Source organism: Pseudochaenichthys georgianus, chromosome 7, assembly GCF_902827115.2.
Source record: "Pseudochaenichthys georgianus chromosome 7, fPseGeo1.2, whole genome shotgun sequence".
In the NCBI taxonomy this organism is placed as follows: domain Eukaryota; kingdom Metazoa; phylum Chordata; class Actinopteri; order Perciformes; family Channichthyidae; genus Pseudochaenichthys; species Pseudochaenichthys georgianus.
In genome coordinates this window covers 19,786,143-20,062,423 of record NC_047509.1, presented here as the reverse complement: position 1 = coordinate 20,062,423, position 276,281 = coordinate 19,786,143, and the positions used below count along the sequence as shown (strand labels likewise).

The window sequence follows — 276,281 nt, the reverse complement described above, 5'->3', positions numbered from 1 at the left end:
GTACATGATCTTTAGTTTGCTAGTTATTACGAAGATTACTGTCTGACCATTCCTGTGTTTTCTTTGAGAGCTCTATTTCTGTTCACACAAGTGTTCAAAAAGAGGTAACCACAAAGCGATATTTAACTGAAAATACTAGGGAAATATTTACTCAGAATTTTTCTTCCACACTTGCCCCTGCTAACACCTCAGTAAATGAGCTAGTAGATCATTTTAATTCAAAAATTAAAAATGTTATAGATGCCATTGCTCCAATTAAGGTAAAGGAAGTGACTGGGAAGAAAATATCTCCATGGAGAAAGGCCATGACCGTGAGAGCAGAAAAAAGCGAATGTCGAAAAGCTGAACGCAGGTGGCGAAAAACAAATCTCCAGGTTCACTTTGACATTTATAAAGAGAGACTTGGCCTTTATAATTTGGAATTGAAAAACGCACGACAATCATTCTTCTCTGACATCATTACCAAAAACAAAAACAACGCACGTGCCTTGTTTGCTACCGTCGACAGACTAACTAACCCCCCAGTGTCAGTAGCCTCTGAATTTCTAACCACCAGGGCGTGCAATGATTTTGCCTCCTTTTTCACTGACAAAATTCAGAAAATCAGACAAGCAGTCAGTGTCTCTGCATCAGGAACAGCAAATGTGTTGTCTCTGTGTCCACTTAACATCAATTCAGACATCATGACACAATTCCATCAGATTAATGATAAAAACCTAGAGGACATTATACAACTTCTGAAATCCTCCTCCTGCTGCCTTGATATTATTCCAACAGGATTTTTCAAAGATGTTTTGCCCTGCATGGCCTCAGAACTACTTCATATAGTAAACAAATCTCTTCACTCAGGTATTTTTCTACAGGCCCTGAAAACTGCAGTCATTAAACCGCTCTTAAAAAATAATAATCTAGATGCTTCAGTAATGAACAATTACAGGCCCATATCAAACCTTCCATTTCTAGGTAAAATCATTGAAAAAGTTGTTTTTCAACAGTTGAGTAATTTCTTGCATTTAAATAGTTGTTTCGATGTGTTCCAGTCAGGCTTTCGTCCAAACCACAGCACTGAGACTGCTCTTGTAAAGGTCTTTAACGACATCCACTTAAACACAGACAGTGGCAGAACTTCAGTGTTAGTATTATTAGATCTCAGTGCTGCGTTTGACACTGTTGACCACAGCATATTACTAGACCGACTGGAAAACTGGGTGGGACTTTCGGAAACAGTTCTAAATTGGTTTAAATCCTACTTAAAGGATAGAAACAACTTTGTTTCTATAGGTAAATACACATCTGAGTTGACAAATATGACATGTGGGGTTCCTCAAGGCTCCATCTTGGGGCCTCTTCTCTTTAACATCTACATGCTACCACTGGCTCAGATAATGAAAAACAACAAAATAAGTTACCATAGCTATGCAGATGACACACACATTTACGTAACAATTTCACCAGGAGACAGTGCTCCAATTCAAACACTGAGTAAGTGCATTGAACAAATCCATGACTGGATGTGTCAGAACTTTCTCCAATTAAAAAAAGATAAAACTGAGGTAATGGTTTTTGGAGCCAAGGCAGAACGTTTAAAAGTTAGCGCTGAGCTTCAGTCTGCAATATTCAAACCAACAGATAAAGCCAGAAATCTAGGTGTAGTCATGGACTCTGACCTGAGTTTCAACAGTCACATTAAAACAGTTACTAAATCAGCCTACTATCACCTAAAGAATATATCTAGGATTAAAAGACTAATGTCACAGCAGGATTTGGAAAAACTTGTCCATGCTTTTATCTTCAGTAGACTCGACTACTGCAATGGTTTCTTCACAGGTCTCACTAAAAAATCTATTAGAAAGCTGCAGCTGATTCAGAACGCCGCTGCTCGAGTCCTCACTAACACTAAGAAAGTGGATCACATCACTCCTGTTCTGAAGTCTTTACACTGGCTTCCTGTGTGTCAAAGAATAGATTTCAAAAATATTGCTGCTGGTTTATAAAGCACTGAATGGTTTAGGCCCAAAATACATTACTGACCTCCTGCTAAACTATGAACCATCCAGATCTCTCAGGTCTTCAGGGACTGGTCAGCTTTCTGTCCCTAGAGTCAGAACTAAACATGGTAAAGCAGCGTTCAGTTATTATGCTCCAAATATCTGGAACAAACTCCCAGAAACCTGCAGGTCCGCTGCAACTCTTACTACTTTTAAATCCAGGCTGAAGACTTTTCTTTTTGTCGCTGCTTTTAATTGAACTATTCATATCTTAAACTGCACTGTAACTTTTATCCATTTACTTTTTCTTGTAATGTTTAATTGAACTATTCATATTTTAGACTGCACTGTAACTTTTATCCATGTATTTTTCCTTAATGTTTATTTTATTAGCTTTTCTTTTTTAATGCTTAATGTCTTTCATTTTTTTTTGTAAAGCACTTTGAATTGCCTTGCGTTGAAAAGTGCTATATAAATAAACTTGCCTTGCCTTGCCTTGCCTTCAGGAAATTGCGTCCATAGAACGTTTTAATTGTTACCAAGGTGCTAGGGACGCTGTTATCAATATTATTTATGTTATGTTGTGTAACTGTTTAATGGTGTTATCTTTATTGCTACCCCCTTCCCCGTCAATGTATAGTGTTGGTCCACAACGCAAACTTATTAGTTTAACAAAATCCGCATCTAAAATTGTGCCATAGATAGCCTACGTTATTTTCCCCTGTGCAATTCTCCATTTACTCAACAATAACACATTATTATCCTTGTGTTTATTTATTTGTTTGATTACTAAACACAAGTTGGAGTCCGTCAGGACCGAGGGTCGGAGCAGCTCATTTGCTTTAGAGAATATTACACCGGGAAGTAAGTATTCTCTCCGCTTCGCTTGACAAACCCCGTGATAGTCCTCAAGCTCTGGGATTGGAGAGTGTGCTCCGAGGGTTACGCCGAGCGTCGAACAGCACTTGAAATGGGATGGAACCACGGCAGACTGTCCAAACTGGATTTGAACGGGTCCACCGCGTCCCCCCCTCCCCCACCCCGTCCCCAGAACTACACATGCTGGCTATTCTGTTTCGCAACATGTTCTCTATCTATGGCTATACTGGGAGTTGTAGTTTTAAAAGACGTTTTCGTATTTCCCATAATAAGAAGTTTCCAGTATTAAACTGTGTACATCCCTGGAGGTTTAGGGGATAGGAAACACTCAAATTTAAAACATATAATTAATACATGGGTGAAAATTGCTTGTGCCCATAATGGGCAGCATTCATATATACCCACATGCCAGCTAAGGTCAGAAGAGCTTTATTTAACAGCTGGTCTTATGTTTGTTACCCCTCCTGTTGTTAATTGATAACATTACATTAATTGATAAGCCTGAAACATGCACTTGTCAAGGTTCAGAGGCACATTTTGCAAATATGGCAGTAGCCATCGATCCCAAGTTGGAAACATTTGCGTTACATCAGCATGTGTAACAGTTGTAAATATGCAGTGGTGTTTATTTACATCATTTAGTATAATCACACAAATTCTGTGTTTTATATTTAACAATTCTGTGTTCTTTATTTATTGATTGTTCAATACCTGACAAGGTCGGAGATTAAATATCTACATACATCTTATAAGAGTATAATACATATGTATAATATCAGTTAAAATAAGTGCTTCAACATAGTTAACATTGCTGGAGGTATGCACAAATATTGATAGATGTCTTGTAATGCACTATTGAGGAACCTGCGACCCAAGTTTTTCATTCAATGCATAACTACACCGTTTGTGAATATGATATGTCAATAAACCTTAAAAAATCTTGAAATCTTGAAAGGGATGTGCAAAATAGTAATTATATACAGTCTTTAATTAACTATTAGTAGAGAATAACGAGTAATGAATATACTTTATAGGGATCCTATTAATATCTAATGATAAAAATAATGAAATTCAATAACATGCTTTAACCACTAGGTGTCCCTTTATATCAGCTGTGCACCGTTATGGTGTAAATACAGCCTATCTACCAATTGGATCAAATATAAAAGTCAGCCGAATTAGTGTTGATACTCCAAGGAGACGTATTGTGTGAAAAGAAATATAAGATGTTGTTTAACCAACCTGATCTCACCAGAATGCGTGACTCCACCACGACTCCTTAACACCACAATGCGTGGTGGAGTCACGAACTTTGTTATATTTGCGTGTCGGCACCACGCAAACAACCCCAATGTAAAGTGAATGAGGCTCCTTTGTCGTGGTGCACACACGCATTTCTACAACGTGCATTGTGTGTAATGCAACTGTTATTTTTATTAAATTAGTTAGTTTTTAAGGAAGGCCAGAGCTTCAGCTGTGTCAAATAGATTGTTCCCTTCAGTTAACGTTATTTAAAAGATAATGATCATGTCCCCTGTATTGTATTACGAGCGTCCATTCCCATTGGATAACGGAGAATTTTACACCCGGAAGTAAGTAGCCTATTCTCCTTACTGTCGATTGATTTTACAGTGATATCTGCACTACTCATCGACTAAAAAACACCAAATTGTCCTTGTTAATTACACAACATTGATTGGTTTGAATTGTGTGAAATGCTTTTGTATTTTCCCCCTTCGATTCGGAGAAACAAATATATTTTCGGAGTTTTTGGACGGCAGAAGACACTACACTACCCAGAATCCTCAGCTATCGTTTGGGACTACACCATGTGCTTAGCTTGACAAACCCTGTGATCAGTCCTCAACCTCTGTGATTGGATGCGCGACGTTTACACAGAGCGTCCAAAAGGACTTTGAAATGGAATGAAACCCATCTACGGCACACTATTCAAAACAGGAATCGAACGTGTCCTACCCCCCTCCCCCCCTTAGGTCACAGGCTCCTCCAACAGTGCTACGCAATAAAACAGATGCACAGAAAAAATAGTGAAATAGTGCAATAAGAGTCTATATACAAGTGATTGGAATATGATATATTAGATAAATAATTTCTAAGTAGCAGCCAGATGAATGTTATTTCTAAGTTCAGGTGTTTAATAGTCTTCTGGCCTGTGGGATGAAGCTGTCTCTGTGTCTGGTGGTTTTAGTCCGAATGCTGTGGTACCGCCTGCCAGACTGCAGCAGACAGAACCGTTTGTGGCTGGGGTGATGGTGGTCTTTTATAATCCTGAGGGCTTTCTTTAAGGTTAACCTGGTATTTTTAATCCACTACATTTATTTTAGTTACTTTACAGATTTGGATTAATGATGTGAAATATAAACAACCCTTAAATCAGACTTTAGTTACACCTGAATGAAATTCAGTGAAGGTGATTGTCAAGTGCCAACAATCAGGCAAGATATTTGATAGTTGGTTGCTTGAGAAGACTAAATATTTATCTGCAGATCCGTTTAAAGCATATTCATTACTCGTTATTCTCTAATAGTTCATTAAAGACTGTATATAAATGCTATTTTGCACATCCCTTTCAAGATTTCAAGAATTTCTAAGGCTTATTGACATATCATATACACAACAGTGTAGTTATGCAATGAATGAACAACTTGGGTCACAGGTTCATCAACAGTGCATTACAAGACATCTATCAATGTGTGTATACTTCCACCATTACACTGTCGTATTCTGCACATTTCTTTAATTAAAGCCTTATTAGTTAGCACATCCTCCTATCAGGCACTAAACTGTTTTACTCTAGATATCATTTGAGTATCTTCTTGATATTTTCTATTCTATATTTATATAATTGACCTTCTACTTTCCCACTATTTTGTATGTACTCTTAATATTTGAATGTTTTCATAAAATATAACACATTCAAAAGTGCGTTACAAAAATGAAAGACATTAAGAAAAAGGCATTTTAAACAGTCATTAAAAAGCAACACAATCTTCCTGCATTGCAATTACTCTAAACGTGTAATAACGTGCTTTAACCAGTAGGTGGTTTGGGTTAAAAGCATAGGTTAAAAGGCTGTCAAGTTTACAGTGTTAACAAAATAAAATATACTGCTGTTTCCGGTTTAGTTTACGACGAATATTATTTTGTTATTGTTTTGATATTTGTAACACAAAAGCGATGGAAAAAACCCATAGCAACCAAAAAAAGATGGTCTTAACATGACCCAGTCGTCTAGTAGTTAATAAAAAACAATAATATCAAAACAAAATATTACTACTAACTTTATTGTGAAATTAAAACAGAACGGTAAAAGAATAGTTTCCGGTGTATTCTGATGCCCGATCTCTGTAGATAAATAAAGAACTAAGACAGATGTGTAATATTTAATGCAGCCAAACCATTTATTACAATGCATTCATGTGATGACTATCAAAGAGTAAAGCAAGCACTGCTGAATAAAGTATGATTTTCTCTTTTACGAAACGTTTTCATATGGAATGCAGTTGGAGGTCAACCAATCAAAGAACTTGAGGACTGATCACGGGGTTCATGGTGTAGTCCCAAACGATAGCTGAGGATTCTGGGTAGTGTAGTGTCTTCTGCCGTCCAAAAACTCCGAAAAAATATTTGTTTCTCCGAATCGAAGGGGGAAAATACAAAAGCATTGCACACAATTCAAACCAATCAATGTTGTGTAATTAACAAGGACAATTTGGTGTTTTTTAGTCGATGAGTAGTGCAGATATCACTGTAAAATCAATCGACAGTAAGGAGAATAGGCTACTTACTTCCGGGTGTAAAATTCTCCGTTATCCAATGGGAATGGACGCTCGTAATACAAGACATGATCATTATCTTTTAAATAACGTTAACTAAAGGGAACAATCTATTTGACACAGCTGAAGCTCTGGCCTTCCTTAAAAACAAACTAATTTAATAAAATTAACAGTTGCATTACACACAATGCACGTTGTAGAAATGCGTGTGTGCACCACGACAAAGGAGCCTCATTCACTTTACATTGGGGTTGTTTGCGTGGTGCCGACACGCAAATGTAACAAAGTTCGTGACTCCACCACGCATTGTGGTGTTAAGGAGTCGTGGTGGAGTCACGCATTCTGGTGAGATCAGGTTGTGTTTAACTGCTTATATATTTATGATCCACTCACGTTTTCAGTTCCTCATGTTTGTCTAGAAGTCTTCTCATCAGGGCTCTATAAATAGAGAACTACGGCAAATATGTAATATTTAATGCAGCCGAACCGTGTATTACAATGCCGTTATGTGATGACTTTCAAAGAGAAAAGCAAGCACACTCGGAATAAAGTATTATTTTATTGTTTTTAAATGTTTTCGGTCTGTTTCCGGTATTTGTTAATGACGATGTGCTGTGAGATGTGAGACTGGAATTGCACAGGGGAAAATAACGTATCTTTAGATGCGGATTTTGTTAAACTAATACGTTTGCGCTGTGGACCAAAGCAAGGCAAGGCAAGGCAAGTTTATTTATATAGCACCTTTCAGCACCAGGCAATTCAAGGTGCTTTACAAAAATGAAAGACATTCAGATAAAGGCATTTAAAAACAGTAAAAGATAATAAAAGAAACATTAAAAGAAAGACAAAAAATGAAAGACATTAAGAAAAAATACATGGATAAAAGTTACAGTGCAGTCTAAGATATGAATAGTTCAATTAAAAGCAGCGACAAAAAGAAAAGTCTTCAGCCTGGATTTAAAAGTAGTCAGAGTTACAGCGGACCTGCAGGTTTCTGGGAGTTTGTTCCAGATATTTGGAGCATAATAACTGAACGCTGCTTTACCATGTTTAGTTCTGACTCTGGGGACAGAAAGCTGACCAGTCCCTGAAGACCTGAGAGATCTGGATGGTTCATAATTTAGCAGGAGGTCAGAAAGGTAATTTGGGCCTAAACCATTCAGTGCTTTATAAACCAGCAGCAGTATTTTGAAATATATTCTTTGACACACAGGAAGCCAGTGTAAAGACTTCAGAACAGGAGTGATGTGATCCACTTTCTTAGTGTTGGACTCGAGCAGCGGCGTTCTGAATCAGCTGCAGCTTCCTAATAGATTTTTTAGTGAGACCTGTGAAGACACCATTGCAGTAGTCGAGTCTACTGAAGATAAAAGCATGGACAAGTTTTTCCAAATCCTGCTGTGACATTAGTCTTTTAATCCTAGATATATTCTTTAGGTGATAGTAGGCTGATTTAGTAACTGTTTTAATGTGACTGTTGAAACTCAGTTCAGAGTCCATGACTACACCTAGATTTCTGGCTTTATATGTTGGTTTGAACATTGCAGACAGAAGCTCAGCGCTCACTTTTATAAGTTCTGACTTTGCTCCAAAAACCATTACCTCAGTTTTATCTTTGTTTAATTGGAGAAAGTTCTGACACATCCAGTCATTGATTTGTTCAATGCACTTACACAGTGTTTGAATTGGAGCATAGTCTCCTGGTGAAATTGTTACGTAGATTTGTGTGTCATCTGCATAACTATGGTAAATTATTTTGTTGTTCTTCATTATCTGAGCCAGTGGTAGCATGTAGATGTTAAAGAGAAGAGGCCCCAAGATGGAGCCTTGAGGAACCCCACATGTCATATGTGTCAACTCAGATGTGTATGTACCTATAGAATTAAAGTTGTTTCTGTCCTTTAGGTAGGATTCAAACCAATTTAGAACTGTTTCCGAAAGTCCCACCCATTTTTCCAGTCGGTCTAGTAATATGCTGTGGTCAACAGTGTCAAATGCAGCACTGAGATCTAATAATACTAACACTGAAGTTCTGCCACTGTCTGTGTTTAAATGGATGTCATTAAAGACCTTTACAAGAGCAGTCTCAGTGCTGTGGTTTGAAAAACCGTTGAAACTGTTGAAAAACCACTTTTTCAATGATCTTACCTAGAAATGGGAGGTTTGATATGGGCCTGTAATTGTTCATTACTGAAGCATCTAGATTATTAGTATAAACCAACACTATACATTGACGGGGAAGGGGGTAGCAATACAAATAACACCATTAAACAGTTACACAACATAACAGAAATAATATCGATAGCAGCGTCCCTAGCAACCATCTTGGTAACAATGAAAACGTTCTATGGACGCAATTTCATGAAATAATCTTCGTAATAACTAGCAAACTAAAGATCATGTACATCCACTGCACACATAATCTGAAATAACATTTTAATAACGCATTTTAATGGCCAAACTAACTTTAAAATAGGCATTTTCCACCGAGAATAAAACGAAGTTCGGCCATGTTTGTTTTTCTGCAGGGAGAAATTTGAAGATCACGTGACATAGACTCCAGCCATTGGAATGAATGGTGAAAAAAACTATAGGTTACTTACGTAACCCCAGGCTCAGAGTAACATGAAGTGAGATGTCTCACTATGGGATATTGAAACTCCCGTATTGCTAGACATGCTTATCTCGAAAATCACCAAAAACAACCAGAACTTAACAGGCAGAACTCTGTCTCAACACGGGACCCAGCACTGCGCGGGCCACACTTGGAGCAGAGACATTGTCAGCTTCTTCCAGGGGTTCAAATGGAGGTCGAGTGAGCCCATCTAAAACCACTGCCAAGTCCCATAAGGGCACCAGTGACCTGGAAACCGGGAGGAGCCTGCGAGCCCCTTTCATAAAACGGCAGACCAAAGGATGTTGGCTAGCCGTCTTTCCCTCAAAGCCCACATGGCATGCAGCAATAGCAGCCAGGTACACTTTAATCGTAGAGAAAGCTCTGTGTTTATCAATTAAGTCCTATAGAAATGATAAAGTCACCCCGACAGGACATTGAAAAGAGATGTGTGTCAGGGTTTAGTGCTAGTATCCTGTTAGCTGTTGTGTTTTAGTGTTTTGTCTATCGGTCTTTTGATGGTAATTACTCTACTCTCTCTCTCTCTCCAGGTGTCGGCACTTCCTGTCCGTGTGGCACCTGCTACACTGATTGTTGTTCCCGCCCCTGATTGTGTCCACCTGTGCCCCATTACTAATGTGTATATTTAGTCCTTCTCTCCGTTTGTCTGGTGTTGGTTCGTCTTGTCTTGTCGTTATCTCCATGCCTGTGTACCAGAGAACCATGTTACAAGACCTAGTAGAACCTAGTGATTCGATGTAGAATCTTAGTAGATCCTAGTAGTCATTATTGGATAGCTTGGTTTATTTACAATAAAGAATATTACCAAGCAAACGGAATCGAGCATCTGAGTTCTTACGAGGTCATCGTAGCAATGTGTCCTTTTTGAAGGCACCACTCCTCAAACACCCTCCACTTACTGTCATAGAGAGACCTGGTGGAGGAAGCTCTTGCACTCTGAATAGTGTTTATCACCTTCTGAGGGAGACCCACTGTATTGGGTGAAAGATCGTCCCCCCCGCCTGAGACAGTATGTCCCTGCGTAGTGGGAGCTGCCACGGCTGCCCGCACAGTAGCTGATATATCTCCGCCAGCCAGTACATTGCAGGCCAGTGCGGAGCTATCAGGATAAGTGTGTGGCGTTGTTCTCTCACTCTGGCCAGAGTTGGGGGTATCAGAGCCAGGGGTGGGAACGCGTACAGAAGGACCGGAGGCCAAACGTGCGCGACCGCGTCCACGCCTAACGGTGCGTTTAAATCGTGCATTGAAAAGAACAGCTGACATTGAGCATTTTCTTTTGATGCGAACAGATCTACCGTGGCTCGGCCGTAACGCACCCACAGCTGACTCACAATCATTGGATGTAGAGTCCAGTCTGCATAGAGTGGTGCACCTCTGGACAGCAGATCCGCCCCGAGGTTCATCACTCCTTGTACGTGCGTCGCTCTCAGAGAGAGGAGACGTCCGCAGCTCCATAAGATCAGTTTGTGTGCCAGCATGTGTAACTGGAGAGAACGCAAACCCCCTTGGCGGTTTATATACGATATTGTGGTCGTGTTGTCTGTCCTCACGAGGACATGATGTCCTCTGAGAAAAGGCAGAAAGCGTTTCAGGGTGAGGAACACCGCTAAAAGCTCCAGATAATTTATGTGTGACCGTTGGAGGTCTCTGCTCCGGACGACCCCTCACAGGTCGATCTTCGTATATACCCCCCCAGCCCGTCAGACATGCGTCTGTGGTGACCACCTTCCGCGATAGGACAGCACCCATAGGTACGCCCCGTACTAGAAAAGTCGGGTGTAGCCAGTGGCGCAGAGCCATTACGTATTTCATAGTGACCATCACTCTCCAATCTGAGGGCAGCTACCCAGCGCTGAAACTCCCTCATGTGTAAGCGTCCCAGTCGTACCACCAGAATGGCTGACGCCATGAGCCCCAGCAACCGCAGACATGACCTGAAGAGAACATATTTGCGTGGCTGGAAATGAGTGAGGCAAGCCCTGAAGGCTTTCACTCTCTCTGCTGACAAGCGGGCTGTAAAGGGCACCAAATTCAGGCGTAGGCCCAGGAAGAGTACAGTCTGGGCTGGAGACAACATGCTCTTTTCTGTGTTTATTACAAAACCCAGGTCGAGCAGGTGTTTTACGTCTGCGTAATAGCCTCTTGCTCCGACTATGCGAGAAGGAGCCAATCGTCCAGATAAGTTGCCAAGCGAATACCCTGTTGTCTCAACAGGGCTATCGCGGCTTCCGTACACCGTACAAACACTCGCGGGCTGAGAGACCGACCGAAGGGAAGTTCTCTGTACTCGTAACAGACACCCTGAAAGGCGAACCTCAGATATTTCCTGTGTGGGTAATATACTGGGATGTGGAAATACGCATCTTTCAGGTCGACTGATGTGAACCAGTCGCCTTGGCGCACGAGACGCAACAGAGATGTGTGAGTGAGCATTCTGAATTTGTATCTTTTGAGATATTTGTTCAGAGCTCTCAAATCTAGTATAGGCCGAATTCTGTTCCCTCCCCGTTTGGGAACGAGGAAATACTTGGAATAAAAGCCGCTCTGACTCTGTTCGGCTGGTATTATCGATATAGCCTTCTTTTCTAGCAGCGAGAAAATCTCTTGCTCTAGAATATGGGCCGACTCTCCCCGTGCCTGTGAATACAGAATGCCCGAGAAGTGAGGGGGGGTGACAGCGAATTGGAGCCTGTAGCCCTGTGTTACTGTCTTGAAAAGCCAAGCAGAATTTGTGAGCATCCTCCACTTGTCGCTTCTCAAAGCGAGCGGAGATGTCACAGCTCTGTCGTCTGCCCTCAGTGTCTCTATTTGTTGTGTTATGGGGCCCTCTAGTGTCTGAACACGGTGGTACTCCAGGTTGACAACCCCTGCCGACACTGCGCATGCGCGTGGCGGTGGTGCCTTCACAATCCCTTCTATTGTCCACCTTTTGAGAGAGGCCGTAGCCGCTCTCAAAAGAGGGGGAGACGACAGACTGTTTATTGTTTTTATTGTTTTTCTTTTCATTTTTATTGACTGCGCCCTTGGCTTCAAGCCTGGAAACGACAGGGGAAAAGGATTTATTTTGAAACAACAATGATGACATGTGTTTGTGTGACTTAAACAGGCAGCGGAACTTGCTGTCTTTGATGTTAAGTCCATTTCCCTGATGGCGCGAACTTGAGGATGACGTTTTGGCATCACTCGAGGCGGCGGGAAGATGGGGGCATGGCGGCACCCCGAAAACACATGAGCATCCAACACTGGAACGTGCTCTGGAGCTGGGGAACAGAGAACTTCCAGCTCCTTCATCGAGGAGAGGAGAGGAGGCTGTCAGGCCGCCCGCTTCTTCTTCCTCGCCTAGTGGCTGAAAACCTGGGTCGGATGCGCCTGAGCGGCAGCTGCCGGGACCGGAGATTTTCTTGGCCAGCTCCCTCTTACCTCGTGCCTGGGCTGGGGACCCGGGACGGGCTGCGGTCTCTGCTGCTTCGGTATTTTGAACCGGGCAGGACGTGAGACTTGGGTGAAGGCCTGCCGCGGGACCATTGGAGGTGGCGGCTGGACCCTTCGGGGGAGACAGAGCTGGAGAGCCTCGTCTCCCTTCCTTTTTGACTCGCAGCTCTGCTGCATTGAAGCTAGAGCGGAGCCAAATATGCCCTCGGGAACAATAGGCATTTCCAGAACATCCTCTTTTTCCCGGTCTGGAAGGTTGTTCAGGTTGAGCCACCTGGCTCTCTCCTGTACCACCATCATTCCCAGTGCTTTGCCCGTGGCTTGGACTGCACAGCGCTGCACACGGAGGCAAATGTCCGTGATCGCTGCGATCTCGTCCCACGCGGCAGGCTCAGGTCTGCTCGACATGTCCTCGCAAAGCTCCGCCTGGTAGGCGGTCAGCAGCGAGGAGACGTTGAGAGCCCTGGCGGACAAAGCTGCGGCTTTATAGGCCCGTTCGGTCATCGCTGACTGGAACCGGTCTGCCTTTGTCGGTAGCATGGGGTTCCTGCTTGGTGTCGAAGCCAGCCTCGGTTGGAGGTGGGCTGCCACCAGCGGTTCCATGGGCGGCATGCGGAGCAGGCCGAGCCTCTCCATACCGTGACAGTCCAGGGAGGAGGCACCCTGGATTGGGGCCTTGTTGCTGAAGGGACGGTCTCTCCACAAGGCCGACACCTTGTCCAGCATCTCCGGAAAGACTGGAAGGAGCTGCCTCTTCGTCCTCGCTGCTTGGGGCAAGTTCTTCCCCTCGTAGCGAGATCTGGAGGTCTCCTTGGCCGCTTCAGGCCATGGGATGTCCAGCATGGACGCAGCGTGGTGACACACGGCCTCCATGCTTAGGACGGGCGAAGCTGGTGTGCTCTCGCCCGGGGGAGCGGACATCACTCCCGGCTTAGCAGCCTGAGCCGATGAAACGAAGATGTCATCCCCATCTGAGTCAGACAGGAGGAACTCAGAGGTATCCTCTTCGTCCTCCATGTAGTCCAACTCCAGGACATCCTCCGCGGGTGGAACCATGGTGAGGTCCAATTGGGAGCCCCAGCTTGACACAACGCGGGGCTCCGCTCTCGCGGCTCTTGCCGCCACCGGGTCCCAGCCTGAAACGGCATGGGGCTCCGGTTCAGCGGCTGTCGCTGTTGTTGAGCCCCAGTCTGACACGGCGTGGGGCTCCGGTTCAGCAGCGGACGCCACCATGTCTTGATTGCCGGACGGCGAATCAGCGGACGTGAGGGGGTCCTGTCCCGACAAGCTAGCTTGGCGTGCTAACCGTCGGCGGAGGCTCTTCATGGTGAAGCGGGTACAATGCCCGCACGAGCCGGGGTTAGCGATAGCCTCCCGGGCGTGTTCCAGCCCGAGGCAGGACGAGCAGACCTGGTGTGAGTCTGTGCCTGACATTTTAAACCCGCAGCCGCATAGCCGAGCCTCCGAGTCCCTGACTCCTCTGGTGTGAGGGAGAGAATGGTCCATCTTCGATCGCCGGGGTGTCGGCGTGGAGTGGACACGCTAGTAACAGGTACGTTACTGAGAGATAATACAACCTTGCCGTTAGTCCGAAAGGAAAAAAGGCGACGGTGTAGATTTGATTCTTTAAAGAATATTAACTGGTGTGTTAATACCTTTTTTATCTCCGTCTCCTCTTGTGTGAGAGAGAAAAGAGAACGTCCTCTTTACCGTGGTGTCGGTGTGGAGGGAAGAACAAACTAGCAACAGGTATGTTACTAGCTTGAAGAAAAAAATCAACCCTTACCGTTATTTCGACAGAAAGAACGGCGAGGCAGATTCCAATATTAACTGGTGTGTTAATATTGTTCAGTCTTCTTGCAAAGCAAAAAAGTAACCGGCAAGCGCCCGTCGACCGAATGTTAGCTTGGGTTCAGTCTGTGGACCGTTAAGCTAGCCCGGTTACTGATAAAACGAGATGTGCTCTGAAGCGAGAAGAGGTGTTTGAATGACGCTGCGTCGTAGCGCAAGCTACTTAAAGGGTGGGTGGATTCCCTGACGTTGACGTCAAGATCACCAGCCAATCAGGATTGGCGTAATGAGATTGATGCTTCTGTTTGCATACGCGTTGAGGCGCATCCCATAGTGAGACATCAAACAGAGTGTTATGAATGAGAATGGGGTTTGTCAAACAGAGCACATGGTGTAGTCCTAAATGATAGCTGGGGATTCTGGGTAGTGTAGTGTCTTCTGCCATCCTTTACTCCAAAAAAACATTTGTTTCTCCTAATCGAAGAGGAAAAATACAAAAGCATTGCACACAATTTAAACCAATCAATGTTGTGTAATTAACAAGGATAATCTGGTGTTTTTTAGTCGATGAGTAGTGCAGATATCACTGTACAATCAATCGACAGTAAGGGGAATTCTTACTTCCGGGTGTACAATTATCCGTTATCCAATGGGAATGGACGCTCACATTGCCTTTAAGGGCAGCCGACACAAACGAATGCCGTGCTTCCATGAGCGTCAAATCCCACCGCAGATGGGAATACATTGCAATCAGTTGAAAGCTATTTGCGTCCCTTTATGAAGCTGAAGGAGCCTAGGAGCGTCACAACTGCACGCCACGGACACTGACCAAACGTCGCTCCTGGGCGATTATGGAGTGAGAGTGTGTTAGTTATTGATGTTTCTGAAGGGCAGCTCTTTCCTGGAAGACAAGCTTTATGAGTTGTTGTGAGGCGTGGAGTTATGTCTGGCAGCATACCTCACGATGGCTTGTTGCGTTAGCATTAATCACATTATATAAATATCTCATCCTCCCTGTCTCCTTCATGCTGAGTGTGTGTGTCCTGATCTAACGGGGCCTCTCTATTATTTTTGCCAGGGATTGGCTCCATTTATTTTGTGATCTATGGTTCCTGCTATTGTTCTTTATTTGCTTTATGGGATGCTTGTCCCGACCCCCCATGGCAGGCTACTTTGGAAGTGACCTTTTCTATGAGGCTGACTGCTGGCAGCCAAACTTCTCCTTGTGTCCCTGTCTCCTTACCTCTCCCATCCCTTTCCGTTTGCTGTTCCTCTCCATCTACTAGTGCCTCTTCAAGGCAGGCTTCTACATTGTTAGACTTCATGAATCATGTCTCTCTGAAGAATTATTCATGTCGCCTCATGTTTCTGTGGTAGTTTGTCACTCACGACATGTCGTTTCTGCGGGGGTTAAGAGCTGAGCTCAAGAGAATGTGTCTAACGGCCCTTAGATGTACATTGAAAAGTGTATGTCTCATACTGAAGCTTGACTGGCTCCGTTATGCAATAAAATATCAGAAAAATATTACATTGTTAAACCGATCACACATTTTTCTCTGCTATGACTTCTGTTCTTGACCGTGCTTGTAACTAAGCATGTCTTAATTTCCCAGGGCAACACACTAAAGTCTTATCACTTATTTTTAAAGATCTATAGAGATATTTTCCCCCATGTTCACATGCATCATTTGTATACATCTTCCCTTTAACGTTTTTTCGAATCTTACCAACTATAACACGTTTATTTATAGTTTTTTTTACTTTGCGTGAGTCCAAGTCGCTGATTTCCTGTTCACTCTTGATGAACGTCGCCTGACCTGCGCCACACCTACACTATTCACGTCCATTCATCAAGCATCTGGGTCATGCATCTCCTGGGCGGGTTAGGCAGCACCCGCCTACAACGACAGGCCCCCCAGGGGACTGTGTCTGAGTGTGCGCTCACAAAGCATCCTCTACAAATGTTATGTTCTCATTAAGGTTACAACAAAGATGATGACTTAAAGACGTCATGTCTGGGTCATCACAACATATCGTCCGTTTCCATCTGATAAAGCGCAGGGTGGATCATGAACAGTAACTGTTTGGTGTGCTGCTGGTGGAGGAAGTGCACATTAATAGAGCACAATCTTCCATGTTGGATACCAAAACAGACAATTAAAGGGGTCAACATCTTGCCGAAGCAGCCTGTCTGTCATCTGAAGAGAACAAAAGGTGAAACCTGGATATCTGACCTCCCTTCATTGTCCCATCAGGATATGGTGCCACACTAAAAACAGTCATTCGTATTTAGTCTGATCAGTGGTATTTCTGTCCCACTTGCTGACTCACAACCTTTACTCTCCTTCAAGTTACCTTTACTCTCCTTTATGCAGTGCAGCAGTTTTGCGATACAGTTTTTAATCACTTCCATAATAACAATTAGATTCACTGAACTATGTAGGGGAGCTGTTTTGATCCACAGAGGGCCTTGGTTATGGGATGTGTCCCTTCTTCGCCCATACCAAAGCATTGTGCAGCTCAAGTACACAACTGCGACACAGCCTTGAACCACATGGTAAGAGCCGCTGCTGCATTGTCTGCTCCACCTTAACACTTCTGTCAACACCAGATTCACTTTCAGTTGTAGAGCACTTATTGCGTTCAACACAACGAAGAAACAACATTTCCCTGTGTTGCCGTTCTAAGCCCTCGGGTAACATTGTGTAAATTCTTCATGGCGTATGTACACACACTAGCGAGGAATAATTAGTCCCAGATGTAAGACATTGAAAATGGTGGGCTAGAATATAGAAGAAATATCTGCATTTGTTGATAGGTAAATGTACTGCATACTATTAAAACATGCATGTTGTCTGAAAAGATGAACACATAACCAAATAATCAAACTGTGAAATCAGCCACAGTGATGGGGTTTGAGTGAATGGGATTTTGCATTGATTCACTGTAGTGACTCCAGCATTTCGTCTTGTGGGTCAGACTCTGAAGGAGTGGGTCCTTGAGAATCACTGATGCAGACAGGTACGCCTCACACAGGGTTCAGGGCAGGTGGGTTGTGCTCTTTGCCCAACAATGTTGACTCAACAACTTTAGAAGTTTGAATTAACTAGTTTACTACGAACAGCAGCAACACTGACATGGAGTTAATACAAATACTAAGGAAAATATCTCCAAGAGAAAAAAGGGACTAGAATGACTAATGTCAGGGACACAAACGGTATGGAAAGCAGATACAGTAAACTAATCTAACAGGTAATGCCTCATTGGATAACTGGATAATCCAAACGTTGGAGTTGCCATTCTCAACGTCCCACCATGGATCCACTATCCAATAGATTTCAAAATCCTGGTAAACAAGTTATAATGTATAATTATAATAATTATGTAATGAGAGTTTACACCATATTGGAGAGGCAGCTAATGCAGCTGTATGCTGCTAGGAATGCACAGAGAATCTTGTTCAAGCCAAAGAGTATAACCCTGGTTAACTACATTACAGTGTTTTGTTGAAATACTGGTTATGTTATGTCTTAGAATAAAACAAACATAATAAAACACACATCACAAACTTGGGACTCATTTTATAATCAGATTTTTATTTTAGTTATTGATCTAGCAAGGTCACTTAAACATCATTTTTTTTATTAGCAAACCATGTCTAACTTAGTATGTTAAAATGCTCTTCCACATATTTATAGTTGTTTAGACTATTGTGATTCTCTTTTAACTGGATTATCTAAAAAGCCAAAAAGAAAACTATATATTTCAGTTATCTCTGTTTTTTAAAGGAACAGCAAATGGAGGGAAAGGAAATAAAGTAATGTTATTGCCTCCTTTTATCTTGAATCATTGCCTTCAACATTATCTGCATCCCTGGTGGTTATTTGTATTCAAAATGTATTTTCAGTCATACAAACTGATCTATTGTCGTGTATTTTTTATGTTGTGTCTGTGTTGTTTTCAACTTTATATGTGAAATGCTACATAAGTCGAGGTTACTGCTGAATGAAAGAATCTCACTCACGTGCCTATACACACGTGCACAAGAGTAAAATGAGGGTATGGGAAACTCCTGCACATGGTCTTCCTTCAAGCAAAACACTTGACCCCCCTTTTAGTTAATTTACCTGATGAAGATCTAAGGACCAAAATGTAAGAAGGTCTCATAAGAACCAAAGATTATTTCTGACACTTTACTGCCAGTTCATAAGAACAGTAATACATGGTCTTAGAGCAGAACAGTGAAGAAAAGTGATGTTATCACATGCCATTTACAGTTTCTTGTCTACCCCTATCGTCACAAATCCCATTCAAAAGTATTCTGCCTCAGGATTGTGCGGACGTCATCCTCAGAGCTCTTTAGAGTAGTTCACAGGAGTTCTGCTTCACCGACAGCCTCTGCAGCACGTACCAGGCTGAGAGCAGCAGGGTGGAGGCAGGGGGACGTGGGCCCAGAGCTGGACCGGCCCTCACTGCCAGACCACCTTCCTGCCACACCGGGACACAAGTAAAACGAGAAAGAGTGGTTTTGTATTCTGTTACATTGTGCTAGAATAAAGAACCAGCACAACATTTGTTGAAAACAATGGGACTGTGGATGCATCGTTAGGCAGTAGTTTTTTATTTAAAATTCTGAGACGTGCATTATAGCCAGTGTCCCATGCATAAGATTAAACTCTTAAATCAAAGCAGCACAAATAGTCAGCTGCACTTTTTGGCAGAGTCTATAAGTCTATAAGAGTCTATAAGCTGATCTCAACATATAAGTATAAGTGTCACATGCCAAATACAACGAAGATAAATCCTCATCATTGATTAGAGTGTAGAATAATATCTTTGACAAGGGTTCTGCTCTGATGAACAGTGGCACCAAGGAGATCAGCCTCTCCTTGTCTTTTCTCCTCTCCAAACATCTCCTTTTCTCTTCTCCTTTAGTCTCTCTTCTCACCTTCCCATCACCTTTTCATTGGTCCCACATGTAAATATTCAGCATCAAAGGGCACCGTGGCACCGGCTGGGTGGCCACTAGCTTCTCATTTCCTCTCCTGCTCTGCAGCCATTCAGCGGTGGCGTGCTCCGTCAGGGCTGAGCGGACCCCAGGGAGCCCACCAGAAGCCTGTGCTCGGCGCTCACCGTCGCTTCCTGCTCATTTAAGAGAGCCCTCAGAATGGAGCACCATTGTCCTGGCTGTTATCTGATGGCCCCAGACAAAGCCACGAGCCTGGGGGACCGACCCCCCCCCAACCCAACCTGCTTAGGCTCTCCAGATTTGTAATTTATGTTTTCCATAAAACATGTCAATAGTTAAGAAAGGAGCCCCGCTAACACTGATAGATGCATTAAAGTACTACACATTTAAAGCAAATCCATAGTACAGACAGACCACACAGACATGATCAGAATATTTATTAAATATTGATTAGTGCTGTGGCAGAACCTGATCCAAACTAGTTGAGCCAAATGTAGGTAGATTTGACTGACAAGGCCTGTAGACTGATGAACTAACTGAATGTGACTTATTGAGCAGGAACACATAGGTAACATATCAGTGAGTGTTTTGAGTTTTACTTTTAAGAATGGAAGCACAAATCATTCTGCTTTGATGACATGTCAAGTCAAGTCATGCATCATGAGAGACAACAGGCTTGATGACAATGACAAGGCAAACATGGATCACATAAAAAGAAGAAAGAGATGAAACAGCTGGAAGTCAAATACATACTGTTTAAGTGTGAAGATCCTGTATGACCTGGACAGATTCAGCCTTAATTGCAGGACAAACAAAGGAGACGTATGTTTCGCTGCAGGCGGTTGGCAAGAAAGTCCAACATACTCGACAGTATCACCAGTTTGAGGTAGGGGTTTCAGCTCTATCACATGAAACAAAACCTTCATCTGCTCGTCTTGATGCGGTCTGTCCCGAGAGGTTAATTATGACAGGATCGTCTCGTTCACACATTTACTTTGACAGATGTTTTGTGTAAATAATTGATGAGTGGGACCACCAAACACACTGTCAGTGTTACCCAGTGATAAGTAATGCTTAAAGGGCACCTTTCTCCATTCTTTAAGTCTTAAATGCATTCATTTAATTAAATGTCACTATTATAATCTGCAGTTTCCTTTCAAGCAAAGATATTTTGTAAAATGTATTAAAGCAGATTTCTTTAAACATATATCTTACTCAACATGTTTTCATGTTTTCATGTTTTCATACTCTGCAAGCAAACTGCAGGGAGTCCAATGTGAACACTGGAAATGCAGGAGCTGCTGGTTTTATGATTTTCTCCAGCACCTGCTTGACTAAAGGACTTATTGCCGTAGGCCCTACAATTTGAATAGGAGCAATAATGTTTTAGGGTAGCTTTATAATTCAAGACATTTCTTTAGAAACACACAGGAAATGCTGCTGAGACGTTTTGTATCAGTCTGAAGTACTCACATTTTAATTAAGACCTGTGTCATTTCTTTGTTTTATCCATCTGTATAGCACAACATTACTAATTCAACTTAATCACATGACAACCTTCAATAGCAATACCATGCTCTCTTAAACCATTGAATTGCATAGGAAAATCGACCCCTCAAAAATAAGGCAGAAACATCAATTACTTTATCAAGATCACACTGTAAAATATTACCATGATTTCACAAGATTTAGCTGTAATATTTTACAATAAATTACTGTTTTACCACTTTACAGTCTTTACCTGTAATGTTCATAACACTGTAATTTAGAATTTCACAGTGAAATAAATACAGGCACAGTTAATTACTGTGAATGTACAGGATAAATGATTACCAGGATTTCACAACATGTTACTGTATATTTCATAGTAAAATACTGTATTCAGACCATCCTCTGTGATAACACAACAAATTAAGTGATTTTCTTGCTTTTATCGCTCTTGCTTGGCTTTAAATACTAATTTATTTCTTTGGTGCAGGTTTTACTTAAATTGAAAGGGGCACCGCTGCATGTGCCTTAAAATAAATGAGGCAACATAGACATGTAAAATTGAAATTGTTGTCTTGGCTTAGTGTTTTCACTTTCAGGTGCATTTTGCATTAATCCTGAGACGGACTCGAAAGCCAAAAAGAGGCATGGCAATTTAAACCCCCATGTCAGCACATTCTTCAGATTTTTTTTTACTTTGAGTGGATGTCTGTGTAGACATGTGTTAAGTGCTCCCCTCCTTGTTTTCTGTCTCCCTGGCTCCGCCTCTGCCCAGGTGCACCTGGTCTGCCCCTGGCTCCGCCTCTGCCCAGGTGTTCCAAATTCCACTCAGCTTCTATATATAAAGAGAAGCTGGAGGAGAAGGATGTCTCACCTATCCTAACGCCGGAGACACTGTCCTTAGAATACCTCTTTGCCATTCTGAGCTGCAGGCCATATTTTTGCAGATGTGTTTATGTTTAGCCTGGAGGACCTGGTAGTCCAGTTTTCGTGGCTTTATTTTGTTTCCCATAGGGTTTATATTTTATTTTCGGTTAGGGGGGGGGGAAGCTCTGGGTCCGTGGTGTGGCTAGTTCGGGTTCCCTCCTTCTGTTTGTTCCTTTTGGCCAGTCCTCCAGACCTCTTTTTGTTTCCCGTTTCGCTTGTGTGAGCAAACGGCTGGTTATCAATAAATGCTCGTTACCAAGTACCGGTTATTGCGTGTATTCTTTCATGTTGCGGGTCTCAGCACAAGCCACTACCGCGGAGTAGAGGTTGGGGCCGTAACAACATTTCCAGCACTGTGAAATGTACTTTGCACTTCAATGGAGTAATAACAAGTTAAAATGGGCATTTTCTTTGTTTTTCTTTGTTGATTGAGCTGATTGAATTGTGTAGTTATGGTACAATCCCAGTCAAATTTACAATATATTATCGTATTATTTAGATGTGTATATTTAGAGTAAATTACTGGCTACTGTGTTGCATTACTTCTACAGTAATAGTGTGAACATACAGGTAATTACTGTAATTTATGTACAGCAAGGTACCATAATACCACAGCTCTGTACTGCTATATCACAGTAATTCCATGGGCATGGCAACTGTAAAGTCACAGTATTTAGTTGTACTTTTATTCTAATTTACTGTAAAATATATACAGTAAATTACTGTGAAATATTTACAGTCAATTACTGTGAAATATTTACAGTCAATTACTGTGAAATCCATGCAACTAGTAGCCAGTAATTTACTGTAATTTTACAGCCAAACATTTTACAGTGCAGTTGGTTGGCTAGATCAGTGATTCTCAAACTTTTTTCAATAATGTACCCCCTTTGAAAACAAAATGCAGCCAAGTACCCCCTGATCAGCGCAAACACAATTTGTTAGGGAAGAAATGCCTATTTAAAGAGGTACAGTACAGCACTGCACCATGTGCGTCTGATTTATTAAAACAACAACATTGTAACTGAGAAACACTTAAATGCTACATTTCAAATGTTTACAATCCATCACTAAATTCATGGCAAACCAGTTTTAACATCATGCAATAACACTAAGATGACATTAGTTGCATTGAACTGATCTTTTTAATAAGTTGTACTTACAATTTAGTGAGAAACATGGGCTTGTGCTTCACTGAGGATCTTTGTCATGCTGACAGGGAAGCAAACTGCAGTTATTACACTTCGTGTTTTGAAATATGTGTAACTCCGTTAATATAAAACCCACACTGCTCAAACTTCGTTACTTTTTTTTTTTTTTTCATTAACATAAAAGAAATCTCACCTACCCCCTGCAGTACTCCAATGTACCTCTAGGGGTCCGCGTACCCCCATTTGAGAACCACTGGGCTAGACGTACCTATTTTGTCAACCAAATGAGGTAGTTCCATGTGACTTTGTATGACAAACCATGTTATAATCCTAATAATCAGCTTTGTCAATCTCCATGGTTTGTTATATTCCTTACAAGAAAACACATTTCCAGACTTTCAGTGTGTTGATTATGATTTATATCATGTAGAGATGTTTAAAGGGCAAACACATGCCTGCTGTTCATGGTACTGTCAACCACTTTTTACACACACTTATAAAGTGTCAGGCAACATGTAGAAATGTTCTATTTAGCAACCACTACATTGCTACATTTTGCAATAATGCACAAGACAGAAACATTTAGAAACAGAACGAATGCTGATATTTGGGGAGAGCAGTAACAATATGGTAGCAGTGTCCTCTTGTGGAGTGAGGTGGTAAAGCAAATACACCATTGTTTTCTCTTCCACATCTTAAACCAGCTTTGTCTCATTTAGCAGGTTTTTTTTTTTGCTCTGCCATTTTATTTTTCTGTTTGCCCCACGCACACACAGAGGCAAGGGGGTTTCCTATAGAGACACCATTGTGTGTGCTGTATCAAAGGGAGATTTGTTAAAGGAGCTTTGGTGCCGTGATATCGCCCACATCAGTCAGGGCTGCCCGTGCAGATGCCTGTGACCGGGGGGTTTGGGGGGGCTGAACTGAACTCTCTACCTGATCAAATTTCATCCTGACCTCACAGGAGAGACTGTAACAGCAGAGGGGAAACAATGAGAGCCAGCAAGGGCCACATTTAAGCTGACTTTGAGGAATAACTAATAGATCAACCCCCTTCTTACAATCTGTAAATTGGGTGTAAATATTTGCTGTCTGAAGAGATATAATCCAGTAACTGTAAATCTTTAGTGTCTGTATCAAATGTTTTGCCTCCTCAAAAGCCCTCTCTAGTGGAGAGGCAATGAACTGTGTGCTACGAGTGTGGTGTAATAGAGTTAGAATTGATAGAAGAATATTACTGAGGAAAAAAGATAAAATCATCCTAATATTTTGATGTTATTGATTCGTTTCAAATCAAAATGACACACGCTAAGTGAATAAATTATTGAGTTACACTGACAGCAAAGAGATGTCAATCCGACATGTCTATCTGTCCCAATGTTACATATTGAATACATATTATCACAGTAATATAATGTGGGAAACTCATGGAAATTATGTCAGAAGTAACAGAACCACAAAATGCTAGTATTTGTCGGGATGGATTTTTGAGCATCATAGACAATCGTTTTTAAAGTGACTGCTTGTTAGGAATGTTGTGGATTTTTATAACAGAATCTAAAAAAGTATTAATGGGAAAATGTTTAAAAGTGCTATGTATTAAGAGTAAATAATATCAATTTGGTTCAAGTGACCATCAATACATAAATACCTGGTCGAAAAATATATGAACCAGCATATTGTAATGCATTTATAGCACTTAGTTGCATTTATTTATTCTTTACAAAAGTAAAGCCAATATTTTATTCTACTTCCTCAGCCTTAATTAATTTGTATTTCAGAGAAATACCAGTGGCATGAGATCTTAAATAAATCTGTCAAATTAATTGAGGGAAAGGAGGTAATCCAAACCATTTTCAAAGCGTGCTTTGGAGTGCAGTCCAAGAACACATAACCCTCTTTTACCTGCGCAATCAGAAAGCACAGGACTCAGACATTAAAGTCCTGATGTACAAGTAAATATATTAGATGAGAAAACGGAAGCTCATAAAACAACTGAAGAACACTAACTCAAACTGATTCCTCCATCTAGATCTCCCCTACTTTTTCCTCTCTTCTTTTTTGAAGATCAAGCAATGGCAAAAAGTTGAATAATTCTGCTTCTTTGATCTACACACAAGTGAGAGTTCATTTACATTTTTGATTTTTTTTTTCCCCTCCTTTCTGAAAGAGTGCCAGCATCAAGATTTACCTTGGTGTGCAAATGTGCTGGAATAGGTTAAAAGGAAATCTCGCTGCTCTCTCAAAGCACAAGTGCAGATGTTATGAAGTTAATTAAAAATTTAGCAATTCGTTTCTCCCGTCCCAATTTAGGCTGCATCAAATAGAAGAAAACAGACGGGAAAATGACTTATGAGAGAAGTCCATGCAGTCTGTCTTCTCACACGCACGTCAACAAGGAGGAACACTTCTGTAATGTAAAATTCAGGATGAAACACCTTTGCAATTTTTCAGACAGGAGGTATCATTAATAACTATATTCAATCCTGTGAATGTGTATTGAACTCACATCAAATGTTAACTCATGATTATAATCTATAATGAAACTCCCTTATTTCTTTATCTCCAAATCTGTAAGAGTATGATGTTACTGAAGACTCAGAGTCCAGTCAGTTATCTTCTAGTTTTCCAAAGACATTTCACTCAGCCTGCCTCATTTAGAAGATAACAGCCATAAACACATGTTAAAGCCTCCCCCCAATCCACCAATCTTCCCTACAAGTAACCGGTTTTATCCATGTTTATGTTTATTTATTTTAATTTTGTAAAATTGCATCAGTATGTTGACATAGGCTTCGTATCTTCTACTAACTCTTCGATCTCCTCCCAAAATAATAGTGCCATCCACAGAAAGGATGTCAAGTCTCAAGGTGCTGCACACCCCTCTCCACTCCCCCTGTGTGGATGCGGCTCCAGGAGGGGAGCAGAGGGAGGTGGGGGGGGTAGCTTCTACGCAGGTGTTGCAGCTGCATTCGTACATAATTCCTTTCTGTGCGAGCAGTGCTCAGCGTTAGCCTCTCTGTGCTGCTTCCCCCCAGTGGGACCCCTCCTCCACTGAGTGATATTACAAGCGGCAGCCGTGCGCCTCTGATCTACATGCGCTGGGCTCCCTCCTGGTCCTGGGTGAATAGCGCTTGACTTGTTCAATTTGTTTAGAAGCCGCGTTCGACGCTTTGAAGCCACACATTTTAGCATAAATCATAACCTGTCTCCTTGCTCACAACTGCTTTGAAATGCAACATCTGCTTTTGAATCCCCTGCTTTACAATTAGTTAGGCAACATCAATAGATTGACTCCCTATCATTTTTCTTGATAATGAACTGCTTTGTACACGTGCAAGGGCATTAGTGGGGGGCACATTTGATTTTTTTCAAGGCCAAGGTCCTGAGACAGATCTGTCCTCATCGCCCTCACCACGCCGCTGCGGTGTGAAGTTCCTCTGCTCAGCTTGTCCTGACTACAACCAGACACACGTGTTCAATTGGGTTACCCTCCATGGTAACCTACTTAGGAAGTGTCATGGTTGTGGGGCATGTTACCGGGCCATGTTGTTTACTCTTTCATCACACTCTTCAGGTTCCCTGTTTGTTGGTTTGTTTTGCAAAGCACAGCCTTCTGTTCAGCTGTGGGAAAAGTGCGGAATCAAAGTCCCGGAGAGCAGCCCAACGTTGACACTGATAAGCTTGGCCTGTCACTATCCGTTTGTCTGAATGACATTGATGTTCAGGTTGGATCTCTGGAGGAAGAAGCACAAGCAGAACCCAGGTGCATATGCTACTGCTGCTGTGTGCCGAAGGAAGAAAAGTCTAGCAAGTTTGCTTATTGAAGTTTGTACAGTTCAAAAGTGAATGTATTGAATGAAAGGGAGTACACACAATGTTAGCGGTAGTAGTAGTTGCTCAATATACTGAACCAAAGTGGAAACTCACAAGAAAACGAATCCATCAGTCAGAGACCTCTCATCAGCTGCATTAAGAATTCTTTTTGCAGGTTCAAGGGGAAAATAACAATCCCAAAGATTTTATTTTCAAAGGCAGGTATTTGATCAGTAGTCATCAATTAAATTTACTGAGGTGCAAATTACACCACAAGGATTAGATGAAAGAGCCTCTGTGTCATTTCCTCCCCTCCTCCTCAAAGCTTGGCTTGGTTTGCGGTACACACAAACAGCAGGCTGATCCCTGGCATGGTGGTGACAGGGTGACACTTCCCCTCACATTACGCAGGCTGAGCTGACTGAGGGGCTTAACAGATAGTGGCATCACAGGCGTACATTTACAAATAAATCTACTGCTCTGGCTGTGCGGCACTCCTCTGCTCATGTAGCCCCTTGTACCTCCGCTCTGCATTTCAGATTTCAGCTGGATCCTTGCCATAAGTCACCAGTTACCATACCGACATCCCTCTTCCCAGATGGCATTTTGGGGGCTTCCTGGGTAATATTTATGAAATGGGGTCCATGACTTTGAAGGTATGTTCTTAACCCAAAAGGCCTTCTGCACAGACATCAATTACACAATAATCTTCTTGTGAGGTTAAAGAAGGTTAACATGTTCATGAAGCAGAGCATTAGTGACTATCCATTCTTTTTGATAACTCCTGTGATTTTTCCCCTGTTTGCTTCTGGAGTCAGTCCCCCCACTGAGTACAGCAGTGGAGATCAGACAGCATTATCAAATGTGACAGGTGCTCACATCTCCCACAACCACAAACAAAGCAATAAGATCAATTGGCAGGGGTCTCTGGATGCTACAATACCCACATTGATTTGGTGGCTGTTGATGATATTGTCAAGTGTTACAGCTAATTATTTACCTCTGTTCATCTTTGTCTAAACGCGTTAGGAAACACTTCATGATTGATAAGCCCATTGTTTCTTTTGTCTCTGCGTTTGCTTTTTTATTATTCATTTTATGTGGCATTGTACAGACAGGCAATTGTAGGGAATTCATCTTTTTAGGGAATCTACACAACAAACCCTATGAATAAACAATTATTTTTTCCTGGTAAATTAGTTATCATTAATTTTAAATGTTGTGTTGGGATATGTATTAACATAAACGTATTGTGCTCAGAAAAGGTGCGACAGTGGATACTTTAGGCACCAACAGGAAATTCACAGAGGATGACAGACGACTGACAGACACACTGCCAGTGTCTTTTATTAAACAGCCATCAGAAGCAAACATGTATATGGTATAAGTAAATATGAACATACAACTAAACAGGACAACAAAGTTAGGCAAGATAAATAGCAACGTGTCATATGTAAACAACAACTATACAAACATACGTATCTATATGTAGATTACATTGTTGTCTACATATGATGCTGGAACCAGCAGCAAAATAGCTTAGTTTAGCTTCGCTTCGTTTAGTTTAGCTTAGTTTAGCTTAGCTTAGCTCTTCTTGGCTTAATATAATGACTGGAAATTGGTGGTAAGCTAGCATGGGTCTGTGGGAAGGTAACAAAGTCCACCTACCATAATGTGTACGGCTCACAAACTTATATAGAAATACAGTCTCACGGCATTTCGTGTTATAGTCACAAAATTAATCTATTAATTCGTGTTCACCAACAACGATTTTAAAAGCAATGTAAATAATAACAAATTAGAAGGAAAAACAGATAAAAAAAAATACAGATTTCAGTATTCTGACACAGAACGATTTTAGAAGCAATGTATTTATATTGGTAGTATGTTTCGTGCCTGCACCAAATAATAACAAATTAGAAGGAAAAAAAGATGACAAAAAAATACAGATTTCAGTATTCGGAGGCTCTGAGCTCCATTTCCTTTCCTCGCGGACGGCAAAAAAACTCCGACATTATACAATTTAAAATAAAAGGGATAGGGTTAGGCTTAGGGTAAGATATTGAGTAAGAAAATGTTTTTATGAACCACACAGCTTCTGGTATTCCAAGACCCGACCGGACAAAAAGACGTGGTGCAGGCACGAAACACACTACCAATAGAAATACATTGCTTTTAAAATCGTTCTGTGTGACACGAAATCAATAGATTAAATTAATTTCGTGACTATAACATGAAATGCCGTGAGACTGGGTTATATAGTGATTGTTCTTGAGGGTCTGGTCATAACAATACTCTTATATTTCTTCATAGTAACTTGCCATAAACTGACGGTTCTTTTCTTTTTGTTTATTTATATTTTTTGTGAAGATGTTTCTATCGTTTTTACAATAGCTTTTTCACGTTATTTCCATTCTTTATGCTAACTGGCTGCTGCCTCCATCTTCATAATGCTCTGTAACAGTGTGCTGTAAACCACACTTGAAGCTTTACCAGTAGCAGTGTCACGTAATATCTCCTGATTGACTACACGTCTTTTCATGCTACAAGTGTCTCTTTCAGATCAAAAGCCATATTTTATAGGCCGAAACCTTCAAAGCATGTCATTTCCTGTAGAGATGATGAAATGATTATGAAGCACTGTGAAAGTGACATTTGGCAGATGGACTGTATTCATCTTTATCACTGCAGAGTTCCTGTACTACTTTCCTTTGATAAAACATGAACCACATCCTCTGCCTAGAATTTGAGACTGTGACAAGTGTTTTAGCACTGATATATAAGTGAAGTGAATGAAACTTGAGTCGATTAGACTGACAAAAGTTACTGTCAGTTTTGTGTTTTCATTTTGTGAGACAAAGCTGCCAGGCAATTCAACATTTTGTAAAATATGTTGCATGTTTAAACGTATTGACTTAACTTGGGCTGCCTTTGTAATGATTTTAGTACACTTCTTTATAAGTGTAAAGGAAATATCAGCTCATGTTATACAACAATGCCACAAAGGTGAAAAAGGAAGGAATTTCTTCAATCCATTTCTTTTATATGTACTTCCCAAAGCCCCTACATCTTCCCTGGATCTCTCCCTCTCTCTTTCTCCCCTTTCGTCTTTCGTCTCTGGGAGTATGGGTGCATGTCAAGTGATTGTTGAATTGAAATATTGATGTGGAGTATCAAAGCGTGGCGTAGCACTCCTGTGTTTCCAGAACTAACCACGAAGCGCTTTGATCAGATACTCCTGTGATCTGACTTCTGAAGTTGTTAAGAGTGCTGGAAAACAAAATGCAAACAAACTTCAAGTGCTCTTGGTATTGATAAAAGTTTTCTTTGACAAGTGGGGATGTGTGCTGTCTGCCCAAGACTGGAGATTTGGGGTTTTTTGTACATGCTAATGGACAAGAGATGAGGGAATTATTGTAGTTTGCTACTTCTCACAAGCCTACAGATGTAAACTGTGATGCAGAGTGGGAATCAAAACTAAATCCTGCTGTGATACCACGGCATGAGAAGTAATGAAAACATATTGCAATTCTGAGATTTGTGATTTAATTTTTGTTATTTTTTTAATTATGCATGTTAGGATTTGTTTGCAGCAGAAAAAAGCTAAAAATAAATATAGAGTGATAACAGCTTAAGATATCCCGTTGAGATATGTTTAAATATATTATTTAATTAATTATTAATTGATGTTTAAAGTATTTTCCTGAGATTGAAATACTCTCCAAATATAGAAATACATATATTCATACTAAATAACTGAATGATTTGAATGAACTGATGTATTCCTTCAGAATGTATGCATTTTTGCATAACCTGCATTTACCTTTGTGGCAGAAGAAGAAGTTGTTATCAGTTTATCCATCTCCTTCTTCAAATTAAATAAACATGTGTATTTAAGATGAGTTTTAGTAAAAAAGTATGGATTGCCAGACATGAAACAGTCCTCAACAATAGTTCACAGATGGAGGAGGACTTGATCTGCTCAGATGACGAAGCACAACAGAAGAAATAACATGATGTGACTGATGTGAAAAGTTTCCACATTGCATCCTGATCGATGTGATTTCTCCAAGGCACTACTTACTGAGGAGGCGCATTAGATTTAGTAAACCTTATCAATGTGCCTAATTGTGAGCATCAATGTCTCTTTAGTATCTCTCTGCCCCCTCCCTTTGAAACACTAACACACACATTTCTAACTCAATAGGAAACAGGAAAGAGACTCCTGAATGAGCTATCAGATTGTTGCATTGTAAAGTCCAGCTGTTGGTGCTGCTGCTCATCCCAATGAAACTGAGTGTCATGGTAATTACGGCCCATCTTGTCCTGTCTTGGATTTGAATGGTTAAAGAGTGAAGCACTTCAGTTAGAAGCAGGCTTTTCATGCTGTCTGTCTCATCCATTAGGCTGCATTTGTCACATGAGGGCAATTGAGTCAGCACGGTGCTGTAAAATTGGCTTTTTGACATGGCCACCAGTACAAAAGCCGCTTTCCTCTGCGGCTGCCCTTTTCGAGTGCAGATGGTCAAGACAGCTGGGACAATTTAGTGATCTGAGGCTTTTAAACTGCCCCCCAGGCATGATAAAAACAGCTTGAGCAGCCACTCGCATATTCTACGTTCTGAGCTTAAGAGTAAGATTATGTTTGCAACAAAAACAGCACCATTTGTTTTTTGTTGTGGGCAAAATGACTTAAAACTCAGGTGATTTCAGATCATTAAACTCCCTGAAAAAACACTGTTGAGCTATATGTGCTCTTTTTTCTTGAGCTACTTTTCTGTTTAGTAATAGGTGCATAAAAGTGTCTGCATCGCCTTGTTGGGATGTAGCCTGTGTTGGTTTTTTAAGTTGAATTTTCTGGTAGCCACCCAGTCAGAGCAGCCTGCAGTGTATGACGGAGGGAGCGGGCCTGATTAGCGGCAATCTCACCAGCTGTTTAATGAACACAGGGACCTCTTTCTCTGGAAATGAGTTTTCCCTTGAAAACTGTGCAAGCCGTATCCAGGTCTATTTAAATGAGGTAACATGGGGAAGGTAAGCACCACCACATGAGCATTGTTTTCACAGTTCAAAGTGAGGAGAGAGTACTTTGCACTTCAAAGCCACTCATCTGGGAGGCAGTACATTGGGGGTGGGGTGGTGTGGGGGAGAGGGGACAGGAAATAAGAATCAGGGTAATTAACAACTTCTGCTCCGTAATAAACCAGAGACACAGCAAACCTCTGCTTCCAAGATACACTCCTATTTTCATGTCCTCCGCTCTTTCTTTACTACGGGTTTCTTTCATCCTAAATGTTCACTTTCATTTGGAATTAGACTATTTTCCGCAATGCTGTTGGAGTTACATCACATGTATTAATATTTGCATAAGGAATTTGTTTCAAACTAAATCATGTTATTGATTTATTATTTTAAATGCATGTGTTTTATATGTTTGTTTTTTTATTCCTACATTTCGAGCCAGAGCTATTAGGAAACACTTTGAAATTATAATTAATTAAGATACATCTTTCCTATTGCTTTTTCTAAATCTAATATAATTGCATATGCTTTAACACTCTGTAAATATTTTTTAGAGTCTTCATTTTCATTTCTTCTTTCCATAACAGTTTTTTAGATTTGCTCAATTTTGTTACTATATGAAGGAAAAAAAAGTGTGTGATTTTAGCACGCTGCAGCTGAAGTCTGCACGTCAATAAGAGCATGGGCTAATATTTTGTTTTAAAATGAGCTGTCTCTCTGTCAAGGACATCATTTAAAATGCATCCTGTCGTATCTGCTTTCACACTAATAACTTTAAAAAGTCCTGAACCAAATACAGTTTACTGACCATCTTCAATACCTTTAATTCTTTGTAACTGTCAAGTAAAAATTACTAACACATTGAATACAAACACCTTTACGTTTGTGCCCAAACTGAGAAAAAAATGTTTTAAGTTAATGTATTTCTAATTCTAACTGGCTCCTCCTTAAGGAATGTTTATTTAAGGATCACAGACTGTGAAACAGGGAGCAGTGTGTAAGTGAGGAACCAGGAATTTACATGAGAAGCAGGTTCCCAGCCTGGATTTAAACTCTTAACATTGTAATGGTGAACAGACTTACAGAATGAGATTAAGCCTCAATCTGCATTTAATGGAGAAGATCTGAAGCGGCCTCTACTTGAACTCTGAAATGTGAGAATGTCACACAGGGCAGCCTATTTGACATGTCACCCACTGGTGAGAACTCAGAGGCTTTGATTGAGTTTTATCAGTTAGCTTTGTGAGGGAAAATACTGTCACTGTGTTCATGGTGTGTGAGCCTTACGCCTGCGAGGCCGGGAACTGCCTGCCGACAAACAAAAAGTGTCTTATGTGACATCTGGAGAAAATACCAAACAATGGAGTAAACTGCTGTCAATGTAAATATTAATTGTTTTCCAAAACAGTTCCTAATCATCTATTAAATTACTGTTAACATCACCTAAGCAAAAAGATGCATTAACTCAAACTCACATTGTAAAATGTTCAATTTTACCATATCTAAAGTGCAAGTGTGAATCTATGGTTACAGGAAATTAAGTAAAAATATGAACACTTGTTTTGCCATTTGTCTATCCTTTGTTGCATGACGTTATGCAAGATGTGAGGATACAAAGGGAAAAGTACTTTTCCCCCTCCTGTAAGTATGAATGTATTGTTCCCATACCTCTGTTTGTTTGCCTAGATATGATGTTGACTGTAGATTGCCAACGTTTTCAAACAAAACTGCATCACTGGTTGTTGCCAAAAATATAAAATCCATGTATCTACTATCTTTACTTGAATTCCCACAGTGGATTTGAAGCTGCATGTAAAAACTCCCATAGTGGGAAATATTTGACTACGTTGGCTATTTTAATCTTAGAGTTTATCACAGTCTCAGCATATTGTGGTTCTAAATGTAGAAAATGAAAGTTGCTGAAACACTAAACAATTTGAAATGTTTTTTCAAAATCATGCATGCACCTTTTCTTTATTTAAAGAAGTGGAAAATACCATGGGATGTCCGGAGAAGTTCAAACTCTCAATTTAGATATCACAGGAAACCTCTTATCATGCTTTCTTTTTTCAGAACAATTGGAGGAGGAGTCAACACTTGAGGTCAGCATTTGGTTGAAATTGAGTGAAATGATGAGTAGCCCACCCCTTCACCTAACAATCCCCCCCTCCTTCCACCCTCACATCTTCCCTCTATTGACTCGCTCTCCTGCATCATACTGGAGACCCCGTTGAGAGGATCTTTTCACTCTATAAAGAGAAGATGCAGCTCAGGCGCTTTTGAGATGATCGCAAGGATTTACTGCGCGCCTCTCTGCCTCTAACTTCAGACCTCTCTGCTCCAACAGCAGATTGTCTGGACTGCTCGCACACTAACAACAATTACCTGGCGGACTGAGGGACATTTCAGTGACGCGGGATATTTCAGTCTACTTTCCCAAGGAGTCATCCGAGAGCATCTTTTCTTCTCTTCTGCACCCGAGCTGTAGTTGAGACTTTTTGCTTCGTGCCTCTCGGCGCAGTTTGTGTTGCAGGTGCGTGGAGGAGCGCGAGGACAGATGGCTGCGCTCGCGATACAAAGGACTGACAACTTTTTGCACACCTTCTTACAGGTTTGTTGTTTAATCATATCTTTGACGCCTTCTATTGTTTGATTTAGTGGTGGTGATAGTCACCGCTCGGCAACTTGTGTGTATTGAAATAATATGCTTCACAAGATGTGTGAAGATGTAAGCTTATCATAGTGGTTGAATTGAAAATTGAAAAATCGGAGTTCCAGAAAAGACAGAAAAACCCAATTAAGAACACAACAAATTAAGCAGCCGGGTTATTTAAAAGTTTAAAATATATCTTTCTTTCAAACTTTTTTGCTCAGATATAGTGCCAATATCCTATGATAGTGTAATAAAATTAGGTCATATTATTTTAAATGAATGAAGATTTAATACTTGGACTTGTCTTCAGTGTGGCTGATGATGTATTTTTGTGTATCACCAAACAGGACAGGACGCCCAGCTCCTCCCCAGAGGGAGCCCCCAACGCCCTGTCCTTCCTGGCCACCACCTGTAGCCAGGCCTGGCAGGTGGGGGGTGCGATGGGCTCAGAAGGTTCCCAGTTCCCCTACGAGAGCACCGTCAGCTCCACAGCGGGGATGTTCCAGCTCTGGAGCAACGAAATGGCGCCCAGCTCAGCCCTCAGCACACACCAGATGACCTTCACGGTGCCCAAGGTGCAGTTTCCTGGACACATGCAGCCTAGTCTGGGTCACCATCATCATCACCCCCATCATCACCACCACCATGAGCTGCCTCTCACCCCTCCGGCTGAACCACCTTCTTCTTACTCCTTTGAACTCTCCCCCGTCAAAGTGCTGTCCTCACAGTCGCAGACCACCGGCTCCTATTACCCTCAGCACAACAGTGTGGCACAAAACTTCCCCAGCTTCCTCCAGAACTCCTCGGCCCGGCATCACCTGCCTGGAGGCCATATGGACGAAGGGCAGCAATGGTGGAGCCTACCTCAAACCAACGCCACCCCCTCCAACCATCACTTCTCTCTGGGCAGACAGCTGGTTTTGGGCCACCAGCCACAGATAGCTGCTCTTCTCCAAGGCACCTCCAAGGGCCTCCTGAGCTCCACACGCCGCTGCCGCCGCTGCAAATGCCCCAACTGCCAGGCAAATGGAGGGGGGTTAGAGTTTGGAAAGAAGAGACTGCACATCTGCCACATCCCAGAGTGTGGCAAAGTGTACAAGAAGACCTCTCACCTCAAGGCACATCTGCGCTGGCACGCCGGGGAGAGGCCCTTCATCTGTAACTGGCTCTTCTGCGGGAAAAGCTTCACCCGTTCAGACGAGCTACAGCGGCACCTCCGCACACACACCGGGGAGAAGCGCTTTGGGTGCCAGCAGTGCGGCAAGAGGTTCATGAGGAGTGACCACCTCTCCAAACATGTGAAGACCCACCAGACCAGGAAGAGCCGGTCTGCGCAGCCTTCACAGAGCACGGACCCGCTGCTCACCAATATCAAGAGAGAGTAATCCATCATTCCACAATAATAATCAACTATGAACAGACTGCGTTACACTTACTGCCATAGGTTTGCACTAGAGGGTGAGCATCAAGCTCCCCGAACATCTTCTGTTGTTGAAGCCCTACTTTTGACTTCAAGTAGTACCGTGAAAATATATTTAGAGACCATCTTTAAAAAGGTTATCATGTTCTTTTTGAGGCAAAGCAGCTTTAAAGATTAATTGAAGTTCTTTTTCAGTGATATTTCAAGAGTTGTGCTGAATTTTGTCTACTTCAAAATGTCACAAAAAACTATTTCTCCTGAAACAAGAAAGGTATTGTGCCTTAAATAAATAATACTTGTTTCAATTTGAACTGATAGGAAAACGGAAAAATCTTAAACATTAATTTTGTAAATATTTTGTGAAGGATGTGCCAGACATAAGCGAGTTCCACAAGGTTTACCTTCATATGTCCATATTATCATGTTCAAAATAAATGTATGCCTTACAGCAGAAGGTTGCTGAATAGAAAACTATAATTTCGGCTCTTGAGGACAGGTTTAAAATGGAAAGAGCTTCTGTTGCTGTTAATTAGATTTGTTTTCTCCAAAACAAACCCTAATTTGTCAGCTTCAAGGTAGGATCTTTTTTGAAATGTAAGTCTTTGATCTACAGATTTCTGTGAAGTACCACGGCTTCAGATAAGCAAACATTTTAAATGTTTCAATTCTTTGTAAATTATGTATAAATATCATGAACAATTTTATTATGGTTATGGCCGCATGTACATTTTAATAAACATTGTCTTTTCTGAAACGTACACTGTTTCCAATTATGTTATTGTCTTACCTTTAAATACAGTATCTGTGACTGACAGTGAACGTTTTTTACCCTCTTAGCTCATTCAGTAAACGTGTGATTTTCCGATGCCCCGGAGCTCCTAAAGATCTAACATTTTATTTAAATGATAATCTGATGGCATTCAGAATACAAATGCTGCCTTTGTTCTGTTGGTGTGAAGGAAGAAGCTCCTAAAGAAGCCCTAACATGGTGGGCTGTTCAAAGATTCTCACACCTCAAAGTAAATACTCGATCCATTGATGGGGCTGTTTGTGTCGCCTGCTGCAATCAAGTTCACAGTCATGTGGCTTTTAATGAGTGTTTTCTTTCTCTCAATGGAGAAGATTGAGTCAACAGATGCAACAGAGGGCACTGGAGAGGAATTCCCTGTGAATGGGACCCCTGTTGCTGAGACCCCCTCAGTGGTGACAGGAACTCCCTTTGATTTTGCACCCTTGTGAAAGTTAATACCCCTTCCCCCCCTCCTCCATATATCACAGCCGTGTTACGATCGGCCTTGCTTTACTGCCCAGAAAGGGGCTTTATTCAGAGGCCAGCCAACCAGATGTCTGCTCATCCAGGGGTTTCTTCTCTTTGTTTTTAATCCTGTTTGAACTTTCTGCAAGGGGGATGCTACAGCAAGCAAAATGCATTGCCTTTGTCTTCGTCAGAGGTTCCCAAAGGCAGAGTCAAAGGACCATGGCCTATATGGCTAATAAAACTACTTTAGTTGCACTTTTAGTTAAATGAATACAAAATAAAAACATATTGAGTATGTGTCATTACCTCAGAATATAAAAATCCACAGCCACACAAAGATATGTCTCTGTGGGAAATAAAAGCAGTTATTTTAGAGAGAAACATAAACACCACACCCATTTTCATAAAGACTTTTTATTTGATATGATACAACAGTCAGTCAAACATGATGGCATTCACAAACCCTCTCCTGGTGTTGGTGTCTTTCTGGTTCTCCGTAATGGTTTTGCTTTGTAATAAAGAAAAACTGCCTGATCAGTCATTCCCATGAAACAGACAGTTTACATTAACTTCAGATGTATTTTGTGAGATGGTTCCACTCATATCTCACCGTTCAGTTCATTCTATGTAGTTTATTACTGGGTTTTGGACGGATCATTGAGCAGCTTTTGCTTGATTGTGAGCACTGAAACATGAGGCCTCTTGATCTTTGGTGCAGCTGTATGATCTAACTTAAGTGGAAGTGAAAGCCTTGTGGGGACCTCTACTGGCCACAGAGAAGAACGTTTATATAGTGACTAAATAGCCTCATTCATTTACTTGCTTCCCTCTGTGTGATTTAGGCGTTACGATCCAGATAGTAACACATACATCTATGATTGATTTGTAAGAGTACAGGCAAACTGAACTATAAGTAAGAGCATGAAATACTTGAGTGGCGAGCTACTGTTTTTTGGCACTGTTGTCTGAGGAAGAGCATGCAGATCCACCAGCATCACTCTGTTTATCCAGCAACATCTTATCCTTCATTTTAACCAGCTGACACGGTAACAGTTCTTGGCATACCAGGGTCTTTCTTCATCTTACAAGTGGAAATGTATGATTTCCTTTATGGTATCTGTATAGTATTTAGTCCATGAGGGCAAAAAGCTGAACAGAGATTATAGAAATGGTGCACAGCCTTGACATGACAACAGTGGACTAATAAAACAATTCATATAAGTTTAAACCAATGCACTTTTAAGGGTGTTTTCCCCCAAAATCACAGGTTCTCTGCCTAGAACGAAAGATCTGTGTAAAGCAGCATTGTGTCAGTCAATCACAACAGAGATGTTTCATGCAGCACTTTGGGTCAGCACAGCAGTCCCTTTGAATGCACCTACTGTATCTCGCAACTCCTCAGGAGTTGCCCAAAGAGAGAAAAAGTATTCTGAAGTGACGTCATTCCCACAGAGAACCTCTAGGGGGCCCACTCACGCCTTTTTTGTCCAGATCAAACGAGGGCCGGTCAAACAGAATAAGAGAGCACCCAGGAGCTCTCAGCTATGTAGCAAGACAGAAACTTCTTCACTTTCAGATGAAATTCCACTGGCGTGTTCAGATCAAGTGTTCTGCCTTTCCTATACAACACAAACAGCAGTTGTCAGCAGGGGAATGACTAAATGTAGTAATGTGGCTGTACTTGTCTATACAATGGGGCATCAGAAAAAAAACATGTTTATGAAGGATATTTACCAAAGATACCATAGGAGCTACTGCCACTCCTTGCACACTTTCATGCTTACAAACACATCCACCCATTGTTGCATTAACAAACATTCAGGCACACATGTAACTCCAGTGACCGCCCCAAATAGGAATGGATATTTCTTCATCAAACAAATTCTCCTTGCCCTTTGAAAGAGAGAAGATATTCAATCTCTCAAAAAGGTAGAAAGCACAAATTGTCATACCAGTATCACTGGGTAGTGGGTACTGTCCATGGACACTCAAAAGTGGCCAAGGCTGCCCATTAAATGGCTCCCTAAAAAAGTAATTTCATAGTTTCAGCCAATAATTCCGTCATATGTTCCCTCAGGTTCCTTCAGTATCCTCCATAAGTTATGACTGAACCAGGTAAGGGTCCAGCCTGGCATTAACAGTGGAGAAGTATTCGTGTCTCCTCAGTTGTGGCGTTAGCTGCTGTCCTCCTGCCCCAGGAGACAGAGAGCCTGAGAGTTCATAGGTCGTCCTCAGCAAGCTGAGCCAGGTTGCTGGGGCGACGTCCGGCCGAGGGGCCCGACAGTGGAGCCTGGCTCCCAGCATCAGCAGGCGACCCCCTCCGGCAGCCCTCTCCTGCTCTCTGCTGGGGATAGAGGGAACATTCATCACAACGTACTTCCATGCACATATTCACTCATAATACTGTAGGTTCACTTTTATACCAAACAAGAAACTTAATTTAACGCAATTTTCCAATTAAACCTGCAGTCTGAAAATGCATTGGCCCAGGTCCGTCCTTTCATCCCAGCACAAGTGAGAAATCATTCTCTGGCTTTGATAGGCATCTCTCTCTGACTTCCTCGTCTGGCTCAGCTAGCTTCCTGTTTATTATGTATTATGAGCCTATCCAGCCTGAGTAAACAGCGAGAAGTATGGAGAACAACAACTAATGGGCTGTCAACACTGAGGACATCAGCCCAGTGATGACAGAGGGAGACGTCACTAATGGTAATGTAAAGCCCAACAACAGGATGCTGCCATTATTGACTGGCCAGATGGTTAAAACTACAGAGTAAAGGCAGACAGGCGTGAAATGGAACCTTGTTGTATTTTGTGTAAAACAGAGATGTGGTAATTTCCCGTCTTTGTATTCAACTAACTGAAACCAGCACAGCTAAAAGTTAATCAGTTTCCTTCAGAACTTTCCAGATATTTATCGATTCCATTTTCATCCAATAGGGGGATAAATAAATGGGGCGAAGCCTGCGAGCTAGTTCAGGCAGTCAACTCGAGCACTTATGCTGCATTCATACATAACGCCCCTTGCTTATTGCTTGCTGCTGCTATTGCTGCAGCTACTTCCACACTTCCATGCTTCCACATCGCTGCTGCTTGCCTGCCCCACCACCACCCCAGCTTCCACCTGTAGGCTCTGGGGTTAGTTATTTAATCATCACTCATCGTGCTATGTATATCTGTGGAGTGATGAGGCCCGAGCCTAGACGCCAAACTCAACTATATGCTGCTTCTAATAAACATGTTAAAGAAACACATGAGTTGTCTGACTTTGAACTCTTCTTATGCTTCAAAAAACCCTTCACTGTATTTGTGTCTTAATAAATGGTTAACATGTATTTTGTCTTTCATCTTTTAATTACCCTAATGAGCACAGTGGAAAGATGGTAAGATGTTGTACAACAGCCCATTATTCCCTATGTGGTTAACTTCCTGTTTTGTCATTAATCATCCCACTGCTGGTGTTGAATAATGACTGCGATACAAGCCAGGAGCACCCAGTTTACCTATGTAAATAATTACAGTTGAAAGGATATCGTATTCACAGCTTAGTCTCTATATGCATGTGTATACACTACCTGTGCACTTTGTGTGGTGGGTGTGTACATCCCATTTGACACAGCTTGACAGTTTGGCTGGTCAGTGAAGCCCAGTTGGACATGTGACAGAGAAACAGTGGTGGAGTCAGCAGGGCACGGCTGGACCAGGGTGGGCTGCAGAGGCAAACAACAGGTAAGTCACTCAGCAACACTGTAGTAGTGCATGCACACAATATCATTTGTTATTTTAATTATCCCATGTGTGACAGTACAGCCGCCAGTCAAAAAAGCTTAAAGGTCTCCAATCATGCAAAATGCACTTTTGTATGTCTTTTATACATAAACATGTGTGCCCGGTGTGTCAAAAAACAAAACCCTCAGTTTTTTCCTCCATACCCATGTATATATATATATATTTATATATATATATATATATATCTCTATATATATATATCTCTCTCTATATATATATTTATTTTAATTTTTTAGAGCTACGGACCCAGAATCAGCACTTAACAGGGCTGAAATAGAGGGGTATGAGGCATGGCTAGAATGGGTGATCTGTTTGGTATTTTGAGAAAAACACTTCATAGACATGTTTTCTATATATTTGTATATATCTGAGACCTATAATATATTTTTAAAATAGTATAATAGGAGACCTTTAAGAGATAACGGGCCTGGCTGTGTCTCAGGTGTCTCATAAATAGAAATACTGTGTTTGAGTGAGCAGACGCAGCAGAACATTGTCACAGTACAGGGCACAGAAGGAGACAGCTAAAGAAACCTACTTCCCGCAGTGCGTAGGTCTCGATGGGTCCTTGGTTCTGGCCTTGGCTGGGCAGGTAGAGTGTGGGCAGGGAGGTGTTGTGAGAGTGAAGGGATGGCAGCTTATGGCGGTCAATGGAGGCGGAGGAATGGGGCCGCAGGGCGCTGGCAGCAGACAGCAGGGGCCTCATGCTGCGGCCCAGGCTATTAGACTTGCTCTCTCGTCGCTGGTACTCAATGGGTGACTGTAAGGCTGAAGGACACACACAGAAACATAGACAGTGCTTATAATAATAATAAATTAGATTTGTATAGTGCTTTTCCCAGTGCTCAAAGACGCTTTACATAAAATCAGAAACAAAAACAGTAACAAAAAACAAACAATGATCTGTACCTGATTCTGAACATTTTACAAAGCATTGTGTCATGTGGATTCAACATTTATTTTGTCAGTTTACTTCATCCCGTTTATTTTGCATTGACATTCATATTTATATTGTGCTGGTAAAGGAAGATAAGGACATTAAGGTTTATTAACGTGCAGTTTTTACATCAATAATTATGACTTCTTTTATGGAGGCATATTTTACTTGTGAATTATAATTAATTAACACTGAATCTGCAAACAACTAGATTGTTATGTGATGTACATCTTTGAAAACCGCTTATAAACATTGAAAATGGAGTATAAATAAAGTACTATTAGACAATTTTGACATTGAATCTCATTATGTTGACTGACCATGACATTTTTGTTTTTATAATTATCTTGGAACGGGGGCAGGAATGAGTTTCCAAAGGCCACAATACATGGGGTCTTGTTCTCGAGTGAGGGAACAATGGAGCGTGAGATGGGCCGGAGAATCGGAGCAGCGGGAGCGGTACTGCAGTCGCTTTACCGCCCCGTTGTGACGAAAAGAGAGCTGAGACAGAAGGCAAAGCTCTCTGTCTACCGGGCCATTTTCGTTCCTACCCTCACCTATGGTCATGAAGGATGGGTCATGACCGAAAGAACGAGATCGCGGATACAAGCGGCCGAGATGGGTTTTCTCCGCAGGGTGGCTGGTGTCTCCCTTAGGGATAAGGTGAGAAGTTCGGTCATCAGGGAGGGACTCGGAGTTGAGCCGCTCCTCCTTCGCGTCGAAAGGAGCCAGTTGAGGTGGTTCGGGCACCTAGTTAGGATGCCACCTGGGCGCCTCCCTAGGGAGGTGTTCCAGGCACGTCCAGCTGGGAAGAGACCAAGGGGTAGACCTAGGACCAGGTGGAGGGATTATATCTCTTCGCTGGCCTGGGAGCGCCTTGGGATCCCCCAGTCAGAGCTGGTTGATGTCGCCAGGGAAAAGAAAGTTTGGGGCTCTCTGCTGGAACTGCTACCCCCGCGACCCGACCTCGGATAAGCGGGAGAAGATGGATGGATGGATGGACAATACATGGTCAAACTAAAAAACTCATCTTACACTGATTCATAAGTGCACTTAAGTCTATATATGGAAGGATGAAATATATGCCAGGATGAATTATGATTTATGGATAAATGGCGTGGGATGTTGTGTAATCTTCAGAGTGCAGCTGGGTCTAACCATTGAGGAAGTTGCGCTGGCTGTCCAAGATCTGAACCACATCGTTGACCCAGGCCCTGCAGATCTCAGGGGAAGAGGCCAGCAGCTGGAAGCGCACCACGCTGCCGTCAGGGTTGCGGGATGTCAGCACGAGGCGGCCGTCATCTCCCTCCACGCTCGGCTCCACCCCGAGGCAGCTCACCTGGAACACATCACATCGGATAAGCATCTGTGAAGAGTGCATCCTGCCGAGTTGCTTGTTAAATGCTTCGCTCACACATGCAACCTCAAAAAAGTGCCTGCTCTGAGATGATGTAACACGTGCTGCATTAGCAGAGGTGGGAAGTAGTGGAGTACAAATACTTCGTTACTGTACTTAAATACATTGTTCTGGTATCAGTACTTTACTCCACTACTTATTTTTCTGACGACTTTTTACTTTGAATTCTTACATTTTTAAAACAGGTTAGTTACTTTTGTTTTAATCTGCGTTTAAAGAAGAGGGACCAATGAAAACGTTGTCATGTTGCCGTTGTTCAGCATCGAAACATTCATTAACTAACAATGACATTATTGTTCTATTAATATAAAGGTAGGTCAGTTACTCTTTAAAACAGATGGTAGTTACGGGTACTTTTTACTTAAGTACATTTCGAAGCCCATACCTCTTTACTTTACTTGAGTAAAGAAGTTTAGTCAGTACTTCTACTTTTACCAGAGTATTTCTAAACACGAGTATCTGTACTTCTACTTGAGTAAAGGATGTGTGTATGTTTGCCATCTCTGTGGATTAGTATGACGTGAATAACCTGGAAGTTAGAAGAACTTTCCTACTTTTCTAAAGCTGCTTTAGCTGATCTGAGGCGCCCACCTTGATGCTGTTCTTAAAGATGTACCCAGGGAGGGAAAACCCTTTCTTCCTGTCGATTGGCTCACTGAAGATGGCCAGCTGCTCAAACAGGAAGATCCGTCTTTCTTTGGCTCGGGACAAGAAGCCACTGTCCTGCTCGGTCACAGTGAAGGTGTCCTGCTGCAGCAGTTTCCCCTGGGCTGTGATCTTACCCTGGAGCCACAGGAAAGACAACAAACAGAGGAAGTGGTTACAGTTACAGGCTAAATAGTTGGCATGAGAAATGTTTTGAAGACTTTGAAGGATGGTCTTAACTCCCTAGTCTTACCTCGAAGCCTTGTAGTCTGCCCACATTCATCATGTCGTTGCAGCGTTTTGGCACGAAGCACATCACTTCCACTGCTTTCTGTTTAAAAGAAAAAAGTGAGTTTATTAGCAGGAATACTTATAAAAGGCATAGCTTTGCACACCTTAAACATTATATTTAGGAATCAGGACACCCACCTCCAACTCCTCCGTGTCCATCCCGGCTTTGGTGTAATACTTCAGGAAGTCCTGCTCAAATAAACACAGCATGGTCACCAGAGCATTCCAGGTTTACTGCTCAGAGTAAGGTGTGGACATCTGGATGGGTATGTATGGGGTTGAACCCACCTTTCATTTGATTGCCAAAGTTCAACTTTTTATATCAAAGAAACGTTTTATAACAGGGATGTCATTTTATGATCCTCTTCAAAGACTCTTTTGACGTATTATTGCTGAAATATTATGGGAAGAATCTCATTATGTAATTTGCCTCTTCCTCTCTGGATGGAAAGTAGCCTGAACGCAGCCGGTGTGTCGTCACTGTTCCTGCACAGTGGTGGGGGTGTGCGTGCTTGTGTGCATGCTTGTGTGCGTGCTTGTATGTTTACAATGCTGTGAAAGACCAGCGGTGTGTCAGACAGCTGCACAGTGAACAGCAGTGTGTGTGTGTGTGTGTGTGTGTGTGTGTGTGTGTGTGTGTGTGTGTGTGTGTGTGTGTGTGTGTGTGTGTGTGTGTGTGTGTGTGTGTGTGTGTGTGTGTGTGTGTGTGTGTGTGTGTGTGTGTGTGTGTGTGTGTGTGTGTGTGTGTGTGTGTGTGTGTGTGTGTGTGTGTGTGTGTGTGTGTGTTCTAGCATTACTATACTTGTGGGGACCTACATCTGTTTACATAGTCACGTGTGGGGACTGGCTTCCCTTATGGGGACAAATTGGAGGAATCATTAATTTTAGGGTGAAGACTTGGTTAGGTTTAGGTTTAGGATTAGGGTAAGGGTAAGGTTAAGGTTAAGGTTAAGGGTAAGGGTAAGGGTTAGGGTTAGGGTTAGGGTTAGGGTTAGGCATGTGTTGGTTATGGTTAAGGTTAGGATAAGTCTCCAGGAAATGCATGTAAGTCAATGTAATGTCCCCTGAAGTGATGTATACATGGTGTGTGTGTGTGTGTGTGTGTGTGTGTGTGTGTGTGTGTGTGTGTGTGTGTGTGTGTGTGTGTGTGTGTGTGTGTGTGTGTGTGTGTGTGTGTGTGTGTGTGTGTGTGTGTGTGTGTGTGTGTGTGTGTGTGTGTGTGTGTGTGTGTGTGTGTGTGTGTGTGTGTGTGTGTGTGTGTGTGTGTGTGTGTGTGTGTGTGTGTGTGTGTGTGTGTGTGTGTGTGTGCCCTGCTTTTCACCTTGAGCAGCAGCTGGTACTTCATGATCCTTTGGACAGGTTTGATGAGCAGGTCGTTGAGCTGCAGCCTGTGGCCCAGCTGCTGTCGCAACTCCTGTCAGAAGAGACGGACACAACAACACGAGTCAACATGACAGCCGCAGCAAACGCAGCAGCTAACGGCCAATATAATCCTTCCAAGAGAATATATCACGGGGATTATACTGTTTATCTAATAGTCATGTGTTTACTGTCAATGAAAAGGAACTGATTACAATCTCAATAATAAATGGCAGCTGGAAAGACAACTAAAGGGTCATGTATAATACAGTATAGCAAATAAACATACAGTACATGCATACTAAAGGGCATAGTAACTACAGGCACATCTACAGTATTTGACCTGAATCAATAAGTCATTCAACCTTCAATGTAGCTTTGAATAAACATTTCATTATTATAAAAGGTATGCAATCCAACATATTTGGTGGCTATAGCTCCTCATATGTAAGACTTTGATGGACATCTAATATTTTTGGGTTTTGGACTGTTGTTCACAAAACAGGAGGGAGGCTGTGGCTCAGTGATATAGTGCGCTGGTATTTGGATCAAGGGGACCCTGGTTCAAATCCCGCTGCAGTCAGCATGTTGCTGTGTCCTTGGGCAAGACACTTCACCCCAAATTGCTCCTGTGGGGATTACCCACAGTATTGAATGTATGTATGTACGCTTTGGGTAAAAGCGTCTAACAAGTGACATGTAATGTAATGTAATGTAAAAAGCAGGCCATTTGAAGATGCAACCTTTGAATCTAGGAGCTTTTTTAACTTTTATTCTGACAGAACCAAAATGACTAATTTGAATAAAATACTCACCTCAAAGTAAGTCTCGATGTACTCTGAGACAATATGTTCGGACTTGGGCTTGTTCTGACAGTATACTACGTACATATGCAGACGCCTCTCCTGCAATACAAGCCAAACAAACATCAGATGACAAAACCATGCTTTTGAATCTTTGATACAAATAAGCGACAAAGGGAAACTTCCTTGTCACATCATTTTGTTTTTATATGCAATACAGATAAATAAACACTGCAAATAAAGTAAATGTTAGCGGAAAACAGGACAACGATCTATGTGCAGTGTAGAGCAGAGCATAATGATTTGTCTCGGAGAGCGGGGGGGCCTTTGAAGCTGACTCAGTTGGGTAAGCGCTTTCTCTCCTGTGCGTAATTGGCATGGAAGTGAGGATGTGGCAGTCCTGAGAGTCCTAATGGAGTTACATGTAGATGAGCATGGGGTTATGTATAATTCACCCAGGTTACCCTAAGTGTAACCAGAGCCTTTTAGAGACTGCCAATATAAGGCTGTACCTAGCAACACGCTGCATGGCTCTGTTACCTAGAGACCAGTGAGCGGCTCCACCTGAATATGGACATCGTGTAACACTGCAAAGGACGGCTGCATGTGAAATATGAGTATTCTGTCTACCAGCATCCCAGTATGCTAGCCTGGGTGAGTGTTTACAGGTGTTTATGTGATGCATGTATCATGTGAGCGAGCACACATGTCACAGCTCTCGTTAAAAGCAGATTGGGCTTTCTGCATTTCATTAGAGCCATGTTCCCTGTCTGCTTGTTTTCACAGTTTGACACCAGGCTTAGATTTAGTTACAAGTTTCTTTATTCCCCCACAGGCTTTTTAAGTTAATTATCCAGTGGGCTCAGGCTTATTGAATTGTTTGAAGAGCGACAGACAGACGGAGTGAATATAGCAAAAGAGAGACACACACATTTGACTTAAGCACCTTCAGACAAGAAAGACAAGTGGGTCAAATGACCCGTCATGTCTGCCCCATCTGCATGTGCCACCACTTAACCAATAAGCACAAATCTAATTTCGCACCCTGTGTAAGCCCTGTGACCCCATACCACCCATTCTATTCTAAGAACAATGTTCTTAACAGTGGATCTTTCTTTGCATGCATCCCTTTGCTTCATTCCTGAGCAAGGATATTTAAAAAGTAGTTTGTGGTCGTTTTGGGTGAAAAAAAGCCTTCATATCAAAGAGACTAAGCTGAGAGTTTGTTTTTCTTTTGTCGTGTTCATGTGGTCTTTTCGGGCTGCTTTTCCCTGGTGTTCCCCGACCAGTCCAGCCCAGACTGGAACTTGGCCAGTGTTTTGCTGTGTGTGTATGTGAGTGTTTGCCGTGTGCACTGTTGTAAAAACAGAGCCTGGGCTGAGACGTATCAGTAACAGGGAAATGGAAGGAGAGACGCTGGCAGTCAGTTGAGAGAGATGGAGAGACGTAGGGTGTAGGATAAACAGGAGCTATGAATGTTTTTCTTAGCTCTATTTACCCTCGCGCCAAACAACACAAGCAAGGAGATCTAGACACCTCCACTGACGTGTGAGTGTGTGTGTGTGTGTGTGTGTGTGTGTGTGTGTGTGTGTGTGTGTGTGTGTGTGTGTGTGTGTGTGTGTGTGTGTGTGTGTGTGTGTGTGTGTGTGTGTGTGTGTGTGTGTGTGTGTGTGTGTGTGTGTGTAGTCCATATTAGAACTCACGTGTTTAATGAAGAGCTGGGCCAGCCTCTCTGGCTCCGCTATACACTTCTCCAACTCTCCCAGGAAGTAGCTAGAGAGAGAAACACACACACACACACACACACACACACACACACACACACACACACACACACACACACACACACACACACACACACACACACACACACACACACACACACACACACACACACACACACACACCCACACACACACACACACACACACACACACACACACACACACACACACACACACACACACACACACACACACACCACACACACACACACACACACACACACACACACACACAAGGAAGAGCATCCCCAAAAGGAAAGGTCAGATTTGTCTCCTGACCTATTGTTCCTTTGTCCTCCATTCAGCCACAAACATAATGCTGTGCAAATCACTGTCTTTTGTTTTGATAGGAACTGGAGCAACCATATCATTTTCCACTTCAAATGTATTAAAAAAACTCAGGGACTTACTCTTTATGCCAGTCAAATATTTGGTGAATGTTCCCAAAAACTATTTTGTCTTTTCCCTTCATGTCCTCCGGAATACCTTTGGATTGCATTGTTCCCATGTAGCCCTGCAAGGAAAAGACAGATCTGTCACACACACAACACCTGGCACAATCTAGTTAGATTGTTATAAACACACTGAAGCAATCTCAGCACAGCTATTATTGAGTTTCTATAAAAGTTTTAGAGTGCAAGAATTATTCTCTGAACCAAAATATCTCCAGCTATTTAAGGCACCCGGGAGATGGATCGTCTTGCAACATAATACTCTTCAAGATAATAATTCAGAAAATCTGCTTCAAACTGGAGTCAGCAGGATGGAGGCAGACGGAAATGTGGAAAGAGAGTCATTAAGGTGATAGGGATTTTGGGTTTTCGCTCTGACAGGCTAGGTGGATGACTCAGTTTCCTCTTCTCTGTCAGGGCAGATTTTGTGTTTCACGCTGGCAGTCAGACTGCAGATTTACCTCCACTATGAGTCCCAGGTCCACCACATAGTGCTTCTCTGTCTCAATAAGCTCTTGCAGTACATACCTGTTGAGATACAAATGATGCAGAATTAGTGGTTAAGTCCACTTCAAAAAGTTTGTTAAAAATGTTTATACGTGTCACACTTTCCTAATAGTTTTGCTAATAAGGACGTGATAGCCAATTCTCATTTTATAGGAAGTTTCCTGGAAATGTAATATGATACTAGTTACAGGAACAATGGAGAAAGTGTCCCACTGGTAAAAATGTAATTAGAGAAATCTAATAAAAGAGTCTTACCAACATGTGTTAAGCAGACCATGCAAACATGCTGAATTGAAGTATGTGTAATCCAGAAAATAATAGTTTCAAGAAATGATCAAAACTTAATGTTCACTAACTAGCTTTTAGCAACAGATTTTGCTCTGTAACATAACATTTAACAAATATTGAAAATAAACAGCTTTCAAAGACACACTAAGCATAGGGCTGCCATGAGGATTATCATGAGGGATATTATATTATAAAAGGATAAATGACATACGTGCTTTTCTCTAAGGCACTCCCCCTCTCCTCTTCAGTGTCAGCCGCAGTTGACCATTGGCTGGAGGTGTCGTCCATCAAGACCGAGCCGCTGTCATCTGGCAACACACTGGTGGACTCAGTGTCCTGAAGACAGACAGACAGAAAGACAGAAAAGTGTTTGTCAAAGGTCCTGTGGCAGTAATGGGTATCATGCCAGGAATAAAGTAAGCAAGGGGAGATAAAGAGCGGCAGAGAACAGATAATGATGCAGGTTGCCAAGGTGACCAGAAAGAGCAGAGAGACACGAGGAACAGAGATTGAATGATAAGAAGATCAGATTCAGATTGTCAATGTTAATGATCTGTGCTGTCCACATCAGGCACAGATAGATGGAGAGAAAGAGATTAAAAGATAAAAGAGTTTGAGGAGCAACCAGCTGCATGGATACAGACAATAATAAATAAAGCTGTGAAGGCTATTGAAGGAGTTTGGGTGTCAGAGGAATATAATAACTGCCCTTTACTGACAATTACAATTCTTATCTATGAGTGAAATAATAAATTCTATTTTCTTGTTTTTCCGCCTGAGGATTCAAACCCATTGGTAAATACATCACACGTTCTTTTTGTTATATTTCTGTAGCTACTACAGTCGATGGAATACACGCAGGGCAAACCCAAGGTAACGTAATCGATTGTGTTCATGCGGTATGTACATGGCCTCCTTTTCATGCTTTTTCCTGGAATTGATATCATTTCCTGTGGGGGTCCTGGAGCAAATATAGAGTCATTGTGCATGCCTGCCGAGACTAAATCACCACTAACTCAACGCACGCAAGACCCTCAAGTTTACGCAACCTATTTCTCCACACTAAATGCACACTTTTTTTGGGTGGCACAATGACTCACAGTCATCAGTCTGAACGATTGCATCTTCCCTCTATTTTAAGCCATGCTTCTAAGCCGGTTCTTTTTTGGCTATTCACTCTCTCCTGACAGTGTAAACTTATAGGAGCAGCCGTCTGTCTTCACCTAAATCCCTGCGTCCTATTGTCCAAGTCAAGCAAAACCTCCCCACCTTAAACACATACACAAACCTGCACACACACCACAGACACACACCTAATCCCTCAGACTTCCCCATGAAGAAATAAACACAGATTGGATAGATAGACATATAAGCAAATGGAAAAAGCTACAAAACGTTCTCCTTTTCCCGTCTGGCCCGGTTCAATTTGTTCACCTGCCATCTCCATTAGGAACTTGTTGGCGTCTACAAGGTGTAAGCTTTTATCTGTCAAAGTGAAGTGTGAGAGAGATAAATCATGAAAGAGACAGACTGTAGCTATGTGGAGAGGCAGGGGAGTAGGGAGAGACAGACAGGCTCCACAAAGACCCTCGCTCCCCCATCTCGTCTTGCCCTGCTCGGAGTGCTGCAGCCCGGCTGACAGGTCTCCCCGGCTCCCTGATCACTTCCAGATGTGTGAGAAAATCCCCCCGTCTCTCTGTTGCAAGTTTTTAGAACATGCTTATGTGGAGATTCAAAAGTGAAAAACAAACACCCTAACAATTCCCACAAGCAGGGTTTGGGAAATAATTTGTTCTAATAATCTGAAAGGTCTATGGGTCATAAAAACTTAAGATTCACGCAATAAAATGTTAAAAAGGTTTTTCTCTTTTCTTTGTTTAAGAGCAGAATGTTTAAGTCATGAACCTACCTTAGTTTATTTAGGTTAAAACATTGTTAATATATTTAAGTATTTTACAAGGCATCAAATCAGCAGTATTAAGTGATATTAAAATATTTAAATGTAATACTTTTATTTTTTGGCATTGGCTATGATGTTATACATGGAGCTGATGTAAAAGCATAACATGCAAGCGTAGATCTAAGGTATGGTACTGTGCCATGAAGGAGCACCATAACAATAACAGCACTATTCACTATTTCATGGAGAAAATGTTCCTACGTAATTTGTTGTTTTAATCCATGACAGACTGTACAAATTGTTTGTCAGGAAAAGCTTTTTAAGAAATATTTGGATCTGACGTCCAATCACAAGTCCTTTCCATTAACCAAATACATATTTCATCAAAAACGATGTTCTTCTGTGATTGTGAGATTAGAGAATCACGATGTTAGGAAAAGAGAAATAAAAATACTGGACACAAGGCCATTGAAGGTGGGGTGCAGAGACAAAAACCACCTCAGATGACTGACCTTGATAATTTGATCTTTCTACCTCTCTCTCTACCTCACAGCCCCCTCACTGTCTCTTCAAAGACCGACAGTAAGAACACCAAAGCATTGACCTCATCCCTCTGATGTAATCGCATGAATGGCTTTTGATGTGTTGTTGAGGCTAAAATGATGATTTATGTGCTCTGGTTTCAATTCACCATCATGATACACACAATCACAATGCTCAGTAGCTCGGATATCATTATTGTTTAACTGTGTATTGAGAGTGCTAAGGCACTGATGATTCATGCATATCCCAGTTTCTGCCATGCTTCCATCTCAAAGCAGAAAGGGACCCTCTGATCATCTAACTCAGGGGTGTCAAACTCAAGGCCGGGGGCCAAATCCGGCCCGTGACTTCACTTTATGTGGCCCCGCAAGAGCTTGCAAAGAATATAATACATTTATTATACGGTTACATGCCGTTTTACAGAAGCACATTGCCAATAAACAACATGTCCCACAATGCATCTCATTTTGTGACATGCGCACTGAAGAGACTTGCAATTATTTGCCCTAGACTTCTGCATTCAGACGTAGTTAATTATGAAGTTATTACCCTATCCGATAATAATCCAATGTAGAGGCAATAATGTAATATAATACATTGTTTTATATATTTATATCGTCTTAAAGTTACAACCAGCCCTTTGAGTGCAACCATTTTGAGTTTGACACCCCTGAGAACTGAAGACGCCTCTTTGCCACCAGCTACTGGCTCAAAGTGTTTGATGGGGAATAAAAGTGCACACACAGCGTTCTTTGTCACAGAAGTGGAGTCATCTTTCATCACATCTGTGGTGTTGTGCTACATCCTATTCATCTCCAGGCATGTCCTTTTGTAACGTGTTGAATGTGAGTCATCCATCACACAGGTCGCTGTCAAGCTCTGCCCTCTGGACCTCTGGAGCATCGATCTTCTCTGAGAAGGAGCTTTGTATTCTTTTAGACTACCACACACTAATGTGTGTAATGTCTATATGCATGGGTCTATATATATATATAGTTATATTCGCATCTGTGGTCATGTGTGTGTGGTTGGTGAAGAAGCGCTTCTGCCTGTTTGTTTTGCTTGGTACTATGGCTGCAGAAGTAGAGTTAGTCATTTCCAGATCTGGTTGTAGGGCCAAGGAGACAAACAGTACTGATGTCACCTCCCCACAAGGATGGGTCCTCCTCACTGATAATATTACTGCTACTGTCAACAGTAAACTGTGAGCTAAAATTATCCTTTAGTAATAACCATAAATGCATTTACAATTGACTTCTCCTTATAGTTCAATTTTCATGATAGCCAATAAATTGATTCCATAAAAAAGTGGTACACTTACAGTAAGTAATCTGGCTTCCTATCAAAAACCACTACGTATTTTAGCTACTTAATGTGAAAAAGATAATATGGGAGATTGTGTCAGACCTGGGTGTTTGGCAGTGACGTGCAGCCAATCATGGAGTCAGTGATGTAGCTGGGGGACTGTAGTGTAGCCGGTGACAGGTCCTCAGGGCTGGCCAGGCCATCTTTCCACTCCTGAAACACACATACAGACAGACCCACATCCACAGTGTCAGAATAACACAATATCAACATGATGCGGAAAATGTCCGCAGCATACTCTTATATTCGAGCACACGCCACGGCAGAAGAAGGCACGCGAATAACAGAACACCATGAGTTCCTGCCGGCTGAGCCAGCAGTGCTGCTGTTATGTAACAACATGGCACCTGCCATGACTCTAAGTCCTCTGTGGATCAACTCTACCGTAACCTGTTTTTCAGGTCTCAGGCTCGAAAATGACATTCCCGGCACAAATGACCATTATCTTCACTTATAAAAAGGGGTAAATTAATAATCTTTGATAAATGATAAACCTGTGAGTTGGATGTAGAAGTGTCAGAATCAATATAGATGTTTTTATTTTAAAGTATATTCAGATTGAACACAGTAAAACATTTTTAATTATAGTGTACGTCCAACAAAGAAAATTACTTATAGTGAAAACCACCCTTGAATGATGGGATGGTAGACTAAAAGCTGAGACTTTTGTGTTTCTGCCCCTGCCATTCCAGCACAAGGTTGCAACATTGTTGATAAAGTAAAGCACCGACACCTGTCTGCTTTCACATTCCCGCATTATGTTTTGCGGGAACCAATCCTTATTTTTTTCACACTCTATCCAAGCTGCAAATTTGGGGCAAGACACAATAAATAAAGCTTTGCGAGTTTGGGTCCTTATCACAACTGATCAAGATGGCCAAAAGATTCTCTGCTCAGAGGGCCTTGCAAATTATTTTGGAAGAGAGAGAACCATTTGATGATGAGGTAGAGGAAGAGGAAGAGGTTTCAGAATGTGAGGATCACATTTCTGAGAATTCTGAGTCTCATCCTCTTCTTCTTGAAGAAGAGGATGAGATTGAGCAGCAGCTAGACGAGCCACAAGACCAGCCGGTCAGCGGGCAAAAAAACAAGTAGCACTTTAATTCATTAATGTGATCTAACAAATGTAAAAGGGCAAGTATTAACCATATATGCTGTTTATATTGCTTGTAATTGAGATGAAGTAAACATCTGTTGAGTATTTTAACATAAAATAGTTTGGTTGTGTTGAATTGAAGCCCAAAAAGGCAGCGGGTCCACCAGACCCACGAACACTGGCTGAGTAACAAAAATATGAACACCACACAAGGGTTAATCCTGTCTCTCTAAATATTGTTCAGCTAACTAGTGTACACAAGCCACTGTCAGGATGTTGGCGTTACCTTGTATTTATACAAGGCTGAAGTTTAGCTTGTTTACTTCAGAGCCAGTTTATCTGAGGCAGTGTGGGATCATTTCAGTTTATGAGTTTACTTATGAGGTGGTTTATCTAATGTGTAAAGAGGAACTTGAAGTTCAAAGCCGGCATGCAAGGCCTTGTTCGATTAGTAAACAAAAAAAGATTGCAGCCTCTTTACAACTTTGTATTCTCACCAGTTCTCTGTGGGTAATGGGAAGGATGGTGAAAGTGTCATCATGCCTCGGGGGGCTGCCCAGATCCAGGCTGTGGCTTTGAGACGGAGGAGGTGGAGGTTTTTCCTCAAGTTTGCGGACCTGGCGCTCCCCTTTGGCCGTGGCCCCAACGCTGAGTTTGCGAACAGGGTTTGTGAGCCACTTCTTCAGCGTGCTGACAGAGCGCCTGGAGCCCGGGGAGCTAGGGGCCGAGCTGCCCGATGCCTGGGGCGGCAGGGACGCCACAGAGGTGGAGATGCTGCCCTCACTGCCTGCTGCCGAGTATGAATCTGAGGAGAAGAGACAGGGAAAGACAGACAGAGCAGAACGCTATTTGTCAAACACTAGGGAGTAATAATGTGGCGGTATGGAACAGATAAATAAGGGCAGAGTATATCCTCCCTCCCTACAATCAGACATCCACAGTCAAATAGGCAATTAATCTACTGACAAAAAAGAGCATTTTGTTTCTGTTCTGCAATAGGACTCTTGATTGGTTATCAGATAAGGGCAGCTGTGCTGTCAGAGAGAGGTGAAGAAGACGTTTGAAAATCAGGAGAGAAGAAGTGAAAACAGTCATAACACAAAGGAGGAAATATAAATAGTTTTCCTCTTCAAACACAGCAGTGCAGCTGTGAGCCTCACCATAAAGGAAGCACTGTTTTGTTTATGTTAATCCGACCTTTGAGCTGCACATGTCCAATCACATGACCAGCGTACACTTTGATTCAATACAGACAGCAGAGGTCGGAACAATGACGTGAAACACACTCCTGATTGGTTGAAGGCCGGCTGCTGCACAGTGATGTCATGGGAAGTGATCCTGGGGGGCGAGCTAGGACCGGACATCCACTTTAAGCCTTTGTAGAGGGAAGATTCTTGCTTGGGACTGTTTGTTTTTTCTGTCTTGTCCCCCATCCCCATCCTGCCTCATACACCCAACCCCACCACCCTTCCTCAGCCCAGAGAGTCCTCTTCCTCTGAGCTGTGTGTCTTGAGTGCTGTTGTGTGCAAACGCAGTTCAGTCATCCCCTACCCATCCATCTTCTTGCCCTCGGCCAGACCTCTGACCCTCGATCCCCACCCTCCTACAGATGGAGAAACACTCTCTCCAGAAAAGATTAACTGCCATGGCCCATTTTAAACCAATGTTCAGCTGAATGGGACAAAGCTAAAATTACCTTTCATTTCCAAAAAATACACTTTTCAAAAAGCTTGTAATGTGAATTTGTTATTCATTTGTTCATAAGTATTTAACACTGGCCTGGTTGTAATGTTCCTGATCCAAAGAGGAAGATCTTATCACAGCAGGCAGCAGTAAGAAACAGAATGCAGGAGCCACACTGACACGACCATTTTGTGAACTGTCTTCAAAGGCAAAGCCACAAGAAATTCCCCATCCCCAGCAGTTTCATACTTAAAGTGATTGAGCTATCCTGCACTTCATTCATCCAATTACTTTTCTTAGAAATGCAAAAGTAACCACTGTATCGATCAATGAAAATTAGCTTTGTAAAAGCTGTCGCCTATTAAGAAATGGCTAACCTCGGAGCAAAATAACTCAAGCTCAGGACATGGCATCACAGCCAGTCCAAATTAAGATAGAATACATTGTTGATGGATCCTAGCTGCTAACCAAACACATCTTACATGTCTGTTTGCGTATTTACACCACACAGACAGCATGTTCTCTGTCATCTATCTCCGGCTTGTCTCACCACACATTTTATAGGCTTTATTCGTCTGAGTCTGAGTGTGTGTGTGTGTGTGTGTGTGTGTGTGTGTGTGTGTGTGTGTGTGTGTGTGTGTGTGTGTGTGTGTGTGTGTGTGTGTGTGTGTGTGTGTGTGTGTGTGTGTGTGTGTGTGTGTGTGTGTGTGTGTGTGTGTGTGTGTGTGTGTGTGTGTGTGTGTGTGTGTGTGTGTGTGTGTGTGTGTGTGTGTGTGTGTGTGTGTGTGTGTGTGTGTGTGTGTGATCCCAGGGTGGCCAATTTCCCCATCCCCTGCTCCCACCCACATTCACATGAAAGGCTGGAGAGTGGAAGGAGATCTGAGCCGGGCAGGCTGGGGGGTTAACAGGGGAACAGACAAGCAGCAGAGAGGGGTACAGAGAAGGTAGATGGCTCTATCCTGTGAGGAACAGTAAGACAACATGTGCAGCAGTATGAGTTCAAACCTCGGCCCTTTGTGGAGTGTCTTAGCTGGGAAAGACAAACATATCTGCATCTGAAAGCTATTGAATTTATTACTGGAGCTGTTAAATGCACACTCAAACTCTGAGGGTCCCCAGCTGGAGGGAAGAGAGAGGAAGTGAATATGACGCTGAGCAAATGTGATAACCCCAACCCCAACCCCAGCTTCTCTGACCTCTAACAAGGGCCAGGCCCGGAGGTTTGTGTTTCCCTGTATTCCCTGCTCAGGTTCAGTCAGGCCAGGGTTTAGGGGTCGCAGTGCAGACACACAGCCGCAGAAACACAGTTTCTAACCAGCTCCAGACATCTGCTGAGATAGCGTATGACAAAAAGAAAGCGGGGAAGAGAGGCTGACACCGTCTCTGAGCCTGGAAGCGATTAAACTTGAGTGGAGACAGCAGTGAGGCTTCATGACTTTGCGTCAGAATGACATAGTGGCCCTGTCAGATGTACACATTCACAACATGTAGAGAGTACATACTTTATTGGTTTTATAATGATTGAGAAATCTGCATATGTCACCATGGCAACTCTGCAGTTCCCCTACTGATTGTTTTGCACACGAGCTGGTTTCCCAGTTGACCCTGGAAAGCTTAATCTCTGTTTTGTTATGAAACCTTATACTAGCCACTACAGGGACATCATTAACAGCTTTATTTCCACAGCAACAGCAAGGAAACTGTAAAACACAAAGGGATATGATGAGCTTCCCCTCGGAGCAACATGCCTCCGCTCTGCCTACGATGAGAGGAGTTGATACCATTATACACCAACGCAGAGGAAAAACCCTTCCCACTCACCCTCTGTCTTGCTTCATATTGATAGTGCCCAGTGATATTCATCTACACAATGGCGGTCCTAAAAACAGATTACCTAGGTTTGTTAATGCAGCTTGACTATTTTGTATGTGCTTGCAATAATTAACAGTTGAAGGCACAGGGCAACATTAAGCTGATCAGTTATTCACCCGTCGGCCACTACTTTTTTAAAGGCTGAGGGGAGGCGGCGTAGAGTGGGTAAAAGGTTTCTTCTGCAAACTAAAATAGCTCCAGTCTTTCTCTGGATGCGGTTCACCCACAAATGCGAAGTTTGACAGTACTCAGAAACCTGAAAACGGCAATTTAAGAGAGTGGAGTTTTTTTTCTTGCACTAAATCTAGCTTTGACTCCATGTCTAGTTTAATTATTTTAGAGCTGCAACAAACAATTATCTTCATATCAATTATTCTGCAGATTTTTTTCTTGATTAAGTAATAAATTGGTCGGTATAAAGCTTCAGAAAAATGCCCACCATTTTCCTAGAGGCCATTGGGAATTCATCAAATGTCTTGTTTTGTCATCGAAATATTTGGCACTTTTGCTTGTTAATTGCCTCAGTTGATTGATATAAAAAATAGCTGCTGAATTGATTTCTGAAGATCAATTCATTACCTGTTCATCACAACCCTAAATCATCTGATGTTTCAATTGTATTTGTTCATGTATCACAGTCTAGTGAACCATGTCTGCTCAACAAAGTTTTAAATAGCAGCTGAATTGAATTAAGACTATCTGTGCCACAGCGTTCCCAGTCATGTGGAGAGGGAAAACATCAGATGCAGAAATACTCGTGAAGGTCACAGAGGTTTGATTTGGATATGATTGGATAAAAGAAACATTTCCTAACAATTTATGTTGGAAACAGGAAACTAAAAGGCAAATCACCCAAGCAAAGCAACCTCTCGTTGATGTGGATGGTTGTGCTTTAAGTGTTGGCCCCCCTAAAGAAGTTTGGTTCAACTTCCCTTTATTGATCAGTTGATAGGTGAGTGCTGCTGAGCCAACATATCAGTCTAAAAGCGTTGGCTGTATTGGAGCAAACTTGTTCACAGCCGCTCCACTCTGGAGCTCTCTGTCAATCCTAAAGCCTCATGAGACCATATAGGCAATTTAGGCATCACTGGACTCAACCCATACACACATACAGACAGACATGCAGGTGCCCATGTAATACACATACATTGCATCCACATGTTCCCCGGGGGTTGCTGTCCAAATGTGTGGCTGTTCACTTCTTTGAGCTTCCAGTGTCATCTATCTCTCATAGTAAACACCACACAGCAGTCTGCTCGTCACCTCAGTGCCAACAATGTCAAACGTCCAGCTGGGTCTAAGAGACTCTTAGAGCTGCCAATCAATGCCAGCCCCTCCACACAGATCACAACCCCGGGGGTCTGAGAGTGTGTCGGTCAACACGCAGGCACCAGGCGTCCTCCGGAGTTATCACAACAGCTTTCAACAACACCATGCTTATCTTTTTTTATTCTCTATCTCTCATTTATTGCTTTCCCCACCTTGTGCACTTCCGCGCAGGCTCTACTTGTATATTATGTTTCACCTACTCAGAGGAAATGGACACTCTTCCCATCAACTAGCAGGACCTGCTGCCCCCAGGCACTCAGATGTGCAGACTGAAAGACCTGTGAGACAGTGAGGCACTTAGTACCTGAAGAATATGACCTGAAATCCTTTAGCTGTCTTCTGATGAACTTTTACAGAAACATATTACAACGTTTAGAATGTCACTGTATACGTGTCAGCAATGATTATCAATGAAGAGATACACCTTTTTGCCTCCTATCTCTTTCACCCTTTTTCTCAATCGATTTCATCTGGTTGGCCTCACAGTTTTTCACGTGTTTTGTTTGTGCTGCTTTTGATTTATAAATCCTGGCACTATGCTGCTCTCTTTATCCTGTCCCCCCCTCTTCCCCTTCCCTTTATCAACATCAATTTGTTTTTATCTCAGCCACCTCTTTTGCACTCTAACCTGCTCTTCCCCTCTGCACTGCAGTGTTTTTAAGACTTTGGCTGGGTCCTGTCCTGGGATCCGGACACACAGCTCCTTCCTCTGAAACAATGCTATGCTCTGCCCCAAAGCTGCTGAGAGCAGCACGAGCTCCACATGCAAAACTGACTGGCAGAGACACAGTAGCAAAGGAAAGACTACTAAGAAAATCTTCTTCTTTAGAGGAGATTTTGCCAGTACGACTTAAGAAACTGAACCTTAAACCTGAGACTTTATTCCTCTTTCTAATGAATATGAATGTGTATTTTAATGAACAGAAGAATAACAAGAGGCTAAGAGATGGGCTGATGGGGAGAGCAGAGATTATTCATGATTTAGGCGAGCAGCAAAAGACGGTTTAGCACACAGGCCAGATAGATGGAAGCAAAACCAAGAGTGAGAGTACTGTAGAATTAAGGGGGGGCAGCTATTAGCCACAACAAATTATGTAAAACACTTAACAGCATTTATAGCAGGGACATATATCCAGAAGCGCTAGCATTTTAATCATTGCGTGTTTCGTATGTGAGTTTATCTGCCTGCTATAATGTTTAAGGGGACAGATTGCAGTCGGACAGACAAGTGAACACAGATTTCCTGTCCTCCTACTGACCTAGTTTACGCGGACACACATGCACACACACTGCTGGGACTCCAGGAGCACAGAAGAAAATATGAGAAAGGCATAGTCAAGGGACACACAAACAAGCTATCAGGGTCGATCTCCTCAGCACTCTCAGAAAGACTATGTGGTGTATGTTTCATCAGGGTAAAGCATCAAAGCAATGTCCGTCACAGAAAAACAGGCCTGAAACGCTGGCATTAATCCTATTGTCTCTGGAACAATGTGAAAGTGTGACACGACTCATGATGAGAGCTTATGAAACTACCACTAGTGCCATTGACGGTCAAAATCAGGACAGTGTGAGAAAAGCGGTGTATTTTAGGGGCGAAGGTTGTGCATTTAAATCACAGCTGCTGCCTCCACCTCAACCAAGGTCTCCATCAATCCTAAAAGTGCAATCATTCTGTGCTATAAATTCAGTGTTATTAAAATGTCTGCTGTTAGTTAACAGAACTGATGAGGTGCAGAAAATAGGTTTTCAGTTGCGTCCCTTTATGGCTCTTATTTCTCTCACACCTTTAAAGCCACAGAGGACATTACACAGCTATTTTCACCAGTAATTCTGTGTCTGACTTTTTATACCAACATCAACCTATAATTGGAATATTATTATTAATACAATAATGTATACAGAACTTAAATGTCACAGCTTGTAAAGGAGGAGATACCTGTACATGGCACCCTGTTTTGGTGTGGTTGTGGGTGTTTGATAATGTGTATGTGTGTGGGATAATTATAGTGATAATCAACACTAACCTTTTAGACATTACAACAGTGCACAAACACTGGCTGCTGTAGTAAAAAATATAGTAAAAAAAGGCACATCTGTTTATGGGTAAACAAGGCTGCCATTAGGTGGCTGAAGACAGAGCATATTAAAAGCAAGTGTGATTCCATAAGGCAGCTGTGGCGGTGCCAGACAGGACCCCTGTGAGGAGGCGGAGCTGGAGACAAAGCTGTGGTGCATGCTGGGTCATGGGGACGTGAAGCTTCATCGGCACAGTCTTCCCAACAGCTCTGCTCCCCTCGCTTCTGGGCTGTTCTGAAATTCATAATAGCTGTATACAAGGTCAATTCTCCAAACTGCCATGAGCAAAAATGTTCTCATAAGACATCGACAAGATGTACACAAAATATATATTTGAGATGTAAAGGGATGAAGAGGGATTGTTAGGGTGAATGTGAAGTAATTGTTGAAGAATATCTGATTGACACAGGGTGATATTTGGGTTGAAGATCAGGGCAAAGGTAAACTATTTAGTATATTGTTTGAGTAATGAAGAATACACAATTTATATATGTGTATATTCTCCCCACTACTCATTAGACATGTTTCTTATTTACATTGTTTATAAATGTTTTTTACGTGGATTCTTTCATATCAAGAGCTACATATTTCAAATAATAAATGTTAACCCAACAGATGTAATTTAAAGGTATGTTTGAATTCTGCAAACTTGGCATCTCACGTGTGTTGAAACAACTGCTCTCATGCCGATCTGGCACAATGTGTTTTCCTGCAGATGTTAAGATGTGCTGGTACAGTGATTCTCAGTCCGACTTCATGGGCTTTCCAGACACATTTTCTCTTTCCTTTCCATGGCTCTACACCTCTCCCCGCTCTAATCGCCATAGCAACAAAGCCCGGAAGGGAAAGAGAGTGGGGGACAGCGGCACAAAAGATTAACCTACACACGTGAATGTAATCGTTACCATAGATTTGCGTCACTTTTTGAACAGTAACACACAACTGTTCGTGGCTTATTTGTAAAACAATGCGGTGTGCACAAAGGCTGCCATTAAAAAGCTCACTCCACAGCACCTGTCTGCTTTTGTCTATTTCAGATCAAGTCCTGCTTTTGGAGCCCAAGCTCTCCATATGGCCATTAATGCCCCTTTCACACCAGCGCTTTTTCAGCTCCGGCTCGGAGCTGGAGCCTGAAAAGCGCCGGTTTTTCCTGTTCACACCGCAGCGGCGCCGGCTCTTAGCTCCGGAATCAGGTTCACTTCCAGCATAATGCGGCTTTCACACCAGCGCTTTTCCCTTTCTAGCTCCGAGCGGGAGCTTTTCTGATTCAGCTCCGGTTTCCCTTTTCAGCTCCCGCTCTGTGCACACCGCCCACTGGCGCTCCAGAGCTGCCCTTGCTGCGTCATGACGTCACCGTTTACATCGCTGATTTGCTCCCCAACGGCAGCCATTACGGCGCTCACAACAACAACAACAACAACGGGGAACTGCGTCGGGTCGATGATCGTGTTGCTTTTAATCACACGAAGCCAGAATAAATTGAATAACGACTTCTCCAACCTTATACTTTGCTCCAGAGTGCCGTGGTTCATTGTTTATTAATGTGTTTCTGCAGCATTTACCGACCGCTGCAGTGCTGCTCTTCCACGGGAGTTTATTCTCCCGTTAGCTCCCGGTTAGCTCACACTGCAGCGGCCGCTCTAAAGTATTCACTGTCCGACTCACACAAGCAGCTGATGCATATCTCCAGTTCCCCTTAGCCTAAGTGAATGTGTGTCAGTCTGAATTGACACTGTTTGGTATCACAACGCTGTTATGAAAGTTTCTCTGGTATAAAACGGGTGATGTTAGCATAGCAACCGAAGCTAAACTGACTACTTGCATCCGATAGCTGCAATAATACAAAACAACACGTCTGCCTCTCTCCACAATGATCGATAACAGTGAACGGATGGTCAAAGTAAGGTACAAATAAACAGAATCACACGAAGCCTGGTTAGTGTTGCCTGACTTTATAAAGTGTGTTTATAAGCACTACTGCTTGTAGGCAGGCATAACAGTCGACCCATGTTCAGGGGAGGTGGGTTTAGTTTCCTGCACGCCTCGACGTAAGAGAGACGTAAGCGACGCCACCTCTTAGCTCCGAAGCTCTTGCCTCTAGACCGACAATTTTTTGGAGCTGGAAGTGAACCCGATTCCGGAGCTAAGAGCCGGCGCCGCTGCGGTGTGAACAGGAAAACCCGGCGCTTTTCAGGCTCTAGCTCCGAGCCGGAGCTGAAAAAGCGCTGGTGTGAAAGGGGCATAAGAGGGTGTCTTATGAATACGCAAACTCCATTCGAGTGTCTCAGGAGAGCTTGGGCTCATATCAACCATTTGTGGTCTACAGTGTTGTCTACTCAATGAAATATAAATTGTGAGCTATCTAATGATGATAGTGAAGCAACACAGAGACAGAAAATATACAACTTGTGCCAAGGGGGGGAAACATTTTCTTTTGTAGATCTTAATTGCTCACTGAACTGCTTTGTTAGCAAACCATAAACCAAGCCCATGTTTCCACCTAAATGTCAGCAGATGTCATTTGAGCGTTTCCACAGAAACCCATTATTCTGATATAGACTGTGTGTGATGTCATTGAATTATTATAGCTACGGTCTTTTAAGTGTTGCTGCTAAAAGGAATAAGGCAGTTGCACTCAGAGATCAAAGTGAAGACACTGACAGGAAACATGAGGATAGAGAGTGAGAGGTTCAACATGTTCAACCTGTGTCGCTGCCGTTGTTCCTTGTTTTCTTTACTTAACCACTTGGCCACCAAGACCGATTATAAACCTTGAGTATTTGCCGCAATAGTCAAGCTGCTGGCTATCTCCTAGCTAATGGCTGTGTGTCTATGGTAACGATCAATGCAGACAACTGACAATCAACGTCATCTGCTGACGAATGAAAGGTAGATGGATCAATTTAGCTTTGCTCACAATGTTGTGGAGGAGGCAGAGACCAGAGACTGCAGGCACTTCCTGGAAATGTTTTCCTTTGCGTTCTTTCTCACTACATTTCCCAGAAAGAAACTTCCTGTACTTTTTACATTTGTACACAAGACACAGGTCAGCTATGTTGAATCTTGATGTATGTATTTTGTAATCAAGTAATAGTCAAGATAATTAAACATCTAATAACTGTAATGAAATTGAAATAGACAAACAGGAGGTTGAATTTAGGTCAGTAGTCAACACAATAGTAATTCTCTATACTGATCTTCTATCTCAAGATTTACAGTATAACCAAATGGTTTAGGAGTGCCTTTACCATACTGGTTGCATACTTAAAGGTCCCCTATTATACTGTTTTATAATCATCATCAATATATAATAGGTCTCAGATATATACAAAACATGTCTCTGAAGTGTTTGCCTCGAAATACCAAACAGATCCTGCATTAGAGCATCCCATAATCCCCTCTGTTTCAGCCCTGTTTCAAGAGTGCTGATTCTCTGTCTGTTACTGTAGATGAAAATAAGGAGCCCCTCCCCACACCCCTCTGCGAGATATTTGGTTAAAAAGAACTAGGGGTGTAACGTTTCACAGAAGTCACGGTTCGGTTCGTACCTCGGTTTGGGGGTCACGGTTCGGTACGGGTTCGGTACAACAAGGAAAAGCAAAAAAAGTCCCAAATGCATAATTTTTTTTTTCTGTTATTTATTTTTTAACAGTAGTGCAAGTTTTGGTATGAAAATAAGGAACTTTAACATTTGGAATCATTAACTGTATTACACAGTTAAAAACAAACCGCAAACAGTACCACACACACTCAGATGGCCATATTATTTATAATGGCTAATGTAAAATTAAAAGGTTAAATAAGCTGTACAACTAAAAAGAATGTCTTGAAAATATTAAAATAAATAATAAGAAAGTGTTTCAATCACAATCAGTAAAAGGCAATACAGAACTGTATAACATCTCCTGATGTCTAAATATAAAATAAATACAATGATAAATAAAAAACAAAATAAAATCTGTACCTTTAGGAGCAATGTAATTAACTTGTGAGTGTGTGAGGCCATTATGCCTAAATAAAGGTAAATGGTAAATGAACTGTACTTATATAGCGCTGTATCCAGTCTTTACGACCCCTCAAAGCGCTTTACATACTACATGTCATTCACCCATTCATACAGAGCAGTACCACTTGCTCTAGGACCTAACATTCACACACATTCACACACCATTGGCCATGCCATCGGGAGCAACTCAGGGTTAAGTATCTTGCCCAAGGATACATCGACATGTTGACTGCGTGGGCTGGGATCGAACCCACAACCTTCTAGTTGAAAGACGACCACACTCCCTCGCAGCCACAGTCGCCCTATAAAAAAAAAGGTACTCAAGCTCTATATTTTTACTCTATTTTCAAGTTGTGCTTCAAAAAGATGAGTTTGTCTACGTTGTCTATGTAGTGAGGGCAGATCTGTTGGCGGTAACTATGTCACCTGCCGTCGAGAAAACCCTCTCGCTGGGGACTGACACTGACTCGGATGTGATTGAGCATGTTTGACGTGTTACCACTAGCATACCGCACCGCTGTCGAACAACGCCGACACACCGTCTTCGTCCGATCCACAACTCGCACCCCATCATTGTTGTAGTCCACAGGGAACCCGAAATGTTCCCACACAGCTGATTTAAAATAAGCAGGTGGGTTCTAGCTCCTGTGTGTTGTGTGAACTCGCCATAGCTACTAGCTGTTCTTCTTCATGTATTGTGTTCGTTTTGTTGTGTTTTGTTCTTGTTCTTCATTTGTTATTTACGGGCGGCTGGCTTTTAGGCGCAATACCGCCCCCTGGATTATATATAGTGTAATGCTGCCCTGAGTGACAGACTTTTTTCCCACTCGTTAAAAAAAAGGCGTATTCACCGTGTGACTGCATGTGCCGAACCGTGACGTCCGAACCGTGACGTCCGAACCGTGACGGTACGGGGCGAATACGGACACCGTTACACCCCTAAAAAGAACACAATGGTGCTCTAGGAGGAGATTCAGGTGATAAAGTGGGCGGGGGTTACCTTGGTTGGTGATTGGCTAATGGTTCGTTATGACATCATAAAGTGGCCATAATCTGATCAGCTCATTTTCAGACAGGTTTTCATATAAATGGATCAGGACAAAAAGAGACCAAATCTTTTTTCCTGAAACTTTCAGACTCTCTTTCCACAGAGGGGACACATGTTTATGTATAAAAGACATGAACAAGTGGATTTTGCATAATAGGTGACCTTTAACAAAGACAGGTGGAAACTGACACCCACTGTTTAATCTGCAGATTTGATAGAGAACAAGATAACCTTTTCTAGACACAACATGTGGTTGCTTTAGCCGACTTCTTTACAACATTGCTTTCCATATTGTCACTTTCCATTGTTTGCAGTGCCTGCAGTGCTCTGTTTTGGAAAGTTTCTAGCGAGGCCGCTATCAAGCGTTCTCCGGGGAGAACAGCAGAGGAGAGCAGACACAAAGTCCCTCCCTCCTCTGACAGCCTGAGGGGTCACTGAAGCAATCCGTGTAGTCAACCTGTTGTTCAGATTTACAGTAAGTACGTTCCAATCTTGCGGGAAGAAAAGTTGTACTGGGTAGAAAGTGAACATGTTTTTTCCCACTGTATTCAATCTCACTACATTACAGAACAGCGTGAATATCAAACAGCAATAGAGTGAGTCGAACAAGACTGATAACTAAGTTTAAATGAAGCGAGAACAAATGTCGTAGACCCCCCTAAAGACTGCAGACATAAAAAGAGCCATATGGTCTGAAAGTGGGGGGAGAATCGCAGGGGGAAGTGGCTCCTCTCCCCCTCTGCGCTGTAGGAGAATTCTTTCTAAACAAGGTATGGAATGCACTCCTGTGTTTCATAATTTGTTCCCTCATTCTTCTCCTCTGCACGTTTACAAACAGAACCCAGAAGAGGAGGAAAATTGAGAGGGAAAGAAAGGAGGAGATAGAGGAGCATGGGAGCCATGGAAATATGTCAGGGCAAGGCCGCTCAGTAGAGCAAAAAGGAAAGGAAATGTAACTGTAAAAAAGGGAGATGAAATGAAAATGGGAGAAGGATATAATTAATAACCGTCCGACTAGCTGTATGCCGACCAGTCTAAAACAGAGAGGGAGAGATGGGAGAGAGGAAGGGAAGAGGACGAGAGAAATGAAAATGCCCCAGGAATGATCTTAGTGCTCCACTTGGTGTTCACATTCCAAGCCGGCAAATCATGAAACATTCAGCCCAAAATGTAAACTGTGTCATTTCTTCTTCCAGCTGGGAGACTGGGAACACTGGTAGGTATTAAACAAGTCTCCCCATCCTCTCTCTCACTTCTTTCCCTTCTCTCTCTCTGTGTCCTTTTCTCTGTTGCATGTGCGAGAGAGAAACAATATGGAGGAGATCAGTTGCACGGCAGAGAGGAGACAGGGGGTTGGGTGGGAGGCCAGGAGGAGATGACGGGGTGGAGGGTGGGCTGGGGTGCAACGTTTAAAAATATCTCAGACTGTCGAACACAAGGCTGGGCCACAGCAGTCCAGCAGCATACCTTCGGTTTCAGCTATTTCTGCTGCTTTTTCCATAATGTCCAAAGTCTGCCTTATAAGCTGATGACAAAGACGCTTCTCCAGCTGAAGCATAAAAAGACACGCTGGTTCAGTCACTGTAATTTTCCCCCATGCGTTTGCCAACAGAGCTGCTTTCTGTCAGAAGGGTACTTGACCTATTATCAAAATGATATGTTGGTCTCAGGGGTCTCAGAGAAACCTGGCAATCGGATTCCTGCGTCTGAGAACAACTACACTGATCTCTCCCACCTCCAGGGGCTCCCACTCTGACTGGTAGCGGAAAGCAGGCGAGGGGACAGTCATTGTCCCAAAGTGATCAAGTATTTCATTTTAAATTGCCAGCAAATGGGCCATGTGTGGAGGAAAGAACATTGCCAAAAAGCTGAAAAGCATTATGGGTGGAAAGAAATAACAGGAACATTTTTCAAAGCAGTGCAATTTAATATTAACTTTAGGAAGAATAATCCGCTAAATATTTTACAGATTAAACTGTTGTTGTAGTCCCGCTCTCTGTCTCTGCTATTCAACCATGTAAATATATGTGTGTGTTGTTGTTTGTGTGTGTCATTGCTGGGGGGGATCCTCGTCCTAGACATTGCATGCATGAGTCAACATCAGCCCCCCACACTCAGAGATAAACACACTCACAGATGCAAAGGGAACCCAGATAGAGTTGTGGAGGGTAAGGCGGATATTTTGGGTCCACATATGGAAAAGTGTTTTAGTTGCTATGCCTGTGCTACAGCTGCAGCAAAGTCATCTTTAAACTCCCAGACTGAGAGAAGCTGCTTACTGTGGAGAACAGAGCCGTTCAGGGACACACAAACAAATAACTCTAGATATCTATATTGTGCACCGATTATTATTCCCAAGGAAACCAAACACATGTCTGACATAAAGTACATTTACAGTCAAATGTGTATATAAAGACACTTGAAAATGTATCAAACATGTTTGACAACTGAGTTTTGTTAGGGTTTTTCAAAGTCTTTCAGAACAACTGTTCATAAACTGTATTTATTTTTTCAAATCATTTGTGTCTTTCAAATGCATTTCAAAACTGTTTGCATTTGAATCATTTCCCTTTAAGCTGCTAAGATAGAAATGCTGTGCTTTTAATTATGCTAAAATGTATTTTCACATTCAAGTGACAATCTGCTTTGTTTGAATGTAATCTTACCTACATCCTATCCCTTTCTTTCTTTTCTTTTCTCTGTCCGTCAGGGTCCTCAGGGTGCATCCCAAATACCATTAGGTGTGTGGGAGGCTTTGCTGCAGTAAAGATGCAGAGGTGATTGTGCTGGCCTCCACTGCAGTGGTATACATCATGATTAACATAACCAATAATGTCCAAGCATAACAAGCTATGTAATGCTCAAAAGAAACACAGATTCCTGCATGCATTATCATTAGTTTTCTTTGGCAGTTCCAAAAACGTAACTTTTTTACAAGATCTCATGATTCTTCCCAAGGCTTTGTTTTGTCCCTCTGGCCTATCTGGCAATTGACTGAGGAAAATATGAAATAATGGCACACCATCTATTTTTAAATGGTCTGTCAACAGTATTTGCTGAGAAGCAGCCCTCAGGCCCACTGGCAGCCAATCTGCTAATGTGCCCTGCAGAGCAGCACTAACATCAGAGCTCAAATGATACATGCTTTTCTCTTTCATTATACCCATCTGTCTACCTGTCCATCTCTCGGGGCTTCTGTACCATGCCGAGCACCACTCGGATCAATAATCCCCCTCCCCTCTGCACTCATGTTTATACATTGTCATATTTGCCTCAGTTTTTCATGCCTTCTGGCACTTGTCAGTCCTGTAAAAGAACTGCAACACATACCTTAAAAAAACATACAGACATTCACACATTGTCTCGCTTGTAAAGACTATGTTCTTCCTGTTTCATTACACCATGATTAAGGAATGAAATATGTGGCAGGATAGTCCATATGCAGTAAGGCCACAGAAAGCCCTGACGCACTGCAGTCCCCTTTCTGCATTACAGTGAATTGAACAGAAGCAGTACTGGTGGTTACTGATGGTCATTTTGGACACATCATTTATTATTATGAGAAACTGCAGCTAAACTTACAAGTCTAGTCACGTATTTGCTGATTGGTTAGAGTAAACGTGTGATGTCAGTGAACGTGTGCATGGAGGTGAAAGACACAAACCCATAGTGTGTGGCATAATGGTATACTGCACAGTGTGCCATCATGCAGCCTCAGTAAGTGTTATTATGCCAGGGAGTTACTCATGCTGTACACTATCATTTCCTCTTTGTCAATGGAGAGGCTTTTTTTGGATCAATGAACGGTGCAGATGCATTATGAACAGCTTAGTTTGATACAATAGACTAACACAGCTTGTCACTGGAACGAAAAGGACTATGAGGAGGAAATGGTGACACTATTCACATTGGAAATCCAGCAGCATTTGGACCCTGATTATCGCAGCTTTCAGAAAGCAGTTAGTAGGGGTTTATTTGAGTTTTTTTAACTCCCCCAAAGTCCAACATGTGACAAGCTTGACCTACAAGTGCATTGTGTTGGGTTTATCAGCAGTGCTGAAGACCTTGGCGAGTGAAGTCAGACCTGCATTGTTCAGTGTTTTTCATGTAAACACCACAACAGTAACAACAGGGTCCTGGATGTCAGTATAGTTCCCGACGCAGGTAGATTCGGTAAATGAGTTTGAAAAGGTCAACTGTATCTGATAACAAGTCAGAGAAGAGTTCTAAGGAGAAAGTGCAATGAAAGTGAAAAGGCCACTACAGTTGTCTCTTGACGTCGTGTTAATTATAGGAACTGTAATGTATGTGAGCTCCTATAGTAGGGCCAATACAGTAGTAGCAATGTACTTTTCATAAGGAGGTTTTAAGGATCGCAGGGATTCACATTAATAGTTAAGTTACTCTAAGAGACTGCTGTAATTGTATTATGTGGTTTCTCCAGAGAGGTAGGAGTGCTCGTGTTTCTTCTGCTCCGATTGTAAATGAGATCAAGAGGTTTTTGTCTTCTAACTCTATATATAAATATGAAACATCTTGTCGTGATGGACCAAAACAGCCTCCTGATACATATCGGATTGTTGGAATAATTATCTTATTGTATGTTTATTGGGATTTCTTTAAATAGCATGACGTGTTTTATACTTCCACTCCCCCACATGTTTATACATTATGATCTAAGCGTGTGTATATTTGCTATGATAACATGTTGGAGGTACAATGGGGATCTGCAGGCTATGGAAAAGGGAGAATACATAAGAGATTAAAGTGAAGGAATCTGAGGTATGTATCCAACAACGCTGGCCAATAATCTGAAAACCTACTTCATGAGCTCCCCCGCCCGCCCATGTGCAGAGCCTCAGCGGGTAGGTACACTGTTTATCCCTTTGATGTTGGCTTTCAAAAGCTAACAAACACGTAGCTTTCCACCGCAACGTAAAGTCATTTAGTGCTATTAGTTTCCGCTGTTGTTGTAACTTTTCTTTCCAGCTAGGGTGACAAAAGTATGTGCAGAAGACAGCAACAGGAACAGAAAGGAAAGATTGAGGGACTTGATTGACTTCTCTCAGGTAATGTCACGGGGAGTCCTGAGTTTTATAAAAGAAAAAAGGCACCCAACCAGCCTGTTTATAACATATCATGCCACCCGCTGCCTTTACTCAACCACACTATTCTAATAGACTGCTGCTATTGCTGCTGCACAACAAACAGGAGGGTTGGAGAGAGAGCAAAAGAGAAAGAGAGATTACTTTGCTCAGGGTAGAGTGATGTTTCATCCATCCACGTGCTGCACATACCTGACCGACACACACTCATCATGAGGACAGACACTGTCCAATTCCCAAACACACACACAGTCCTCTCTATCACTCTCTCGTTCCTCTATTTTGAATGGAGGAATGTGTGATGCATGTCCTCCTTCGTCTTCCTCACTGTGTAGTCATGTGTACGGACTTTTTTCTCGCATACTCTGATGTGTATGAAACACACATCTGTTGCTGGAGCTGGAGGCGAGAGGATTGAAGCTTAAACTATTAGCATACGCTCACAGGAATGGAGGGAGAGATAAGGGAGACGTGGGTGGACAACTGAGAAAATGTGGAGGAGATGAGCGAGAGAATGTATAGATATTAAATGGAAGGAGAGGAGAGGAGTCATCGCTTCAGTTCAGTAGGATCAACAAAAACACACACATACAAGTAACAACTCTCACACACAATCTATAAACAGACTCTCAGATGCATTTTGGAAGTACAGCATCACCCTCAAGGCAAAGAAAGTTAGACTGAAGATGATAAACTTGATAAGAATCATGCTTTTTCTGTCTTGGTGAGTTTTTGTCTGTGAGTGTAACAGCACTGACCTCTGACTCGGGCATAGCAGCAGCCACACTTGGCCAGGACTTTACGGAACAAGTGTTGGCAGCCACAGCCTCGGTAGTGGCGATGGTGACGGTTGCCCCCTTTCATGCTGTTGAACCATGGGCGAAGGTGGGCATGGCCCGGCACTTTCTCTGTCTCCACTTCTTCTCTCAGTCTCTCTTAGTCTCCCTCTCTCACCCTGACCCAAATAGAGGTTTACTCCTCAAAGTGTAAATCCCCAAAAAGGCGTCAGTCTCCTTAGTTAACTGCAGACAGACTTAAAGCCCACATCCAGACGGGAGGAAGAAGAGAAAGAGTCCACAAAAGCAGCAGCCAAGAAGAAATCCACTCTGACAGGGTTTTTCAGCTGGTGAAAAACAACCAAGGAAACATTCCAGCAAGCTTATCGTTATCTTGAATGTGCTTCCCTGCGCTCCGTCTCTTTCTCTGTTTTCCTTTTGGTGCTGAGCTCTTGCCTCTGTGAACTGCCTGGTCAAATGACAGACTTGGAGACTGCTTCAGAGAGAGAGAGAGAGAGAGAGAGAGAGAGAGAGAGAGAGAGAGAGAGAGAGATAGTGAGGGAGAAAGAGAGTAAGGGGAGGGGTGAGAAGGGTGGAGTCTGCAGCTCTAGTTACTGGCTATTCCAGGATAAGGTTCCCACTCCCCTTATTTTTCTCTCTTCCTGTCTTGTGTGTCTCTCCTCTCAGCTGCTCCCTTCTGTGTCCTCGCTTGTCTGTTATCCTTTACTAACCAGCTATAGGAGCAGATGCCACGCAGATGCCACGCTCTCCAGTGCAGATCTATCTCTCCTGGAAATAGCAATGTCTGTAATGATATAATGCTATTTACAGAGAGGCTATGTTGGGGTGAAGGTGTCATGTATTTCCCAGTAAGGCAAAGACAGTGTCATCAACAGCGTCTGTTAAACAGTTCAGGACTGTGTGTTCACATCATGGATCATCGGGGGCTTTCTTCAGTGGGACGGCTCCAACATGGACTTCTGTGTTCAGTTATGATCATGGGGCCGGCATTGCAAGGGCTTTTTTTCATTTGTGCTTCCATAGAGGGAGCATGTGGTCTCCAATTTCACAATGCTGGCATGTTGGCATTCTGAGTGTGTGTGTGTGTGTGTGTGTGTGTGTGTGTGTGTGTGTGTGTGTTGTGTGTGTGTGTGTGTGTGTGTGTGTGTGTGTGTGTGTGTGTGTGTGTGTGTGTGTGTGTGTGTGTGTGTGTGTGTGTGTGTGTGTGTGTGTGTGTGTGTGTGTGTGTGTGTGTGTGTGTGTGTGTGTGTGTGTGTGTGTGTGTGTGTGTGTGTGTGTGTGTGTGTGTGTGTGTGTGTGTGTGTGTGTGTGTGTGTGTGTGTGTGTGTGTGTGTGTGTGTGTGTGTGTGTGTGTGTGTGGGATTTAGAAAGAGAAAAGTGGGTCACTCTAACCAGAGAAACTGGTTTACTGGTTTAGATTACAGTTAAATGTATATTTTGCAGGAGTATAAAATACAGATATAATCTGTAATTATATATTGTGATATCAAAAGGGACATGCAGATCTGAAAAATCAAGGTACTTTATCATATTGTTCATAAAATGGAGTAAACCCTTACTGAAATTGACTCCTACAACAATGTGTTACAATCAATGGTATACCCTTACTTCTCAGGCTGTACTCTCAACAATGACAGCAAACAAGCATACTCTAAGAACTTTCACTCATCTGTTCCAGACGTCCACTTTAAGACTAACCAGTTCTTTTGTACTTTTACTCTATTCAGAAAAAAACATGTTTGTGTGTGTAGCACCTCACATACATCTGGGTGTGTGTGTGCGACTGAATGAGTTCTCAGATTTGTAACAGTGCATACATGGACATAATAGATGAGTGTACATACCTAATGAAGGGTATGCGTCCCAAAGTGAAAACACAGCGCTGTATCCGTACTCTAAAAGTACTATATTTATATGTTTGAATCAATCTTCAACATTCCATTATGACTGATCAGCCTCTTTACAGATGACATCAGTCTGTCCACATGCTACCTCTATCCAAGGAAACAAGTCAAGAAGTAACCCACATGGGCAGGTAAGCCATAAAGATCAGTGATGACGCTCTTATGAAATACTTCGTGTTCTGAGACCAAACCATTCTTTTCTGATCAACACACAGCATTCATTTTGCCCGAAGCCTCTGAGCTAATGACTCAGGATGTGATCTCATCTCACTTTTGCAGCACTCATCACGCCATGCTCCTTTCACACAATCTACCATCCGACTGCACAGATTTCACCAGCCGGTTACAGCATCAAAGACGAGTGCCCACTCAGGTTCCTCTTTGTTGGCATCAACGGAAACAAGAGACGGCTGAGTCCCGGCTGGCCCTCAACAAATGAACCAATATGAACATCACGGAGGTGCGCTGTCAAGGGCTGTATTCTCAGCATCCATTTCATCACAGTGACAAGGTGGTGGCAGATTGGCGTCAGGATGTTTCTGTCAACCGACACAAGTGGAGTACACACACACACACACACACACACACACACACACACACACACACACACACACACAAACAGCTCGGACTGAAGAAAATAAAACATGTAGAAGTAGAAAGTTCTTCTCTTCTTCTTTTCCTCCCCCCTCCTCCTCCCTCCTTCACTTTGCTTTTAATGGATGCTAAGCAACTGTGGGGCAATTCACCAGAGTATTAAACAGAGCGGCCGAATGTCTCCACTCGTCTCCACTGATGCTGCTGATATGGCTGCCAAATACATTCTAGGCATAAAAGCACAACTCAAAAGGAGGAGTAACAATAGCTTTGACAGCACAGATTTAAAAAGAAACAAGACAAAAGGAAGACATGGATCCGAGGGGAAAGCACTACAAAGTGAGGAAACGCTGCCGGAGCTGTCCCAACCAGAAAACACAGTGGAGACATAATAAAGAATACACTGCTCTTGAGAATGCAGAGGAATCTTTGCATGTGCTCTTAAATGAAGGGAGTGTGTTTCTGCAGGGCACCCAGTAGGGGGCATTTGTACTTGTTGCTGAAAGTTGAATGGTTGCTTCACTCACTTGAAATAGTGCGGTTTCCACTTTCATTGACTAATATTCTTCTGCGATGATCGAATTAAATGTTTGGAATACAAAAAATATCAGGCAATAGTGCACTGAAATGCTCGAAACCATAATACCTGCTTCCTCTGACAAAATGACCATCAGTGTCGAAGAGGTCAGAAAAACATTTCAGTGCACCAACACCAAGAAAGCGGCTGGGCCAGATGGGTGCAGCGGTTTCCTGCTGAAAAACGTTGCTACTGAGCTGGCTCCAGTGTGGCAACCCATCGTTCAGGCTTCTATTGACACGCACACCATCCCTCTGTCATGGAAAACTTCACATCAAACCGCTGCCCAAAATTCCATGCCCAAAAGAACATAAGGACTACAGACCAATAGCCCTCACATCAGTGATTATGAAATCACTAGAAAGAATTCTGCTCCATTTTCTTATCAGTACAACACGAGACAAACTTGATCCATTCCAATTTGCCTATAAACAAGACTGCGGTACGGAAGATGCTGTGGCCACTTTGGTTCACATCATCACTAAACATTTAGATAAACGCAACACCTATGCAAGAGCCCTCTTCCTAGACTTCTCATCAGCATTCAAGCAGACATCTTGGTGTCAAAAATGGCCAAAATGGAAGTAAATCCATACCTGATTTACTGGTATGCTGCTTTCCTCACTAGTAGAGAGCAACTTGTGAAGGTTAACAAAACCCTGCCATCACAACTAATGTAGGGGCCCTCCAGGGCTGCGTGAGTTCAGCTGTGCTCTTTACTCTATACACTGATGACTGTCTTACCAACACACCAAATCAAGTCATCATTAAGTACTCTGATGATACTGCAATAATATCTCTGCTCAGTAACACAGACGACCCTGAGCTGCACCAGCAGGCTGTAAATCAGGTGGTCGAGTGGACTGATAGCAATGCTCTTGAGATCAACACCAAGAAAACTGAGGAAATCGTTTTTGGCTCACCATCTGACTCCCATAAAGCCCCCATGGTCATCCATACAGATGAAATCAAGCAGGGAGTTTCATACAAATACTTGGGTGTAATGACTGACCATCTGCTGTCATGGAAGGACCACATTGAATATCTGTGCAAAAGGACAAAACAAAGAATTTATTTTCTCTGCCGTCTTAGGTCTTTTGGGGCGAGCAGAGAAATTCTTCTGTTGTTCTTTACATCTGTGATCATGTCCATTCTACAGTACTGCAATACTACCTGGCAGCTTTCAAATCAAAACTGCTCCACCTGTTAAAAATCTGCTCAAAGATTGTTGGTCAATCATAACAACCTAGTGAGGCTGTCCAACAACATCATCTCTGACACAAACCATGCTCTGAACAGTGAATATGAACTGCTACCATCTAATCGGAGATACAGGGTCCCACGTTTCAATAAAGTCAGACTGAAGCATCCTTTGTGCATCAGTCAGTCCTCACAGTAAACACAGAGCTAAATCCCAGATCAAATGCACGCTGAAGGCTCTTTGAGCAGCTTTTCTCTCACTGATTGTGCTGTTATGTTAAATGTTTGTTGTTTGTGTTTCATGTATTTGTGTCTGGATATTTGTCTGTTGATGTTGGACATAGAGCGGCTGTGACGCAAGTCAAATTTCAGACTTGATCTGACAAATAAAGTAATATCGTATCGTATCGTAATATTTGATTGAAATGCAAATACGACTAAAAATCTTATTTCTGTGTATAAACTATGATTTTCAACACCCTACAGCAGGGGTGTCAAACTCAAGACCCGGGGGCCAAATCCGGCCCGTGACTTAATTTTATGAGGCCCTACAAGAGCTTGCAAAGAATATAATATGTTTATTATAAGGTTACATGCCGATTTACAGAAGCACGTTGCCCATAAACTACATTTGACTTTATTTCTCAGAATTTGACTTTCTTTCTTCAAAATATGCCTTTTTTCTCAGGATTTGACTTTTTTTCTCAGAATTTGACTTTCTTTCTTCAAAATATGCCTTTTTTCTCAGAATTAGACTTTTTTTCTTCAAAATATAATTTTTTTCTCAGAATCTGATTTTTTTCAAAATGTTACTTTTTCCCCAAAATGTTACTTTTTTTTCAAAATGTCACTTATTTTTTTATTTTTGACTTTTTTTCCAGAATGTTGCTTTTCTTTTCAAATTACTTTGTGATATTCTCACTGAAGAGACTTAAGTTATTACCCTATCCGATAATAATCCAATGCAGAGGCAATAATGTAATATATATAATACATTATTTTATATATATATTAAATATTGATATATGTTTTTTTTGTATGTATATAAAACTAATGTGGTCCGAGATGAAATTGAGTTTGACACCCCTGCCCTACAGTATACATGTTCTCATATCGAATGGAACCTTTGAATAGGTGAACACCAAAATAGGCCCTGGAGACATGAGCGAAGCCCTGAATTTTAACAAAAATATGGAACAAATGTTCCTCCCGTGTTTGAAAGGGGGAGCGGTGTATGTGAAGTGAGCTGTGCTTTAACATACATTCATCTTTTTCCTTTGCTCCTTCACTCCTGCGCTTTTTCCCTCCTTCCCCTAAACGAGAGACACTAAAGATGATTCATCTGCACACCTACAGTAAGCTTGTGCAGACGTGGAGAAAGACACCTACAGTGCTGGAGAATGATAAAATCCATACATATATGTTCACGCCGGACTGGATATAAAGACTTGTCTTATCCACAAGCACGCAAGTAGAAGGATGTGTGTGTTTTTGTCTAAGCAAAGCACGCCAAACAAGGAGAATGATCGTCTTTCCACTCTGGGTACAAAATAGTCGGAACATTTAGGAGACATGTTCAGAGAGGAATCTCGAGTATGATTTATAGATTTAAATGAGCTCATGCAAAAGAATGCATTTTTCTAATGTTCTTCTGTATTGACATTTGTGGAATACAGATACGCAAAAACAATACACATTGCTGGATTAAACTCATTTATAATGTACCGTATTGACACATACACACTAGCAGAAGGAACAGACACATACAGAACTCATATGATACCATTATGCATACTAATGGCTACGACTAGTTTGAGTTCAGCAGATATGCAGTGGCTTATACGCAGTGTGTTCCCCCACCCCCCACTGACATTAGCCTCTCCTCACCCCATCAGCCAGCTGAAACCCTGCCAAAATATGTTCACTTAGATTTTCCTTCCTCCCTCTCCCTCGCTTTTCCTCCCTTAGTTCCTTTATTTTTCTTTCTCCCGTCATCTCTCAGCTGAGCGCCAATTAAGGCAGGGGGAGTTTTTTGGGCTTTTGGCTGAGGTCCCATCGTAGAGCAGAAGTCACAGAGTAACCTTTCTGTGCAGCTCGTCTGCAGAGGGATGCTGTTTTTGTCCAATTAGACTAAAATACACTGCTAGCATGCATCAGAGAGACAGGTGGGTTGTGCATGCAATCATTCAATTCTGTGTGCTCTTTACTATTAGTACCACTCAGTACCTCCCACTGTTATACCTGCACATGCAGTGCAGCTCTCGGGCAGCAGAGCTCTGCAGCACACAGAGGGGAGGAACACCACCCAGGGAGACATGTTTCTCAAAACATCCAAGATACTCATGTAACACTCACGACTACAAGCATACATACAGAGACACACTTTGAACATTCACACAAACACAACCTCCTTTTAATCGTACCCCATCCAGCTCATCTTTAATAAACAAAACAATGGCGATAGTACTTAAACTGGAGCTTGTCAGAGTTCTCCTCCTCTACCTGACCCACAGCCTCCCTCCCTCTCCTTATTTCTCTGGAACCGTTCTGTGAACCTTGCTCTAGAAGCAGCAATGCTGAGACTCGGGGACTGCTGCTGACTCAAAGCTTAGGCCGGAGCTAAAACGCCACCCAAAGGAGAACATGTTAATTAAACAAAAGCAAACCTAGGGACCACACATGGAGAAACACTGCTGCTTGATCCTTGATTAATAATTACTATGACCGGGTTTTTTTTAATGTCAAGGGAAAGAGATTTTCTGGCGGAAAAAGGGATTAAGAGGTAGTCTTTGTGCTAATGTGAAATACAGTCTGAATCATGCTGCAAATCTTTAATACAAACGGATTAAACAAATGCAAATGTTGTTCTGATGTACGTGGTAAGTTTGGGAACACATTTATGTCTGTAGATACATGTAAATGTGTGCACACTTGTGTTTGTGTGTCACCATCTGCCTCTTTGCTTCCAGCTGTGCTGCAGAGCAGTGACCTGTGAGGTGACCTGACGGACCAACGCCTGCCAGCTAGCCACATTTTGCTAAAACACAACTTGAATTTAACTCAAAATAGACACAAAATTATTTCCTGTCGTCCTTAATCATTTAAAGCAGCATACATTTTCAAATGGGTTGCTCATAGTGATACATCTGCAGAGAATTATCACATGAGAAAGCCTAATAGAGACTTTATGCATTGTGTCCACATTACTCTCACAGAGACATTTTAGGCCACAACAGCAAACATATTGTAAAAAAACAACAACAACTCTGCTCACCACCAAATAACTAAAGATACAGTTAGACGTAGCAACTCAAAAGCCAGATATTTCGAAGCTGATAGAGAGAATTCTAAACTTAAACCTGCCAGCACAAAATCAACTCCAAATGAATGATAATGTTGCTCTGTACCTGCTGGATGTGTACATTAAAACGGTTCCCTTCAACTTTAAAGGTGGTGAAAGGGTCAGATCTACAGTGTATAGGTCAAAGTAGCAGATAACAGAATCACGACTGTTCTATGTCCAATGTTCTTTACATCATCAATGTTGCAAAACAGAACACAGACATTCCTTAGAAGAACATTTCAAATACGAATTAGAACATGGTCAAGTCCAACAACTTCCTGACACGTCTTCTGAATGATGATAGAAGACGTTAGATATTATAACCATGGAAATAAACACAATTACACCATCCACCAGGCAATGGTTTCTAATTCTTTGGCCCTTACAACACAATATGATGCAGCTTCAGGTTAAACTCTGCCCATGTAAGGTCAAGCAAGCACACAGTTTTATTTCAGGGTCCTCTGGGATCTGCACTCCTCCTGGGATGGCACACTCTGATAGCCTCTCATGGAGCCCGATATGGACAGAGCAATGCATTTTCCACATAGTTATACTCACATCTACTCAGTAATTAAGTGAATGGTAACATTTGTTCTTTACCCAAGTTATGTTCTGAGTGCTCAACTGGCCAGCCTTCCAAACATAAATGTGTTTTTTTATTAGTCTCGATTTTCTTTAGGAGGTAGAAAAAGAGGCGTAATGCTTTTTAGACACTTATACCGAATCCTTGTTTTAAGTACTTCATATCCATTTAATATTTTAGGATTTTATTTGTAAAAAATTGTAATGTAAAAAAAACACTATTCTTGTGCATTGAATGTCATAATAACATGGTCCTATTTATGTTTATCGCTATCTCTGTGTGGCTAAAATAATATTATGTTTTCTTTAAATAAGGACATTCATTGGCATATCTTTACCTACACGAATAATGTGTCAAAGGATTCACAAGACGTATGTCTGTAAACATGACCATTGAGCAGTTGCAGATCAGAGGTTCAGTGCGGTTTCCTGTTGATGTGGCTTCAAGCATTTGACCTTGAAAAACATAACATCGTGGGCACACATGGCCATCCATCACTGATCGTGTTACGAAACAGACACTTCACACATAATGTCTGGGGGGGTGAGAGTGTGATCTATAGGGCAGGAGCTCTGTGTAATTGGAGGGGGAGCCAGGTTTAAATACCAAAGCTGGCTTTGAGGAAAGATAAAAAGAAGATATGTATGTGACTGGAGAACAAAAGGGAGACACGAGGGAAAACAACAGGAGATTATCAGAGAAAAATAGAAAGGCACACTGTAGTGAGATTCATCGCAAAGAGAGAGCAATGTAAGCTCGAATTGAGAAATGGGGGGAAAGGATCTGAATTCGTGGAGTTTGGCACTGTCATGTGATTCCTGGGAAGCCACTAGCAGGCATGATGTGTCTAACATATAACAGATGGCCCTTATGGCCCCATGAACCACGTCTTTATAGAAAGCAGGGGCCCCTGCTCTTTACTCTTTTCCCTTCTCTTCCACTGACACAGCAAGGGATGGAAACAACACTGTGACCTGCATGTAACATCTCTGAGTGTCTACATGTTTGCAGATTGGCTTTTTAATTTAATCAATAATAATATAAACATCTATTTATAGGATTTTTGTATTAAATAAGTTTATATTTATGATGTGTGTTCTTTTTTTTACTAGTGATTTTGTTGCGGTTTGAGAGCCGATAAATGAAAATGCTTCTCCTTCAGGCCTACTCTGTGCTACAAAGACGTCTGTATCTTGTTGTTGTGGTTCACATGTTTTTCCACCTTGTGTTTTTCCATGCAATTTACCATCCGGAGGAAATTGGGCAATGCAAAAACAATTGAGCAAGTGAGCTTGTCTGCGACTGGAATAAACAATCTCTTTTGGTCATTATTCTTCCACATGGCCCTGAATAATGCATATCTTTACTTTTCTTTTCTGAGGACTGAGCTGTGTACTGAAATAATATTTGGAAGCATTAACCTCAACAGCAGACCCCATCCGAGTAAGACCATTACAGATAAGCATCAATGACAGCTTCCTTTGGCCTCACTCACACCCCTTCTGTACTCCATGTACTGCTCTGCACAACAGTTCGTGGTCCAGCCACATGGTACTCACCACCAAACCCCCCGTGTACACACACACACACACACACACACACACACACACACACACACACACACACACACACACACACACACACACACACACACACACACACACACACACACACACACACACACACACACACACACACACACACACACACACACACACACACACACACTCCTTCCAACCCAAACCCGGATCCAGCTACAAAGATCCTTTTGTTCCATTCCACTCAAGGAAAATCGAAATGCACGCAACCCTTTCACAGCTAAATCTGAATAAGTGTAACCAACAATGTTAAGCGAAGGGGAGTTAGCTGAACCGCTTGTCTTGCCCCATCTGGAAAGTTTTGCGTGTGGACACACACAAGAACTCTTTCTCTCAAACATACTTATGTATGGTACATTACAGCAAAGCAATTGACTGCTATCAGTGCTAATAGAGGATACAGAGGGTGGAGTTTAATTAGAGTAAACTACCAACACTCAGGTGACTCCCATCTGGTACTTTCCTGAAGTTATTACCTCTCTAATGACCACTATCTGATATGGCTGATGGTACTCAGGACTCTTTCTATCCAGAGTGCACATATGGCTAACATGCAAGAGTACGCTGAGCTGAATCTGGCTGCAGCCCACGTGGCACATGCACACTTATTGATTCATGATTGTTATTCATGTCATGGGTCTTGAACCTAGAAATCTTCACTGCTTTTAGTATGTCAACAGCTACACGGACTGCGGCTAGGAGATGTTCATGAAAGTGATTGAGTGGCTGAGCAGGCTGTGTCAGACATCACTGCACAGAAATCTGAGACGTTCCACACAAAGAATCAAAGTTGGGGCTGGAAGTTTGTGTTTCGGTGAGTCTCTAAGCTCCGACTGGTTTGGTGAGGGCCAATGTTTGGACTAGCATTGTGGGTTTGGGGTCACACAACGGTCTGTCACGGTCAGTGCAGCCCGTTCAGGTCTTACCTGTTCTTTCTCTCCGCTCTGGGTTTTCTGTTGTAGTGGGCTGCTGCTCCCACTCCAGCCCCTCTGGCTCCCACTGGCCCTGCACTGGCCCCTTCTCCTCCTCGCTTGATGGGAGGTCCACCTCACCCCCCTCTGAGAGCTACACACAGAGATGCCTTTGTCAGCGGTGGAGCCCTTCTCTCAAGGAGGAAGTGATGGTAAGATTATAAACAGTGCCTATGGTCACATAACCACAACACATTATACCAGTGGCTGTGTTTTTCCACTATTCCCTGCATCTTCTTCATCCTTTTCTCCATTACACACTGAGTAAGAATGCTTTAGAACTCGTTGAGGTCTAACTTCTGCCACAGAGCGTGGATAAGAACTTCTTCTCAGACGGCACTTTGAATCTATTTCAAAACCAAGCACCTCAAGCGTTAAGGTTAATAAAGTACTCAGCAGATCATATTTTCCTTTACCACTCTCTGTCTGGGAGGAAATGATTTATCAAGATGAATATGCTAGTACACCCTCACCTCTGTATGTTGATTCTCCAGATGTTATGTTGAAACCTACATGCTGCAGTTTAATCAAATTCAACTTATTTATGCTTTTACGTTCAATTAATTCTGCAATTGAATAGGATGAGAAAAGTATTTCCTGATATTTTTAAGAATAAAATTGTATTTGGCTGTCATAGATTTGTCCGACCAATCAGATAACACATAGCTTCAGGTAACCAGATCAATGCGGACCTTTTCCAGTTGTTAGGCAGATAAACAATAGGAGGAAAGAAAGGAAATGCAATTGGTGGTTTGGAGTGGGCCGTTAAACCTACATTAGTTTGTTTACGGTGAGATGGTCTAATCACTACAAATCTGTTTCCTGTTCTGAAACATTCAAGATTCCTCCTATGCACTGAACAGAGACCAGCAATCCTCCCGTCCCTCGCTTTTTCCTCTCTCTGCTTCTCTAACTAAATCATTTTAAGGTTTATGACCAAGATATAGATGACACAAAATAAACTAGCTATGCAGCAATATGTCAGAATCAGAAACAGGTTTATTACCAAGTAGGTTTACACGTACGAGGAATTTGACTTGGTAAGTAAAAATATATAACAGTATTTACATTGCAATGGAATGGAATAAAAAGGAATACAATATGGAATAAAAAAAAAACAGTGCCACAGATGAGCTAGAGCCCATGCTCCAGAAGCCCTTAAAAATACCTCCAAAATGAATGTGCTTTCTTTCATCTAATTCAGTAATGCTATTATATTAACAGTCAGTATACACAAACAGATCTACAACTCACCCACTGCTGATTGGGCATAGCCACGGAAGTAAGCATGTCAGCCATGGCTCCCAACATCTGGTCAGTGCGTCCCTGGTTCTTCTGTAGAGCCTTCATTTTCCACAGACGGCAAACAAAAACTTGCCTCAAATGTATCTCCTCTGCTGTGGTGACCCTTGGTCGCTCTGGGTCTTGTATCTCTTTTGTCCCCCTGGTTTCTGCTCCTTCAGCTCCTGTCTGACGGAGCACTGTGCCACAGTTTAGAGCTGAGCCTCGGCAGCCCGCCTTGATCCGGCCTGACACACAGGAAATCTCATGACATGAATAATTGATCCAGGAAGAAATGGGTATGTTTCGGTCTTGACAGGAGCCTCAGAGCTCTTCCCTCATTGGCCCGCTCTCTTACGTCCTCTAATTCAGACACAGGTGAGCCGGCTGGAGGTGTCCCTTACTCTGGCTTAGTCCAGTAAAATCATTTCCACTTGTCGCTCTCAATATAAGGTTCCTCTTGACAGTCAAAATATGTACTGGGCCTTCCTGATGTCTCTTTCTGTGTGAAGTTGTAGTTGGAAGTTGAAGTCTCCTCCTGTCTCTCTCACTGAATGCTGAAACGGTGAGCCGTGACTTCAAGACTTACCACATCACCCTCCCTGGAATTCTCCTTTCTTGTTCTTCATTGGCTATAAAGGGTCACCACCCCCCTTTCCAAAACCTCTCCTCCTTCCATCATTCTGGCTCTTCTTTCATTGTGTGGTCCTTGTCTTCACCACCTGGATCTTTTAATCTCAAAATATATCATTCCTTTCAATATCTCTTTCTGCTGGACTTTCTTTGAACAGCCCTGGCACCATACACTCTCTCTTTATCTTACCCAGGTCTCAGGCAGTGACACATGGATTGTGTGAACCTAAGCAGCGGGACAGCCCCAAATAAGGTATGAATACACAGCCCATGAAGCTCAACTATTTAAGAGACTGTCCCCGATTGCACACAGACACACACACACAAATACACACACCTTATTAAACTGCTGAAATACTGATTACCGAGTCAAACCAGTAGTATTTGTTTCTGGTTCATTTAATGAGTATTTGTCATTATAAATTGAAGGCTTGGCTTGCAACATTGTTTACTGACAGACTACAGACCATGAGCCGAGTCTGTATCTTGGAAACACACACACACACACACACACACACACACACACACACACACACACACACACACACACACACACACACACACACACACACACACACACACACACACACACACACACACACACACACACACACACACACACATACCATGTATACATCACTTCAGGGGACATTACATTGACTTACATGCATTTCCTAGAGACTTATCCTAACTTTAACCATAACCAACACATGCCTAACCCTAACCCTAACCCTTACCCTTACCCTTAACCTTAACCTTAACCCTAACCCTAAACCTAACCAAGTCTTCACCCTAAAATTAATGATCCCCCTTATGGGGAACTCCAATTTGTCCCCATAAGGGAGGCGAGTCCCCACACGTGACTATGTAAACAGATGTAGGTCCCCACAAGTATAGTAATGCTAGTCCACACACACACACACACACACACACACACACACACACACACACACACACCTGATCAAACTAATTTCACTGAGAAAATACATTTGTGTTAATATAAAGGTTTAATTATTTATTACTTAGCCTAAACGTAACCAGATGTGTCCCATTGATTTCAAAGATGTCTTAAACAAGGAAGACTTGGTCAAGCAACACAGAGTTTCAACAATTACCATGAAAGATTTGACTAATACTAAAAAATTATCCGATAAAGCATTTGATGATAGATAAGATCAGCCTGTAGATTGTTCCATTGGTTTTCAATGTAGCTCTGGCTTTGGGAACAATAATTGTAAACAACTTGCCATTGACAAAGCTGTTCTTGTACTCGAATATGACATACAGTACATACTGATGATACTCAAAAAGCCTTTGCAAAAGTGGATGCAAAGTATAGTTTGACAGTTTCATCAGCATAGAAATAAAAGGATGGGTATGTTATATTGTGCCTGAGGCAGTTTATGCAAACAGTAAATAACAGAGATCCAAACCTTGCGACACATATTCCTAATTGGTTTATATCTTTAAGTATTTCTTATTCATTGTTTGGATTGTTTTCTAAGATTTTGGTAGCGTTTTGTCAAATATTAAGAAAGATATTTCAAATGCTTCACACTATACCAAACGTGGGTTTTTTCCTGATTGCTTTGGGTGTTATAGAAGATCTGGCTTTCATCTTTATTGAGAACATTTAGTCAGCAGTAAAAACCTCTGGGAAATCCTGTACTGGCAGAGGTGAAGATGTGAGTATGAGGAAACACTAAGCTTGGAATTGGAAGAAGCAATGATTGCTTTCAACAACCACGTTGTCATCATACAAAGTTTCCACATCGCTCAGACTAGCCTTTAGCACAAGGTCAAGGCTGACTGGACACATCAGAATCACTTTCTCTGAACCAGGGCAGCTAGAAGAGAAGCACGTTATACTGGGTTCTAATCCGCCTCACATCATTCCCTGTCCTCTCTCCACTTGCTCTTAAAAGGCATGAAATGACAAAAGTAAAAACAGTATAAAATGTTGACCTGTACTGCATTGCTTTCATTTAAAACTACTCTTACAATTCCATATGGAACAAACTAGGAAGGAATCTTTCAAAAGTAATAGGTTTTGTATTTCTCTGTTGAGCCAGCTGAATCATGTAAAGTTATTTCAGAATATGCAATATTACGTTGTTATCAGTTAACTTTTTTGTCAACCTCCTTTAAATATATTTAAAAGAATATGCACAACCAGAATTTAAGGAGTAGTGGGCTCCATTTGAATACTTTTCTACCTCATGTTTTCTTGCCCTAACCCAACACTAACCCAGCCCATTGCAAGTCTCCTTTTGTGGTTTTGAGTAAAAGAGAATTACTCAAAGGTTTGAGCAAATCATTGTCTTAGTGTGCAGTATGTGTTACCCATGCATTAGTCACCCACCATTGTATCAAAGCAACAACAACAAAAAACATCCACTTCCCATTGCAATATGTTTGCATTACACCTTAAGTAATGTTTCCTCCGGCTCCGTGTTTTCTTCCATACACCTGATCCCTCCAGGAAAAACACTTTTAAACAAGTAGCATGAGTTCTGTGTGTTAACCCTTAGACTGAAATAATATAGCAGATGATCGTAGAGTCTGACCTAAGAGACTTTCCTGTAGAGACTGCCAACTGTCTAATATTAGCTGAGCACATGGCTGTCTTTAACATCAGTCACTAAGCTGGCTAAACTTAGTTTGTTGCTTCCCAAGCTTCTTTCCAAAAAGGATTTTGCTCTACCAGTGACCCCTGCTGGGTACTCTGCTGCCTGGGGAGAAGTTGAGCTGTCTTTTGCAGCGATGATGATGATGAGTGAATAACTCTGTTAGGAATTTGCAGAACAGGAGGCAAATATCTGTGACCCTAAAAGGAAAGTGTGAGCACTGTCAAGAGGTAGGAGTCAGAACAACATGTACTTCACTCACATACTGTACATCAGATTAGTTAATATATTGTAAACATCTTTGGGACTTTACTATGTGATAAACAAGCAATGCTGATGTTGAAGTATGCTGCTGCCCTCGCCTGGTACAGCTGTGAGATCAGTCTTGTATATCTAACAGGATAACACACGCACACACGCACGCACGCACGCACGCGCGCACACACACACACACACACACACACACACACACACACACACACACAGGGGCACCACCGGGGATTTTGGCCCCATGAAAAGATATCACATTGGTTACTTAAACATTTTTTTCTTAATGTTCTAAAATAGTTTGGGCCCCTGTCAGTCACGGGCCCTTAGCATCGTCCTAACTTTTCACCCCCTTATGGTGCCCCTGCACGCACGCGCACACACACACACACACACACACACACACACACACACACACACACACACACACACACACACACACACACACACACACACACACACACACACACACACACACACACACACACACACACACACACACACACACGCACGCCAACACTACCCCACCCTGTTTTGCCAAACAGACTTCCCTTTCCTCTGAAGATCTTCCTATCCCCTTGTTTTGACCTTTCACAAGCTATAAATCTTCCCCCAATCATGAACTTTCTTCTACTTCCTGTGTTTCATATCAGTGAGCGGTCAAAACCCACCTCAGGCTCCTGTGTCTAAACACAGCACCTTTAGATGAATGGGTCAAGTTAGTGTGATGTTATATCTGATCTGATGCTGATCTGAGGCAGCTTCTGATAAGGAATTGGTCATTTGAAGGTTTTAGAGAGATTATGTTCAGGTTTGTGACCACTTCACATGGCTGGTATCAACAACATGTTGCTAACTCTTCAGAGCAGATCAGCAACTATAATTCTCCGGATGAAAATGCTTTTGAGTGAGCATCCAATTTGTCACAGTGGCTTTTCTAAGTCAAGACAGAGCTCTATATTGAACAAGTTTTGCTGGTTAATGTTATGGCATGAAGTATCCAATATAACTCGTTGATGGTATTTTAGGATTAAACTGTAAAATAAAGACATGTAAGTGCAGAGCAAACAAGATGTGCCTCATTACAGGTTTGTTGATACATTTGAAGGGGGTATAGATAATGAGGGTTAGGGTTCATTTGAAGCTATTTTAGACATGAACAGTATGGATATCATGTTGAATTACATAAACAAGATTCATGGATAATCACTGCATGGTCCAGTTTGATCAGAAGGGGGCAGTAGTCATCCCTCTAACAGAGGAGATGTTGCATAAGGCAGGTTTCATTCACATGTTCGAAGTCACAGATTGGCTCTCCTCGAATTCACTATCAGGGTTAATCTACTAACATGTACCTTTAAAACCATGTGATTGAGTCTGTGATGATATGAATAAACCTGTTAGGCGATAGTCCTGTCCACATGTAGGATTTGGCTGTCAAAGCATCACAATGCAAGCAGGGCTTGGGGTGTGGAACCATCGTGAAGTGTCTTGGCCTGGTTTCTTATCAATGAAATATAAAATGACTTCCAATTTGTGATTTTGTTGTTGGCTCGTTAGCCGAAACACCAGGTTGAGACAATTAAATGAACGTTTGATGAACATGTGAATACTAATACAAAATAATATGTGAGCTCTCTTTTGATCTGGGCTTGTTAAAAGCATAATCGTGATAGAGAAAAAACATGTCTTCTTTGATGCCTATTGTGTAAGCGACGCGTGCAGATTTGTTCCACTATTTGAGCATCTGTGTCGTTGTACCATGTGTGTTGACTGTGTTCATGTGTGCATAGCATCTTATATCTGAGCAATTGTGTGCATGCATCACATAATGCCCTTGTGTTTCTTTGCATGTCTGCATGTGTCATCCCTGTCATGGGAATAATTACGAGCAAAGCAGCAGAGTAGCAGCAGGGTTAGTTTGTTGTCTCAGCAAATGGATTTCCATGGGGAAACAGACCCAAGATGCTGCCTCTCATCGCGCAGACACATTGAAATGAATCAGGCAGGGGGTCCTCAGCAGAAAGACATATTTAGGAGCCAGAGCCTCTATGATTCAGTCACCACAGTGATTCGGACGGTTAGAGATCTTTTCCTGACACAACAGATGGGCAGCAGAGAGCTGTGGATGGAGTGACTCGGGGAGAGCTGTGGAAACAAGTGAGCGGGAGAAGAAATAGAGAGCAGACTAACTTAACAGACTGCAAAGGGAGCACGGTTGGCTGTTGTCTGTTTCTTTCTCTTAATCCTTAAATCTTCTCTAATCAGGATGAGAGGGAGAGAGCAAGTTGCCTGACTTAGGACAGCAGAGTCTATGTTGGGACCTGGACAGATTGCCGGTTGAGGAGGCAACCTAACTGGCCAGTAGGGAAGATGAGAGGAGGGGGAAGGCAGTCAGCTGGAGTCAGTTTGGGACACTTACACGTTAACAGTTTCTACCAAGAGCCAAGAGGAGGAAGTAAAGTCCACAATATGAAGATGGTTTCGGTTTGACTGCAGAAGAGAAGAGGAGTAACCAATGGCTGGATTATTTTAGGGTGAGCATTTGCTTTCATCTTCACTCCACACCTCACCATTAGGATTCAGCAAATGACCCTTTGCAAGGGGTTCATCTAGAAGGAAGTGTAGGCCACAATGGCAGAGTAAAAAATAGAGCATCTGTGTTTGAGCAGAAGGAGAAAGAGAGAGAAACGTTTGTGTGATAGTAATCTACCTTCTTCTTGACACAATGCTGAAATAGGAGCATGTGTTGGTGGGATTAAAGGAGTTGAGCTATTCAATTTGTTGAGCTTTGCTAAAAGATGCTATTACTCTAATAAAGTGTCAGCAGGTGCAAAGCTGCTTTTGTGAAATCTGGTTGCCTCATGTGGATATGGTGTAGTGTTGTATGCAGGACCAAATCACACGCTTTCCCCTCTCATCTCCAGCTCCTTCAAAACATTAAGATTGAATACGTGTATCAGTGTCATCACTGGTTTCATACAAACAGAACATTTGTACTTGTATCGGTTTTTTTTATGTATACCAGAAAACACACTGGATACCCCAGTGCACTTGTAATGCAGAGCAGTGTGGCATGGTTAAGACACCATGACAGATGCTGTCACTAGCCTGGCCCCCCATTGCTTCTGGCACCATATGGCCTTTCTCAACCCACTACCCTCCTCCTACTATGCCCACATTCACACGACTTTCACAGGCTGAGCTTCTGCAAATGCCTACAGTTTTTCTTGTAGCGGAATTGACTTGTTGATATATCTATGCATCTCTCATATTTGTACATACAAGTATGCAATATTGCAAATATTACACTCAGTCATAACTACACCCTTTATTCTTCTCTTTTATAATGGGCTGAGCTGGTGAGCAAATATAGGCAAAAAGCATGTTGTTAAAGTCAGCTTATCCTTCTTGTAAATCACAGACTTACAGATCAGCCGCTCCAACAGGTGGTGGGGTCATTCTCTTTAGGCACTGTGCCTTACACAAGGCCCTTACAAGTCATCAGATCTGTTTAACACGTCAACATCAAAAGGCTGCCAGTGTTGTTTTATCAGTCCTCCAGTCATACTTGATCTAGTGTAAGAGGCAGAAGAAAATGTCCACAAACCTGCTCAAGGTGGCACAAAACAAAATTCAGTTGTAAGGATATTTCTTTTGCACACACCTTTTACCCAAGAATCGATTTTTGACAGTATCTGATTGGCACATAAGATGTCCATTTCTACCCGACATAAAGAATAAGAATAAACTAGTAATTTGCAACAAAAAATGCCATTTCAGATATCTAGAAAAACAAGTAGCTGTTTGACTGTAAAATAGAATAGGGTTTGCCTGGCTCTTTGTCTATTACACAGCATTACAAAAAATGCATTACACAGGCATACAAAGTGTAATGGTGTTAAGGGGTGCCCTTCACTGCAGCCCCCTTTGGTCTACTGAGTTCAGAGGTCGTGCACAGTTGTCTCATCAATTGGGGAAAATGGGGGAAACTAGAAAATGTGTTCAATTTGTGTCCATCATAACAACATTTATATTTTCCTATTCAAGATGTGGGTGTTGCGCAACAGACCTGACACCCAGGTGTGATCCCAGGCAGGAGGGGGTCCAATGGCCAGTTCAAAGTATGACCCCCACCTGGGCGATGGCCCCTCCGGGGACTCGGAGATCCTCATGGATGATTCGGACTCAGGGAGTGTGCTTTCTGATGACTCGGTGCTTCCCCAATATGAAATGGAAGGGAAGTATACAGAGCCGGCTAAAACGGTGTACGAGGCCTGTGCTAGGAACGATCCCACATCCCTGCTCAAGATCCTGGAGAGAGGAGTCACTAAATACGAGGCTATGGAACTGGACATCAACGGCAGGGTGAGATGGATTTCATTGTTTCTTTTTAATCACACAACTAAAGTGACTTTGGAATTTGGGATATTTTCTAGAACAGACAACTAATACTTTCATAAAAGTACATTTATTTCTACCTTGATCCCCCTCAGAATGGACTGATGCTGGCTGTGGTCAAGGGGTTTATTGACATAGTCACCATGCTGCACACATGTCCAATGATTGACATCAATCACCAGGACAATGATGGCAACACTGCCCTCATGATTGCTGCACAGGCAGGTCAGTCTAAGACATACACAGCATATAACATCAACATAAGGGCATATGAATATAATGGTTTTTCCCCCCAATGCAGGCTTTGTCACCATTCTAAACTTCATCCTTAACTTCTTCTCTGGTGTGGACACTGAAGTCAGGGATCCCCGCGGCTTCACAGCCCTCATCAAGGCAGGCCTGCAGGGCCAGGCAGAGAGTGTGTCCGCCCTGCTAATGCATGGTAAGTTAATGGTACATGAGACATCCTATACACTTTGCAGCATTTCACAATTTTGAAAAGAGGAACTTCTGATGTGTATGCAGTACTATGCACAATAGATTCATTTAGAGGCAGTCTGCCCATATTTGGAAATTGGTACAGGCCTTCATGCATGGTACATATCTAATGGTTGAGAAGAAACAACATGGATTCAAGTATGAAAACTATTGACATAGTCTTCATCCAAAAATGAGTTGTAGAAAATCCTAAGAACTCTGGCCTGATTTTTATATATTTATCATTTTTTGTAATTCTGTGTAATAGCCTGATTTACTGTGTTAACACTGTTCATCAAGTCAATGAATTGTGCCCCAAATGTGACCACATGGTGGGGTAATTTTACTGAAGGAGCAATTGATTTACCCAGGTCCCTCGGCCTCCAGTGATTATAAAACTTGTGTTCTTGTTTTGACAGTATATTTTCTCCACTTTTCATGTGCAGGTGCGGATATGAATGCCATAGACCTGGTGCAGGGGAGAGGTCTAAATGACTGGGCCATTAAGACAGGGAGGTTTGAGACTGTTAACAGAATACGCCGCCTGTTTGTTCATCCGGTCGCTGTGCAGTTCTGTGAAAGTTACATTCCTGAGTGGCCTGAGCTGAAGCTACTTGTAGCGAAGGCCACCGCCACCAAAACAGCTGGTCAGAAGCTAAGGCATTGCTTAAAAGACAGCTTCTCTTTCAGCTTCCCTCATGACGCCCAAGACAATGGGGTCATGGACCACATGGTGCGGATGACTACAGGCCTCCACAGCCCCCTGGTAGCCACTGCTTGCCGTCCACTCTGTCCTTCAAGCCCCCCAGAGATTGGCAAGCGACGGTTTGCCGTCCCTGAACTGCTTGAAAAGCACAACATCAAGGAGTTGGAGGAGAGCACAGTGTCCCACAGTAATGGCTCCGTCACCACCTCTGTTTCTCAAACCGGTGTGTCAGCCACCTATGTGGGTCTGACCTCCTGCTGCCAGCAGAATGGCATTGGAAGCTTTATTCCCCGAAGCATGGGGCAAAACAGCATCTTCCCCTCGGGCTGTATTCCCAAGATTGAAGTCACAAAATCTGGGGAGCCAACTCCTAAGAAAGAGAAGAAGAAGAAAATGCAGATGGGATACCTGGAGCCTCCTATATGGAAGTACAAGGAGGCAAAGGAGGAGAAAAAGAGAGAAAATAAGCTGCAGCAGGAAAAAGAGAAAAAAGACGAGGAAAAAAAAACAAAGGGGTCCAAACATTCCAGCAAAAAATGATTATTTTCTTTTTCTTTAAATCTTTCACTGTGATAAAGACATGCATCAGGGACGAGCATGTGATTACAGTGTGGTCTATTTTAGTAGAATACAGGTTCGGACGTGAGGAATCGACAATGAAAACACAATGATGAATTTTGAACCCTTGTTTGGGATGAGAAAACTGGAATGACTTGAATTTGCTATATGTGATGCATTTTTCAGAATCTTTGGAATACTGAAGTATTTTCAACCAAATGTTATTTGGTTTGGAAATACACAGTGACATGCATTGAAATGGCTCAGCCCTACCTCATAAATTGACAGATTGTAGGCGATGCAAAGAAATACTGACCAAACACCTGCAATGACATTATTACTTATCAATGTATTGTGGTCTCCATGCAGCATGCTATTATGGTATTTGATGGAACCCAAAGAAAAACAAAGCAATAGCAAATACTTTTTATATGATCAATGGCCAGATACATTTGTATTAAAAGAGGGTAAACATCTTCAACCTATGTGCTTTGCTCCTCTAAGCCACATGCTCAAACAGTAGGGCTGTTGACAAAGTTTCAGAAACAGGAAGTACATTGCAGCTATGTGTCTGATTGAGATCATTATTTAGAATTCTGTCAACCAGTATAATTTTAAAGGCTATCCAATCTCCTCTGTTTACAACATGTAATGTAGCACCTGCCTTTATTATGTCTATCTAACAGGATTTTAACACCCAACTGGCTGCGGCACATGACTGTTCGTTGTTGTACAATATACTGCCGTGCTTTATGTAATATTTGATGGGCTTTCAAAGGACATCGGAAATGGTGCTTGCATTATATGAATAGCAGACCTCACTTTATGCAAAGTAACATTTGAAATAGAAACTATTTTTACACAATGTTCCTCAGGAAATCTTTTCTTAATAATGTGTTTGGTAAGAAATCTCTTATATATTCTATATTCTTGATGATTGATACAATCCTAACTCATAAAGCTATTACTGCAATACCTACATTCCAACAAATAATGTAACTATTACAGAATATAAGATATACACTAATGTATATATATATATATATTGTTCTTACAAAAAATGATAGCATAATTTTGAGAGACACAGAAAACTCAGGACTTCTACATCTTGAAAAAGGTGCAAGACAGACTAAATGTGTGTGTGTGTGTGTGTGTGTGTGTGTGTGTGTGTGTGTGTGTGTGTGTGTGTGTGTGTGTGTGTGTGTGTGTGTGTGTGTGTGTGTGTGTGTGTGTGTGTGTGTGTGTGTGTGTGTGTGTGTGTGTGTGTGTGTGTGTGTGTGTGTGTGTGTGTGTGTGTGTGTGTGTGTGTGTGTGTGTGTGTGTGTGTGTGTGTGTGTGTGTGTGTGAATGCAAGCTTTGAATAAATGTACTGACCTTTTCAAGTGAATGTGTTTGTCTTCACTGCACTTTACATTAGGGATCTGAAAGAACCACATTAATATATGTCAGTGTGGTTATAGGACATATAGTGATCTGTTAATAAACAGTTACTGAACAGAAATGGATTTTAAACTAACTGCTCTTACGCAGCTCCTTAAAACACTTCTCCATTGTATGACGTGAACATTTTGTATTTACACGCTATAAATGGAATATTTCCTTAATAGGCATTCACGTGACAGACGAGCCTCTGGCACATAACCTTGGTTACTCTCTTACAATAAAGTAACGTTGAGCTTCTAGGGAAGCCTATAATGCGCTCTCTGGTGTGGCATGAGGTGGCTTTTAAACCCTAGTCTGTAATCTTTTAATCCAATGTGCAGTGTCATTACATCACAATTAGCTTGTGTAAAACTTGAATTATGCTCAAAAACATTTCATGGAATTTTAAATGAAGAAATCTTTGTTTGATTTATTTTAAATATCTAAAGTTTCATACAACAACATTAAGCTAGAGCACAGGTCTACAAACATTCTCACACTATATTTTCAGCATTGCAGCTCACTTCCTCTTCACAGGGGGGAACTTGGTGACCTGAGGTCATTTCTGAAGATAAATATCTCTAGACTGTAATGAAGGAACACTTTACATTTGTCATGAAAACTACTATGGTCAGGATTACATTTGTATTCTATGGGTTTTGTGACAAGCTGTCCGTGAAAAAAATATTGACTATTAGAAAGTTTACTAGTTGCAAATTAAGTCGTGGCTTTATTAAGAACTTGCTCATAAAAAAACAGTATGAAAATGCGTCTGTTAAAGCAAATTTGCAGTTCTTATACCCAAGTAGATTATACAATAAATAGTGCCCTCTAAAGAAAACCTCAAGGGAATTTGAACATGTGTCTCTTTGAATCACAGATAAGTAGAAGAGAGTTATAAGTGCAGATTAAAAAGAGAGAGTTTATTTCCTTCATGACAGCTGATGTGAGAGCCTCCAGCTGTTTCGCTAGACATAAACCAAAAACTGAGAGATTACGGAGCCTGAGAACAAGGCAGGAATTTATATTACAGACATTAAGTTATCTCTCTCAGGCTCTACTGAATGAAGTGTTTTCACACAGCCGAGTCTGTCTGGCATCCAAGAGACAAACGTATTTTCCATAAAGAGACACTTCGACTGCAGTAACAGAAAGGCTTTTGTGCACGATTGTATTACCATCAATCAGATGTACAACAATACCCAAATCCATTAGACACACAGATTGTCAGGATAAAGAAGAACATTGTATCATAATGTCCTACTTCACTCAAAAACGGGTTACGCTCATTGATTCATTGATGCTTAGGATCAAAACTGTGCAAAATGACACAAGAGCAGGTTCTACTAAACAGTGCAAAAACTGTACGAGACTGAGAATATTGTATTCACATTATCTTTTTGTATCTGTTTTGCTAGTTGCATAGTCATAGATTAGAAAAGGAGAATAAGCTTCCTTCATATAAAGAATCTTAATGCCTTGAAGAAAAAGTGGGGACATTTAAGTTCATTGTTCACTGTAAGATATAGGGTGTATCATAAGTTCTTGTGAAAATAGGATTGTAGTGAAAATGGAAGGTGCCGTATAGGGGGAATAGTATGGTAGTTCTTGTTGTTAACTACGGCAATGTTATTATATGGTGGGGTCTTTGTATGGGATTAGTTTTGTTTCATAAAGATAAAGGAACACTTTCTCAGAATCAAGCAAAACTAAGAGTTTAAGAGAAATTCAAGCAAAATAAATTTAATTTAAAAAATAAAACTATAAGTTGCAAACAAATCATTTGTGTAATCATGTAAACTATAAGTCTTTTTCTTTGTTTTAACATATCTTTTTGTTTGCAGTTCTTGTTTCTTCTTTCTCAATGATCAGACTTTTGCTCTCGCTGCAGCTCTCTCGTTTGCGCTCCCTCATTTTTTGTTTTCGATTCTGACACAAACATCCCAGGTAGGCGGGACTTTCAGGGGTGCATGCCCATTGGCTACTCGGTTTTTGAGTAACAGCCCAGTCCTCCAGCGATTGTACAGTGCAGCTGCGGTGTGGTAGCTCGCTGAGCGTGGATAGAACACTATATATATATAGAACATTATATTATAATAATTGAAATTCTGGTTCTTCTGGACCCCCAGTCCACTACAAGTGAAAATATATGTAAGTATTGATCATTTGTGTTGTTTGTGCTGTACTATACGGTCTGTTTCTTTATTGTGTTAAACGTGGGGTAGGTAATTTTGGAGAAACCAGCTGAGTGCGCTAGAATTTGAAAATACACAGCTGGGAAAAATCTGCCACTTCCTTACAGAGCCCCTCCTCCAACACACACAAACGCCACATGACCAATGAGGGCACGAGATAAGTTTGTGCACAGATGGAAGGCTGACAGGCAGGTAGGCCATCCAGTTATTTTAGCCGGGCCGGCTGAAATGATTGGTCGTGCTTATATAACAGTACACAGTTTATATTGTGTATCACCTTTAGCTTGAAAATACATAGATGTGTTTTTTTTATCTATAAAATAAATAAATAGACAGACAGACACTTTATCGATCCCAAATTGGGAAATTATTTTACAGCAACAGTGTGTTCAGGTATTAAAATATTTAAGTTGGAATAAAGTATAAACTACACAACACAAGTATAATGCACAGCAATCCATAAAATAAGTCCGATATGTTCATGAAAACTCCCCATTAGGTACCAACACTAACGTGGCCGAGTGGATTCCGGGGTTTGCTGCATGAGTTGCACTGTATGATCTGTGGTGTAATGGACTGTCACTCAAAAACTGAGTAGCCAATGGGGACGCACCCCTGAAAGTCCCGCCCACCTGGGACGTTTGTGTCAGAATCATAGGTCAGAATCGAAAATAAAAAATGAGGGAGCGCAAACGAGAACGCTGCAGCCGTGCAGCGAGAGCAAAAGTCTGATCATTGAGAAAGAAGCAAAGAGAACTGCAAACAAAAATATATGTTAGAACAAAGAAAAAAAGACTTATGGTTACATGATTACACAAATGATTTGTTTGCAACTTATAGTTTTATTTTTGAAATTAAATTTATTTTGCTTGACTCAGTTTTTTTTTCTCTTAAACTCTTAGTTTTGCTTGATTCTGAAAAAGTGTTGCTTTATCTTTATGAAACAAAACTAATCCCATATATTTGAAGCACATTCCTGTCAGTGCAGTGCAGACAGCAGTCCAGTGGGAAAAGGAAAATGAGAGGTTTAGCAAGAAACAGGAAAACCGCTATGAGAACACATTCCAGGCAGAGCCGACCCTGTGCAGCGGGACAATAAGGGGTGGGACAAAGCTGTGCTCTATTTAGACATCTGTTATCTATCATTTAGATCAGACTTATTGACAACCACACAAAACCTTCATACTTAGTGGTAGACGACTTACTGAAGGAATTCACTTTGAGGTTCTCAGAGCGGAAGGAGTCTGGTCTGGTCACAAACCAACGACGATGTCGTCGGTTTATCAACTCAGATTTGAACCGAGATGAGATAGCTTTTGGTGGAACTGCCAGCTCTTTTTTTTAATGTTTCACTTTTTCGGCAAGCGGAAAATGCTTAGTTGTTAAACGAGAGGGAAGATTTAGTTTTGGATTCAAGAGGAAACACTGCGGGCAAACTTTTACCAGAGAAGGCGGCTCGTCGTCACCGGAGGAGCAGGAAAGGATGTGAACATCTGCAACTGAGACGAAAACTAACATGGGTTACTCCACTCTCTGGAAATGGAGCCAGCTGTGTTTTAAACATACCTTATTTTGACTTTAAACACGTTGGCCACGGAGGGACACTTGAAGCAAACTTGGATATGGGAGACGTGCGGCGTTTATGTCTGTTAAGATAATAGGCGTAAAGACAACAGGTAGGCTGATGGTGTAAAAAGCATCGTTTTTTTCTCCTGTGTGTGTCTTATGCTTTGCTGTGATCATTAAAACCATAACAAGTATATACTAACTAACACGTGAATGCTTATCACCTTAGACAGCGCCATAAATCACTCCACGTGTTTACAGATGTGAACCAACAGGTGTCTGAAAGTGGCCTACTTGGCCAAAAGTCAAATTAACAACAGTCAATTATGTCCTTAAATGCATCTCCCGTGAATGACAAGCCATAATAGATTAGATACTGAACACTATATTCACTAGCCTAGTCTACAAAGTAGGCCTACAATGGTAAGGTGTCTTTGACTTAACAATTATTCTAACACTTACCCAACTCTTTTTTACAAGACTACATTTTACTTGATTAAGCCGATATTTGGCCGATATTAGTTTATTGAAGATATATCATATGTAAATGCACAATTTACATACTGTGAGGTAGCAGCAGCATCCCGATTACATGTGATATATTTTAAGCATATTTGTTTCAATTATCAAATATTGATGAATCATCCTTTTATCATCCATTAAAAGTATTTAGTTTCGGTCGGGTTATAATAAGAAGCTACTTTTACACTTTAAGATTCAAAATAAAACACAATACCATTTTGTAAATATGAATTATATAGTATTGTATAATTTAAACAACCCAACAGGATTTAAAGAAGATTAAATATGTCCGTCCTCAATCAGTTACATAATTAAACTGATGTTTAAATATTAACGTGACATTGTGTTGCATAATGTGTGCTTTGGATACCATAAGTACATTTTGTCATGATATGTATTTTTTACTTAAATAAGACTTTCACATATACTTCAGCTTAAGTAAAGGATCTGAATTATTCCTGCATCACTGGCCCATCCTTATTTCAAAACATGTTGAGTTGAAAAGCTCATACTTTTGGAAATCTGCAGAATTTGCATATTTACTGGAGAAGTGGTCTTGATTTAAAAAAAGAAATCATAGCTGAATTTCTCCTCCCTGCATATCGTTTACTCCTCCATCTCCTTCAGCCACCCTACACATGCACACCCACATAGACAGAGACATTTGCCCTTTATGTGTATAGGTCATGATGGAAGTCACATTGGATCTTTCCAGGGTGCTGCCGTTGTAGGTGTATGACTTCAGGTGTGTGTCACTCATACTCCTGTCTTCATCCCTTTCTTCCCCAGACATGCATTCATCGAATGCATGTGAGAGCATGCAAACAGTAACTGAGCCATAAAGCCTGCCAAGCCTATACCTTTGTCTGTGAAATGAAGATACAATCAGTATGTCGCTGTAACAAGCAGACAGTCACTCACAAGAGTTTTTTTTACACCTATAAAACACACAGGACAGAAAACGTTTGAAATGTGTGGCTATGTTATTAAAGAATGCAATGTTTTCTTGCCATTTACACCACACGATAGAAGCTTTTACAGCAACACCGCTTACAGTTTCTTCCCACAGACAGAGTAATGGGGCTTTTTGGTGTGTTGAGGCCCAGTGGAGGGCTTGTTGGAGGCTGCTGTGCTACGGCTTTCCCCCTCAATCCTTAGCTATAACCGCACAGTCATCCAGATGGAATGAGAGATCTGCCTCCCTGAGTTAAATCTCTGTAGATGAGAGGAAGAGATGACAATGGATTTGGGTCACGAGGGAGTCGTGTTCAACAGAAAAACAAGAGATTGCCCAGAGAGGAAGTGCACTGGAATCTTAAATCAGACTGACTACGATGGAGGGCAAGATTACTCTTCTATGTCAGGATGATAAAAATGATTGTGAGATATTTCCTGCTCCTCCGCTGGGAATAAGTTAATGCAGCTGGTGGAGTTTTGCGGCTATTCCTCCAATGGACCCACAGAATAACCACCCCTGACATGAAGTCTGCTTAACAAAGGAAGTGCTTTTTTCTGTATGCTAAAATGTGGCTTGTGGTTATAGCAAGTCAGAGCAAAGTGCAGTTGGTTCTCATCTGTTGAGCTAGAGCCTCACAGCTAGTCTAAAGATAGTTTGTCAGACATTTGTTCAGCTTTCTCATGTGAAATGGATATCTTACTAAGCAGAGATGTCACCTGATTTGACACTGTGATACACATTAAAAACTCAGTTCTCATGTTCTCATGACAGCAGCTGAACTATATCTAAAAAGCTGACAAAAGTATCAGTTCAGTAAAGATACAGATATTCTTGCTTAACACCTCCTACTCTAGTTTCTGTTCAGTGACATTTTACACGACTTTACACAATGCCATAGGTAACGGGACAGCTTCCTGTATTCTAAACCAATTGGTTTCTTTTGATCACGGTTTGCCCAACTGGTCTTTAAAGACGTTCAAAGTGCGTCTAGATGTATTTATATTGAGATATTTCGCTTCGATTTAAGGCAAACTCTGACCTGTACAGTTTTGTAGCCACATGTTGTCCTTGTTCTGAAAAGACTCAAAATTGTGAGTTGTTGGTGGAAGACTTTAAGAACCATCTTGTATCAATTTTTGGACCTTACTCTCAGTGGCAACTATCAAGTGTATCTGAATACACAGCCGAATTAGCGGTTTAAATACCTGGTTTATGTGGTTTCTTGTGTTATGTGCTTCCTTAAGACAGAAAGCTAAAGCATGGTAAATAAATCCAAATTCTTCAGTTTTGTATACATCCTCGGTGACAAAGCGCTTGAAAAATATGTATAATGTTGCCTAAACTGTACACAGAGCATAAACTCGAGGCTATTAGGAAACACGGTTCACCCATTTGATGTACTTCATTAGCACAGCGGCAACAGAAAAAACCCAATAGAATTTGCTACAGTAGATGTGTATACATTATTTTCAACTACTTTTGTGACTTTTTTTGTCATTTATTAAGCACACCTTGGTGTCGTGTAACAGACTAGTGTGCTTCAGCAGTGAGAATGGCCGAGCTGTGTATGACGGCCCTCCTGTTTGCGTGACCCTCTGCTGTGCAGCCCTAAACAATGAGCAGACCTGAGTCTCGCCGGCCAGCCGGGTGGGGCCACTCAATGGCAGGAAGCGTAGCCATCAATATTTACTCTGCAAGGAGGGCAGCGGAGGAGTCGACAGGCCTGGAGTCGGGTAGCCAGCGCCACACGCAGTCTCAACACAAATACACAAACACTTTGCAGTGCTGCAGCCTCCTTCCCATAAGCCCCCTTTCCCCACCCAATGCAATTACAACGCAGGCAGACAGGCTGGGCACTCGGCTGTTGTTTCTGACCTCATAGCTTCCTCCTCCAAAGAGTCCGTGCTTTAACCACAGACACTATTATGTTACAGTCTGTACATTTTAATCAAATTGCCGTTATTGGTTCCTCCTTGTGTTCCCAAAATGCCCCAGATTAAGTCTTTGATTTTTCTTATGACAGCTCCTAATCAAGTGACTACATTGTTTTATAATTTCATATTTAGATCTTAATACATGTTATTTATTCTTTTGTTCCTTATTCACAGAGATGGGAAGCTCTGCTCTTCTTACAGTGGTGCTGCTCGGGGCGATTCTGTGGATCTCTGCTATCCATGCAGGTGAGTTTACAATCGGATGTAAAACATGTTTACTCTCATACAGTGCATTAACTTTGACTTTGTTGTATTGAATAAACGCTCCATAAAAGGGACGATTTGATTCTGAAAATAAATCATGTGACTAAAATAAATAAGCTTCACTAGCACGGACTAAGTCAGTGTGTATTTAGCTTTTTGTTCTTTGTGTGAGCTAGAGAATTAAAACAGACTGTGTGGTTCTCACCAATCCTCCTGCATCAAACAATAGGTGGCTGTTTTCATCAAACAGGCTCAGACAGGCCGATTGCACAATACCTTCCCCTTCATAATGCAAAGTCAAAATAAATAAGTGGCTGGTGAAGACATTTCAGTAACTACTCGATGCATGCTAGTAATGCTAGACCAAACAACAGCTAAAATGCTCAGGAATATTTTGCTTACATTTGTCCGGTGGTCAGGCAGCTTTGATAATTTCTGACTTTGAATTTGTACAATGCAGCTTTGAAGGTCACCTATTATGCAAAATCCACTTTTACATGTCTTTTATACATAAACATGTGTCCCCTCTGTGTAAAGAGATTCTGAACGTTTCAGGAAAAAAGATTCGCTCACTTTTTGTCCTGATCCATTTATATATAAAAACCTGTCTGAAAATGAGCTGATCAGACTTTGGCCACTTTATGATGTCATAACAACACCTTATCTCCTGAATCTCCTCCTAGAGCCCCATTGTGTTCTTTTTAACCAAATCTCTCTCAGAGGGGCGTGGGGAGGGGCTCCTTATTTTCATCTAAAGTAAAAGACAGAGAATCAGCACTTTTGAAACAGGGCTGAAACAGAGGGGATTATGGGATGCTGCAATGCATGATCCGTTTGGTATTTCAAGCCAAACACTTCAGATACATGTTTTGTATATATCTGAGACCGATTATATATTGATGAAAAACAGTATAATAGGGGACCTTTAAAGTTTTTTAGAGTTTGTGATGTACAGCCTGCTTTGTGGGTTACATGTCCTTTCCGCTGAGGTCTATGCAAATACTTTATAGAGGGTATGAAAGTATCACTGTGAATATCACACCTTCATTTAGTCATCCAGACATGTTATTCTTCTATTGTATCCCAAAACACCTCCCATGGTTAAACATACAGCCTTTGACATCCATGTGATGTTTTGTGGTTGCCAGGAAATTCCATTTACATATTTCTTTCTATTACCAAAGGGGTTTTCCCTTGAGGAAGCCTAGGTGTCTTCAGCACTATAATGTATCACTTTACCCACTAATCTTTAATGAATGATTTGTGTTAACTTTGTCTGGCCTAGAATTCTCTTTCCTTTTCTTTTACATTTCCCAGATCATTCATCTGTGTTATTTCTCTATGAACCAGTATCCAATGACTCGAAGGCCTTTCTGTTAACACTGTCTGTGTGTTCTTCACAGATGACGATGGGAAGCGTTTGTGTACATGCGAGAACGATAAAGGCACGTGCGTGAATGGAACGTGCAGAGGCGACTACTGCTTCTATACCTGGGTACACAAGAATGAGGAGTGGGGCTGTTTCCCCAAAGAGTATTACAGAGAGCAGTGTTTCACCTCTTTCGAACGCTACTATATCTCCTGCTGCAGAGAGAATTATTGCAACGCCAATTCCACGCCACCTCCAACCATAGGTCAGCACCCAAACCCTTTTCTTTACATTATTTTAACATTATTTTTAACATCATATCCATTAATGTGACCACTGTGGAACTGGGCCCCCTACAGTTCAGTGCACATACTGCATTGCTTTGTCCTGATGGGACTCAAAGCATTACTCTAGATAGCAGCTGGTTCCCCCTTGTGGTCAGTAAGAGCAACATTGATAGAGTGTTGCTTTAATTTGGACAGATGCTGCATTGAATGTCATGATGTGTTGACGCATTTATCTAAACAATTCAAAAGCCCTCAATTTGTTGAAATGTTCTCAACTAGCTCCACAAACTCAAAAATGTCTGTTTGTGCCTGAATGGGTTTGTGTATCCAGATGGAGAGGTGAAAGATACAACTCGTCTGGAGCTGTGGATCGCGTTGTCTTTGCTCCTGTTAATCACGACTGCCAGCGTGTGTGGCCTGGTGCTGTTCCTGCGCTTCCGACGTGCGCACAGTAGACTGAACAATTTGGAAGACCATGATGTCACCATGCTCAAGGTCCCAAATGGAGAGGACCCAACATACGGCGTAATAGACATTTGACATCAGACACAATCACAGGATGTTTAAAGGTTTTGAGTTCTCACACTTGGATTATTTCTCTGTTTCTGTCTCAGGATATCTTTGATGAGTTTTGTACATCAGGGAGCGGGACCGGACTGCCCTATCTGGTCCAAAGGACTATGGCCCGACAGATCTCACTGGTCCAGTGTGTCGGTCAGTCTCCTTTTTTCATCCCTGCTACTCTTCCTTGCCTAGTCTGGTTTATAGCTTTTCAGTTGTGACATTGTGCCACTGTGTTTGCAGGTAAAGGCAGGTATGGCGAGGTGTGGAGGGGAACTTGGATGGGGGAGAGTGTGGCTGTCAAGATCTTTTCCTCTAGGGACGAGCAGTCCTGGTACAGAGAGACAGAGATCTACAACACTGTACAGCTGCGACACGACAACATCCTGGGTAAGGTAGCATATTGCAGTTCCCAAAAAATCGGTTTGGTCATACTATTTTCTGTCAAAGAAAAAGGGGTAGGGTAATTTGAAAAAAGCATCATCCGAGAGACTGACGTTAAATTAACCATGTCCTGTTCTGTCTATAGGTTTCATAGCCTCTGACATGACATCCAAGAATTCCAGCACCCAGCTGTGGCTCGTCACCCACTTTCACGAGCTGGGTTCCCTCTATGACTTCCTCCAGTACAGCAGCTTGGAGCCTGAGAGCTGTCTGAGGATGTGCCTGTCTGTGGCCTGCGGTCTGGTCCACCTGCACACTGAAATTGTCAGCGCACAGGAAAAACCAGCTATCGCCCACAGAGACCTGAAAAGCCGAAACATCCTGGTAAAGAGGAATGGGCAGTGCTGCATCGCTGACCTAGGTGAGTTTCGTGCAGAAAAAGGACAGCAAGATCACAATAAATCCTCTATATTTCTTGTTGTATCCATGTCCAACTTCTGCTGTTGGTTGTGAATAATATGTTGAGACTGAACAGCTGTTATATATATGTGTATATATCGTTGTGCCTGTAGCCATCAGGTTGCACAATCAAGGGCTAAACCCTGTAACCCGTTAATAGTATCCAGGACTGTGCATACATAAAACCTGCACTGTTTTTACAAGACCTTAACCTGCACTCACATCTGCACACTTATGTAAACATATTTGACATGTTCAATTAAATGCTCAACGTTTTACTGTGATATATTTTTTCAACAGTTACTTTATCACTTTAATTTTAAATATTTCTTTTATTATTATATACATTTTATTTCAATTTTATCTTTATTTGTACCTTGTGTGAATCCTGTTTTTGACTCTGACCCTGTTGCTGCTATAAACGCCTTAATTTCCACAAGGGGATAAATAGTAATAGAAAGTTCCATCTTATCTTATATGATGATTTTGAAAAATAATAAAAAGTGTGTTCTCTGTGCCTACTCTCCTCAGGTTTGTCTGTGATACACTCTCAGTCCCAGGACTACCTCGATGTGGGAAACAACCCTCGTGTTGGAACCAAGCGCTACATGGCCCCTGAAGTCCTGGATGAGACTATTCGTATGGACGTCTTCGAGTCCTACAAGCAAACTGATATCTGGGCCCTGGGCCTGGTCTTCTGGGAAATTAGCCGCAGGACCATTGTCAATGGTAAGAGGAGTCAGGCTGTCAGAATGTGGCGCCTTTACAGTCATCTAAAGAGATATAAATAGATTTTGTTACATCTTTAGGAAGAACGAGACACACAGTATTTGTATGTATGCATGTACCTTTAAAAGTTGAGGCTGCTCAGGCACATCATGTATTTTTTTCTGTCATATCTGTCTGGCTCTGCATACATAAGAAGCAGTAAGTCTCATGTCTCTCAGCACTCCAATGTTTTCCTACTCTGTGTCTGTCTCTACTATCCTCTGTCATGATTAGCACTGCAGTAATTATAAACAGTCTTATCTGGTGTCAGCACTCAATTGTACATAGTCCAGATGCTCAGGCACACAATTTGTAGATACAAGCATGCATCCATGTTAAGACGACTGCACACACAGAACTTCATGTGTGTGTATTCGTCTCGATTCTTACGCGCACACACACACACACACACACACACACACACACACACACACACACACACACACACATAAACACACATTGCAGATATCCACCCCAGTGAAGTCGCCAGGGATTTGATATCTTTCCCTGCTCTCTAGTTTAGTCAAACATGCTTTAAAAAACTCCCACTACAGATTATCACAATTCCCAAGTGTGCATGAAAATATATTTATATTGTGAAAATCTATCGGGGGAGGTTGAATGGAGGTTTAAAAGTTGGTTTGTTTTAAAACATTACGCGTCACTTACTGAATCCCACAACAAAGAAAGTTGTTGTGACTATTTGGCATTTGTTCTTCAGCTCATTTGGAAAAGGAACAGCACACTGAGTGTTGTTTTTGTCTCTCTTTTGGGTTGTTTTAGGGATTGTGGAGGAGTACCGCCCTCCCTTCTTTGACCTGGTGCCTGTAGATCCCAGCTTTGAGGAGATGAAGAAAGTGGTGTGTGTGGATCAGCAGAGGCCCAGTCTGCACAACAGGCTCCATTCCCATCCTGTAAGCCATCTGATGAAACGTGCACACATTTCCATGCACACACGGGTACACTTGTTTTTTATGTGGCTGTAAAAATCTCTGCACAAGCTATCACACCTGGTTTTAGTCTATAGTTGGAAGGGTTATAATCAGCATTATTTCCGGAACTAATATATTAACTTATTGCAAACTCAAACAAATCAGTAATGGATCAGATCTCCTTGAAGCCACCAGACTCCATAGACAGAATCAGTTATTTTACATGACATAAAATACACTTCATCTAAAAGTCATCAAAAACATATTTGATAGGCTTTCCAGTGCTCCAACAAGCACCAACTCAGGATTAAAAGTTTGAAAGACAGGCTGAATAAGTAAGAGCATTTTTAAAAAGCATCCACCATAGCTGCTTTCAACTGTTTACTATGCTTCCCCACGTGTTTGTGACATCAATCGCTACACACTGGAAAAAAGAGAGAAGAATACTTGTCTGCTGGCAATGGGAAAGAAAAAAAAAATCCCCTATTTTAAGCAGATGTTCACACATTTTCATAGCTCACAAATTGGTGCAAAGTAAAGCACATACCCTGTAGGACACATAATTACGGTGCCTCACATGTTTTATTCTACTGTGATGGCCAAGAAGTAATTCATATGTTCCTGTTTTTCCAGATGCTGACGGCCATTGTGAAGATCATGAAGGAGTGTTGGTACCAGAGCCCATCAGCCCGCCTCACTGCCCTGCGGGTGAGGAAGACTCTCTCCAAACTGGACACTGACAGTGACTTCAGCATTGAGAAACTCAAGCAGGACATCTAGTCGAGAAAGTCGGGAGTTAAAGGGGACAAACAATTGAGAACGCCCGAAGGGGAAATGCTCTACAATCCGACAGCACAAGGTGCATATGATTAGCATCATTTCGAGATAATAACTCACAGAGTCACTGCATTATATTGAAACCATATGACTTTCAGCAGCAACGTCTAGACTGGCTCCTGAGGCTATTCTCTGTGGCCTAATTTCCATCTGCCATTTCTCTGGTGCCTTAAACCAAAAAGCCCCAACAAGAAAACTATTGGGACATGTTATATTACTTTTATCATATTCAGCTAATTAAATAATAAGAATATTAAAAACCCATAAATTCATAGAGTCTTATCCATAATTGTCTAAATCCCCCCTATGGGCATGACAGAGAGGGAAGTCTGGCATTGCACAAGTACTCATCATTCTATCGAGAAGAGGAGGAGCATGTCATTTTGGACTTTCTCTGAAATACATTCAAATTGAACAAATTGGTTTTTCCATATAATGACCAAAGCCAAAAAGACATGGAGGCCTTGTCTTAAGAAAGACATAAATGTAAGTAATAAAATACCAAAGCACATTACCTGTTGTGGTAGCATATTTAACTTGTATAAAATAAGCATTTATTATCTGCACATGGGCAAATTGAGCTATTTAGTTGTACATATTCAAACTGCATTCAAGCTGTTGCCTTCTATATCCATTGGATTCTTTTATTAAAAAATGAGACACTTTTTATATACTTTCTTACGAAACATTTTATAATTATTATTTTGTTTACATTTCTGTAGGCCAAAAGTGTATCATCACCATTACTATGGTCAGTAAATAAATCCACAAACAGATATGTAATATTGTATTATGTTGAATAAAGGATTGTATTTTTCAACAGTTTGCTTACCAATTAATGTTTGCAATTCTCTCTTTGACCAGTAGGGGTCATCAGAAATCAGAGAACCTAATGTTGCTTACAGAAGAGCAGCTTCAACTGGAAAATTAAAGGTGTCATTTTGGATTGTGATTTCTTAAAAAAAAGTGTTAAATCAAATAAGTAATCACAACAACAAGTATATTTAACATATACTACTATCACGGGAAAGTAGGACTTATTATTTTACACAACTTATACATCATCAAGTTTTAAAGCCCATTTGTCACCTGCTTGAATGTCATTGAGATAAGATGTGAACATGTTTACATTTTCCCTCAGTCACACTTTCCTCACATAATGAGATGCTAAACTAGAAAATATAAATACATTCATGTAAGACAAGCCTGACTGAATTCCTAAAAAAACATGGACAAATTGGTTAATATATTTTTTATTTGCATTATTCCTGCTGGTATATGCTGTACACATTGATGAAACTAACATAACGTTCTATTTTATAATTATTCAAGGGTAATGCAAACATTCAGGCCAAGTTTAAGTTTAAACTGATTTATAGATCCTGTTTAAAAGGGTCGACAAATCTGTAATTTAAAAAACAGAAACGCCTGTTCTAAAAATCATAATTATTGTGAATGACATTTGTGTACTCCTCACATGAGTCCGAAATATGTTTAGTTTCGACAATTTTAAGATGAAGAATGCCACACTGTCAGAAAAAAAAAAATACAATATTTATCAAATGGTACAAAATAGCCAAGAATCTTTGGTGGTTGGTAAAACAATTGTATCAGCTCCTTCATTGTGTGTGTGTGTGTGTGTGTGTGTGTGTGTGTGTGTGTGTGTGTGTGTGTGTGTGTGTGTGTGTGTGTGTGTGTGTGTGTGTGTGTGTGTGTGTGTGTGTGTGTGTGTGTGTGTGTGTGTGTGTGTGTGTGTGTGTGTGTGTGTGTGTGTGTGTGTGTGTGTGTGTGTGTGTGTGTGTGTGTGCATGTGGGGGGGGGGGGGGGGGGGTGCGTGCGTGCATGCATGTTTACTGCCTGCTTGGTTGTTGAACAAACTCCGGAGAGATAATACTCCCTCAAAGCCCCAGTCTGTCTGGTCAGTCCCATGAAGAGCTGGTTATTTTTAACACTGCAGGGGGGGTTGTTCAAGTATCAGAGAGGCCAAACGCCCTGTCTGTGAGGGCGGGAGCCCATCTCACTTCTCCCTCTGTGTATCCTTTTTCACAGTGGGATCATTCCAACTGGCTCTGTAGAGACAGAGGGATTTGTTGAGCAGACACTGTTCACTGAAGAAATGTGGAGATAAATTGGACAGGGCTGATAATGGACAGATGATTCACCACAGAGGACACTATGCAGACACTATTAGGCTTGAGGATGGATCAGTGAAAGTGCTAGCAAGAGTACGGGTCATAAAGCAGGAACAGATAAAGTCCCACATGTATCTGATCCACCTCTTCCCTGGCTACAGCTCGGTGTGTTAGTGGGGTATGGACAGGTCGGGACTCTCAGCTGAGAGAAAACCCAGGTCGGGTCTGGACCAATGGAGCTTTACTGGTCTTTACTGATTGTTTCACAAGCTGTAACTTTCTCCAAATCGGATACAGCAGCTGATGTGATCTGAGATCAACTGAAACTGTAAAGAAAAAATGTGGCAGGTCTTTTTTTATGCAAGCCAAATTGGTCTCAAAGATACAGTTGATAGGACAGCTGATGGAAGTACAGATTAGACAGCTGCAGTGCCCTGAAGCTCTAATCCCATAAGGGATTTGTTTGATAATTGATCAGTCACTGACTATGGATGGATAGACACATGTGTCATAGTTTGACTAGCTTAATACTGGTGCTGCAAGGACAAATGCAGAAAGTCCCTCACTTACATCCATGATAAGAGAAAAGGCTTTGTAGACAGCCACAGTTACAATGGATCAGTTTTTCGTTTGCTTAAGAGGAATATGTGTAGGAATATATCACTAGTTTTCAAAACTATTCTTTTTATGTCCTAATGTATGACATTTGATTATTTGAAATGTAAGTATTCAGCAATAATGTCAGTGGAAGTTAGGAAGCATGACCAAGTTTTCTTCTGAATACATTTTTGTTTTAAAATGTATGTTTTGACTTATCAGGATTGCATAAATCGAGCATAACAATGTTGACCCGAGCAGATTAATGTATTTTGACTACTTCATATTGTTGCAGTTTGTTTCAAGTCTTGAAATACAAAAATACAATTTAGGCAAACATACATTAAATACATTAATCTGCTCGGGTCAACATTGTTATGCTCGATTTATGCAATCCTGATAAGTCAAAACATACATTTTAAAACAAAAATGTATTCAGAAGAAAACTTGGTCATGCTTCCTAACTTCCACTGACATTATTGCTGAATACTTACATTTCAAATAATCAAATGTCATACATTAGGACATAAAAAGAATAGTTTTGAAAACTAGTGAATCCATAATGTTAATTTTGGCATGATCTGAAAAAAAACCATTGTATATCATAAAAACAAAATCATGATGTGGAGAACAAGTCCTCATTTAGTGTTTAAAAAATAAAATGCTGACTGAATACACATTTTTAAGTAAAAATGTCATCGGCTAAGTGTCAGTTTGAACTTCTTTACCATTATCTTTATGATTTAAATCTATTTCTTAATTCCTAAAAATAACATGAATTTACATTTTCATTAATAAAACCAATGAAGACACCCTAAATAAATGTTTTTCTTCAAACAGACCCACCACACCACATAAGTCAAGAAGGCCAAACCAATCCAACCTGACTCCCAATTTACTTATCATTGCATAGATCTGTTTTAATGATTAAACCCATTTCAAATGTCAGAGGCTTTTCATGATTCAACATAACCTTCCACTTGTTTTGTTTTATTTTGGGTTTTTTATGGAATAGTTTCAGGCCTTTCCTAAGGAGTTTCAATCAAAACGAGTTTATATACATCCTTTTAAAAATGTGAGATATACCTGACAGATTTTAAAAACAGAAAAGTTTCTGTTAATTTATGATACACATTTCTAGTAATACCATGGAGTTAGGCTCTCGTATTTTTATAGTTCAAATTGATCTTTCTCCACATCCCACATTACAACCCCAACCAATATTAAAGGTCGAATGTATTCATTCATTCAATCCATAAAGTCTTTGAAAACACATTGCTCCCATCAAAATGAATACTGATTACAGAAGATAAAAAATGCTTGTATCTAGCAATCAAAACTAAATAAAAATGCATATTCAGGAATATGCTATAGAAGGCTGCATCAGCACTGAATTCACAAGTGTTTAATCAGGTTTAAATCGGTAGGCTACACATTACTTTGTTGCAACAATTACTTTCATGATCATTAACATGCTATTTATTATCTAATTTAGCGTAATCTTTTCGTCTATAAAATGTCAGAAAAAAGAAAAATGTCCATCCCATTTCCTTAAAGTCCAAGGTAATATCTTGAATTGTTTTGTTTTGTCAGTCCAAATCCAAAGATACTCAGTTACATTTGACATACAAAAAGAGGCTAGAAACAGCATTTCAGCCATTTTCATGCAATGGACCAGTGTAGAAAATCACATTACATACATTGAGACAGCATAATGTTAAGATGTGTTCATTTTTCACTCAAACTGTGCCTAAACTTTCCTCGTGCACAATCTTTTGATGATGTTAGACTGGAAGTTTGTAATCCATTCAACATTTTGTATTTACAGTTACAACACACAGCCGTGACCCCGGCGGTGGCAGAAGGGGACATGCAGCGGGCAGCCCTCCCCTTTAAACATGCGCGCACACCCCTTTAAACGCGTCACTCCCCGGGCTGGCTGGCTAGTGTTTGGCGGTGTGTCTGTGTGTGCGGTCGGTCTGTGGCTGTGTTTCAGCTCTGCTCGTGTTGATAACGACACTCTTCGGACGCATTTCATCGCGCAGAGATGGGAATGTTGAAGAAATGGCTCTAAGAGAAGTTGCCCTAACGCTGCTGGCCCTGTGCGGGTTAGTGGCCGTCGGTGAAGGTAAGTTTGATCTGAGCACCTCTCCGGCTTTTGTCTCGATTTGTTTTCCAGGACTGGGCATCGCCTGTTGTCGCTCCTCGTCATGGCGCGTTGTGTCGGGGATTTGGCTAACCGTATCAAGCTAGCGTTGACCTCAATACCACGGTTGCTGTTTGCCCGATACAAAAGTCCCGCTGGTTTGTTCGTTTTGTCTGATTTAGATTTGTATCAACTGAGAAAAAATCCGCCGTGTGAATGGTCGTTATTGAACACATAGCAAGTAACCACAACAACAACATGGTGGTGTTTGTTTCAAGGCTAACGCAGGCTAGCTAACTGGATAATGAACAGTTTAAAGTTTAATAATGTTGTTAATTGTTTTTCCTTAGTCAACAAAACATTTGAATACAACAATTGTATGAACGCGGTCTACTGTTGTGTAGTATATTATATCTAGTCTACTGTCGAAGTTATCTGTTGCTGGGCTAACATATTTACAAAACAATTTCCTGTTGGATTGTGACCGCTTATCAGTGTTTTGCAATAGACAACACTCAGTGCTGATAGCGGACTGGTTAAACACATGCAATGTGCTCAGTGGCAGTGTCGTCACATGTTTGCACTGGATGGAGCAGAGTGGAGTCGCTGAATGAAGGCCTAACCTACTTTGTGCATGAAATGTGTTATTGAGAGTAAACACTGGCAGCCCTTCTATTGGGGTCCATTTGTAAGGAGTGAAAAGGCTGCTTAGTGGCCTCCAGCAGAAAGTGAATGCTGGCATAGGGTGACAACAGCCGTGCTTTCAGATACCCAGACAGAAGTCAGAGTTGAAGTCTGGGTTCATTGTGATGGAAATGTGGCAAGTGGGGTCTTTTGATGCGCCAGTTATGGGGCTGCTTCAGTCTGAATACCCTGTCTGCTCCTGCTGCTGAGACACTGCTCAACCACACAGCCTCAAACAGTTGAATCATGTTTCCAAGAATCATACATATCTCTCCCCCGCTTAGTTAAGGGTGCAGTACACAAAGGTGGATTGCTTCATTAAAGGCATGCTGTACATATTTTCACACCTGAGTGGTCAGTTTGTTTGGCTGGGTTACTCCAATATTATCAGTGATGTGTGAGGGGAAAGTGAGGGTGAATGTGTGGCCTTTGCAGACAGGCGATGATGGGTTTGTCCAGCTGGCGAGGTCTGCCGTTTAGGGGGCCCACACGTCTGTCTGGAGCCACAGTTTCACACCATTATAATGGATTACACCACACATGGGCTGAAACCAGACAGACCTGAAAGTAGCAGCGCTAAAGCAGATTCCAGGCCTGTGGTTAGTGTAGTATGTTTCTGTGAGAATACTCTTTACTCACAGGTTTGATGGATGTGTCACCTGTTGTTGACTTCATGTGTATTCAGGAGTCACTAGTGTTATCCGCATTTCATGCCTGTGTGACGCAGTCTTCCTGGGTGCACTGAGCAAAATAGCAATGTGATATGGGCACTGTCGACCACACTGCCGTGAGGTAGGGCGCGTCCCTCTCTTTCTCATTTACCCACGCCCTCTTTATTCTCCATCTCTGTCATATAAATAGGCCTGGTGCTTTATCGGAAGGTAGTCTGTACTTTATCTGCGGTCCCATTTCTGTTTTACCTACTGACCACCATTGAGTCCTGAATCAAGCTTTATCATGGGTTATGGTTACCCCCCAGGTTAAAGGAAGGCTGCTGGTTATCTCTTGAACACTCACTTTTAGTAGCCCTTCTACAAGCTATCTAGAGACTCCTGTACATCTCTGCATTGCCTCTGTGTAAAATCAAAGATAAGGTAACGGGAGACACTGAAATCTCTACCTCTCAACTTGTTTAGGGAAACTGCCTGTGCGGGGCTAAACTCAGCCACAGGTGCTGTTTAATGTCATCATGTGAATGAGTTCAGGTGGAGGAAACATGAGCGTTTCAGCCTGGAACATGTGTACACCTGCCCAATAGATCAGAGCCAAGGGAATGTACGAAGAAAGGTTGACATGAAATGGGTTCAAAGGTGTGTTTCAGTAAAGAGCAGAGAGTTTGGCCAGAGGAGGGGTGGTGGTAATGTTTCCAGACTCAAATTTGAAAATGAGAAAGTTATATTTTTTTAATCTTAAAATATGTTGCGGTTGTTGGGACCTGTTCTAGACGGGCGGATGTTTCGGCCGCAGAACCCCTGCAGCAAATTATGATTGCATAAAGCTTTAAATATATCTAAACGGTAAGGTTATTCCATGGGCTGGAATCCTCCTCTCTTTCCAAAAAAATATAAAACACACCTGTGTTTATCAACAGTTTCTATAATGTGGCATTGATTCAGATGGGGTCAGGTCTGGGGGGGGGGGGGGTATAGTCGTCGTCGTCCCCCCCCCCCCCCCCCCATAATGACCAGTGTTGGTAATGACCTCCGATGGCCCGGACGCGCGGGGCCCTAATTGCTACAGCAGACAGCGTAGCCTCTGACTGACCCAGCGTGGCCATTACTGATGTTGGACCACAAGGGATTATTAGCACTGCAGAGCCAGCTATTCCACCTTCTGCTGACCACTTCACATGCTGCTAATTTACCCAGAACACTTTGTCCTTTTTTGTTGTGTATGTTTCGGGTTAAATTTACATCTGCTTTTTGTGCCAAACTTGAAAGTGTACCTGGAGTGTTGTTATTGTCACAGTACACCCAGACAGACCCGGTAGCTATGTGAGTTCATGTCTAAAGGGCTGAACCCGATACCAGTCCTCCATTACACGTCTCTTTGAAGAAGTGTTAAATAAGTTTTTGTTGGCTTCAGTTGGAATGCAGATTAGACCTACCCTGCCTCGTTGTTTTCCGCTTGAAGGTGTGCGATCCGGAGAATGGTAGTTGGCAAGAAATCTTTTGATGGGGGATATAGTGTTAGTGTGTATTGTCTAACTAGTGCTTGAAGTGAACGCAATGCAAGTAAAACAATTCAATACAAAAGGGCACTTTTACTACATTAACTTAGCATTAGGTCTGGAACATTTGGTGAGGAGAACAAGAGAAGCTGTTTTGGTGTCGGAACATTATCTGATTATTCGTTCTGTGCAAAATAACCTTATAATCATTATTATTTTTCCGTACATCTTATTTATTTTTAGTCTTTGGTAAGAGTTTTTTTGTTTTAAATTCTATTAGTTTTCTTTTGTTCAATGAAAGTATGCATCACCAAAGATAAGTGTCATGAAATAGGATTTTATTATAAGATCCCACACTCTAGCTAGAGCTGAGCTTTTTCAATAAAACGGTTAGTAAGTAAGACAGATAAAGGAGTACTTGTTAAATCTCCGGTCTGCTAATACTCAGAAGGGGTTTAATCTCAAGTCACATGGCAAATGCATTAGCTCACAGTGCTGTAATATACTGTTGCATTATAGAGGCAAAATGGACCAGTTTGGACATTTGAGCTGCAGCATAAAATCCAAAGTAGGCCTGTGCTAATGTTTTTGTGCCTTTGAACTCACCCAGGACAGCAGACAGACAGGATGGGATGTAGCCTAGAGGGTGGTTGGTCGAGATAGTAGAAGCATCATCTGCCCCAGAGACTTCACTTTAGAATCAGATCAGTAATTTGACCCCGAGATGCAGACAAAGGTAATGACTTTCCTCCATCCCCTAGCATTGATTAGGACACAGTTGCGGTGTGTGTGTATGTGCACCCTTGTGTGTGTGTTTGCACTCACACTGACTGGTGGCGTCTGCTTGTCTTGATCAGCTCTCAGTCTGGTATCTGTATGGATCTAATTTCAGCCAGAGCATTTTGGTAATGGTGCTCTTCTACCCATACACACACATACACACACGCGCAAGTACCCGACTGTCTCTGTCTGCGTCGCTCAGCTCCCAGCACCCCGGATGCCCTGCGGCGACCACGTGTATTTTCCACAGACTTTATTATTATCTCACCACACTAGGAAGTTCACCTCCTGTTTTGACTGGGTTGCTCCACATGAGTGGAGTGAACTCCTCCTCATACAAGCAAGCACACAAAAGGCGGTCATCAAGGTTAATGTGTAAAGGTGTTTGGAGTGGGACTATGCTGTGGTTTTTAGTTGGGTCCAAGTTAAGGCGATGCTGGTTATGGCAACAATGTTTTATTAATCCCTTCGTCACTGTCAGTCATTTCCTGTCTCAACATGAACGGAATGATAGGAACTTCACACACTAACGGCTCAAAGGAGTTGCTCTTTGCGAAAGCAGTGTTCTCCCCATTTTCTCCAATGTTCCCTTTTCCTGTTATTCACCCCCTCCCGTAAGTCAAAGTCTAGACTGGGTTTTAATGACGGTCGCAGCTGGTCACTTGGGCAAACCCCAAACGCAGCTGGGGGGCCCTGTAAGCCCGCTCGTTTCCCCCGCTGCCCCCTCCCTCCGTATTGTCCTGACCAACGTGGGGCCCGCCCCCATCCTGTCTGACCCAGAGCAGCCCCCTAACATTGGGGTTGTTGCTGCTAACCCTGGTCTGTCCCCTGTGTGCCACCCATCCCCCCTCGGTGCTCCACGCAGGAGTGCGCTCCCCCACTCCACTCTGCTCTTTGTTCGTGCAGGGCCAGTCCAATCCCTCCTCATGTCGTCTTAATCTCAGCACAAAGGACCAGTGTAAAGACCACCAATTATGTGGATACAAGAGCAGAGTTCACTCAGAAACGGCCTCTACTCAGATCCATGTGTCTTTAGGCTGGACAATATTCATTCAAGTCTAGCTTTGTAACACTTCTGCTCTGAATACAGTGAGATATGCAGAGCGTTGAGCAAACAGCACAGCGTTGTGCTGAAAGCTAGTGGGCCAGGAGGTCTTTCTTAGATATGGGTTGAGTTTGTTTTGTACTAGTACCCTGTTTTGCATGATGTTCATTTTGGATTTGTGTTAACAGTTTGCCATTATTTTAAAAAGACAAACGGCCAGATGATATGGTAATATATATTCTGTGCTGTCACTATAGAGGTTTTCCTTTCCTTTCGTATGTCCGGTTGTATTGGGTCATAATAATAAGAGGCAAATCAATGAGCAGGACTGTCATTGACTTTTTGCTTCTATGTGATGAATGTCCCCAATTATTTATTATGGAACACTAACATTATTTTTTCCCTAAAGAATGTTTTATCTCTATTAATAAAACAGCCGATTCTGTCAGATTTCTTCCATATTGGCCACCTATACTGCTTGTTGGTGTGGAAGCAGGCTACATATGTTATATTCACAAGCTAGCCTTCACGAAAGCCAAAGTCCTGCAACAAACCAAACTCTTGGTAGACCACAAAGCATCCACTGCAGATCGGAGAAGGGAATGTGTGTGTTTTCAGCCATGTTTGGTTTCCTTCCTGAGCTTCAGTCTGTAAGTCTGTGAACCATCTGTCTTACCACAGACTGAGTCTCCATGATGGATGAGCCTGGTCATTTAAAATCATGTGTTCTTATTAGATTGCTGTTGTTAACGTTATTGCATATTTGCACAATGTGTAAGTCATAAAGTAGTTTATAGCCTTCAGTTTGAGTCTAATGAGAAACATGAAGGACATCAAATCCAGCTTGCATTCGTGTGGATGTAATGCGGTGTAGTCTGGAGAACATAATCACAAAGATGCCCTTTGAAGAACCATTTATTTTATTTTTTATGATGACGTCTCCTTTCTGGACTTGCTGAATGATTTATTTCCCTTAAAACCAGCTGATGTCATGCCTAAAAGAGAGAAGCCTAATGGAAAAATGCGAAAGTTGTCTGAATTGAATGATGGATATTCAGCGTCAGTGTGAACCCTTTGGAATTACCTGTATTTCTGCATAAGTTGGTCATAAAATGTGTTCTGATCTTCATCTAAGTCACAACAACAGACAAGCACAGTCTGCTTAAACTAATACCACACAAACAATTATATGTTTTTATTGAACACACCATGTAAACATTCACAGTGCAGGGTGGAACCCCTAGGCTAAAGACTTCTTCAAGAGCTACTTGGAGTCAGGAGTCAGCCAACCTGGAGTCCAATGAGACGAGATTGGAGGTGTTGGTTAAAGCTGCCCTGCCCTATAAAAATACACACCAGTTTTGAATTTGCTATTCTTAAGAAGCATTGCCAGATGTGAACCATGCCTCGCACAGAAGAGCTCTCAGAAGACCTACGATTCAGAATTGTTGACTTGCATAAAGCTGGAAAGGGTTACAAAAGTATCTCTGAAAGCCTTGATGTTCATCAGGCCACGGTAAGACAACTTGTCTATACATGGAGAAAGTTCAGCACTGTTGCTACTCTCCCTAGGAGTGGCCGTCCTGTAAAGATGACTGCAAGAGCACAGCGCAGAATGCTCAATGAGGTGAAGAAGAATCCTAGAGTGTCAGCGAGAGACTTAAAGAAATCTCTGGCACATGCTAACATCTCTGTTGACGAATCTACGATACGTAAAACACTGAACAAGAATGGAGTTCACGGGAGGACACCACGGAGGAAGCCACTGCTGTCCAGAAAAAACATTGCTGCACGTTTTGAAGTTTGCAAAAGAGCACCTGGATGTTCCACAGCACTACTGGCTAAATATTCTGTGGACAGATGAAACCAAAGTTGAGTTGTTTGGAAGGAACACACAAGGCTATGTGTGGAGAATCTAAAGGGTTCACATACTTTTTCTTGCAACTGTATATCCGTTACTCTTGTCATGTGTTTTATTTTGGCTAAACTATTTGATCTATTACTGCTACAGATTAGTCACACAGCTTGTTTATTCTCTCTTTATAAGTTCCAGCCTGCTTTACCTCTGTGTAATCTGCAGGAAATTCCATGTACACGCACACTGTGGTGAATTTGGACATTCTCCGCCAAGACTTCCTGCAATTTCCCCGATAACCTCCTGGAGAGCAACCCAAACAGATGAGGAATATACTTTTTCCACATTTCCAGTTACTGCACAGTGGACACGCATAGCTCACACGCTACATGCAAAGAATGCATTCAAACAACAAGCAACCTCCCAGGGTTCAGATAAATGGAAAGTATTCCTATGACACAGGGGTTTGTGGTTTTGGCCACTGGGATGTTGCATGCAGATGGCGAAATCAGTAAACCATTCATTTGGAATATTTAAAAAAAAAAAAAAAAAAAAAAACTGAACAGAAGAGTAATTGTGTGACGACTCAGTTGAATTCAGAACATTCTTGAACCAACTAACACCTTTTGACAGGGACCCAAGTTGTTGCAAACAGCGGGGATCAGTGAGCTCATCTGGTCAAAGAAACCCTCAGGATAAGACACCGAGGATTAGTGAAAGCTTGCCACTCTTACAATCTGTTCTTTCTTCTGATCCAGACATTGTCCGTGGTCCAACCGCCTCCTTTATGAGAGAGAATACGGATTTAAATTCTTCTCTGCATTGTGTCTCCTCCTGTGTTGTTTTGGGTGCAATCGTCTTGTCCTGCCAAGTATACAGTGTTTAGTTTTGAGTAGAGTGTCGTCTTTGTTTTTCGAACGATGGCTCAGGTCATGGCCTGTCATGCCTCATGCACAGCTCTGTTGTCAGTCAGACAGTTTGTCATCTACCACTGACAGGGGTTCAATCAAGCTTAGCTGCTTCCCTGTCTTCTCCCCACATTGAAACTAGCTCCGCGTTCATCTACGGTAGCCTGAACATGCTTTGCAGTGTGTTTGGTTGCAGAAAAGCCTCTTGTGCTGACCTTACTTTAAATGAGAAGCATGTGTGCTGTGACTCAAAATCACATTAAACTCCAAATCTAATCAGTTGGTCATTTCTTTTTTTCTACATTTCCCAACCAACTCTGGTTCTGTTTCTTGACGTGGCAGCTTTTTTTGTGGACTTTCTAGTACTGACCTTATTTAAATGTGTAGATGGAGCACAGAAGTTTTATTATGGCGGTGGCAGGAGTTCCATTGTGTCTGCTTTAATAGGTCCCCGAGCAGGAGTGTGCTGTGTTCAATAAAACTTCTGTCTCATTAGCTTAAACAGTGGCAGCTCTCTGTGAGAGACAGAGAGGCATACTGGAGCAGAATGCTGCATTGGGGATTTGGCCGGATCTCTCTCCCCTTGTTGGGTTTCACTTTGTCTGTCCCACTGAGCCGGTCCGTCTCCACCCTGCGTGGTTGGGTTCATCTGCAGTGAAGGATCTGATTTCAGGGCCGCCTGGCTGCTTCTCAACTCCGAGCTCTGTATGCATCTCACAAAATGCCTCTACTGAATCCTGTGATGAATGTCTGGGGTTAGCTCGCCCCCTGCTGGATGTAATGTAGGTGCTTTCAAAACCTCTGTGTCAATTGATATTAACTCTCACTTTCCTTTCCCGCAGCGTTACGTTGTAACTGCACAAACTGTGAAAAGACCGCTTTTGAATGCGAAACAGATGGCGCCTGCATGGCCTCCACATACTACATCGAGGAGAAGAAGCAGCATGTACGCATCTGTATCAACCGGGACAATCTGGTCCCCCCAGGACAACCTTTCTACTGTCTGAGCGCTGAAGGCCTGCTCAACACACATTGCTGCTATTCAGATTACTGCAACAGTATTGAAGTCCCTGGTAAGGCGACATCATCAACATCAGATCACTATCAGTTTGACAGTGGCACTGTTTCAATTGAGTGTAACCTCTTTCATTTTGCTCTCCTAGTTCCAACAAAGGAGGGGGACTGGTCCGCCTCAGCCTCCTGGGGGCCGGTGGAGCTGGTGGCAGTCATTGCAGGGCCGGTGTTCCTTCTCTGTGTGCTGCTGATGGTCGGAGTGTTCCTGTTCCAGCATCACCAGAGGGCCTATAGCCACAGGCAGAGGCTAGAGGTAGAGGACCCGTCCTGTGATCATCTGTACATGGCCAAGGACAAGACCCTGCAGGACCTCATCTACGACATGTCCACCTCTGGATCAGGCTCTGGTCAGTACATGCCGTTTATATGTTCACGGTCTGTGTCTTCTCAACAATAACAGTAGCAGACAAGTCTTTCATGTTTGAATCTGTGAATGTAATTGCAACACTTAGGGAAATGATCCTGAACTACAAACTACTGAACCACTCGTCGTAAAACAACATTCTGTCTGACTAATTTGTTCTCTTTTCTTCTGCTTACAGGTTTGCCCCTTTTTGTGCAGAGGACGGTGGCTAGGACCATCGTACTGCAGGAGATCATAGGAAAGGGCCGGTTTGGTGAGGTGTGGAGGGGGAAGTGGAGGGGAGGAGATGTGGCGGTGAAGATCTTCTCCTCCAGAGAGGAGCGCTCGTGGTTCAGAGAGGCTGAGATCTACCAGACAATCATGCTGCGCCACGAGAACATCCTGGGATTCATTGCAGCAGACAATAAAGGTGAGAAACTTTGTGGGCTGTGTAAAACTTGGAGCAATTCCTAGACCACCCACGAGAAAGTAACAGAAGGAACAAGTAAAAAACTAAAGGAAGTACAGACAGTTAAAGGGCACCAAATGTCATCTTTTGAAGTTTTGAAGCTCTATTTTAGAGGAAAACATTATATTATAACCAAGCGTGTCAAAGAGAGTGTTGGCGCCCCATTCGCAAAGACAATGGGATCACTTTCCGTTTTCCTCCCAAGACCAGCAACTACCAACAACAAGACCAGCAACTACCAACAACAACAACGGACATGATGCATTTTGTTTTTCAATGTTACTTCTACTCCTGTGGAAAGTACCTGAAAATAACTTCCTTTTAATACTCTTTCTTACTGAGCATGGCTTCTGTTAGCTACTGGGGCAAACAAGGACACTATCGGCCTCCTGTCTTGCTTGGTTAAAGAAAAACACCTGGCTATTGGCAACATTCATTATTCAATTGAATTGTAGTGTATGCAAGTGTACTCCCTGTTATTTGTTCTCTAATTGTGATTTGCTCTCTTTCAGACAATGGTACATGGACACAGCTGTGGCTAGTGTCAGACTATCATGAGCATGGCTCTCTCTTCGACTACCTGAACCGCTACTCTGTCACCATCGAGGGGATGATCAAACTGGCCCTGTCGGCAGCCAGCGGACTGGCTCATCTACACATGGAAATCCTCGGCACCCAGGGTGAGATGAACTGTCATGTTACGGCGCGGAATGCAATTACCGTACTTTTCGGACTATAAAGCGCACCTGCATATAAGCCGCAGCAGCTAAATTGTCCGTCTGTCTTGCTCTCGTTCTGTCTCTCGGTTCCACTTTTACTTTGGCGCGCTACCTGTCTCACTCTTTTCCGGCCTCCAGCTTTTCCTGCTGGAGCCCGCCGCTTAAAGGTGGCGGGCGCGGACCGGTCCTAGAGCCCATAGCGTTAAAGGTGGTTAATTTTACCTGTAGAATCCATAGATTTAGGAGGTTCCCTAGTGGCCGTTAGCTGTACAAAAAAAATGGGGGGGGAAAGTCGCGGCTTATAGTCCGAAAAGTACGGTAATAAACCAAATGAACACTGCAGGTGCATGAATTCATATGCACAATACAGTGGTTATTTACAGTCAGCAAGCATGTTGCTATTTCTGCTTTTGATGCAAATGTAATGTGTTCTCTCCTGCAGGTAAGCCTGGCATTGCTCACCGTGACCTCAAGTCTAAAAATATCCTGGTTAAGAAGAATGGCATGTGTGCCATAGCTGACCTCGGCCTGGCAGTCCGCCACGAGTCCATCACAGACACAATCGATATAGCTCCGAACCAGCGCGTGGGCACAAAGAGGTAAATGTTTCCATACTCATTCACTTAAAAGCAAACGGAGGAGGCATGCATAAGGGATTTGTTAAGGCCAAGTTTGGCTACAGGAAGTTTTCTTAAATCTTTTACAAATTCAACAAAAGGATTAAAAGCAGCAGTAAAGTATATGGCTTGTTGCTCTGTGCCCCTGACTTTCACTGTGTCCAAAAACTATTCAAGTATAAATCCCACATTCAACACTGTAATGTTGCTGTTAATTCTTAGTAGAATCTACTAATGTTGAGCTGACAATAGCCCCCCGTTTATGTAAATGGAATTCTTTACAAAATAAAACGATTTATTTTTGAGCACATTTTTCCGTCTTTTGGAGGACCCAATGGCCTTGAGTCCGAGTGCAACAAACAGGGTAGAATAGTCACAAAGTGTCGACTGACACATTGTTACTGTCTCTCATGTTGAATTGAACAATAAAGAATGTGTCCAACATTATCCTTTTGTAAATCCATAGAAGTTTTTGAAAATATAATTATTCTTAAATGAGAAAATGGCTTTAAAAAGTTAAGATTTCATGTCACTGAATAAGATAGTTGAAAATGTTTAACGTGTTGTATGAAAATGCTAATTATTGCTCTTACTCATTGCTGCCTCTAGGTATATGGCTCCAGAAGTCCTGGACGAAACCATCAACATGAAACACTTTGACTCCTTCAAGTGTGCTGACATTTATGCGCTAGGCCTGGTGTACTGGGAGGTTGCGCGTCGCTGCAATGCAGGAGGTAAGACCACCACCAACAGCTGATGAAGGGGGGGGGGGGGGGGGGGGGGGGTGTACAATTACACATGTATTTGTACAAATGATCCGGTCTAATGAACATGCGAACAGAGACTGATAAGGCCTCTTCATTGTGTTCTGCAGGTATCCACGAGGAGTACCAGCTGCCCTACTACGACCTCGTGCCCTCGGACCCCTCCATAGAGGAGATGAGGAAGCTGGTGTGTGACCAGAAACTGAGGCCCAATGTGCCCAACTGGTGGCAGAGCTACGAGGTATTTTACACTCGTATCAGCTATACAATAACAGCTGATTATTTTTCTAAAAATACTCTCAGTGGCTGTATAGAAAGGCAGTTGGACTGAACATGTGATCCTGATAACCAGGGACTGCTCATTTCTTTATCAATGGTGTGCCGTAGTATTGATTTTATTTCCACTGTTAAAATTGTGTTAGTCCAGAAAATTGACATGTTTCACAGCAGCGTTTTATTTGATTGGTTAACTATACTGATTGTTGTCATTATCTGCAACCTTTCAAATAAAGTGTCATATTCCTTTTTTTATGTTTCGAAAACGTTTGTTAACCAATCATGTGTTCCCTTTCCTGCAGTCACTGCGTGTGATGGGGAAAATCATGAGGGAGTGCTGGTATGCAAATGGAGCAGCCAGACTGACGGCCCTGCGCATCAAAAAGACCCTCTCTCAGCTCAGCGTGGAGGAAGACGTCAAGATGTGAGCGGCCTGGCGCTGACCTCCATAGGAAACAAACACTAAAGACAAACTGCAAATGAAAACCCTGCCAGTTTTAAAGCCACACTCCAAGTTGTGACGAGGCCTACCTCACCTTTTTAGCCAAAACTACTGAGTCATCCTTCCCCTTCTGACTTTTCTCTCCCCCTGCCTCCTTTTGTTCCTCGTGTCTCCTCCCTGTTCCCCTTCTACCGCCCCTACTCCATGGGCCACAGCACTACCACTGTTAATATCATCACACTCAAAACTTTCTTTAGTTTTCATTTCCCATGGCAGGAATTATTACTATTGTACAGTGACGGGATATTTTTGTTTGTTCTTTTTTTACCTCTGAAATATTTCCCATGATGGACTTACCTTGTCCTCAAAAGCCGGGAATGTTTTAAGTTTAAGAATAATCTCACTTCTTATTCTGTCGGCAATGCATCGTGACATTGTTTTGCTGTGAGTGTGTGTGTGTGTGTGTGTGTGTGTGTGTGTGTGTGTGTGTGTGTGTGTGTGTAAGGGGGAAGGACGCCAAAGCACTGTTTCTAGTGGTGTGTAATGGTGTCTGGACTAGTAGCATGTTTCAAAGACACCAAGATGCCCTCTGGTATAGGCTGTAGCGTGTTAGACAAATCCTGTAATGGGAGATTTGGTAATTAAGCATGAAAAGCAATTTTTTCCTCTTTGATCCCACAGAAAGGAGTTGCACTCTACTGTAGCTTCCACACTGTGTGACACCTGCAGGTATCGCATAACAGATGTGGTCCAGTCCAGTTATACATTTGGCAGGGATAATGTTTGGGATGGTTTTACTTTTTATTTATTTGTGCATATTTTTTATTTGATATTAATGAACACTGTGAGATGTGACAAGCCAGAATCTAATATGATGTAAATTACTGTTGTAGTTCAATCCAGGTTTGACCATCTTTCAGACCTTAGATTAAGGGGTTGTTGCATTCATTGTAATAAGATACTGAGTGCTAACATGGATGTAGCCATAACCCCTGTTGGTGACAGGCGAAGACATTTGTGATCATGAGCTGTGTTTTTAAATGTTATTTTAGTTTTGTGTATAAAAAAAATCATGATGGGTGTTTTTCTTTTGACGTTGACATTAGAAACTACTGATAATAGGTACATATGATTTGTATATAAAATATGCTTTCCCCCCCCCCCCCCCTTTTTATGCCAGAAGCACCAGTGTGACATTTGAACATTGATTTCGCTTGAATGCAACTTTTTCTTTTGTTTTGATCTGTCTGCATGATTCCTAACTGTGCCAGAAAATAGACATTCATCTGCTGGAATTTCATAGCAGTTTGGTGGTACTACTGATCCCAGATAATTTGCTGCAACCTGTTTTTATTTTTGTATGTACAAGTGTTGGAATTGCTTGTGGAGTTCACTAATGCAGATCTGTGTCTGCATAATGTGATCCGGGGTGACATCTCTTTCTCATTGACACTGGAATATTTAGGAGCGTCATGTAACCTTTAAATCTGATACTGCCAAAGGCTATTTATTCAGAAATAAACAAGGCTGCTGAGCGTTCGCACACAGGGAACATACGGTTAGATGTGAAAAGTAGTTGAGACGTTTTACCTTCAAAGACTGACATGCTCTTAAGTGTAACTGCATGTTTTCATTATACTTCTGCAGCTTGTCTGCTACAAAACTATGAAAGTATTACACTGACATGTGTCACTGTTGGGCTCTGCACTGTTATGTCCACATAGACTTGAGTTAATGTTAGTAGTGTCATCACTTTATCCAGAATCAATGTGTCATGTTAGAATCAATTGGTGCATGCTGTCTCAAACACTGGGTCTTCTGCACTGAGTAGAACTTAAAAAATACCCCTCTTCCTACCTGTTGTTTTCTTCCTTTTTGTTCGGGTCGTTGGCTGTGTACCCCAGACATGTTGCTGCTACTGTTAACATGGGTGGAAGTTCAGCGTGACGATCAGAGAAGAAAAGCTGGCAGAGAAAACGGAGACATGTTGTCAGTTGAACCACAATTGTCAAAACACTACTTTCCATGTTTGGTTTGTTGCCATTATGACCATCAGACATCCTGTCCTTAAAAAAAATCATGTTGTGCAAATCTTTTCAGAACATGTTGAAAAGTGTATATAGATTATATACAATAAATTCCTCTTTTTCTTATCTGTGTCTTCAACTGTGGTGCTTATTCAAAATGTCGTGCAGCGATCTTCGAACTATTTCTACTAACTAGATTAGTAATAGTTAGCTAACTATTAAGACTATTTATCCTCTTTTATCCTATTACTATAAGCTACGTTTTTCAACTGTTTATCCATTTATATTAATCTTACTATTTCAAATGTTGAATTAAGATAACTATTACAATATTTGTTTCCATGACTGTAAGCGTATCCATTATTTATAGCTACCTTAATATTTTATCTGTGTATCCTTTACTTTTAGCTAACTATTTCAACTGTTTATCTTTCCATTTTTATTCTTGTACCATATCTTTTCGGGACGTCGTTTCGGCTCCATGTTGTTATCCTTCTTTCTTTTATTTTCTCTTTATTTCCGTCCAGTTGATAGAAAACTACTAAATAGTGCACGGTATTTTAGTGTTGCAGACTGTAATCTAAAGTCTGCCGCTAAGTGTCGCTGTTGCAACGGCCATTGTTTTCCTCTTCTATCAAGTGTTATTTCACCCATGATGCATTGCGCGACAGTTTAAAGATCATCATAGGCAGGCTTAATGCTGTTTGCGGCTAGTCTTCACATTTAATTTGTGTTTCTATTCAGCTGGCGTTTTAGCTAGCAGTTTTAATCCAGAGGCTATAATAGATGTCAGTGCTTTTCACCACTAATGGTTCACTTGATATATTTTTTTCGAGAGCTTATACGTCATGTATGGTATGGTTGTTTCACTCACCACCTGCTTTCATATGACTAAAGGTCCACTATAATAATATAATATAAATTCAGGAATAAACCATCAAGCTCCTTCATCGTAATTGACGTTTGAGTCCTTAATTAAAATAAGAATAGCACATATTTAAAATGCATTTTATTTTCCTTTACAAGAAACAAAAGCTGACAAAGAAATAAGATGAAGGGAAAGGGGAGTGGGACAGCTGTATATAAAGAGATGCAACCTCTGGCGTCCTGAAAAAAATATGTACAATTCAAAATAATATCCATACAAAACATGCCACATACAATAAAAATGATCATTAGATGTATTCATATTCCCTAAAAGTATCTCTGCTGTACAGATGCAACGTCTTTTTAAAAAGTAGGTGAGGTTAAAAAAAACCTTCAATTTGAGCAAACTTTATTAAATTATAAGATATGCAGAGAACTTAAATTAAGATTTAGAGAAGTTAAAAATTATTCAGGCTAAAATCCAGTGAGCGGCATAATGTCTCATCATGGTCTTCCCTTGAAATAGAAACATACCAAAAAATATATATATCACTGCTTCGGATACTTGATCAATATCTACCACTTTAGAGAAATTCTCCGTTATACTATGAGAGTGCAATTCATTACCAGAATAAGTATGGGATTAACTTTGAGTATTACATCATAACATACATTAGGCCAAGTAACCATTTCACAAGGTTTACCAACACATTCACTTCTATAGGGAAGATATAAAAAAGCGAAACACTAACAATATTCTAGGGATTCAAGATTTTCCATTCAAGAGTATATTAATCCAATTGTGACCGATTAAGGGACAAGTTTTGGTAATCAACAAGCAGTAGCATAAATAAAAAGAAAATAAACACAAACAATATTACATAAATACAAATGCTATGCACCATTGTACTGCTTTACGCAAGAAGGGATTTTCATGTCTAATTACCGACCTCCACATGAATCCAAACAGTTCTGTAATCACACCAGCTTCTCGTCACAATTGATTGGAGAAGACATTATTCTCAAACCTATTTTAACAAACTTGTCTCTGAGAGCTTATAGCAAAAACACTAATAGAAAAACAGGTAAATGCAAAACACTCTGGTTCATATACATAAAGATATTAGTTTGCCATTTTACATATATTTATAGTTATATACAGCTTTATCTTTGTTAAAATGATATCCAGTGGTTGATTTTTTTTCAATTTTATTTCTCTACACTTTTGACTTTGATTACAAAGGGGTTTGATAAAGAGTTGCTGTCCCCTAATGCATATACTATATATACAGTTTGTACAACTTTGCATTTTAAAATCATGTGAGGTCTTAGGTTAGGGGGAGGAGGAAACAAAGTAGTATGGGAAGGTAGGAAGTTTTAGTAAAGCTCCCTTTAAAGACTTTTTCATTCATCTTACATAGAAATGAAAACAAATGCCCTTTTTTCCAATAAGTCTTTCCCTGCTGTCAGTTCAGCCTCAAGAGAACAGTACCAGCACACTACAGGGGAAGTAGAAACACTGCAGGCTGTACTCAGGCAGAGGAAGACTTACTACAGTCATGTTTAACAACAGTCCACTAAATCATACAGAGAGGAAGAGGCATGATTCAAAGTTCAAGGTTGAGTTGTGAAAAGATTGGGGAGAGTAAAAAGCATTTCATGGGACAGTAGTCATGCATCCACCAGCTGGTTTTCATCAAGTGGAAATTCAATGTATGAAGCAACAAGCAAATGTGTAATTGGTTAATTTCGGACATCGTAGTCTTCTTCAAAGACTGCTTATCCCATGATCCTCGAGCCATTCACTCACACCATTACTGTCTTTCAGCAACTTAAAAAAGGTGGATATTATTGTGCTTTCACACATAGTTTTCTGAGACGCATAAATAGAAAGAACAAAAAAAAAAAAAAGCTACATCCAGGAGGATTTGGTGGCATACAGGACACCCGCTAAGCTTCTGATTGTGATTTTTAATGCAATATCTTATCAAAACTGTCATATATTTCCTCTGTATAAACAATTCATGAATAATAATTATGTTGGCTCATTATTGTAAATCATCATCAGCATAGAGTAGATAGAGCAAACCTGCTGCTTAAGATTCCCTGCTTGTCCGAGAAGGCCCATAAAAACATTCCCCCTCTCCCCCCCGTTCCACAGTAGCAGTTAACAGTTTTTATACAAAGCAGTTGCTTCCCGATAAATCAATGAGGTAGACTGGGTCCAACTAACCCACCATGGGACTCCACACAGTCAGAACATCTGGTGCCACAGATCAATAGCATCTCAAATTTTATATTAACTTTCATCTTTTTTTTTTCCATCGATCATATGTAGTTCTAACACAGAGCCACATCAAGATTGTCTAGCTAGCCAATATCCGTGTTGTCTTCATTGATGACTTGATGGGAAAGTGCCTTTTTCTGGGAGATGAGGGGGAGGTGTGGTCAGGTGGGACAGGAAATAGGTCCGACTTAAAACATAAAAATGCATCATTAGTTCATTCTTAGTATTTTAAAATGGCTTTTTGTCGAAGCTCCAGCTGAGCTCTCCACTACCAGTATTGATACCAGAGGGTCAGAATCATTTGGTAGATGTTGAGGATTGTATTCCAGCCACTGTAAAGAGTATTAAGAACAGTCGGGGGGGGGGGGAGGGTTTTGGCTGAGGAAAAGGTGATTCACTAGTCCAAACATGAAAGTAAGTCCCACCATCAAGCTGCTGTTGATGGAGGAGGTCGGTTGCTTTTATTGATTAATGCTCTTCAAACCTTTGGCTACAGGTGTCAACGCTTTAGTCTCTCAGTGATGGAGGCCGGCCTTCCTCCACATCTCTCAAAACAGCTTATGCACTGGCTATGTAGGATTCAAAGGCTTTGGCGCAGGAGTGTTCTGGCACCAGTGAGAGGGGAATTCTCCATTTTTCTTTCTTCTGGTTAGTTCATCCACTTTCGGCAATTCCAGGCTCCACAATGGCAAGGGATCTTGTGCTGATCGTCCTCAAAGTCAAACTGGTAGTCATAGGTCAGCTGGAAATAAGAAATGGAGGCAGTTAATGTCTGCAAACAAATGCAATAGGTGGTAGTATCTGGATGTGTAGAAGTCTGTAGGGGTTGGTTATCTAATGCACCGTACCTCTTCCCCTTTGGGGATCCTGCGGCTGGAAATGATGATAATCTTGTCTTCTCTGTCAAATGTGACCACCTCTGCAACACAGTTTGGGGCGCAGGAATGGTTGGCGTACCTGGAAAAGAGATAAATGGCAGTTAAAAAAAAAAAACCTTCTTAAAATGAGGAAGCCAATCGCAAATCAACACTTACCGAGCTGGACCTCCTGTCAGAGTGGCATCAATCACCTGCTCGTTGTTGATGCGGAACATGTAGATCCCACGGTTCTAAGTTGGGGGTAAAAAACAGAAAACGTTTAAAAAATAAATTTGGATCGCATCCAATTAATTGTTCCCGCACCTCCAAACTATTTTTCCCTTTTTGTGCATTCCTTGAATTACTGAGTGCTTCGCATTTAAGTGCTATTGCTAAATTGGCGTACCTGCTCCTCGTAGATCTTCTCCCGCCGATTGGCCACTTCGTTGCGAATGACGGTTCCGATGTACTCGATGACCATCGTATGCTTCTCCAGGTCTTTGGAAGCGTAGAGCCCCAGGCCCTGGATGCGCGACCGTGCCAGATACACGTTGTTCTTCCACTCAGTCTTCAGCCGTCGATACTGGGACGACTTGGAGTGGACGAACTGCTTGCTGTACGGTGTGTTGAGCTCTCCAGTGAAGGTGCTCTGGTAGGCCTTCGACACGCTGGTGCTGTTTAGAGTGTGAGGCCTTCAGACAAACAGAGTGTGAGTGGGTATCCAGACATTTCTAAGATATATTTGGAAATGTGTGGTTCTTTGTAAATAAAATGTCTACAGCAATAGTACAACAAATTATTAGTTTAAAATGCTGTGCCTTGGTTTCTAAATGAGCTGCAATTCCTTTTATCCAACATTGAAAGTCACGTCAAACTATTTGATTCAAGCCAATTAGTTTTGTGAATGTTGCCAGTTGGAGTACACATTTTATAGAACTTAAATAATAAACAGTTTTAGCATTATCACACAGGTTTTACTTTGTCAGTTATGTTATGTCTACCAGAACATGTGTACAGCAGAGTTTTTTGTAAACCTGTTTTGGCTAATTGTTCAAATGATGCTGCTTTACCTCTTGATCTGTGTGGGGACTTTGGCCTCAGAGCGAGCAGAGCCAGAGGGATTGATCATGAGAGGGAGCTCCATCAGAGGGTGACGGCCGTATCGAAACTGGTAGTTCTGGCAATTCTCCACTCCAGGCAACTGAAACACAACAAACACACATCATGTTATCCATGCACTTTGATCTACAGATCCAATACTCTACTGATTTGGCAGGTAAACTTTAAAGTTGTTTGTTTTTTGTCACAAGTTTACTATATAAGGAGATGACAACCCCTAGTATGTGTGGATATTGGTTTTCTAAGTGCTTGAATTACAACTGGGAGACAAAGACCAATTAACTGTGATACTGATACTGTTTCCTGACACCTTTCCTTACCGACTCAGTGATACGCATGACAGCATGAATTGTCAGGCCATACATCTCCTCTCCCTTGACATGCTCAGTGAACAGCTTCAACATGGCCGAGTCATCTCGGAGTTTAGCAACCTGCTGAACCACCCGCTCCCAGATCCCTAAAGACAAGAGAGGTGAATTAAACACTTTCATATCAAGAGCACAAGTATAACAGATTCACAATGCAACTTGAAAGCAAGTGAAAGCACTTCAGGAGTCTTTACCTTCTGGAGTAGTGTCCCGGTACTGCAAATCCTCCATGCCTTGCTCCAAAACACGCACCTCGAACAGAGGGCGACCATCGTCCTCGTTGATGCGGCAGCGGTAGCGGCAGCGCTTGTTGGGCACACGTGTGCTCCAGTAGATGCGTGTGGCCTCATAGCCAACAGGGAAGATGGCAGTGGACGAATGGAAGTTGGCCATCTGGGATGGTAGCAACTGACCAACAGCATGGAAGATGAGACCACCCACACGGAACAGGTGGATACGGTCACCCCGCTGTAAGATGCTGGCAATCTGCTTCACCTCGTCACGCTCAATGTACACACGCCGTAAAACAGCAAACATGCCGAGTTCATCTTCACTGGGGCCCTTCAGCTTGTGCTGGGTGCACAACATGGTCTTGTCCTTGAAAAACATGCAGCGTGCCCTAATGGCGCAGGCGAAGTGGTAAACATTCGGGCAGCGCATTCTGTTGCAGCCGTTTGTGGCCCCTGTTTTCTGGCAGTATGCGCAAAGAGTCCGCAATCCGCGACGCAGGGCTACCTCCACATTGATAAGGGCCCCGCCTTGCGTCTCATACACCTCTGTGGACCACAGGGCACAGTTGAGGTGCACCCACAAGTCCACATCAATGTTGAGCAACCGGCCCGGCCCATCTGTGGCTCCGTCAGCTTCCTCGTGGCAGAAGCAGCATTTACGTTTATCTCGAGGAAGTTTGTCTGGTCGTAGAGTAATGCGAAGGCGTTCCATTAGCTCCGACACCTCGCGGCTGCTCTCTTTCTTAGACCCACCCTTACGTATCGTGATGACAATCTGAAGGCGCTTCCAGCGAATCCCCTTCCATTTCTTCTGTTTGGGATGTATTACCTCATCAGGGGAGAGCGGCCTGCGCTGCTTGATAGCCTTTGGGGAAGACTCCATGATGTGTGCCGAATCTTTAGTTGGTTGATCAAGATCAGTGGCCAAGTTCTCCTCCTTGATAGCAAGACTCAGACAATCTTCAGAAGGAGTAAGATCAGTAGGAACTGGAGCTTCAGAGGCAGATGCTGGATCAGAGGCTGACTCTGGAGCAGCAACCTCAGATCCTGGAGCAGCATCTTTAGACTGTGTTGCAAGATCTTTAGACTCTGGTGTGTTATCTTCCGACTGTGGTGCAGCCTTCTGAGACTCTGGAGGAGCAACACCAGACTCTGTGACATCAGTTGGTTGAGCAGCATCAATAGGAGGACCATCACCCAGTTCAGGTTCAGTCTTTATCTTGATCTGAAGGGTAGGACTGGAGGAAGGAGGAGATGGAGAAGCTGATTTGTTGGAGGGTTCAGCTTCACAAGTGGGAGCTGGGACCGATGGAGGAGGATGTGGAGGGGAAGGCGATGGAGGGGAAGGCGATGGAGGGGGAGATTCTTCCACTGGAATAGCCGGAAGGTGGCGAACATCTAAGTCGGAGACTTTGGTGGTGTAACAGTGCAGAGCCGGTTTGTCTTCTCCGTCTGGGAACTCCTGAGAGAAAAATGCACATATGAGGTTAACACTCTTCAGGGAATATACCGTATGCCAGAGTCCTGCACGGGTCTGATTTTCAAGACCCGCTCCAGCCCCGCGACGTGCAATACCGAACCCGCCCCGCTACCCGCACATATTGCCAATTAGTTACGCAACTCGACCCGACCCGTCGGCACAAGATCTGCAAACCGACCCGAACCCGCATATCCCATATATGAGCAGTGAAAACGTGCAATTATTAACACACGCAGTTGCATATTTGTCTCAAAAAGCGTGGGATGTTGGTTATTTTCTCCATCTAGGATGACACCAAAAGCCTCCCAGACGTGTTATTGAAAATGCTGTATTCTCCGCTAGAGAGCTTCACCTCAGCCATTTCGAATGCAGCGCGCTCAGAAGCAGACTGATCCGCTGCAGAGGTTATGATTATGCGCGGTCCCGCAGGGGAGAGGTCTGAGGATTTAAACATTAAACTAAATTATTATTATTTTAATATATTTATTATGCAATACCCGCATCATCTTTGTTTTACCCAGAACCGAACCCGGAAAAAAGCGTTTGAAAAAATACCACCCGCGAATCACCTTTTTTGCGTCACCCGTCGGGTACCCGTAGCGAGTAAAACTCTAACACAGAAAAAACCTGTCTATGCTGCCACAGAACGCCTCGTTGGAGATTTCTCTTTTTCTTCCTGGGTACAGTGACGTGCCCATACCCAAATGGACCAATCCGTGGACACACACACACACACACACACACACACACACACACACACACACACACACACCCCCCCCCCCCCCATGCGCTAGTGGAGCCTCGCAGCTGGGAAACTGTGGCACGCTTACACAGGGGGGGGGGCCCCTTCCCGCATTCTCATCGGTTTGTCATTACTGGTGTCATTTTCTGGTTGCTAACAAACACCATTGTAACACATAATCACTGATGTTCCGCTGTAACGGTGGTGGACTCATCAGAACAGAGTGGGAGAGCTGACCAATCAGAGCACAGTGGGCTCAAAGGGAGGGGGGTGCAGGAGCTCCAACAAGCCGTTTAGGACGGAGAGTGAATACACATACTATGCAGAGATGCTGTATGAGAAACCAATGTGAGTTTGGAACATGGAACAATGTAAATCTATTCTAGTAGACCTCAACAATGGAATTATGATCAGTGGAGATGGCCATGACATGGGACCTTTAAAACTGTGATGACATACCTGTTTTATGAGAGCCAGAATGTCCACTTGTTTCTTCAACGTACAGCCTGGTAGAGACACGTCAAATTGCCTTAGCCACTCATCCTGACTGAGTGAAGCCCCGTCCTTTGTACACAAAGCCCCTGGAAAACATGACCATCTTATTATGAATCTTTATTTATGGTTTAATACACTTACAGGTCGTTCTAGCAGTGAAGTCACTCTACAACAGCAACTTTCCACAACTCTCATGCTCAAGCTAAAACTCAAGAGGTTATGTTAGCCCTTGCTGGCCATTAGAAAGAATACAAGTTTAGGGCCCTTCCAGCATTGGCTTCACTTTTCAAAACCGGAGATTTCCACTTGTATGAGCTCACAGTATGTTATCGTGATCGTCTGAACCCTATGAGACAACATGAACAGTAATCTCTAAATTCATACCTGACTGCTCTGGTCCTTTTCCAGGCCCCTCCACTCCAGACATGTCAGGGTTTTGGGTTGGGAACGTCACCTCATAAGAACCTGGCATCCGTATATTAAGCAGCTGGGCCATGGCCAACATGACGTGGTTCAGTTTCTGGAAAAAAGTCAGTTCAAATTTGTGTTAACTGCGTGGAAATAGAGAAAGGTTAAACAGAGTCAATGACATCATAGCTTTGTACCTTGGCTGCAACAGAGGACAGGGTGAAGGTGACGGCCACTTCGTTGTTTTTGGCCTTGTCCCAATTGTTGGTGGTGGAAACCACCTTGCTATCGGATGCTTCAAATGGTTTGTTTTCAGGGAATGCTACAAAAGAAAATGAGTACATTATTTGTATATGCAGTTTGCATAAAAGCTAGCATTTAAGTTATATAACAGTTTGATATTAGATACATATATACGTAAAACGTCCAGAATGTTGTGTAATACCTGGGATGGCAGTGCGAGGTATGAGGGGGATGATTGGGGATATTGCTCTCTCCGTCTCCTCCTCTTTGGGCTCCCGTAAGTGAGGGAAACGTGGCGTTTCATCTCCTACGTTACTCTCAGGGGAAGATGCCGGAATGATGCTTTCTGGAGCGTCCTCATCATCACTCTCCATCCTGTAAGACAGACATTTCCTACATTAAAAGCCATTCAGAAACAAAAAATCCACGTATTCAAGCAGACATCAGACTTCTCCTGTAGTACCTGATGTCCTCATTCTGGTTGTGTGGTGGGGTGGGGAGAGCTGCTAGGATGTCTACACTCTTCACCTCCTCTTTCACAGAATCTGCAGGGAAAATATAAAGTATTTAGAACCACATTTTATATTCATGAAAAACATTCATTCATGCCAAATCCTTCATTGTTTACCCATTGGCTCTTCTGCTGTCTCGGTGTCTTTTTGACCCTCAGACAGCTCCTCCCCAGAAGTCACTCCATTCAGCAGCTTGTGCTGGACTGAAGGCGGAGGAGTAGGTGGCAGCGAGGATGGAGGTGTTGGGGGGTTGCTAAGGTTACTCTGTAAAGGCAAACAACAGTTTCATTGTAAAACAACTTTGTTTCCAACCTTTAAATTGCTTTAATTAGAGGTGCAACGATAAAACTAAAAAATAATCTGATGTGTAGTCGATAACAAAACTATAGTATAGTATTCCAGCATGATGTGTATGTATATGCGTGTGTATACACATATTTTATTTATCCTTTGTGGTCTATCTAGATTATTGTGATTATGTAAATGAGGATTATTAGTATTATTCAATTGTTGTCCAATTATGGATGTGCTGTGTGGCTGTCTGTGGGGGGGGTGGGGGTTGTTGTGTATTGTTCTGTATTTTGTGTTAAATGTGTGAAACTCAAAAAAAAAAAAAGTGTGAAACTCAATAAAGAGTATTTATAAAAAAGAAAAAATGTTGGCACAGCCTGCAACAGCTAACCATTACATGTTTTGTTTTACCTTTGTGAGTAACTGTGAATAATAGTCGGGGATATTGTCCAGCACTGCATTTCCAAAGGATCCTTTGAGCTGGGCTTTGCCGTTGGCTGGGCTGCTTCCGAAAGGGGCAAACAGATCCAGGCTGGCAGTGATTGAAGGCTCCATCAGGGGCAGTAGAGAGAGACCCTGAAGGGTGCATCGGTTAGTTTACACAAGGATGAACCACTTGAAACATTTCATGAAACTTAATTTAGCTATCCCTTTACCTGTTTGAGTTGCTTTAACAGGGCTTCAGCACTTTTTCCAACTTCTTCCTTCTTATTCTTCTTCCGTGCATTAGGGCCTCGGTCTCCAGCTGCCTTGTTACTGCGCTTTGGCTTTTGTACCGGAGACCTTTTGGTTATAGACTGTAAATCCTGTAAGATAAATAAAAAAGGAATGAGAGATTCTTTCCCCACCAAAAACATTATGCAAAAAAGAAAGCATTCAAGAAAAACATACCTCCATATTTCGTGGAGTTCCTTGAAGTTTTTGCTCCAGCATTGCTAGTTTACTGTTAATGTGGCCATTTATTTCATTGTGGATTCCTTCAGAGGGCCTTTGGGCACCAAGCTGAAGGTTCTTGGTTCTCAGGAGTTTCTGAAGTAGTTGCTGTCCAGTTTCAGGGCGAGGGCCTTGACTCCCAGGATCTCCAGCATTGATGAATCCAGTGTTGTTAGCAGAAGTAACTGCCTCCCCCGTTGCCTCTCTCTTTATAGCCCCAGAATGAGCCTCTGGTGCACCATCACAATGAAACTCCCTTGGCTCCTGTTTAATGTTCTGTAGGGTCATCTTGTATATCTCTCCTACTCTAGAGCCATGTTGTGTGTGAGGACCGTGGCTCTCTGAGACCTGCTGCACATGTTGCTGAATATTCATGACTTTCTGTGGACCGTTGGGAATAACTGAGCCTGGGTGAGACATTTCATTGCCTGATATCTGAGCTTCCATTTTCATTCCTGGACAATCAAGTGGACTCTTGGCTCCAGGTGACCTGAGTGGAGATGCCTTGACGTGGCTGTACGGACTCCCCCTTCCAGCCCTACTGTCAGCTATAGAAGGTGAGGAAACATGCGATGAGTGAGGTGAGGCCGGATGGGCTGGGCTCATGCCGAAGGGCCCTCTAGGTGAGTATGCATGGGATGGAGAACCCTGCATGCGGCCTGCTGCAGCTGCCATCATTGCTTGTTGGTTCTGGTTGGGAGTGGGTGGACGCATCCCCATAGCTGGATTAAATGGATGCCCAGGAGAGTTGGCTATTGGCTGACGTGGAGATGTTGGTCTTACCATGCGGCCCTGGTCCAATGAGGAAGGTGGCACTGGCACCTGGCCTCTCATCATATGTTGCTGCATCATCTCTCCCACCTGTTGCTGTTGTTGCCCGGGGACCATCATCCCTTGCTGCATTTGGGGAGCCACAGCAGGTTGTTGGCCCAACATGCCCGGTTGTTGCTGAGGGCCCACTACTCCTGGTTTCCCGATGGCTCCATATGGCATCTGCTGCACAACCTGTGGCATCTGTCCCAGTGGCATCTGTCCCTGTGGCATGTTAGGCCTTAACTGACCTTGTCCCATGGACATCCGCAACATCTGTCCCTGTTGGAGCTGCCTCTGGGCAATCATGGCCTGGATGTGCTGAATCTGCTGGTTTGGAGGAAGATTACGAAGCTGGGGATTCTGAGCAATTATGGCCTGGATGTTGATGGGGGTGCGGATCTGTCCAGGTGGACCCACAGGCCTCTGCACTATCATCCCTTGCTGCTGGGCTCTCATCATGCCCATCATGGCCTGTTGCTTTTGCTGCTGGGCCATGAGGGCTTGTTGTTGTTGTTGTTGTTGTTGATGTTGTTGTGGATTATGACCCATCACAACAGGCTGTGGCTGGCCAGGATGGTTCTGGCCTATGATCTGCTGCTGGAGGTTGGGGTTTGGTGATTGCTGCATGGCATTTTGACCTGCTTGCTGTTGTTGCTGATGAGCCAAGAATTCAATTGGTTTGACTTCCTCCTTTATGGTCATCATCATAGGCTTGTCAACACCAAGGGACCCTTGCCTCTGGAGAGTGAGAGGATGTTGTTGCTGATGTTGCTGAAGCACAAGAGCTTGTTGGTTTTCAACCAAGCCTGTTTGTTGCTCAGGGGCAGACTGGGGATTTAATTGTTGCTGCTGAGCAATATACATCTGGTTTTGCTGCTGCTGCTGCTGCTGCTGCTGTTGTAACTGCTGTCGTCCCAAGTCATTCTGATGATCATTTGCAGAGCCTAGGTGGGACATCTGATTGGGTGTTGAGGGTCCACTATGCTGTGGTGGCGTTCTTGAATCAGGGCTGAGGATCCCACCCTCTTTGGGGCCTGAGTTTTGGTTATCAGTAGCTGCTTGTGGCTGGGGTGTGATACTTCCTGCTGAAGGCGAGGAGCCCATCTGTGGGGTAGAGGGTTGGGAGAGAACTCCTTGCTCTTGGCTGGACTGACTGATCAACTGTGTTTGTCTTTGCTGTGCCATCTGCTGCTGCTGAAGGTGTGCCATATTCTTTGCAACATGTTGCTGCTGCTGCTGCTGCTGCTGCTGCTGTTGTTGTTGTTGTTGTTGTTGTTGTTGTTGTTGTTGTTGTTGTTGTTGTTGTTGTTGTTGCTGCTGAGATGCAGCCATGCGTTGGGCCAGTATGCTCTGTTGTTGTGGAGTCAATTGGGTCTGGGGAGCCCTGAGCACAGGATGACCCGGAGAACCAACCATTCCCTGCTGACCCACCACCAGCTGAGGCCTCTGTTGCTGTGATGGTGCAACAGTGGGGTTTCCCATAATCCCTGGTTGAACTGCCATCATGGCTTGAGCATGATTCATAGGCTGGCCTCCTGCGAGGTTCTGTGGAAGTGGAGCCACAGACTGGCCTCCAACCATTCCTTGTGGGACATGCACCATACTCTGCTGATTGGCCTGGTTGACTAGCATTCCCTGTTGAGGGTTTGCTTGCTGTTGGCCCATAAGTGGGTTCTCCATCATGCCGGGCGGTGGCTGGGGGACTAAGCCAGGTGGTTGATTTGGGTGTGGCATCGGTTGCTGCCCCATCATCACCTGTTGTTGCTGCTGTTGCTGCTGGAGCTTTGCCATTTGCATCCTATGTTGAAGCTGTCTTTCTTGGAGAAGCCTAGGGTCTGCACCTTGAATTCTAGGCCCCTGTGGGAAGAATCCTGTTGGAGCACCAGGTGGACCAGGGGCCCTGGCAACACTGGCTCCCATGGCTGCAGGAAGCTGGGGTTGGGCTCCACCAACAAAAGGCTGCCCCTGAGGCATCCTGACAGGCATTCCACCTTGGGGCATCACACCAGGGTGTTGGCCCATTACTGGTGTTCCCTGTTGGCCAATCATCATCTGGCCAGGCATCTTGGGAAACATGTGAGGAGGGGCCGCCTGTGCAGAATGACCTGGGGTAAGAATACCTGAGCTTTGTTGATGCTGCTGCTGCTTGCTTCTGTACTCTGCAATGAGATTGGTGTGCTCCTTCTGCTGCTTGCGTACCTGGAACAATTATGAACATATATCATTTTGCAAATCTAGATGCCATGTGCCGTTTCTGTGGACACCTTTTTATACATAAATTGTTAATGTAGTTAATATAAAATCTACACACCTGGTCAAGCTGTTTTTGAATTTTGCTCTGCTCTTCTGTTACCAACTTTAGTTTCTCTGCATCTGCCTCAGCAAACTCCCTGCCAGCTTTCTTAGCAGTGCGTTGCTTAGCACACAGTGCTTTGCGTGATTTGCGGTGAACTCCAATCTGTTCCTCCAAGAATTTTAACTGCATTTGGAGTAACTGCTGGGTGTGCAGAAGCCATTCTTCATATTGGTGCTGTTCTGCATCATCTGTAACAGAAAGATTCAGTTAAGACAACCACAAAAGAGGAAACAGCAATATAACCTTTTTCAAATTATTAAATGTATTTTTATCGGCAGTAAGGGTAGAACGTACTGATGATTCCTTGCACAAACTGAGGCGGGTTAGGTCTTGACACTGTAGGATCACTTGTTTCTCCCTCCTAAACACAAAAAACATTTATTAATTAAGCTACATAAGAGTGAAAATAAAAGTTAATCAATACATTTTTGACAAGCCTGACAGCATACCTTTGGAGGTACAAGTGTAGGCTGATTTGGATCTGTGCCGGGGGCAGAGGACAGCCTTTGAGCAAGCAGAGACACTTGTTGCCTGAAGAGGAATCAAAACATAAAACATACAACTATAACTGCAAAATACCAAACAATTGTCTGGGATGGAAAGTTGTTTCCAAATCATTGATCGAAAACGTTAAAATGATCAAGATGTTTTCATCACCATGAGTGTTTTGTTATATTGAATAAGATAGGACAGTTAAACTTTGATACTGCTACATACCAATTCACTGTCTTTTAAAATTAGGAGTGGAGAACAGTTTGAAGATAAAACAACATGCTTTATCTGCAACTCTTCTACAGGGATAGTCACTCGCACAACACATCCTACTCAAACTAGCAATCTTTAAATATTGAAGATTTCAAAACTCTGCTGCAGAAACTCTCCTCTCTACTCTCTCATCCTATCTGGACTCTCTCTGTCCTCTCACATCTCGGCAGGCTCGTCAGTCCCCTCCTGCTCCCTGGCTAAATGACGCACTGCGTGCTAATAAGGGCAGCAGAGCGGAAATGGTGGAAATCCAAACACCGCGACGACCTCCTAACCTATCAGGCTCTCCTCTCCTCTTTCTCTGCTTCGATCGCTCAGGCAAAAAGCACTTTCTTTCAAGATAAGATCCAATCTTCCTATTCCAATCCTAAAAAACTATTTTCCATCTTCTCCACCCTCTTGGACCCTCCCAAAGCCCCTCCCCCCCTCCTCACTTCTGTCAAGCGACTTTGTTAACCACTTTGGAAAAAAGGTTGATGATATTCGCTCTTCTTTTTCTGACTCACCTTTACTCACCGATGGGTCACCAGACCCTCCTTCCACCCGCACACTAACCTCCTTTTCCCCTCTCTCGCCAAGTGAGGTTCTTACCCTCATTACCTCTGCCCGCCCTACCACCTGTCCTCTGGACCCTATCCCTTCAAACCTCCTTCAGACTATCGCTCCTGATATTCTACCGTTTCTCACCCATTTCATCAACACTTCTCTAACTTCTGGTCACTTTCCAAACAGTCTCAAGGAGGCAAGAGTAAACCCTCTCCTAAAGAAACCCACTCTCAACCCGTCTGATGGTATAAACTACAGGCCTGTCTCTCTCCTCCCGTTCCTGTCTAAAACACTTGAACGCGCTGTCTTTAAACAACTCACCTGCTATCTCCATCAGAACAACCTTCTGGATCCGCACCAGTCTGGTTTCAAGGCAGGTCACTCCACAGAAACTGCCCTCATTGCTGTCACTGAGGAACTGCACACTGCTAAAGCAGCCTCCCTCTCCTCTGTCATCATCCTGTTGGACCTGTCTGCTGCATTCGACACGGTGAACCATCAGATCCTCCTTTTCACTCTCCAAGAACTTGGGAGTTTCAGGCTCTGCACTTTCCCTCCTCACCGCATACCTCAAAGACCGTACCTACAGGGTAACTTGGAGAGGGTCCGAGTCTGACCCTTGTCAATTAACTACAGGGGTCCCTCAGGGCTCTGTTCTTGGTCCCCTCCTCTTCTCCCTGTACACAAACTCGCTCGGATCTGTCATTAGCCCGCATGGTTTTTCATACCACTGCTACACTGACGACACCCAATTAATTCTGTCCTTTCCCCGCTCAGAGACCCAGGTCGTCGCACGCATCTCTGCTTGTTTAGCTGACATCTCTCAGTGGATGTCCGCTCATCATCTCAAGCTCAACCTTGACAAAACTGAACTGCTTTTCATTCCAGGAAAAGATTGTCCCACTCTTGACCTGACTATCAACATCGGCACCTCTGTTGTTTCCCCGACCCAGACTGCAAGGAATCTGGGTGTGATCCTAGATAACAACCCGTCCTTCACTGCAAACATCGCTGCTACAACCCGTTGCTGCAGATACACGCTTTACAACATCAGGAAGATACGTCCCCAGCTGACCCAGAAAGCGACGCAGCTTCTGGTCCAGGCTTTCGTCACCTCACGCCTGGACTACTGCAACTCCCTCCTGGCTGGTCTACCTTCATGTCCCATCCGACCTCTGCAGCTCATCCAGAATGCAGCGGCTCGTCTGGTCTTCAACCTTCCTAAATTTTCCCACACCACGCTGCTCCTCCGCTCCCTTCATTGGCTTCCGGTAACTGCTAGAATTCACTTCAAGACACTGGTACTTGCGTACCATGCTGCAAATGGATCTGGCCCTTCCTACATCCAGGACATGGTTAAACTGTACACCCCAGCGCGTGCTCTACGCTCTGCATCAGCCAAACGACTCGCTGCACCCTCGCTGCGAGGGAGACCCAAGTTCCCATCAGCAAAAACACGTGGGTTTGCTATCCTGGCTCCAAAATGGTGGAATGAGCTCCCCATTGACATCAGGATGGCAGAAAGCTTACACACCTTCCGGCGCAGACTGAAAACTCATCTCTTTCGATTCCACCTCGAGCGATAGAATTACTAACAAAGAACTGCTAACAGAGTACTTATATACTAATAAAGGACTGGCTTATCTATAGCCAGTTGAGTAGCACTTGAAATACTTGGCTCTATGAAACCTGATGTACTTATATGATTCTGTTTTCTTCAAGGTTGTGTCTTCCTGGTCGAATGTACTTATTGTAAGTCGCTTTGGATAAAAGCGTCAGCTAAATGCAATGTAATGTAATTTCTTTTCTTTACACATTTGTTTTTTTCATTTAAATGTTTCTGTTTTTATTCAAAATCAACTTTTGTTTATTAAAATCAAACGTAAGGCCCCCCAAAAATCTACCGAACAAATTGAAGTAAAAAGAAATACCTGTTAATGCCAGGGGGAACAGCCATTGGATCCTGTGCCAACACTCTCTTGATACCCTTAAGGGCCACCATCTTTGCCTTGGCAATTGGATCCATGATGTCATCGGTAGCAAATGTGTCCAAATCTGCAATGAAATAGGAAAAAGGTCTGATGATACAGTGACATGGATGGAAGTTATTTTATCCCAGAAATAATTCAGATGAACTATGTTAATGTGATTTTAGCCCTTTTATGCCACTAAGAATGATGAAATGATCGCATAGTAATCACATCTAGTAAGTAAATCTTTTAGAAAAATTAAAAACAAAATGCTAAATAAATAAAAAAGTGTTCAATGTCTGTGCAAAAAAAAAAAAAAATGTATGGGAGGGAAGACCCTGCAGCTTATTTTGGCATCTTATTGGTAAGAATGTTGGTGACATTCTTTGTTAAAAATCATGTAAATATAACATGAACTATTAAAATAATTATTAAGGCTATGTCCATTGCTGCATTATGTCATAAGGCTTTGAGCTTACCTTTATCTGGGAAGAAGTTGTTGGCCAGAGGCAATTTAATCCCAGGCTGCGGCTGCGGTTGATGACCGACACCCGGGTGGATCCCCGGCGGCCCCATCCTCACCATGGCTTGCTGCTGGGCCATGTTCATGGGAGGGGCCATTCCAGTTCCCATAAGTCTTTGCTGCTGCTGCTGCTGCTGCTGCTGCTGCTGCTGCTGCTGCTGTTGTTGTTGTTGTTGCTGCTGCTGTATCATGTGCGGGGCACGGGGTACCATCCCTGGCTGAGCCATCATTCCCTGTGGTGGTGGACGATGGTGGTGTGGCAGCATTATCTGGCCCGGAGTCTGAGGGTGCGGCTGTTGTTGACTTGAGATGCCAGGAAAATGAGGCGCCATGCCTCCCTGGTGGAGGGAGTTGAGATGCTGCTGCTGCTGCTGCTGCTGCTGTTGCTGCTGCTGCTGCTGCTGCTGCTGCTGCTGCTGCTTCTGTAGTTCTTTCTTCTCGTGCTCCAGCAGATCCTGTATAAGAAGGGGCAGCTCACCATCTAAAGAGCTCTCTACCTTTGCCAAATCTACAGCAGGGGAGTGCTGTCCACCTACATCAGGCAGACCCAGTGGATCATCATTCATATTTGAATGTGAAGCAGCTGAAGGAAAAGGCAATCCACCAGCTTGTCCTGGGAGGGGGTACTGAAGTCCCCCTAACCGAACAGAACTGAGTGAAGCTGACTGGTTATCTGGTTGTGCAGACTTGGAAGATGGCGTGGTCCCACCAAGAAGCATTGACACAGCCTCTCCAAATTCATCTTTTACCACAGTGTGTCCTGGATGCATCTGAGTCATACCTCTGTCCTCTATTTTGACCTTGGAGATATCACATATGTCTGCAGAGGGTGGCAGTTGAGTAGCAGACCCTCTTGCAGTGCCAGCAACTGTTGTGACCTTCTGTCCTGGCTCCAACTTGGCTTTTACTTCCACTTTAACATGTGCAGATCCAGAGGAAGATGCAGGTGCTTCACTCTCTGCTTCCACTAACCGGAGCTGGTCTGAGAAGACATCTTTCGGGTCTCCTTGGTCCAGTTCAGGGTCAGCGTAAGCCAGCAAGTCAAACTCGTCACTGTTAAGCAGGTCGTCTAAATGTGGATCATTGGTCTCCAGGTTGTCCAAGTTGCCCAAGTCATCATCTCCCTTGTCAGGGTCCAAGTCCAGAGCCAAATCATCATCATCATCCACACCTCCATCCCCTGGGGCATCCCCAAGGCCTTCAAGGTCAGGTTCTGGCAGCTCCTCATTACTCACTGCTGTTGCAGGCTGGGAGTGTGTGACCAAGCTTGGTTGTTGGAGATGATGCTGCTCAGTGCTAGGAATGCTTGTATTGGAAGTAGCTGCCTGGTGCTGCAGGTGGGGATGCTGTGTTATTGGGCCTGTTGACTGAGGCATTAAAGCTGGAAGTCCACCCTGCTGTAACCTAAAATGCGAGTTGCTGCCCCCGTCAGTTTGAATGCCACCAGCTTGACCCATTGGATGTTGCTGAACAAAAGATGCTGCCATCTCTTGCTGAGGGACAAAGTGCCGTTGTCTCGGCTGGGGTACACGGGGCATAAACTGAGGTCGTAGGGGTAGTCTTTGTGAGTTGTGTCTCAATTCAATGAACTGTGGTGGAGGCCCTTGACCCATTGACTGCATGGTCTCTCCTCCATGTCCTGGCATCATGGTGTGAGGGTTACCCATGCCTTCCATACCCTGCATGTTGACAGCAGGGTTGAGATTGTGTCTTATGCCCATGGCCTCCATGCCGGGCTGGGGGAACCTCCTTGGGCCTTGAGCCTGGCCCTGCCACTGAGGAGGGAACGGTTGACGAACAAACATGCCCTGAGGTCTGGGGGGCCCTGGTTGCCTAAATGACAGAAACACACAGAAGAGAAAATATTTTAACGTTTTAACATTTCTTGAATTTTCTTTTTTACAAAGTGAAAACATTGTGATTCGGCATATTGTAAATCCACATGGTTGACGTGGTTACCTTAGTGCATTAGGATCCATGATGGCAGGGGTTCCTGTAGGTGCAGGGCGAATGACCCCCATGCCTCCAGTCATAGGCATCTTTGTTGTCATAGAAGCCTGAGCAGTAGCAGCAGCAACACGATCCTAAAGGAAGTAATGATGGCAAAAAGAGGCAGATGTAACATTCCTTTTGTTCGTTTATAGAACACTTTTATCCAAACCTCATTAAAATTTGCTGCCATACATCCACTCTCGCACATTAATGGATGCGAGCTACAATGCAAGGCACTCATCTGACCATCTTTCACTAACATCAGAGAGGTCAAAGTACATCCTCAGCTATAAAGTGGTGCAATTAAAATGAGTGACATTCAAAATGTATCTTTTTGAGTCTAAAGCATATTCGTAAGGTGCATACCTGTGGATAAGGTGGCGGTGCTCTGTGGGCCTTGTCTTGTTGAAAGGCTCCCATCTCTCCTCCAGGCCAGCCAGGGGATCCACTGCCAGCAGCAGCCGCTGCAGCAGCCTCCTTCTCTTGTCTGATGGTGTTTCTCTGCAGTTTTTGTCTGATTAAGAATTCCCGTAGTCTGAGTCGCTGAAAAAAACAAAAACATAACAAGAATTGATTAGAAAAAAACACCTAAAAAGTGCAGAGCATGATTGTTAATGGCTAATATGTTCATACCTGTCGGTGCTTCTCTAGCTCAGAGGGGCTGAGGCCGACTAAGGCAGGGTCCTGAACTGCTGAAATGTCAGGCATTTCTGGAGTGCTTTGCAGAGCAGGCTGCTGATGTGCATCTGTAGGGCGGACAGCCATCAGATCTTGAGATCCGGAGAGATTTGGCCCCCTGGAGCCAAAGCCGTCTGTCTGTAGAGTTTGTGGCTGTTGTTGCTGAAGCTGACCCTGTAACATCTGACTCTGCTGTTGGGTCATTTGGAAGCCTCCCGTGCTGGGGCTGCGACTGAAAGTAAGAGGTGCTGACGGTTTACCAGAGAGAGGGTCCCCTATGGAACTGTTGGTGGGATGTGGTGGAGGTGGCTGGTGAGGATTGGGTGAGCCTTTGTAAATTGCTGTTCCCTCTGGGGCAACAGAAGGGGGTCGAGGGGGTTTGTGGAGAGTAGCAAAAGGGTCTCTAGATTGTGGCCTTGAAGGTGGCTGAGAACAAGGGTCCGGGGATTGGAAACGAGGCGTAGCAGGAGAATGGACAGAGTAAGCATCATTGGAGAGGCCCCCGGGAGTGTGGGGAGACTGAGAGCTGCCCTGTGAATTTGGGCTGGAGGGCACTCGAGGGCACATTTCCTGTTGAGCAACAGGATGTCTCTGGGGCCCGAGAGGACAATTGTCGGCAGACTGCGGCCTGGGAGTCAGTGGTGACTGGGCGTGGGGGTCAGAAAAAGAGTGAGAAGGAGACTGCCTGTAGCCTTCAGAGGGGTGTCCTGGAGATGCTCCAGGATGCACCTCCCCTTGATGCATTCGTGGGGTCATAGGTGCCTTGAACAAGCCATCCCCCGAGTCCAGCATCCCAGCAGGAGAGCCAGTGGATAGATCAGGCCTCACAGCAGAGGAGCGTGGAGAGGGGGCGCTCACATCAGCCCTGTACTGCCCTGCAGGGGAGGAAGTCACTGCAGAGGGCGACGGGGATGAACCATATTCAGGCCGGCCCATCACTTGCTGGTTTCTGAAAGGGTCTCCGTAATGGGGGTTGTGGGGTGGTGAGAATATTGGCGACTCCCCAAGCCCTGAACCTCTCGAATGAGGACTCTCTGGATGTCCGAGTGACTCCTGGGAGCCTTGCTGTGATTGTGGTAGATGACCATGTTGCTGCTGCAGCTGTGATCTGAAGTAGGGGTCAACCTGCTGAGCCCGTCTGGGGGTTCCAGGAGTTCCTGGTTGCATGTCAAAGGGGCCAAGACTGGCTGGCCGTCCCTGAGGAGGACCCTGTGGTCCGGAAGCGGAATAACCTGAGGAAGAGGCCTGTAAAGGGCTGGCCACAGCATGGGGGAACGGTGTGGTTGGGTGAGAATGAGGTGACTGAGGAGGAAGCTTGGCCAAGGGATCTGTCCGGATTTCAGCCGAACCCGGAGTCCGAAGAGGCCCGTCTGAGAAAAAGACAGAGGAGGATCCTGAATCTGGAGGGAAGGGAAATGGACTCTCTGCAGAACTGGGCTGGGAAGAGATGGATGTAAAGCCTGAAGGTGGAGGGATCTGGAGGTGCAAACTGGGTCTTTCCGTCTTCACACGCACTCCCTCCGTCTTTATAGGCCTGCACACCTGACTCTCCGCCTGCTGTGGGAAGAGGAGAGTACAGAGGAAGCATGAATGATATGCACCACCACTGAATGAAAGGTATCAAACCATGCATTTGCTTTGAAAAAGAAAAAGGATTCTTCAGCTTTAGTCACCTTCTGTGCCTTGTTGATCCTCTGAGCTGCTCGGTTATCTTTGGCCTTTTGCTATAAAATGTAATGAGATTGTTCCAATATTATAAATGCCATTTTAACTTATGCATAACAAAAACATGCATTATTATAAATCAGAATGTAAAAATGGTCCATGTTAAGTTCTAGTGCAGTAATGTAATCCTTAGCAGAGAATGAAGTTGTATTTTGCTGTTAGCAATGTTAGCTACTTGTCAAAGAGTCATGTTGAGAGCCGTGATCAATATACCTTTAAATGCGGATATACTGTACTTAAATGTCAATACGGATGATCTTACTACTAAATGTAGTAATACCCAGCAGAAATTTAAACATTTGAGTTACAGTTTTGTTTATTTCTGTATTTGGTCATTTTTCACTCAAGGTTTTATGTATAGAAAGTGAAGGTACAATAAGCCATTAGAGACAATTCAAACAGAATAACAAGAACGCAAGGTGTATGATAACTATTTGGGAAAATGCACAACATGAGAACCGCAGGAAACTATTGTTGATTTGATATAGAGGTATAGATATTTTTTTAACTATATTATATATTTAACTAAAAAGCAATCAAAACAGAACTCACCAGATATGGAACCTTGTCAGCAGCTGACACCTTCCTCCAGACCTTCATGATTTGTTTACAGCGATTAGCCCAGTCTGTGACAGGAGAAATATTTAACAGCTGCCCAATATATAACGGAGATATAAAACTTACTTTAAAAAAAGCACAAGGTCCGTTTTGTCCTCTTATAGACTGTGTATATATTATTATTTCGTCCTCTCTTACCTGGGTAGTCCTGTCTGAGAGTGGGAAAGTTGGTATTGGCATAAAGCACCGGGGAAATGGTTGAGAGTTCTCCCAGCTCCTCGTCTTTCTCCCACCGCTGGAGGCTGCGCTGGTTGTAGGATAGCCCATCACTTTCTCCCTCAGTGGGGGTCGGTGGGGAGGAAGGGGTTACTGGGGTAGAGGGATTGGCCCAGGCGCTTTCCTCACTTCCATCTGGACTGAACAATCCTCCTCGCTCCCTGCACACCATATGATTACAAGTTATTGTCTTGTAAATGAAAAGGTTCTCATGTGTTAACTACATTGTAAAAAATGAAGTGTGAGTATAAATTCATACCGATCTACAGCAACAGTTACAAATTGTTGTAAAATAAAATGCTTAGGAAAAGCAGTATTGGTCTTACCGCATATCGAAGAACGGTGACTGAGAGAGGCCAGGAAAACCATCCATCATTCCAGCGGAGGGCAGGGACCCTGTTAGAGATGGTGCACGCTCAAATTCATCTCAAGCCACAATTCACTTAGTCATTCATTTTGTAAATAATCCTCCTTACACAATCAAACAACAGATATGGTTTTATACTGTCTGTGTATCTGTTTATTCATATGAGTGGCTGATGACATGTCCTTGTACACACCTGAGAGGAGAGCTCTCTGCGGCAAAGCGCTACGATTGAGTTCTCCCTTACTGCCCTCCAAGATGGGCTTCATGCCCCCCAAAGAGGAGCCGTCTGACGATCCCAGAACCTTCCTGAAGAACTGCTCAGAGTCCTGACTTTCCACCCCTAACGGAAGACCTGTCACACAAGGACAACAGCATGTAAGGTAGGGTGCTACATCAGGTATTCTCCCCACTGATTGATGTTGCATACTGATAGACCAAAGAAACCTCTGGTGGGAATACCTTCACTCTTTTCTGCATCAGAGTCATGAGGATCAGTTGACGCCTGTTCTTTCAGTGATGAGGACGGTGCAGAAACTCCTAAACAAATGTATCATTTTAAACCAACCTGCAATTACAACACTAAGAATAAACCAGCAGCAGCAAACGAACAGAAACGTACCTGCACCTTCTCCCTGAGCCTGGGGGCCATCACCCCCCTCTTGCTTGATAAGAAAATATTCTTTCACCACACGATCTTCATCTAGTAAAAGAAGCACAAAGGTCACAAAAGGTGCTCGTCGCATCCACACCCACAAATGATTTCCAGTTTTCAGGTGTCAGAGGTCAAGTTAGTGTTCTTACTCTCTGGGGCAGAAGTTCTGACCCCTGACGGTGCTGGTAATGAAGGTCGGACCAGGCATGCGCCCGGCCTCTGCCCTGGAGGTGTCATCACAGCTTTCTTACCCAAGTCTATAAGTGTCTTCCCAAAGAAAGCCTCCTGAAAAATGTACAAACATTTCAAAATTACCTCACTGGATAAAATGAGTTTAAAAACGGTTTAAAACAGTGGGCATAGAGAGAGTTGAACCTGGAGATAAGATGGAAACATGTCCTCAAGTTTGCTCTTCTTCCGTCCCCGTCGCTTCTTGGCCTGTTCCTCACCCTCCACTGGTTTAGGATCCATGATGTTATCTGTGTCAGGGTGAGGTCCTGCACATATAATTATGCAATTCAGTTTCACAATTTAACTGAATTTACAAAAAAAAAACATCAATGGGTTTTCTGAATACATAAGTGTTTATTTTTGCATTGGATGTAATTCAATTCTAAAATTGTCACCAACCCTCGTCAATGGTTCTCTCTATTGGCTGTCCATCTAATGTAGTCTCTCCAGCAAGCTGGGCGAAAAACTCTTTCTTCATCCGTGTGTGACACTTCCTTTGTCGCACCATGAAGCCTCCAATTCCTGTTACAAAATACAGATAATGATTTGTTCATATATTGTGGTTACTCAAGACATTTGTAGATGTTTGAAGTCTTTTGGCAAATTCTTGATAGCTTACCAGGCCTGTAAGGTTTCCGCTTTCTTTTTTTGCTGTCCTCAGTCTCCTCTGCTCCTCCTTTGACACCATCGCAGTCGGCCATGCCATCAGGGCCTACGTCTGCACCCCCTTCTCTGTCAGGGCTCCCAGGGTTCTCCATTTTGGATTCACATTCCATGGGCTCCCCACATCCTTAACAAACAAGATAACAATAAATTGAGTCTGACAAAAGGAGCAGAACCCAACAAACATTTGAATACACCATTGAATTAAGTGTGCAAACCTTCGTCACCCTCCCTCAGATCCATCCCATCAGAGCCTCCTTCACAGCACAGAGCGCCGAGGCGGGAGCGGCGCTGCCGTCTCTTGTGCAGAGGAGACATGGAGATGCTGCGAAGCAGGGACATGCCCGACTCTGTCAGCCACACACCCTCCAACCGGTAGAACTGGGGTTCTGTAAAGTGACATTTGTAAATATGAGTGAGTAACAGAAAAACAAACAAAAGACGACCATAGGAAATGTGCTTGGGATTATAAACGTTAGTAAGCATAATCCACTAACCTGGCTCTTTGATCTTTATTGAAGCCATAATTGCTGACTCTACTACAGCGAGCAAAGGCAAAAAGCAGGTAGAGAAAAAAAAAATCATGTCATCAGTAAACAAGAAAATATCCTATGAGGGTTTTTCAAAGCAAATTCGTCCAATCTTAGTTTCTAAATAGTGTCGTTGTGGAACTTACCCACGGGTTTTGGAACATATGCGCTGCAGGATGTGCATGCAAAGCCTTCATCAGAAGCTTGTTCCACCTCATCCTCTGTGTACAAACTCTCACAGACAGCATGGAGCCATCTGCACAGGCACACACAGAAACACGTTGATGCACAAACTTTCCTTAACAAATCACACCCCGAATCAAAGATGTAACGGAATAATTCATGATATGAAAAATACATAAATAATCCATTCCCCGCTCGTCTTCATTAGCGGCGGTCTCATGAATACCTCGGGTGTGTGTGTGTGTGTGTGTGTGTGTGTGTGTGTGTGTGTGTGTGTGTGTGTGTGTGTGTGTGTGTGTGTGTGTGTGTGTGTGTGTGTGTGTGTGTGTGTGTGTGTTTCTAATGAACAGCACCCACCGATCACAGTACTGACACTGCAGCAGCAGCTCCTCCTCCATGAAGTTCTCTCTGCAAACTGGACAAGTGACAAGGCTGGCACAGGGGCCACAGTGTGTGTAGTTGTTCTGCCACTCACAGTGGAAACCTGGGGTGTTGGAACCACACTGGACGCAGCACACACACCTGCACAAAAGTAGTGAAGAACTATGTGTTGAATATAAAGCTCATATGCAAGATTGAAGACAAAAAACAAGTACAGGAACTATTTTGAGTATTGCAATATTGTTTCTGTTGCTACAGAAGCAAGAGGCATAGGGATGGGCCTCTGAATTGCTAATGCAGGCTGAGGCATGAGTGTTTTACATAATATGCAAATTAACATGTATTCATTTCCATTTGGCCCTATTCAAAGCTACCATGCTGAATGAAACAGTGTGCTCTTATGCTGCATTTCTACTGCATGATACTGAACTAGTCTTTTTTGTTTTTTCACAAGAGTTGCCGACAGTACACCTGGACCTTTTTTTGGTACTGCCTTGGTCTAGGTCAAAAAGCGAGCTAAGCTGATACCAGGAGACGTTTAAACACTGCAGACCGCTGATTGGTCAAACGTCTCCAGTGCGACACAGTCCACCGTCAATAGTGACTGCAGTGTTTTAATTCACTAGACCGAGATGTCAGTATGCAAACTGACGTACAATTGACGTAGTGCAAATGTACCCGATTGGTTTCATGATGGACAGGTGGCAGTAGAAATTAAAATAGAGAAAAGTACTGGCTCTTAAAATTCGTTTGAATAGAGCCGAACTATGCGGTTGACATTTTGTCAGTTAACATTACTCTTACCATTTGCACTTCCAACCACCCTTGGGGACATTGTGCAGGGGCGGGTCCAAGCAGTAGGTGTGATAGCTGACATCACAGTCGTCACACAGCAGCAGACGGGAGGGATCCGAAGCCTTTCCACACATCTCACACACAATACATTCCAGACAGCGCCAGCCCTTACGGAGCATCGTCTTGGTGATCTACAGGAAATATCAGGTTTAATCCTTTTTCTTTATAAATACTGTGAAAAAAATACACATAAAAACAAAGTAAAATGTTGTGCTTACTTTGCTGTTCACACAGTAAGGATGGTAACACTGGGCACACTGAGCACAAGCCAACAACTGCCCCTCTGAACCCTTTCCAAAACTGCCACACACAACACACATATCCTAGAAAGAAAGGAAAATATAACAAAGAGGAAACAATGACTATTTGCGGTGCATTTGAAAGTGGAAATTGTAGTTATGCCACAGGGTAATTAAAAAGATGACATAAGAGCTGTACCTGGAGCAGGACAAATTTATCAGTGTTTGAGAAAAGAACCACTGTGTTCTGCATGGTGTCGTCTTCCTCCTCGTCTTCCTCTTTACTCACTCCAGTGTCTGTGGTCATGCTTAGCTGTGAACAAGGGGATAAACAGTTAAAGATCAAAATATCAATAATAAAAGTATGAAAAGAGTGATTATGACCACCTCATAAAGCTCACCAAGAAAGCGTCGATGCAGGAAGCCATGGCTTTGAGGCGGGACCTCCCACCCCGCCCTCTCCCTCCACCGCCTCCTCGGGGTCTGCGCTTCCCAGGAAAACTATTGCTTCGCCCCTACAAGCAGAGTCAAACCAATTCAATGTCAAGTCCTACAAACAACTTAATTTAAAACCATCATCAGCTGTTTGAGTAAAGAAAGACCAACCTGTTTGACCCGCGAGCGGCCGGGAGACCCTCTGCGTTTCACCTTCTCTCTGAGGGGCTCGAAGGGAAGCGAGTCATCGGTCTCAGACAGCAGGTTATCTGCGTGCGAGTGGCCGAGCTCCATGGAGAGCTGAGGGTCTTGTTCTCCTGGAGAGCCCAGAAAGCCGCTGCTACTCTCGTCTCCATGGCTCAGGTAGGACAGATCGTCCGGCTCCCGCTTTATGTCCTCAATAAGTCCATCTCCTTTCATTTGCTCATCATACTCGTCATCATCATCCTCTTCCTCAGAGTGAGGTAGTAACCTCCGCTCCATATCCATAGACGACAGGGCCTCTTGTGTGTCTCCTGATATAGAAAGAGGAGAAGGAGACTGAGGGTCCGGGCATGGACTTCTTTCTTGCCGATTATCCATAGGCGAATGCTCCGTTTTGTCCACAGAGGCAGGAGAGGATGGTAACTTTGGTGGATCCTTACTGGATGGTGGTGGGACGTGCGTGACTTTGGAGCCATTTTTTAATGGCTCTGATGGTACTTCTTGTTCCACTGATGGAGTGGTTTCTTGCTTATCCTCCTTCTCCACCTCCATGTTTTCAGGACCCTGCTCTGACACCGGTGATGGTTCTTCTTTAGGGTTGTCAGACTGCGTCTCTGCTGGAGGGGCCTGGACGGGGGCGTCTTTAGTCCCACGGCTGACTGCCTCTGTTACCCTCTCTTCATCAGCAGGTAGACAAGAGGCCCTCTGTTCTTTTGTTGCACAATCTACGATTAAGATTAAGGAATGCGTGGTTACTAGTGTAAACATTTACAAATATATCATTAGTTACGGCACCCCATAATACAGATAATAAACTACTGCTTTGTGTTCATATTAAAAAATGTCTACTGTGTGTTACAAGTTTACCTGTGGCCTCAGTCTGAACAGCGGGAGCCTCAGAAGGCGATTCTTCTGTTGCACCCTGCAGCTCGTCCTGCTTCAACTTCTCCCCAACGGCTGGTGTCTCAACAACTGCGGACTCCACCCCTGAAGCCAAAAGTAGTTAACATCAGAACCACATCTCAGCCTGACATTTCAAATCGTTTAATTAGCTTACGTTTTAGCGACAGCCCCTTACAATAAGTGCATTCAACAATGTGGATACAACCAAAACATTGGAAGAATCAAGCACATCGATCATATGAAAAAATAATCTGAACTGCTTTAAGTGCTGCAGTTGGAAAGAATAAGAGATAGAGAAAATGTATTTCTTATTTGCCAAGGTGCACAAACAAGATGCATTCATGTGCATGATGCAGACTTACCCAGGACCATGGGAGTCTCTTTATCAGTCGTGGCCTCGTCCTGAACCTTCTCCGATGCACCTTTCTGCCCTGGTGCCGGCTCTGATAAGTCTGTGTGCTCTTCTGTCACCATGTCTGCATCTGTTTGGATTGTCGCCTCCACCAAATCCACAGTCTCTTCTCTGGTTTGTATCTCTGCTGTGTATGATTTAGTGAAAGGCTGCAGCTGACCCTCCTTGCAAAGCCGGCAAATGCACTTTGCTTCTGGAAGCTCCCCCGGTGAAGAACATTCACTGTGCACCGATCTAGGACAATTAAGAGATCATGAGAAATATTGTATGACAAGGAGCGATAAGCCAGCACAACTGAACACCATTTTGCTTCTGCATCAAACTAACCTGTGGCATGTGCTGCAGCTCTGCAGAGTGACAGATGTGTTGGCAGCTTTGCTGCACACGCCACACACCGAGCTGCGGTGCCGCTGGCAGCCCTCACACACGGCGTAGTTGTCAAACCACTGGGCCGAACCTGGCAGACCCAGTCCATGGACACCACACTCCGTACACACACGACACCTCTGAGAAAAAACAGACAAAAAAGGTGTAAATTGTAAACACAATGGTCAAAGAAGCCCTAAATATCCTGATTTAAAAAAGGGGTTTCTTCGGTTAGGTACATTTTGCAAGTAGAGGAATGTATTTGTACCAAGATGAAAGACAAATGTGACTTACTCTGCATTTCCATGGGTCAGAGGGAAGAGAATCCATGGCTGGCTGGAGACAGAAGGTGTGGTAGCCCTTATCACAGGCATCGCATACCAACATTTTGGAGTCTTCACCTGGTTGTCTAAAATAAATGAATAATAAAAAGACATTCATCTTTAAAAAAAAGAATAAAAGAAAAGCTAAAAAAACAAAACAAAAACAGGATGAAATATAATAAAAACATTCAGGCACTATCTAAGAATTGTTTTTCTTACCTGCACGTCTGGCAAACTTTACACTCTGGGCACTGCCATCCTGCCCGCTGGATAGGCGTGGCACCGATCTCTAGACAGGCCGCATGATAATGTAGGCCACAACCCGTACAGAACAGCAAGTCTGTGAGCTCCCCCGCTGAGTCACACACTGCACACCAAGACTCCTCACCTGCTGTAAAGAAAATAATTTAAATACATATGAACACAAAAATCACAAGATAGTAAGCCAGTAGCCACTTTTGAATAGATGCCTGGTGTTTTGTTTCACAAAGCAGGTATTGTTTCTATAAGCCTGAAAATATTCAACATTCAAGAGATGACATGTCCCAAAGTCCGCTTTTTTTCAACTTTCAGCATATGCATATAGAGTTCACAGACAAGAAACCAAATTCAGAATAAAACTGCCAATAGAAATGTAACCACAATTCTTTTTTCGGCGTACCACTGAATCAGTTATATCGATTCAATAAAAGAATATACAATATTAAACTACAGGCCTGTCTCTCTCCTCCCGTTCCTGTCTAAAACACTTGAACGCGCTGTCTTTAAACAACTCTCCCGTTATCTCCATCAGAACAACCTTCTGGATCCGCACCAGTCTGGTTTCAAGGCAGGTCACTCCACAGAAACTGCCCTCCTTGCTGTCACTGAGGAACTGCACACGGCTAAAGCAGCCTCCCTCTCCTCTGTCATCATCCTGTTGGACCTGTCTGCTGCATTCGACACGGTAAACCATCAGATCCTCCTTCACACTCTTCAAGAACTTGGAGTTTCAGGCTCTGCACTTTCCCTCCTCACCTCATACCTCAAAGACCGCACCTACAGGGTTACTTGGAGAGGGTCGGAGTCCGACCCTTGTCAATTAACTACAGGGGTCCCTCAGGGCTCTGTTCTTGGTCCCCTCCTCTTCTCCTTGTACACAAACTCGCTCGGATCTGTCATTAGCCCGCATGGTTTTTCATACCACTGCTTCGCTGACGACATCCAATTAATTCTGTCCTTTCCCCGCTCAGAGACCCAGGTCGTCGCATGCATCTCTGCTTGTCTAGCTGACATCTCTCAGTGGATGTCTGCTCATCACCTCAAGCTCAACCTTGACAAGACTGAACTGCTTTTCCTTCCGGGAAAAGATTGTCCCACTCTTGACCTAACAATCAACATCGGCACCTCTGTTGTTTCCCCGACTCAGACTGCAAGGAATCTGGGTGTGATCCTAGATAACAACCTGTCCTTCACTGCAAACATCGCTGCTACAACCCGCTGCTGCAGATACACGCTTTACAACATCAGGAGGATACGTCCCCAGCTGACCCAGAAAGCGACGCAGGTTCTGGTCCAGGCTCTCGCCATCTCACGCCTAGACTACTGCAACTCCCTCCTGGCTGGTCTACCTGCATGTCCCATCCGACCTCTGCAGCTCATCCAGAATGCAGCGGCTCGTCTGGTCTTCAACCTTCCTAAATTCTCCCACACCACGCCGCTCCTCCGCTCCCTCCACTGGCTTCCGGTAACTGCTAGAATCCACTTCAAGACAATGGTACTTGTGTACCATGCTGCGAATGGATCTGGCCCTTCCTACATCCAGGACATGGTTAAACCGTACACCCCAGCACGTGCACTCCGCTCTGCATCAACAAAATGGCTCGCTGCACCCTCGCTGCGAAGGGGACCCAAGTTCCCATCAGCAAAAACACGTGGGTTTGCTATCCTGGCTCCAAAATGGTGGAATGAGCTCCCCATTGACATCAGGACAGCAGATAGCTTACACACCTTCCGGCGCAGACTGAAAACTCATCTCTTTCGACTCCACTTCGAGCGATAGAACTATTAACAAAGCACTTATATACTAATAAAGGACTGGCTTACCTAAAGCCAGTTGAGTAGCACTTGAAATGTTTTTGCTCTATGAAACCTGATGTACTTATATGATTCTGTTTTCTTCAAGTTTGTATTTTGTTGGTCGAACGCACTTATTGTAAGTCACTTTGGATAAAAGCGTCAGCTAAATGCAATGTAATGTAACAATAGTAAGTTCCTTTCAGTTTTTGATTCAATAATTAATCTGTTGTATTTTAGCAGAAATAGAAAACAGCAGACAAGCTGAACAGAGTATAGCTATTATTGCATGTAATTTAGTTCTTGCTAAATTCAACAATGTTATTGTATACATTTCCCCTTATTTTCTCATATAGTACAACACTATATTTAAACATGTGCGCATAGTATAAGCCTGGCTGTGAGCAAGCACTAAGTAGACATCACAATTTGGAAAAGGATGTCTGGTTCTCTTACCCAACTCCTCCGCCTTGTCTATGTGCTCTGGACAGAGGAGGACCAGCTGCTTCATGGACTGGAAGGATCCACTGGCCGCCGAGCAGGGGAAGTGGTAGAACCGCGAGCAGCCCTCAGCATGGCATCGAATGGTTGCACCCAGCCTTTTGCAGCATTCGCAAAGCTTAAACAAACCAATGGAAACAAAGATTTATTAAGGAAACCTGTTCATTCCTATATTCTCTCCTGATATTATATAATCAAAACCGATGGACAGTGAACTTACCCGCTGTGTCCCTGAGATAACGGCCTTATCCACATTCTCCAGCTCCTCATTCTCCACCTGTTTCACCCCCTCCGACCACGCAGCACACCAGTGATGAACCAAACAGCCCCCTGTTTAATATAAAGCACAGCGTCAGCGTCATCTCTAACATTATTTCTCCAATTCTACACCTGTGTGCTGCATTTCTAGACGATGTAACCTATAATATGCTTGATTCTGAAAGTTATTTGTTATTGTACACAAACAAAATATAATCAAATAATGTTTTGTTTTCAACCTGAGTCGTCAAAGAACGATGCCAGACAGGAGGAGTCGGAAAATCCAATGGAAGACAGGTCATCATTTCCGGGCTGTGGCAGTAGGGAAGCTGATGGCTTGAGGGTTGGCCGTTCAGAAGACGGCCCAAAGTGTCTCAGCTCCCGCTGGCCGTGCAGGCTCCGCTCCACACAGTTACAGAGCGCACAGGCTCGGACGCTACCACTGTACAGTAAAAAAAAAATACCATCAGAGATTCCGTTTTTGGTTTTGCCAACAATGAGCAGCTTGTTGACATATAGACTATCGACTTAAACATTTTTGATAGGAATTGATAACTTACTCAGGTGTGCTGGACGGGGCTGAGGTAGCACCAGACAGGTCCTCGGCAGCAGGAAGGGCTTTGGACTCCTCCTCAGAGGAGACAAGCTTCTTCGTAGGGGTATTATCATCAGCTAGGGAATGAAAAAGAAAGGGAATAAGTGAATTTGACTAACCCCAATTTGATTTGCCTGCTATTGGCTCCTCTAATAAATGATTTGTACACATTCAAATATATTTTGTTCTCAGCCCTGTGCTTTTCTCTTTAAGTCCAAAGGCAAATTATTTATCTTCCTGCAGAAAAGTGTACATTAATAGTGGATGATGTTTGGAAATGGTGACATTTGAATAACAAAACATTACCTGTTGGTTCAGATTCATTTTCATCGCAGTTTGTTTTCTGCTCGTCCATCCCCCGTATTGATGTTGACCTCCTTGACAGAGATCTGCAATTCAGAAACAGAAGTAAAATCAACTTGTTAATGTTTATCAGAAATTAATTAATTGAACTAAAATGTTCCCAGCATGCAAACAACCTTTATCTCATAACTGGCTATGCAAGACATGAGTGTGCTATCAGACCAATGAATGTAGAGAACATATCTATGTTAGAAGCATTACTAAAAAGGCATATGATTGGGAGTTTCTCCCACATGAAGTAAACAACCAAGTGGAACTACTTAGAAATATAAAATGTCCTTTTCATTAGCCAACATATGTCTATCATCATGAAAATACATTCCTAAAATGCATTTTTCTTTTCCAAAACATAGTATACAGTAGCCTCACTAACAATCCAAAACCACTTTTCTCAAACAGATTTAGAACAAACAATGCAACCAATGAAACATGGCTGTTGGGTGCTCACTTTAGATTATTTCCTTGTGTTAATCTGACTAACGCTAGCACTAATGCAGCCGAGCTTCCTCGGAAACTCATGAAAATAGCGCGAGTGTTACAGGACACAGATTGTTCGGAAACCGCTTAAACAATTCAAGTTATCATTTACCAGGCAATGCATAGTCCAAATCGGTGAAACGGCAGCGTGAAAAAGCACACAATGATAAAACTAAAATGGTGTTTTCCCCAAATAAAACAACCATAAATCGGGATACACAAAGAAAACACAACTTCCGTATGGAGAACTTCCTGTTGCAGCGGAGCTTCTTTCGTGCAAAACATTTATCGGTCGCTTCATGGTTCCGCTGTGAGATTCACGACATTATCAAATAATACTGTCAAATAAACTATGCAAGACTTGGCTGTATCACCATTTTATGTTATTCACATAGATAGTTATAGTCATGTTATTGAACGTGTAAACGCCACTAACAGACGACAATTAAACATGAGCAGATCAGCTTCCATTGGAATGGTGTGTTTTACTCATAGTAGGCCTATATCACAGAAAGGCCAATATGTGTTTATATAGCTTTAAATCTCATGTCACAAAATAATATAGATGACGACAAAACCGTCAGTGATGCCATGCTGTATGTCCTGATCAAATGGGCTCACATGACAATATGTGTGACGGTTGCTTAGAAATATAAATCTAGCTGAAAATATTGCAGTGTTTTGTTATTTAAAACAACAAGAAACTGTGCCACCATACTCGTGAAATCATCCCGTGAGCCAACACACACATTTCGACGTGTTTCCTTTTCATTATCACAGAAGCAGCAGCAAGGAGATCCCAACCGAGGACCCATAGAATAGATTATTTATTTTTCAGAAGTTCAGAATGTATTTATTTATTACGCCAAATCAATTACAGTGCATCTTTGTCATAATCATTTAGTAGTGTTTTTGAACGCATGTCCAGCCAAAACTCCCCAGGTAATATGCAACATACTGACCCTTTTCACCTAACACACACCATGTCTGGATCTACATGTAAACGCTGTTTGGCATATGGCAAAATAAGCCGTGAACGCCATGATGCAAACCGAGTTGATGGACAAATTAATTTCTCTATGAAGCATTAACGTTACATCTTCGTAACAAACGCATTCAGTGGCAGCAATACTGGAAACGCACTCTCTTCTTGACAACAAACTAACGTCAAAACCAAGTCTTACAAAAACCTTGTGCTAAATCACGTATAATAATCATAGTGAAACGGCTTTGTCTCTAAAATGAAGTTGGCACTGATCAGAGCAAAAGGGATGACATGATGGCCAAGTTACCGTCTTAACACCATGCTAGCTAAGTTAACGTTAAAAGTGTTACCGCTACAAATTAACTTTAATGTATTTGTTGTTGTTTTGTAATGTCGGTCAAAGCAGCAGCTATTTATTTTCAGCGCCTCGGCAGAAGCTAATAAGATTGTACAGTTGAATAACTGCAAAGCTAAGCACTATTCCTCAATGTAAACACCGACTTCAAAGGGTTGGTTCCGTCCAGCAAATAGCCGTGTCCGTCTCACCGGCGAGAGGTTGAAACGGAAAAGCCAACATCTACCAATGGTGACGTAGCAACAAAGTGTCCCAAAGACGTAAAACTACGAGAAATACACCCTATCTTATACACACGCTAATGAACTTCTAAAATGTTAACCGGCTACTCTTGTTATCATACCTTGGGCACAGCCAGCGTAAAACATATTTCAACGAAAAGTTAGCACCCAGGTAACATAGCTAGTTCTCCAGCAAGTAGACCCCATCATTTGGTTGAAGCTAACAGCTAAGTGTTACCGAAGCAGAGCTAACATTACCCGGTCTAAGGTCAGGGTTGATATGTCTTTAGGTATGTCTGTTGTAAGAAGTTGAAGGAGGCCATAATAAAAACAAGCTCACCTCACAAAAACAATATCGTCTCCTCATACATCAGCAAAATCCAAACAGCCACACAGCTTCCCAAAACGCTGATGGTCGCTTCATTTTATGTACCGGACTAACGCTGCGGCTAGCCGGCTGGAGGGAGAGTGGGGGAAGTGCACCTCGGCGGAAGGCAGGCAGTGCAGCTAGCTCCTTAACTAGATGGATAATGCTATGGTTAGCTTGCTATCCAGCACATCGAACTTTGTGTAGAGTGGTCGTATACTGCCGGGGAACTATAAAACAACGCCACAAGTCTTTAACCAGTCCATTCATAGGCTCCACAGCATCAAGCTGTGAATCCAGAAACTAACCAGATATCTCGCTCCTGCTGGTGGATTTAGCTTGAATGCTAACAGGAGCTAGCTTCTGCTCTGTTCTGGAATTTAGGTTGTTAAAGCTACTAATTTACTAGTTTGCACAAAATAGTGCATGCTAAAACTACAGTGCAAAACTTTGTTGGGACTAAAGACAATATTGTTTACTGTTAGTTGTTGTCCACTGCAAACATGTATCTGCCTAAATGTGCAGCTCAACTTTGTATTTGTAGTACTCATGTATGGGACACTAGCATCGCTTCACTTTGCTGAACTGCGTTGCTTCTGCACATTGCTGCTCAGCCGAGTGCTAGCAGAGCTAGCTAATAACAACTACGTCAACAAATTATTCATGCAAAAGAACGATAAAAACATTTGTATGTATCACTAGATAACAGTAAACCGTGTTACAGCTCTAGTGTAGTTATGGATTATTTGTGCCAATATGATATTTAGCATACAACATACGGGTCTAATCTCGAAAGCTCCCACCACTGAAATATGGTGGATATATGATATCAACTCATTAGATTTTCAGATCCAGGGAAGCCATTTTTCATCAGATTGTTATGGTTGTAGAACCGAAGCCCCTCTGATATGCGGACGGACAAATGCATCTGTTTTGAAAATCAGGACCGATATTAATGACTTCTAATAGGATCATAATTCTTAGTGCAAATTCATTTTGTAATTAACATAAACAATGTGTACTGTGCACTTCTTCGTGGTTGCTAATTACTTATTCCTACTGTTACCATACTGCTATGCATTGCGCATTTGGCTGGAGCGAAATGATTTATAGATTACTTTAAACTACAGGGATGTGAAATAAACCATGACCTAGTTTTCAGCAGATTCACTGATCATATTGAGCAAAAAGAGCTGTTTCTGTATCCCGTGCGACTGGGGGCAACATTGTTTTGTCCCCCCCCCCCCCCCCCCCCCAAAAAACCACTCAACACTGTACAGCTTTTATCAACCCTTAGTCTTCAACTAAGATAAGAAGCAATCATAAAGTATACTGAGGGTAAACATTATAAAGATCCTATGGCGGTGGGGATGAGAGGTTGGCCTACTCTGTCAATCTGTTGCCTTATCACTGTGAGAAACCCCCTGTGGCATGGGGGCCTCCGAAGGATGGGTTCAAGAACGCTCAATTTTAAATGTTTAAGGTTTTAGGTAAACCAAGTGACTGCGTGACTTTGCAAGCAGCAACTTTCAATGGTTCTGCAGATTAGGGCCAAATCAAATGCATGCTTCAATCAAAACCTTTGAACAGCACAGTCTAAAATTACATTTAATTAAGTTTTCAGAAATCCTCTTATTTTTCTGCTTCTTAAATCACAACACCAACCTCCCCATATCATATTTTCATGGTCCGTGAACAAAAAGCATGAAGCAGTACATCCAGGAAAACTTGAATGACATTGGAATGATATTGTGAACTAATACAAAACTAGGTTAGGTAACACTCTGTCCTATTGGGAGAAGGTCACAGGTTACAGTCACATCAGTTATCCCTTGTCATTCTCCAGAGAACAAAATGTAAATTGCTGGTAAGTTACTTATTTGTGGTATAACTCAAAACTTGTCCCAAATGTAAAGGTTATGTCAGTGATAACACATGCTGGGGCACCTGCTGCAGCGTGGGTGATCTGCAGCTGACCCTGCACTGTGAAAAAATATTTGGTAATGCATATGTGCAGAGGCATCTAAAGGCCCCAGGGCTCCGTTGAAACCGCTGAAGAGATAACATTTTACAAGAATTCTTCAACCGGATGAATGCAGTTGGTTTTCTAAAGCATGCAGCTAAATAAAGAATTGTCTTCCAAATGTGACCAGAATCCAAGACTTAAGAAATGCTGATTCACACCCACACATTCTATTTAGGAGCCTAACATTTTTATAGATTTTTCTGGTAGATATCCATTCCTAATGATACTATAAGATATTGTTTTTTTAAACAGTCCTGTCCTTCCATCCTTTAGTTTTTTTGAAGAATAAATGTGGTTTCATATTGACTTTGATTTTCTCCCCCTTTTAAAAAAAAAGAATTGTTCTTTGGATTAGTCAGTGAGTAACTTGTTACTATGATTAAAGTCATTCAAGGTCAAGGTTTCTTAGATTATATTATTATTATTATCACATATGGAGTTATACTCTTTATTGTTCATGATAAAAAAAAAAGCCTACCCAGATTTCAGCAGAACATTTGATAATGTTCAGGAATATCTTCTGTGGCACTCATTTACACATTTATAACAAATCTCCACTGATGCAGCCTTCTCTTTCATTTTTAAATGAATATTGTCGTACACACAGAATTATATTTAGATCAGAAAATATGTTCTTCTCATTGTCTGAATGTGGGGTGTGCAGGTTTTAATTTTGAAAATAGGTTATTATTGGTCACCCTGACAGGATTACTTAACTCCCTATTCAGCTTTGGCAAAATTGGATTAGATTTTGGGGGGCTGAGACGGTTTGGAAGACAGTGACTGATTGGCTGATGGATGTAAATAGAGGGTGGTATTAGGACATCAGCTGATCCTATTGGCCGGTCAGTGGAGCTGGTACTTTCCCATCTGCCTCCTGTAACTCAAGGATAATCCCCTCCAGTACTCCACATATGTTTACAACAGAACATAAACCTAAAGAAGAGAATAAAGTTTGAGTGCTCAGTATTTGTAACAGTTATTGACTTTAAACAGCTCTGAATAAACATAATGCAGTTTGTGGACCTGTTTAGGTTCATGGTGTGATAACGTGGTGTTGAATACTTCAGTTAAACATGTTGTTTTGTTTTTAATCCACCTCATTGTATTTATTGACTAATATACTACAAGTAATACAAAGTACAAATCAAAGTTTGTTGAACTACGGTTTATTATCTAGAGTTGTTATTGCATGTACAAGCGCATTTATTGTAAATGAAATGTTCAGGCTTGATATCAGCTTTCTCCACAAGAGGGTGTATAACCCTATACTACTGTCCTGAATATGGCATTTACACATACATATAAACCTTTTAAAAGTAGACTAAATCCATTAATATTAACTTGAATAGGGCACATATGTTGTGTAAAAAGTGTACATAGGGACTGGTAACCATAGAAAGTTATGTGAACAATGAACTGTACAACACCATCAATAGATATACTTGTGACCCAATTTGATCAGTGATTGCTAAAAAAGAAAAACTGTGTCCTTTAAGATTGTAAGAAAAGCAAACACTCCCTTGAAGTAGCTATGTGATAAAGTCAAGGTGGCACAGTATGCGGAATATTAAGTACGTCCGGGCTTTTCATTAACCTGCGAGCCTGCTGGACTTCATTTCCACAGAGCTCTTAAACACTGAGACATAATGCTCAACTAAGACCAAGGGAAATATATTTGTGCATGCATCTCAGGTTTTTCACACTCAGTTCTGCTAAACAAGCAAATGACAAATCAGCTTAACAGACACAATTTAGACTAAAGCTGAGAAAACCAGGCTGTTGCTTGATAAAATGACATTTTAATCTGATTTTATGGCATGACATGTGACATACAATATATGGATTGTAATTATTATAATACAATTTAACATTTATATATATTATGATTCAGAAAGTACAAAAATAAAGTTTCTATTGTTGTGGGAAAATTAATTCCTATCACATTAGAATAAGATATATGTTTTACACATATAACCCAAATAATTAACAGAAATAACATGATGTACAAATAGAGCATTATACAGTTATTTTCAATATCATTTTTTACAGTAACCTTCTCAGATTGTCATCTCTTATAAAATATGAATTAAGTAGTTTCAGGTATATCATTATGATAGTTTACAATGCAAACATGGGTATAAAAAAAGCAAGCAAGCCATTCCAGTGCTTTCATTTATTGAAGAAAATAAGGAAGTGTTAGGGTGAATGCTTTAGAGCTTTAACATTGAACAGTGCAATGATTACTGAGTATAGTTTTAGGCTTTTAAGGATGAAATGAGCTTGAGTCTAAGAAGATACATCCAAAACGGTATAGTAATCTAGCATACCAGTGCACATTTGATGTCTGCTTCTCTTTCATTTCCATCCTCAGAGTTTGACTCCGACCATCTTGTTTGTTCAGAGTGTCATTATTCACATACACACCTGCGTTGTATGCCAAAGTGCTACAATGAAATGGAGTCTCAGTGCAAGCTGTCTCACTGTCTGTGGTCTGGTGGTCTTTTCTTGTCTCCCCCAAAAGCAGCTGGTTGAATGAGGAGAGGAGTCGCACAGGTCCAAATGCCCAGTGTGCGAGTCTGTGGTCCTCCACCAGAGCATAGCTGGATGCCAGCACCCCATCAACAAACACAGTTCCAGCTTCTGTCAAGGGCGCATACACACCCACACTCTCCTCTACTGAAACTGAGATGATCCGCGATGGACGTACTTGACCCTGAGCTGTATGGATGAGAACACAATCTCCTGTTTTGGCTCTGCTAGCAAACTGAGCCTGATACTCACTGCTGTGGAGTCTGCAAAGGGGGGCGAAAAAGAGTAAGTGATTTGGAGTGAGGGCCAATCTATGACCATCTTCTGTCTCCAGAAACAGAAAAGTAGACCAGATTTCTTGATCCTGGTGCAGAAACAAAAGGACCTGGCTCCACACGACTTTGCCCGTCGCAGACAGGGCCATGACTCTGTCCCCAAGAGCCAAGGACGACAGGCTCTTCTGCACCCCTCCAGCAACAGTGACCCGGGCCCAGCCTGGGAAACAGCCCCCTTTCTCCACAGCAACAGAGTGATCTGCAGGAAGATTAGCAGAAACAGTCAAGATGATATAACCTATCCTTTTTTTGTCCTAAATGTCTTGATACATCATTTAGCGAAGTGATGTAATATGACCAGAGTTAGAAATTACAATCATTTAGTAGACAACAAATTCAAGGTAATTGTACTTTACTTTTGTATTTCTATTGATGCAACTTTTACTTTTTAGATTACACATTTTCATTGCCTTTCAAAGCAGGAGTTTAAATTGAACTGGAGAATTTTCCCAGCTGTATTAGTACTTTTAGTTAGGTGAAGGGTCTAACTAACTATTCCACCACTGAACACATTGACACGGCATTATTTTTTATGAAAGCTCCCCTCTTAAACTTACCAGCTTTTACAGAGCAGTGGATGTGATATTTGGACTCGTAGTGGACCCAGTCAAAGCCGGCCTCCACAGCCAGCTGGGCGAGAAGACCATACTTGTCTGTGTCTCTGTCGTCAGTGGTTATATCCACGGCCCGGCCTTCGTAGTGCAGAGAGCTGGCAGGGTGGTGTCCGTCCTCATCCCAGGCCTCCGTCACACGTAAGTGTACCCCGGGCCACTGGTTCATCACTGCAATCGCCAACCTGTTCAAACAGTCCTTACAGCGCTAGACAGAAGGAGACAGAGGGGAGGTGTTAAATTTGGAATTATTCACGAATAAATTAGCCAATATCAAAGATAAATTGCTATGAGCACATAATATGTGGGTCGATGAAAAATATGTTTTTGGATCTTTTACAAACCACAGATCATTCTAAATTATTGTCTATCATTTTACACCCAGTACATACAGAGATATCCTTATCAAACCTGTTTGGTTATGCTATAAGAAAAAAGTGTTCCACTATCAATCAGGCTCTAGTATAACATTATTCTAAAGAAAGGTGTAGTGTTGGGATCAAATCAGGTAACTCATTCATCACAACAACAGTCTAACATGTTTCCTATCTCATATGATAATGTTTCTTTTTCTAATAGCAAAATATGTTTCAAAAAACATTAATATAGCCATTTTCTAATAGCAAATATGTACTGTTCAACATCCTTAGTTCTTAAATCTATATTCAATGGTACCCTTTGTGCGTATAATGTGTGGATTGTATCAATTTTAACCTTTCATTCTAAATGTTTGTCTCTTTTATTTTGCCTTTTAAAATGCATTGTATGTTGGATGTGTGTGTTTCTCTGTATCTTTTGATATACAAGTACATTAAATTACATATTACAAAAGGATTATTGATTCATTTTTATGGACTCATTTTATTTTTATTCCACCGATCCGTAGCATTGGCCATGTACAGTGAAAGGCATGTCTGAACTTCACACAAGCTGAAGGAACCCTTGTAATCATTTATTAACATGCTGGATGGCACAGCTTAAACGTACAAGAAGTATTTGCAGTATGTTTGCCTACTCTACACCTCAGTGCACTGACAGATTTCAGTAAAACTCAGAAGAAAATACATATTTCTACAGCGTCTCTGTCTCCTAAGTTATAATTGTTTGTCTGCTGGCATCATCACACAATTCCTCCTTTACTCTGCTAAAGGCCAACTCAACCTTGCTCCAACAATCAGAGTAACAGAACAAAGCTACTGTAGCCAGTTTGTCACATTCCTTGGCCTTTTCTACAGGGTGACAGTATAATCAAGGCCATTCTCTGCCAGTTTGTTCCAGGCATGAGTTTTCTCGGTTTCACCCAAGACATTTGATCAGAAATGTGCAGAGTGACTCTTAACACCCCCGCTGCCCACGATGGTACAAACTGTGTCAGCATTGTCACAAATATCAAGCTTAAAAAATGATGACGTCAGCAACCAAAGTGATACACTCACCATCTTCTCCTTAACGCATATTTCTCTTGTGACTTGTGATATGGCAGGTTTTGTGACATTAAATTGATTACCTAAATCTTGCGAAGTGAGTTAAAAAAAAAATAGGGTTGGGAGAAAAGTGGTGAGGATGTAAGTGGGAGAGACTGAGGGAGAAAGGGTTGGGTGAGAATAAAGCGCTGTAGCGGCGGGGTGATGTTGGGAGTAAAGAGATAGAGGGCAGAGGGGAGGAATGTATGGGCATGACATGGGAATGTGACAGCAAGAGTGAGAAAGCGAGAGGGACAGAAAACAAACTGGGTACATTTTCTCGCAATGCCATTGAAGAGAGGCGTTTCATTGTCAGAACTACAATAGTCGCTTTTCCGACAGTGCCGTTACTTCAGCAGGCGGGAATTTTGTATAGGCGACCCCTCAGAGTATCCAAATGACACACAAAGAGAGTCTTTCACATCTGGGCAAAAGAGGGGCACAGGCACACATACACACACTCAAACTGGGCACAGATAAACGACCACAGATTTCCATCACATACAATCACACAGGGAGGGGAAGGAACACACATTTGTATCTTAAACAATCACAGAAAGCCGCAGCATCGAGAGCAGGGCGACATCTTAGTGTTTAGAAACCCTGTGGTCATATTCAGCAGTGTGGCATTTCAAATGTTTTGTCAAAAAGCAAGTCTATGCCAAGATAGCCTTTTCTAGGTAGGAGATTTGAATTTGGATACCTGTCCCAAGTAAACATTAAGGCATTTAAGTTCAAGTGGCCCTGAGAACCTGTCATATAAATAGTTTGATTTCCATTAACAAAGACTTTGGTTAAAGATTAAAAGGAAGTGTTCCTTAAGGGGAAGGCAGTCTCTTTAAGAGGTAGTGTTGAATTACATCCTGATCTTCTTATCTCAAGAAAAGGGAGGGGGTACTTTGTTAAAACTACACACTGTGTGGAACATTTGTTTGTGTTAGGAGCCTGGCAAAGAGCAGGTATGGCTAACAATGAATGATTTGATAAGGTGCCATTCTGGGTGGCAGGGTGTGAGCCGTGAACTGCTGCCTATCCTTTCATGAAATGTAGTTAAACAATCATCCAGAAGAGTGGTTGGCTTGAAAAAGTTCAGGTTACTCTCTGCCTTGGATGCCTATTTTATTTTACTTGCAATACAACTGTCAATGGGCATCACTTGGGGTTATTACAAACAAGCAAACCAGTGTATCATCCTATTCAACAACATCCTTAAAACATTAGATAAATGAACTGGATAAACCACACCAGTCTCACCTTAGTCATGAAGCGGTCTGCGTTGGTGTTCTCCTCATCTTTGAAGATGATGTCTGGATTGTAGTTGCACACAAGTTCATTGAAGCGCTCAGAGTTGCGTGTGATCTTGCCCTCTGCTCTCCCGCTGGCACCAAGGTTGTTTTCTGAGAAGTTGGGGAAAGACTGCTTGTAGTGCATGGCTGTGAGTCTCCTGGGCCTTGAGCGGACACCATACCCAGGGCCCGGTCCGCATCCCTGGACCAGCCACATGCAGGTCCACACAGCGAGCAGGCTGAGCTGTGCCAGGCGGGCCCACCATGACTGTTTCATTGGGGAGGGTTGGGGCTCCCAGGAGTCAGCGGATCACAGTGATACCCCGGGTCCAGGTGTGTGATGTGAATGAGGGTCAAATCTTGGTCCATTCCAAATCATGTGGTACTAGAGCTGATGAAGATATGACAACAAGAACAGGAAGTTATATTTACTGTATTACTCTTGGAAAGAAAGAGTTTTATAGTTGTCAAAAACGATATTTGTTCTGACTTTCTTAAGGTTTGTACAGTTTGAACAAAAGTCATAGCTCAAAGAAAGGTCCTGATTGGCTGACATGCAGAGTTTATGAACTTTGGCCCCAGCAGTTAAAAACGTAAGTAGACTCACTAGATCTTTAAGGTTTCTGTCCAAAATATATCGCCAACTATCAGCTGCTTCTAAGCCACAAACATTCGCATACGTCCTTGGCAGGTGCCTGACGTACTCGCCGCAGGTGTTTTTCGGGTGTGTCTGGTCAGTCACTCACCGCTTCTCGCTCCAAGCAGTTCCTTTGACGTGACACACGAAATGACGCACGCTAAAAGCCCCACGCACGGCTCCCTGCAGTTCCTATAGACACTCCCGCGGCGCTCTCATCCTCTCGCTCCATCCAGAAAAGTTTCTCCTAAGATTTTTTTTCCCTGCCTCTCTTCCTCTCCTTCGTCCACCGTCTTGTGTCGCGTCTCAGAGCTCCTCGCCACCTTGCACCAGCCATTGGGTCTTATTAGCGTCCGGACAAGATTGCCCTCCCTTCCTCTGCGCGCTCCCACTTCTACAGCACACGCCTCCAATTCAACCTTACAAAGGACATATGATTAGCCTACTTAAAACAATGACCCTTCCTCACAATATTTCATATTTAAAGGTAGTTAAAGTTAAGTTAAAGTTTTGGACTCTTTTCCACATCAAGATTATACTCACCAATTTACACAAAATTATTTCTTAACACATTATCATTTCTAGAACATGCAGTATATTTACAGCTACACAAAACTACTCATGACAATTTAATCATTTAAAACCAGCATGCCCTTGCTTCTGTCAGCTCATCCCACCCATCATAAGTGGACGGGTCACTGTGATGTCCCTGATGTTATTAATAGACACAGTTGAAGGTGAGGGTCTATGAGGGAACACAACAAGTGTCCAGCCTTGACACCCCTGGATGAGACTTACGGTGCTGCCTTCCTGTGTTTGGGGAGCCAGCCTGACCCCCCTGAACCCTGTAAACCCTAGACCTCCACCACTGGAAACACCCGCTGTCCACATAAACATATTATTTTTATCTTTCTCAGAACAATAGCTGGGAGAGTCATAAAATGTGTTCAGATAATTCCAATGAGGGAGAAGAAAAGAGAGGAATCGTGGTGTCTCAGGGGTCTGACATGTGTAATCACATACGGAAGCTTAAATTAATGGCAGATTAAAAGGTCGTAGTGTGTCATACTGTAGTTTCCTGGAACGCTTGATGTTGACTCAGTGCATCACGGTCAGTTTCTCTACTTTGTTGTAAAGAATCTATAGCCCACTCACAATAACGCTGCACTTGTGTTTATTCATCGTTTTGAGTCTGTGCATTATCGCAGTTTGCTGTGATTGCATAAGATGAAGCATCTTATTGAAGCAATAGTAGATACCCAGTAATACACTCTTTTATCCAATGAGCACAGACAGATTTATATAAAACACCTGTACATGTATTCAACTGTGAGTGATCTAAAACAGCACTCAAAGGAATATTTCATTACCCACAATTGTTGTTCTAATCAGTGCTAAAGAGTCCATGTAAACGTAAAACGTATGTTTAAAAAGTTCTTAATCCCAAATCGATGTTCTTAACTGCACAAAGTGATAAAGCCACAGACATTGACATGAGATGTTTTATCGTGTAATGTGACCTGTTTTTTTTTACCCTCTTTTACCCTTTTATTGTGTTATTTGCTGAGCTGAAGATACATTTCTACACTGGTGGACAATAAAGATTTATTTTCAAAAAAACGTTATTGTGTTTATCTCACACAACTACTAATCCAAGTCTTCCACATAAACAGTACTCCCACATAGGAGCAGTAAGCCTGCTCTATCATGCGATGAGCTTTTAATGTCAAGGTTTAAGTGAAAATGCATGTTCTTGTGAAAAATGGGATTACACTGCACAAGTTATGTGAGAGTTAGTAAATGGATGGTTTGATATTGTTTTGCTGATGTTGAACTGGCCCCCTTTACTTCAATTCATCAAAAAGTCTTTCCTCTTTTTGGATTCTCTGTTCACCCTGGAGGCATGTGAGATAACAAAGTGTTCTTCAGAAATGCAAGGTAACACAGTGGGATTCATTGATATACAATTGATAGTTTTGGGGACAACGTATTCTTTTAAAATAGCTTTATCTATGAAAAAGCAAAGGTCACTAAGCTCCACTATGACCATGGAGAGGCATCCTTGTTAGGGAAGTTTTCCAGAAGATCCCAGGATGTTGAAGGGAGGGGTGGCAAGGCGAAGCTGCATCTTCCTGTCCTTATGATAAACATGGAAGAATGCTCAAGTCTGGACCAAGCAACACAGATGAAAGATATCAGCCTTCATGACAAATGCAGGGAATGACTCAATCAAAAAAAAGCAACAAACACTTTCATAACTACAATTACCCGCACCAATGTTTCTCTTCAAAGCCGAACAGGAGAGGAGATTTTCATCAGACATGAAAGGGAAAGGAAGGAAGCAAACATCTGCGGGCTGGAGATGGGAATAAAGTCATTCTTATTAGTTTTTTATTTTGGTGCCCCCATCCTCCTTCCTCCCCCTGTCTCCTTCTGGCTTTCAGCATTTCACTCCCCTATTTCAGGATGGGAGTACATGGCCCAGGGAACGCTTGGGTTTCCTGCAAAGACACAGCACAGAAAACGAGATATATCCTGCTCGGGTTAGCCTACCCTGCTTTGTTCTTTCAAAATGGACGCCTCTGAATGCACCTGAGCTCGTGGTCAATACAAATCACACCTGCAAGCTGGGTTTTTCTTCTTCTGCGGGGTTATCAGTGATTGGCAGGAACACTAAAATAGAAAAAGGAATCAGCAAGTATATAGGATAGAAAATTAGTAGATCAGGATTTTAAAGGACAGTCATTTTAAAACAGAAATTAGATTGGGAAATAATGCTGGCTTTGACATCTCAAGTGCTTGTCTTGTTTCTCAGTGAATAGACACTCTGCAGGATTCACTTCCTCAGATGGAGGCAGAGGAAAGGGAAAGTCAAGGAACTGACACCTAACCACCCCCCTCTCCTAAACACACACACACACACACACACACACACACACACACACACACACACACACACACACACACACACACACACACACACACACACACGTTTCTCTCTGCCCAACACTACACCGCCCAACTGTCTCTCACCATGTTATCAGTGCAGGAAGAGGCAGGGTGGTGCATTCTGATGTGGCTGCACACGCTGGATGATTCTTGGCAAATGTATTGTAACTGAGTTTCTGTAGTTACTCACCTCACCTTTAATGGTCTCCTGTCATGCAAAATGCACTTTTTGATGTCTTTAATACATAAATAATGTGTCCCCGGTGCAGGGGCGGACTGGGGGAAAAAAAAGTGGCCCGGGGATTAATTGACAGACAGGCCCACTTAATGCGCGGCATGTATCGGCCGGCCGGCGACGAAAGTATGTTACTTAACAAAAAACCCTAATGTTATTCTGGACCATTATTCATATAGTAATCACATTACCTGAACCCTTGAGTTACCCTAGAGCAAAATAGTTACAGCATATATTTATTGATTTTAATGTTAACAGATCATTGACGCAGTAACATTTGGACCCAATTTGCCTGACTTGACGCATGGAATAAAACATGGGTGTAGGAAGCATCCTCAATGTGTGTGAGACCATTTAACAGGAGGTGTGGGCAGGTGGTGGACCTCACCTCCTCTAGGGGGGTCTGGGGGCATGCTCCCCCGGGAAGATTTTTCTTTTTAAATGTTGAAGTTAAATGCATCAATCTGGTGCACTTTGAGAGCAACATTAGGGACTAAATCTATGGATACATCTCTCAACACCCATATGAAACAGAACTGTAAACAGATTTACATTTTTCAACATTTATTTGAACAGCAAGTGGAGGCAAAAGTGACTGCACCCAAAACAATAAACCTGCTAGCTAACTAGCCTAAACTCAGTAACAGAATATGGGCAACACGTTCTTCTCCACAGCCGCGCAACCTCTGAGTCAGACGTCACTTCCCCCTTTTCTATCCTAAGGGTACAGCCACTCCCCCTGAACCCCGTTTCCCTGCCAACCCCGGAGTGGCAGGAACACTTACAAATGTGGGCCGGTAGGATTTAGGTAAGCAAAAAAAAATAAAAAAAAGGGAGTGGCCGGAACACTTACAAATGTGGGCCGGTAGGATTTAGGCAAACAAAAACAAAAATAAAAATCTTTTTTTTTGGCCCTCCGGCCCACCGGGAAAACTCCCGGTATTCCCAATGGCCAGTCCGCCCCTGCCCGGTGTGTCAGGGAACTCACACAGTGTCAGAAAACAAAACCCTCTCTCTTTTCCCCCGTACCCAAATCTCTAAAAACAGGGGTACAACAGAGCTGATCCAGATTTGCGTCCAATATGACGTAATATCAGAAATGTGGGATGGCTTTACACCAGTCTATGCTTTACACTCACGGCCCTATCAGAAACATCGCTATCAGAAACAATGCACGACGTGTTTTGGAAGTAATATGGTCTTTGTTTACATTAGCAAGCATCGCTAACACTCAGAGCTAATGCTGTACTGGAGAGAGTATGTGTAGAAAAGCAAGAAATTAAAAAAGGAACTCACCTAGTAGTACACTCGCAAGAAAATAAGCATTTGAGCTCCATACTGTTTCAGAAATAATCATTGATGTGGTTTTGAACATGGTATGGCGTTTCATCACGGCAGCATTTAGGGTAGAATTCTGAGCAGTCATAAGCTCTCCCCCTCTTTTTTTCAGTAATTTGTTTTCAATTAGCTATCCAGAATCAGCACTTCTCTAACAGGCCTGAAATAGAGGGGTATGAGGCATGGCTAGAATGGGCGGTGATCTGTTTGGTATTTTGAGCAAAACACTTCAGAGACATGTTTTTTATATATTTGTATATATCTGAGACCAATAATATATGCCTAAAAATAGTAGGAGACCTTTAAGAACACAAACTGATGGACATCAGCATACACCAAGTCCAGGTTCAAGCTGCTTTGCTCAGCCTTGATTTGGCCTTTCAAAACGAACGCCAGAGGGCTGAGTTTGAGGCGATGCTGCTCTGAAGTGGACAATAGAATAAAAAGGGTGGGACTTCCTGGCCCCAGACAAGCAGGTCAAAGGTCATGCATGATGCGTACCTTGTTTTGTAAACCTGACCCAAAAAACATGATTTACATTGTAAAGATCAGACAGTATATGCTTGAATAATTAACTATTGTGATATTATAGTCCTCAACAGCCATTTAGGGCCATTCACCCTGACCTAATGAAACAAAGGCCTGCAACAGTCGACTGTGTGAAGCAAGTGTGCCGTGAGTGTGCACGCAGGATGGCGGGCAGCTACGACAAACGGACAGTGTGACCCATTATCAGTTGATTAGCGGGCAAGTCTCGCCTTTTCCTGTCAGTGGTTCTGTATTTGCGAGCGTACAACCGAGGGAATAAGAGCCCCTAATGCACTTTGGCACCGACTTCAAACGGCCGACTGTCAGGAAAGCTAATCTGTATCTTTTTCCCCCCTTCATTCTTATGTTTTGACAATAAAGATAGCCTATCTCATCCCATTACACACTGCCCGTCTCCCGCCTTGTCCCCGATATGCCCAACAGCCAGTCCAATAGAGTGTGTTACCCAATGGGACTGCTGCGACACTTTGATTGCACTGCTATCAACCTTTATATTTTGCTGAAGGGAGGTGCTATCCCAATGTTTCTCCAACTAAATCCAAGATTAAGGAATATGTCAGGTTGTTACTTGCTGTCTGTGTGAACAATGTACCTCAAATCTAGTTTGCTTTACTTTCTCTAATAAGCTAATAAAAATCACCTGGCTTAAAAACGTGGCATTGTTTCTTTTAAACTCAAGGATACTTTTAGTTTGGGGAGAGCACTATACAACCAATTTTAATATATTATATATTACAGTAATTGTTTATATTTACTTGGCATTGTTCAGCAATGGCTAAATGTGCTGTCCAAGTTGTTCCCCGAAGGAATTTGGCGAATAATGACTGGCCCTTTTGACCTAACTTGTGACAGCATTGGTCTGGGTTTCTCCAAACAATAATCACATTGAAAAATCTGCTTCTTCTTTCAAGACAATGATAATGCACAAACTCCTTTTCCACACACCTTATATCTGGCTTACATGTTTCCTCAGAGGGTAACCATTCTCCAGATGTGCAAGTAATGTTACAGCGACCTTTGAGTTCATTTCCTCTCAGCAAAGGAAACGCAGTGCAAAACAAAATCTAATCCAAATAAGCTTAATTAAAACATCCAACAAAACAAAACAAGAAATGCAAACAAAAATCAAGAGGGAGAAATTAATCAGAGACTGGGTTTTCTTGAACTGACTTCAGAAAAATTAGATGAACAATAGGCAAGGAAAAGGGATGGAAGAAAGGAGGTGGGTGGTGGGGACGTGAGGAGTGAATGTGAGTGGATGTGGCTTCTCCTCCTGATTTGCAGGTTTTAATCTGGCAGTTGCATCAGAGTGGGGAAAGCGTGGGCTATGACTGTAGTGGCGTCGCGGCTGGACACTGCTGACAGACAGGCCAAAATATGGCTTTCTTCTGCCGCTGATTAAAGAAGTGCAACAAAAGGGATGAAGGACACAGAGGACAGACGCCTTCACCATCACACCCACCACAGCAGATTAGAAGTAGTGTTACATTCAATTAAATGTAGCGGCATTAGCAGTGAAATTCATTTCGATCCAAAAAGGACACAAAGCAGTTAAAAACACAAGACGGTTTTTATTGCCTTTTGCTCTTAAAACAATGATGGTTAAAAATGATGTTCATCAACCGGAAACATTTTTAAAGTAAACAAAACCATTTTTGTAATCTTTGGGAACAACTCTAAAGAATTTCTTTTGTCTCAAACGTATCACATTCAACATTTTTAAATGTCTGTTCAAAAGAGTTAACATGTGAAGTATAGATCCCAAAATGCCCATAAATAATAAAAAAACAAAAGAAAGTTCCCCAAACCTCAGAGTGCTCCATATTTATTATACATAATACCTGACCAGAGAGACTACCCATACACAGAGGCTGGTGTTGGGTTTAAGAGACACTGTCCTCTGCTGGTCAAACCAACAGCTAATAACCTGCTGATACAGCAGCAATGGCAAACGGTGACACAGGGTCACTAACACATTTAAGAGGATGAGATACAGCTGATAAACATAAAAGCATTTAGGTAAGAATAAAAACACTGGAAATGCTTGCATTGGTGGTGGTCACATTCACTATTCAAAAATATTCTAGAAACTATTCTGAGCTTTCTCAAAGAGGAACGAGATGAACAAATACTTCACGGAAAATAAAAATAAAAGCACTAAGAAGACTTAAAAAAAATTTGTTTACCTTTGAAATATTGCACTTCTCCCAATAGATTCTTTATTCACAGTTTGATTGGTCAAAGGCAGAAGTTCCTCCTAGTGAGTGTCACTTGACATTTAAAAGTCTTGCATAAGACAAAGTGTAAAGCTTTCTTTTTAATGTACCTTTGTAAATGTATGAGTAATCCTCAGACTCAGTAAATGTACTGTCATCTACTAAAGTATAAAAACCCTGATTAATAATCACTGCAGCAAATGCTCTTAGTTTTGCTCGTAAACTGGGTTTATAAAAATAGCTCCAACACTAAGATCATAACTCCACTCACATATTCCCTGTGTAACCTGAAGATCCATAGATAGACAAGGTACGTTGTGTCCTATTTGTTCCCAATAAGCCCTTCCTCTCATTTACTAACATAACACCGGTGCAGACTGGACAACCAAACACAAGGAAGTAAGATTCCCAATCTTAAAATAGTGGTACAACCAGAGAGGGAAAAGCGTGGGGAAGCCACAGAGAAAGAGAGAGCGCTCAAGTGACCTGGAGCAGGAAGAGGAAATTAAGTCATAGTTACAATGTAATATTTCAAAATAACTCTGCTGACTTTCACATGTGTCAACTAAACCACCACTATCCACTAGATCCTTTTTTTATGAAGCACCAGGCATTGTGAGGGGGACTGCACTTTTATTGTCCACTATGGCAAGACTGCCGATATGGCTTAAACCCCTTTTCCCTAGTCTTAGTCTTAACCATGAGTCAGCTAACCGCAAAAAAAGAACTGCACAATATCGGACCCGATGTATTGGTCAACAAACACAGCAGAGCTCCCACTGGACACGGAGACTTGTCACCTTCTTGGGTTTCTTCACACTGGGCGCCCTGTCCCGTGTACCAACTGGCAAACCGACTGAACTGCAAATGCCTTTAATCCAATAGTTGCACATTTGAAGTGGGTGAGTTTAGGAAAGGCAGTAGTGAAGAGGAAAAGTCACTGGATTTTAGACAGTCCACTGGCCAGGAGGAGTCTGAAGGGTACGGTCGAGCGTGACACAGTTAAAGGCAATCTGTGGAGACCTGAAAAAAAAAATTAAGGGCTTTAACATCACGCACACAGTGGAGCACTTTACTTGCAAAGCTAAGAAAAATACTGATTTAGGTTGAATTGGAGTCTATTAATCACAGAACAAAAGTAGGTTGGGAGGCAATGGGAAAGTGCAGGAGAGCTGCCACGGTGCAGAGATGCTATCTATACTGTGAGGAAGGGGAATGTGTGCATGTGTGTGTGTTTGGCGTGTCCAAGCTCCAAGCGCTTGTTTGTGTTGGGTGGAGGGGTAGTGGGTGTGTGTGCTGCGAGGGCTCTAGGGCGGTGTGCCTAAAGGTCCCCAAGGAGACCTGACTCTCCTCTTGTCCCTTTACACTTTCCTGAAAGAATTGTATTCTTTCTATCTGAGGAAGAGAGACCAGCCCATCGGGAAATGGGGCCAAAGGTGGGAAAACGTATGATACGAGTGCAATGAATTTCAGTAACACAATGCCACACAGAGGAATATATGCATATAGAGTACTTTGATTTGCTTGAAAGAATAAAATAAAACTTAGACTGACCAAAGGCACGGATGAGCTCTCGCTGCACGGCCCAGGTTACGGTGTTGATCAGGGAGGCCGAGGTGAGTCCAGCAAACAGCATGTTGTACATGAAGACGATGTAGAAGTTCCCGAGCCAGTTATACCGACCAAAGTCTCCCAGTAGATCGAAGCGGGTGATCCCTGATGGAAGATAAGCAAAATAAAATGTTCTGCTTGTGATTAAACTGCTTAGCCAGACCTCAGCTGCAGTGGTCATGGCATACAGATGCCCTCTTGTGGGCATTACTAAAACTACGAGTAAAATGTTGAATCAGCAAGCTCTTATAAAATGTTGCCATGTTATTTATTTATTTTTATATATATATATATATATATATATATATATATATATATAAATAAATAAATAAAAGAAATACATATTACATTTAAGCCAATTAATCGAAAAGCTTAATTTTAAAATCCAAATAGTAATCAAACTATTTGGATTTTAAAATTAAGCTTTTCGATATTTTTGTTTCTATTGTACCGCACTTCGTAAATGCGGTTGGAAAGGGGCTTAAAGTTATTATTATTTTTATTGTCAAAGGATATTCCTTTTAAATAAAATAAATCTAAACGAAAAAGGAATTTTTTTCCACAGATTAAATACTGCTTTTTAGGTTTTCAACGATATCCTTTGAACTGTCTCACACATTTTTTTTACTTTAGTTTTGTGCATTGCCTTGTGGAACAATAACAAAACAGCACTCAAGTATCAAAAATGTTTTTTATGCATCCTGAATATTTTGTATACTTCAATATTCCACTGTAAAGACACCACATACTCAAAACCTGCTAGAAATCAGTATGATATATAGAACTGGGACCTGTCTGTAGTCTTATATAGACACATTTCCTTACCAAGAGTGCGTGAAAAGACTGGCAGTGCTGAGCTCAGGATAAGAAGTGAAACACAGTTTCCGATTATCTAAAGAAAAAAACAGAAATGTTGAAGTTACTATGAGGAATAAACACATCACCCGTATACCTCACTATGAGATCAAATGCATGCAAAGGTTAGCTTTAACTTACCTGTGTGAGGTTGGTGTCCTGTGCACGAGGCATGAGGCTAGTGAAAAGAGGGGAGCTGTAGAAGCCCACCACTGAGGACACCATCAGGTAGCTGACATTCATTTTAAGAAAAACACTGGAAAGAAAACTACAGAGATAGAAACATAACTCGCATGTCAAATATGAATGGTAGTCTGTAAATGGCTGAGTCAGAGCCAAAGGGGACATGGTCACACACACTCACAGGTGAATGGAATAAAAGGATACAGAATGAGGACTACTTGAACTGCAGCGCCCAGAGAGCCGAACATGGAGAAGGAGGCCATCCCCAGGTGAGGGTCCTAAAAGACAGAAAGATAAACAACCATCAGTGTACACAGATGACTCAGTGTAGCACACCAAGCATCTTCACAGGTTGTTTCTGAATAAATCCTCACCTCCATTCCTCTGGGCATAGCGGTCTCATCCAGGAGCAACTCCAGCACATTGAAACAGACCATCAGTACGCACATCACCTGAAAAGACACAAACAGTAATTATACAACAATTAAAAACAACCATCTTTGTGAAAAACAGAGTTAAAACAGGCAGTAAGAACACATACAAAAAAATAGTAGGGTACCGTCAATGCGAGCAGCATAAGCATGGCCAGTGGATATCCCAGGTTTCGCTGCCATGGGGACGCTTTCCTACGCATTTCTGTGAGGTAAGCCAAAATAATAAAATAGAAAGAACCAACAATACAATTAGTGTAAGCAACATATTGCTTTACAATGTAAATCAGTGAGATAAGCCTATCAGAGAGCAGCTTGGTTGAACAGTCTTACCCAGGGCAATGCGCTTGCTCCGGACTGTCTGATGATCTTTTTTCATTGCCTCCAAGTTCAGCTTGACCCAGCATGACGCCGATCTGCCGTCTTCAACCGGACACAAAATCACATAATAAAAACGAACAGTCAATCACTCAGCTTTAAATGTGAAGAAAAAGGCAAATGTTTATGGTGACACACTCACAGTTCAGTTTCCTGGAGAGCGAGTCTTCCTCGAATGTTGTGCAGTTCAACGTTTCTTCTACATCTTCCAACAGCTAAGGGATATAAAAGACATCAAACACTATGGAAACTACAGTTTACAGCCACAAGATGACTGTTAATATAAAGGCTACTCTATGCAAAGTGGGAAGTGTAGTAACTGCGACTCACCCGCGGTTTGACCAACAGGCTGCCAGTGACACTGAACATTCGGGACAACCCAAAGGGAGTGCACACTGAGGAGAGAAGCACACAGATGGTGATGTGAAAGTGTCATATGTCATAGCCTTTAGCTGCTCAAGTCATTGTGATTAAGACATACTTACACAAGAGCAGCAACACCCCAAACAGAGAGATGCCCGAGTATAGGTAGGGAAGGTAATACTCCCACAGGTCTGACATTTAGAAAAGGAGAGCAGCTTTATTAAAACTGTAAAACCCATTGTTGCGCAGGGTTCTTCAGGTATAATGCGTGTGACTCACCGTAGAGGCTCTTCCTGGCGATGTTGTCGTGGAGGAGGGCCGATGCCACCCACACAATGCCCAGCACGAGCAGAGCCAGCAGCAACAGCAGCACAACGGCCTCATACACTCGTGCCATAACACCCTACACAAACAAAATACATACTCTGTGATGTGCAACAGAACAATAATAGCCAACTTTTTTGATAACTGTATAGTCATCTTATGTTATGCGTAAAGGCAATCAAATCTGTGTTCAGCCTCTCAAATATAGAGATTTACTGATTTCCGTGTTATAGGTTATTTTAAACTGAATACGCAAGACTTCACCTTGGATTTTCCTGAGATTTTATACAATAAACTATATCAAATAAAGAACAAAATAATCCACATAGTAATCAATAATGATAAAATATGTCAAGTTGATATTTCTGTTAAGTCTTTATTAAATGGTTCTGGAGTCTAGAGGTGTAATTGATGAGTAAATGCTGAAGGCAGTACCTTTCTGGACCCTGCAAATCCCTCAGACTCGGTGAAGAAGTAGGCAAAAGGCATGAGGAACACCAGCGACAAATTGGAGAAAAGGAAAACTAGGTTCCACAATCCTGATGAAGAGAAAGAGAGATGTTCTACATGTCAGTTTTCAGTGCACACATTCTTTAGTGATAAAAGGGCTGTGACATGGCATTTCAGCAGTACCACTGCCAACCACTGTGAGGTATAGTCCTACCAAAAAGAATAAAATATCAAAACATTTGTGAATATATTTACATTAAATTGTTTCTCATATGAATCAACACTACATGCCCCTTTAAGTTTTTGTACGTCAGGATCAGTTGAAAGTAAAACAGTAATTATACGGAGTCAGAGGGCTCGGCAGAGGTCAACATGAGCAGTTGTGAAACAGTTTGAACATGCACTGCTCTGCACACAGCAAGGTCACAGACACTCAGTCCATAATAATTATCTGTTTGGACACAGGCCTGCACAGTGTATTGATTTGGAGGTTATTATTAGTGATCCTTAAAGGGGAACACCACTTAAATTATAATGTGTTTTGTCCATGGCCTAGGAAAGTGAAATCAATGTTTGAGAATACGAGCTACTCTCTCTTAAACTTGAGAAGTTAGTATCAAATGTGTGATCTGTAAGGTGTTAAGTCTGGAGATACTCCATATAGACAAAGACCTATTTTTGTGGAACACAGAATATTTTTTTGCTTTTTTAAACCTAAATGAGCTAGATAACATCACAAATTAGATTTTTAGCACTCTAGTTTTTGGTTTTGGGTCCGCATTATTCCTGTTTATTTTTGTTATTTAAATGTTCACATGTAGCCTTGATTGAAACACTAGAGCTGCCGACTTCACAGCCGCTCCCTTGGGAAAGAGATTACTCTGTCGGAATTGCCTGATAAAATAAATGTTGGATTATCATACAAAAATGTAAATGAAAAAGTTATGCCTACTGCTGTTAGACAGGTTTTCATGAATATTAATCCTTAGGTGTTGTTGACTTAGAAAAACATTAGGATGTACCGTGGATGAGAGATCCGTTGAGCCACTGCATGTAGTAGCTCTGTGGGAAGGTGAGCAGCACCTCATTGGACAGAATGGAGATGGGGAGAAGGAGCACAGCACACACTGCGACAGACAGGGTGAACGTGCACAACCACAGCCTGGAAGAAGGAGAAAAACAAGCCATCAGTGAAGTCACAACTGTGTTTGTGTTTAGCCTAACAGCCAAGGTGAAAGGGTGACTGAGATAATACAGCACCAGCGTGTAGGGACAAAGGGCAGAGTGACACCTAAGTGCCCTCGTCCCAACCAACACCCACACACGACAGGGCACAAAACTACAGCCCAATTACCTCAGCCCACCAGACGTCACCCTGACTAAGGCATGTGCTCAATCATTCACATGGACACAATAATACGAGTGAGTAAAAACAGATTGCTGTGAAGCAGGTAAAGGGCTTTACTTACGCAATTTTGTTGACGGTGGCATCTTCGACATCATCTGAAAGAGAGTAGAGAAATAAGTTGTATTTAATATATTATAAAAGTGTGATTTATTTTACATTTTTTGAAAAGGTGCCCAATCTATGTTTTAACTAGACACATATTTAAAACTATATGTTGCCACAGATATAGCCAACTTATGTGTTTTTGAGCAGGTGTTAGTAAAAGCTTTTGGGGCAGTGTGTGTAAACTGTATATACACAGATATATAGGGAAAAGGTGTAGTAGCTTCAGTCCCTATGCAGGATAAAAAGGGTCTCCCTGGCCTCAGAGTGGGGAGTTAGTGGGGGCGAGCATGTTAGGAACATTTTGTTCAAGCAAGACCAACTCTCACTAGTAAAAAGTGCAAAACATATGAGCTGGAAACGGCAAAGAGAGAAGTATTTGTGTGAAAGGGACCAGTCTGTAAATGTTACTATGTGCCCAAAGCACTGTAAAGTATTACAAAATCTGCTATACATCTCTAAACTTGTGCTCCAGAGAACATGCTACGGTCATTTCTTCTTGTGCAAATGTTGACACAGTTTTCTAATAACGACAAAAAGCCTGAGGAGCAGAAACCAGTTCTTGGCTCCTTATTTTCACAAACAAGTCAGCAGAGAGGTATTGCACAATCGGCATTTAGCTGCAGGGTAAAACTGTCCTGCTGTTGTTGATGCAAAGATAACATTTACAACAGTGGGCTAGTACATAGCACGTTCCCCCCCCCTCAAAAAAAAGAAACGAGCTGGTCATATCCCAGGATTTTAACTCAGCCCAGCCTCAGTCGAGCAGAGAGATCTTGCAAAGGACATCCAACATCTGCTTCCAATAATGGAATATTATTTGATTTGTTAAGTTTCTGGCAGCCCATTCCCCCTGCAGAACTTTAAATATGTTCTTATTTTTACTAATCGAGAAATAACTCTAGATACAAATACGCAAGGCATGTTGCATTAATGAAAATGCTTGTCAGTAAAAATGTGTTAATTGGCATTACTGTGATGACCACACAACATAGTTTTATATGTTGTTACAACTGTCAAAAATAAAAAAAAGGCAGTAACTGAAAGTAATGTGAGATTAAGCCAGTTTTGGGATGCTGAAGGTTGAACAGCATGTTAAAAGTACTTTGAGATCTTTCTCTTCTCGTAGTAGCAGAGTATGTTGCTATATGAAACACAGTTGTACTTTTGAGTTGTTGTAAAGCCTTCAAACATTAACTCCAAAGTACAACTGTTTTCCATGTAGCAACATTTTTCAGCATCCCTCCACCACCCTGATCAGCAGGGATACTCCCTGAAGACACAGTACAGGTTACAAGACACACATTCTTCCCCTCTGGAATGCTCCAGCCAAGGTTCAGAGCCTTGGGTTAAAACGTGCATGCCTGGCATTGTAACTGTCAACGTAAGCTCTATTATTAACAATAGCTGTTTTTCAAATATATACAAATGTGTATGTATAATACAATAATTCAAAAGTATGGCGATATCAGGAACGTGGATGAACCTGAGTAAGGTTTGGCAAATAGCCAACATTAATCAGTCGTTGCGTTGCTTTCCTGAGATTCATCTAGCTTTAGACCCTGCTGCTGCTGTAGCCGTAAACTCAGCCACAAAATAGAGAAGTGGTGTTTTAACAAAACCTGGGCTTGCTTTGGCAAACATACTCTGTGGAAGAAATTCCAAAACTCAGATGTAAACACTCCCAAGCTATTCTACATAAGCCTTTGAAATAAATCTTCTCACAGAGCAGTCTTTGTGTTCAACCTGTTCAAATCCAGGATGAGTCATATTAAAAAAACTCACCTGTGATGAACTCTGCAGTCTTCTTGAAGTGGGTAAGTATGAGGTAGGACACTATGTAAAGGCAAGTAAACAGGAGCACACATATCTGTAGAAAGACAGAAAGAAGAGATAACGTTATTTATTTTACTCGTTTAAACAGCTAATCGCATAAAGGAAATGCAGCAATAAAAACAAACAGTCATGTTCTGCCCAATACTTCTGACAAGCAACACATGTATTCAGGCTCTCTGGTGTAGGATATTCTGATAGTTCTTAAAAGAGGGGGTTGAACTCGGCACAAACACTTCCGGTGGAAAAAGATAAGAGGAGAGGACATGGCAAGGACACGGTCGGCTTCAACAGTTTGTTCTTTCATAGATTATTCTGTTGCATAAACAAACGGGCAGAAATATTTTGAATAGATGCAAACAGCCCAAAACATACACCATTTTGCACGGGTCACAAAAGACAGATGGGGGCTGCAGATTACCACTTGATCCCAACAAAGAGTGAAATGGGTGACAGTGATGAACTCGGGGGGATTAGGAGAAGCAGAAGAAAGACGTGTTTATACCCGTGACAGATAGACCCCATGCTGCTTGTAAAGATCATCATCTGACATTGCTCCAATTCTGCTAACAATTTAGACTAAACCTACATTCACTCAGTAATCAGTTATCTGGCAAAGCTTTTAACCTTTCAACCCAAAATACTGAAGTAAACTGCATGCATGACAACACAAAACATGATGGAACAGATACCTTTGGATACAAAATAAATCTTCACATCTTTCAATTTAACTTCAGTTTTGTCCGTTCCATGCACCACGGGTGACAGTATGTAGAACACCTTGTTGTTGCTCAGACACACATTGTATGATTACAAATGAATAATACAATATTTCTAAACCTTGTGTACCTTTTAAAAACATGCCGTCAGAGCAAAACAATTCACAGATGCACCCCAAACTAACCTGTGCACAATGTTCCCCTTACTAATTTTCAACATTAATAGCAATCTTAACAAGACTTAAAGCCTTTTGCCACACTTCGTGCACTAGGCCATAGCACTTATTTTAAACAAAAACAACAAAGTCATTTCATAGATAACTTTTCAGTTCCATCATTACTCCTTCTGGTCAAAATGGTCCTTATTAGCTAAATCTTAATTCTTTACAGCAGGCATTTTGGGAAACCTCGTTCTCAGCTAGTCTAAATCAGCTCTATGTTGCAAGCCATGTTAGTATGTTAGTTGTGTAAGAGAGTGCAAGTTGCAATTATGTGAACCAAGGATTTAAAGTATTTTCAAAAAGTAAAATAAACCAATGGCATGTAGTGTAGCCTGCTACCTATACTATTAGTTGTCAAAGAACAGCTGAGGCTGGACTGTTTTCCTACATATTTGATCCATTCAATAGTTGAGAAGCAGTTCACAAAAGTGTTGGACTGACAGTTGAATGAAGTGATGTTGCCAGTAGGGATGCCAGCGATTATTCGATTATTCGTTACAGTCTCCATAATCGAATATTATTTTTAAAAATCGATTTTATTTATATATATATATTTTTTATTATTTAAATTTTTTTTATTATTATTTATGTTTTTTTTTTTTTTTCTGGCTTAGTTTCAACCAAAATATATATATATATAAATATATATGCTAATAATAGTAATAATAATTGTAAATGGCCATTGGTCACACCACCAGTTTGTTTTACTGTAAACTTGGAGGAAGCCTGCGCAGAGCAGACTGCTGCTGCAGCAGCTACACACCGACCCCACCCCCGCCCCCCCTCTCCCTCTCTCGTGCGACTAAAGATGAACAAAGCGGCAGGTAAAAAGAGTTCCTCCTCGTGGAACTACTTCGAACTTACAAGTCCAAAGGAAGTTAAATGCAAGCTCTGCGAAAAGACGTTGGTCTATCACAGCTCAACCTCAACAATGCGTTCGCATTTGAGTGCGAAGCACGCCAAAGAGGTTACAGAGAAAGACGCAGCACAGCCGGCCATTACCAACTTCACTTCAAGGCCACGTCGTTGTGATGACATGCTTGTTTGTTGTTTGTGCTGTTAAACATGTTACAGTAAAGACAACAACGGAATTCCTTTTGTCTGATTTTTTTTTTTTTTTCGTCCTTTTTTTTTTTCTCCCGTGGGGGGGGGGGGGGGGGGTCGAATAATCGATTATTATTCGCCAGGGCTGCCGAATAATCGATTTTGATCATGGTCAGTTTCTGGCAACCCTAGTTTCCAGATCAGAAATCATTTCCACATGGCAACTTGGAAGTCAGTAAGGGTAGCAGTAGTAGAAGTTTGCCCTTGAGGTCAGAACAGCAAAAGCAAACAAAGAGAGGGTGTCTCTGTAGGAAGACAGAAATGTGATGACATACTTACAGGTGTAACACTAATGCTTAAATAGATGACTTCATGGAAGTACAAAAAGCCTACAGATTTATTAGCATCGGGTTTCCATTAAAGTGATGTTGCAATGGAATAGTTCAATACATATACTGTGAACAATAAAAATATCCTCAACGGTATAGAGGGGCTCGCAAAACTATTCATGGTGAGACAGTGTGCATTCACATTATGTTTCCACGCTCATTACAAATTGGATCACTGGGACATATGGACATGTTACAATAACAATGGAGTTGGGGTGCGGGCTTACACCCCTCCTCCTGTATGGCTCCAGGAATTGCAAGATTTTGACCCACTTTACAATGTAAACAAAGACTTGTTGAATAAACTATCTTAAATCTTAAAAATAAAATCTGTTGAGAAACGGTGTAAGTGGGCTGGATCGTCAGAAATATACCAGCTGCATCACACAAACAACAATGGCTGTAAAGCTAACCAGCTCAGTCTGCAACATGATGCAGACTAGTTTGGTATGTTAAAAAACAAAAGGGAAAAGCAGGGAACAAAGGATGGGTTTGGAGTGAGAAATATGTGGATGAGTAGAAAAACACCCCTTCAGTCCACAAATATGGGGACACATTACATTGCATTTAGCTGACGCTTTTATCCAAAGCGACTTACAATAAGTACATTTGACCAGGAAGACACAACCTTGAAGAAAACAGAATCGTATACATCAGGTTTCATAGAGCCAAGCATTTCAAGTGCTACTCAACTGGCTATAGATAAGCCAGTCCTTTATTAGTATATAAGTGCTCTGTTAGCAGTTCTTTGTTAGTAGTTCTATCGCTCGAGGTGGAGTCGAAAGAGATGAGTTTTCAGTCTGCGCCGGAAGGTGTGTAAGCTTTCTGCTGTCCTGATTTCAATGGGGAGCTCATTCCACCATTTTGGAGCCAGGATAGCAAACCCACGTGTTTTTGCTGATGGGAACTTGGGTCCCCCTCGCAGTGCGGGTGCAGCGAGTCATTTGGCTGATGCAGAGCGTAGTGCACGCGCTGGGGTGTACAGTTTAACCACGTGTGCGCTGACAGCAGGGTTCGAGTTATAAACTGATCTCTATGGGGGTCTTTAAAACTAATGCGCACGCACACACACACACACAAACACAAACACACACACACGCAGCAGCAGCCCTCTTGCTACAAACTTAAATATGAAAAGGTTCAACTACGCACACACACATCTCGGCTCACAGGCATAGATTGCGCAATAATGTATTATGCACCTTGGAGGTGCAGCGCAGGCATATTGTCATTCAAGAGATGCGTAGTTCTTTTGGAAAACATGTTTTTCTTTTAGCCTATTTACCTCGTTAACGTAAATAATACTCATTACATTGACACATACATTATTTGTGATTCAAATAATGGTTGTTGCTAATGTATTAGCGACCCCCACATATGTATGATTTCACTAGGCTTGTTTGAGACACATTGCGGCTCGCCTTGAAAGTAGACGAGAGTAGCCGATCGCAGCCGGGAGAGGTGTCAAAAAGCTCGCCTGAAGTCGGACAGCTCCGAGTCGGCTTCTTCTTCTTCTTCTTCGCATTCTTCTTCTTCTTCTCTCGGTTTTTTGGCGGATTGCAAACAACTTTAAGGTGCATACCGCCACCTCCGGAGTCGGCTTGACTCGGTTTGCATTTATAAAGAATGCACACATGTGTTTAATCGTTAATGTCAGATATGTACGAAGTAAATACATTTGTTCCTGCTCAAGATTAGATTCAACTTTATTGTTATTGCACATATTACAGGTACTGAGAGAACGAAATGCAGTTTAGCTTCTAACCTGGTGCAACAAGCAGTGAAGTGAAAAGTAATGTACACAATCTACAGAATAAAATATAGAATGAATTGAATGATGAATAAACAGTGAGGGGTATGAATACACTAGATATCAGCCTGTGAGCAGTATGAACAGTGTGTATGAATATGCTAAGATATATAAAATATGAAAACGGTAAGCAGTATAATATAAAATATATAGATATTAATTTCGTGATGATAAACATTGTGGAACAATGATGAAAAATGGGAATGGATGTGGCGACGTAAGACTGACACAAAACAACAACACACTTTTGCCAGCCAATTGGAGTTTCATCAGCAGCACGTGGTAAAAACCACCAATGAGCGCTCAGCTCGAGATACCAGCGAGCCGTTTCCCATCAAGCATTTCGCTTCCGCAGCTCGTGGAGAGCAAGTGCGCCAACTCGCCTCGCCTCGCTCTCAAGGCTGCGGGCGTCTTTGTCCCGCGAGATTTCAAAGTCTCATGTGGGCGAGCCTCCAGAGCAAGTCGGACAAAATGACTAACCATCATGCAACGCACGAGCAAGACGTTGATCGCAACTGCGCAGGTCTGCGCAGGTCTTGCTTGTCTCAAACAAGCCTACTGTGTCCGTGGGAGCTCAGACCCCTCCTTATGGGAGCTCAGCTCCCATTGGCTCCCACATAACTCGAACCCTGGCTGACAGGCAATGTTGAGAGCTGGGTGAACCTAGCAGGCCACAGAGTTTAAAGAGAGTGCAGCATCCAGAGGGATATCTTTTAAAATTCACAGACTGACCTAAACATCTTTGTGCTGATTCAAGCAAAACACAATAAAGCTCAAATGATTTCACATCTTGCATAACCTCATATTTCCTGTTATAACTCAAAGGAATGGCAGGTTGGCAGTGGCACTGGCAGTGACACAGCACCCCCTTGCTAAATGTCAAGTGGACTCCCTGAGAATGTATTATTTCAGGGGCGCCCAGCTAAACACGTTCAGGCAAAGTATGACGATCTTTGTTTATCACTAAGAGGATAGATTAGGCAAGACCTACTCAAGATTTATTCAAGAGCCAGAAATAACTTCAAATGTTGCACAGGCAAAGCCATCCTAATCCAAAAGAAGGTGGTTGGCAGCTGTAGTTTGTTGGGATCATTGTACTGAACCACGTCATGCAATATGTGATAGATTAGTGATAAAAGGTGATTTTGTTATTGAGATCAGAAAAAGTATAACAGTGAAAGTGTGCTTAGATTTTTCCCACAAGCACAGCCATAATACATCAGCCTTACCATTAAAAACAAATATAACTAAGTAGGAAGCCGAATTGATATACACATTTAAAAACATGATTCCAAAGACACAAATATGTAGTGGATTATTAAATGTACTAATAAGTCCATGGGTCAATTTTTTACATAGATAACATGGTACTTAACCATCTTTCATGAGTGTGATGTGACTCGATATCTTAAGGGGTTCTGATGCTGGGCGTTCCATGGATACGTATTGTTACTTTATATTCTGCTGATAACTGATCCTTCTTAATCCCTCGCGGCTCAGGCGTTGGCTATGGGAGTGTTCTCCTGGCTCTAATTTGAACACCATTTTACCATGACGATTTATCTAGACAAATGTACACCTGTTCAACTTGCCAGATGCTCTGATCCAAGATGATAAACAATGGTGCTTGAACAATGTTAGCTAGTGAATAAAGACGTTTGGCCTTAATCTAATTTTCCCAGGGATAAGCACTATTTGGGGCAACATATTCATTTTAAACAGGGGCAGCTGACAGGGCGCTCTGGGAGGAGATGGTAGCTGTTGGTCAGCCAGGAGATTAAGAAGGATGTGTGGACTAATAGCATTAGGGAAAGGGACAATGACAAAACAAAGGCATAAGACTACCCATGAGTACTTTATATGCTGCTTGTGTAAAGTTGATTACACACAAATGAAAATCTCTCTGCTACTCAGAGTACTATTTGACGTAGGATTGTCTAGAGCACATGTGTCAAACTCAAGGGCCGGGGGCCAAATCATTACATAATAAAATGTAGTTCAGCCCGCAGGATAATTTCTAATTACTATTAGATCTGGCCCGCCGGTATATTGCACACACACACCTTCACTCAATCCTGAGGATTTCCTCAGCTCAGAGCCTGACCCCAAACATTGATGAACTTGCACCCAAGATGAGATGCCAAGTATCTGGCTTGAACTAGCATCGAAGAGCAGCAAACTGAGTTTGACTGCTTGCGAATACAGGGCATGTTTGGTTTTTTCTTTGAGCTGTTGTTGGCCTGTGGAAAAATGTAGTCATAAGAAATGACTCCGGAAAAGCTGCAGATAGAGCCATAAGAAATGAATGCAACTGATTATTTAATGTTGTTTTTATACTAAGGCAATAATTTAAGCTTTGTTAGTCCCAATAAGTTCATTTTAATAAACATTGAACCAGTCTGGCCCTCGACTAGTACCGATTTTTTTATTTTGGCCCACTGTGTATTTGAGTTTGACACCCCTGGTCTAGACTAGAGGATGTAATCAGTTCTGCCTCGCATGTCGGCAGATTCAGTAATATTCCAGAAAGGCAGAAAGCAAAACAAATCACAGGTGTTAAGCACTTACTATGCTAAGTACCATAACCTCCTAACCAATACAATACCAGAACCCTGAAATGGGGACACCTAAACACAATATGAAATTATTGATGTTAATAGATCTGTGGTTTTGCTGCTAAGGTGAGGCTTGCTCTGCAGGCCTTGGATCCACGAGTTATTTTTAATTCTACCTTAGTCTTTGCTTTTATAATGACTCAACCTCCTTATCGGATCATTCATTTTCATCGTAAATCGTTCACCCATTATGTAGGCTACACCCGTTTGCTGGGCTAATCTACACAGAGGGACAGGACATGCACATCCTTTCTTGTAGAAGGCCGTCTTGTACAATTTGAGCTTTTAGTTATACATTTACAAGGGCAAATTGATAAGGCAAACACTAATCCTATGCAGCAGAAAATGTTTACATTGTACTTTACGCAACACTGTCAGCAATATCACCAGTCTGTGAAAATACATTGCAATCGGATTGTACTTTTTTTTAGGGTTAAAGGTCACAATCCATGTGCCTTGTTGTCACTGTAGTGATCTTTCTTGCAAGTCTGAAGTTCAATAGGCGTTGCACAAACCAGTCAGTGTCAAACACAGCAGAGTTAAGAGTAAGAAAGATGCATCATTAACAGTATAGTCGAACTGAAAAATGTGAAGCAGGCTGATCCAAACCATTGACAGAAAATGGAGATTTGAGAAGAGGTCTGGGACTTCAGAAAAACAAAGGAAGAGCACCAGATGCTGAGTAAGCTCCTTGATGTTCCTGTGTCACACAATAATGACCAGCTGCCTGCGTGCTTTAATTAACGTTTACAGAAGCTTTGCCAGAACATGAACATCAGAGTACCTAAATGTCCCGACAAACTTATACTGTTGCACAACGTTGAAAAGGGACACTGTCAACTTAAAATGGAGCGTTGAGCAGCTACCAAATCACCTGAAACACACTCTAATTAAACGACGTGGCTTTCCTGCCCTGATTATGCAGCTGTTTGCATTGTGAGAGCAGAGGAGACCCCTCATATGCATAATAACTGACGTTTACATTAGCACAGCCGTAACGTTACTTACTATGGTCTCCCGGACACGGTTGTGGAAAAGTTGCTCCCTAACCGACACGTCTTCCGTTTCCATTCTCCGAAACCATTACAGTGTCCTCAGGCTGAGAAGCGCTGGATGAGAGGATGTGTTAAAAAAATAAATAAAGCACGGGGCATTTTGTGAGTAATGCCATGGATGTGTAGCCCGGCTGCATTTAAACTGCTGAGTTAGCCCGTGAGCTGCTAGCTCAGTCACTCTGATAAAAGACAAGCAGGGAGGGGTCGTGAGGGGGCGGGGCCACGCTGAGGGGGGGTGGGGAGGGGGGTAGCAGACATGTGTGCAGTTAGGAGTAGATACTCGATTGATCCCAAATTGGGAACTTATTTAATTAAAAATAATTAAGCGGTGATAATAATAATAAAATAAAAGTGAAAATAATAAACAGCAAGTAAACACTGTTGCCCCTAAAGTTGGAATAATTTGGTTTTCAGACACATTCTGTATTCCTATTTCATTTTCACTGTGATATGTTTGGAAGAGATTGATTAATACAGTTTTGACAAGATATACACTTTATCTATCAAGAAAAAATTAAATTGTCACAATCATTTCATGAGAAGAGGTCAAACATATTTTATTCCAATTTTATGGGCAACAGTGTAAAGGAGTTATTGTAAAATGTTCTAGATAAATTAGACTGTTCTATAAAAGACCAACATACTACAGCAACAGAAATAGACAGACTTATATATATATATATATATATATATATATATATGAAGAGTTTATCGCCGGCCACTAGAGGGCAGCGTCACTGCTGTCACTGCGGTCAAGCCAGCCTCTGTTACAGGGTGGTTCAGCCTCCACTTGGGAAAACACAGTCAAGCCAGCCCGCACGTGATATTGGGGTGCGCGAATATTAGAAGCATTACGGTAAAATCCCAGCGTTTACTCGGTCAATAACAAAAGCACCTATAAAAACAAACCAAACATATTAAATTAAGAAATATGTACTATATAATGTGATCAATAATTATTTAAAACAAACTACGTATAACTACCACGAGTAAATGTAAAATGTAAGGAGTTTCAAAATAAAAGTCCTTTGAAATCTCATATATGAGCTATCAGCCCTGTGTTTAGATAAGAATACAACGAAATCTCTCCCTGATCCAAGACTCATCTCACTGCAGGGTGATAGAAGGACACCCCATCTACTCACCCAGAAAAAATCAGGACATTCTGATGTGGAGTTTCAAAATAAAAGACCTTTGAAATCCCATATATGAGCTATCAGCCCTGTGTTTAGATAAGAATAAAACGAAATCTCTCCCTGATCCAAGACTCATCTCACTGCAGGGTGATAGAAGGACACCCCATCTACTCACCCAGAAAAAATCAGGACATTCTGATGTGGAGTTTCAAAATAAAAGTCCTTTGAAATCCCATATATGAGCTATCAGCCCCGTGTTTAGATAAGAATAAAACGAAATCTCTCCCTGATCCAAGACTCATCTCACTGCAGGGTGATAGAAGGACACCCCATCTACTCACCCAGAAAAAATCAGGACATTCTGAGGTGGAGTTTCAAAATAAAAGACCTTTGAAATCCCATATATGAGCTATCAGCCCCGTGTTTAGATAAGAATAAAACGAAATCTCTCCCTGATCCAAGACTCATCTCACTGCAGGGTGATGGCGGCCAGTCAGCTACGCTGGAAAATCTCCCATGAGCCATCTAGTGTTTATATATATCTATGGCTGGCTTGACCGCAGTCTGCTGTCGCTGCCCGGATATGCCATGCTTTGACCCGGTAGTGCCTAGCGGCCATTTTAGTTCACATGATGTTCATTCACTCCGCTTCGAGTTGAGACGTTCATCCACTCACTCATGTAAGACTGTTTCCACTACTGTTTAGTGTGTCTTTAATATATGTAATTGAATATATGTGTATTGGTCATGACATGCATGTATGTAATACTTTGTCAGCTTATCCTGCGGCATTGCTCTGTTTCAGGTTGTCGTCATCTTTGTCATTAAAGTACCAAGATTGACATTGAGGAGTGTGTTTCTTCATGACGACACCATGGTCATTGTTGGATGCCCTGTCCCCGGCTGCGAGTTCGAATCCCAAGACTTGTCTGAAGCACTCGTCATTGCTATATTGACGATTCATGGATTTAGCCACCAGCACGCAGCGCCTGTCATGGCCGCGCCAGCCCAGGCCCCGGCCCCTCACGGCCCGAGACTCGATCGGCCCAAAGTTGATTTGGGCGTGTCGATAGAGGAATGAAACGTGTTCATCCGCCGTTGGGACGTATTCCGCGCCGGCTCAGGCATAGGGGATGCCCAGGCCCCCTTCCAGCTGTTTCAGTGCGCTGGGCCTGTACTTGGAGACAGCCTGTTGAAAGCCGCCCCCGACGCTGCTTCCGGACCCTTGCCAGACCTAATCACCGTCATGCGTTCCCTAGCTGTCATCCCAGTCGCTACATGTGTCCTGCGCACCGAGCTACTTCAGCTCCGCCAGGAACGCGATGAGACATTCCGTGCATTCGCTGCCAGACTGCGGGGTAAAGCAGAGACATGCGCATATCAGGGTTTCCGTTAGCCGGTAATTACCGGTTTTTAGCTGGTAAAATTTATAAAAAAACGGTAAATTCAAAACCTGACGGTCAAAATGTCTGGTAATAATTAGGGAGGCTCCGATCGATCAGCCGCCGGTCATTATCGGCCGATATTCACTCTTAATAGTTTGATCGGTGCTCTCTATAAAGGCCGATCAGGAGAGCTGGATCTGATCGATATGGACATAAACGCGAGTGAAGTGTAACCGGACGCGAGAGAGAGATCAGATCGGCTGCTGAGTCTGACCGAGACACGCAGCTCTGCAGGATCACCTGAAGCCCCGCCCTCTGTTTAGCGGGCTGCAGGAGCTGCATGAGAAACTGACGTGCTGTCAGGAGAGAGAGAGAGGGGAAAAGAGAGGATCCGTTTCTCCCGTGTTATTATTCAAAGTTGATGTAAACTTCTGAATAATGTACGTTATCTACTACAAGTAGTTTGTTTGAATGTAATAATTATGTTGTTTGTTGTTTGTGGAATCATTTATTGAAAAATGAATCTGAATTTTTCGATCTGTTACGATTATAAACTGAAGCAATATAAAAATGAGCCCCGTGAACTGAGTTTTAAACTGAAGCATATCTGCTCATAGTCCGGTAATTACATGCTAACGGAAACTCTGCTACACAACTATTATTATTATTATTGAAATATGACCGGTAAGTTTCAAATTAGGCCGGTAAAATGAATTCTGCCCAGACATTTGACCGGCGAGAAAAAATCCTAGCGGAAACCCTGGCGCATATAATGCGGTATGCAAGTGTGGTAAGGACGTGGACTATACCGACCACATCATTCGTGATGTTCTGCTCAATGGCATTTATGACTCGGACATACGCCACGAGACGCTGGGGACACCTGACGTCCTGGTTAAGCCAGTTAATGACGTAATTGCACTCGTCGAGAACAGAGAGATGGCTCGTAACGCTCTCCCGTCGTCCTCCCTATCAGCCATGTCGTCATTCCGGCGCCGGAAGACGACTCCACAGACGAGCCCCGCCCCGAGCCCTGCGGACGGGGCTAAACGTGCCTCGTGCCCGGAATGTAAGAGCGTCTTTAACGTCTTCACGGAGGGGCCTCGCGGGTGGAATCCTAAGCCTCACCAGGTGTACATCGGCTGCTATAGGGCCCGCCGACGACAGAGGCGTCAACAGCCGTCGTCCGACAGTCAACAGGCCGCCATGGGGTCGGAGCCGGTTTCCCAGGTCTCATCGGTGCAAGCTGGGGCCCGCCCTGGCCGACGTCACAGGAGCCATCGCCGACGCCGCGCCCCTACGTCGCACGGATGTGTCAACAGGCAAGCACCTATCAGACTCGAGCACCACATCTTCTCCAAGGGCGAATGGAGACGGGCCAGGCTGAGAGACCACCCCCGAGCATTAATCACCATCTCGATGGACATGCCAGTCGAGCTGAGGGATGGCACCGGCAACCGGGGCTCGGCCGACGGAGCTCGGATATCCGCCGTCGCGGACACTGGCGCGCAGTCGGACCTTTGGTCGCTGGAGGAGTTCCTGGCCTGCGGTTTCTCGCGGGACGACCTGCGACCCGTCAGCCTCAGCCTGTCAGCCGCCAACCGCTCCCCTATATCCATCGAGGGGGCGTTCTTCGCTAGTCTCTCGACAACCTGCAGCGGGGGGCGTGTCACATCCTGCCGTTCCATGGTATATGTGAGCCGTTCGATCCGGGCCATGTACCTCTCCTACGAGTCGTTGCTCAACCTCGGCCTCTTGCCCGCGAACTTCCCGTCGGACGACGTTGCAGGGGGGCACAAGGAAAGGCGTAGCCCTGACACGGCTGACACGCCACACCAGCCCTTGTCCGTCAATGCGACGAGGTCAGCCAACGGCGGCTGCGTGGGGCCAGGTGACCCCCGGGACGCCCAGTGCACATGTCCTCAGCGCACGGTCCCCCCGGCGCGCCCTGTAGCACTGCCGTTCCCTTGTAAGCCAGAGAACAATAACAGGATGAAAGATTGGCTACTCGGGAGATATGCCTCGTCAACGTTCAATACTTGCCCCCATCGAGCACTACCATGCATGGAGGGGCCACCTATCGAGATGCACGTGGACCCCGCAGCTACGCCTAGGGCATGTCACACCGCGGCTACAGTGCCTCTACACTGGCAGCGGAGGGTCCACGATGACCTACTGCGGGACGAAGCCCTTGGGGTCATTGAACGTGTGCCATACGGCGAGCCTGTGACGTGGTGCCATCGTATGGTAGTCACTCGGAAGCACGACGGTTCCCCACGCAGGACCGTGGACCTCTCCCCCTTAACAAGTTCTGCAAACGTGAGACCTTCGCCACTGAGTCCCCCGTTCCACCTTGCACGCCGCGTCGCCACCTCACTACCTTCATCACACCCTTCGGCCGTTGGCGCTACACCAGGGCACCACAGGGTTTCCTGTCATCAGGGGATGGCTACAACCGTCGGTTTGATGCCGTCCTCTCGGACTATGAACGCAAGGAACGTTGCGTGGATGACACCATCCACTATGACACTGACCTGGAGCAACACTGGTGGAGGACCATCGACTTCCTGACGCGTGTCGGCCGGTCAGGAATCGTGTTGAACTCAGACAAGTTTCAGTTCGCGGAGAGGTGCGTCGATTTCGCTGGCTTCAGGGTGTCGGAATCTACCATCGAACCGCTCCCGAAATACTTGGACGCCATCCGGGACTTCCCCACCCCTGGCTCCACGACGGACATCAGGAGTTGGTTCGGCCTGTCAACCAGGTGGCCAACTACACCCAGTTGCGTGACACGATGGCTCCATTTAAGCTATTCCTCAGCCCACGCTGTATGTTCCTATGGTCCCCCGTTCTGGAGGAGGCCTTCCAGGCGTCCAAGCAAGCCATAATGGAGGCCATCGGTGAGGGCGTGGAGATCTACGACATGCAGAAGCGTACCTGCCTCCGCCCTGACTGGTCCATGCGTGGCATTGGCTACTTCCTGCTCCAGCAACATTGTCACTGTGCCTCGGGCATACCGGACTGCTGTCCAGGTGGATGGAGGATCACCCTCGTTGGCTCGCGTTTCCTGTCCCCTGCGGAGCAGCGCTATGCGGCCGTCGAGGGAGAGGCCCTAGCTGTGGCCTGGGGTCTGGAACAGACGCGGTACTTCACGCAGGGGTCCGACAACCTCGTCGTGGTCACCGACCATAAGCCGTTGGTGAAGATCTTTGGCGACCGTACGCTGGATGAGATCACAAACTCGCGTCTGTTTAGACTCAAACAGCGCACCCTCCCATGGTGCTTTGACATTGTGCATCTGCCTGGCAAGAGCAACTATGCCGCTGATGCCACGTCGAGGCATCCTTCCCCCTCGGGCTCAGCGAACGGCCTCTCATTGGGGCTGCCGAGCGGGCCTGACGCCGTGGAGTCAGCACTCATGGCCTCCATCCGCGACGACGCACGGGAGCTCGGAGCCGTCTCTTGGCCCCTCCTCGCACGGGAGACAGCGGCTGACGGATGCATCGGCCACCTCCTCCAACTCATCGAGCAGGAGGGTGGGATTGACGTAAATGACCCTGCCCTGGCGAGTCTGTCATCGGTCTGTGAGTCCATCTACGCACAGGACGGCGTCCTGCTCTATCGGGACCGCGTCGTGGTCCCCCCATCCCTCCGTGGGAGAGTCCTTCAGCATCTCCATGCCGCCCACCAGGGAACCTCAGCGATGGGGCAGCATGCCCGAGCCATAGTTTACTGGCCCGGGATGTCCGGGGACATTCAGGCCACCAGGGACGGATGTGCAGACTGCAACCGCAATGCTCCGTCACAGGCGGCTACACCCCCCCTGCCGTCCTCACCCCCGTCCACGCCATTCGAGGCGGTGTTTGCTGACTTCTTAGACTATGGGGGCCGCCACTACCTAGTTGCCGGGGACCGTCTCTCGGGCTGGGCAGAGGTCCTGAGCTCTACAGCGGGTACTGCCCTGGCGGGCTCAGCTGGCCTGGTCCAACACCTCCGTTCATTCTTCGCCACCTTCGGCGTACCGGAGGAGCTCTCGAGCGACGGTGGTCCGGAATTCAAGGTGAGCCACACTGAGGACTTCCTCAGTCAAACACCGTGTGTCATCCGTTAGCTTCCCGCAGTCGAATGGGAGGGCAGAAGTTGCGGTTAAGACCGCTAAGCGCCTCCTGATGTCCAACACCGGCCCGTCGGGCGGCCTTGATCAGGACCGCTTCCTGCGTGCTATGCTGCAGCTGCGAAACACGCCTGACCACGACTGCAACCTCTCGCCAGCGCAGATCATCTTCGGCCGCCCCCTTCGTGGCTCGCTCTCCTTCGTGGCTCGCTCTCCTTCGTGAACCGCCTCGAGAAGTTCTCGAACCCGCACATCCGCCTGCTATGGTGCGAGGCATGGGCGGTGAAGGAGGACGCCCTTCGGACCCGTATGTCCCGTACCACCGAGTCCCTGGGGACTCACTCAAGACCGCTCCGCCCATTGGCACTCGGCGAAAGGGTATTCCTCCAGAACCAGCAAGGCCCGAGCCCCCATAAATGGGACAGGTCAGGGATCGTGGTGGAGTCGCCGGGCCACGACCAGTATCGGATCAGGGTTGACGGTTCGGGACGTTTGACACTGCGCAACCGGTGCTTCCTCCGTGCCTATACGCCGGCCACACCCTGCGCCCGTGAGCAGCCGGCTGCGCCCTTGCCGCCGCCCGCTGCTCTGGACCATCAGCCCCCACCTAACCACCCGGGCTGGGCGACGCCCCAGGGGATCGCTCAGCGGCCGGCTGTTGGACCCCGCGACTCGGCTATGGGCGCTTCACCACCGGCACCTGCTGGTGAGGCGTCCTCTGACCTCACCGTTCCTACGGGTGCCTTCCTGGGCGCACCGGTGCCGCAGTCGGCGCCGATGCTGCCCCAGCCTATTCGGCCAGGCCGAATGAGGAGGCCGTCTGCACGTTACGAGCCCGAGTCCGGCAGCTGGATTTAGACCGTTAACCTATTCCGGCCCATAGTTTTCCGGTCTGGGGGGGATGAAGAGTTTATCGCCGGCCACTAGAGGGCAGCGTCACTGCTGTCGCTGCCCGGATATGCCGTGCTTTGACCCGGTAGTGCCTAGCGGCCATTTTAGTTCACATGTTGTTCATTCACTCCGCCTCGAGTTGAGACGTTCATCCACTCACTCATGTAAGACTGTTTCCACTACTGTTTAGTTACAAAGTAACGCGTTACTGTAATAATATTACTTTGTCGGTAACGGAGTAGTGTAACGCGCTACTTTTATAATTCAGTAATCACACTACAGTTACTAACATTGCCCCGACACGCGTTACTTCGTTACTTTCTAAAATCAGTCATAATCAAACCTCAACAAACACCTGCAAAGAACACATGCTAAGGTGAAGCTAACGCACATAGCTGTTGTTTATTTATATCACACACGTAGTCTGTTCTTCTTCTCTGTTTTCCGGTTGTTGCCTGTTTTGAATGACGAATACACACTACCGCCGCCTGCTGGTAAGGAGAGTTATTGTCACTTACGCATGCGCAGTTCGTACGTGCTCGGCTGAAGTCTTTGCGGTGTGCTCCAATCTGGCTCCAGTGCAACACATGGCCAACACGCAGGAGAACACGCTGACGCAACAGCGTGAGCAGAGATAGACTGCGCAAAATATACAGATAGCAGGAGACAGAGGACAGCCATGGTCAGATATGAAAACATTCAGGAGCTATCTGGATCAGTCTTATGCGACAATGGAAACTGAACTAAAGAGAACATTTGAAACTTTAGCAGTCTGCGTGATCTGCCTGTAGGGAGGGGCGGGCCAGCCCTGCGAGTAAAGTAACGAATTACTTTATGTAGAGAGTAACGAAGTAGTGTAATATATTACTTTTTTAAAAAGTAATATGTAATATGTAATATATTACTTTTTTTTAGTAACGACCCCATCTCTGAGGTCATGACATGCATGTATGTAATACTTTGTCAGCTTATCCTGCGGCATTGCTCTGTTTCAGGGTGTCGTCATCTTTGTCATTAAAGTACCAAGACTGACATTGAGGAGTGTGTTTCTTCAATATATATATTACATTAGCAGAAACATATGATAGTATATAGATTACATTTGTGTAAAGTTGCTGTTGTGCAAAATGTTCGTGGTTATGTAGAGGGGGAAACTAGAACTATGGAGCAGTGAGTTCTCTAAGGTAAACGTCCGTCATCAGTGTAATTAATACATCAGCATCATCGGTATCATCACACTTATTATGGTATTCATATACAAAGGTGAAGTTACATAATTTAAATAGCACAGATACGGATTGTATTGGTCATCACTTTGATGTGCACACGTAGGCTACTGTATACTCAGATCTGAGTGACTACACATGTTAAAAGTAAAAGTCATTCAAATAGTTACTCAAAGACAACTAGAAAAGTATTTGCATCTATGTATAGCTAATGTATCAAACGTAAAAGTAAATGCAGATTGGCCCATTTCAGAATAATATATATTATATGTTTTGATTAAAAGTATTGATGCATTAGAGTGTTATAATAGCTGGTAAAGGTGGAGATTGAGAATGTTTTAATATCTTTGTTTAATGCAAGGTAGCATGTGAATTTACTCCAGGTTTAACTAAAGTCTTAGGGTTGATTATGTATCACACCATTGTTCAGTAAGTAACCAAAAGTATTAAATGAATGTAGTGGAGTAAAAGTAACCATTTACCCCTGAATTGTAGTGAATTACAAAGAAGCAAAACATTGAAATACTCAAGTAAAGTACAAGTCTCACAAAATTGTACTTAAGTACAGTACTTAGAGTACATCTATTTATTAACTTTACACCACTGTATTTAAGGCATTGATAAATGTTAACAACTGTTGAAGTAGGTCTACTTAATAAGTACAGTGAGTGAAGTCTGCATTTGAGATGGATTTATGTTTTGAAGCACTGAGAGGCAAGTGAGAAAACTTAAAAAAGTACATCTGTTGATCCATTTTCAAAGTCTATACCTCAATCTCAATTGTTTTCAATCCTGAAGAACAGGTGAAAAAAAGGTTTTGCAAGGATAATCAATCAATCAATCAAAGTTTATTTATATAGCCCAATATCACAAATGTTACATTTGTCTCAGTGGTCTTCACAGTTTGTACAGAATATCAGTATGACAATACGACACCCTCTGTCCTTAGACCCTCACATCGTACAAGGAAAAACTTCCGGAGAAAACCCACAGTTTAAAGGGAAAAATGGGAGAAACCTCAGGGAGAGCAACAGAGGAGGGATCCCTCTCCCAGGACGGACAGACGTGCAATAGATGCCGTGTGTAAATTGAAAAGATAATACATTTGCAACATAGGTAGTCCAAATGTTTGGAAATGCATGTGTGTATAATAGGAAGATGAATCCACGAGGATATCCATCCAGGACCTATGATCCAGGACCACAGCCACGACTCAAGATCCAGGGCTCGCGATCCAGGACACAGGACCGCAGGATCATCCATGACTCCGGATCCCGGCGTATATATACACCAAAAAGAAAGAAATTTGGGGAAGCTGGGTTAATCGGAACATGAGAGTACACAGGTATAGACAGAGAGAAGGAAAAAAGTAAGATGTCCCCCGACAAACTAAGCCTATATCAGCAAAACTAGGGGCTGAATCTAATCAGCCCTAACTATAGGCTTTATCAAAAAGGAAGGTCTTAAGCGCACTCTTAAAAATGGATAGGGTGTCTGCCGCCCAAACACAAACTGGAAGCTGATTCCACAAATGTGGAGCTTGATAAGAAAAGGCTCTGGCTCCCATTGTACTTTTAGAGACTCTAGGAACAACCAACAACCCTGCATTCTTGGAACGCAATGCCCTAGTGGGACAGTAGGGTATAATGAGTTATTTAAGGTAAGATGGCGCCTGCCCATTAAGGGTTTTGTAGGCAAGAAGAAACATTTTAAATTATATCCTGTGTTCTATAGGGAGCCAGTGTAAGACAGCCAGAACAGGAGTAATGTGGTCCCTTTTCCTAACTCTGGTTAGTACACGAGCTGCAGCATTTTGAATCAGCTGAAGCAACTTGACTGACTTCTTGGTACATTCTGATAATAAGGAGTTACAATAATCCAGCCTTGAAGTAACAAATGCATGGACTAGTTTCTCTGCATCGTTTTGAGGCAAGATATGACTGATTTTTGCAATGTTACGTAGATGGAAGTAGGCAGTCCTTGAAATTGATTTTATGTGGGCGTTAAAGGATAAATCTTGATCAAATATAACACCAAGATTCCTTACACTCTCACTGGAGGCCAAATTAATGCCATCCATAGTTAGTATATCTTTAGATAATTTGTTTAGTAGATTCTTCGGGCCAAGTACAATAACTTCAGTTTTGGTCGTGTTTAACATCAAAAAATGTAAGGTCATCCATGTTTTTAAGTCCTTAAGGCAGTCTTGAATTTTATTTAGATGATTAATTTCATCAGGCTTGATTGATAAATATAGTTGAGTATCATCCGCATAACAATGAAAGTTTACAGAATGATTCCTTATAATATTGCCTAACGGAAGCATATATAATGTGAACAAAATAGGTCCGAGCACTGAGCCCTGTGGCACTCCATGGCTAACTTTGGTTTGCGTGGAAGATTCATCGTTGACACCAATAATCTTTCCAAGTTTTAAAACAAAAGTTTTTTTCTCCAATGAGGTATAGGGGGAAATGTTGAAGCAGGGGATTGTTTGTTGTTGCAATATTACTTTCGGCCACAAGATGTTCACCATGAGTTTGAATCATAGGTTTTAATTTGAACCTTAACACATATGCATACTGTGTGTCAGCAAGATATGACATGACAGTAATGTTTTTCTTTTGGCTAAAAATTCATTTTATTGTTGCTAATCTTCTGCTGTTGTTATTATTGGGAACATGGGGTAGTGGTGCACACAACAAAAATAATCTTGAAAATAAATCTGCCCAATGTTTTGCAATGATCATGGAATACACTTTGTTCCACTGTTCTGAGATCATAAACAAAGGAGAACAATTGTTTTTGTGTACAGAGTAACTTAAGATAAATCAGTGTCCTTTCTCGTACACGTGTCCACCTTTTCTTTACCTTATCAGTTCAGATGAACAAACGACCTAAATGGACTCTGACCTGAGTTTCAACAGTCACATTAAAACAATTACTAAATCAGCCTACTATCACCTAAAGAATATATCTAGGATTAAAAGACTAATGTCACAGCAGGATTTGGAAAATGCTTTTATCTTCAGTAGACTGGACTACTGTAATGGTGTCTTTACAGGTCTCACTAAAAAATCTATTAGAAAGCTGCAGCTGATTCAGAACGCCGCTGCTCGAGTCCTCACTGACACTAAGAAAGTGGATCACATCACTCCAGTTCTGAAGTCTTTACACTGGCTTCCTGTGTGTCAAAGAATATATTTCAAAAATACTGCTGCTGGTTTATAAAGCACTGAATGTTTTGGGCCCAAAATACATTTCTGACTTCCTGCTAAATTATGAACCATCCTGATCTCTCAGGTCTTCAGGGACTGGTCAGCTTTCTGTCCCCAGAGTCAGAACTAAACATGGTAAAGCAGCGTTCAGTTATTATGCTCCAAATATCCGGAACAAACTCCCAGAAACCTGCAGGTCCACTGCAACAGTTATTACTTTTAAATCCAGGCTGAACACTTATCTTTTTGCTGCTGCTTTTAATTGAAACTGAGCGGTTGTGTTTCGTTTTTGGTTAATGAACATTTGGCGCTAGTAACCCCAGGGAATCAGTGTCCTGGCTGATTTTCTCTGTGTATGCTGCTCAGGACGTATGTGCCATACAAGCGTACACAGCTCATGTTCGGAGAAACCTTAAAGAAAGGCATCAGTAAAGTGGAACTTCTGTGAGAACTATTCATATCTTAAACTGCACTGTAACTTTTTATTCATGTACTTTTTATTAATGTATTTTTCCTTTTAATGTTTATTTTATTATCTTTTCTTTTTAATGACTGTTTTTATGCCTTTGTCTGAATGTCTTTCATTTTTGTAAAGCACCTTGAATTGCCTTGTGTTGAAAGGTGCTATATAAATAAACTTGCCTTGTCTTGCCTAAATGATGATGAAGCCTCAGCGTAATTTCATTGTCATGATTCAAAGTCCAACTGTTGCAATAACATGCAACAACTTCAACTGCTGAAAGAACAGGAAAGGATTCATGGGGATAAGGGGTTAAGTAAGTAACCTTGTTTTATCTGCTAAATAAAATAGATCTTAGTTGTATTTTTTTTTAAATAAATACATTGAAGGGGGCAGACTGATATAGCCTTTGGAATAACTGTGGATTGGTTCTATAAACAAGGTTGGGGCATTTGTCAAATTCTGACCTTTTGTAAAACATGTGAGGTTTTTTCTATGAAAAAACACATCTAAAAACATAGTCAGTTACAGCCGGCAACATTTTCAATCATGTAATGGCATAAAATCATGAGCTAAGATAAATCCCTCTTATATAATATATTATTTAACCAGGAAAGAGATTAAAATCACTTTGCCGAGATACCAGGAGCACACACGCCATTGAGAAAACACACTGACAGTGACATGTACAACAATGACTTTTGAAAGAGGTAAAATGCTTACATAATGTAAAATAGCTATCAGCAGGCAACACAGCATAACAGAGAATCAGAGAAGTAATGTGACAAATGTACTTAACATTGTATGTACTGTGTTTTGATTCACCGTAGTTTATTGGTTATGTCTATTTGTTTTTTATTTTCGATTATAGTATTAGTCAGACCTCATATTTACACTATTTTATTACATGTCTTTCTTTTGTCTGGTGTTCAGGGATTGTTATGGTGGGTTTTCTATGATGTGGTTTTGAGATGTAAAAAATGCCATAAATGAAGACTTAACTATTTCCTTTTTTTGTTGTTGCAGGTACTCATGAAGGAGGACTTATATTGAACTGTCCAGGAAGTGATCCACCAAGGCCACAGGATGGCAAAAAGTGTCATGGTAGCCTATGTCCTGTGGGCAATGGGTGGGCCTTTGGGCCTTCACCATGTATATTTAGGAAGAGACAGCCATGCTCTGTTATGGATGCTCACCCTGGGAGGATTCGGGTTTGGCTGGGTCAGAGAGTTCATACGTATTCCTGCATATGTTGGCGAGGCCAATCAAGAGGCAGAAAAAGACAGAAAAACACGTCCCACTATGGTCCTCCCACCTGTGAGCCCTGTCAGATTTGTTGGACAGGTGTTTGTTGGGATCTATTTTGGCACCGTGGCTCTGATTGGACTGAACTCCCTCAGCTTATTCTACTTGATTGTCCTGCCTTTATGTGTGGGTGCAGGGGTACATCTAGTGTCATGTATCGGCCAGCAGACCTCCGATCTCAGGAAAACATTGACTACTTGTCTCATAACCTCCCCAATATTCTATGGCAGCAGCTTATCCCCCCTCCCTATAAGCCTGGCTGCCAGTGTTACTGCTGCATCGCACCGCAGGCACAGACCTCCACCGCCACCAGGGAGCTCACAGAAACTAGGTGAGAACACCTCACAAGACAACACCATCAGTTCTACTTGTACTTTCACTGTCCCTCACCAAACCTTTAAGATTCACTATAATTAAATGTTCTTCTGTCTTATTTAGGACCACGGATTTACAGGCTTGGTCTGGCCTGGCTGGCCTTCTCTGCTCCGCTGGGTTACTGTATTTTCCATAACACCACAGCCACACTGTACTACCTGTCTGACTGTGTAGCAGCACTGCTGGATATGTTCTGGTTCCTGCCTTGGCTCCGAAATGTGTTTGAGTACATTCTTTTAATGCCATATCGGCTCTTGTGTGTAATTACTGGAGGGGGTTACTATGAAGACGCTTGGAGGAGGATGTTGGAAATACTTTTGAAAGATTACACTGAGAAAGAAAAAGAGGCTCTGCGAGTGAGTAAACACATACCTCTGAAAAGGCTAGGTGACATATATGCCTTAAGGTGTATACTGTGCATCAGTCTGAGCATTTTTAGCATGTAAAGCAACTCATCTGGCTTTGTCATAATCTCAAAACTGTGTATGTACACATATTTGTGTTGCAGGTCTTGTCATTGGAAATAGAGGCCTCCCTAGAAGACATAACACGCAGCTATAGGGAACTGGCCAAGACATGGCATCCAGACCATAACCCCAGCAAGGATGCTGAGGCCATGTTTGTGAAGATCAATGAGGCTTATGAGATCCTTCTACGACGGCACAAACCTCAGAAATTCAAATAGTACCCTAAATAAAGTGAGACTCTTGATGACATTGATTTTCAGTCATTTTTTATATTCTGTATTGAAAATCAATCAAAAAAACAAACAAAAAGACTTGGCATATTTAGTCTCAAGCAGCACTTTGCTGCCACCTTGTGTTGTTACAGGTGTAATGTCACCATAAACTATTTCATCACAATAATTGTACTTGTTTCACTGTGTGCTTTCTTGCTATTACATGCTTGCCTAACAACACCAAGTTGCCTACATATCCTGTAATTTGAGAGCATTTCAATCAAAAAAAATTAAATGATGTTATGTTCATATTATTATAGCTAGTTCAAAGACAGACGCCAAAAAAGGGAAATAACTTGTAAAAAAAAAAAAACCTACTCCATCCTCTTGCATTTCCGGAAGAGGCCTTGATCATAAACTGTCTGCATTTGCTTTGAATAACTTGATAACATGTAGCAGGTAAACTGGCCTCTGTGCAGCCAGTGTGTCTTTATCCAAACAAAAATGTATGCTCATCAGCCAAAATAAGTCTGCCTATTAGTTATTGCCATGGCAAACATAACATCACATTTGTAGCACCTGTACACGAAGCTGACATGCATCGATGCATTCGGCGATCACTGAATCAAGAGCTCTGTTGTACAATTATTCGGTCTGCATCCCAGCATGGGCCCGGAAGTTGTTTGGGATTCCCAGGTAAAAAAAAAAAAAATCCCGGAGATGCTGTCGTCGCCTGGGAAAACAAAAAGCCATCCAGACAATTAAAAAAGGAAAACACCGATCGGTCGCCAGGTAAGGTGAAGGCTTGTGGACTTCACCGCGGCGCTCGGTAAGACCATCCGTCGGTTTTGATGTGGAAGTGCGGCATGTTTTTGAATAGTTGGTTGGGTGAATACCATTTGTCGTGTGGTCGGGTGCCATAGCAACGGCTCATGAGAAACATTGTATTGCCCTGGCCGGTTTGACGTGCTCGATGTTGGATGACAGCCGCCTTCATGCGGACAATTTGGACTGGGGCAACTCCTGCAACAAATTGTCGTGTTGTCTAGCCGCTGTCTCGACCGTCTATGAGCTGATTGGTGTCATACATTAACGGAGCACATCCACCAAGCAGCTACAACAAGTAGCCACGCTTATGGCAGAAGAAGAGGCATGATAGTTATTTGAACATGTAAAGCAGTATGTTTTATAGCACAGTCGCCCTGAAAGGACTGTCAGACAAGGGTTGTCGCTGGTGCGCGTCCCCCCCCCCTTTATTTTTTTTAATCGCCGTGCCCTGGTGTGACTGGCGCGTCTCCGGGCTGCATCAGCGCCTGTTGCTCCCCATGCGCGGCCAATGCCAGGATATTCATTTTCCCTGCGATCCGTTGTCTCCGCCCCCCTTCCCGCTTCACAGTCTCCTCTGTCCATTGTTGTTGTCATCCATTTGAGCAAAAGGTGCAGCATCTGTGTTATTTTTCTGTCAATTTTTTTTCCATCATGAAAATAAACCAAGCTTCACCATGACTGTGGTCACAAAAAAATCAACATGTTCTCTGGAAACCTTGTTACTCTACACCGCCAATGTTGAAAATGTGTTGCATACCACTTGAGGTAACTGCACTATGTAACCTAGAATTAAAAACCCAAATGAATAATTATTATCCAATTACAAGTATGCAGAGGGGGTGGACAAAATAACAGGAACAGTAGAACTAAAAAATATATATATATCCTGTATTCTCAAAAAAAAATTAGAAGGTTTGTGAAGCCTTATAATTACGGAATATATCATACATATGCTGGATACTTTCTAACTTGGATTTGCAAAAATCTTTATTGTAGCCATAAAGTAATGTTCTTATCCATACGTATTCTTTCAATCTCTGTCTTCTTGTTCTGCTCTATTGCTTAATTTCCGTCCTTGAGACAATGAGGTTTAAGATGTTCCAGCTATTTTGTCCAACCCTGGAGTTTTAACTCCTCCTCTAAAACTTTAAGTCTGTATAAATGTGAGACTTCTCATATACATTTGCTGGCCACGGCATGGAAGAATCTACATGATACATAAGGGCAGAAGTTTACTTAGTTAATATATAACAGTGAACTAAGACACTTAGATCCGAAAGCAAAGAGCTATATCTTTGCTATTCTTATTCTTGTAACAAAGAGCTGGTAAGGATATTTTATATGGTAAGCAGCCAAGTTGATATATGCTATTTTCATGTGATTAACATTTAAGAAATTAATTCAACAACAATTTGAAAATAGTAACATTTAGATTGTTGTATCCTATTTTTGTAGGCATCTGGGGAGAGAATGAATGCTGATGACTGCAATGGACGCTCATATGCACCAGGTACATTTATATGTAAAGAAGTAACTTTGTATATTGGTAGGTACAGTCTCCAGGCTTCAATGTTTCCCTTAATAACATGGGCATTATTGTGTTTCAGGTAATGGAGGAGAATCATCTACGGAACAGGATTTTTATAGCGGGTCACAGGGCCCTTCAGTAAGATCTCCAAACAGTCAGCAGTCCTCACCACACCGCTCCCTTAGTGGTCAGTTATTATACCCCGGCTTTCATTGTGGTCCCATAGTCTGTATGAAATGAATATTTTAAGTTAATGAGGTTTTTTTCCCTCACCCTCTCTACTCAGAAAACTCCATCAAGGTCGAGCTGTGCAGCGATGATGAGTCACCAGATGCTCCACAGCCGGAGAACAGAGAGGCTGTGAGGGACGATATCAGGAGGGATGACCCCATGGAGGAAGGGAGCACAGAGTACGCTAGGGCTGGAAAAGACGGAGGAAGCATTTACAATGACATGGCCAGTCCAAATACTTCTTCACCAGGACCTATCCGGCTCCCCAATGGGAAGCTCCAGTGTGAGGTGTGCGGGATGATCTGCATTGGACCCAACGTGCTGATGGTGCACAAGCGTAGCCACACAGGTGAGGACAAGCCAACAAGTACATTTTAGAGACAGAATACTACCTTCAATGTCATTAAATCCTCTGTCCATTTATCCATGTGTTCATAGGTGAGAGGCCGTTCCAGTGTAACCAGTGTGGAGCTTCCTTCACCCAGAAGGGGAACTTGTTGCGCCACATCAAGTTGCATTCAGGAGAGAAGCCTTTTAAATGTCACGTCTGCAACTACGCTTGTCGCCGGAGAGACGCCCTAGCTGGACATCTGCGCACACATGCAGGTAAAGTGAGCTTTAAGTGCCAGACAACAGGAACTATCATCAAAAGCATGAAGAGCTTTTTCATGTACCTAATTATTTAGTGAACCTGATGGATGCAGTTGTCCCATAACATTATTATTACTTGTATTATGAAGAAGGCTATAAAGTGTGTAACAGTGGGGATTCATTAGAACGGCCCCTTCTGTGAAGAAAGTAGGAAGTCATCTTCACCAGAATGTACTGTAAAACACATGACTAAATATGACATTTAACAGTTTTTGAAAACAGGAAATCCTGTTGGCTCTATAGATTTTGGAACACACATTCAACAGGTGTTGACACCCTCTAGTTACAGTAGGTCTTGTTTGGTGGATTTCCTCGGGTCTCAGGTTCATTTTCGAAGAAAAGATTCTTGCAAACTGGATTTCAGCGAATTGACGTCAGTCTTTTCGATGGCTTTCGGAGAGGAAACGTTGCGGTGAAGGGTGAGGCGTTTTCTGTCGTCAGTGGCGAGCAATATAAAACAATTTCAGGAATTGCCAATCAACGGGGAAATCCATTTTCTCATACCTAGCCATAAATAAGTTATATTTTACAAAAATCCCCTCCAACAAACACAATAATAAACATCACCACTATGGGTTTAGGTTTGATCAACAGTTTCCTTCGTCTAAGGTTTTTTTGTTGGGCCAGATAGTGCCTTCATTGATAGGTAAAGGCGGAGGGGGAAGACAGATGGAAAGACGTTCTATGATAGTGAGTTGAACCCGCATACTTGGCAGTGGAGACCACATATGGGCCGCTGGCAATAATCACTGAGCTACCCGCATATCCGATTTAATATATTTTCTGAATTTTCTGAATTGTAGCCTCTTCTCCAACCGTGGGCAAACCTTTCAAGTGCAGCTATTGTAGTCGCAGCTACAAACAACAGAGCACACTGGATGAACATCTAGAGCGCTGCCATAGTTATCTGAAGAGTTTGGAGCACCAGACAGCAGTCGGCGCACAGACAGCACAGGGTAACATATCAAGCAATCATGAAACTCATCAACAAATGTATACGTTTCTGCATTGTTGTAAAAGCAAATAGATTGAACAAAGAAAGTTTAACATATTTATGCACATGAGTTATTTGGTATATTGATGACTATGTGTTTTCTGTTTTAAGGTGAAGAGTCAGTAAATATGGAGACAATTACTAAAGCTCTGCTCCAGCCATCCAATGAAAAAGTCCAGTTTGTGGATAGAATGGCGATCAGCATCACCAAACGCAAGAGGTCAACGCCACAGAAGTTTTTAGGTAAGTTTATTTTTGATAAAGACAATCCATGTTTGTCAGAATTAGTAAGTAATCCTTTTTAAAATGTCCATTATATAGTTATATTGATATGTTTTGTCTAATGTCAACAGTTGTCCTGCAGTAACAAGTCAGAATCGATGTTAATTGTTATAATGCCTCCGCATCAGCGTTGTCAATCACTTTCTCATTCTTTACATCCATTTGTCCCATTCTCAAGAACCCAATATCACAGGAAAGCATTCAAGTTTTCTTTCTTATTTGGCACAATAACATCCACTGAAGGATGAACCGATTAGATGTTGGTTGTCAAAAAGGTCAAAGGTCACTGTGACCTTACCATTTTTTTATTTTCTGTTCCTCAATCATTTATATGCTGATCATGACAATCTCAAATAAATTCAAAGCATTCGACCGCGAGGCGGGAAATAGTGATTATTGATATTCCTTCTCACAGGTGAAAAGCACATGCACCTTGACCTACCTGAAGCACCTTATGAATTGTCCTCCGGCTCTGAGAAAGAGGGGGACATCATGAGCTCTCAGACAGCAGGGGACCTTGTTGGGTTGGCTGGTTCCCGTCTCCAAGGCAGCAGGGGTAAAGGGGATCACCTTCAGCCACCTGCCCTGTCTCAGCTCGATCCTGCCTTCCTGACGGAGCTACGCACGGTTATGGGCTCAATCAGAAGCAACGTGAATCCTCAAGGTCCCAGAGCACGTGGTGGGGGTGGGCTGGTGGCAGTGTCACTAGGCCTCGCTGGGCATGAGGTAGGTGAAGGCCGTAATGACCAACGCTCAGCCCCCAGCCACACTGCCTCGCCCAATGGCTGCCCCGACTCTACAGACACAGAGAGCACAGCAGAAGACCAGAGCACAAGGGCTACAGCCCCGACAAGTACCTCCAACAACCACCACCTCCACTACCAGACCCCAGCACTGTCCCGCAACCATCCCACTTCCAGCCCCAGGCGGGCCAAAGACTTGGAGTGGGAGAGAGCGTGTCCTGTGCCCCCCACCATAGCAAAGAGGAACCCTGTCTCATCCCTTTCTTCCAGGGGGACAGTGCAGGTGTTAGACAGGGATGGCCGGGCTGTGAGCTCCTTCCACTGCCAGCACTGTCGCATCCTCTTCCTTGACCATGTCATGTTCACCATCCACATGGGTTGCCACGGCTTCCGCCAACCCTTCGAATGCAACATCTGTGGCCACCGCAGCCAGGACCGCTACGAGTTCTCGTCTCACATCAGCCGCGGAGAGCATCAGGTGGACTGAGGAGAGGGGATAGTAGACAAATTAGGAGAAGTGACTGTTGCGCTTTAAAGTTGTAGGCTCCTGTTTGTTCTGCACCAGATCAGTTGCTTTAAATCCCTAGTGTAGGTAGAAGGATATGTGGTTTTATTGTGAGGATATTTATTAAACTAAAGTGAGTAAAACAATCTTTTTACCGCATCATTTAAAGTTCAGTGGAGGCAAAATACATTCTATGATTGATTGCACTCCCATATCAAATCATCTGGCAAAACAACTGGTTTTGCTTCAAAAGTGCCTTCTTTGGGGATTTCCTCTCGACTTAAAAAAAATGGAGGGGAAGTGGTGCTCAAAAAAACTTGACTAGCCATCTTTTACTAAGTGATTTAGTTAGCACCTTTTAAAGGTCATGTGCACAGGCTGTTAAGGAAAGCATGGCATGTACATTTTATTAATTCTATTTGGTACGCTAAGAATGCACTAAGAGCTTTGTCTTTGTGGTTGAGGAGGGTACTGTGTCGTGGGTCAGTTAAGCCTAATATGCACTGAGAGCTTTGTAGCTCTGGGTTTAGGAAAAGCTTTTGTCAGAGACAAAGCACAGAAATGGATTGCCTTAACTCTTACAGTAGTGTGTTGCTGTGGGAATACATTGTTTACAGCATGTGTGAAGTCACCTCAATGCTTCACAGAGAGACAACGCAGTGAGACTATCAGGACAAAATGAAATTGTGAGGGGAAATGAACTCGAAAACATTTTAGGGCCTTCAGGGTTCAGGCTTAGAACAGTTTTTTAGGATTTTAAAGTGAGCCTTAGAATACTGGTGCAGATCAGACCAGGAGCCTTGTCATGAGATGGCCCAGAGTGCTTTTACAGGATTGCACTTTTTAGGTTCCCTGCTTATATATGAACATCCTTGCCTAATCACTTGATGGCTTTACAATTTGTTTTTTGTTCTACTGCACTGATAAATTGCATAGTAATCACAATAATTGATCATCTAATTTGCAACACCAGTGTATTTTTAACAGAGCTGACATTTTACAGAAACCCACCATGTGCACTGGTTCTGTGGTCTACACTCAAGTTTGCTGCAATGTGTAACTGAGAATTAAAAAATCTGTTAAACTACAATCGTTATTTTGTGGTTTTGCACTCAGCAGGTAAGGCTGAGTTTTTAAACAGTTTGCATAATGAGAAAACAAATTAATTTAATTAATATTGAAAAATTAACAAATCAGTTTGGATCTGTCAGTTATCCCTTGTGATTATCTATTTAGTGTTGTTTGTTTTAGCCTTGGTGTATTTAATCAGCTATATTCCAAATCTTATCCAGCATATTCCTCAAGTCCATGAAATGTTACCTCCTGCTTCTTTATTGCACCCTAATACCTTATTGCTACAGTATGGTGAGTTATCTGATAATGTTAATATTGGGAACATGAATGACACCAAACTCAGTATTCTTACTTGTTATTGTTGGTTTGCTGCTTCATAGTTTAACTTAATTTCCTTCGATTGCAGGCTAAAATATACTTGAAACTGTTCGAGAAAAAAGTAACCTAAAAATGCACTTGGTTTGATAAATAGAGAAATGTGTGTGAATGGAATATAGCATGTGTGCTTGTCATTTTCTGCTTTTCACTGGATTGCGAATTATTTTTGAAAATGTGAAGTGATTTCAAGAAGTGAAAATGAGGCATGGGTTTTTGTCTCCTTGTGTGGACTTTTCAATGTTATACGATATTTTGTGAAAGATGTAACATGACAAAACACTTTACCTCAAAGTTAAAGATGTAAAACTGCCTCATTATTTTAACAAGTCGTGTTGCTTTTCAAGATGTTCTTGCCGTTACAAATGCGTGCCCCTTGATATTCTCAAAACTTTTTACTGTCAATAAAGTTGAGTTTATTGTTAAAGTGATTTTCTGGTTTGACTTATACATTAAGAGTTTTTCCATCAGTTTCTCAATGAACAAAAGGTCTTAAAAAAACATAAAATCGTAAAACATATTATATATTGTCACCCTAAAGTAAATATTATGTATTTATCTATTGTATTTTCCAGTGTTGCTTTAATATATATTCTTAACTAGTTTTTAATATATTTGAACTTTAAATTGAATGTTAAGCCTTCAAAGATAAATAAGCAGTTAATTTCTTCCGAGAAACACATTTGAAAACAGGAAAGTGTTAAAAATGAATAAGGCTTAAAATAGTCTGCCTTATATTCACACCGACATTTGGCCTTTGTGACTTTTGTTATGTCAGATTCAGGTTGCTTTTGACCTTTTTCCCTCTGCAGTGGAAACTCTGTCTGCGGCGGCTCCTACATACAAATTCCAGGTGCAATTCAGAAAGTACATACAAAAAGACAACCCTTTCAGTGAATGGCAGCAATCAGAAGTGCAAATAACCAAATTATGTAAAACCCACATACGAAAACACAGCGTATTCTTCCTTGCTTTGACAACACACATTGCTGCAGTGTGTGACCTTAAATTGAAGTGAACTGAAGGAGAGTTCAACAATGTGTTTTAATTTGAAATGTTTCTAATCCTTGACTACAATTCATAACCACTTCTTAGTGTGTCTATCACTAGATTTCGAGAGACTTTTGTTGTGTCAGTTTCAGGTTGGTTGTTTCTGCAGTGGAACCATTTGAAAACTGCTCAGAACCCCGTTTTTTTCCGTCTGCAGTGGAAATTCTGTTGAGCTCCTACAAATTTCGGGGTGCAATTAAAAAAAAATTAGCAAAGCCAGCCTCAAGTGAATGACACCAATCTTCATGTACAAAATAATAATTACATGTAAAATCCACATATGACTACTCAGAATATAGTGTCTCACTGACAACTCACACTTCTAGATCTAAGTGACCTTAATTTCCCCCATTTGTACTGAAGTAGAATTTTAAAATGTAAATTAGATTTCAATTTTCTGACCTTTGTCTACACGTGCAAATCCGAACCATTTGTTAGTGCAAATTTCACTAGAACAATAAACAAAACAAACAGCACAAGGAAATACAAAATGTATTAATTCACAGCATCTGAATGGGGTAACCCTTTTTCAGTCAGGCTGTCACTGCCTCTAAAAACATTAATAAAAAGATAAGATGTTGAAACTATGTAATGTACACATGATGGGGGATTTCAATCATTAAAGGTAAGGATTTACTTGAGAACTTAAGAAATATCCGTACTTGTGGTATGCGCAGATTTTACAATTCTGAGGAAATAATCTGCCCACAACGACTGAGTTTTAGTTGTGAATTTACGTTTACAAAGAATTGCCTTTCAACAGGAAGCTTTCGGTAAGCTTGTTCTTTTGATTCATTCTGTAATGTGTTAACCCACCCAATTTACAATACAAAGGGGACTAAAGTACAATAAAAAGAGTTGTCTTGTTTTTACATTTTAGCTACTACTACTATATTGTATGTATGTGGAGTCACTGAGTCACATGATAACAAAGTTATTTAAAATAAAAAGAATATTATTATATTACATAGATTTATATTAAATAAAAAAAACACTAACACAATAACAAGAGTTGTGTCCTACATGCCCAGTGGCGTAACACAATGCTGCAATTATTGGTGTCTTTGGGTCACAAGACCTGGAAACAGATGAAAAAATATCAGTAAAAAACAGCTGAATTTTGTATTTGTTTACTAAATGAATTGCTACAATTCAAAATAAAGTCGAGGTGGGTCTTCTTAGGTCGGTGTCCAGAAGGGGCGGAATGGGACTCAAAATCAGCCCTGGAATCTCATATTATTTAAACCAGTGGTTCTCAACTGGTCTCGCGACCCAAAAGTGGGTCGCGGATGTGTGAGTGAAGAAAAAGAAAATGTTCAAAACTTTTAAGTCAAACTTTTATTTTGAAGGCCCGATTTTCTAAGGCTGTGCAAGCAGTCGGCGTTGGACTGGAAGTACCGGAGACCATAAACGGTTTTGAAAACTTCTGTCACATAGTGATCATCTTCTCAATAAAATATCCTTGCTGATGTTTTTTCGAGTCTTCTGGTCAATCAGAATCAAGATTGTTGCCGGAAGTCCCCACGGAGAATAACTTTAACTTCTTTATACATCCATGGGTACAACTTCAGATACAAATGAACACAAAATGAAATATGACCCCCGGTTTGATGATTGACAGGTCACAGAACAATGGGGGCTATAAAGGTTTGAATCTACCCTTACCCACAATTTAAAGTAGGTCACACAGACTATCTCCTCTTTCTTCTCGCAGCAAGATGTCAGAACAAAGTGAAAAACAAACAATGGCATAAAATATTAAGAAAATGTCGGGTAGTAATAGATTTATTTATTTTCTTCTCAGAGTGTAGGCTACCAGAATGCGTAGTCTATGTTAGTATTTCTAAAAATCTCCTGGGGGGAAATCCCCCAGACCCCCTGCTGGGGTTGGGTTTTCAGTGTGCCTTTTTATATAGTTCAGCTTTGATTCCATCATCTCATTAAACCTTTTTTAAAAGCATACTTTAGTTCTGTGAACGGATATATGCACTGTACTTCACTTTTATTAATATTGTATGCTGAAAAGCGTACGATTTTTTGTTGAATAGATTTGAGTGCTTCAAAATGTTGGGTCGTGATACTGACCAAGTAAAAAGTGGGTCCCGAGGCCTGACCAGTTGAGAACCACTGATTTAAACGGTAGCCGAATGTATTGATGGTCCCTAAATGAACCCCTGAGGTTAACATCTACTGTATACTGTGAATATACTATACTGTGACACTGTGAAACTGGGGAAGAAGACGCCAGTGGATGACTGGATCCAGAGTGAATGTCTGTCAAACACCAACCTGAAATAACCATTCACGTCCTTGGCTTTTCTTTTTTAATTTGTTTGTTCAAAAAGTTAGTAACAACGTTACATCAACAAACATTGTGAGCACACCGTTAGGCCTACACAGCCACACATTGTGGATGGTGAAACAAGCTATGTCAGTTTCTGTAAGAGTACCTACTAAGTTGTTATATTCTCCCTTTCTTTATTCTTTCGCACTATTCTGCCACATAGTTTATAAACTATTTGTGTTAGGAAACCCAGGATTTGATGCTTCCTGTGTTTTAAAGCAGCTTGTACGTTACCTGCTAACGTTAGCATTACTGCTCCACTCACCTGAGAAGTGACTCGAGACCTCAGGTAAGTTAACTGCCTATTTAACATAATTTAACGTCAATGTATTGTATTATTTTCGGTTTTTTTCTTTTGAGACTATCATAAACCTTGTTTTAGTCAAGGATATTAATATGTCGTCTATCGGCTCACTTTGTTGTTGGGACACTCGAGCAGAGGAAACCCATTATTCCCTCCTAAAGTGTCCTAACTGTAAGCGTAAAAAAGGCAGTTTAACTCGTCTTTCTGTTCTTGTAGCATATATCTTCGTCTCTTTTTATGTACCATTAACTTTCTCAACAAGTGTGTCACTTCTGCAGTGCAAATATAGTTTTGTTTGATACTGTGTAACACGACGTTTATTTCACTAGATGGCAGCACTGCTCTTTAACGCTGACTTGACTAGGGCCATGTCTTCTCTTTGCTCTGCTGGGCAGCACTTTTTAGCATGAGCTACTGCTGCACAGTTGTAAAACATACAGTGAATTCCAGATATGGGTTTAGCTTATATTTTGTGCATGTTCTTTCTGCATGTTTCCCCATTCACCCTAAATTAGGGACCACTGGGATTTTGGTAACTGGATTGTAGGCCTATGTAGAATGTGTTCAGCAGTACATTTGAAATGGTCGACTACACTAAAGTAAATATATTGGCTCATTAGTTAGCATTATTCTCTCAAGGATGTTTTGTGTTAAAATTCCAGAACAAGTACTTATTAAGGTGTGCTTGTGTGAAGCAATCTTTCCTCAGATACTGTATATCTCCTATCCTTATCATTCCTTCTTCAGGGACCCACGGGAGCATTGCAGGTGAAATATAACCCTGAAGATGAAGTATTGTTATTTCTCTGAAGACCACATTTCTTCATAAACAAGAAAGGAGACCCCTTAGAAAAATATCCACCCCTGCAGTGCAAACAGGTAAACACTCCCACACCATTAATATCTGGACTAATGTGCGGACAATACAGTGAACAATTCACCTGACATATCTCATTTGCAGTTCTCTATAAGCCACATTATTAATCTATCTTCTAAACAGTAAATCAATTAGAATTTTAATAAACCTAAAATCCCCTGGCTGATAGATAAATGTGTAACTGGTAGCCTATCAATATAAAAACAATTATTATATCACGCTAACACACCTATTTGCCTTTTTAGATGATCCAGATGCTAGAAAAGTAGCTAGCAGCCAATGAGCTGCTTACTGGAGCTTTAATGGGCTACAATATGCATGTGATATTAATTAATGGAATTGATGTGCCATTTCAAATATACAAAACATTTGTTTATTTTTCAACAGCTAAGTGTCAGCCAAGCACACATTAGGTTGAACCCAGCATGCAATTATTATGTTGGTGGTCTCGTCTGCAAGGCAATGCCTTCATGGTTCAGTGTCCATTCAGCATTTGTTGATAGCTGTAGCATCCCAAATTATGACATTTTCATTATTTAACTCTGCAATTTGGTCAACAACATGCCACATTTGATGTCCCTAAATTAAAAACATTTGTACATCAAATCACAGCACTTCTGCAGTGTAGCTCACCCAGCTTGTGTGTGACACTCACACAGTACTCATTTAGGGGCCAGAAGGAACTTTCTAGGGTGCAAAATGTACTGAAAGCTTGCTGGCACACTTTGTAGGACAGCTCTTGCTCTGGAAGTGATTAGCCCTCAAAGCTTGTGTGAGTGTTTTGCAGAGATACAAGGGCGGGTGGGAGCAGTATCATGTGTGCATGCGTGAGTGGGAAATGGAGAAAGAACTTGTATGTGTTTTGAGAGAGAGGGAGATTGGGGCGGTTCAGTTATGCAAGCAGTTCTCAGTATGCATGTAAATTGGAAGATGTGTGGCTCCTGTGGTTGGCTGTCCCCTGTGTCACTGCTTTTAAAAAACAGTTGCCAAGAGAAAGGTCTTCTTTACAGGCTTTGGCTGCCAGATGCTAGGGATAATGGATAGGACTGCAGAAGGAAAGATGGAGAGGTGCGTACAGCCAGCCACACACGCATATGAATACACACACACACATTCACACGTTGTACACTTTATGGGCAGGGCTCTCCATAATGCTGAGATAAGGCGTGAATAATTCATCTTGAAGTCACTGTTGTACAACTGCCACACACATACACACACACATGCACACATACAACCACACACAGTGACACACAGGGGAATTATTAGGCCTAGTAAGTCATGTCACACTAAGTCGATTGAATGAGCATATGGGTTGGGCATGCTTACAGATTCCAGAGGTGGCACATTTTGTTGATGTGTGCATAAGGGAGTAGTTGTGTCTGTGCAGCCGTGAAGCGACACATGGGGCGCCAGTGTGTGAATGCCGTAATGTGTCTGCGAGAGCAATAGCCAGTGACACAGGAATGTGTCATAGTGCCTGCAAGCCACTCAGCTCCTAAACTGCAGCAAATAAACATTCCTCTACTGCTGTGTCAGTGCTGAGCCCTCGCCCACTGTCGCTGTAAAACACAGCTTGTAATTAAAACCAAAAACTGAGCATTTTTCCTTTTGTTTCCAACAGTATTACTACAATAGAGGGCCCTATGCCTTCAGAAATGTCTCAGTACTGTTTATTGGCATGTTTTGGTCCAGATATGTGTCAAAGTGAGCCAACTGATAATAAATCCATCAGAATCATCTTTATTGGTTCAGTGCAGTTACAGTAAGTCTGACTTACTATGGTTAATCATAGTTTACTGTGTAGCACAATTATCTCACATCTAGTAAGAAATTCAGTAACTGTACAAAAACATCAAACATACTGACAGTTTAGATTCTGAGGAAGATAACTGTTAACATAGATATTGTTGATATAGCCGGACACATATTGCTGTCATTTTATTTATCACAAACCAGTCTGCTTTATTTAAATAAATGCAGGTGTCATCTTTGCTGACAGGTGAAATAATGTGCAGCTTTATGTTGTCATATTTCATGACGAATTTCCGAGCTTAAATGCTGCCTTGCTGTACCCATACATTGTCAGATGTCTGTAAACATATTTCACTGTTGGTTGTCCTTGCCCTGTGTCTTTCCCTGTCATTACCACTCTGTTTACAAGAATGCTAACAGTGTTTGCTAGCATAGGATCTCCCTCCGAATATACAGTGGTTTAAAGTCGCACTCTGACGCACAGTTTTCCAACTATAACACTTAATCCCTGTGGAACCGATTCTGAAATGTCACTTTATCCATTTGTTGTTTCTTGTATGGTCTTGCTAGGTTAACCATTCACAGATGTGTGATTGGGTATTTTAACCTTTTTCTTGTTGGATAAATACTGCCTGTGTAATCCAATGTTTTGGCTGAATGGTACTTAAAGCTGACCATTAGGTATTTGCAATAGACTGAAGACCACTTTCAGGTATTTAGTTAGAGGTGATGTTTCATGGCGATGAAGTGTTTATCTCAGCAGTTCTGGTCGTGAAATGTATTTAATATCGACACATAATGGGCCAGCAGAGAAAATGGCCTTCAAGCCAAGACTATCAAGAGGTCATGCTGTGTAAGTGCGGAGGGCGGGGAGTGTTGATAAGACCAAATATATATCACTGTGTGTGTTGACGCTGCTATTCACAACATCTTCATACACGTGAAGAGTGCTGGCATATCACAAATGCAAAAACACTGCAAAAATATATATCCCTCTGGCCTTTAACTGCAGGGCTCGCTCTCCATCTCGCTCCACAGGGGCACAGAGCCCGACCACAGACATCATACTGATTGCTCACCATGGTCGAGTGGTCTGTCCACATTCCCACCCTGATTCAGTATGTGCCGAAAAACCCAACAACGGAAAACAGTGGTTTGAGAGTGTCTGGAGGTTTGCGGACAGCAGTGAGTGTCCGCTGTGTCTCTTCTAAATCTATCCTCCTCTCATCCGCTTAGACTGCGCCGCTGCTTACCCCAGGAACATGGGAACAGTCGAGGGCAGACCCGAACTGATGTCTGTGGAATGTTGTGGACTCGAGGCGAGAGGACACTTGAGTGTGTGTATGCGTGTTGTGATGAATGTAACCTTCCCTCTCTCCTGTGTGTGACAGGTTGTGGCAGGCTGGTAGATGATGAAGTGATGGAGATGTTAGGAGGCCACGGCCATTGTGATGCTGGGTGGCTGTTAGTCTGGAACTGCCATCTGCCGAAAGGTCAGTTGCTAGGGGACGATTCTCCTGGACCGTGTCTGCCTCCCAGCTGCCATCCACACACCCACTCACACACAGAGATGCACACACACTCAAGTATGCGCTGAAACTCACACACACATGTACACGATTCACACACTCACACTCTTTCCATTCTTTCCTATAAATCAGAATTGAGTTTCAGACTCACTGTAGTGTCCACTATTAATTTTTTGAGGTGAAGTTGAGATTATTATTATTATTCCTTATGTTTCATTCGGCTATAAATGCAACTTAATACATAACAGCCCATGCCCACAAATGCTTCAGAGCATTATGAGTGGTGTAAGGGTGTTTCTGTCATAACAATGTCCCAATTCATTGGCGGTGTGCCCACAATTTAAATGCTACAATAAATTGTTGAGGCAGCACGAAAGTCAAATCAGGATAGTGCGCCAGATCCAAGCCATGCCACATTGTCCGTCACGACCACAGTGAGCAGCCCATCATTCAGTGTGGTCACCCAGACCCAATTCTAAATTCCACATTATACGCCCTTCATATTAAAGGCAACTCCACCCAAGGGGCAACATTTTTCCACAATTTAACAGGAATTTTAATAGGAAGCTGCTGAGCCTTCATTGTCCTGTATCATGTCTGCATGTTCTCTGGTGATTGACCTGGTTATTGTAAGCAGCACAATGTGGTCAAGGGAAAAGTGTTTCCTCTCTCAAGCTTAAATCATCAAAAACCTTTTTCCTCTAAGTGACACTCACTCTCAAGTCAATTGCAGGCAGTGTGGCTGTAGTTGTTAGTGTCAATTTGCTTAACCCCCTGTCTCTAATGATGCTTACTGGCTTCTTTAAAGACAACGCCAAAAACCTTTTTTCTTTGGGAAAAAGATGTATCCTGATAAGGAAAGGACCATTTCATTTTCCACAAAAACAGTTCACTTGAAAAGTGAAATCATCTTAAATGTTGGCAATACGGTAACAGAGGGAATTTTGTGCCATGGCTATTTCTTTTTTTCATACTTCCTGTCACACTTGTCGTGATCTCCTACCCTTTTTTCCCTCCTCACACCCTCACCTCCATCATGCGCTTCCCCACCAGCCTCCCAGAGACAGTGACTTTTGTGTGGTGGAGCTGTTGTTTTTGTTTGTGCCCTCCCCGCCATGGCTGCCTGCTCGCCGCCTGGCAGCCCCGTGTGTCAAAGGTGGCTGCAGCAGAACAGACTGTGGGAACAGCCGGTTAGCCTCCCCTGGTCCCCTGCTCCCCTACCAGAGGGGCAGCCATCAATCCAGCACCCCCCCTGCCCCTGCACACACAAAATGCCCAACCAAACACACACTCACACAAAAAGCCTACAACGCTCACACCCTCTCCCAATAATCCTCGGAAGCAATTTCATCTCGACTCGGGTGGCGGCCCATTGTCGCCAGCCCCTTCAATCTTTCCTTATTAACTCTCGCTTTGTCCTGCATCCGAGCTTCTGGACTCATCTCTCCTACATTCCGATCGGGGCTGCTCCCAGCACTCCCAGGCAACCTCCATTCGCTAATCCCACTGCCTCCCCCACCAGCCGCCCCACCCCAAGGAACTCTTACTGCTTTTTTTTCTCCAACCTGCCGATCACCTACTTACAGAGTAAGGTAGGGGCATTAACTCCATGGGTTTTCTGAAGGCAGAGCGTGAAGGCGGGGTGGGTGAAGGAGGAGGCGGCCACAAAGTGACTCCAGCCCAGACAATTAGAACAATGAGCCGGGCCTGTAGGGGGCTAACTCGCTGCGTCACGCCTGGACGGTGGGGTATTTTGTCAGTTTAATGAATTGTCCGTCAGGCCAGGGCCACATCGCAGGCTGCGCAGGGAGAGGCCAGCAGGGACCCAGACACTAAGTCGGTATTTATTACACTGCCTTTGTCACTAATTGAGCTAATTATCACTGACTCCTCAGCACTCCCACAGGCAGCACCCCCTCCACTCACTCTCGCCTCCAAACTCTCCCACCTCACTCTCACGCCTGGGATTTGAACTCTGCCTTCCCTCTTCTTTTCCTTAAATCTGTTTGCCACTTTCTATGTCTTTGGTTTCTTTCTGTGTATCTTTGATCGACTGTTAATTCTCTCTCCAGACAGACTTGTATCATATTCACGTTTCTGACCTGTTGCTTTCCCTTGACTTTTTACTTTCTTTATTATATCCTACTTAAAGCCATATCATATTTGTACCCCTGATGCAGTAATACAAGACAGAGTATTAGGGTTTGGAAGCAATTCAGTGTGTAAATCTGTGAGCAATATATCATTTAAGTTTTCGTATTTCTCTTTAAGTGGGCCTTCTAACCTCATGTGACCCCAGTATTTTTGATTCAGTTTGGTCTATATTGTTGTTTTTGACCTTTTTATGTTACGCCTTCCAGCTCTATATGAACTCTTTCTTTCCGATGCTGGCCATTCACTGCTCAATGTATTAATGTATTGCTTAAATGCTTGCTTTCTTCAGACACACACATTTACCTCCCTCGTTTTTTTTGGGTAACATCATGATTGTAATTCACAGAAAAGTCTCATCCAGATCCCCTATCTCTCTTCATGCAACTACTTATTTTGCTCTGTTATTTGTGAATGTTGAGTGTGTGTTGGTGGCCTTACTCATGCTCTATCAGCATGACCCTGGGTGCTTCTGTGCTGTGGTGAAAGTGCAAAGTTCTCCAAACTCCTGTGGTTAGTCAGGTTGCCAGGCGCTGAGGGAGACTAAGATTTTCCATGATTGTTCACACTATTTCTATAGTTCCTTTTCACATTAGGCAAATTAAGCACAATATTCAATTCAGTAAAGTCCTATACTGTATCAAATAAGGTATGTGGCTGGACAAGCAGGGGCTGTCTCTTGTGGTTGGGAGCACAGATGCAGGGATGTTTTGTGAGCTGGAGAAAAAAGGCTGCTTTGGTGATGGTAATAGGATTAGGCGAAGGACACCCAGGGACAGGCTTATATGTTCACTTGGTTGGTTGTCAAAACTATCTCAAACACAGACTACAACAGACATAATGGCATCTTTTGACACATTCAGGAGGGCAACTTAATTGAAAATATAGACTTTATTGTTCTATCATACAATACAAAACCAACTGGAGCCTAAATCCTTTGATTAACATCTAAACAAAACATTTCTTCTTTTACATATCTCTATAACAGTATAAAAATGCTCAGAAATAAATATTTAGTATTTACACTAATAAAAAAGTAAATATTCAGTGCATGAACACAAGTGTTTTTACAGGAACAGAAAAAGGACAGAAAGACGTGATAATGTTTGGTTTCTAGTAAGAGTCGGATTTGTGTCAGCTGCATTACACCTAAATAAAAAAAGATCGAAACATCTCTTGACACTTTTGATGGCAAATTCTCCAGCCTAGGACAGGTGCATAAATCATTCAGCAAACTTACAAATGACATCATTATAAATATATTCATATATTTTAATATTTACAGCATTTTGGTTCTAAAAGCTGATATACAGAATCATCTCTCCTGCAGAGGTTGTTTCCTTCAAAGTAAAATGTCATCTGCTGTTAACAGCTTATCCTGGAGTATTACACATACACCTCATTTTAAACCTGCACCCGTTTTATACCACGCATCTATTAACAGGAATGTGTGTCTTTTTGTTCATTTAATATACTCGGAATGGCATTTGTTTTCATTTTGAGAGAATGGTGAGATTCTGCAGGTCACATTTAGTTTATTTTTATAATATTGAACCCTCTGATTTACTAAACTACATCTAGTCATGCTGTGATATTCAGTGTATTGATAATACATTCAAATTACATTGCCTTAGTAAAAATTGTTCACTCAGTTTTCGTTTTTCCTTGGTTGAGCACTGGGCCCCAGTCATCAGGACCATCCTGTGGTAAGTCAAGAGTGGCAAATCAGGATTGAAGTGTATTCAACTATAGTGGTGAGGACATTATAAGTGGTTGGGCTGCATCAAGGGCCTAAGTACACAAGTTGGGAGCAGACGGCCCATCCCTAGAGATTAACTTCACACAGTTTCATGTAAGAGAAGCCAAACTTCCGCATAAGAAAACAGGATAATTTGTTTTCAAATTACTCTCCTCTTGTTAGAGGTCTTCACCAGTTTATGAGAGCACATGTTTGAGGCTCTCTGGCCACAGAAACATCTGTGAAACATTGTGTCCAGTCTGGGAGAGAAGGAGGCTCTACCTGGTTACAGCAATCGATTCGCCACCAAAACATTTTTCTCCCTTTTTACTGCTAAATCTATTTTTCCACAGTGTAAACACTTGAGGGATATGAATGATTTCCATTCTGCACAGATGTTTGTGGTGTTTAAAAACCCTCTTGATATTTTTAGGCATCAAAGGCGAGGAGCAAGCACATGTACTCCCTCTTTACCCTGTTCATATATTTGTGCTTTTCATTCTATTCAAAAACATTGATTGATATTTTGATCCCTGTATCAGTATACCCGCCTTGAAGTTTTCCTACCTAACATTTCAAATCCCTTCCGTGCCAGTGGTTTTCTCAGCCTACTGCCTGTCATGCTAAGAAGTTCTTCTTTGCCTTTCATATGTCGATGTCCTCCTGTGATCATAGACACTGGTGTAACGTTTGTGTACTTGTGCAATTCAAGCAGCTGACATGACAGCACCAGTGGAAAGTGCAGTGGCAACGTTCAGTCACACTTTCGGTCCGGGTCTTTAACCCACGTCCACAGCAGAGCAGCTCACATCCATCTAGGCCTGGAGAAGAGCTGTTGCATGTTCTCCCAGAAGTTCCCAAAGTGCCAGTTTTGCCATTGTAGGAGCAGAAGTTTGGTGATTTCTCAAAATAGACCAGGTCCATGGCAGAGGGTGGTTTGTGAGCAGAGTTTTCAGGCTCCAGATGGCGGGAGTCGGCTCTGTGAGAAGCACGGTTGCTTCCCTTGTTGGCATAAACAACTCTGGATGCACCATCAAACCGGTCCTTGAGGAAGTCTCCTACTGTGCGAAAGCTGGGCAGGCGCATCCAACAGGTGCGCACGGTGCAGGACCCTGACATGCCATGACACTTACACTCCTGACGCATCTCAGATGACACAGTCTGCAAACAGGAAGAACATAAGCTTTTAACAAAGTGGAGATTTCAAATGCTTTTTAAACTTTTGGGATTTCTGATGAAGATAGACAATTTTGGAAAGTTTGAGTTTCAAGTTCTTACCATTCTGCCTGCCTCATTATTGTGTAGGTTGGTGAGATAGCGAAGATCTCTGCCCCTCTCGCTGGAGTCCACAAACTCACGGCTGAACATCCGGCCAAAGTCTACATTATCACTGCAGCCCCCCCAGTGCCAGTCTGGCCCTCCAGGACCTCTGCGACGGTAATCACATGTGCAAGACTCAATGGCGCCTTCTGAGCAGGAGCGAGCCACAGCGTGGGTCACCCCTGCGCTGGTAATGGCAAAAATAAATGCTGTCTCTCGGCAACCTAAAGAAACAACATCAAAACTTCCCATCAGAACCAATTCGAGCCTTTTAGACTCAACTGTGCCAATTTCTTTGCCTAAAATTGGAAAATATTTAGAGACACAGTGCACAACAGATTCCATTACATCCTGGCCAAAATTGTCCAAATAATGCTAGTGAGAAAGACAAGAGAGGCTCACCACGATTGACAATTTTCCCAAAGACTGCTGGGCTGTGGGTGGTCGGGCAGTTCCAGCGGCGGTTGCGGAACTGCCACTTGCACTCCTTTATGGCAGTGTGCAGCCCAGCGGCGATGGCATGCAGGATGCCAGGATTCTGCCGAATCAGCCGGCGCTGGCGTCGACTCAGTAGGGCAAGGCTCGGGTCCAGGACCAACTGCACGTTCTTGGAATTGGTTAGGAGGTTGGATGAGGAGGCCACATTGACAATACCCCTGGCACAGCACAAAAATAAGAGTAATTAGTGTTAAGGAGCTAGCGGTTTATCGATGTAGCTCCTTCTGTGAACCTCCAAACTGGTCAAATGATGCATCAGCATGTTGAATCTGTATTGTCCAGATGGACCATTCATTTACTTTATTTAGTTATTTTCAAATATTAAGTAATACCCAAAAGCTGAGAAAAAATTGCCTGCATGCACTTTTAGATTAAAGTGTAGTACTAGACTAAACATAAGGCCTTAAGCTTTGTGCTGTACATTTAAAATCCTCTCTACCAAAGATGTAAAAACTCATATTCTTTAGACAACTTAATGTCACATGTCGTCCATCAATTATTATTCTGCTTTTATATTAATAAATAAGTATTTGTTGCAATCAGAAAGTATTATGTGTATTTGGCTTAACAATATCAGTTAGTGGCACCTGCTCTTCTCCATTATGGGCTACATTCAGATCACTGAACATGGCTTAAATTCACTCCTTTTACTGGCCATGTTTCAGAACAATTCTACGTTTAGTATTTCAGTACACAGGCTGCATCATTTTCCACTTTAGTTCCTGGCGACCTCTTTTAGATTGATGTGTTTTTGATTCGCATGTAGTGTATGCGTCTCCTGTTAAGCATTATCATCCGGAAAATCGGGGGAGTCTTGGCCTGTTAGAGGGCCAACCCAGACAGTTGTGTGGTGAGGCCTGGGAGCATTCATAATAATGTCGACTTTTTGAATGTTTTTTTTCCTTCCAACAACTCCACGGTGTCTTTTTCCTCCCATTTTTTTGATATCAGTTGACATTTTAAATATTTGGAAACGCCCGCCGTTGTGCGCAAATAATGTCCATCTAATGAGACCGCAAAAAATACAAACTATTTCGTTAAATCATAACCTCCACAAACCCAACCCACAGTTTATACACTTTTTAACAAAAGCAAGGCAGTGTGCCCACTGACGCAAACAGATTCCATTATAGTGTTGTTCTGTAACAAAATATTGTGGAATTGGCCGTTTTAGTATTTGTTTTCAGTCGAATTTACAGTATCGGAACAACGTGACCCTTGAAAAGACCTCATGGGATTCTTATAAACTGAAACAAATCCATATATAATTTCTCCCACATTGGACTGAAAAATCTTGTCTCTTGTTCAAACCACATTGTCCAAATGACAGGGCAGTAGTGAGAAAGAGAGAGCAAATTAAATCTACCGCAAATAAAAGGTAATCCTGTAATTATTACAATTGTAATTCGTTTACTGTTTAATAAATAATCTAATTACACTGAAAGAGCAATACATAAAAAAAGCCCACAGACTTTAATATCATGCGGTTACTCTCTCAGAAGTTGTAATGGATGCCAAAACTAACACATTATTTAGAGCATTCAGCACGGGATGTGGCAACGCCAATAAAACACCGTTATACGGTAGCGCATGGTCTTCCTTGCCCAAACCAGCATTAAACAGAACTTTTCCGATTGTAGGATGCTGATCACTGAATGAATGTGGATGTCTGCTGAACTCACCACCACCGGCCGCTGTTGTTGACGGCCCCTGTGCCTGAGAGCGAGGACACCAGCAGGATGCAGGCAGCTTTCACCCCTATCAGCAGCGCCAGACTCCTCATCGTGTCTTCAGGTCAAATGAGGAGGGAAATGTCAAATGGGTTTTGTTCAGACAAAGTTATAGCCAAGTCCCAGATACCTTGTATCATCTGAACTCTCTAGCACATCTTGGAGTTAAACAATCTAATAACCCATAATAAACCTTTTGTCTTAAACAGGGACACATGGACAGACGTCTGGCAATAGGCTACATTGTTTCCTTGCATCGCGAAAAACCCATTAAGTGTGATAATAGATTAAAATGTTAATGATCTATTCAATAGTTAAAGTAATGCAAGGTGGATATACTCACCACGCCACGGTCCGGTGAGGGGACTTGAAAGGTGAGAGAAGACAGCCCTAATTGACTTAAATGGATGTTGAGTGGAGACAGGTTGCTAAATGATGTGAAGTGTCCAGGCAGGATGCTAGTGCTGCTGCAGTCCTCTTCACTCTGTCTCTCTCAGTGATGCTCTGCACGGCGCATTGAACGCGTGGGACAGTCCCGAAGACTTGATCCCCTCGGTGACTGATAGGCAACACATTCTTCTCTTATTGAGCGCTACGAAGGGAATAAAAAAGGGATTTGCTGCTCTCATCTCCCTCTGTTTTTTTCGGAGCCTTTTCAATAGGATTGGAGGGAGGGATAGTTAATGCTCTTCATAGGGCGCACAATGAATAAGGAAACACAACTGGGCAGAAAGGAAGAGAAGAAATAGGGCAATCCACAAGAGTTTCGCATATTACTTGTGGAATCTCACGGTCACCACATAATCGATTCCCTGTAAATGTGTGCGGCTGCAAGTATTTTCCCACTGGCCGTGCGCTCGGTTCCACATCCAGTCTTGCAGAAAGGAGAAGTGCCCTGCCTGCAGCAGTGATGTGTTGGTACAGATGCTGTGGGTGCGCCCGGTTTGGTGCTCCGCCGCTGCTCCAAGCTGGTGTCACGGTGCAATACAGTAACAGCGGAATATGAGCCATCTAAAACTGCCCTTTTTACCCGGTGGTTGGATTAGCCTACTCCCTAACCACATCTCCTCCTCCTTTCTCCAAACGCGCTCTAAAAATGTGCAGTGACTAAGGAGATTTCTGTTCATTTCGTTTCCTTTTCACACACATCCCTTTATAAATACACACGAGGTAATTGTACCAATGAACACTATTTTATTAAAAGCTTTTCATGAGGTGCTCTTCATTTATTAAGATTAGGCCCAATAGACAAAACTATTATCGCCAGTGTTTATAAACCCATGACCATGCACACGCACAACGAAACTTGCATAGTTGTTATAATACGCTCTAAATTGTCATATTACTCACACTGCCTGCTGAGCTACTTAAATGTTTTTTCAAACGCAGTAGGGATGATATACGGTCTCCAATCAGAAGTTTGATGTATGATGAACCAGGAAAGAGGGGGACGAGTAAGAATAAAAACCATTCCAAACATCTGGCCTGCAGACCTCCCTCGATGCACATGTAGCAGTGTAATCACAGTTTGAGCCACTTTGCGGCATCTCCATCTAACCCCAGACTGAGCAGGCTTCAATGTCCCCAAACTTCTCCATGTTGGTTCATGGCGGAATGTTTCATTATGTGACATGTATCTGCTAATTTGCATGTTCCAACGTTAGTCACTGCAGCGGTGGAGTTTGGATAATCTCTCCCCATCCCTCTTGCTTAATCTCTCTCTCTCCCTCTTTTCCCTCAGATGACAGTAAAAGGAAGTGGGCTTTTGTAAAAGAAAAAAAAAGGATTTAATGACAGCCATCCTACGTTTAAACTCCAGCCTTATATGAAGGTGCTCAAACGAGTTTCCTGGAGCAGTCAAGCGACACCGAGCAGATTAGAGCTTCAATCCGGATAAAGGGGGCCTTTTATATACAAATCAACTTCAAATCACTTTTTAAGCCACTTAGATATACACGCCAAGGCAGAATGCTAATGCACTTTTCATTGCTGCAGCTTAGGGAATGGAAGGAGATTAGATGAATTGGTGTCACTATGCGAACGGTGTTCGAGGGGGGTTTTAACTTAATTTTATGAGAGTAACCCACATGAACCTTCCCGATTCCAACAGCAGTGTCTCTTATTGTTTAATGTCTGGTCGAGAATCCTTTTTTATTTGTTAGAAAATTATATCAGCGATGGACATGTTGATTTAGTGTTGCCTTATTTATATCAATATGCTGATTGATTCGATGCCGAGCTGCCACAGTATCCTAAATGCTGGTGAGTGCCTGAGTCCATTATTGAGCATGAACATTGATTTGATTAGATATGATATTTTGTATATAAATGAAATGTTTAAAGACCATTGAGGCCTTACACACTGCATGCTAAAACCAAGAGGTGTTATTTGCCTTTAGATTTTTGTTGGAGCATGTCACGCCATAATGTGATAAATCATGACCCAAAAAAAGAGCTGTCACTCCCGTAATTTATGTATATAATGTTATTCTCTGAAATAAAGACTTTAGAGTGACAAAGTGAAGTTGTTTCAAACACAACAATGAGGAACAGCCGCACTGATGGAGGTGGGAGGAAGGGGGACCACATGACTAAAAACAGTATTGTTGGAGGGTCTGTTAGCGGAGCCGCCTGCCTGCTGCTGCCTCCCTGCCGTACAGTGGAACCAGCAGAGCTCCCCCTCCCCCATTCATCATTTAACTCAACCCTTTATGAACAAAATCTCTTTTGACTTTTCATATTTCATTATATTTCTGAGTGTTTTTTGTTATTTGTCATCGAAAATGAAGGAATGTGTTTCACAATTTACCTTCCCCTCAATACAAACCAAGTATTAATAAAATAATATTTATATAAGCTATTCAATATGTTTGTGTGATCCAGTACTTTTGATCATCGACCAAAACTTTTGACAATTGCGCGGGTTGGAACTTGTGCGTAAAAAGTTTGGAGACGTCATTTTACGCTCGCACAAAAGTTCACACTCTCAAATGATAAAATAATCAACTAATCCAACTCTCATGTTGGCCAATATTTAGCAAATAGCCGCCTGTGGAGGCATCTCCTGCCCTCCCCTCTTTCTCCCCCCTCCCGTTTACTCTCGCCCCCGAGCTCCTCTGTTCTCCGTGTTCACTCCTCGCTCGTTTGGCGGTGCATCGATAATACTCCACTCTTCTTCTTTTTTTATTTTCTCATTCAATACAGGACTTTATTACGAGTGCTTTAATGTCACGTCGCGAAAGACGCTTAACAAAATGGAGCTATCAAACAAACTCCGTTGGGACCAATTCCTGATTTTGGCAGCAGCACTTATGTCACCTGCATTAACGTGAGTGCACTTGAGAGCGCGAGGAGAGTTGGTGGAAGTTACTGTGTATGACTTTAAAATTTAAAAGAATACTTAACATATTTAGTTTAAAAGTGAAAGCTCTGCCTGATTTCACAGGCAGATTGTGTGAAATGTTGAAACATAAGAATCAATTTGTACTAATATTTTAGTCTACAAGTTTTAGCAAGGCCATAAAGAAATCAGTTTACACTACTGTTATTTCTCCATAAGATGTGTTTGGCAAGTATATTTCTGCTTTTGGGACTTCACAGCTATGCTCTGTTGAGAATTATATTTCCCCACTTTAAACAACATCTGATGAAACTCTGTTGTAAATTATTGTGCAATTGATTATCACATTTTATTAACTGTAGCCTCAGCAAATCACTTAGAAATGAGATACATTATTGTGAAGTATATCCATCCTAAATCTTACTTGTTTTGTATTTTTAGATTTTCTTAAGTATCCAAAAGCATCTTTCGACATGCTTCCCCCGGAATTGACTAATGAACTCCTGACCAGCTCTGATGGCCCCCCCACTAACTCTCTTTTTCTATCTCTTTTTCTCCCCCTTTCTCTTTCTCTCCCTTTCTGCAGGGTGCTGTGTAATGATATTCTCAGCCTGAAGGTGGCAGGAGATCCAGTGCTAACCCCTAACTCAGTGTGCCTGAGGCTGGCAGGCCTCAGCAAGCGTCAGATGAGGATGTGTGTGCGGAGCCCCGATGTGACGGCCTCCGCTCTGCAGGGCATCCAGGTGGCCATTCACGAATGCCAGCACCAGCTCCGGGATCAGCGCTGGAATTGCTCCTCACTAGAGGGAATTGGCAAGCTTCCCCACCACAACACCATCCTCAACAGGGGTGAGAGGCATGCTTGATGGTCATAATGTGACCTGGGTTAACAGGGGGTGGAGATGTAAATATGGGAGTAGAGGTTGTTCTGCACACAGATGCTGGTCTGTTTATTTTTGTCATCCTCTGAGTGTTTATTTCCTGTTCCCAGGTTTTCGCGAGAGTGCCTTCTCCCTGGCCCTGTTGGCAGCGGGCGTGGCTCACTCTGTGGCCTCGGCCTGCAGCATGGGCAAGCTGCGGGGGTGTGGCTGTGAGGCCAAGCGTCGCCAGGACGATGACAAGATCCGCCTGAAACTCACACAGCTGCAGCTGCAGACCCTGCAGAAGGGTGGAGTAGGCCTCGCCATGTCACGATCGTTACCCTCAGAGCTCAACGGTCACCATGGCGACCTGCCCGCTAACCTGCGCTCCACCCATCCCTCGGCCCTGCTCAAGCCCATACCAGATGAGCTGAGCTCCATGCAGGAGACGTGGGAGTGGGGGGGTTGCAGCCATGACGTCCGTTTTGGGGACCGTTTTTCCAGGGACTGGCTGGACTCCCGCGGCTCTCCAAGAGACATCCACGCTCGCATGAGGATACACAACAACCGTGTGGGACGACAGGTGAGGAATTATCCACAATGTCTTGTTGCTCAGAGAGCAGTCTCACTTCCACACTCTCACTGGCCTATATAATCATAGGTGACATTGTTGCATTTCTGATTTGTAACACAATTGACTTTTCTTCACACAGATAGTGACTGACAACATGAAGAGGAAGTGCAAATGTCACGGGACATCAGGGAGCTGCCAGTTTAAGACCTGCTGGCATGTGTCTCCAGAGTTCCGGCTTGTGGGTTCTCTACTCAGGGAAAAGTTCTTGTCAGCCATCTTTGTCAACTCCCAGAACAAGAACAATGGGGTTTTCAACCCTCGAACAGGAAACAGCGCCGGCGGAAGCACAGGCGGACCCAACAGAGGTCGCCGACGGACCATGTCCAGAGAGCTGGTGTACTTTGAGAAGTCTCCTGACTTCTGTGAGCGTGATGCCTCTGTAGACTCTCCAGGTACACAAGGACGCATTTGCAACAAAACCAGCTACAGCACAGATAGCTGCGGCTCGCTGTGCTGCGGCCGCGGACACAATATCCTGAGACAGACACGCAGTGAGCGCTGCAACTGCAGGTTCCACTGGTGTTGCTACGTACTGTGTGAGGAGTGTCGTCTCACAGAGTGGGTCAGTGTGTGCAAGTAGATCTCCAAGTCCCAGATGCCTTTACCTATCCCAGACTCAAGATGGTGAGCCTGTCCCCTCACCCACTCCTTTTGTTCGAGCCTTTGTTTTCCTCCTTGTGTAACTCTCCCAGAAGTCTGTTTATCCCTCCTTTCCTTTTTTTGGGTCCATCATCTGGGATCTATTTTCTCTTTGTAGCCGCTGTTATTCTCAAAATGCCAAGTCAGAGATTGAAGAGGTGACTCACGACATTTGTCCTGCTATGGTTGTTTAGACGCTGCCCTCTCAGCCTTGAAAACAGCAAATCCTCAATCTTTTCTATCCCACAAACAAAGCAACAGTGAACAGCAAAGAAGCCTTTCTATTTGAATGTCTACATGATGACTCATCACATTGTACAATAGCTGTGTATTTCAATGTGTACATGTATATTTGTAAATGTATTATTATTAATATTAAGATTGTGTTGTGCCTTTCTTTTTGGTTATAGTTACTGGCAGACTTATACGTAAGAGTGGTTTAGTGCTGTAAAACAGAGCAATTGATATCACATTGAACTGGTCTCTTCTGATGATCAACCGGTATCCGCAGTCGGTTCGCGGAGTAAGCAGATTTCCAAGATATTAACTCCATTTGAATGTCTTGCACGCACCTGTGACTAGAAAAGGGCCACAATACTTATTTTGAATAAGTCAGAACATTTAGACAAGGCTTTAACTAATGGAAGAAGGAAATTGTTTTTTGTGGTTTTTAACTGACTGATACATCTGATAGATCTCAGGACAGAGAGAACACTTGTATACTGGTAAAACTAAAAGTGGCAAAGTCCTTAAATTCCTAAGGCTGAACCACTAACACAATGTTGGTTATGCAAACCGTTCGAACGTTAGAAGATGGTCACAAGTAGTCATATTTTTTTGTGAATATAGCTGTGATATGATGTGTCATTTTTCTTATGAAGTGATGACAGAGCGCTTCTTATTATGTGCTTTCTTTTGTCAATTTCATCAGTCCGAGTACTCCTTACATTCTTCCCACATGTAGTACATGTCAAAGTGAGAGATTTCTTTAGTCTTGAACTGATGCTGAAGGAAGTGTGTATTGAGTGTGTGTGTCTGTTGCTGTGTAAATGGGGGGGAAAGTTCTACGCACTACAGATTTGGGAGGTGAGAGCTTTTTTTATGGCCACTTCATGCTGAGAGAAGGACTTTTTATGGCTGCAGGATATTGTTTCCTTAAAGTATGACTTGTATTACTGGAGAGAAGCATCAAGCCAGCAGAGAGTGGGGCTGATTATACCAGTATCTGCTGTGCGAGCATCTGAGGGGATCATCTGTCCCAGAGTTCATGGCCAACCAAGGGACTCTCTAAACCACGTGGGATGCTGTGTCATGGTTACCTGGGAGACAGACTACACAAATGTAAACACAGGCACATAAACACGTGCATTTGTTTATGCAAAGACACTTACATGTAGGAATACTGGCACTGATGCACAATCAAAAACATGCACATTTATGAACTGTCAGACAGAACCCTGGTGACCCGAGATGCTGCAGATTTAGCAAAATTCCCATGTCAACACCTGACTTAATTAACGATGGCAGCATTCCTAGATATCTTGGATGATCCAAACTCAATATTTTATGTGACACAATAAGATTTAATGTCATTCAAGTGTTGTTTGTATGGATTCCTGTAAACCTCCCTCAGCTCCTGAGGAATGGTGGAGCCAGTGGCTGAATCAACTGTTTTGTCTGTTTGGTATTTAGTGAGGGAATAAAAAAGAGACAGCAACTCGTATGGAATGATAAGGGAAAAGATTTCTGGTTTGCATTTCTTCATTCCTTTATCATTTCACCCTGGAGCTGCTGCGAAAGGGAATTTCCTGTCACTGTTTCTCGCATGTGTGAGACAGAGGTTGGTGGACAGCCTGGGATTGGTTTCTCGCTCCCTCTGTGCGTTCTTTTTCCTCTCGTTCCCATTCTCCCCCTCATCGCTGCAGACATAGACGCATGCATAGCAACACATTGACTGCCCCCCGAGTAATGACAACCAGACTGGGTTGAAATTAAAGAGAGGAAGGCCGAGAGAGGAAGTTAGGAGAGATAAAAGTGACCCACTTTGATTGACAGGATGATTATATGTATAAAGTAAGGCGATTTAGTGTGTTTAGTTGGATATAAAGATGGGGAGATAGATCCTCGCTGTACGTGCGGCGGAGATGCAGAAGCAAAGGACAAATGGGGTATGGTGAAGGGGTGAATAAAGTGTACTCTGTATAAATACATGCCTCAAAACATCTGCTTCTCAACTCCCCTTTCATTTTTTGATGTGGGACAGGGAGAGCGGGAGAGAAAACACAAGGAGCCAGCTACCCAGAACATCAAAGCCCCTGCCCTCAACGAGCAGGCCCTCATTAGTTCAGCGAGCAGAACCAACGAGACTTGTGATTGTGTTTGCTGGGGTGCACGCTGGCAGACACTTCAGAGGAAAGGCTCCTTTAAGTCATAGCTCTCTGCCACACTGTAACCCCCCTGTAACCCTCTCAAAACTCCCCGCGCACAAACTCGCCAGGCTCCCCCACCATCCACTCCACCCCATAATCTGGTCTGCAGCTGAAAACATCTGCTCCCCTCTTTATTCCTCTGCCTTCACCACTGAGTTGATAAACACATCTATCACTGGACCGCTGACTGACACACAACAGAGAGGAAGAGGGGGATAAATGTTGGAGTCACCTATGGTTTTAGGGCTGGGATCCAGCGTGTCATTTAATCACACTATAGGTTTTTTTTTCTCAAGGTAATGAGTTAAACCCACACCTTCTGGAGGGAGGTTTCTTCCTGACTTTGACACGCACTGCCACCTGTAAAACCACATCAATGCAATTATGAATGTAACTAAGCACATTTAGGGTAAGAATATTATCTTATATCTTAAGCTGAATAAAGTATTTTAAAACTTTATTGGATCAAATTGAAAAAGCATTGTTACAAAGCTGACATCTGTAATTATGTTATTTATTTATTTTGAAATTAGCACAACCTTAAATATTAAAATGGGAATTTATCCAAAAGCATCGTATATAATAGTCAAACACAGACAGGGAGTATTTTACTGCATAAAATGTACTTTGACTTTTAATACTTTAAGTATGGTAATGTTTAAATACTTTTGTAAAGTTTTGAATGCTGCATCTTTTAGTTGTAGTGGAGTAGATTCACAGTTGTTTTTTGTACATTTATTTCACCACTTTATACATGTTCAGTATCACCTTCTGATATATGATACTATGACACAATTAGTAGCCTAAGTAATCTGCGATATTTATTCAGTGTTTTGTTGCTTCCTGTCACCTCATTGACAGAAACAGGCCAGGAAGTTTCACTTGACATCCTATTACAGTAAGCCATTTACTTATTCATTAAGATTATTCCTGTTTTAATTATTTAAGCATGTTTGGCTGCAGATTCCGTGTAACATTTCATATTGGTTTTGTTGTTGGCCTGCTGTAACACCACACAAATAAAATGTAATAAATGCAATGTGTATATCATAAAGAATATTGTGTTCAAATTAAAGCTGGGCACTATTAAACCTGAAGCTCGTAAAATCTCAAAGCAGGTCGATGCTGATGTTACACAAAAATATTCATGTTTTATAAAGAGACATTTAAATTACTGTTGCCCTCCAGCAATTCCTCCTGGCTTTTAACAAGTCATGGCAAACGTGAGAGGTGATCTTGACGTTCAACTATCGCGAGAATACAACACTTCACATCCTCTTATCATCTCGAGATTTTCTTCGAGTCCTCTCCTCTGCATGAATCCAGCTGGTAGCCTGCCTGCCGTGGACGGGTAAGTGTGAATGAGATGCAAATGGTGAAAATGCTCCAAGATGTATACTAAGTAATAAAGATAACCGCAGCGTTGTTTTGCTGTTTAAACGCCTTGTAACGCTTTACGATAAAATAACCACCGCTAATCGACGACATTAGGCCGACTGATGTGCTGCCTTGTCGTGACAGTAGCCTACTGTGGGTCAAACAAATTGACCCAGAGACATTTATTTTTTCAGAACTGAACACGTAATATTGTCGCTATCTAACCTTAGCTCGAATATTTATCGTTTTACGCTTTATGTAGGAAATGTGTCATTCAAATTCATCGCCTGCTTGGACTGCAGCATCAGCCTCTTGCGTTATGATGACAGGCTGTGCGGGCACTGCAGCTGTAACAGGCTGTGCTAGCAGCTACAGTAAAGCCTATACGATTGATATAAATGAATGGATACTAAACTAGATTATTATCATAAAAATAACGTCTTTATACAGGGAAATAGTGATCCTCTTTCAGCATCACATTTGGCTTTGTGTGCATTTCTGTACTCTTGGTATATCACTTAAGCACATACAAATTGCCACTCAGGTGGAAAATATTAGCCCAAGTTGACAGGTGGCCAGTTAAAGGAGCCATACCAAGACAGCATGGACTAATTCAAGCTTCTGTGTTGTGTGTTTCTTTATTGACATACATCCTTAATGTTGTAAAAAAAACACAATATATATATAACTTTCAAGGGAATGTGAAGGAGAATTCCCTAAAATAAACTGGTATTCTCAATGCAGCATAATATAAATGGTTATATCAATGTAATATACATCATTTGTATCCATTAGTAATAAAACAAAGTAAACATTGTAACAGAGTGCATAATACCAAGTTGACAACATTGCATCCCATAATCTCCCATCTGTTACCTAATCAGGAGTTAGTCAGACACATAAGACGCTCACAATGACATACACACTCAAACACTCACAAAGCTGTAGGCTGTTTGCATTACATGTTCTCTCAACCTGAGGTTATGTTTTATTTAATGTAATATCAATTGATTGTTACACTGGCATTCATTCAATTGACAGCTTTAAAGGTGGTTACTCTGCACCACATGAAAGCTGATCCACATAACAGAGATCCAACATGGCGGTTGCTTTTCCTTGCTAGCTGTAAAAAATGCAACAGCTTTTAAGTTTGATCAGCTGCCTGACGAGGTGTGAAGTTTGCTTTTACTTTTATGAGGTGTTAATGTTGAGAGTTGCTTTTGAAGAGCTACCGTGTCTAACCGCATCTTTTGCTTTCTATATGTGGTCCACAGGTTTGTTTTATCGCTATATATGGAAAGAGGTCTCTTCCGTTACCTGTGTTTACAGTTCTGTTGCAGTTGAGGTGAGAGCCGTCGGTCATCATGGGGAATCTCTTTGGCAACCTGTTGAAGAGCCTGATAGGCAAGAAGGAGATGCGGATTCTCATGGTGGGGCTGGACGCTGCTGGAAAAACCACCATCCTTTACAAGCTGAAGCTGGGGGAGATTGTTACCACCATCCCCACAATCGGTGCGTGGGAAAAGATTATTACGGATCCACCTGTCACTGCGCTTATGCAACTCATTTGATTATTGCTTTTCACTCAGGTTTCAATGTAGAGACGGTGGAGTACAAGAACATCAGCTTCACCGTGTGGGATGTGGGTGGCCAGGACAAGATCCGTCCCCTGTGGAGACACTACTTCCAGAACACCCAGGGTGAGCCAGACCAGCAGCATCTCCGGTGATGCACGAGTCGGCCATGTTGGAGCTAAGAGTCCTGTGGCAAATCCTGCATCGCACACTCCCCCCCCCCCCCCCCCCCAGCAACTCTGGGCATAACTGACTAATGTTTTAGATCAATACAGCCTCCAACTGTTTCAAATTATTATCAGCTTAGTTGTGTTGAAAGCTTTGGCAATAAAAAAAATTGGTTAAGCAATATGACGTCAGCATATTGTTAAACCATGGGGGGAAAGTAATACTGGCACAGTATAACTTTTTAATGTATTTAACCCTTAAAAATACACTTATTTGTCCCTGCAGGTTTGATCTTTGTGGTGGACAGCAATGACCGTGAGCGTGTAAACGAAGCTCGGGAGGAACTGATGAGGATGCTGGCTGAGGACGAGCTGCGGGATGCTGTTCTTCTTATCTTTGCCAACAAACAGGTATAGCCTCCATCGATTCCCCTCATCTGCATTCAATTCTTTCTGCACATTTATACCGACTCAAACCTCCTGATTGACCCACCTGATGGGATTCCCTTATAGGACCTGCCTAATGCAATGAATGCTGCAGAGATCACAGATAAGCTGGGTCTACACTCCCTACGCCATCGCAACTGGTACATCCAGGCCACCTGCGCCACCAGTGGAGACGGTCTGTACGAGGGCCTGGACTGGCTGGCCAATCAGCTGAAAAACAAAAAGTGAGGTATCAGGTCAGTGGAGTGGGGAAGAGCCTGGGTGCCATTCCCAGGTTAGGGATTAAGTGGATCCATTGAGTTTACATGGAGAGGCTGTGCTGAAAAGCCCCCAGGGGGGTGACTCTCAATGGCTTTCTACCCCCAAAATACTTGTTTCACTTCTTTTATTATAATTAATTTCAATTGTTTGGATCTGGAGTGAACATTTTCTTAAGGATAACAAACCGATGGTGTTGACCTAAATGACTTACATGCTGAATACGTACATTTGTTATTGTAAAAGCATATACATTCCCCTACTCTGCAGACTCTTTGACCTCCATCACGTTTGAACTTTTTCTGAATAATGACGATATAGACTCATAAAGCACCCATCTGATACACTAAACCTATGTAAATTATAAAGAATGTCATAACAGTATAAGTGGAACTACTACTATTACTACTATCTCAGAATAACATTGTTTAAAACATCTTACTCAGACAGGCTCTAATAAATGTAAAATTGTCTTTTTGTCCATACTTCTGTTTTGCCACAAACCTATGCGCTTCAGAGCTCATTTTGTGCTGTAAAATAATTATATGCAAATATATTTATTCTTTTTATTTATTTTATTCGAAACAATACTTGATGATGACAAACTGGAAATTCTTAAACTATTTATACTTTTGTTGAAATGTTTTTATGTATTTATTCCTACATTTGTTTTGATTTTCTAAGTGCATCGTGTGGTTTCTCTCCCTTTATTGCAATATGCATTTACTGCTAAGGCAGCTAGTGAAAAAAGAAGCCCTGGTATCACTGTATGTTACTTCCCAGTCTGCATGGAGATGGAGAAGACCCCAGTACTGGTTTGTGGGCTTGTGAAAGCTGTGAACTACTGCAGGCCGCTGCTGTAAATACAGATTTACTTTGAGTTGACGTGCCTGGCTAAATAAGGGTTAAACAATTTGTCTGGCGTCAGCGAGGTGTGATAGCTGAACTGATACAGATGACAGAACAGGCACATCGTAACAGCTCTGTGGCTTAGGGAGAAAAAACACTGCTATTGGCCTGTTGAGAGTGATGCAGCAGAGCATGTGATTAGCAATATCAGACAGCTTACATTGTTTACGAATGTTTATTTGTTAAATCAGTTTGTGCGAGCAGCTGCAATATATCCGTCAACAGAACTCATGTTGCTTGTCATCCTGATTTATTCATAGCTGATTGGCGTGAAATGTTGTGTTTCTAGTGATTCTGTGTATTATGTTGCACAAAATATCTCTAGATGCATTATTGTTGTACAAAATGTAATGTCTGTTTGAATGGAGTATTCATTTATTTTGAACCAAAAGGCAAGTGTTGATTTTGTGTTGTTTCCTGATTAGCTTTCTAGCTCATACAGTTGTCTTTTGGCGTGTTTTCACAAACCCCATGATTTGAAAAAATATGAGAGGATAATCGTAATACTGCATCATAAGGCATATTAATACTGTACAAGATCTGTAATAAAAGTGAATTATAATAGCCTCTTTCCTCAGACTATATTTGTCTTAATTAATGCTGCTGGTTGGAACAATGCTGTACTGATAAATGTTATGGATTTAGTGTAAAGTTTACCAAACAAACTTCTAATATGCAAAAGCATGGTTTTCGATGTCAGCGCGACTGTATATAGGTTTATGTAACAAGAAGAGTAAACCATGGTATTTGCGGTCAAATTGAAAGTGTTGTTGATACACATATAGATTCGGGGTCAGTGTGTTGGCAGATATGTATAACTGACAGCAGCTTGCGTGTGTGATGTGCATTACGTTCAGTTTGGTGTGAAAAATGAGTTTTTATTTTCTCTTTGATAACCGGTTTGTATGTCAGAATTTGACATTTGAATGATTTAATGATTTCTGGCACTATGTGGATCAATCAATAAAAATATGAAACACACATTTGCTTTGCCTTACTCATTGTTCCCTTGTTGTTAATTGTCTCCTCCGTGAAGACATTATGAGATGATGCTTATTTAACTATAGATCTCAGCCTTTTCCCCACTGTGAATCAAACTGAATTTAATTATCCCTTACACATTTGCTTTGATACAAAAAAATACTCCAAAATAATTATTTGTGTCTGTTTATCAAAGAATAACCGGAGAAACATTCTTACAAATAAATCGAAAAACTCGATTGTTGAATATGTCCTGGGGGCCACAGTCTTGAAAAGAGCCTGGTAAAGAGGTGGGAGGAACATGTATCTTTATCATCTTTCTCTTTTGGCCTTTCCTAACTGCTGCCATCAAAAGAAGTTTGGCACAATCAGGTACTTTCCCTTTGGAATTGCAGCGCTCCACACAGAGTCATTTAGTCTGGGCCAATCCGAGAGCCATGTAGGGGAGACTGCCGCTGTGTCTCCAGGGGTGTGACAGCAGTATGTGGGTCAGAGCTGCTCCCGGGGCCACCAGCCCCCAGGGCCCCCTGCAGGATGGCCACAATAGTAGCCCCAGGGCGGATGCCATAGCTGGGATTCCCACCCGTAACCGGGACGCCTTCACCCAGGGCACAGACACACTGGCAGCAGCCCCACAATCAATTCATCAATCTCTGAAGGGAGTGGTTTCTGCAAAAGGCCACAGCAGTCCCCCCAACAGCCCACATTGGAAGGGACAGGGCCACCAAGGCTGACACTGAGGGGGACACTGAAGGGGACACCATGGTGGCGACGCAAAACTGCTTGACTGCAGAAACCATGGAGGCCTTTATTGAAGCCACTTTTCTTGCCCTGACAATAGAGAATGTGAAAAATAATCCCTGAGCACTTATCTGTTAATTCCCACTGATATTTTCACTTTATTCTTTTTAAGTATGGAAGAATGGAAGAATCACACAGATGTTATTTAATTGAATGAAGTTGTGAAAATGTTTTCTAACATACTGAGAAATGTTTTGCATCATTACAGAGGCAACTGCACGAGTCTCAGTTGATTTTAATAAAATATGTATTGGTATGGGTCAAAGAATATTTATGTAAAACCATCATTGTAGGTGCAAACAGTCCTCCTCCTGGCCCTGAGGCAGATCTGATATCTGAGCTCTGAATCCTCTGTCTCTGTCTCCCCCTGCTGGACAGAAATTGATTGTGGAGAACAGCTTTAAATGTCATTTAATATTACAGGCTGATGCACAGATCATTACTGTTAATTGAAACCATGCTACAGTAATTAATCATCATGTTTTTGTATATAGTGGCTTTAAGAACATATCAGATGGATCAAGAGATCAACATTACAATCACATTTTCATTGAAAACAGTTAATAATTACAATTGAATATGTTTTGAATTCCCGATACTTCCTAACAAACAGCAACTGTTCTTCTATCTGTTTCTCATACAAAATCTGATTAACAGTACATGTGTCGGAATCAGTTACTGGTGATCTATCCATTAGTGAGTCGTCCACTTTTCACTTGCTGCTCCATGTTCAGGAATCTCGTCTGCTTTGAGACCATTTTCTCAAATTAAGCATTTTCTTGTTTAGGGTTCAGAAGTCACTTGACCATCTGACAATGTGGCCCATTGTGACAGGCCGCTCCATACGCATCAAAGAAGTGATTAACCAGTTGACAGCGCTGTGGGGACAATAGTGCTCTTTACAGGGGAAACAGTGCAGCCACTCACTGCACTGGGTGCTACTGGGAGACCCCAGCACATGCTTCCACACAGCAGCTGACAACATGAAACCAAAATAACTGCACATAAAGGGACATATAGGGTCCACGTTGTTCACATGGATGCACATGCAAAAGTTTATCACACGCATTTCTTTGCCATATAATAATCTGCATATCATCATTAGTGTATGCACAAATGCAGTCATTTTGGCGTAAGTAAAAGTGCATGGATTGAAGTGTTTTTCAGCTTTATATTTTCCTAATGTGTTCGTTGTGAGGTACATTATTTGTTGAGGGGAACAAAAACAATCTCTTTATACATATTCTGCTTTAATCTAAGAGGATGTTAGCCGGTTTGATGCTAAATGCAACATTTTATTAAAAAAACGACGGACCAACCTCTGATTGGTCAATCTATAGGGCTCCTGGCATCACATGTGCCTCTAGGGGAGGGGGGGCCGAGCGTCAAAATAAACTGCCACTTGTTCGTTGTTTTCAGTTTTGCAATTGGCGCGATTTATCTGGTCTTATTACTGATGTTTTGTGCGACGTTTTAAAGAAGGAGTTGCATTTCTGCTTCATTTTGATTTAATGATATTGGATTTTTTCAGAGAGGGAGCCCTGAACATTTTATTTTTCTTTACATCCACACTTTCCTACACAACATTGGCTACCTGGAGGACTACCTACATCTGTGTGATGTGATACAATCTAACTAAATAGGCTCAACATCGACAAGATGATCTCATGGGGAGTCATACTTGTGTGTGTGTCATTATCATGGAGGCTAGAAACAGGATCATCCCAGACTCATGAAGGTAGGGGGATTTATCATTCCTTATCAGAAAACGTGTGAAGCCTGTTTTGATAATTCACTTTAAAAAAAAAAGATGTTTTGTTTGTCTTGCTTGAATGGCTACTTGGTTTTGCATTTGGCTGCCTTTAAAGGTCACAGCTTCTGTTATAGTCTGTATTTTGTGGAATAGCATAGGACAAAAGATAACTGATAGAGAATAGACTAGAATAGAAAAGGATCAAATCATTAATTGAGGATGTAATCTACATTTATCAGAGGTTAAGGGGTCTATATTTTCTAAACCCTCAACTCTGCTTTCCCTTGTCCATCCTCACACAGCACTCACTGTGCTCTCCTGGTCGAGAGCTTTTGTACTGTTATGGGCTCTCATCAAGGCTCAGTCTTAAGGCAGCGATATGTCACCACTTTATATGCTGCTAGTGATGACTGGCAGCAGTGGACACCAAATAGCCTTCATGGCTTCAATGACCCCAGTTGTAAAAATCTACCGAGGACAATGGATCCTGATCATGTTCATTTGTGAAATCTTCAGATGATTTTATTTTTCTTCTAAAAGTTAAACACCCTAATTGAGTTGTAATTGTGTCAACAGTCTGAATTATAATGAAACTCTTAGATAAACTGTGTCTATTATATTCAGCCCCATGCATTAATGAATAACTATGAACATTGCTATACAGTCATCGGTCAACTTGCACTTTTCCATAAATCACACACAAACCAGTTCACAGGTTATACATGTTTTAAGTGTTGCTTTACACCGTTGCATATTCTCAACAAAGACAGGAAACGTGTCTTGTGTTGACGAGCAGGTGTCTTATCTCTGTACACAAGGGCCAGTGCCGCAGTTTTTGTTGATGAGTACGAGATGGTGTGCATGTCTCATTCCGTCCACGATATTTCCCTTCCCTCTGCCAGAAAGTCCTACTCACACAGGCCCATTGTCTGTGGGTATGATCTCAGCAAAGCAGACACACTCACACATAAATACGCACATGCACACACACAGAGCCACTGTCACTGCACCACTCTTCAGTCATTGGGACACACAGTCCACATTTATAGCTTTATCACAATGAGGAACTTTGTCTGAGGAAGCCCCTCTGCCTCGACCCTCCATCCACTCCATCAGCCCCGGGCCTGCTTCGCGTACCAGGGATTCAGCCTGCCTGTTTTACTGTGCTTCACATCGAGCTCTCCAGCCAACACAGCAGCACTTACACAATATCAGACTAAACTCACCACGCCCATAAATACAGCAGAAACCGAATAACGCCACTTCTCAAACACTCATCATTGGTTCATCTTTAAAGTACCATACACATGTTTTTGTATATTTTAGCTCCTTCACCACTTAAAGCAGCCGATTCAACTCTTAAATGTTGCTTTAATCAAGCAATGCATCACAGTCTATGTTATTCTTTGTCCAAACCACACACATGTTATTGCAGTGCATCATGTTGCAATGGCCGTGTAACTGTGACCAAATACGCACTTGATGACACACAATGAAAAAAGCTTTAATTGTCTGCTAAATTATATCAAGCATTACAGAGACGAATGGAACTCAGACAGGAAAATACATGTGAAAATACAAGGGCAAAGTTTGACATTTAATAATTTAATAAAGTAAATTATATCACAGCTGATTATTTGGCAGTGGCAGTGGCTCAGTCAGTAGGGGCTTGGACTGTGAGCTGTAGGGTTGCCGGTTGAAGTCCCCAACCAGACCTAAATATGGAGTGTGGACTTCTACTTGGAGAGGTCCCAGTTCACCTCCTGCCCTGCCGTGGTGCCCTTGAGCAAGGCATCAGACATCCCCCCTCACTCCCATTGCTCCCCGGCCACTGCTCCTAGTACTAGACTCCTGGTACTAGGATGGGTTAAAAGCAGAGGACACATTTCACTGTGTGTGCTGTGTGCTCTGCATGTGTGACCATTAAAGAGGGTTTCATCCCTCCAATTCTATTCTTCTAAATTGGATATGTAGCAAACAGGCTTAACATGCAAAGAGTCCTTAAACATCGTAAAGTAAAAGTGACACATACAGTTCTCTTAGTCTGCCCCTGAACCACCCTTTGAGTGTTCCTTGGTTTTGTCAAACTTAGAGTAATATGTGTGTGTCTTGTATGTCAGTGGTGTGTTCAGGTACGCAGAACGGACTGAGCTCCACAGGTTCTCAGGAGATTCAGTACAATCTGATTAAGGAACGATATGATGGCTGTGAGATCATCATGGGAAACCTGGAGATCACTCAGATTGAGAGTAACTGGGACTTTTCCTACCTCAAGGTAAACATCCTCTCTGCCTTTTTCTTTCTCCTGATTTAAATGTAGAAGGTGTTTAAGTGTGCTCTTCTTTTTCCCCTCCAGACAATCCGAGAGGTGACTGGCTACGTCCTTATTGCTATGAACCATTTTCAAGAGATTCCTCTTGGCCAACTTCGGGTCATCAGAGGAAACAGCCTTTACGAGAGACGCTTTGCCCTCTCTGTCTTCTTTAACTATCCCAAGGACGGCTCCAACGGCCTGCGGCAGCTAGGACTCGCAAATCTGACAGGTAAAAGAGGGTTTAGAGATTAAACAGAAGCATGGAGTGTGTAACATGTTCGTTATCTGAAGTGTCTGCTTAACATATCCTGTCTGCTCTCTCTTTGAGCATAATGTCTCACCATTTCTTCACAGAGATTCTGGAGGGAGGCGTGCAGATTATCAACAACAAATACCTGAGTTATGGCCCCTGGATCTTCTGGCAAGATATCATTAGGGACAACAGTGCTCCTATTGAAATCCAGTTCAATGGAGAGAGAGGTCGGTGTTAGAATAGTCCTATTACACACGTCCCCAAATAATCTCTAGTTGCTCTCTTTCTTACATAATGCCTCTCTTTCCCTCTATGTCAGGCCCCTGCCACAAAGCTTGTGGAGATTACTGCTGGGGGCCAAATAAGGACCAGTGTCAGATCTGTGAGTGCCCCTCATTCTTTCTCTGCACACACACACACACACACACACACACACACACACACACACACACACACACACACACACACACACACACACACACACACACACACACACACACACACACACACACACACACACACACACACATACCATGTATACATCACTTCAGAGGACATTACATTGACTTACATGCATTTCCTGGAGACTTATCCTAACCTTAACCATAACCAACACATGCCTAACCCTAACCCTAACCCTTAACCTTACCCTAACCCTAATCCTAAACCTAACCAAGTCTTCACCCTAAAATTAATGATTCCCCTCATGGGGACCTCCAATTTGTCCCCATAAGGGAGGCGAGTCCCCACACGTGACTGTGTAAACAGATTTAGGTCCCCACAAGTATAGTAATGCTAGGCCACACATACACACACACACACACACACACACACACACACACACACACACACACACACACATTGCTGACCTCTGTTCACCCCGTCTTTCCTGTGTGTCTCAGTGACTAAGACGGTGTGCGCTCCGCAGTGTAATGGCCGCTGTTTTGGGACGAGCCCCAGGGATTGCTGTCACATAGAGTGTGCAGCGGGATGTAAAGGCCCTCTGGACATGGACTGTTTTGTGAGTACTCCATCTTTGATCACATGAAGAGAAAGGCAGTCTATACTCTGTAGGTCTTTTATTCTTCAGTCAAAAAGAAGCCTTTTCCCCAAACTCCTTCACTCCTTTTATTTGACTGTTATATTCACACTTTTTAAAAGGACTTTACAATTACAAACTATGGAACGAACCAGTCTGGTTTTTCCGTGCATCTACACATTTCCGTTACAGTAATACTGTGTACAATAGTGTAGATTGGAAATCCCCTTGCAGACAATTGCTCACTTTGAATGCTACACCCACTTTATGTTTGTCATCAGCGTACAGCTGTGCATGCAACCTGTTTTCAAAACCCTCTTCTTTTGTTTCATCTGATATGTGAGGCAGCTGCTTATGGAAAGACAAATGGAGATTATAATTAAACAAATATTTCCATATTTGTAACTTCTGGTTTAGTTTATTTGACAACATAACATGTCTGCAGCCATGCTAGCAGCTGTGAGTTTGTAGGCCTTTAGCGACATCTGTGCCTTACATTGCAAACATGATGTTAAGCTGATTAAGTGTTTGTTTTGTTCATCTTCCTTGTTCTTTTGTCATTTGGACGGCAAATACCGCCCCTACCAATCTCTTACAATCTCTTCTCAAATGGGTCTCACATCTCATTCTGTTGTGTGTGTGTGTGTGTGTGTGTGTGTGTGTGTGTGTGTGTGTGTGTGTGTGTGTGTGTGTGTGTGTGTGTGTGTGTGTGTGTGTGTGTGTGTGTGTGTGTGTGTGTGTGTGTGTGTGTGTGTGTGTGCATGTGTGTGTGTGTGTGTGTGTGTGTGTGTGTGTGTGTGTGTGTGTGTGTGTGTGTGTGTGTGTGTGTGTGTGTGTGTGTGTGTGTGTGTGTGTGTGTGTGTGTGTGTGTGTGTGTGTGTGTGTGTGTGTGTGTGTGTGTGTGTGTGTGTGTGTGTGTGTGTGTGCCCGTGTAGGCATGTCGTCATTTCAACGACTCTGGAGCCTGTGTGCCCCAGTGTCCCCAGACTTTGATCTATAACAAGCAGACGTTTCAAATGGAGACCAACCCCAATGCCAAGTATCAGTATGGGTCCATCTGTGTCTCCCAGTGTCCCAGTGAGTGTTTGATACTCAACATGTTGTCTTATATGTTAACCTTCCTGATATTGCAAGCCTGAATCCTAACAGGGTTTTTGTCTTCCTCCGTGTAGCACATTTTGTGGTGGACGACAGCTCCTGTGTGAGCGTTTGTCCTCCAGGTAAGATGGAGGTGGAGCGAGAAGGCCAGAAGCAGTGTGAGCTCTGCAGCGGACTCTGTCCAAAAGGTTGACACTTAATAAATACTTTCTACTCTGAGTTTATAGTCAGTCCTCAGAGATAATGACAGTGTTTGGTCCTCCCGACAGTGTGTGAAGGCACTGGCGCTGAACACAGACAGACGGTGGACTCCAGCAACATCGACAGCTTCATTAACTGCACCAAGATCCAGGGCAGCCTTCACTTCCTGGTCACAGGGATTCTTGGGTAATTTCTATTTGTCCTACCTGAAGGATCTTTAAGTGTAGTGATGTACAGGCGGCTTGTTAATTTTACCTTGTTTTTATTCTTCTCAGAGATGACTTTAAAAACATCCCGCCCCTGGATGCCAAACAGTTGGAAGTGTTTCGCACCGTCAGAGAAATAACAGGTTTGTTTATACTGTGATGATTGATGTTGTTAATAATGGATTACTAGATTCGGATGCATGCAGACAAAAATGACCAAGAAAAGGAATTATCTTTCTCAACAATTATTACGATTATTGTGATATATTTACTTATCTTAAAATGTCTATAATACTTTTTTATGTTTTAAATGTATATGTCATTATTCCCTGTTGACAATTGTTTAAAATAAATGTTAGTATAATGTACATTTTTTATACTGCACAATATTTTAATCACAGTTAAATTCAGTCTGCTTTTTGATAAATACAGTAAACTAAACAAGTTATGGATCATACAATACGGCAGAATGTGTGTTGTGTTGTTTTCTTTGCCTATTGCATGTATCCATCTAATTATCTGGCAGAACATCATTACAGCACATGTCAAATGCTTCTGGTGGACAAAAACAATGATATCAACCTTAATTGACCTTGTATTTTAATGCTTTCACTGTGTTTTATTGTCAGATATCCTGAACATCCAGTCGTGGCCCAACGAACTGAATGATCTGTCCGTTTTCTCGAGTCTCACAACCATTCAAGGGAGGTCGCTCTTCAAGTAAGGCTCACTCACTAACACTGTTGTTTATTGTTGTGTAAATTGAAGATGACCAAGCAGAAGTTGGGTAAAGGACAAAAGATGAACCTGATACAACTAATAATCTGTCAACAAGAGCATTTATTTTAACGGAATAAAAGCCACAATGATTTCATGTAACTTAAAATAACTGTTTTTAATGCCTCAGTCTGATTCCTATTCTTGTGTTCTTGCCTAAAGTGATATCTCTCTGTATTAGACGTAAAGGGTGTTGCATAAGCATGTGCCATCACTACTCTCACATAACATCTACACCTCCTATCTGCTTTAATCTGCTCTCTATGCAACGCCTGACGATGAGCCCTGTGCATTGTGCTAACACTTTCTAACTTCCATCTCCTCTCTTCATGCTTTGCAGCTGTGATCAGGTATGGCTCGTGTGTGTGTGTGTGTGTGTGTGTGTGTGTGTGTGTGTGTGTGTGTGTGTGTGTGTGTGTGTGTGTGTGTGTGTGTGTGTGTGTGTGTGTGTGTGTGTGTGTGTGTGTGTGTGTGTGTGTGTGTGTGTGTGTGTGTGTGTGTGTGTGTGTGTGTGTGTGTGTGTGTGTGTGTGTGTGTGTGTGTGTGTGTGTGTGTGTGTGTGTGTGTGTGTGTGTGTGTGTGTGTGTGTGTGTGTGATCCCAATAACACTGTAATCAAAGCTGCAGTGTGACTAATTCTTTTATTTGCTCTACTTCAAATATTTCCCTGGCTGACTTCAATGTTTTATCTCTCTGATGTATGTGTGTCTCTGTCCTTCTCCATCCTCCCACCAAAGGCACTTTTCTCTGATGGTGATGCGCATCCGCACTCTTACCTCACTGGGCCTGCGCTCTCTCCGTGAGATCAGTGACGGCAGTGTGTACATCAGTCAGAATAACAACCTCTGTTTCCACCACACTGTGAACTGGACCAAGCTGTTCAGAGGCCGCAGAGTTCGAATAAACCAACTCACCAGTAACCGGCCGCTGGCAGAGTGTGGTGAGGAGAGACACTGTAAACCTGCCTATAATACAAATAAACCATCTTATCCTTTGGTATTCTTTGTGCTGAACAAACTTTGATATATACCAATCTCTTTAGTATTATACTAAAAAGGCTATACTGTTGTCATAAAAAAAGACAATCTCCAAACATCATTCTTTTGTGTGCAGTTGCAGAGGGCCATGTGTGTGACCCGCTGTGTTCAGACTCAGGGTGCTGGGGCTCGGGGCCCGACCAGTGTCTCTCCTGTAGGAACTTCAGTCGAGACGGCACGTGTGTGGGCAGCTGTAACTTTAACACTGGGTCAGTAGATATATCTATGTGTTTATATTCTTACTGATTGTGTGTTATGGTAATGAATCTGACTCTATATTTTTTATATTGTGTCCCCAGAGCTCCAAGGGAATTTGCTGGATCTGATGGCGAGTGTGCCGCCTGTCATCCTGAGTGTAAGCCTCAGAGGGGGAAAGACAGCTGTACTGGACCGGTAATCACTTTGTTTGATTGTAAACTGGGGCCTAGTGCCTTTATATGAATTGTTTATACCCACTCATTGTGTTTTTAGGGGGCATTCTTTTTTTGTTAAAGGTTTAAAAAAGGTTATACCTTTACTAGAGTGCTAGGGTCTAATTTCCACTCGGGATGCAGGGACATGTCACACTCACAAACCCTCAAAATCAAATGTTTCCTTTCATTTCAGTTTGATTTACTGTGTCTCACCACCTCAGAACCCACACCTTAAATCTTGATGCAGTAACATAAATACTGTCAGAAGATGAGCTATGTTTTGCCAAAAAAATGATGGCCATGTAAATCACGGAAAACTTATTTGATTTTGAACTACTTTAGACTTCTGAGGCCCTTGGCACAATGTCCACCCAAATGTAAAATCTGCAACAGATCTTAACAACATACTGTCAAAACTGTTGATTACTTCCATTAAGACTTTTTTTTCATCAATCTCTTCCACCCAATATATAAAAAATCCTATGCAGTATGGTCTAAATCGTAGTTGGAATCAATCTATAAGTACTGCACAAAAGCAGAATACTTACAGTATACTTTGGTTCATTTCAGGTCAGAATACTCAATGACTCAATGTCCTGTTTTCCTCTGACAGGGTGCAGACCAGTGTGTGGCGTGTGCCAAACTTCGAGACGGGCCGTACTGCATGTCCTCTTGTCCCACTGGAGTGAACGATGGGCAGAGAGGACTGATCTTCAAATACCCAAACAGGGAGGGTCACTGTGAACCATGTCACCACAACTGCACACAGGGGTGAGACTGGACTCAAAATATATGTTTGTATTTTATTGTGTCCATCTGTGTAACAACATTTAAATCAATGATTTGATCTGTGACAGATGCTCAGGCCCAGGACTGAATGACTGCTTAGAGGCAGTCAGACTGGCAGTCAGCAGGTGAGTGTTTCCCCCTGCTGGTGCATATAAAACACTACACTGCAATGTGATGCATGGACTAATAACTTTACAGACAGCACACCTGAACCTTTAAGTTTAATTTGAGACTTTAATGAGACAAACCATAAAGATACTGAATATAAACAAAACTAAAAGTGGAAAATATAAATACAAAAACTGATTAATCCTCCCTACCGTACAGACCAAGGTGAAATTCGATCTGTGAAGTCCTATGCTTCTTTCAATTTGTTCTCGTAGTTGCATGACTCCTAAAGTTCATATCATTTGAGTGCTGCCAGTAAGTGAGCTTAGCTATGCCTGTGACCTTTGACCTCGTCATTGAGAAGTTGTTTGTCCTAAAAATCATGCACAAAATAAATGCAAGAACTAAAAAAGTGATATAAATGAATAACAAGTACACTGGACATTATAGTAAACTACTTAGGATTTGAAAACATTTACCCTGATAGATGTTATTTGTTTTTCACGCACTCATGTTTTTACTACAGTCAGTGAATAATGAATATGAATGTGAAGTCCTGTTTCTGATGTTCCGCTTGTATCCCCACTATGCATCTCTCTCTGCTCCAGTGGTCAGATCACAGGCATAGCTCTAGGCGTCCCGGCTGGTTTGATTTTCTGCCTGGTGTTGTTTTTCCTGGGCGTGCTGTACCACCGAGGCCTGGCCATCCGCCGCAAGAGAGCCATGAGGAGATACCTGGAGAGTGGAGAGGTGAGACCATTCAACCTCATGAGCTGCCCTCACTACATGCATTTGTTACAGAGAGTGAGACAAATGAACCGTTATGTGTATGTTGGCAGAGCTTTGAGCCTCTGGGTCCTGGAGAGAAAGGTACCAAGGTTCATGCTCGCATCCTGAGGCCCTCGGAGCTGAAGAAAATCAAAGCCCTTGGCTCAGGAGTTTTTGGCATCGTGCACAAGGTATTCATTATCGTTTTTGTTTCCATGCACACACACATTTTATCCAATGATTTAAGTGCCATTACTTTATTACTACATTCAATGACTTAACACATTCATTGTGCAGCTTTAATGTCCACCAAATATCTCCATTTGAGAGAATTTTGGTTTTTAGATAACATGTTGCTTAGATGATGATAATCAGCTCTGTTTACAATTCTTATACTACATATATGTAGCATAAATAATGTATTTGTGATGATTTTGTATGCACTACCGGAACCTCATAGATACACAGTTTTAATCTGAAACAGCATCAAGCTTCACAGACTCATTTGAGACTTCTTCTCCACTTTTGTTTTGTGTTTTAGGGTTTTTGGACTCCTTGGGGAGAGACAGTGAAGATCCCTGTGGCCATCAAAACCATCCAGGACAGCTCGGGCCGACAGACCTTCAATGAGATTACTGATGTGAGAAGGAAAGCTTCTTGAAAGAAGTTATAACTACAGAAATAGCAATACATTTGACATTTCATTCAAAAATACAGATACAAGATAAGTATCTGTAAAGTAAACTGTGATTTTTCACCTTGCTATGTGTTGTAGCATATGCTGTGCATGGGCAGCCTGGACCATCCCTACATCGTGAGGCTGCTGGGCATCTGTCCGGGTCCCAGTCTGCAGCTGGTGACCCAGTTCAGTGCCCAGGGGTCTTTACTGGAGCACATCAGGCAGCACAAGAACAGCCTGGACCCCCAGCGCCTGCTCAACTGGTGTGTGCAGATTGCTAAAGTGAGCTCAGCCAGAATTACAGACTTCAGACTTCAACTAAATGTTATATATAAAGATGCCAGATTATACATAGTGTATGTACGTTCGTATCTCAGGGTATGTACTACCTGGAGGAGCACTGCATGGTCCACAGGAACCTGGCTGCCCGAAACATCCTGCTGAAGAACGACTACCAGGTCCAGATCTCTGACTACAGCGTAGCAGACCTGCTTTATCCCGACGACAAGAAATATGTCTTCACTGACACCAAGGTGGTAATGACTCATTCAGTTCAACATACATTTGAATTATTAAACCCCGGTGATGTAAACAAAGCCATCTGTCTGACTTTGCAATGTGTGTCTTAATCCAGACACCCATGAAATGGATGGCACTGGAAAGCATTTTGTTTCGAAGATACACTCATCAAAGTGATGTTTGGAGTTATGGTAAGTGGCTGTGTGTCCCTGTGAGTCTGTGTAGTGTTAGACAGTATGTACCAATAAAACAATCTTTTGGCAGGGAGCTTTTAAATGTGACCTCTCTTCCCTGACAGGGGTGACAGTTTGGGAGATGATGTCATTTGGGGCGGAGCCGTACACATCTGTGCCGCCTCAGGAGGTGCCGAGTCTGCTGGAGAAGGGCGAACGACTGTCACAGCCACACATCTGCACCATAGACGTCTACATGGTCATGGTGAAATGTGAGGGGGACCAGTTTGCTCAAACACACAAAGACATAAATCAAGTTTCCATTCAACTGTATTACCATGACAGTTCACTGCCAAACTTCAATTATCATTGTGAAAGACAATGAATGAACCTGGTTACAAAAAATGAATTAAACATTTGGTAATTTTGGTAAAATACAAAATTAAGTAAGACATATATTAGTAATAATAGTAATCATGTATAAGTATTGATACACATTCAATGCAAAACAAACATTAACAAACCTACTGATACTATCAGAAAGTACATGTTTTTTTGTATATTACCTTTAATATAACTTAAATGATCTCCTTTCTTTAGGCTGGATGATTGATGAAAACATTCGGCCGACCTTCAAAGAGCTGGCCAGTGACTTTACTCGCATGGCCAGAGACCCCCCCAGATACCTGGTCATTAAGGTGAGGCTGTCACCTGCATTACTTGAACTGCTTAGTCTCACTGGCTGTTTACTAAGACCTTAAACTATTTACTTCCATGTTATTGTATAGTTGGAAGGAGAAGAGGCTGCCTTGGTAGAGAGCCATCGAAGGGAATCTGAGCGAGGGCTTCTGGATGCAGATCTGGAGGACGAAGACGAGGAGGGGCTGGAGGACGGTTTGACGACTCCTCCTCTCCAACACTCTCCATCCTGGAGTTTGTCCCGTTCACGGATTAATTCTTACAGGGTAATGAAATACACCAGTTATTAAGACTATTTGGGGATTGTTGTTAATACATCAGAGGCAGAGGAAACCAGCACTTAACACTTTTGTTTACATTGAATTGTAGAGTGGTACCTCTCAGGCTGGACCTGTGGGATACCTGCCGATGACGCCCAGCCCTGTGGACAGCATCCGTCAGGTGATGCAGACTCACACACTCACACACTCACACACTCACACACTCACACACACTCACACACTCACACTCTGTAATCGCACAGGGGATCGGTGACGGGAAGATTTTCTATTTTTTATTTCACTAAATGTATCTGACAGCTTTAGTTACTCTGAATTCAGATGAATAATAAAACCTAACAAATTATTATTATCAAGTGTTATTGTGGGTGATTGATCCCTTTGTGAAATTCCAAAGCTACCCGATAGTATAAAAATAGTAATATTATTCGGAAAAAGGCCATGCAGTAGTTTTACTTTTTGTACTTTGAGTACATTCTTTTGCATGCAACTTAATATATACATTTTGAATACATGATTTGATCTTGTAACAGAGTAAAGTAAAAGGCCTGGCTTCTTCTCCCAGCTGCAGGTAATAGATATATTTAGCTCTAACTTCAAACAGCATTTTCTTCAATCAGTATTAGTGCTACACTTTGCTGATAGTCCTAAAAATCAATATTACAACCCAGCCCTGCAATAAGGTCATGGCCTCAAGAAGTAAGACTACATGTATCATTCTGGTCCCACTGGTCTCATTTGAAAATAATACTATTGATTTGTACTAGCTGCTTCATCAATTATTTGCTTTTCTCTTTCAGCTGTGGCTCCAGAGGTCTCGACTGAGCTCGGTGCGGACGCTGCCGGAGAGGTCAGAGTTCAGAGGGAGAGAGGCAGCGCCGCGAGAGGAGGGGTCACAGAGCGGGAGACTTCACAGGGCCAGGTTCGGCTCCGAGAGGGGAACTCCTCGTATGTCCATCAGACAGAACAGGAAACTCTCTACAGCATCAAGCCCTTCCTCTTATAAGGTGTGGACGGCAGAGGAAGAGGAGGAGGTGGACAACTGTGGCTATGTCCTGGCTGCATCACCTGTGACCCCTGAAAGAGGTAAACTATCAGCATGCTAACTTATCATATTATCTGCTTGACTGTATTAAAAGTAAATAAATATTATCAATAGCAATTCATAATCAAGGCTTCTTCCCCCTGACCTTTTTTCTTTGACTTATTCTGTCCTGGCTCACAGTCAGAGTGTCTCATTCTGGGCGAAGAAACTCAAGACTCAAGAATGATCTGTCTCTCGTGGTGGTGAATCCCTCTCTGGAGTATGAAATAATGAGCAAAGAGTCAAGTGCTCATTCCTGCTCAAACAGCAGTGTCTTTTTACCGGAAGAAGCCACCTCTGTTGCTGTTTGTCATAAAACCTCACCTTTACCCTCACCAACCTTCATGAATCCATTACCTGTAGAGAACGCAACACATGTTGAAACTCTGAAACAAGTCTCAGCTGTGACAAGTAAAAAAGTAGATGAGGATTGTGAAGCAGGTGTTGCAGAGGAAAGAGACTCCACGGAGAAACATCCGCTCACGGTTTCCTCTGATAATGGCATCAGAGCTGCGGATAACAACGCAGAGGCAGCCCAAGGAGTAGGCAGGTATGAATACATGGATATCAGGCGATCTGATTCTACGGAGGCACAGGATCCAGCATGGGAGAGACGTGGGAGTCAAACATCTGCAAAGAGTGCCGCAGAGGCATCCGACCAAACAGTGGAGGTGTGGAAAATAGAGCTTGAGGAGGAAGAGGAAGAGGAGGATTATAACATAAATAAACAACCTGCACTTCAGGGAAATACGAGCAGTATAGTCATGCCCAGGCCAGATGTGCTCACAGCTGGGGGAGAAATGGTGGAGGAGTATGAGGAGATGACCAGATTTGGAGCGCTGCCCAGTGGGTGGGAGCAGGCAGACTACCAGAACCTCCCAGTGAAGGGGAGGAATGTTTCTGAAGAGATGGGCAGTGGCAGGTGTGCGGGGATCGGGGGATACATCAAGGTGTGTGCTGCTGGCATGGGGGAGCCTGGCAGTAACTCTTCATTTGACAACCCGGACTACTGGCACAGCAGACTGTTCATCAAGCCAGATGCTGTACTTACCTAATGACGTGGACTGGGACGCATACTGCCGCTTGATGTTCCTTCCTGCCATAAACTTGGGTTATTTTGTAAAGTTTTTCCTGAAGAATTTGAGCATCCAACAAACTTTAAAGCTTCAAGTGATAAAAGAAATACATCTGTGCAACATTTCACAGTTTTATGCAGTATATAAATGTTTATGAAACCAACTGTGAGGCGGTGCAGAACCACAAAATAAAGGGAAACATGTTGTGTGCTTGAAAGTGTATGTTGAGACTTATAAAGTTCACCTTAACACTGTACCTGCATATTTTTGATTAACGGATTTGTTTATTTTAGTGTACTTTACCATATGGTGCCCAGCCCATGGACTTACAAGACACTGGACAGCAAATGTATGCTAAATGTGTCATGACGAGTGACTAGGCCTACTCATATCAAACTTTATAACAAATTAGAACATTTTACAATAACGTTTACATTTCCTCAACAAAAAGGTATTATGCATGATAGTGTTGTATGTCTTTGTTGCCATGCATTTTCTATAAATATGTTGTGACAGTGTTACAAGACTTGTGAAATGTTTAGTAGGGTAGTTTGATGATGAGGACGGATTTCTGTAGAGCAGTCTTTTGTACAATTTGTTATTGCCAATATGTTTTATTATACAAATAAATAAATGCAGTAATTTTTCAAACATCAAATAAACTGTGTCATTTCATTGTGTGAGTAGTAAATCAATACAAACATCGGACATATTTATATTTGTATATAATACATTATATTTCCTCACTTCTTGTTTTTCCTTTCATGAGGTCTTTTGAACCAATCTTAGTTTGGCCCCTTGCCTGAGACCAATTTGCCATGGGAGACCCTACCAGGAACACAAGGTTCCAGACAACACAGCCCCCAGGTTCATCAGGGCACACAAACCTCTCTACCACGGTAAGGTGCTGGTTCTTCAGAGAGGCCCGGAGGAAGCCCGGGGTCCCCTTCTGGAGCCAGGCCCAGAAGGAGGACTCGTCGGCGAGCGTCTGGTGGCCGGGCTTGCCACGGAGCCCGGCCGGGCCCAGCCCGAAAAGGCAACGTGGGCAACACCTCCGCTTCTCTGTCCCGCGGGCCCACCACCTACGGGAAACATCGATGGGGTCGGGTGCGCTGCCAGACGGGTGGCAGTGAAAGCGGAGGGTCTCGACGGACCAGACCCGGGCGGCAGAAGCTGGCTTTGGGGACGTGGAACGTCACCTCTCTGGGGGGGGAAGGAGCCGGAGCTTGTGCGGGAGGTGGAGCGGTACCAGTTGGATCTGGTTGGGCTCACCTCTACGCACAGCGTCGGCTCTGGAACCTTACTTCTGGATAGGGGTTGGACTCTATTCTTCTCCGGAGTTGCTCAAGGTGTGAGGCGCCGGGCGGGTGTGGGGATACTCACAAGTCCCCGGTTAGGTGCTTCGTTGTTGGAGTTTACCCCAGTGGACGAGAGGGTCGCCTCCCTACGCCTGCGGGTTATGGGGGGGAAAACTCTGACTGTTGTGTGTGCTTATGCACCCAACAGCAGTTCAGAGTATTCGGCCTTCTTGGAGACCCTGGAAAGAGTCCTGTATGGGGCTCCTGAAGGGGACTCCTTAGTCTTGCTGGGAGACTTCAACGCACATGTGGGCAATGATGGAGACACTTGGAGGGGCGTGATTGGGAGGAACGGCCCCCCTGATCTGAACCGGAGTGGTGGTTTGTTACTGGACTTCTGTGCTAGTCATGGATTGGCCATAACAAACACCATGTTCGAACATAAGGATGCTCATAAGTGTACGTGGTACCAGAGCACCCTAGGCAGAAGGTCCATGATCGATTTCATTATCGTATCATCGGACCTGAGGCCGTATGTTTTGGACACTCGGGTAAAGAGAGGGGCGGAGTTGTCAACTGATCACCATCTGGTGGTGAGTTGGGTCGAGTGGCGGGGGAAGCCTCTGGATAGACCTGGTAAGCCCAAACGTGTAGTTCGGGTGAACTGGGAACATCTGGAGGAGGCCCAAGTTCAGGAGGCCTTCAACTCACACCTCCGGCGGAGCTTTTCGGGCATTCCTGTGGAGGTTGGGGACATTGAACCAGAGTGGTCGGTGTTCAAAGCCTCTATTGCCGAAGCCGCGGTGGGGAGCTGTGGTCTCAAGGTCTTAGGTGCCTCAAGGGGCGGTAACCCTCGAACCTCCTGGTGGACACCGGTGGTCAGGGAAGCCGTCCGACTGAAGAAGGAGGCCTTCAGGGATTTGTTATCCCGGGGGACTCCCGAAGCAGTTGCAAGGTACCGACAGGCCCGAAGGGCAGCAGCCTCATCCGTGGCCGAGGCAAAGCAGCGGGTGTGGGAGAAGTTCGGAGAAGACATGGAGAAGGACTTTCGGGCGGCACCAAAGTTGTTCTGGAAAACTGTCCGACACCTCAGGAGGGGGAAGCAGGGGACCATCCAAGCTGTGTACAGTAAGGATGGGACGTTGTTGACCTCAACTGATGGAGTGTTGGGACGTTGGAAGGAAGACTTTGAGGAACTCCTGAACCCGACAACTCCGCCCTCTATGTTAAAGGCAGAGCTGGAGTATGACGGGGGATCAACGCCAATCTCCCGGGGGGAGGTCACTGAGGTCGTCAAACAACTCCACAGTGGCAAAGCCCCGGGGGTGGATGAGATCCGCCCGGAAATGCTGAAGGCTCTGGGTGTTGAGGGACTGTCATGGTTGACACGTCTCATCAACGTTGCGTGGAAGTCGGAAACGGTACCGAAGGAGTGGCAGACCGGGGTGGTGGTCCCCCTTTTCAAAAAGGGGGATCAGAGGGTGTGTGCCAATTACAGAGGCATCACACTACTCAGCCTCCCCGGGAAAGTTTACTCCAAGGTACTCGAAAGGAGGGTCAGGCCGATTGTCGAACCTCAGATTGAGGAGGAACAATGCGGATTCGGTCCTGGTCGTGGAACGACGGATCAGCTTTTTACTCTCGCAAGGATCCTGGAGGGGGCCTGGGAGTACGCTTATCCGGTCTACATGTGTTTTGTAGACTTGGAGAAGGCGTATGACCGGGTTCCCAGGGAGTTACTGTGGGAGGTGCTGCGGGAGTATGGGGTGAGGGGGTCTCTACTCAGGGCCATCCAATCTCTGTACTCCCAAAGCGAGAGCTGTGTCCGGGTCCTCGGCAGTAAGTCGGACCCATTTCCGGTGAGGGTTGGCCTCCGCCAGGGCTGCGCTTTGTCACCAATCCTGTTTGTAATATACATGGATCGGATTTCGAGGCGTAGTCGTGGGGGGGGGGGGTCTGCAGTTCGGTGGACTAAGGATTGCACCACTGCTTTTTGCAGATGATGTGGTTCTGATGGCTTCATCGGTCTGCGACCTTCAGCACTCACTGGATCGGTTCGCAACCGAGTGTGAAGCGGCTGGGATGAGGATCAGCACCTCCAAATCTGAGGCCATGGTTCTCAGCAGGAAACCGATGGACTGTCCACTCCAAGTAGGGAATGAGTCCTTACCCCAAGTGAAGGAGTTCAAGTATCTCGGGGTCTTGTTCTCGAGTGAGGGATCAATGGAGCGTGAGATGGGCCGGAGAATCGGAGCAGCGGGAGCGGTATTGCAGTCGCTTTACCGCACCGTTGTGACGAAAAGGGAGCTGAGCCGGAAGGCAAAGCTCTCTGTCTACCGGGCCATTTTCGTTCCTACCCTCACCTATGGTCATGAAGGATGGGTCATGACCGAAAGAACGAGATCGCGGATACAAGCGGCCGAGATGGGTTTCCTCCGCCGGGTGGCTGGTGTCTCCCTTAGAGATAAGGTGAGAAGTTCGGTCATCAGGGAGGGACTCGGAGTTGAGCCGCTCCTCCTTCGCGTCGAAAGAAGCCAGTTGAGGTGGTTCGGGCACCTAGTTAGGATGCCACCTGGGCGCCTCCCTAGGGAGGTGTTCCAGGCACGTCCAGCTGGGAAGAGACCAAGGGGTAGACCTAGGACCAGGTGGAGGGATTATATCTCTTCGCTGGCCTGGGAGCGCCTTGGGATCCCCCAGTCAGAGCTGGTTGATGTCGCCAGGGAAAAGAAAGTTTGGGGCTCTCTGCTGGAACTGCTACCCCCGCGACCCGACCACGGATAAGCGGGAGAAGATGGATGGATGGATGGACATTATATTTACTTTTTTAAATCATTATCATGTACTAAAAATAGAATAATGATTTGTACACATGTGCTCTGAATATGTACAGAGGATACAGAGGTATTTGTGATACAGATAACAGCAGAAAATGAGGTGGAGGGATGTGAACCTGATGTGAACGCATCAGTTACACACTCGCACGTGATTTGGTCGGAGGACAATCAAAGATGATCGGTGAAGTGAGAGTTCAGTGCTGCCTTTTTCCATTTATTTTAAATGGGATCTTTCCTTTTTTATATCTGATTTTTTCTCACATTAATTATAACATTGTCATTGTTTTTGATACATAGGTAACAGGTCAATATTAGTGTAAATCATTAAAATAATAAACTAAAACATAAGTGTCTTGGAATCATAAACACACATATAAATCTCTTAGAATCATAAACACAAATATTATAAATATCTTAGAATCATAAATAAACATATTAATCAAAAGCTACAAAATCAGGCATATCTTGCCTCAAAACGATGCAGAAAAACTAGTCCATGCATTTGTTACTTCAAGGCTGGATTATTGTAACTCTTTATTATCAGGGTGTACTAAGAAGTCAGTTAAATCCCTTCAGCTGATTCAAAATGCTGCAGCTCGTGTACTAACCAGAGGAAAAGGGACCACATTACTCCTGTTCTGGCTGCCTTACACTGGCTCCCTATAGAACACATGATAGCATTTAAAATTATTCTTCTCGCCTTCAAAGCCCTTAATGGGCAGGCGCAATCTCATTATACCCTACTGTCCTACTAGGGCATTGTGTTCCAAAAATGCAGGGTTGGTTGTTCCTAGAGTCTCTAAAAGTACAATGGGAGCCAGAGCCTTTTCTTATCAAGCTCCACATTTGTGGAATCAGCTTCCAGTTTGTGTTCGGGCGGCAGACACCCTATCCGTTTTTAAGAGTGCTCTTAAGATCTTCCTTTTTGATAAAGCTTATAGTTAGGGCTGATTAGATTCAGCCCCTAGTTTTGCTGATATAGGCTTAGTTTGTCGGGGGACACCTCATTTCTTCCTTCTCTCGGTCTGTACCTGTGTACTCTCATGTTCCGAATCAGGCACGTGCACACATAGTGTGAGCTTGAGCCCGTGCCCTTTTTCTTCCTCCAGAGAAAGTGCCCTTCCCCCCCCCCTTTTAAAAAAATCTTTATAAATTAATATATATCTACTGCTGTTTCCCTTTCCAACAATATATTGATTGAATACAAAATTAAAATATCAGATCGGGAGATTAGAATGTGAAGTTCCGTAGCTCTCCCTCCCTCCCTCAACGTCTCCACAGCGGTGCGGACATTGGCAGTCCCTTCAGACAGACAGGTAGCAGCACCTCCCACTTTACTGTCCCATGTTATGCCGGCTTTTCTTGGCTTATTTTGAAGGTGACTGGTGATGATCAAATTACTAAACTGCCAGTGCCTCGAGTTTACAGCTAATTAGCTAAAAGACAATAACAAATAGTTAACTAAGGTAGGCTACTAGCTAATGGATAGCTCAAGGTTGAGCTAAGGCAATGTATCATGGGCATACAGGCTAATGTACTGTAGGCCTAACCCCCTAAACGCACCAGGAGCGTCTGCGCCGCATTACGGCCGCGCCGCGGCGGTCGTAAGGATCGCGGCCACTCTAGTCAATGGGTGCTGTTCCACCACACTCGCCGCGTTACGGCTCAGACGCGTCCCAGAAGCGGCTCGGCGCAGCGCTTCTCTAAAATTAGAATGAATCCTATTTTTGCCGCGGCGCAGCCGTAAGGTAAGGTCGGGCAGGCAGCCCCCCCCTCGCAGGAAGTGGAAAGGTGAGCATCCGGGCCAGGCCCATCCCGCGTATATACTAATTTAGCAGACCCCCCTCCTTCATCACAACACCTCCACTACGATACGCACAATGGACGACGAGGTGTTCATAATGGAAGTGGAGAAACACACAATTTTATACGATGTAACCAATGCTTTTTACAAGGACAACATCAGAAAGGACAAGGCCTGGTTTTTAGTCGCTGCAGTTTGTGGAGTGGAAGGTAACAACTACATATTAATGTTTTAAAGTTAATTAATACTTGTAGGTACAGTACAGAGCCATTCAGTAGTTTAACATCTTGTGAAAGTCGTTAAAAAACTGTTCAGTAAACTTGCATTTCACAATAAAGTAAGATCTTATTTCCTATATCAAGATTATAATATTATTATATTATTATTATTTTGTATTTATATTTTTAGAAATATTGGTTTTTTAACTATACTTTATCTTGTGAATTTCGCCCAGGGATCAATACAGTTGTGTTTAACTCTTTATAATGACATTATATTTTTGTATTATAATTTGTTTTTATTCATGTGTTATAACAACTACCCAAAATACTCTCAATAATGTTTAAATACAGTATGCTGTGGTGGAAAATCTTGCATTTATAGTCAGATAAATTGTGAGGACAGACAAGAATAATTTGGCAGTCATTTGTCAGACAAAACCATTTATTATAAATTGTATTACATACACAGTAGCGCATCCTAGGCGATAGCTGAATGCTAAAAAAAAGCAAAGAAAAATATGTGAAATCATGTTATTAATCTGAATCTATTCTTTGTTTCAGTCGACATTTGCAAGGCACGATGGAAGTCACTCCGGGATGCTTTTGTTAAAAACAGGAAGAAATCTCTCCCAAGTGGATCTGCAGGCGGCACGCAAAAGGGCTGGAAGTATACAGACATAATGTCCTTCCTTTTGCCCTATGTACAGCAAAGGAGGTATGTATGCACATATTTTAATTTATATAATTTTGTAATTTGTGATGATGTATTGCAAAGGGTATGAAAGACTTTATTTTAAATTACATAAATATGTTCCTATTGCATAAATTAATCCCCAGAAAAAAGGTTTTAATTGTTTTCATGTTGTTTCTTTTCATATAGTTCAAAAAGCAGCTTGAGCAATCCTTCCCCTGTAGAAGACATGGAGAGAGCATCTACACCCCTGTCATTGGAAACAGAGGAACATGCCAGGACAGCATGTGGATCTCCAGCCCCACCACCTCTGGTACCCACAACCTCTGCAGAGAGGCAAAGGCCCTCTAGGTCCCGTAGCCCCAGGGATCCCATTTCCACACCAGCAGCGGCCCAGCGTTCCACACGGGACACAAGGAGGAGGCCACAGAGCACAGACCTTGGAGAGCAGCTGATATCTCTACTGCAGGAACCTCCAACTGCACCACACATGCCAGACTCAGAATTAGAGGAGTCATACTACTTTGCTCTCAGTCTTGTGCCCATGTTGCAAAGACTGGACAAAGACAGAAAACATCAGGCAAAAATCTCTATTTTAAACACCTTCCACAACTTGGAAAGAGACACCCAACACCAGAAACATTGGCAGCCCATTGACCATCCCCCCGCCACTCAACATTCCATTCACACCTCCAGGCCAGTAGCCTTTCGGCCAAGTGTACCCCAACCCCCACGCGCCCAATCAACACCTACAGGGCCATCAGACATGCCAGCAGTAGCTCAGCTTGGCAGGAGTCTTTTTACGAACAATAGTTGAGCAATTGAGTTCATTGTTTTTTTTACTGTAAATAGTTACTTTTTTTGTGTTGATTGTTTATATTTGATGTTTCTGTTTAAAGTGTTGTTTGGGGTGAAATTGTTAAAAAATAAAACCTTTATTAAATTTGTGGTCAGTGATGTATTGTCTGTGAAATGGGCATTTGACCTAAGTGCAACAGCCAGTCTCTGCTTGGGTTCAATGGCAGCTCTGTAATTTGTGGATTGTCTGGTCAGTTCAGGGCCCAGGAGGGACAGCAGTTCATCCATCTGCTCTGCACTCATCCGAAAATATTGGTGATGTCGTTGGCTGTCCAGCCTCAGCTCAGCCACGAGGTGATGAAAATCACCTTGTTGTCTCCTTTGCTGGTTGAGGGGGTGCACCCAAAACCGGCTCCCCCCCATCCCCCCGTAGTCTTTCAAGTAGGAGAATACATGCCAGCGTTCTCCTCTGGTTTACAGGCACTGTAAATTATATATATATAGAATAATTATGATGATGAATGCATATTTTTTTACCACTAAAATACAGCAACACATCTTTGATTCATGTCGTTTATAACTGGAATATTACAATTATTATTAACTGTGTCTGTAGTCTACAACACAACAACATAGGAAATAACAACAATAAACCCGATTTAAACAGACACAAACATAAACTATTTAACTACGTAGCCTACTTACTTGTAGAAGTACAAATGTCCAGGAAATATTCCAAAATCAACAACAACTGCGAGGCTAACATCAAAGACATTTATACCAGATACAAAGGGAAGTGGGAACAGGAAGCACTCGGGGAGTAGTAGAAGAGAACAGAGCATTAACAGCAGGATAACATTGGGTCACTCTGGATTAAACTCATCACTGCATCTGATTGGAAAACATCCAAATGGCAATTGTGATGGTTGCCAACAACCAGAGACAATACATCATGTATTTGTTAGCTGCCCGGAATATACAAGGCAAAGACTCATTCTGAAAACTGCAGTGGAACAACTCAACATCAAGGACATGGATTTCAAGTCAATATATGTAAAGTAAATCAAGAAATGAAGCAAACAAGCTGATCTTCAAATTCCTCAAAAGCACTAGTTTGAGGATAAGGATTTAATATGAACATTTAATAACTCAACAGTAGGTGGCGATATATGCTCCAAGTGGAAGCGATTCGCCATTAAAGAGAAGAAGAAGAAGAAGAAGAAGAAGAAGAACTGCAGGCTGCACACACGACGCTCCGCTTCCGCAACGTTTTGAAACGCGCCTGGTGTGTTAGGTCGCAGGAGGAGGTCGTAGCGCGGCGCAGCCGCAACGTAACGCGGCGCAGACGCTCCTGGTGTGTTTAGGGGGTAAAGGGGAGACACTTAAAGTGAATACAGTAAAATGTGTATCTAATAACGTCATCACAATCGCCACATTGATATGCAAATAGGCGTTAAAGGTGGGGTAGGTAATTTTTGAGAAACCAGCTCGAGTGCGCTAGAATTTTAAAATACACAGCCGGAGAAAACCTGCCACTTCCTTACAGAGCCCCTCCTCCAACACACACAAACGCGCACAGGACCAATGAGGGCACGAGATAAGTTTGTGCACAGATGGAAGGCTGACAGGCAGGTAGGCCATCCAGTTATTTTAGCCGGCCAGGCTCAGATGATTGGTCGTGCTTTTTACAGTACTACGGCTTCCACAGATGACATTTTTTTATGAATTTTTGTCAACGCACTTAAGATATTCATTGCTATCGGGATGTTAAGAGCATTCCATGGAATATAACAAAAAGTGTATCTCGAGCCGGTTTCTCAAACTTACCTACCCCACCTTTAACTATAGGCTTAATTAAAATGCGCTAATTTGCATGCAGTTACCAAGGCATTGCAGGTGAAAAGGATAGAAGAAAAAAACACATCACCTCACAACTTCCCCAGATAGTTACTTACGTCAAGTCAGTATTTTCCCCGAAAATGTTATGTTTAAATGCAGATTAGCTTTAAATCTATAGATCAATTCAGACATGGTAGTAAAACGAACACCATTTATATGTGTTTCTCAGAGTTGGGTGTAACGCGTTACTGTAATAATATTACTTTTGTCGGTAACGGAGTAGTGTAACGCGCTACTTTTATAATTCAGTAATCACACTACAGTTACTAACATTGCCCCGACACGCGTTACTTCGTTACTTACTAAAATCAGTCATAATCAAACCTCAACAAACAAAGCTCTCTGCTGCCACACTGGCCGTCTGCGGAACTGCAGCCGGAGGAACTCGGTACAGCTTGTTATGTGTGTGTACTTGTGCACATAAATAATGTTTCTAATTATTTATAATTAAAAAATATATATATTCTGCGTTACTTTAGCCATCACTTTTATAAGGCCACGAGATTAGATAATTACGAAATGTGTAGATAGAATACATATCTTTCATGTTGTTATTTTGTCATTGTTTAATGTTTTATTTACCTTTTAGTATTTTTATATAGTATCTGAACTTTGGAGAGGAGTTGGGAGACACACGACACATCAAATCACATCTACAGATCAAGACGAAGCGAATGGAAGTACTCCTAGCGTGAACATGTTTGTGAAAACGTGTGCAAAGTCTCCGAAAATCCTAAAAATAAGCTCATATTTGAATTCCCCATAAAAAAACACATCATTCAGTAAAAACAAGGCCCCACTGATCATCTGCTCCCTGATCTCTCTGCGAATTGAAAGTACTTATTGCCTGAGATCGCATGCTGTGGCTTTATTAAATGTGCCAATTGCTAGGACTGTCTTATGGAAGAAAGCTTTTAGATGTGCAGCTCCACTAACATGGAACAGTCTGCAAAAAGAATGGAAAATTACCAAGCTAGTACCACTACATGTTTTTAAAGCTTGGTTGGATGCTACACAATCAGATGCTGTTGGTACCTGTACATGTGGATAGATATGTTGTTCTGTTGTTTATGTTTGTATGTCTTCATGTGGAACCTACTGCTGACGCTTGCCGGTGTGTGGCCGGCCAATCACATGAATCTCCCGCCTCTGACACACAAGCAGCGGTTTGATTGGCTAGAGCTTGTACTGGAGCTTGTACTGGCATATGATTCGATTGGCTGACGCTTCTGCCGAGGCGTCAAAAGTTGAACATTGCTCAACTTTTGCAGCGAGCCACGCCAGCTACGCTCCGCGTCGCTTCCCACGATGCATTTCGGCTAAAAGTGACGTCACCCCATTCAAAGTGAATGGTGAAGCGTCAACGCACGCCGCTGTGTGGACGGGCCGTACTGAAGCTGTCTCGACGCGGGAGAGTGTGGCTGTCTCCTCTCTGCTCTGACTGCAGCTGAGCTGCTGCGGGAGGCAACTGTGACGGCCCGTCCACACAGCGGCGTGCGCTGACGCTTGCCGGCGGGCGTGTCTGAAACTCGACCAACAACCAATCACATGAATCTCCCGCCCCTGACACACAAGCAGCGGTTTGATTGGCTAGAGCTTGTACTGGCATATGATTCGATTGGCTGACGCTTCTGCCGAGGCGTCAAAAGTTGAACATTGCTCAACTTTTGCAGCGAGCCACGCCAGCTACGCTCCGCGTCGCTTCCCACGATGCATTTCGGCTAAAAGTGACGTCACCCCATTCAAAGTGAATGGTGAAGCGTCAACGCACGCCGCTGTGTGGACGGGCCGTGGCTGCGGCCACACAAGGACGAATTCGGTCGTTTGCGTTACTGTTTAGTGTCATATAGACCGTTCGGCCACACGAGGACGACCGAATACGGCACTAAACGACTGAGGAAACGATAACGGGTCCCAAGGTGGATAGAAAGGCATACGCAACTCTCTGGGGGGTCAAACGGCTCCATGTGTACGCCCTATCCGAACATTTTCAGATCACTGATAGGGATTGCGCAATAGCCCCGCCTCTCCCCACCTTTTCTGCTCACCTCCGCTTACCCCGCGCCATTGCTGAAGTGTTTCGCCACCAACAACAACAACAATGGCGGATCGCAGAGTTGCTATCGTGCTCCGGACGCTATTGATCATGCTACAGTTGTGTGTGCAACATCTACAGCAATAATGATGAGGCAATAGCCCCGCCTCTCCCCACCTCTGCTGCTCACCCCCGCGTCAAAGTAAACTGCACCCTGAATTCAGATTATTTATCTTTCTCTCGATATGGACCTAAACGCGAGTGAAGTCTAATCTGACAGGACGGAGACACGCAGCTCTGCTCACCTGCAGCTCCTCCCGCTGCAGCAAAACACACACTTCAAGTCAGATCATCACCCTTAGCTATTTTAATTACCTCTCAAACTCCCTAAACTAGTTAGAAATATGTTTATTTTTACTGTCGGCCGGGCCATTACTGGATCAGCTGCTGCATGAGACAGACACTGACGTTGTCCGAAGAGAGGGAGGAAAGAGAGAGGCTCCGTGTATTTTATTATTATATTATATAGAGTCGTTATTCATTTGTTTTAAAGCTCAATAAATAACAAAGAAGACCTTTGACCGGCACTTTTATAATTTTGCCCGGAAGATTTCAACTTTAATACACGTTGACTGGCGAAAAACTCTGCCCGGTTCCCTCGGCCCCCACCGCGGAGAATAAACAGAAGGGCAACCATGACAACCATGCTTCTTCGCTGCTTTTGTGGAGGAAGTTACAGCGCCACGTACAGGCTCCTGCATATGTACTGCAGCTTCTCCAGCGGTTGGAGCTAAACGGAGCGGTCTCGTGTGGGCAGACACTATCCGGATAACTATTGCGTGTGGACGGAAGCTTGTTTGCGATTGCGTTTGCGTTAATCCTATGCGTTTAGCCGTTTTCGTCCTCGTGTGGCCGCAGCCTAAGGCAAAGGTCTTCTTTGTTATTTATTGAGCAACCATGACAACCATGCTTCTTCGCTGCTTTTGTGGAGGAAGTTACAGCGCCACGTACAGGCTCCTGCATTATGTACTGCAGCTTCTCCAGCGGTTGGAGCTAAACGGAGCGGTCTCGTGTGTACAGACACTATCCGGATAACTATTGCATGTGGACGGAAGCTTTTTTGCGATTGCGTTTGGGCCGAGGCTATATACAGGACGGTCCTGTACACAACGCCAAATGGCTATATACAGGACCGTCCTGTACACAGCTCTCTGAAATGGCTATATACAGGACGGTCCTGCACAGAAGCCCTGAAATGGCTATATACAGGACGGTCCTGTATATAAGGTCTCTGAAATGGCTATATACAGGACGGTCCTGTGGATAAGATATCTGAAATGGCTATATACAGGACCGTCCTGCAGCTAACATCAAATGACTATATACAGACCGGGCTATTATAGCATGCCTAAGCAAGTTTCGCGGGTGGTAATGTAGGGATAGGATTCACAGATAAATATTCTCACGACAACATTATTTTCAATGAGTTTCCCCTCAATATAAAATTGTGGCAATTAAATCTCTTTCCATGCCAATTGCTTAGCTTTTTATGCTGATTTCAGTCTTTTTTTTGGCTTATCTTTTTATGTTGTTTCAATCATTTTCTACTTTATATTTTCCAATGCACAATGTTTTACTTGTAAAGGATATCACTGCATACTTTAAAGACTACTCGGTTTTATTAAAACTGAAGTTTTTTTTTTAAAGAATACGCCGACATTTCGTTGACGTGTAGTGATTTTGCATTGAAAGCAACACAAATCATTTACCGGCTACGCCGGCATTTTTATTTTAGAAATCGGAGAAACCGTCTTTTGAATTGTATGTAGTATGCTGTACATTTTTGTAATTTATCCTGCTGTAAACGTTAATTGTACACCAATTATATCCATATTTCTGTAGACTACATAAAAAGCCATTTCAGGGCTTCTGTGCAGGACCGTCCTGTATATAGCCATTTCAGGCTGCGGCCCCACAAGGACGAATTCGGTCGTTTGCGTTACTGTTTAGTGTCATATAGACCGTTCGGCCACACGAGGACGACCGAATATGGCACTAAACGACTGAGGAAACGACAACGGGTCCCAAGGTGGATAGAAATGCATACGCCACTCTCTGGGGGGTCAAACAGCTCTGTGTGTGCGCCCTATACGGACATTTTCAGATCACTGATAGTGATTGCGCAATAGCCCCGCCTCTCCCCACCTCTTCTGCTCACCTCCGCTTACCCCGCGCCAGTGCTGAAGTGTTTCG

At 42.7% G+C, this 276,281-nt stretch overlaps 14 protein-coding genes across 19 annotated transcripts; 9 read left to right on the top strand and 5 right to left on the bottom strand.

The window, feature by feature from the left end:
* The first annotated feature begins 34,155 nt into the window (after positions 1-34,155).
* sp5l (Sp5 transcription factor-like) lies at positions 34,156-36,696 on the top strand. The gene is made up of 2 exons (XM_034086925.1): positions 34,156-34,506; positions 34,896-36,696. The coding sequence occupies exons 1-2, from the start codon at positions 34,453-34,455 to the stop codon at positions 35,931-35,933; spliced, it is 1,092 nt and encodes a 363-aa protein (XP_033942816.1). The 5' UTR covers positions 34,156-34,452; the 3' UTR covers positions 35,934-36,696.
* A 936-nt stretch (positions 36,697-37,632) lies between these two features.
* arhgef25a (Rho guanine nucleotide exchange factor (GEF) 25a) lies at positions 37,633-72,785 on the bottom strand. 2 transcript variants are annotated; one of them, XM_034086914.2, is made up of 16 exons: positions 72,283-72,785; positions 54,900-55,207; positions 53,349-53,459; positions 49,710-49,834; positions 49,165-49,231; positions 48,662-48,765; positions 48,171-48,240; positions 46,480-46,569; positions 45,627-45,719; positions 44,444-44,494; positions 44,268-44,345; positions 43,961-44,152; positions 43,111-43,291; positions 41,554-41,783; positions 40,802-40,936; positions 37,633-39,570 (listed from the first exon to the last, which is right to left on the bottom strand). In XM_034086914.2, exons 1-16 carry the CDS (start codon positions 72,386-72,388, stop codon positions 39,445-39,447), a joined length of 2,067 nt encoding a protein of 688 aa, XP_033942805.1. In that variant the 5' UTR covers positions 72,389-72,785; the 3' UTR covers positions 37,633-39,444. The 2 variants fall into 2 exon arrangements, with proteins under 2 accessions (XP_033942805.1, XP_033942806.1); XM_034086915.2 differs by having other exon boundaries at positions 37,634-39,567.
* Positions 72,786-92,002: 19,217 nt separating this feature from the next.
* ankrd33aa (ankyrin repeat domain 33Aa) lies at positions 92,003-94,026 on the top strand. The gene is made up of 4 exons (XM_034086309.2): positions 92,003-92,270; positions 92,399-92,528; positions 92,605-92,745; positions 93,227-94,026. The coding sequence occupies exons 1-4, from the start codon at positions 92,013-92,015 to the stop codon at positions 94,024-94,026; spliced, it is 1,329 nt and encodes a 442-aa protein (XP_033942200.1). The 5' UTR covers positions 92,003-92,012.
* Positions 94,027-98,668: 4,642 nt separating this feature from the next.
* Positions 98,669-109,322, top strand: acvrl1 (activin A receptor like type 1). The gene is made up of 10 exons (XM_034087378.2): positions 98,669-99,337; positions 102,816-102,887; positions 104,309-104,539; positions 104,893-105,086; positions 105,176-105,275; positions 105,366-105,512; positions 105,652-105,927; positions 106,497-106,694; positions 107,517-107,647; positions 108,299-109,322. The coding sequence occupies exons 1-10, from the start codon at positions 99,304-99,306 to the stop codon at positions 108,443-108,445; spliced, it is 1,530 nt and encodes a 509-aa protein (XP_033943269.1). The 5' UTR covers positions 98,669-99,303; the 3' UTR covers positions 108,446-109,322.
* A 3,851-nt stretch (positions 109,323-113,173) lies between these two features.
* acvr1ba (activin A receptor type 1Ba) lies at positions 113,174-127,676 on the top strand. Its single transcript, XM_034087223.1, has 9 exons — positions 113,174-113,359; positions 121,662-121,892; positions 121,983-122,240; positions 122,436-122,666; positions 123,218-123,385; positions 123,867-124,023; positions 124,651-124,775; positions 124,916-125,046; positions 125,384-127,676. The coding sequence occupies exons 1-9, from the start codon at positions 113,296-113,298 to the stop codon at positions 125,507-125,509; spliced, it is 1,491 nt and encodes a 496-aa protein (XP_033943114.1). The 5' UTR covers positions 113,174-113,295; the 3' UTR covers positions 125,510-127,676.
* An 866-nt stretch (positions 127,677-128,542) lies between these two features.
* Positions 128,543-163,605, bottom strand: kmt2d (lysine (K)-specific methyltransferase 2D). The gene is made up of 55 exons (XM_034087193.1): positions 163,479-163,605; positions 161,044-161,126; positions 160,703-160,814; positions 160,382-160,584; positions 160,105-160,214; positions 159,840-160,002; positions 157,548-157,719; positions 157,300-157,414; positions 156,967-157,145; positions 156,590-156,873; positions 156,192-156,311; positions 155,292-156,049; positions 155,087-155,200; positions 154,885-154,998; positions 154,665-154,769; positions 154,396-154,577; positions 153,568-153,732; positions 153,174-153,283; positions 152,995-153,036; positions 152,716-152,886; positions 152,454-152,624; positions 152,234-152,356; positions 151,979-152,100; positions 151,753-151,888; positions 151,571-151,651; positions 151,411-151,488; positions 151,145-151,303; positions 150,911-150,980; positions 150,507-150,745; positions 150,303-150,376; positions 149,699-149,749; positions 147,981-149,582; positions 147,714-147,890; positions 147,315-147,439; positions 145,312-147,188; positions 144,794-144,917; positions 142,001-142,082; positions 141,846-141,912; positions 141,507-141,739; positions 138,341-141,394; positions 138,106-138,255; positions 137,861-138,025; positions 137,275-137,422; positions 137,110-137,191; positions 136,849-137,021; positions 136,601-136,725; positions 136,380-136,515; positions 135,960-136,081; positions 133,243-134,740; positions 133,001-133,137; positions 132,632-132,762; positions 131,968-132,253; positions 131,739-131,812; positions 131,553-131,661; positions 128,543-131,446 (listed from the first exon to the last, which is right to left on the bottom strand). Exons 2-55 carry the CDS (start codon positions 161,090-161,092, stop codon positions 131,354-131,356), a joined length of 15,342 nt encoding a protein of 5,113 aa, XP_033943084.1. The 5' UTR covers positions 161,093-161,126; positions 163,479-163,605; the 3' UTR covers positions 128,543-131,353.
* A 3,079-nt stretch (positions 163,606-166,684) lies between these two features.
* Positions 166,685-172,753, bottom strand: dhh (desert hedgehog signaling molecule). 2 transcript variants are annotated; one of them, XM_034088163.2, is made up of 4 exons: positions 172,505-172,753; positions 171,727-172,149; positions 168,956-169,217; positions 166,685-168,597 (listed from the first exon to the last, which is right to left on the bottom strand). In XM_034088163.2, the coding sequence occupies exons 2-4, from the start codon at positions 172,033-172,035 to the stop codon at positions 167,798-167,800; spliced, it is 1,371 nt and encodes a 456-aa protein (XP_033944054.1). In that variant the 5' UTR covers positions 172,036-172,149; positions 172,505-172,753; the 3' UTR covers positions 166,685-167,797. The 2 variants fall into 2 exon arrangements, with proteins under 2 accessions (XP_033944054.1, XP_033944055.1); XM_034088164.1 differs by lacking the exon at positions 172,505-172,753 and adding an exon at positions 172,366-172,494.
* Positions 172,754-179,017: 6,264 nt separating this feature from the next.
* lmbr1l (limb development membrane protein 1-like) lies at positions 179,018-195,660 on the bottom strand. The gene is made up of 17 exons (XM_034087785.1): positions 195,427-195,660; positions 187,573-187,657; positions 185,747-185,780; positions 185,300-185,439; positions 184,263-184,366; positions 183,783-183,906; positions 183,626-183,694; positions 183,471-183,535; positions 183,283-183,355; positions 183,096-183,185; positions 182,891-182,967; positions 182,706-182,783; positions 182,536-182,609; positions 182,290-182,380; positions 182,119-182,185; positions 181,237-181,398; positions 179,018-180,705 (listed from the first exon to the last, which is right to left on the bottom strand). The coding sequence occupies exons 1-17, from the start codon at positions 195,487-195,489 to the stop codon at positions 180,620-180,622; spliced, it is 1,482 nt and encodes a 493-aa protein (XP_033943676.1). The 5' UTR covers positions 195,490-195,660; the 3' UTR covers positions 179,018-180,619.
* Positions 195,661-208,004: 12,344 nt separating this feature from the next.
* Positions 208,005-210,386, top strand: dnajc22 (DnaJ (Hsp40) homolog, subfamily C, member 22). Its single transcript, XM_034086262.2, has 4 exons — positions 208,005-208,219; positions 208,930-209,539; positions 209,647-209,939; positions 210,092-210,386. Exons 2-4 carry the CDS (start codon positions 208,990-208,992, stop codon positions 210,266-210,268), a joined length of 1,020 nt encoding a protein of 339 aa, XP_033942153.1. The 5' UTR covers positions 208,005-208,219; positions 208,930-208,989; the 3' UTR covers positions 210,269-210,386.
* Positions 210,387-210,988: 602 nt separating this feature from the next.
* ikzf4 (IKAROS family zinc finger 4) lies at positions 210,989-217,840 on the top strand. Of its 2 annotated transcripts, none has more exons than XM_034086261.2 (8): positions 210,989-211,091; positions 212,546-212,600; positions 212,698-212,805; positions 212,905-213,198; positions 213,288-213,455; positions 214,304-214,456; positions 214,606-214,737; positions 215,192-217,840. In XM_034086261.2, the coding sequence occupies exons 2-8, from the start codon at positions 212,561-212,563 to the stop codon at positions 216,004-216,006; spliced, it is 1,710 nt and encodes a 569-aa protein (XP_033942152.1). In that variant the 5' UTR covers positions 210,989-211,091; positions 212,546-212,560; the 3' UTR covers positions 216,007-217,840. The 2 variants fall into 2 exon arrangements, with proteins under 2 accessions (XP_033942152.1, XP_033942151.1); XM_034086260.2 differs by lacking the exon at positions 210,989-211,091 and adding an exon at positions 211,759-211,855.
* A 7,415-nt stretch (positions 217,841-225,255) lies between these two features.
* wnt10b (wingless-type MMTV integration site family, member 10b) lies at positions 225,256-238,651 on the top strand (the record flags this gene model as incomplete). Its single annotated transcript, XM_034087974.1, has 4 exons — positions 225,256-225,296; positions 236,696-236,958; positions 237,101-237,552; positions 237,683-238,651. Coding segments are annotated over 4 exons (1,257 nt in total), but the record flags the coding sequence as incomplete, so codon positions are not given.
* wnt1 (wingless-type MMTV integration site family, member 1) lies at positions 229,870-233,390 on the bottom strand. Its single transcript, XM_034087531.1, has 5 exons — positions 233,113-233,390; positions 232,722-232,827; positions 230,944-231,197; positions 230,500-230,765; positions 229,870-230,382 (listed from the first exon to the last, which is right to left on the bottom strand). The coding sequence occupies exons 2-5, from the start codon at positions 232,820-232,822 to the stop codon at positions 229,891-229,893; spliced, it is 1,113 nt and encodes a 370-aa protein (XP_033943422.1). The 5' UTR covers positions 232,823-232,827; positions 233,113-233,390; the 3' UTR covers positions 229,870-229,890.
* Positions 238,652-241,932: 3,281 nt separating the features above from the next.
* On the top strand, positions 241,933-246,384 carry arf3a (ADP-ribosylation factor 3a). Of its 2 annotated transcripts, none has more exons than XM_034087533.2 (5): positions 241,933-242,022; positions 243,378-243,560; positions 243,638-243,748; positions 244,076-244,200; positions 244,303-246,384. In XM_034087533.2, the coding sequence occupies exons 2-5, from the start codon at positions 243,413-243,415 to the stop codon at positions 244,462-244,464; spliced, it is 546 nt and encodes a 181-aa protein (XP_033943424.1). In that variant the 5' UTR covers positions 241,933-242,022; positions 243,378-243,412; the 3' UTR covers positions 244,465-246,384. The 2 variants fall into 2 exon arrangements, with proteins under 2 accessions (XP_033943424.1, XP_033943423.1); XM_034087532.2 differs by having other exon boundaries at positions 241,957-242,022; positions 243,323-243,560.
* A 2,238-nt stretch (positions 246,385-248,622) lies between these two features.
* Positions 248,623-263,051, top strand: erbb3b (erb-b2 receptor tyrosine kinase 3b). 2 transcript variants are annotated; one of them, XM_034086129.1, is made up of 28 exons: positions 248,623-248,923; positions 251,059-251,213; positions 251,295-251,481; positions 251,607-251,732; positions 251,825-251,887; positions 252,408-252,526; positions 253,480-253,621; positions 253,717-253,830; positions 253,912-254,029; positions 254,119-254,192; positions 254,679-254,769; positions 255,563-255,765; positions 255,939-256,071; positions 256,162-256,255; positions 256,889-257,046; positions 257,133-257,189; positions 257,781-257,922; positions 258,012-258,131; positions 258,482-258,580; positions 258,716-258,901; positions 258,997-259,152; positions 259,254-259,329; positions 259,437-259,583; positions 259,912-260,009; positions 260,100-260,276; positions 260,380-260,451; positions 261,089-261,374; positions 261,514-263,051. In XM_034086129.1, the coding sequence occupies exons 1-28, from the start codon at positions 248,845-248,847 to the stop codon at positions 262,425-262,427; spliced, it is 4,386 nt and encodes a 1,461-aa protein (XP_033942020.1). In that variant the 5' UTR covers positions 248,623-248,844; the 3' UTR covers positions 262,428-263,051. The 2 variants fall into 2 exon arrangements, with proteins under 2 accessions (XP_033942020.1, XP_071059883.1); XM_071203782.1 differs by lacking the exon at positions 258,012-258,131.
* Positions 263,052-276,281: the final 13,230 nt, after the last annotated feature.

Excerpts from the sequence above, each read along its gene's own strand:
- arhgef25a (XM_034086914.2), bottom strand. The coding sequence starts at position 72,388 with ATGAAAGGGGGCAACCGTCACCATCGCCACTACCGAGGCTGTGGCTGC. Across the intron at positions 55,208-72,282 it reads CTGCTATGCCCGAGTCAGAG|ATTCATACTCGGCAGCAGGC; the intron begins GTCAGTGCTGTT and ends TCTTCTCCTCAG. Across the intron at positions 43,292-43,960 it reads TCTTTAAGAACAGCATCAAG|GTGAGCTGCCTCGGGGTGGA; the intron begins GTGGGCGCCTCA and ends GATGTGTTCCAG.
- dnajc22 (XM_034086262.2), top strand. The coding sequence starts at position 208,990 with ATGGCAAAAAGTGTCATGGTAGCCTATGTCCTGTGGGCAATGGGTGGG. Across the intron at positions 209,540-209,646 it reads AGGGAGCTCACAGAAACTAG|GACCACGGATTTACAGGCTT; the intron begins GTGAGAACACCT and ends TGTCTTATTTAG. Across the intron at positions 209,940-210,091 it reads AAGAAAAAGAGGCTCTGCGA|GTCTTGTCATTGGAAATAGA; the intron begins GTGAGTAAACAC and ends TTTGTGTTGCAG.
- acvrl1 (XM_034087378.2), top strand. The coding sequence starts at position 99,304 with ATGTCTGTTAAGATAATAGGCGTAAAGACAACAG. Across the intron at positions 102,888-104,308 it reads GATCTCTGCTATCCATGCAG|ATGACGATGGGAAGCGTTTG; the intron begins GTGAGTTTACAA and ends TGTTCTTCACAG. Across the intron at positions 105,928-106,496 it reads GTGCTGCATCGCTGACCTAG|GTTTGTCTGTGATACACTCT; the intron begins GTGAGTTTCGTG and ends TACTCTCCTCAG.
- lmbr1l (XM_034087785.1), bottom strand. The coding sequence starts at position 195,489 with ATGGAAACGGAAGACGTGTCGGTTAGGGAGCAACTTTTCCACAACCGT. Across the intron at positions 183,356-183,470 it reads GCCTGTTGGTCAAACCGCGG|CTGTTGGAAGATGTAGAAGA; the intron begins GTGAGTCGCAGT and ends TATATCCCTTAG. Across the intron at positions 182,784-182,890 it reads TTATGCTGCTCGCATTGACG|GTGATGTGCGTACTGATGGT; the intron begins GTACCCTACTAT and ends GTGTCTTTTCAG.
- acvr1ba (XM_034087223.1), top strand. The coding sequence starts at position 113,296 with ATGGCTCTAAGAGAAGTTGCCCTAACGCTGCTGGCCCTGTGCGGGTTA. Across the intron at positions 123,386-123,866 it reads GGAAATCCTCGGCACCCAGG|GTAAGCCTGGCATTGCTCAC; the intron begins GTGAGATGAACT and ends TCTCTCCTGCAG. Across the intron at positions 124,776-124,915 it reads GCGTCGCTGCAATGCAGGAG|GTATCCACGAGGAGTACCAG; the intron begins GTAAGACCACCA and ends TGTGTTCTGCAG.
- arf3a (XM_034087533.2), top strand. The coding sequence starts at position 243,413 with ATGGGGAATCTCTTTGGCAACCTGTTGAAGAGCCTGATAGGCAAGAAG. Across the intron at positions 243,749-244,075 it reads CTACTTCCAGAACACCCAGG|GTTTGATCTTTGTGGTGGAC; the intron begins GTGAGCCAGACC and ends TTGTCCCTGCAG. Across the intron at positions 244,201-244,302 it reads TTATCTTTGCCAACAAACAG|GACCTGCCTAATGCAATGAA; the intron begins GTATAGCCTCCA and ends ATTCCCTTATAG.
- erbb3b (XM_034086129.1), top strand. The coding sequence starts at position 248,845 with ATGATCTCATGGGGAGTCATACTTGTGTGTGTGTCATTATCATGGAGG. Across the intron at positions 258,902-258,996 it reads GGTGTGTGCAGATTGCTAAA|GGTATGTACTACCTGGAGGA; the intron begins GTGAGCTCAGCC and ends TTCGTATCTCAG. Across the intron at positions 260,277-260,379 it reads CACGGATTAATTCTTACAGG|AGTGGTACCTCTCAGGCTGG; the intron begins GTAATGAAATAC and ends ATTGAATTGTAG.
- ankrd33aa (XM_034086309.2), top strand. The coding sequence starts at position 92,013 with ATGGCCAGTTCAAAGTATGACCCCCACCTGGGCGATGGCCCCTCCGGG. Across the intron at positions 92,271-92,398 it reads AACTGGACATCAACGGCAGG|AATGGACTGATGCTGGCTGT; the intron begins GTGAGATGGATT and ends GATCCCCCTCAG. Across the intron at positions 92,746-93,226 it reads GTCCGCCCTGCTAATGCATG|GTGCGGATATGAATGCCATA; the intron begins GTAAGTTAATGG and ends TTTCATGTGCAG.
- wnt1 (XM_034087531.1), bottom strand. The coding sequence starts at position 232,822 with ATGAGGAGTCTGGCGCTGCTGATAGGGGTGAAAGCTGCCTGCATCCTG. Across the intron at positions 230,766-230,943 it reads TGGGAAAATTGTCAATCGTG|GTTGCCGAGAGACAGCATTT; the intron begins GTGAGCCTCTCT and ends TTGTTTCTTTAG. Across the intron at positions 230,383-230,499 it reads ATAATGAGGCAGGCAGAATG|ACTGTGTCATCTGAGATGCG; the intron begins GTAAGAACTTGA and ends TCCTGTTTGCAG.
- kmt2d (XM_034087193.1), bottom strand. The coding sequence starts at position 161,092 with ATGGACGAGCAGAAAACAAACTGCGATGAAAATGAATCTGAACCAACA. Across the intron at positions 157,415-157,547 it reads AAAGTTTGCCAGACGTGCAG|ACAACCAGGTGAAGACTCCA; the intron begins GTAAGAAAAACA and ends CATTTATTTTAG. Across the intron at positions 152,625-152,715 it reads TCTGAGGGAGGGTGACGAAG|GATGTGGGGAGCCCATGGAA; the intron begins GTTTGCACACTT and ends TTGTTTGTTAAG.
- ikzf4 (XM_034086260.2), top strand. The coding sequence starts at position 211,826 with ATGTTGAAAATGTGTTGCATACCACTTGAG. Across the intron at positions 212,601-212,697 it reads TGGACGCTCATATGCACCAG|GTAATGGAGGAGAATCATCT; the intron begins GTACATTTATAT and ends ATTGTGTTTCAG. Across the intron at positions 214,457-214,605 it reads CGGCGCACAGACAGCACAGG|GTGAAGAGTCAGTAAATATG; the intron begins GTAACATATCAA and ends TTCTGTTTTAAG.
- sp5l (XM_034086925.1), top strand. The coding sequence starts at position 34,453 with ATGGCTGCGCTCGCGATACAAAGGACTGACAACTTTTTGCACACCTTC. Across the intron at positions 34,507-34,895 it reads TTTTGCACACCTTCTTACAG|GACAGGACGCCCAGCTCCTC; the intron begins GTTTGTTGTTTA and ends ATCACCAAACAG.
- dhh (XM_034088163.2), bottom strand. The coding sequence starts at position 172,035 with ATGAAACAGTCATGGTGGGCCCGCCTGGCACAGCTCAGCCTGCTCGCT. Across the intron at positions 169,218-171,726 it reads CAGACCGCTTCATGACTAAG|CGCTGTAAGGACTGTTTGAA; the intron begins GTGAGACTGGTG and ends CCTTCTGTCTAG. Across the intron at positions 168,598-168,955 it reads CCACTGCTCTGTAAAAGCTG|ATCACTCTGTTGCTGTGGAG; the intron begins GTAAGTTTAAGA and ends ATCTTCCTGCAG.